Raw genomic sequence first — 288,358 nt, forward strand, 5'->3', positions numbered from 1 at the left:
GCCTCGCGCAGCGCCGTAGTTGTCCACCGCAGCCACCGCCTCCGGTATCCGTAACCACATCGCGCGAAATTAGAAAAAATGGCCCCGTATCTGCATGTTAATCCGCAAGTGACGTCGACAGACGATAGTCTTGCGTCTAGAGAGATTGAACAAAACGTTTATTTGATGTTCTGTGCAAGAAAGTCGGTGAATGGTATTCTAGAAGCGCTGCGTAAGAGTTCCTCGAGGCACAGCGGAGGCGAACGAGCGCATCAAGGCAAGTTACACCTGAGACATTGGCGCTATCTGGCAGTTATCTTGGAAAGCAAACGCGCGGCTTTGAGACGGGCGTGCGCGACACAGACAGACAGACAGACAGACAGACAGACAGACAGACAGACAAAATTTTTGCGTCGAAGGTGTCCAAGAAAGACTATCGTCTATAAAAACTACTACCAATGACACAGTGGGGCTCTAACATGGGTCGGCTGGGTGCCAGCCCAGTATTCTACCACTGAGCCACACCGGTGCTTTTGACTTGTTGGCGAACATGCTTAGAGGCTTGACGTCGGGAAAACAGTCGGTCATTACAACTTATAAAGCATTTTAAAACAGCGAAAGAATAACCAGCCGTCGCACAATGCGAATAGCGCAACGAGTGGGTCGTCCAATCCTCCAACCAGTTACAAAAGGCTGTTTTTGTTCCCCTATAAACTGTGCGACATGCCCACTTCAGCCATAATTCTTCGTCGTCGTCAGCCACTGCATGAACGATTAGTGCATAATTCCTTGCAAGTGCATAGCAGATACGACGCTTCTCAATAGAATGACGAAAAATAGCATAGCAAATGCCAGCTTACAACCAAAAATTGTTATTATTATTGCCATAGTGGACATAAAGCAAGTGTACTTGCAGCAGTTAAACAATGAGTGTTTAGAAAAGGCTCTGCAAGGCCACTCTTTCAGCTTTCGCTGTGACTGCGCTGCGCTTTCCACGCAGGCATGCACTTTTTTGTTCAGGTAATAACTGTGGCGCATACCCACTTCAGGTATAAATTCTTCATCGTCGTTAGCCACTGGATAAGTACAAGTACTTTAGAGGTCAGGCTTCACTGAAACGTCGACGTAAACTTACCATCTTTCCCTTCACAAACACTAGGCCCTGGTGTCTCAAATGTGGGTCTTGGTGCGTGTTTTTCCTTTACTAATGGGGTGTTCAAAATACAACGTTTTTGTGTTCTTGGACTTGTAGGGAACACAAGTCGACAGGACACAAAATTTTATTTACGCGTTAGAAAATTTCAAGGCTTAAAGGTTCATATTTGAGTATGTCACAGCACATTTAGGGGGTGGAATGAAGCTTAAATATTACCATGTCTTCGTAAACAAAGCCGTTCTTGGATATAACGTTGTAGTTCCGCATTATACTTTTAATTTTCATTATCACTTTTTCCAGAGAAAGCTGTGATGAAACCACCAAGTAGCCGATGTCGCTATGAAAGTTGCCCGCTTACACCTTAACAGCATCGTGACGTTCGTACAATTTTTTAGCCTGTTTTCATGTGATGTTAGGGAGCATATATACAGGTGTTATGCTGTTTCATGACATGTGCTGCGTACATTTTTATTAGGTGTTTTACCGCGTTTCAAGCTCTGTGCTCGCTCAATCTTCTGTGCGTAACAGAGTATAAAATATTAAGCGTGTTACAAATATATGCTACCCACAATCGCTTTTGGTTTCACTCTGAAGCCAGAAGCAATTTAAATAAAACAAAAAATAAAGTTAACAATTGCCTACAAGAAGAAATGAGAGAATTGTAAAAGTATAGCCTTCAGCGTTCAGTATTCTGCCACAGAGCTACGTCGCTGCGGGAAACTCCTTTGGAAAAAGGCACTTTTTACGAAGGAGTTTGAAAACACAAAGCTTCCCTTTCTCCGCAACAAACCTTCTGGAGGTATTGCTTCAGTGTGCGAATCAGCGAAAATTGCATTTAAACATAGGTGAATTGGCCTATTCTGGTTATCCGATTTACGGTGAGTGTACGAAATGAGCCCGATATACAATATATGATTTGTTGTCCCGTGGGCCTGTTTTTGTTTATTTCAGCATGATCAAACTTCACTAAAAAAAAAACCACATCGGAGAAGGTGGGCCAAGATTGAAAGAGTGCGGAGCTGGGCAGCCTTCTTAGTTCCTCTTCAGTTTTCTCTTTTTTTTCCCGCTCGCCTCTTTCCGTCTTTTCTGTTTTGATACACTGTTTTGCGTGCGTTAAGCCAAGCAATGAAAGAAAACGACGGCACGTATTCACATCTGTTATTACCACGAAACATTTTTATGTCTTCTCGGTGCATGTCTTCCCACAGCCTTATCTCGGTTTTGGTACGGGACGTGGAGTGATTTATCTGGCATGATCGCTGCCCCGCACAGGCAGCCGCTTTGGGGGGCGTATCTCGAAAGGTCGACTGTGTCTTGGCATTTCATTTCCCGGCGGCCACCGAGCACATGTTTGCCGTTCGGACGTCGAGGGGCACAGTTTCTCTTATTTTCGCAAGTTCACCTAATAAATGGATTTTTGTTCAGTATTGCGAGCCTCCCAGTGTCCCGTCTTCGGACTTCCGTCACTCATCCCTGACAATATCGCTATCAAGGCGCTTGAACAACAAGACGATGAAGATTTTGCCGGACTATGGAGGCCGCAGCTGGTTATAATGCGCGTGGTCATGCCATCGTTACGCCAACCCACACGAGCGACAACAGCATAAACCACAAGAGTCACTAAAGCATACCGCACCCCCCATAAAATTTAACCTGCGCTTGATGCATGTCGCGCCGCAATGTGTGTGGACCTTCTAGAAGTTTGAAGCTTAAGTGTATTAAACTATCCTGACAAGATGCCCTACATGATAAAAGTAGCCTAGCTTACACTAGAGGTGACGCTAGCCACCGCGCTAACAAATAAATTTACTATGACACACATATAAAAGAGAATACACCGGCGTGGGTCATGGTTTCGAGCTCAGGATAGCGTGCTTCGGCAAAGCCATGAGTACCGCGAACTACCACCAAGAAGATTTCTGTGTATGCTCCTACGTGCTGCCATTCAGAAAGCAGCTTCCGCAGCTCTTCCCGTATGAGAGTTTTGGCCATCTTGCTCCTGCCGTCACTACAGAGGGCTTAGGGTTCAGAGTGACGGTCAGTGATCAACGGTTTTACTGTCCTATCGATTCTCAAGTAGCTTTTTAGAGCTCACCTATTAGTCAACCATTCCGTGCGTTGCGCGTCGTCGCCGTCGTAATTGGTAACATAATAGATAGACAAAAAGAAGTAACCGACCGACTTCAAAAACTATATTGAGGAAAAACTATAAAGAATAAAATGGAATTTAGCCCTGGCCCTCTAAGCGCAGTCGAGTATTGTACATGTTTGGGTAGCGCAAGAGTTCATAAGGAACACAAGAAAGGAACAGGTGAAAAGCATTTCTATTCTTTTATGTTTTATCAATTTGTGTGTTACGCAACAAAGAAGAAGTTCCAACTCGTCTACCTTTCAGTCCTTGTACCACGCGGCCACTCTAATTTTCAAAGCTCATCTTTAAAGTGACCCCATACAGGTGTCACGTAAGCCAAGGAATCACTTTAAGCTGTGTATCATTGTGGAAAAGAAAAGTGAACTAACAAGCAGTCAGCACACTTTGCTAATTGCGCAACACTTATGTCCTTTAATGATTCCCACCCACAGCAAAGTGCTTAGCAATATTTATTCACTGTCATAAGTTACATTCACATGGAACAAACCATAATAGTTGTCAGATGTTTCGCCGGTACATTGCTTTTCCTCAGAAAGACGAGTAGTCGCACAATGTGTGCTGTCCTGCAATACGAAGAATATGAATAATGGCGTAGTCGATATTTTGCGCAAAGCAGACACTTTCAACACAGGTGGTGCTGCTCCAACACGAAGTGGCATTCACAATTTGTATTAGGCAGCGTCATAATTATCGGTGAATTATTTATGGCCGCGACTACTGCACCAAGTTCATTGACACTCCTGGTAAGGCGCTGCGCAAGTTCCTGAATACGTTGGTGCTTCAGTCTATTCATCATTGTTTAATTATATTTTCCCAAAGTATAGCTAGCTCAGCATGGGCCATTTCATTAGTGAACGTCCCTAACTTCCAGTTCTGGAGTTGTCCACACCTCTCAAAAAGCTTTCTGCAATCTTACGAACTAAGCTAGAGGTACTGTGCGAAAATAGATCCCAACTAGTCAGAGTGGCCTCTGTGTTCCTTAAGAGGTCGTCACAGCATACTGAAGAGCAAAACAGACGTAGTGGAGCTTCCCGTTGTAGTCCCAGAATTTTAATAGGGCCTACCAGTCGTATTTTCCCAACGAGGTATTAGTATGATGGTGTGCGTAAACCCAACGGCTCTCAGGACTAAACGTAAGCGACTGTCTTAGGAGGCACAGCGACCATCGCCTTTTTAGTCTGTCCTTGTTAAGACATCTTTGCTTGGTTAAGCACAAGTTCACATTTTGGAGAGAAGTATTGTTCCTTTTGGCTAGAGTCCTCGATGTTTTATTATGCGTTATTATGAAATAATTTGCTATGTCGCTCCTTGTGTTCACTATGAGTGTATGAAACACTCACCCCAATAATCTCTATGCCACTTATTGTTTCGACTATGTCCCTTTGTAACAGCCCACCTGCTTGGACCTAAGGGTCTGCAGTATGAAATAAATAAATAATAAATAAATAAAAATAAATGTTTCTTAGTGTCTTCGTCATGGCTTTGCACATGGATTGGAGTTTCGCAGGTACTTCAAAAATATGTCAATTCAAGAAGTCAAATTTTCCACCAGAGGTTCTTTGTAGTGATTGCAAGCAAGGCTGCTTTTTCGATAGTAATGTCATAATCTCAGATAGCTTTTACAAGAAAATGAAAAACTCGAGTTAATATTATTATGTCTGGTACATTGATAGCGGCGTGTGTAGTCGTCGGTCTTCGATGATGATCATCGAAAAAATGATTCATCTTTTATTCATAAATCGTAAAGAACTCCACCCATTGTAACAATTGTAACATGAGCAACATATTAAACTGCAGAAATACTCGTGTAATTCATAGGATCTTGTGACAACAGCCAATAAAAACGACAAAAAGTTTTAAACGAAGCGGTACGGCACGTGCTTATTGCTCTGGTAAAATGTTATTTATGTGGATCCCAATCACCTAAACACAAAGAAATGGGTACGTTCAGCAATATAGTGTTTATGCCGTTTTTGCTGCCATTGAATCACTAAGTACCCCTATTCCCGGAATATGTGCTTGTGGCTGCTCGGAAAAAATCGCAAAGGGTGATTATGTTGAGGAGTTTGAAGCGCTAACGTTTCTCGGTAAGAGTGCTGAGCAGTATTCAGGACACATGTAACTTTGATACTATTTTGAATTCTGTTTCAGTATTGTGTGGATATATCACATTGTAACTCGCAATACGCGTATCATGTGTATTTTTGATGCATAAATTATTGTATCAAATATTCCGGTGTACAAGACATGATTGATTGATTGATTCATTCATTGCTTGGTATGTGAGATTTAACGTCTCAAAATCGCTATATGAGTAGGAGAGACGACGTAGTGCGGGGCGCCGCAAATTTTAATTACATCGGGTTTCTAATCTACACCAAATCTGAGCACACGGGCCTACAGCATTTTCATTTCCATCAAAAAAAAATCTACAAAATATTTTGATTTCAATGCCACTGTGCGAAAATGAAGTATTCTCTGAGCTCCGTTTCTCAAGATGATACTATTAACTCAATTTCATTTGGCAGAATCTAACAGTGGCATTATATTTCTAAAACATCTATGTAAATTATATATCCAGTGACTTTAAATTAAAACGAACCCTACTTAGTGTCCGCATAAAGAAGCAAGGACTAACCATCATCAGGCCTAGAAGTTTCAGATGTTCGCGTAGTAGCATCATGAGGTATAGGATAAGGTCCGCCAGTCAGTTCTTTAGGGTCACAAATCTTTCGCTTTTAATTATGTGTCCGAGTCTTATGTGCGGTACTGCAATACCAAACGAACAGAGCAACCTCACGACACGCAATTGGAAGGCCCGTACTTACCTTGTGAGTCATCATAAATGTTACGAGCATGCGGTAGGAGTCAGTGAAAATAGAATATCTGCTCACCTCTTCAGGGTTGGTTCTCGTATCGTTAAGGATTGATACCGATCAGTATAAACCCTGTGGTTGTTCACCATTTTGTCTAATTTTGTGTGCTGGTCGAAAAACCACCACGACAAGTATTTTCATTCGTTTTAATGAATCCAGCAGTCACAGTAAAGACTCAGCAGGTTACATTAAAAGGTAAATCGCCAAGTTACCTTGACTGCTTCACACACAAAAACAGTGAAAAATTTAAAAAAACTTCATCCCATGCGGAGAACGTTTATTCCACTCAGTGGTCTGGTCGGCTCAATATTACAAGCACGCACAGACGGTAAGTAGAGGCGCAAGGCAGATGCCAATGCTGTAGCCCTGTTTGTTGCAGCTTTTGGTGCATGCGTTGGCATCCGGGCATCCACTTCCAGTTCCTACAAAAGAATGAGCACAACATTTTGGAGAACATTCAACACATACAGTGATGTGAAACATTAGGGCCTAAATATTTAGATGCGTCGAACATACCATAAAGACATCAACTAAAGGTAGTACGAGAGGTTTTACACATTATAAGCTCTTCAAAAGGGAATAACTGATGCAGTCGTCTGAGAAACATGTTTGCATACCCAGCTTTCATAACTCTTCAACGATCACTTTAAAAGCAGTTTGCGCAAGTTTGTAAACTATTCATAGTCTAATCATAGCACTTTTTTAGCAGAATAGTAGAAAAATAATTTTTATTGTAATGTCCATAAGCGTGCTTGGAAGCTGCTTCTAATTGAAAGTCTGATCATAGCTATTTTTCAACAGAATAGTAGAAAAATATATTTTATAGTAATGCCCATAAGCGTGCTTGGAAGCTGCTTCTAATTGAAAGCTACCTTTATTGCTCATCATAGGTAAAAGCTTTATGAGCACTAAATACAGTTTGAAGAGGAAAGGTTGTTTAATTAAACAGGTCGAAGAAAGACCGCTCCCTCATAGGACCAGGATTTACCTACTCATAAGACTTTACACATGACGCGCCAAACAAATACTTGTAGGCTCACCTCCACTACCACCTCCTTCTCCTCCTTCTGTTCTCTCTTCGACAGCACTGACGACCGCCAGGAGTGCTGCAGGCATCGCAGATGAAGCATGAATGGTGTAGCAGCGACAAAAAAAGTGCGTCATTCAAGTGTTATCAATTATGAGAAAAAAAGTTGTGACAACCATCAGTGAAACTTTCACCGCTTAACAATGTGAAACCCTTTGCAAAGATTTTTTTCTGGAACACGTTTGACGCAATCTAACGTCTAATAGGCGATACTAATATTTAATGTAGCTCACATCACCTTCCTGCCAACTTTAACAGATGTGTTCTTGTGGCCTACAGCTCAACCGGACCACTCCATTCTAAGGTGATCTAGGAATATATCTCATTTTCAAGGCATCCTTACAGTCTTAGCAACAATTCCTATCTTGATAGCAATAAATAACACTTCTATATTACTTCGTCGCTCCGAATGTTCCTTCAAAGTTAGACCATTCAGCTTTTTCAAGCGAAGTTAAGACTCCGTGATTTGTACTAAAATATATCTGAGACTTTCCAGAAAAACCGGTAAAGTCTCGAAACCACACTCTCCACAATTCTAGAGCTTCCAGGTGCCTATTTTGAACTGCGCTGTGCAAGTTCCACTTTTTCCATCACTCCGATGAGACGATTACCTGCTGCCAAAGCGAAAATCAACATTGCTGAGGTAAACTTCATCGTAAAAGTATTGTTGCGTTGGTCCTGCATAAGGAAAGAGAAGCGCTGACCCATTCAGACACAGCAAGCACATCACAAAGAGCTCTAAATATACAATCTTATTTCACGGAAGTCTCAATATTTAAAATGGCTATCAGGCTGATAAAGCACGTTGTAACTAGGACAAGGCTTTAAGAAACAGTATTCTATGGTCACTGCTTGTTTATTTGGGGGCTCTCAATGAATATTACAAAGAAAGTTATCTGTATGCCTGACAAGAGTAAACATATCTAATCTGTTTAACGGCAGTATATTAGCGTCACCTATAAATATATGCTAACTCAAGGTGGTATTCAATTGTACGAACTTTGAAATACGTGCCGCAAGGTATGCGGGTATTGGGTTACTTTTAACTTCATCACTATTGTACAATTAGGTTCGTTGTAATACAGCATAGTAACCATAGCTCCGCAGTTATCTGTGTGAAATCGCTAGAAGCATAGTCGTCAAAGCAGGTTTAGAATCAAATACTTGAAAACGCTGGCCATTTAGGGTAACTAACTACATTTCCAGAGAAGACAAGCGGGTTAGTGAGAGACAGAAAAGTAGATGGGTTGATGAGATTAAGGAGATTGCGGGTATAAAATGGCGGCATCAAGCACAGGACCAAGTTGACTGGCGTAACATGGGAGAAGCCTTTGTACTGCAGTGGACGTAGCCATGCACATGATGACAATGATGATGATGACTGTGAACGTTACCATGCTGGGTGAAATTCCTACCACCATATTGACTAAAGGCGCCTTACTTATTTTTCTAATATATTTGAAACTACAGCTAGTTTCCCAGTGAGCATAGATCTCAAAAGACTCACCTTGATTGAACAAAGAGAAGACTTCAATGCGGTCTTTACTTGAGCAGCAGCTTGGATCTTCAAAGCACGTGTACAGGGTGCTTTTAAATACCTCCTTCGGCAGGAAGTCCTGGCACACGTGCAAACGCATACCTGTAGGTTTTCTGTCAAGAAATTTAGACGCGGTGTCTTGCTATCAGGTAATTAAAGCAGAATAGTAAAAGTTCCAACAAAAAAATTTGGCTTGAAGAGAATGTGACACATGCGCGAAGCGGGTGCAAGTCTGTTAGAGAATGACAACCGGCATATATTTTGGTTCATTGGTGAAATTTATCAACTGTAGATTCAGAAGCATGACTTTGCAAGCGTAAATTTATATGTGTCGTTCAGCAATAATTTATGACTGCACGGGCCCTCGGCTAACTCATTTGTATTACCATGCCGCAATGAAATGGTGCCTCCGAGTGAAGCAATACTAAAAAATGCCTTTTTTTGCGACAAGTAAATTCTCTGCGTGTTTTCGTGATTTTAAACGCCAATGACCTCTGAGAGAAATAAAAGTGCAATGATTATTTTTATCTATCTATCTATCTATCTATCTATCTATCTATCTATCTATCTATCTATCTATCTATCTATCTATCTATCTATCTATCTATCTATCTATCTATCTATCTATCTATCTATCTATCTATCTATCTATCTATCTATCTATCTATCTATCTATCTATCTGTCTATCTATCTATCTATCTATCTATCTATCTATCTATCTATCTATCTATCTATCTATCTATCTATCTATCTATCTATCTATCTGTCTGTCTATCTATCTATCTATCTATCTATCTATCTATCCATCTATCTATCTATCTATCTATCTATCTATCTATCTATCTATCTATCTATCTATCTATCTGACCGCCTAATATGGGTGTCCTAGTAACATTTTTCGTCACTCGTTATAGAAAAAAAAAGAAGCTTAAAGGCGCATAAAGGTACAAAGAATATGAAGTTTCGGTCGTTATATATATTGCACGAAAATTTTGCGTTTATGTCATGAACGCTTTTCTTCCACTCTTGTGAGGCAGATACACATATTCGATGGGAAGTGGTAAGCGGGGATGCATCAGATCAGATTGACAGTTACTGTCTACTCAGGAGCAGCAAGAAGAGACGCTGGTAATTCAAACACAAGAGCGTTAAGAAAATCTGGCATCGGCAACGTTCCTCTGACAAATCCCAAAGCGATATTCAAGGGTCTCAGGAGGAACCAAAGTTATGCATGCTGCGTGGCAGCGGCGTATTCTATCAGAAAGCCACGCAGTTGTGACTGCATTGTCCAGAAAATTGGCTGCTTTGGGCAGAAAGGTTACATCTACCACGCAGTGCCCTTGTTTCGCGCTTGATGAATATTTTACACCGTGTGGCCAGCTGCCACTACATTAACATTGGCATCGTCTTACTATTTCTGTTAAAGTATGTACTTATAACCTCGCTTTTTAGAGAATCTCAGCTCTCGTTTTTTTTTCCCTCAGGAGCTTCCCATAGATCGCGAGCACTGTAGCCGCTATATCTGTTGCACAATTCTATGTCCGACGTGGTAACATATTTAGGCACTCATGTTTCGACTTAGTATCTTATAATAAACAGCTCACAAACCTTACGCTTATCCTTTTGCAAGCAGTAGCAGAAGCTGCCCGGCAGCAATGCCTGCGTTAAAACCTGCCCGACTCGGGGTTACAACCCTACAATCTGCCTTGCACCTCTACTAAACGTCTGTGCACGCTTGTAATCTTCAGCAGACTCCATCACTGAATGGCAACAAACGTGCACCGCATAGGTGATAAAATGCAGTTTTTTTTTCAATGTACCCTACAGGTGTTTTCACCTTCAGCATTCATATTTGCTTTTTTAACGACGCGATAACATTTACAAAAACAGTAATCTCCATAAATGCAGTTTCCAAAAAAAGCGCACACTTACTGTTGAAACGACTGTGACAATAGGTTTTATTACTAACCAACTTACTATAGTGTGCTTTATTGCTGGCTTTCCATCCATCAAAATTAGAACTTGAAATCTGTGTATGCCAAAGTTCTTCCAAACACGCTACAAAACTTTCAAAGTGAAGTGTGTCGTAGTCGTAGTATAAGAACGTTTTGGCAGGCCATTCCGACACATGTACAGACACAAAAAAACAGTGCTGAATACATTATTATTCGCAGGAACATCTCTAGTTAAGAATTTACAGAATCTACTTCAGAACCCGCTTCCCTTCACGCAGAATAACCCTTATTCTCATTTTCATCTTCACACCATGAATAAAATATTCATGACTGCAACATTCTCGGTTTTACATCTCATTGGTAAGTTCATAATTTTTGACCGCGTGCTGTCGCTTCATATTTGTCACTTTCTTCTTCTTCTTCCTTACTTGTTTTTTTGTTTCATATGTAATATAAACCTACATGAGTTAGATACGGTGCAAGAAAAATAGCCGAAATTGTAGCTGAAATTACAGGGAAGACCCTTGAAACGATGTCGACGCATTACATTACATGAAGAGAGGATATCCCCCCGTTTTGACCACAACGGTGTCATAGATGTTATTCAGCTAATACGATTTCAAAATTATGTCGCCGCAATGATGTTACGCCCTACCTTTTCTATTGTAGTGGCCAGGCGAAAAGTTTCTTGATTGTCTCGAGAATATTACCTACGAGACCGACAAAGAGTTCTTGCCGTTTGAGATAACCTCTGGTGCCGTTTGAAGTGCCCCAGTACCGTTAAGAGAAGACAAACAGTCAAATTGACAGAAAAATAGACAGACAGACAGACAGACAGACAGACAGACAGACAGACAGACAGACAGACAGACAGACAGACAGACAGACAAAAGTTTTGCGTCGAAGGTGTCTACCATCTTTAATAACTACTACCAATGACACAGTGGGGCTCTAACCTAGGTCGGCTGGGTGCCAGCCCAGTATTCTACCACTCAGCCACGCCGGTGCTTTTGACTTGTTGGCGAACATGCCTTAGAGGCTTGGTGTCGGGAAAACATTCGGTTTTTACGACTAATAAATCATTTTAAAACAGCGAAAGAATAACCAGCCATCGCACAATGCGAATAGCGCAACGAGTGGGTCTTCTAATGCTTCAACCAGTAAAAAGGCTGTTCTTGTTCCCGTATAAACTGTGCGACGTGACCACTTCAGCCATAATTCTTCGTCGTCGTCAGCCAGTGCATGAACGATTAGCGCATAATTCCTTGCAGGTGTTTAGCAGATACGACGCTTCTCAGAAGAATGACGAAAAATAGCATAGTGAATGCTGGCCTACAACTCAAAAATTCTTATTAATAATGCCGTAGTGGGCATAAAGGAAGTGTGGTTGCAGCAGTTGAACAATGAGTGTTTAGAAAAGGCTGTGAAAGGCCACCCCTTTAGCTTTCGCTGTGACTGAGCTGCGCCTGCCACGCAGGCCTGCCGTTTTTTGTTCACCTACTAACGGTGGCGATGACCCACTTCAGGTATAAATTCTTCATCGTCGTCAGCCCCTGTATAAACAATTGGTACGAAATTCCTCGCAATACTTTAGCGGATATCACGCCTCTCAGAAGAAGGACGAAAAGCAGCTTAGCGAATGGCGGCCTATTACCATGATTTTTTAATTAATAATGCCGTAGGGAGCATCAAGCTAGTGTGCTTGCAGCAGTTACCCAATGATTGTTAAGAAAAGGCTCTGAAAGGCCGTCCTTCTAGCTTTCGCTGTGACTGTGTTGTGCCTTCTGCGCAGGCCTGGTGTTTTTATGCTATTGTGGCTTAATTTTATGCTGACAGCTTCTGATTTGTTGGTAATTTAGTAGGAAAACGTGCCAGGGTCTCTTTTTTATTATACATGTCTGCAAAAGCGAAATAGTTCGTAGTGAATTTACACTCGTTTTTGCACTATAGGAATGGTGCGTGAGAGAGCTTGAAGTTTACGACCACCAAGTGCACTTCCCTCGGCCTGCCCTTGCAGATATGGACGGAAGAAATGTTGGGAAGAAATAAGACAATGCCTATTGAAGTGCAACGAAAAGTTGTGTATCACGGCACCAAAAACCTGCTTTAGCCACTTTTAACCAATAGTTGTAACAATTATACCTAATTTCTATGTGCTAGTTTCAGAATGATTACACGGGCTAACAGGTAAAGATAAATACAAGTACTTTAGAGGTCAGGCTTAACAGAAACGTCGACCTACATTTACCATCTTTCTCTTCACAAACACTAGGCCCTGGTGTCTCAAATGTGGGTCTTGGTGCGTGTTTTTCGTTTACTAATGGGATGTTTAAAATACTATGTTTTTGTGTTCTTGGATTTGTAGGGAACACAAGTCGACAGGACACAAAATTTTATATATGCGTTAGAAAACTTTAAGGCTTAAAGGTTCATATTTGAGTATGTCACAGCACATTTATGGTGTGGAATTAAGCTTAATTATTACTATATCTTGGTAAACGAAGCCGTTCTTGGATATAACGTTGTAGTTCGGCATTAGACTTTTTATTGTTCATTAGTACTTTTTCTGGAGAAAGCTGTGAGGAAACCACCAAGTAGGCGATGTCGCTATGGATATTGCCCGCTTACACCTTAACAGCATGTTGACGTTGGTACATTCTTTTAGCTTGTTTTCTGTGATGTTAGGGAGCATATATACAGGTGTAATGCTATTTAATGACATGTACTGTGTACTTTTTGTCATGTCTTTTGCGGTGTTTCAAACTATGTGCTCGCTGAAGCCTCGGTGCGTAACACAGTGTGAAATATTAAGTTTAGTATATCCACATGCTACCCACAATTGCTTGCGGTTTCACTCTGAAGCCAGAAGAAGCCATTTTTATGAAAGAAGAAATGAAGTTAACAAGTGCCCACGAGGAGGATTGAGCAAGTTGAAAAAAGCAGACTTTGAGCGTTCAGTATTCTGCCACAGAGCTACGCCGCTGCGGAAAACTGCTTTAAAAAAATGCACTTCTTACGAAGGAGTTTGAATATACAAAGCTTCCTTTTCTGCCCAACAAGCCTTCTGGAGGTATTGCTTCAGTGTGCGAATCTGCGAAAAATGCATTTGAGCATAGAATAATTGGTGTATTCTCCTTATCCGATTTACGGTAACTGTGCGAAATAAGTTCAATATACCCTATATGATTTGTTATCCCATGCGCCAGTTTCTTTATTTCCGCATGATCCAAACTGACAAACAAAAAAAACACTTCGGAGTAGATGGGCCAAGATTGAAAGAGTGCGGAGCTGAGCAGCCTTCTTAGTTCCTTTCAAGTTTTCTCCTTTTTTTTTCCCGCTCGCTTCTTTCCTTCTTTTCTGTTTGGATCCATAGTTTTGCGTGCGTTAAGCCAAGCAATGAAAGAAAACGACTGCGCATGTTCACACCAATTATTACTACGAAACATTTTCATGCTCGAGGCCTCACAATTTCTGTCGAGAAGTGCGCCTTAGTCTCTTTTACTCGCAAGCCCATGATCTGTTATCCTGTTTCTATCGACAATGTGAACCTTCCGTATATGACAGGTCACCGATTCCTGGGCGTCATTATCGACAGAGATCTCTCGTGGAGTGCTCACATCTCGCACTTGAAGGAGAGGCTCAGCTCTATCACACACGTGATGAGATTTCTCGCTGGTAAAACATGGGCACATCAGTGTCATCTATGCTTCAGCTGTAAAGAGCGCTCTTCGTGGGATACTTGCGGTATAGCACGCCCATGCTTTTCAACGCCGGAAAAACTAACATCAGGGTCCTGCAAAGCATTCAAGGCCAAGTCCTCCACACATGCTTGGGGCTACCTCGGTGCGCTAATAGGTTAGCAACAATTGGTATTGCTAAAGACCATCCGATCACGACATATATTACTGTCGACACACTCCGGACACATATCCGTCACATATCCAGAGTGCATAACCACCACCTTGCTAGCTTGCCACTAGAAAGACCAAAGGCAGCGTTTTCCAAAGCTGTTGCGGCTAACCAGAATTCCATCTCGTGGAGATCCTCGCCCGTAACCATATCACTATCTCCAGAGTGGTGCATGAAAAGACTGACTGTGCACCTTGAAGTGCCGGGGATATCTAAAAAGGCAAGCCTGTCATCTGCAGCCCTCAAGCAGATCTCACTGGACCTCTTGCAATTGTCGTATGCTAACCGAATTCATGTTTACATGGACGGTTTGGTCTCGGGAAGTTCGACATGTGCCTTTGTCATACCATCTTCATCAATCACCGTCACATTCAAGACATCACACGTCACGACATCTACGGGATCCGAGCTCGCCGCTCTTCGAGCCGCTGTGGAGGTTGTTACGCAAGAATCCCCTAGTAGATGGGCCAATTTCTGCGACTCCAAGGCAGCCCTTCAATGCGTGCGAAGTCTACGACGTGGAAACTACCACCAGATGGTGTATCGTATTAATGAAATTTGTCATCGCGCTGCTGATCAAGGGCATGACATTGTTTTACAATGGTTGCCGGGCCACTGTGGCATCAGTGGTAACCACCTCGCCGACGACACTGCCCCATGTGACCACGATGGAGCGCCCACACTGTTAATACCCTTGTCAAAAGTAGACGCAGCTAGAGAACTTCGTCACATCGCGCATAATGCCACGCTTGCACACTGGAATTCTCCACTTAACTCCAATCATAACCCTAAGAATTTTAAGTCATTACGTCAGAAACAACTGCCATCCAAGATTTCTCGACGCGACGCTACAATGCTGTGCCGGCTGTGGACTGGGGTAGCGTTTACTAAGTCATTCAGCCATCGCATTTGCATAGCGGATTCATGCATGTGTGAAAGCTGCAACTGTTTAGAGACTATTGAACATCTCTTGTGCCACTGTGCCCAATTTGATGAAGATCGCTGAACTCTCCGGTGTGCCTTGAATAGACTCGATGACCGGCCATTTAATGAAGCAAAGATCTTAGGAGCCTGGTCGCGCAGCACATCAGCACAGAAAGCCACACGAGCCCTCCTGAGATACTTGTCAGCAACTTCATTGAGGGACCGCCTGTGAAACTCGGCATTGTGTGTGCGATGTGATATGTGTCTATCCGTTTCTCTCTCTTTTACTCCCCCCTCCCCTTCCCCATGTGTAGGGAAGCAAACTGGACGCATAGTCTAGTTAACCTTCCTACCTTTCCTACATTCCTTCTCTCTCTCTCTCTTTCATGTCTTCTCGGTGTATGTCGGCCCAATGCTTATCTCGGTTATGGTACGGGACGTGGAGTGATTTATCTGGCATGATGGCTGCCCTACGCAGGCGGCCGCTTCAGTGGGCATATCTCGAAAGGTCGACGGTGCCTTGCAATTCAGGTGGCATTTTATTCCCCGGCGGCCACCGAGAACATGTGTGGCTTCACCGACGCTGAGGTGCACAGTTTCACTTATTTGCGCAAGTTCACCTAACAAATGGGTTCTTGTTCATTGTTGCGAGCCTTCTAGTGTCTTGTCTTCGGACTGCCGTCACTCATCTCTGACAATATCAAGGCGCTTGAACAACAAGACGATGAAGATTTTGCCGGACTATGGAGGCCGCAGGTGGTTATGATGCGCGTGGTCTTGCCATCGTTACGCCAACCCACACGAGTGACCACAGCATAAACCACAAGAGCCACTAAAGCATTCCGCACCCCCCAAAAATTTAACCTGCACTTGATGCATGTCGCGCCGCAATGTGTGTGGACCTTCTAGAAGTTTGAAGCTGAAGTGTATTAAACTATCCTGACAAGATGTCCCACATGATAAAAGCAGCCTATCTTATACTATAGGTCACGCTAGCCACCATGCTAACAAATAAATTTACTATGACACACATATAAAAGAGAATGCATCGGAGTAGGTCATGGTTTCGAGCTCAGGATGACGTGCTTCGGCAAAGCCTTGAGTATCGCCAACTACCACGTGGACGATGTCACTATGTGCTTGTACTTGTTGCCATTCCGAAAGCAGCTTCCGCAGCTTTGCCCGTATGATAGTTTTAGCCGTCTTGCTTCTGCCGTCTCTGCAGAGGGCTTGAGGTTCAGAGTGACGGTCAGTGGTCAATGGTTTTACGGTCCTATCGATTCTCAAGTACCTTTTAAAGATCTCCTCTTTGGCAAGCATTCCGTGCAGTGAGCGTCGTCGCCGTCATGATTGGAGACGAATAAGTAACCGACCGACTTCAGAAGTTATATTCAGAAACAAAATATCAAGGATAAAATGGAGTTTAGCCCTGGCTCTCTGTGTGCAGTCGAGTATTGTACATGTTTGGGTAGTGCAAAAGCTCATAAAGCACGCAAGGAAGGAACAGGCCGAAAGCATTTCTATTGTTTTGTGTTTTATCAATTTGTGTGTTACGCAACAAAAAAGAAGTTCCAACTCGTCCACCTTTCAGTCCTTGTACCGCGCAGCCGCTCTAGTTGGCGAAACATATCTTTAAAGTGACCCTATACAGGTGTCACGTAAGCTAAGCTGTGTGTCAATGCATAAAAGAAAATTAAACTAACAGTCGGCACACTTTGTTGATTGCGCAACCCACCGCAAAGGGCTTAGCATCATTACTTAAACGTCATAAGCCACAGCCGCATTCAGAAAACCCTAATATATTTTTTTATATGTTGAGCCGGTAGATCACTTTTCCTGAGAGAGACGAGCAATGAATGGCACAATTGGTGTTGTTCTAGAATACACATACTATGATTAATGGCGTAGTCGATACCTTGTGGAAAGCTGACACTTCAAACACAGTTACCGCTGCCGTAACACAAAGTGACGTTCAGAATTCGAATTCGGCAGCATCCCAATCATCGATAAAGTTTTTATTGCCGAGTTCAACCAATAAATCCGATTGAATATCTTGGTAAGGCACTGCACAAGATCCCGAAAACGTTGGTGATTTATTGTATGGATCAGTGTGAAATCATCTGGGTCAGTATGGGCCAGTTCATTGGTGCACGTCCCGAAGTTCCAGTTCTAGATTTCTGCACAGCTGTTCAGAAGGCTCTCTGCATTCTAAACAAACGAAGCTTGTGGTGCTGTGCAGAAGTATATCCCAACTAGCGGGAGTGGCCTCTGAGTTCAAATAAGAGGTCGAGACGGCGTATTCATGAGTGAAACAGACGTGGTGAAGCTTGTCGTTGTATCCCAGAATTCGCATTGTGCTAACCAGTAGTATTTTCTGAACCATGCTTCTGCATGGAAACATAGTGATATTGTAAATTCTACGGCTCCCAGGGCTCAAGGAAAGCGACTGTCTTAAGAGGCACAGTGACCATCGCCTTGCTAGTCTGTTCTTGTTGAGACATCTTTGCTTGGTCAGGCACAAGTTCGTATTTCAGAGAGAAGTATTGTTCCTTGTGACTAGAGTCTTCGATGTTTGTTAGCTTCTTCTTCGTCACGACATTGCACATGGATTGGAGTTCTGAGGGGACTTCAAAAATATGTCAATTCAAAAAGTCGTTTTTTCCACCAGAGGTTCTTTGTTATGACTGCAAGGAAGGTTACTTTTTTATAGTAGTTTCATAACCTTAGATAGCTTTTACAAGAAAATGAAAAAATCAAGTGAAAATTATTATGTCTGGTACATTGATAGTGGCGTGTGCAGTCTTCGGTCTTCGAAGAAGACAAACGAAGAAATGGTTAATCTTTTATACATAAATCGTAAGGAAATCCACCTATTGTAACCATTGTAACGTTAGCAACATAATAAACTGCAGAACTACTCATGTATTTTATAAAATCTTGTGAGAACAGTCCAATAAAAACGACAAAACGTTTTAAATGAAGTGGTACGGCACATGCAGTGCTCTAGTAACATGTTATTTATGTGGATCCCAATCACCTAAACATAAAGAAATAGGTACGCTCAGCAATATGGTATTTATACTGTTTCTGCTGCCATTGAATCTATTAGTATACCTATTCCCGCAATATGCCCTTGTGGCTGCTCAGAAAAATCACAAAGTGTGATTATCTCAAGGAGTTTGAAGCGCGGACGTTCCTCGGTAAAAGTGCTGAGCAGTATTCAGGACACATGTAACTTAACTATTATCTTGAGTACTCTTTCGATATTGTGTACATATATCACAATATAACTCGCAATACGCGTATAATGTGTATTTTCGATGCATCAATTATTGTATCACATACCCTGATGTACAAAACATGATTGATTAATTCATGCATTCATTGATTGGTATGTTAGATATAACGTCTCAAAACCACCATATGAATATGAGAGACGCCGTAGTGGAGGGCGCTGGAAGTTTTAACCACCGGGTGTTCCTAACCTGCACCAAATTGGAGCACACAGGTCTATAGCATTTTCATTTTCATAAAAAATCTACAAAATATTGTGATTTCAATGCCACAGTGCGAAACATGATGTATTCTCTGAGCTCCGTTTCTGAAGATGATACTATTGACTCAAATTTATTTGACAGAAACTAACAGTGACATTATATTTCTAAAATATCTATCTCAATTATATATCTTGTGACTTTAAAAGAAAACGGAGCCCACTTAGTGTCCGCATAAAGAAGCAAGGACAAGCCATCATCAGACCTAGAAGTTTCAGATGTTCGCGCAGTAGCATCATGAGGTATAGGACAATATCCGCTGGTCAGTCCTTTAGGGTCACAGATCTTTCGCTCTTAATTATAATTCCGACGCTTATGTCCGGTACTGCAATACCAAACGAACAGAGCAACCGCACGCCACGCAAGTGGAAGGCCCGTATTTTCCTGTTAGTCGTCATAAATGGTACGAGCATGTGGTAGGAGTCAGTGAAAATAGCTCACCACACCAGGGTTGCTTCTGGTGTCATTAAGGATTGAGATTAATCAGGATTAACCCTGCGGTCATTCACGATCTTGTCTAAATTTGCGTGCTGGTCGAAACGCCGCCAGAACAGGTATTTTAGTTCGCTTTAATGAATCCAGCCATTGCAGTAAACACTCTGCAGGTTCAAATACGAGGTAAATCGCCAAGTTACCTGGACTGCTTCACACACACAAACGTTGAACAATTTAAAAAAACTTCATCCCATGCGGAAAACGTTTATTCCACTCAGTGATCTGGTCGGATCAATAATACAAGCACGCACAGACGGTAAGTAGAGGCGCAAGGCAGATTCCATTGCTGTAGCCCTGTTTGTTGCAGCTTTTGGTGCATGCTTCGGCGCCCGAACATCCACTGCCAGTTCCTAGAAAAGAATGACCATAAAGTTTCGGAGAGCGTCAAAAACAGTAGAATAAAGTGATTTTTGAGAACCCCTGTTGTTTCGAAGCGTCGAGCTCACCATAATATCCCCGTCTGTAGATGGTACGAGGGATTTCGCATCATCATCATCATGATCGTCATCATCACCTTGACTACGTCCACTGCAGGACAAAGGCCTCTCCCATGTTCTGTAAGTTAACCCGGTCATGTGCTTGCTGCTGCCAATTTATACCCATAAACTTCTTAATCTCATCTGCCCACCTAACCTCTGTCTCCCCCTAACACGCTTCCCTTCTCTGGGAATCCAGTTAGTTACCCTTAATGACCAGCGGTTATCCTGTCTACGCGCTACATGCCCGGCCCATATCCATTTCCTCCTCTTTATTTTAACTATGATATCCTTCACCCCCGTTTGTCCCCTAATCCACTCTGCTCTCTTCTTGTTTCTTAAGGTTACACCTACCATTTTTCTTGCCATTCCTCGCTGCCTCGTCCTCAATTTAAGCTGAACCCTCTTTGTAAGTCTCCAGGTTTCTGCTCCGTAGCTCAGTACCGGCAAGATAAAGCTGTTATATACCTTCCTCTTGAGGGATAGTGGCAGTCTACCTGTCATAAATTGAGAGTGCTTGCCGAATGTGCTCCACCCCATTCTTATTCTTCTAGTTACTTCAATCTCGTGGTTAGGCTCTGCGGTTATTACCTGCCCTAAGTAGACATAGTCTTTTACAACTTCAAGTGCACTATTAGCTATCTCGAAGCGCTGCTCCTTTCCGAGGTTGTTATACATTACTTTCGTTTTCTGCAGATTAATTTTAAGACCCACCTTTCTGCTCTCCTTGTCTAACTCCGTAATCATGAGTTGCAATTCGTCCCCTGAGTTACTCAGCAATGCAATGTCATCGGCGAAGCGCAAGTTACTAAGGTATTCTCCATTAACTCTTATCCCTAACTGTTCCCATTCTAGGCTTCTGAAAACCTCCTGTAAGCACGCGGTAAATAGCATTGGGGAGATTGTGTCCCCCTGCCTTACACCCTACTTGATTTGTATTCTGTTGCTTTTTTTGAAGCACTATGGTAGTAGTTGATCCCCTGTAGATTTCTTCCAGAATGTTTATATTGTGGTGAAGCCTTCGAACAGTGGGTCGTCCTCTCCGGCGCCTTCTAGTGGGTTGCCCTTTTTAGCAAGAAGAGCAGCTTGTGCAGAGAGTCGGTACCCGCATTGACTGTCGCTGTCAAGCATCGTCGACAAGTGTCCGCCAATAAACGTCTCAACAATTTGGTGGAGAGTGCTGTGTCCTTCTAACACCTTCGGTTAGCATTTGATGCCCCTGGAGCTTCGATCCCACACCGTGCCTTCTACCATGCACCAAGACGCCGCACAGCAAACGCTTCCTCCTGCGCCGCGCCATGTTCCGGTGTTCCCAGCATCCGCGACCCTCCTGTCTTCACCGGCGCGGATGGCACCGACGTCGAGGACTGGCTTGCTATGTACGAACGCGTCAGCGTCCCCAATCATTGGGACGAGGCAGGTAAACTCGGCAACCTGGTTTTCTACCTCGCGGGTGTGGCCGGCATGTGGTACAACAACCACGCATCCGATTTCCCCACTTGGTCCACTTTTAAAACCGCCGTCGTCGACGTGTTCGGCCGTCCTGCCGTTCGTAAGCTCCAAGCCGAACAGCGGTTACGTGAACGAGCACCGCAGACCGGTGAGTCCTTCACAAGCTACATAGAGGACATCCTTGACTTGTGCAAGAAAGTGGACGCGAGCATGTCAGAGGCCGACAGAATTACCCATGTTCTAAAAGGCATCGCCGACGATGACTTCACCATGCTCCTGGCCAAGAACCCTCGCAATGTGTCAGAGATTATTACACTTGGCCAAAGTTACGAGGAGCTGCGACGGCAGCGCTCGATGACCCGTCGACCACCCTCACGTGACGCTGATCTCTCGGCCTTGTCAACACTTCCGGACCACACCGCCTTGCTCGCTGAAATCAAGTCATTCGTGCGTGAGGAAGTTGCCCGCCAGGTCTCTTTACTGGCCTTTGCTTCCCCGCAACGTGCTGAACAGTCGTCAAGCACACTTCTGCCTCCCCTGCCGAGCCATTCAGCAGGAAATCGCGGAGGTCGTTCCAGAATATCACCAGCCGCCTCCAGTATCTACACCACTCAGTTACGCCCAAGTTGTCGCCAGGCCACCCCCACCAATTCCTGTGACTGGCCCTCTTGGTTACACCGATACCATCGCCAGACCCCAGGCCTTCGGAGAAACTGTGCCGCCTACATATACCGACGTCATCCACGTGCCCCGTGTGCCGCCCACTATGCAGTTATATCAGCAGCCGGCTCGCCCATCGCGTTCTTCGACATCGATGGGACCCGCGAACCGATGGCGCACTGCGGACAATCACCCCATCTGCTTTGCTTGTGGTTGCGTCGGTCACGTAGCACGCTACTGCAATCGTGTGCAGCAACCACAGGTCACCTCCAATTTTCCAAGCCAATCGAGCCGCTTTTATGACCAACCGCCACCTACGTCACCGTCTTCCCGCCCCGCTCCATCTACCCGCCGCTCACATTCTCCGTGACGTCGCTCACTGTCGCCGATGCGGCCACGTCCACTAGAGGGTGACCAGGAAAACTAGTCGTCGCAGTCCACGAGGCAAGGGCTGCGACGCTGTCGAACTGCGGAAGCCCTCAGGAAAGACCATCGAACGTGATAGACGTGCTTGTGGATGGTGTTCGTGCATCTGCCCTTGTAGATACTGGAGCCGCCGTATCCGTGATGGAGGCAAAGCTTAGCCGATTACTGCGCAAAGTGACCACGCCACTTTCCGGGCTCTCCCTCCGTACAGCTAGCGCCCAAAGCATTCACACTACAGCGATGTGTACAGCCCGCCTCATGATTCAGGACGTGATGTATGCCGTCAAACTCATCATAATTCCTTCATGCTCTCATGACGTCATCCTAGGATGAGATTTTCTCTCCCGCCACGACGCCGTCATTCATTGCGCACCAGCAGAAATAGAGCTGACACCATTCTCTTCTTTGACGCCGGCCGACAGTCCATCTACTGCAAGCAAGTTACTCGTCAGGGATGACACGCAAGTGCCTGCAAACTCGTCCGCGGCGGTGTCGGTCTACTGTGCAAGTCTTTCAGACACCGCTGCACTCCTCTCACCATCTCACCGTGTTTTCACCAGAAAAGGTTTGCTGGTTCCTTTCGCCACCGTGCAAGTAACTCGCGGCAGCACCACTATTTTTGTTCTGAACTCATCCCCGTACAGTGTTACGTTGGTGCGAGGGGGAATGTCTCGGCAGCGTGGAACCCATCGAAGACGCACAAGTCATGGATCAATCTGATGACACGCACTGCCGAAGTTCCAATATGCTTAGTGCTGTTTCTACATCTGTTTCATCATCCGCTGATGTATTTGGTCCTTCCATTGCCGACAACCTTACGCCGGTACAGCGCTCCCAGCTTCTGGCCCTGTTGGAAGAATTCCGCTCTTCTTTCGATGTATCTCAACCTTCTCTCGGCCGCACATCCACTGTTACGCATCGCATTCACACAGGCGCACAACCACCACTACGGCAACGCCCATATCACGTATCTCCCACAGAACGCCGTGTAATCAACGAGCAAGTGGACGACATGCTACGCCGCGATGGTATTCGACCCTCTAACAGCCCCTGGGCGTCTGCTGTTGTTCTCGTCGCGAAGAAGGACGGTTCTTTGCAGTTCTGTGTGGACTACCGACGTCTCAAGAAGATCACTCGTAAGGACGTGTACCCACTACCGCGTGTGGATGACGCGATTGACAGCCTACAAGGAGCCGAATTCTTTTGATCTCTAGATTTGCGCTCAGGGTACTGGCAAGTACTGGCAAGTACCTCGACCGAAGACCGCTTTCGTCACTGCCGACGGCTTGTACGAATTCCACGTCATGCCGTTTGGGCTGTGCAATGCGCCTGCCACCTTTGAGCGCATGATGGATACCGTTCTGCGTGACCTGAAATGGCAAACGTGCCTGTGCTACCTCGATGACGTCGTCGTTTTCACTCTGGACTTCTCTACGCACCTTCAACGCCTGCGGCATGTTTTAACGCGTCTGAGTCACGCCAGTCTGCAACTGAACCTAAAGAAGTGCCGATTTGCAGCTCGGCAGTTGACAATACTCGGCTACGTCGTGTCCAAGGACGGAATTCTCCCCGATCCAGCCAAGCTTCGGGCTGTTACCGAGGTCCCCAAGCCGACCTCCGTCAAGGAACTGCGCAGTTTCATAGGACTGTGTTCCTACTTTCGGCGCTTCATCCGAAACTTAGCGTCCATCGTATCGCCGCTGACGAAGCTCCTCGGTAGTAACGGGCCTCTCCATTCGTGGTCATCACAGTGTGACGACGCATCCACAACGCTCCGTCGTTTACTGACGTCGCCTCCCATACTCCGCCACTACGACCCTACTGCCCCTACAGAGGTACACACGGACGCCAGTGGTGTCGGTCTCGGCGCTGTCCTTGCGCAGCGCAAACCAGGGTTCCCGGAATATGTCGTGGCGTATGCAAGCCGTACGCTTACAAAAGCCGAGACTAATTACACCGTCACTGAGAAAGAATGCCTGGCAATCGTCTGGGCTCTTACCAAGTTCCGACCTTATTTATATGGTCGCCCATTTGATGTAGTCACCGAACATCACGCACTATGCTGGTTGTCATCATTGAAAGATCCCTCAGGCCGTCTCGCCCGGTGGGCACTTCGCCTGCAAGACTACGACATCCGCGTGCTGTACCGCAACGGAAGGCAACATGCTGACGCCGACGCCCTGTCGCGCTCTCCCTTGCCTGACGACAATGCCCACGACTCAGCGTCTCACCTTGCCGTTTCTTCCATTAGCATTCATGCCGTTGCTACTAAACAGTGCAAGGAACAATGTATTGCCTCACTGATAGACTTGCTGACAGATCCATCCCCTACATCCACTCACGCGTAGCGTCGTCAAGCCCACCATTTCGCCGTTCGCGACGACCTTCTCCACCGACGCAATTACAGCGGTGACGGCCGCCAGTGGCTACTAGTCATACCCCACAGTCTACGCTCTGACATATGCGAATTCTTTCATACTGATCCTCAATGTGCGCACTCCGGCGTATCGAAGACTTACCAGCGCATTCGCCAACGGTACTTTTGGCGCGACATGTACCGCTATGTGCAGAAATTCGTTCGCTCCTGCATAGAATGTCAGCGCAAAACTTCAACACACCTGTCGCCGGTAGGTCTGCAACCTCTACCTTGCCCTGCCAGGCCGTTTGGGCGCGTTGGCATCGATTTGTATGGGCCACTTCCACTAACGTCGGCCGGTAACCGCTGGGCCATTGTTGCTGTGGACCACCTCACGCGATACGCCGAAACTGCTGCTCTCCCCGCGGCTACAGCGAGCGATGTGGCCTCCTTCCTGCTCCAACGATTCATGCTGCGACACGGTCCACCTCAGGAACTGCTCAGTGATCGAGGCCGCGTCTTCTTGTCTGAAGTCGTCGAAGCCATTCTCAAAGAGTGCAACGTTGTTCACCGCAAAACTGCCGCTTACCACCCGCAGACGAATGGTCTCACTGAACGCTTCAACCGTACGCTCGGCGACATGCTCTCCAAGTACGTCGCCGCCGATCACACAAATTGGGATTCCATTCTACCCTTCGTCACCTACGCATATAACACCGCCCCTCAGAGCACTACTGGCTTTTCACCTTTCTTTTTATTATATGGAAGGCACCCGTCGCACACCATCGACACTATACTTCCGTACAAGCCAGATCCGTCAGAGTGTGCGCCTATTTCTGCTACAGCCAAGCTTGCTGAAGATTGTCGAGAGCTTGCAAGGACCTTTACAGCGCATGATCAAGAGCGGCAAAAAGGCATTCGCGCTGACATCAGCACTACTGCGCCCATGTTCCTCCCTGGAGCGCTCGTCTGGCTCTCGATCCCTACCACTTCAACTGGCCTATCTTCAAAACTATTGCCCAAATACGAAGGCCCCTACCATGTTGTCGAACGCACTTCCCCTGTAAATTACTTGATCGAACCCATCGAACCATCTTCGGACATGCGCCGTCAAGGGCGCGACATTGTCAACGTGGAGCGCCTCAAAGCCTACCACGACCCGCTCAGAGTAACCAGCTGCTAGGTCGCCAGGCGGCTCCCTCTTCGTACCCGGGGTAGTTGTGGTGAAGCCTTCGAACAGTGGGTCGTCCTCTCCAGCGCCTTCTAGTGGGTTGCCCTTTTTAGCAAGAAGAAGAGCAGCTCGTGCAGAGAGTCGGTACCCGAATTGACTGTCACTGTCAAGCATCGTCGACAAGTGTCCGCCAATAAACGTCTCAACAATATATACTTCATCTACGCCCTGATTCCGCAGTGTCTGCATGACGGCTGATATTTCTACTGAATCAAACGCCTTCTCGTAATCTATGAAGGCTATGTATAGTGGTTGGTTATACTCTGATCATTGCTCTATTACCTGATTGATAGTATGAATGTGGTCAATTGTTGAGTAGCCTGTTCTAAATCCATCTTGTTGCTTCGGTTGATTGAATTCCAATGTTTTCTTTACTCTGTTAGCAATTACCTTTGTAAATAGCTTGTATACTACAGAGAGCAAGCTGATCGGCCTGTAATTCTTCAAGTCCTTGTCATCTCCTTTCTTATGTATTAAGATTATGTTAGCGTTCTTCCAAGACTCTGGTACCCTTCCCGTCAGGAGACACCTCGTAAACAGGGTGGCTAGTTTTTCTATCACAATCTGTCCTCCATCTTTCAGCAGGTCTGATGTTACCTGATCCTCACCAGCAGCTTTGCCTCTTTGCATGCTCTCCAAAGCTTTTCTGACTTCTTTTATTATTACTGGTGGGGTGTCATCTGGGTTACTGCTAGTTCTTATAGTATTAAGGTCGTGGTTGTCTCGGCTACTGTACAGATCTCTGTAAAACTCCGCCGCTATTTTAACTATCCTATCCATATCCTATCCATATTGGTATTTTGCCTTCTTTGTCCTTTAGTGCATACATCCGACTTTTGTCTATCCCAAGTTTCTTCTTCACTGCTTTGACGCTTCCTCCGTTTTTCTGAGCATGTTCAATTCTCTCCATCTTATACCTTCTTACATCGCATACCTTACGCCTAATAATCAACTACGAAAGCTCTGCCAGTTCTATTTTGTCTGTTGTACTTGAGACTTTAATGATTTGACGCTTCCTAATTAGGTTCTTCGTTTCCTGGGAAAGCTTTCCAGTGTCCTGTCTAACTACCCTGCCTCCAACTTCCACTGCACACTCCGTAATGATACTCGTCAGATTATCATTCATTGTATCTACGCTAAGGTTGGTTTCCTAACTAAGAGCCAAGTACCTGTTCTGCAGCGACACTCTGAATTCCTCTACTTTTCCTCTCAGTGCTAGCTCATTGATTGGCTTTTTGCGTATCAGTTTCTGTCGTTCCTTCTTCAAGTCTAGGTGAATTCGAGACCGTACCATTCTATGGTCACTGCATCGTACCTTGCCAACCACTTCCACATCTTTCACAATTCCTGGGTGTGCAGTCATTATAAAGTCTATTTCGTTCTTATTTTCGCCATTAGGGCTCCTCCATGTCCACTTGCGGTTTTCTCATTTTCGGTAGAAGGTATTCAAAATCCACAAATTATTGCGTTCTGCGAATTCAACTAGTAGCTCTCCTCTGGCGTTTCTAGTGCCGATGCCATAATCTCCCACTGCCTGGTCTCCAGCCTGCTTCTTTCCTACCTTTGCATTAAAGTCGCCCATCACTATAGTATACAGTGTTTTTACCTTACTCATTGCCGATTCCACGTCTTCATAGAAGCTTTCAAATGAAGCGTCATCATGGCTGGATCTAGGCGCGTAAGCCTGTACTACCTTCATCTTGTATCTTTTATTCAGTTTAATTAGAATACCTACCACCCTTTCATTAATGCTATAGTATTCCTCTATGTTGCCAGCTATGTTTCTGTGAATTAGGAACCCCACTCTCAGTTCGCTTCTGTCTGCCAAGCCCCGATAGCAAAGGACGCGCTCATTCTGTAGCACAGTATAGGCCTCATCTGTCCTCCTAACCTCACTGAGCCCTATTATATCTCATTTAACACCCTCTAGCTCCTCGAATAGTACAGCTAGACTTCCCTCACTAGATAAGGTTCTAGTGTTAGATGTTGCCAAGTTCATGTTCCAATGGCGGCCTGTCCGGATCCAGAGATTCTTAGCACCCTCTTCTGCGTTGCAGATCTGACCACCGCCGTGGTCAGTTGCTTCGCAGCTGCTGGAGACTGAGGGCCGTGAGTTATTTGACGTATGCATGTGGGAAGTAGTGGCCAGATACTGCACCAGGGTGGCCAATCCTTCTCTGGTGAGGGAGTGCGTTCCCGGCGGTGGTTACCGGTGAGGCCGCACCCCAGGCCTCTTAATCCAGTTCCATCAACACACGGATTTTTTTTTAAATCCGGTTGGGAATTGCGCGGCACCGGGAATTGAACCACGGACCTCTTGCATGCGAGGCGGACGCTCTAACCACTACGCCATCACCGCACCCACGAGCATGTGGATGGGCCTTAATATTTCGTGTTTGCAAGAAGCGACCGTTGGTTAGCGCAGGCAGTTTCGCGACCTTTGCTCGCTGTGTGCATATCAGCTGTGATGTCTCTGCACTCGCGTCGTTTGTGAAGGGTACGTGCCGCGCGCAAATGTGGAACAATGTAAAGTAAAAGCTCGTTGGTAAAAATTTTATAGTACCAGGAAAAATGGCCAAATTTAGTGGATGTAGTATTATTGAAAGTGTCAAGAAAACAACGAACAAGTGTTTGTTACATGAATATGCTTTCATTTTCTTGATGAATACATAGATCTACTTAGTTTGCATAAGAGCGGAGTAAAAGCCGCAATTTTCATTCTACAAACTCGTTCCCGGTGCCAGGTGGTGCGAGAGTTCCATGTTCATTCAGCTCGAAACATGCTCTGCACACTTCATCTATTTTGTGCTGCCACCACCACCACATGCACGTAACAATAGTTTATTTGCAAGTAAAATAACCGGCAACTGATAGTTCATGTATCGCTATGTAGCAAACGAGTTTTATGCCGCCTGGCGGACCACAGCAGAAAGGTCGTAATTATCAGCAGCTTCCGTTGTGTTTCGGCTTTGAGATATCATGCTTGCGTTACATGAAATTAAAATGAAGCCACTCAATGCCGGATATGCGGACATAGTCATGGTCACTAGCTGATGAAGATAACGATTTGGACAGTGCTGCCTTGCCTCCGTGGTCTGTTTTGGCCATTGTCACCTGGTTGGCACTCTTCTGCATTGTACATTTGCGGTGGTTTGTGCTTGGTGAGCTCCGAGAATCATCCGAAGTAATACGGTTGTGGCAACATATGACATTGAACATGTGCCATTGAACAATGCATGTGTTGGCCAAGACCGGGAAACACATCCGAATGATCTGATTTTCCAAATTAACGAGGATTCGGTGAAGGAGTTCTTACTATATCAGCCAGCTATCGATCGCATTGAGCTATGATAAGTACAAATTCCTTCGGTAGCAGCATCAACCCCTAGCATTAAACCCTGCTTGGGGCTAATGACACTACTAAGTGGATTAAGCATGCCAGATTTCGTAGCCATACTCTTTTGTTTCTGAGCAAAGGCACATTTAATTTTGTGTTATAATGTAAAATTTGGATCGTAACTCAATAATAAGGTCACAATTACTATAAAGTCCAAATCGCACAAAGTGAAACCAATAAGCTTTTTACTACACATGCAAAATTTTGCAATAAAATATGGAAAAATTTATGATATGTAAAGCTGGAACTAAGATGATTCATTTACTCTACCACACTATGCTAGCCATTTTCGCATTGCAGATGATGCTGTTTAGGCTGTCAGTGTTCGGGTGATGAAAATGTTTGAAAAAGTACTGACACGAAAATTTTGGCCTCGCGTTTTTTTCACTGCAATGTCTTTCTTGGGGCCTGTTAGTCATAACACTACACATCGTTTTTTGCAGCCTGCGACATATACAGGCTTGTTGCACTACAGTTGCACTCTGTGACAAGCCACAGAGTGCAACTATCAACACCTAGCGGGTGCAACACTCGACCATATCAGCACTCAAAACTGTGACGCGATTCCGCGTGGTTCGCATCAAGAAATCTAAAATGCAAAGCATTTCTTAGCTAAGTTCAGCCAGTTTGAGCGTGTATGTCTGTCTGTCTGTTTGTCTGTCTGTCTGTCTGTCTGTCTGTCTGTCTGTCTGTCTGTCTGTCTGTCTGTCTACCCACAAAACACAAGAAAAGCTTGAAAACTTCTTGTAAATGTCCAAAAAGGATAGTCCAAAAGTATGTAAGAAGTCTTGTTGAGATGTTTATTAAACCTGAGCAGCACGAAAACCTCCTGCAGCTGTGCTAACGCCACGTTCTTACAGGGCTAGAAAACATTTAGCAATAAGTCTAAAAAACGTCTTTCTAGGTTTTTAAAGAATCTTTGTAAACGTTTACTATACATGCGCACAAGTATCCGCAGTGCGAATGCAAAACTGAAGTATAATACGTTACAATGAATTTCACAATGTTTTTGTCGATAAAATTACGGGAGGCGTAATCTTTCAATCAATCAATCAATCAATCAATGAAGCTTTATTTTCATAAATAGATATATGCAATTACAGGGATTATTTGGACCGATAGCCTAAAGTGGCTAGTGGACGGTCCAATACAATGTGCAACATAAAAAAGTGTACAGGTCAGCTCTGAGGTAACAACATAAAAAAAAACAATCATGTGATACAGATAACACAGTAATACATTTTTTCTTGCAGATATGCATACTTATTAGCTTGCAGCTAGTTTCTATACATAGGCACTTATTAAAAAAATACAATGAAAATCGAATCACACACACATGCTTACATGTCTTGACTCCACAGAAAAAATGATTTACATGCCATGCTGAAATTACGTGCCGTTTTAATCTCTAGGGGGACCGTGTTCCATATTTTTGTTCCACTAAACTGTATCAGTCTTTCTCCGTAAACATTAAAACATTTGGGCAGATTGAAATTACCATTCGAAGCATGTCGCGTATTGCGTTTAGGAATTGAAAAAAGATCAGCAGGCAAAGGTGAATTTCTATTAATTATGTTATTTACTGAAACAGCAATTTTGTAGTCACGCAACATCGGAACCGAGAGAATGCGTTGTGATTGGAAAATATTACTTACTGATTCACCTTGGCTTATGATTTTCAGTGTACGCTTTTGAAGTCGTTCAAGAGTTTTTAGATAACTGTTGTACGTCACACCCCACGATTCCAGACAGTAACCTATGTGACAATGACACAATGAAAAGTAGAGTGTGCGGAGTATAGCTTGTGGAAAATATTGGCGAGCTTTTATTAGAGAATAGCAGCCATAGGCTAGCTTTGCGCACACACTTTGTACTTGCTCATGCCAGTGTAAGTGTTCATCAAAAGTGACGCCTAAATATTTAAAACAAGGAACTTGTTGAATAGGAGTGTTGTTTATTGTTAGGTTAAGAGATTCAGCGTCAATATGTTTCCTACGAGAGTGAAACACCATATACTTTGTTTTAGTACAGTTAACAGTCAGCTGATTCCTGGCAAACCATTCCGAAATGTTCGATAAATCGGTCATCGCGTCATGGGGTCTTTGTCCCAACTTTCAACCATATGATCTAAAGCATTGCCTCCGAGATGCGGCGCACAGCAATTCATCTGTAGAGCAGACGAGGGATGACAACTTGCCCTAAAGCGTGTTCTTCAGTCTAATGCGGCAGTCTTCGTGCCCCAAATGATAAAAATTTGTTATGAATCGTTTATGAACTCATTCAATATTTAATTCTCTTACCCAACGTGTTGCAAACACATGGCCGTCACAGCAGCTCCATCTGTGTGTCAGTAATGGAGAGGCACCACATATTAGAAGTCTCAGTGCTCTACGTATAAGAGTGAATTCAGATACTGTAGAATACCATGTTCAAAATAGTTACTTCTATCTGCTAAAACAGCCTTTCTTCACCAAATGCGGTCACGTTTACTCGCGTTTGAAGCTTATTGCGGCTTATCCGTTCCGATTTCTAGATTTCTCAACCTATCAGCGCATTCTCGAAAAGCTCTGATTGGTACTACAAATATTGTTGCTAAAAACAAAATAATGCAACATGTTTTTCTATATTACTGTATGATGGTTTTCGGTTGTCTATTTACGTGATTTTAAGAAAAATCGATGATGGGGTTTTTTTATTATTTGAATTTCAGTGGAGTACACTTTTGCCAATATGAGAACTTTGAGGCAATATATAAAAATTTCTATTTGCCCTACGGCAGCATTAATTTATGTACCAAATGAACACACTATATCCTTAAAACGTGTCAAGTTTGAAAACGCTGCCTGCATTACTTTCAGAGACAAAAAATGGGGAATACCTAACTTAGTTTAAACTGTCGCAAAATTAGACATTTTTAAAAGCAATTTTCTTAAGGTCAACAAACTTGAAACGGCATGAAGTCATTCTTCATTAGACATGCATTTCAGGTAAAAAATATCTTCCTTGAAACAAAATTATTTGTCTTTTTATAGCATCTGCAATTTTCGACAATGACAGGTGACGAAATTGGTGCCTTCATGTTGGTGAAGTTTGATATTTTTTTTCTCGTAAGTTATGCCGTTATCATAAAACGAAGTTGACTTTCGGGCTACCTGGTGAGAGGCGCACGAATTATAAAATACTCAATGAAATCCAAAATATAAACTTTTGGACCCGCGTCGATCTGTCGTGGAATCACCCATATTCTGAGCTATTGAGAAGTCATTAACTGATGTAGTGGCTTGAGAAACATGGTTACACAACTAACTTGCACAACTGTTCAATGATAACTTTAGGAAAAGTTTCCGCAAGTTTGTAAGCTATTCGTAGTTTGACCATAGCACTTTTTCTGAGGAGAATATAATGAAAATATTCTTTATAATAATGCCCCTAAGCCTGCTTGGAAGCTGTTTTCAATTCAAAGCTAGTTTTATTACTCGTCAAAGATAGAATTTTTAAGAGCTCTAAAGACAGTCTGAAAAGAAAATGTGGTTTAGAGGTCGCAGAAGGAGCACTCGGTAATAGTACAAGGACATAACTAATCATAAGGCTACATACATGACGCGCGAAACAAAGGTTTTTATGCTTACCTCCACTACCACCTCCTCTTCCTCCTGTTTCCTCTTCAACAGCAGTGACGACCGCAAGGAGTGCTGCAGGCACCCCAGATGATACATGAAAGGTGTTACAGCGACAAAAAGTGCGTAATTTTAGTGTCATTGATGATGAGAAAAAAAGGTTGTAACAACCATCAGTGAAACTATCACCCCTTCACAATCCGAAGCCCTCTGCGTGGAATTCGGTCCAGAAAAATTAATGCGATGTAACTTCTATTAGGCAATGGAAATATGACAAATAGGTCACACACCTTTCCTGCCCACCTTAGCGGTTGCCTTCTTGTGACCTACAAATCAACCGGACCACTTCCTTCTAAGGTTATCCCGGAATATTTCAAGACAACCTTATCTCATTTTCAAGACAACCTTATTCTCTTAGCAACAAACGCTATCTTGATAGCAATGAATAACACTTTTATATTTCTTCGTCACTCTTAATGCTCCTTCAAATTTATATCATTTGGCCGTTTCAAGCACACATACATTTTCGTGATTTGTGCTAACGATTATCTAAGACTATTTCAGAAATATCAATGAAGTCACGGAAGCGCACTCTCCACACTTCTAGAGAGCTTCCAGGTGCCTATTTTGAAGTGCGCCGTGCAGCTTGCTCTTTTTTCAATTAATGCGATCGGTCGGTTGTACGCACCTGCTGCCAAGGCGAGAATCAAGATTGGCGAGGTAAACTTTATCGTAAGTATTGTTGCGCGTGTCCTGCATAAGAAAAGAGAAGCGCAGGCCAATTCAGACACATCAAGTACATCACAAAGAGCTCAAAACATACAGTCTAATTTCAAAGAAGCCTCAACCTAAAATGACTATCAAGCTGATAAACGACGTTGTAAATGGACATTGGGTTACACACTATTATTCTATGGTCACTGCTTGTTTACTTCGGGTGCTCTCAGTGAATATCACAAAGAGAGTTTTCTGTGTACCTGACAAGATTAAACACGGCCAAACTGTTTTACGTAAGTATACTAGCGTGAGCCGCAATGATATGCGTATTGAAAGTGGTATTCTACTTTACGAACATTCAAATACAAGGCGCATTGTAGGCGGGTATTGGGTTACTTTTAAACTTCGTTAATATTGCACCTTTAGGTTCGTTGTAATACAGCATAAGAACCATTCATCCCGCAGTTATCTGTGTGAAATCTCTGGAAGTATACTCATCAAAGCTGTTTTAGAATCACGTACTTGAAAACGCTGGTCATTAAGGGTAACTAACTGGATTCTCAGAAGACAAGTGGGTTAGGGGGAGACAAAAAATAGGTGGGAAGATGAGATTAAGAAGTTTGCGGGTATAAAATGGCAGCAGCAAGCACAGAACCGAGTTGACTGGTGGAACATGGGAGAGGCCTACGTCCTGAAGTGGATGTAGTCAGGCTGATGATGATGATCATAATGATGATGGTGAAGATGGTGATGATTTCAAATCGTTACTGTGCTGGATACAATTCCTATCACCAGACCGACGAAGGGCATTTCAATTTTGGTCCAGGATAATTGAAACTGCAGTAAAGTACTCAGCGAGCATAGCTCTGAAAATACTCACCTTGACTGAACAAAGAGAAGACTTCTATGCGACCTTTACTTGAGCAACAGTTTGGATATTCAAAGCACGTTTAAAGTGAGATTTTAAATACCTTCTTCGGCAGGAAGTCCTGGCATACGTGCTAAAGTATACCTCTATGTCTTCTGTCAAGGAATGTTTGCGTAAACGGGCCGGTGTCTTGCTATCAGATAAGTAAAGCAGAACAGTGGCAGTTCAAACCAAAAATAGTAGATTGAAGAGGATGTGATGAATGTGCCAAGCGGGTTTAAGTAACTTAGAGAATGGCAAGTAGCATATATTTGAGTACAAGGGTAGAATTATATTTACCGTAGATTTGGAAACATGGCTTTGCATGCCTTAATCTATATGTGTCGTTCAGCAATAATTTATGACTGCACGTGTCCTGGGTTCACTCAGTTTGTATAAGCAATGAAATGTTGCCTCCAATTGAATCAATCCCATAAAACGACTTTTTATGTTCCGTTCATCACGGGCACCTAAAGTTCCGTTCATCACAGGCACCTTGTCTCATGTTAAGGCGTCCTTTTAGCGGCACACACTGTGAATTCCCTGTAACTTCTGCTTCTGTTACTCGTCCCGAACTCTTGATGAAGCAGGCCACGCGGGTTCATCGCGCGTCTTAACAATCTCGTTCCCCGAAGTTATCACTTGATTCCTGAGAGATTGTAAAGTGGAGATGCCAAAGCTTCTTACACGGCCTCTTACGCTGCCCTGAACATGCTAGCATGTGCCAGCGCGTCGTGACTAGGATACAATGCTCCAGTTCATAGAGTTTCATACAATAATACCTAGAAAGGAATCTGGCGCTGCGATTGTGTACCTTCATGAAAATTATGGGAAGTACAGGCTTCGGATTAGATAAGGTTAGCCAGCGAGCTGTTTACAGACTTTATTGTACAGTTTCAGTTTCCTTCTTCGCGCAGCGTGGGTAGTGGGGTACGGTGAAAAAGGCTGAAGAAGTGCCTTTCTTGTTTGATGAGGCCGACAACCACTAGATCTGAAGTTTGCTGCGACGTTGGAGCTTTACGTGTCGTATTTGACAGTTTAAACGCAGCGTCGTCCACTCACCGCTGGGCATAGATGTAGCGTCTTATGCCAGTGCAGGATAATACATTGAGTTCATGTTTTTTCACGAGTGCGTCTTGCCTAAACTCACTTTATATCGACTGCAAAACGATGACGAAGCTGAGTAAACGCATCGTCACGGTCCGCTGAGTTGACTTCGAAACAAACGAGAGGTGCGTAAGGGGGCAGACCACTTGTACAGACGCACCTGGCGCTGCAGAAAACGGAACATGTGTTTATCACTTCATACGGTACTGTTATTTCTATTATTAGATAATGCTCACTTTCGAGACAAAAACAAGCATGTTTGTTTCCAACTGTTGTAAAAAATATCTCATTAAATTTTAATGCCAAAGTTGGAGCACAATGGTAGAGCAATGCATACCCTGGTGGATAGATTTGCCCAGGTTTCACTTTTGCCGCCTCGTCATAAAAACATTTTGCTTTGAAATTTTCTTACAAACAAATGAAGCAAGTTTCAAATAAATGTACGTTTTTTCATTTTCTTTTACACCCGGAAAAAGAGCGTCGCGAAAACAAAAGCTTAATCTATCCGAAGCGGATGCGAAGCTTGTACTTCCCATAAATCCCACGGCGGTACAAGCGCCGCTGAAGGAGCCTGAATAGACACTAGCGCCAGATTCCCCTCTAGGTATTATTGTATGAAACTCTATGCAGAGCACCAAGTTTAGGCACCCCTAAAACTGGGAGCTGCCATTATGCCCACGATAACTGCATGATCAGCGTCTTGCCAGGCTTCACGTTAGTGCAGATGAAACAGCCGCCCCTGAATGCCCCTTCACCACAATACTTACGATATCTCAAGAGCGATTTCTTTGCTGTTGAAGCAAGCACTAAATGCCCTAAAAATAACAGCAAATCTACGGAGTGAATGATGATAAGGAGGGCGAAGCGCTCGTCAGTTCGTCCGTGCTTTTGTCTGTCCGCTCGTTCTTACTTCTGTCGGTCCGTGCGTCCGTTCGTGTATCCGTCCGTCTGTGCGCCCATTCGTCTTTCCGACCATGCATTTGTCTATCTGTCCGTCTGTGCGCGCGTCCGTGCTTCCGTCCATCCATCCATCTAGTGAACACTCCAAGTAGCGCCATCGCGCATCTTTTCACCATATATTCATCATATGAAAGTACCGCCATCCAGCGGACATTGCAAAGACTAAACCACAGGTGGCTACATACTACTACAACAGCTACTACTACTACTTCTGCTACCACTATACATAAATACATTGCGGACACCCTGCTGATGGATTAAAGAGCTTTGCCCCTAAAATCTGAGCCACGGAAAAGAATTTTTGATGAACGTAGTACCTGGATTCATTGTAATCATTCATGAAATTATTCAACGTAAGTTATTTGCACGTCAAAGCATCAGCCCAATAATAATGCATAAACACCCTATCGATGAAATATTAGTCTAGCCGCCTAAGTGGCACAGCGGTTATGGTGTTCGCCTGCTGACGCAAAAGGTCGCTGGTGTGATCCCCGCCGCGGCAATCGTATATCTAATGAAGCGAAATCGCTGAGACTGGTATACGTATATTTAGAAGCACGCTATAGAAAACTAGACGTTCAGTGTTTTTGGAGCTCTTCACTACGGTGTGTCTTTTAATAATTGCTTCATTGTGGTTCTTATAAACGTAATATACTATTACTAACTACAAAGCACATTCGTTGTAAAAAGTTCACTGCATCACATGCAGTTTTAGGTAGGGCATTAGCTGTAACACAGATCAACTATTTTGAGTACGCGCAAACTGCAATAAAAATGCTAGGGACGCTTGACCTTTTAGATTGATTGATTTGTGGGGTTTAACGTCCCAAAACCACCATTTGATTATGAGAGACGCCGTAGTGGAGGGCTCCGGAAATTTAGACCACCTGGGGTTCTTTAACGTGCACCCAAATCTGAGTACACGGGCCTACAACATTTCCGCCTCCATCGGAAATGCAGCCGCCGCAGCCGGGAATCGAACCCGCGACCTGCGGGTCAGCAGCCGAGTACCTTAGCCACTAGACCACCGCGGCGGGGCGACCTTTTAGATAGAGTTGGTATCATTGTGATGGGAAAACAGTGGAACAAAGCCTATGTTCAAGTCTTTGGCATCTGCAAAACTTCTAGGCAAATATTAAGCATCAGAAATTACGTGTTAAAATGGTCGCTGCTTAACATCCTAAAACACTGTACGATTACTTGGGGTTCTTAACGCGCAACTACATCTAAATACACGAGCCTCAAGCATGTTTGCCGTCATCTTGAAAGTGGCCGCCACTGTTGGCAGTCGATGTCTAGATCTGCGGGTGAACGTTCGAGCAGCATAACCAATGTGTTACTGTGGTGGGTCCGCATGGAAAACTATTCGGGCTTGTAAAAAGGCTTACATCAATCTTTTGCCGTGGTGTTATCTTAATGCTTTTTGTTGTTGTTGTGTTAGGTAATGCTGTGGACCACATGCCAAGCATTCTGATTAGGTCAGTTAAGAGTGACCGGCACTATTTGTAGGTTACTGGGCGAATAGCCTATAGAACTTGCATTATCCATAAGGTATCTAGGCAACGCTTCGATGACATGTAAACACGTTTTGCCCCGCAGAGTTCAGCCCAATGAAGTACCTGCATCGCATGAACGTCTTGGACAAGGAATCAATGTTAGCGCCTCGACACCGCGGCATCACGTTATTACTGTGTTACAGGATATATTGTGTTATTGTTTGTCGCGTGCCTGTGCTTGTTTATCTCCTAGATTGATTTTTTAGTTAGACAAACGGCAGTAACGCTTCACAATTTTTTCTTGCATAAGACGATCTGTGCTAAATAATGTTCTACTTTGAAGCAAAATGATGGAAGTCGCCAAGCATACATTTTGTCGTTTTGATAGGACTGGCTTCTCATTCGACCGTCCTGAAATGACGACTTAAGAAAACGAACTCGGAAACACGTGGTTAATTTCATGAGCGAGGACCTCCACAACGATTGCTTTCTTCAACACTCCTCGATATAAACAAGGAATTGCGGGAAGAAATGAGTGCTATTTCTTTAGAGACATTGAGGCCACAATGTAGATCACGCTTTTGTGAAAAGTCTAGCGTGCGCTTAATGGATGAGTGTGCCTGTTGTGTGTGCTGCGGTGGTCAGTGTTGTTCACAGCGAAGCACGCCATTCTTAAATGCGGAGCTTTTTATAGCCGCACCTACTCGCAAATCCAGCCTCGGCGGTGGCACAAGCAGCACCGCTGCAGTTGCTCGCGCCTCTCGTCTCGTTCCCCGTGCTTGAGTGTCGTGCCAACTGTCGCCTCCCCTTCCCTATTCCACCTCTCTAGGCAGATGCAGAAAGCGTCTACAAAAGTCTGTTAGAACTTAAGAATTGATGCATGTAGCACCCTCAGTACTCCAGCGTGCCTGTCATTCATCTATAAAACAGAACAATGATTGACGATTTTCCTTCTAACCATAAGCAGATTTTCGCTGGTAACATAAATACAGCGCATAATAAAAGCTACAAATTCGTCATTCCTTCATAAAACGTTACGTTTCGAGGAAAAGTGAAGACAGAATTTTTAATGAAATTTGGTAAGAAATAAAGTTTTTGACTGAAATTCAGTGAAACCAATATGCTTCTGAATACGGGCATGTGATATGCCTAAAATCTGTCTAATCTGCTTGATGTCATGTAAATAACCGACTACCATGCAGGAAGACGTGTCTGCAATTCCTGCCTGGTAGGACGGCGACCGCTGCAGGTGGAGGTTACTTTTATTCTTAGGCTCTAACCAACTATAGTAAACACCCACTGCTCCCACTGCACAACCGTTCACCGGCACTGGACCACACATTAGCGTCCCCCCACTCATGGAAGGCAACGCTTTTCCTTCATTCAATACATAAGATTAATAAATGCAATATAAAAATTACCCCCCCCCCCTTCTGCGACGCATTTCACTCGAGTTGTATTCGTGGGGAGATGTGGGCGGCTTTATTTTTTTTTATCTTTCGTGCAGTGCAGTTCACACTTTTTCGTACTGATTACAGCAAATATTCGCGTAAAAAAATTGAATTCAGCCCTTATTTCGTATACACAGTATGATTGAAGGCAGGTCAGAGACAAAGTAGAGGCGCATAAATGCTATTAATTTATTTTCACAAAACGGGTGTTGACCAATTTGTCACATTGTTCTCTCTTATAATTTGATACATTTCGCAACACCTCAGCGGCGCTATACCTCCGCTGAGACGTTCTTTCGCAGCCAGAACATAACTGCATAGTCCAGGTCCACAAGAACCGTCCTTCAGCAGTGAAGTCGATTACGACCAATGTTTATGCTACTAATACAGTGCAGAACGTGCCAGCGGAAATTACAATGCGCCGGCTGTGCAAAAACACTCGCAGTTGTGTTTTAAAGGGAGTGGCGTGAATTCTGTTTTTTTATTGCACACAACACTGGTAGAAGATCCCCCTAGCCATCCTGCCTGGCGTCGCGTGCTTCCATAGTTGGGCGAAACGATGATTAGGCTAAACGCTTCGCCACCTACCTTGAGCATAAACGGCTCATTCGTCAACCACACGTGAAAGTGTGGCCCCTTATTACATAGTCGAAGTGGTAATCGCGTCAAAGGAGAATTTACCAAGATGGTGCTCCGGGCTTTTTGTGAGCATTTACTTCTTGTTTTCAGGAGAAAGAAAACTGCCATGATGTCGCAAATGACATCTGTGAAGATGTCGCAAAAGAAGCAGCTGCGAAAATGTCGTTAATGACCTAAACCTTCTCTCGCCGTCCTGGGGTCCTCCTTTTGCTTTTCGAACGTGGGGTTGAGGTAAAAAACAGCCATATATAGTACGAGTAGCGTGGACTTATATTGCCTCAGAACGCCAAGAGAAAACGTGCTTGAACGGCAGCTGTCACTGGTCTACGAAGCAGGCGATGGCGAAGGTGTCGTTTAGAGTTTTGGCGCTTGTCCTTTTGTCCGTGGGTCCACGTACACAGTCGGAAGATGTCATTCGTAAGATCATTTCACTGTTTCTGTGTGGAAATGCATGAAAAACCACAAAGAGATCTCAACATCTTGTTTCCCATGACTTTTAGCATGGGAACGAACATGCTGAATATTTCAAACATATTCCTCCTGCGAGGGCAATGTTCAGCTCTAAGCACTCTTTTGTACCGCCTAAAGCTGTTGTAAAACGTTTAATGCTCTTATGCGTTATTGTAAATGTTTCGCTAGAATTCACATCTATGCCGAATGGCTAAGGCTTTCATTTGACATACGGATGGACTGAACTCAGCAGCTTTATAACGAAATCATCCACTGCTGAATTCCTGAAATAAGAATTTTACTTTGAGATTGGTACAACAGTTATTTGAGCGAACGCAGCAAATAATCCACGGAAAACAAAGCGCTTGAGAAAGTAACGTGTACGTAGATTGCACATTATGTTCTAACTGTTCAATAATGTTCTGCTACGAATTATAAGAGTAATACTGTCGACATCACTAACTACATTATCTCCTAGTAGGAGGCACCCCAAGAATATCCTAAATAGTATTAGCTGTTAAACTAGTTTGCGCGTAGTTTGTACCAATACTGAAGTTTCTGCTACCTTTCTCACTTATGTTCCTTCACTGCCAGCTTCTCGTGCCAAGTTTACTTTATGTGGTGTGGCACATCACTGCGTAACACTTGCGCACCTCTTCTACTCACCGCCTTTGATATGCACGCTTTCTGCCAGGTTCATTCCACAGGTATTTGCGTTATGATATACTGACATATATGATCCGCATTGTTACTTACAGTAGGGCTTCGTTTTTTGTCACACAAATCGCCCCTTTCAATACTCAAAATACCTATCGAATGTCTCTGTGTTAGACCCCGTCTCGTTGTCCACCGTGCGTTACGGAAAACGGCTGTTCTTGTGCACAAAAACTTAAATTTCAATTATTCTGTCTTGCAGTGACGGACGACCTCGCAAGCTTCCTCGCTGAAGTGATCCACCACGTCTTCAACGCGACTCGCGTGGAAGTGTTGGTTGCTTCAAAGTACAGTAAGCCGACATACTTAGAAACTTCTCCTTTCCTTTTTGTTAAGAGGTCAGAACACCACGGGACACTACTTCACAGATGAACATCGGCGGTATTTCGGGAAAAATTAGAGATCTCTCAATTTTGATCATGGAGGGACAATGTGAAGCGAGTTATCAACCGGAAGCGTGCTAACCGATCCTTGTTTCTCTCTTTTAGTTCAATCAACAACATTGATGTGCTCCAAAATGCACTCGTATTCGATTACAACCACTACAGTGAGAATAAGCTCACGAAATACATCAGTTGACTTTGTAAAAAGAGTGTACAGCGGGATGCCTACGAACACGAAGTTCTACGTCATCTGCCTACTGTCACACCGGGAATACCTGGAGCGTATATTTCCCGAGGTAAGTCATTCGAAAGACTCAACGTGGCTTCTGCTAAGGTCTCAACTAGTGTGGAGCGTTGATTGCGTGTAGGGAGCCCCGTCGATTTGTTTTATTGCATTGATTGTGAATGTGCACTCACACGCTGCGGTGGCTCACAGGCCACGTCGTTGCCGCTAAATTTAATTATAGTGCGAGCTGTAACGCAGATCGATATGCGAGTTGTCTGCGGCGTCCAGCATGGCTGAGGACACTCTCTCGAGCCTACATAACCAAGCGAGGCTTTGCAAGCTTAGTGAAAGCACGCTATGCTTCAGTTCTACTAGCTCCAATTAGCCGAACTTTGCTGGTTTAGGCTGAGTTCCTAGCGGAAGCTTACACATATTGTTGGTAATATTTTTGGTGATAAGCGTACCGTATTTTTAATGAGTTAACAAATCGCGGCACATTTTCTCCAGAATCTTTTCTTTTTGGAAATTTTCGAAACGTGAGTACTTCGCCTTTATATATATGTCAAAAAAGCGACATTTGTTTCCACCAGGTGAATTCACATTGGACTCACCTCATTCACTCCAACTGGATTGTACTGAACGGTGACAGTAACTCGCCCCACTCAATACTCCAGCAAAAGCCATGTACCTTTTATTTTGTGAGCGTCACGATGCAGGTAAGCAAGACTTGCGTTTCAAGTCCAACATTCTGTCCAACATTTTGTGTGTGTTTCATTTCAGAACTGTATTGTAGATAGTTTACGTTGACAGCTGAAAACACGTAATCGAGCCCAAGGCCCAAGTCGTCCCAGTAATATGCACAATACACGCGGAAGACTTCAGCACAGCTGACTAAAACCCAGATCACCATGTTTGAGTTTAAGTATTCAAACTGTGATAATTTGAGCTTAGCCTTCGCCAAGAGTAAAAGAAACAATGGCTGCTTGTTTGTGCTAGCAGGTGTCCCTCCGAGAAAACCTTAAAGCCTTCTGCTCAGTCGGTGTGTGGTTTGGAGAACACAGTACCCTGCGTAGTATTTGTCTCCAATGGTGTCTTCACGAATTTACCATTTAAGTGAGAACTGCAACTTAGAATCACTGTTACCCTACTAGCTGTTTATTTATATGCCTACGGCTATGGTACTGAACCACATCCTATGTGCCACCAAGTCCTCTAATCCACTGAGGATAAATATGTAATCAAGGTCCTAAACTACATTTGCTTCATCAAGAGATTCAAGACGTCTTTCTCATTTTAATCATGTCGTCTGTTTTACTCACATATAGCATTCCTCTATCCCTAAGCGATCATAACTTCATGATTGTCACCTTCGGTTTTACATCAGAAGCACAGTCATCAGTCATTTTGTTCATAACATTGAATGAAAAGAAAAATAGCATGAAACATGAGTGAATATAACCTTCTTCTTACTTGGTTTCAGCAGAACGGTGATCAGCATTCAAAACAACGTAAATTGCGGCTCTGAGATCATTGCGAATACTAAAAATTTTGGAGCCATACTCTGAGTTTTTGTTGAAAGACCCGCTGAGACGCAGCAAATATTTAGGCTCAGTGCCTGATTTATTCTATTTTACATCACATTTAAGGCACTTTTTGTTGAATTACATGCCAGTAAAACTAGGTTTGTGAAGCAAAGAAAAACAATGCAGCTATAAGAAGTTGCACTAAAAAATAAAAATTCAGCGTCTACAGCGGAGATTCGAACCCGGCACTTCTTAATGAGAAGTGTGAATTTTACCTCATCACTGCTTTGGTGAAGCCGTGCGTATCTCTTGAAATGACGACACATTCCAGGCTACTGACTGCACCACCACAAGCGAATGAACCCCGTTTGGGCTTCACTGAGCACTCCCCTGTTGTAGTTCAATCTATCTAGCACGTCGCATTTTTCTCTCTACTCGCCGCAGGTAGAGTCTACCGCAGGGCCCGCCACTGTAAAAAGTGGCGCCACCATCGGCGCTACGTGCTGGGCGAAATAAGCAAAAGGCGTGGTGTACTACAAAAGCACTGGCGATCGCTGAAAACGATCTTTTAGGATGCCGGATGCGCTATAGCTTTGAGTAAGTGGGGAGGGTTACCCGCTTCCGCTATACACTTCACAAGTCTTGAAAGCACTGCGAGGCGCACTCGCAGTCTTTGAAAACGTTTCATACGGTGGGCCAGTACATGGTTCGTGCATCAGTGCTTAAAGTACGCAAGAAAGCCCGGTGTCAGTCTTCGCACGTGCTGTCAGGGTGAGAAGGTGCGTGAACCTTGAATTTTGAAACTCAAAAAGGTGAACAGCGATATGATAAAACGCACTCGTGCAGTAAGGCTTTTGTGGGGAAGATTTTCTCTTATTTGCGTGGCTGCGATGTTCAGTGAGCATGAGTGTAAGCCACTCACTGAGCCGCCGTTTGCCCCTATGGGCCGGTCGCATAATTATGCATTCCACCCGCAAGCTGGTCTTTCTGTTGCCAAGCGTCATATCAATCCTAACTTTGCTCGATTCATTCGCAAATACAAGTTGGCCCATTTCAACATATTTGTTTTCTACAGTGTCGTATGTAGCCTCAGGGGAGGTGCAACGGATATTTCGTTGTAGAGGAAGCCTCCTCACCGTAATTGCGACGAAACTTTGCAAAATAGTTGCACTGCTGATCTTGCACATCAATTCAGGTGCCGATACCCTGTGTATACCCATACTTTCTAGCTATAGTTTGCATCACCTATATGTTTATCAGTAAGATAACTAGCTCTTGCGGGTCCTGGAACTGAGATTGGTGAGAATCATGTTAACAAACAAGACATGGGAGATGCTAATGTTATCTTAGCCATATAGAATAATTGTACAACTTTTAAAAAGGAAGAAAAAGTGGAAAATTGCAGGCTAAGATAATTTTGCAGAGCGACGCCACTTCAGTAATAATAAAGAAATGTCTATAAACTCAGACGCAAGAAAAAAAGACTTGCTGACAGCGTACTCATGTCGCCGTATATGTGCCAAATTTTGATGGGCCCTTTCCCACCCTGGGTTCAAAGAAGAGGAAGTCGTTTCCTCCTCGACGTCACTACCTTTGCTACAGGCGATATCGCGTCCTCACAACAATTTTTAATACATGTATACAACGTCACCACTAAAAATTGACACAATTACAAGCTTGTATGCTATGCGCTGGTATCGCCGCTTGCGTGACCACACACATACCAAATTCCATGAAATTATTTGATAGACCCCGATAATAATGAGAAACTAGAAAGAAAAGCTGGTCGGCTGCATGGAACTGTCGTGCAGGGCACGATTCACATCTGATATTTCACGTATACTAATCAATATAAAGTATGCATTTATACAACATAGGCGTCGAGGGTATCACTGTTCATGCGTCATGAACCTCGCTTTAGGACGAACAACATCAGGCCAGAATAACGCGCTCATTTTTTTTTCAGCGGCCATACTTTTTAAAAATGCTTTGATAATTTCTCTGCAATAATGGTTATTTGCTTAATTAGTTGAAGCTACTGAAAAATGCTGACCACATGATCGCTTATTGAGGATTGATTTTGGTAATGCCCATTTACTTATACGAACACACCAATGTAGAAGGGTGTATGTCATGGTTCGCCTTCAGGGATTACCTGACTTCCAGCAAAAAGCTCGCTTAAAGATACTTCATTGTGGTACCCACTCGCAACGAGCGTACAATTGAATACAGTGCAGATAATGCAAAGAAGTAGCGCCTGTAAATGATTTCATATTTCTTTTCAGGCCAAAACAATATTTTTAACCTAAACATTTGTTCGTTTCGACAGTATCTATAGACACTCGCAGGAAGACTTCAGTATGGGGTGTTCTATAGCACTGACAGCAAAACATATAAGAAGCGCGCCGACGTTATTTTACCAAGCTCGCAATCAAGATGCGCTCGAAAGTGAGCGACTTCATAATTCCTTGCCCTTAATAGATCTAATAATAAGATTTCGGTCGTGCATTTGCAAAAGCATATTTCTAGTCAGGACAATCCCTTCCAGGGTTACTTGCTGCTTGGACCAAGCAGTGCGAAACGCAATAACTGCTCTGGATTACTCACAATCGCTGAGCGGAAGATGGATGCAGCATCACACATAAAAATTTCGCCACCAGCGAAGGAGGAGCGGTCCAATGTTCTCGTGCTGACTTGCGGAGCCAAAGGAGTTCTAAGAATGAAAGAGGTAGGATAGGTTCAATATATTACACCGAACAATTCTCGAGATCTTTATCAGTTTTGTTCGCGCGCATCAGCGCCGCGAACTGAACCTAAGCATTCGTAAGAAACGACGGTCGAGATGTTCGAGATGATCGAAAAGATCAGCAATAATAATACACTGCGAGAAAGGAAAAATAGCTGTTGGACTTTTCTTTTTTTTTTGAGTCCTGATTTCCTACTTGTATGATTTTATGAGACACGCGAGTTTCCTTTCGAGCTTATAATCTTTTCGAATAGTCGTTGGACACTTGAGGGAGTTAAGATCTTTCCATTAAAAATTATGTAAGTAGCAAGTGAGCAATTACTGCAATGAGTATCGTAACTTTTTTTTGTGTGTGTACCAGTGTCAAGAAAGATTTGCGTTCTTTTCAGCTACAAAGCTATATAGTTTTGCTCTATCTGGTTAAAAATAAATGAGGATTGAAGTGATTTTTATCCACAGGAAACCATGCGAAAGGAAATCTCGTTGTTCGTGTTCGCTGTTGCTTAGCGTACATCAGTGCCTAGCATGATACTTTGTGTTCTGCATGGACGTGTAGAAAACGATCAATTTTTGTAAACTACAATCTTGACTTCATTTGGAGAGCGAGTTTGGACTGAAAAATATTCTAATACTAACTGCGGGAGTTACTACAACGTAATTGTGCCAAATAATGCGCTGTCCATCGGTAATCATGTCTCCTGAAAACACGTGATTTCAACGTTACAGCGCAGCGAGCGGACTGAAATTTACAATCTTTTTCAAAGTCAGCTAGAAATCTCACGCTTTTCTGTCGAATGATGAGAGCCCGCGCATTTTCCTAGAAGTAGTCAAATAATAAAAGTGTATTGGTTTCCTTTTCTTAGGTCTTCTGCTATCCACCTTCACTCGAAGAATTTTTACAAGTAATGGAAAACTACCTCAACATAACGTAAGTGTAATGAAAGCACTGGCACAATGACTTGAAGTTTATGCCAAAAAAGCAGCTGTTATTTATGTTTTTTCTCCTACGCCGTCAGGCGTATGACCGAATGACACTGCAGACTAGCAAACGCTTGTCTAGGTAGACGTCACCCATAGCACGATGCGCTGCTTTATGTTATGTTTACGTTGAGAATGCTTACGAATTTATGTGCATACGCGGGTGAAATTTGCGGTTGAACATGGCATGAATCAGATGCGTTTTAACGGTATATCTAAGCTCATCTTATCACTCGTAATTAGCAAGTGATTCACTCGTAATTAGCGGTGTGCATTGAACAATGCCAGGTGGTCAAAACTTTCGGATATCATCACTGTGGCGTGGCTTTTAATCATATCGCGGTAGTGACCCGTAACACCCCGTTTACTAAGACAAGTTTGAGCAGCGGACATGAAACTGACAGTTAAAAATTCACCAACCGCCCCGATACTTCTTGGTGTGAATTTTCAGGGCAGCTATGTGTGGGGAAAATGCCAACGCTGTTTGCAGCTGGGCCATCCACAGTTTCAGAAATGTCACCCTCCATGAATATTGCCACAAAAACTGCTTGTGCTCGAGTGCTGAGCACACCACTCTCTGCACTGCGTGCGTCGGGAAACAAACGAAACTCCGACGGCCCCGTTATGGCAGCTCAAGTGAGCCGTAGTGCTCGTGACAGCTTTGCATTCGCTCCCTTTTGTCCTCGTTTCTTTTCATTCTCTCACTCTCTCTCTCCCTGTCACGCTTATTTTAGATGCGAAGCGTCTTATGGTCACGCTCTATCCACTGACCTTCATTCCTAGTAGAGATCATCAGTGGCTCAACGCGCTAATGGTTCCGGCGTACCATTAGTGCATGCGTGCCCCTCCCCTTTCTTTCCTCTCCTATGCTTCCCCCTTTCACCCACCTTGCAACCTTAGCTGCGCCACGAGGAGATTTCTCAAAAACAGTTCATGGCTAGTGACATTTTAGGGAGCATGATGATATGGGAGAGGCCTTTGTCCTGCAGTGAACGTAGTCAGGCTGATGTTGATGATGATGATGATGATGAGTGTGATATGCGTCAGTACCTTTGTGAACCCGGTGATATCACGCATGTGTATTTGGAGTGTAAGGATACCGAATGTGCAGTCTATGCTCCCCTGCATGGTTATACTTTACACACTGGTATCTCCTCAGCCACGTTCACCTTACCTGTTGCCGTGGGATTGAGGTTGTGCTTCATTGAATAGCTGCATACCTAAATGATCGCAAATAACTGCTTCTCTTACTACAATTATCTGCACTGCTCACTTCCTATTACAGGCATCGCCTCAGCGTTATCGCCCGGGTACCCCGAGTTTCAGATAACTTATTTCCTGAAGAAGACACCTATTCTGGCCAAATGACACACGGAGTGAGTGTCACTCGATGCAACATATTGAAGTACGGAAAAAAAAGAGTTCGCTCTATTTAGCACTGTCACACATATTTGAGCCCTGTAATTGGCGACATTTTCTTTTATTACATATGCAATCGTAGATAACGCACGTTGTATTGTTGAGTGAGTTTACGATATACAAAGCTGTCGCAAGTAAGCAGAGCATAGCAAACTTCTCGCCTTTGTGGTAACATTCCTGTAGGATATGTTTTTCTATGCGGGACGAGAGTTGGGAAAAGCGAGTAAATGGCAGTTTCTGAACGGAGAGAGCTGGCATTTATGTGCTCAATAAAGTGGAATGCCGGGCCAGTTGGTAAAACATAATGTGAAAATATATGAGCGCACAAGGTAGAAGGAAAAGCACTTGACATAAAAGCCTCTTTCCTGTTTCCTGTCAAGTTCTTTTTCTTCTAGCTTGTGCGCTCATATATTTCTACATTGATATTCTAATAGCGTGATGTTGGTGGCAACATATTCAAAGTTTTTTCGGACGAGAGCTTACCAATTGACAGGTGCTTCATTCTGTTTCAGTTTCATCCTGTTGCAGACATGGTTATATATATATATATATATATATATATATATATATATAAAGATATATATATATATATATATATATATATATATATATATATATATATATATATATTTGTGCGTGTGTGTGTGTGTGTGTGTGTGTGTACAAAAACGTTGATTATCAGGGCCTAAACCCTGCCCTGAATGAGGCCTTGAGCAACACGGAACATCCGCCATATTCGCATGTGTGTATTTCTATGGGAAACACAAAAGGCATTATTGAATCGCGAAATCCATATGAAATTCAGAGGCCGTTCTAAGAAACCAAACCACGCATCGCTTTTGAACACAGTGAGAAAATGCTGCCGATCGGTAGTCGCGCCACCTGAAAACATGTGATTCGTACGTTAAAGCGAAACGATCCGCCTGAAATTCACAAGTTTCTGGCTGGCTGAAAAGCCAGGCAGAAACCGCTCACTTATCCGTCGACGAATAATACCACAACCCCAAAGTCCACAGCCACGGGTTCAAATGGAAATCGCGAGCTGCATGGTTACAGTGACCACCGTAAGATGCCTCCACATGTCCACCCTTCTTCGATAGGGTTACACTGAATCTAAACTACGCACCTGAAGCAAATAAAAGAATAACGTTGCCGAATATAATCACGCCCTCCGACGAACGGGCTTGTAATGCCCTTTTTATATCACTCTCCCCTCCTCGTCTGCGAAGCTTTCAGCGCGCTCTCTGGTAGATAAGAGACAACATGTGTTGATAGGGTGAGATGATTCTCCGCTGTACTTGATGGAATTCTAAGACTGTTTAGACAGTTAATTTGTCAGCCAATAAACCATCCTATTCTAGGTGTAAAATTACTTGCTGAAGCAAAGGAATGATTTAGCTTTGCCTTGATGAGTATATTTCCCTACTAAATAAGAGATCAGGGCCCCGGTAGCAAGCACTACATAGTGCCGCGAAAAAAAAGAACACCAAGGAGCGTAACATTGGACGTTTCAAGACATCCTAGAAAGCGTACTGCAAGTACCACTGCTACGTGCCCACTGCACCCTGATTGTTCCTTTTGAAAATTGTTGAGGTATCGAGTACACGTCCGTGAGCTACAATGCTTATTTGCGAAGCTTCACGCATTTTAATGCGTAGGTAGCTTTATAGAGGCCCTAAAACACTTTTTCAAAGAGCCGGGGAATAAGTTCGCTAAAAGAGTTGATTACTTCACGAATCCAACTCTGCAAAAGTTTTAAAAATCTATCCAGTACGATCGAAGTCCCAAAGATTTGTCGCTTCCTGCATTCGCATTCTTTCTTTTTTCGTCCCGACAAAAGCGCTGGATGCTATGCAGAAGGGAAGGGGGAGGTGGCATGCATGGAAAATTTTATTGGGGTCCTGAAGTGTTCTACCCCCGTTTTAAAGGGGTAGGATCGTGCGCCGCTCCCACACAGAGACGGGGAGGCCGAGCATCACCGCCGCATCGTAGGCCATCTAGACAGCCTTAAGTTGTTGTATGAGAACCGGACTCGTGAGCATTAAAAAGATGGAATTTTCGGAAAATTCTTCAATTTTATCTTGTACAGGCAAAAATAAAAATACGTCACCAGCGCTTCGTGACCTTGAGCACTTTTTTAGTGTCTTTTTCAGAGCCATCACGCTGGCACGTGTGCTGAAGTGCCGGCCGCCCGCGGTGATCTGACCGAGCGCGCCATGATAAAATCAGCGAATGGCTGATACATGGCTTATAGGAGTGATTTTTAGCTTCCTTCGTTACTTGTCGAGAGAAGGGAAAGTAATTTTTTTGCTAATTTCGTTAATTTATTGTGATTGCAGGCCGCGTGCTGCGTTACAATATTTTGGCTCGTGTGTTTTCGGGAGCTCCTACGTTCAAAAACAGACAGATCGGCAGAGTTTTTTGACCATGCTCATAAAGTGGTGCAGGGCCCGTTTAAAACACTCTATCCTTGGGCAACTGACAGGTTTTCACGCCTAGCTGCTTTGTACAACTCTCCCACGCGAGTTGCACGCCCCAGGGAGACCCCTCGTACTACATGGCATTACAACAGCGTGTCTTTGCAAAGCGAGTCCAAGCGCCGGCTTTCCCCTATAGATGATAGAGCAACTGCTTGTCACGTGGAAGGCCTTGGTTTCACTTTCAACAGAAGTGGTCATTTTACGCAAAACAGCTCCGAATAAATGTCATGACCCAAAATTACTATCATCATCTTAACAAGACACGCGTTCTCTTCTTCTTCTTCCTTCGCACCTTCTGTTTCAATACCGGAACAGCTGCGCATTCCTAAATATGAAGCAATGTGGAAAGGATTGGGAAAATTCATCTTATAATTGGTCAATCCCCTCCATTGGGTACGAGCCATGTGCAGTGGAGAAAAAAGACAATGTACCCATGGAAAAATTGGTGGTGATCCTATAGAAAGGCGCAAATTTCAATTAGGATACTACGATTCCGAGTCCCCATATTGGAAGCTTACCTACACAAATCTGGTCTGCTACAGCCACCTTTATACCTTTTCTGCAATGAGAGTGAATCTCCGCGTCATTTGCTTTTAACATGCAGATTATTTGCGAATCAAAGAAAAAGACTTCTAGAAGAACCTCTCTGTATGTTTACTTTAAATTTGTTCCTTCCTGTGATCCTTTGCTTTGCAGCAACTGAGAAGGGTTTTAGCCACATGATCTTTTGCGAAGCCGTATGTGATTTCCTAAGGTAAAGAGAATAAATAGAATGTAAAGCTTAGGCATAAAATCACTTTGTTTTCATCCCTAAAGCTTGTTGGGTTTCTTCTCCCTTTATTTTATTTATTCTATTTTTAATCGAATATTTACTAAGTTGATCGGTTATAAAACAGCCCTATCTAAATGTTTTCAGCTGTTAAAACAATTTCGTTTCTCAAGTAAGGTAGCGTCCTTTTCATGGCCGATCGCCAGTGATGAGCTGCTCCAGGAATCTAGAGAGCAACCAACATTACCAACCCACTAAGACAGAAATGTTGTCACGAAAAAGAAAACCTTCGCGAAAAAATTACTTGTGATGTCGCGGTATTTGAACCAGCCTACTAACTATCTGAAGGCAAGCGCCTTATTATTCTGCTTTCCAGAGATAAGGAAACAGAAAATATTTTCGGTGCGGTGCTAATAGTATGTACTGTTGAAAACATTTACCTCTCGGCTAGTGCTATGACGGCACGAGGAGGTTGAACATCTCTATCATCTCCCGCGCTTTCCAGATCAAGGCATTTAGGGGCGACGCTCCCTAAGTTGCGGGTCGTGCGTCCTCGGTGTATGTAGTAGTAGTCGGTAGCCACCTCTCGTTTATTCCTTGCAATGTGCGCCGAATGACGGTACTTGTATTCGATTAATATATGATGAAAAGATGCGAGATGGCTGCCCTTCAAGTGTTCACTAGATTAAAGGATATACGGACACACAGACGCACGCGGCCAGCGGACGATTAATTCACGGTTTACCAATAAAACCCTCCGAAAAGCTTGGCGCAACTCATTATCATTTACTCCGTGGTATGCTGTGATTTTTTGTTGTTGTTGTGAAGCATCTTATGCCGGTGGTTGTGTCCCTTCTTGCTCTATCCTGCGCCGTCCAGTCGCACTGCGCATGCGCTTCTCCTCCCATGTTTTCTCTCCTACGCTCCCCTCCTCTCTCCTCTACCAACGCCAGTGCAGGGAGCGTCTGCTGGCGAGCTTTAAATGAAAAAGCTGACTGGTCGCGCTTAACAGCCTTTCACTGGTCATATACGTGGGGTGATATATCGGGTGACACATATATATGCCGATATATGGGGCGATATATAAAGGCACTGGATCTTTACCTCCGTAGTGGTGTGAGTGGGAGGTTTTTCCTGAGCGTTGTTAAACAATAATAATAAAAAAACTCGCAGCGTGCGGCTTGACTAAAAGCGGACTGCAGGCCTTTGTGTCCAATTGACACCTTCGGCCGCTCGTTGCCGATTGGCAGCGATTTGCGTGTTCCAGTAGGAAACACCGGTCCATCACTACGTGATTAGCGCTTCCCAGGTTTCTCTCCTGCACAACGCCACGCTAAACGTCAGCGTCAACGCCGCCTCCTGCGCTAGTGTTAGTGGCAGGACAAGCTCTCAATAAAGCACAGGGTCTGCCGCTCAATCGAACCATCTCTCCACTGCTTCGCATCCACGCGGGGTTCCTTTTAGCGGAAAGATGGTGCAATTTTTATTTACTGATTGGCCATTCAGGCACGTTTGTTGGTATCGTATCGCAAAGGGTGGAACATCTATGTGAGAGTGAAAAGGCATGATTTCATGACGAGAATAGGCAGAGAGCGAAGCCTAACATGTCGAAAATGAGAACGAGTGTCATACAAAAACGGAAAGGTAGAAAGAGAAAGAAACAGAAAATCAAAGTGAATCAAATAAAACAAAGAGAAAAACGACAAAAATAAAGAGGGAACAAGCGAGTGATAGAGAGAGAGTCCGACAAGGTTAAAAAAGTGAAATAAATGAGTGGGAAGAAAAAGAAAAAAAATTGGAGAGACGAAGAAATTATTACAAATACATTAAATCAAAAGTCTGAAAAAAAAACAAAGCCGAAGTGAACAAAAACCATTGAAAGAAAGCGAGAAATAAAAACAAAACATAATGAAGGCCACCCAGCCCTTTAGAGAAAGGCGAAGAAATTGGGAAATAACTTGCCGAACAAGTAGCCACGAGTCCGTGCTTCGATGCGGCTATCTTGGCAAGGCAATGCAAACTTCAAATTCGGAAAGTTATTTATGAGCATATACCATATATTTTTGGTCACGGACAACGTTGATTTTCGCTAACAACCAACGACACTGACGATGACAGCGGAATTGCGAAACGGGCTGCTTAACGCTGGAGCGTTTAAAGTTTCGCAGGGCACCTTCAATTTAGCGCGAATGACTGAATACGTGCCTTAACTTTTATTCACAAAAGTCCATGTGCGCAAAGTTGGCTGCACCTTATTTTAGAAAATGAAGCTAAAGAGTTTTTTTTCACTTTATTCAGATAACAGATATGCGGTTCTCCTACGTTACGATAAATGAGCGTCGGGCCTTCAGCACAGATTTTTTATTTCCCCTGGACTACTACAAAATGAACTACATCTATCCGTCACCCAGGATGCTGAAAAGCAGTTTCACAGTCCTGAATATATTTTCAGTCACGGTAAGTGTTAAGCATGAATGAAATTATGTCTTTCATAACCCTTCAGTCACCTTGGGGAGTTCCACAAGAATCAGCTGCAATAACATGAGTCCATGCACCTATACCCGGCGACGACTTCTCTCGGCACTAAAGGGAAAGCTACGGAGCCAAATTACGTGCACCCTACCGCCAATGAAGGTTGTTCCAAAGTTGCGCCCGCATTTTCAACGTGAAATACAAATGTACCTCTTTTATTTTCTACGTGAATCTATTTGAGACAGGGCGCAGCTCAGACCAGTAAGATATTTGTATTTTTTTGGTTTAGCTGCTGTGGCTTCGCGTTTTTGAATGCGTGAGAAAATCCCGCCTTTTTACGTGCACCTCAAACGCAAAGATGCGTCTGCGTCTATATAAAACGCTGATGGCTGGCGGGTCCCCGTCACTTTCCGTAGAGTTACGAGACGTGCACCAAAAAAGACTACTTCGCACAGTGCTACACGTGCAAAAGCTCCGCCTTCAGTGCTTTCCTTTCAGTGCCAAGAAAAGTTGTCACCAAGCATAGAGAATTGTATGAAACCACCCTAGAACAGCCAATTCTTGGATACCTCGTGAGCTGAACTAGGGGAATGACCATACGAGACGAGCGTTTACTCTGCGTTGCATCCCTTTAGCAGAAATTGTTCGGCAACTAGGGGCTTCCTGTGTAAATAAATCTTTGTGCATTTCGTAATGCTCCTGTCATGCAAACCCGTGGTTATCGATTTTTCTTCATAACCTCCACAATGAGTGTTGTGAAATACGAATATTTCAGTGAAGAAGCACTGCCGCTTTTGGACGAATTGATTTTTTATGGCAGGACACTTAAGTACACGCCCACAAGGACAGAGGAAACCGATGACTTTACAAGCGCATACTTTCAACTGGTCATTTATTCACAAAACTGTATAAGACATTTTGGTTCTTGAAGTCACAAGATTATGTTGCTGGTACCGCGTGAGCATGCCCAAAACTGTGTCTATTTAGAGCACAATGCCATATAAGCGGCTCTTACACATGCTTACCCGTCCTTGTAATAAATCTAGCCTGTACTATCTTCTTGACATCTGGGCTCCTGTTATTCGCCACCACCTTACGTAAATCGTTCACTTAATGTAGAGCTCGACACAACGCCAAGACTTTACATTAGTCTCACCCCCGAATTATGCTCAAATATTGCTAGTCAATAGATCTCGGGTGGAGCGCTAAGGCCGTTCCGTTAATTAGCACCTGTACTTGGCGATCAACGAACGTAGACATGTCTTGCATACACGGAGAAAACCTCCATAGTACAATCAGTCATTGAATATTAGCTTCACTGAATCTCAAACACTGAATCATTTGGAGACACTTGAACAAAGGCTGAATGCAAATCACTTGCCTACAATTCAATTACAGACGTGGTGCTTCTGGCTGGCGTCGATAACTATTATTGCTGTGGGGCTTCAAGTTGCCGCATACGTCGTGAAAAAGTTGCCTCCTATCGCTTGCGTTGAAATGACATCGCCAATTTATAAAAATGCAGGTGAGATCGCATATGCATGCAGATTGCGGATATGACCATTATTATATTATTATTATTATTATTATTATTATTAGTAGTAGTAGTAGTAGTAGTAGTAGTAGTAGCAGTAGTAGTAGTAGTAGTAGTAGTAGTAGTAGTAGTATTAAGTATTATTAGTATGCATAAACAGAAAGCACTAGGCAAGCAAAAAAATAGGGTGAGAACAGGTTGACAACGCCTGCCTGCCTGCTTCTTCTAGAAGAGATATAGTGGAAAGAAATACAACATATTGTTAGTGCAACACACGTCTTTGTTTTTGTCATAATGACAGTACATTAAAACAAAAACACACGGGTGCGATATGCAAAATACATTTAGAAAATACTTCGTAATCCTGTTTGCAGCAATTTCACAAAAAAACTGCAATCACCAAACTTAGACAGCACAATACACAAAAGGGACAAATTAGTTGATTGATTGATTGATTGATCTGTGGGGTTTAACGTCTCAAAACAACCTTATGATTATGGGACACGCCGTAGTAGAGGGCTCCGAAAATTTCCACCACCTGGGCTTCTTTGACGTGCACCCAAACCTGAGCACACGGGCCTACAACATTTCCACCTCAAGAAATTCGATCCATCAACCTACGGGTCAGCAGCCGAGTACATTAGCCACTAAACCACCACGGCGGGGCATGGATAAAATGGGGAGGGGGGAGTACACAAGTCAGAGAACACGCTCACGAGAAGCGAGCAGACAGTTAAGCCAAGGAAACTTCAGCGACTGGGTTTTCAACGGACCTTCAGCAAATGTGAGCTAAGGAAGTACATGACGGTGGCATGATGAAAAAGCACAAGACAATATGTAAAATCACCTATTTTTAGCGTGCCACTCTAGAAGGCGTAGAGAAATTAGTTTACGGTTGAAAGAAAGCAACGCGGGTCATTAGGAGCTCAATCTTGTTTTATTCGTGCGGTGTCAAAAACGCCTCAATTTTCGTGGAGCACAGCATCGAGCCGCGAATGTTTACATTTCGTGCACGTACTTACATCAGTTCGCCATGCCCAATGTACGGATTCGTTGTGTAGTTGTGAAGACTAGAGGTGACACTGTGAACATCAACATTATATTACATAGACGCGCAGTTGTCGAGAAATGAATGAATTCTGGTTCCCGATTGCCTCTTCCAACGGTAGATCAGAATATAGCCGCCGCATGTTGTCGCCACGCTAGTGACAGAACTCTGGCGATTCCTGCACACTGAATTACCTGAGTCGTGCTTTAGGTCAAGAGTCAAATTGCGTGCGACACTGAAATGCACAAATTTTTTACCTTCAACATGCATCGGGACGAGCCCCAGCGACTGTGAATTCTGCCATTCTGTTCTACCAGCAGGATTTCCACCAAAGGTTATATGGACCTACTGACCGAGCCCGTCCAAGTGTACTCGGCGCTTCTGGGTTTCACAACGCACGATTCCGACGAGCACGAGTGACAATACAGCACGACAGTGGCATCAGCTAACCTCGATGAAGCATTTTTTTTTGTGTGTATGCGGTGTCCACACAAGAACCGACGAACATCAATGTGACGCGGTTTCACTAGTTCTAGCAAACGTACACCTCCGCTCACAGACATCCGCTAGTCGCACTCGGCGGCACCTCTCTCATTCTTATGGGAAAATAAAAAATTGACAATGTTCTTGCATACTGAACCACTGTGATGTCATAGGTTTTACGGTGCACTGCATTCGTTTTCGCCAAGCCGTTATGTAGTTGATGCGAATGGCATAGCTACAGAACAGATGCGCTCGCATGCCTGTGCTCTACAATGTGCAAAATACATCACAATACGCGATTAAATTGTGCGTGCGCACTTATCGAATGAGTCTAGAGGCGTCATAGAACCTGTGCCGATTTCGCCCTTTGTAAGAAGCGAGAAACGTATGTTAAACTTCACACTAATCACCTCTAAACTGCGCTGCTCCGCAGTCCACTTGATTTTTTTTTTGCAGTGGTGAGCTGTAACAAAAACATAGCACTGTTGCGATTATTGCAGTGCAATCGTTACCCACAGCCATTGTCTGTGTTTAATAAATGTTCAAATGCTAGTAGTAAGTGAAGACTTCATCTGTCTCGAGTGTTCAACAAACAAAACCAAAATTGAACGATTGATTGACAAGCTAACGTAGTGAACAGTACAAAATACACACGTCAGCGCTGCAAAGTGCCTTCTCCGCTTGAAGATTTTCCATCAAAAGGTCAGCATTGCGCAGTAGTAAGAGTATTTGGTTGGAGATCCGAAGGTTGCACATTCGAATCCTCGTTGCCACAGTTTTTTTCACTGGTCGCTTTGTATACAATCATTATTGTGAAGGGAGGGGGGGGGGGGGCAGCTCGTCACGGTGATTCTCACGCTACAGAGCCATTTTGTGCTCCAGCATTGCCGGCACCCCAGTATCTCCAACATCCACCGTACGCCACCGTACACCATATGTCAAAAATATTCCAGAACCATAATTCCTCACAATGGTGGATGGTGGAATCCATCATTCCTATGGTGGACATATTTTGGATATGGCTGTTGCCAGCTGTTGCACTATAGCGAACGAATTTGCAAGAGCTCCTAAGATGGTGGGTCAGATCTGTATATACTGCTGGTGTAAAGGGATCTCTGGGGTCACACGGCAGACTGAGGAGCGAGCTCTGGTGAACACAAGAACGGGCAGTTAAACACGCATGATACACCATGATAGTCCTAGTAAATGTCGTTTGAAACGTAACCCTTAAACGCGCTGCCCATGCTTCGCCTGTTTTCTGCTTTCTTGCACATTGAACAGCTTTAAGTTGTAAACACGCAAAGCTTTCGCAGCTGCCCTCAGGCTGCTGTTATTGTGCCACATTACGAAATTGTGCGGCAACCAGCGGTCTCTCACAACGCTTATAGACGCAGCCCGTGGCATTCGTGATTGGCTGTGATAAGAGGCTCTGAATATAAAATAAATAAATAATCCGTCAGGTATACAGTTTGAGGAGGCGTTGTATATCGTGTAAATAAAGTAGGTATTAACGGTATAAAAAATAAGCAAAGGCAAGCACCCGTCAACGGAAGCTCTAGCTTTGGTCCAATGAAACGATGGCCTTCGTTCAACCCATAATGAATTTGCGCGATCCACCACAAGTAGCACAAACAACGTCGTTTTTGCTTGAATGCTCAGTCTTCAGTTGGCGCTCGTCTCTTTTTTTAGGATATTGAGTGCTTGAAATTCTCTATTGTCATCTTCCTATTTCAGCCTCACCACCAATCTCACCAAGCGAGAGGTTTAGCGTACGTACCCTGCTGGCGATGCATCTGCTGCTGGTCTTCATCATGTCGCATTGCTTCACGGGTGGGTACATCAGCTTCCTCAACAAACCAACCATGGAAGAGGTTCCGGACACGAAAGAAAAGCTGCTAGCGTTTCTTCAAAAAGGCCGCTTGGAGCCCTGCGTTGTGCGGAACATGTTCGAGCATATGTTCATACTGGTTAGTGTGCATGCAAGATTTTATGTAATGGCATTCAGAAAGTCTGATTGATTTACTTAGGTCAATTCAGATAATTTCACCCATATGTGTAAAAGCGAAAACAAATAATACCATTACGAATGACCCAATGGCAATATAAAGAGTTCTCGTTTTTATGTAAACTCAATAAGAAACCCACAAGATTTAGATACTTAGCTTGCAGGCTATATGATGCATACATTCGGGGATACCTTTTCGTTGCAATGAAGTCGGCGCACATTCGTTTTACAATACAATTTACGCTGTACATACTATAGCGTTTCGCCATCTTGAAAGTGGCCATAGCCTTCAATATAGCGAGCACAAGCCACGGTACCAGCTACCAAACGCAACACAGCCTGAAGTGTATCATGTAACAAGAGACACAGACAGCGCTTTGCAAGTGTTACTTAAATAGATTGAGCCTACCAGTCATAATCCAATTCGGTACGATTCAATCCGGTACAAGACAAGCACAGCAAATATTTATAACGGAAGCTGTTATGACATTACAACAAAATCCAAATAAGGTACCACATTTATCCACTGACGCCGACGCACGTAACCGCTATGCTGCGCAATGCGCAAAGTTTGCACTTCCATAGAACAAAAAAAGCCCTATAAAGGATTCATGCCACACTGTAGTCGTGTTAAGAGATGTAATAGAGTGTGATAAAAGAGTAAAATGATAGCCACACGTCACAGAATGCGACTCGCGTAACGGGAGAGTTCTTTAAAGGTTTCGACCTGTTACAGGTAGCTGAGTCATAACTATTCACTGTATTCATTATATCAACAATGTGCGCATTGTTCCTTACAAATGCGTGTACCCTGCAGTGGTACCCTACACTGATGAATAATGGCAAATCCTGTCTCGCCCTACTACCAAAATTGTGCCGATTTATGGCGTAATGGGTAACTTGCAACTGGAGCCCTAATGAACTCCAGAAAGACCACTCCTCCCGCTTTCGCTGTGACTCTGGTGCATGGGCCGCACAGACCTGCTGTTTTCATTTGTTCATTACCTGCTTCAATTTTAAGCACCCAATGCGTAGTACAAGTGCAGAACTCGATTACACTATGGTTGTATTGCTGAGATGCTGGACAAAATATATAATTCGTTTTTGCTATCCCATGCGAAAAAAACAAGTGTCTACTTTGAGGAGGAGGAATAAACCATATTATAAGAAACCAGCAGGTTTAGGTGGACGGGCTTAGCCTTCCCACGAGGGGACGTCAGGGGCTTGCCTCGACGCTGACTCACGGGCGTGCTGGGTCCCCTAGGTTCGGTCGTCAAGAGCGGGCTCCGCAGAGGCTCATGGAGCTTCGACGAAAGGGTCGTGGCGTTGAATTCCTTCTTTTTTGAGTTCTAACTAGCCACGCTGTCACGAGCACCTGTAGACGATGCATTCCGCTTGTATCTCGCCATCGCAAGAAGGAAAAAGATCGTCGCCGAGCCCGCGCGCACTTGAGAAACCTCGTGGAATAAAGACAAGAATCTAACAGGCCCTTCCTGGTTTCAAACGTATGTAGGCGTCATCCTTACGCCGCCTCGGAACCCAGCATATCCGACGGTCACAACGGCACATCATATTTGGCACCCATTAGCTAGGGATGAACTAAGAATGCGTTTACATCTTCCATGTGGGGACGTAACTATCTACACGCTCCATTGGCTGAACCCGTAACTTCAGGACAGCGTCGGCTCCGTGAAACCAAGATAGCGACCGCCCTGCGTTCTGTCAACGTGTTCGAGCAGCATGATGACAACGCCCGGATGGAAGCTTACAGGTGAGCTGTGGCCGAAGCCAATGCTCTAAAGACCGAGGTTAATCAGCTCCGGCGCGAATAGGAGAGACAGAAACTATTGACTCTGAAGGACCACGATACCGCTAAAAACGTCAACGCACCAATGCCAGTTCGAGATACGCAGCTGAATCACGTCACGACTCCTTTCGCAACTTACTTTCTCCGCTCCTAGAAAGCATCGAGCGCTTAGATATAATAACGCATGATGTCGCTGATGCCGAAAAGAGCATGCGGTGGAGGAGACCAGTGAGACGATTAATCTAAAACGTGACTCGAGAATTCTATAAAGCAAAGTCAGAATCGATATTACCACGTGCATACCTAACGTTGAAGACACTCACCACCGACTTTCAAGTTTCGCGGCGAGCTCCTTACCGCGTCTCGGGAACTCCTGGTTTCACCAAGTCAACCAACGGTTCAGAACGTTCAACGTTCCTGACGAAGTCATCGTACCTTCGCTTATCTCGAGGCTCCCAGCTAAAGATTTTAAATGGATGCGTTACCACACGAACGTTGTTTCGGCACTTGGGTTAACATGAAGGCAACGTTCCGCCGGCATTATGACATAGAGTGGGATGAAACGTATAAGCAGCGAATGTTCGGAGCAATGAAACGCGCTGGAGAATGATCTACCGACTTCGCTTACTAAAATTTACACCTCATGAAACAGTGCGATTATCCCGTGCTGCAACACAAAAAGTGAACACGTCATTGTGGCTACGCGATCACCTAAGGCAAATTAGCACTTTTTGGACAAGGCATGAATGCAGTTAGACGACATGATCAATTCCTTTGTGCACTTTCATCACATGAGGAACTCCGATGAAAACGTTCAGAATGTGGTTCCTTATAAACGTGAGAGGAAATTGCACAACGCCAATAGCGGAACGCTGCGCTCACGCGAAGCGTTCGCCTCGAAAATTCATGCGCCGTCGACAGCGCACAGATGGCGTATAGTCGAGTGGTTCTCCAGAAGATAAAAGTAGCAGAACGAAACGTGCCGAAAAAAGAAGGTACGACGAGTAAGCCGTCTGGCGCCCTTTATTCAATTGGTGGTAGCCATGGCTGTCATTTGTCGATTGCCTCATTTGCCTTTTCACACAATTCGTGAAGCCAGATTGTGTGAAAAAGCAAATGAGGAAATCGACACACAATCCGTTTTCACACAATCCGTTTAGCGAGAGTGTATGAGTTCGTACAAGAGTTTCGCTAAAAACTTTTTAGCTGGAGATAAACGATGCGAGGTCACGGGAAATAACTTCTATGCTGGAGTGTTTGTTCATCAGCACTCACCACAGCTATGACTTGACCCAGGCTTTGGAACGGAAGCCCAATGCTCAGTTTGAGTTTTTCGGCAAGTGATGCCGTAATCACCACAGCTATTACTTGACCCAGGCTTTGCAACGGAAGCCCAATGCTCAGTTTGAGTTTTTCGGCAAGTGATGCCGTGATCACCACAGCTATTACTTGACCCAGGCTTTGGGACGGAAGCCCAATGCCCAGTTTGAGTTTTTGGGCAAGTAATGCCGTAATCAGACTTATGACAGCTGTTTATATGACTACCTTTAGGGCGACACATGAATCCTCCTTGGAGATCCTTATACTCTCGTCTGAGAGCTGTCGAACCCACAACAAACCTAAGCTGTCTCTAGAGAGGCATGTGTATTAAAAGTCAACACTCATAGAATAGAATAATGTACAGTCTTTCTTTCTCTTACCATGTTGACCGTGCAGTAGCCTTCTAAGGTGACCACGAGCAACCTTGCGTGTTGATTGAGATGCTCATACCAAGCATCAAGAACTCCGCCACCACGTGTTCCACCAACTCACAAGGTTGGTTCGTTGGTTGAATGGATCCCAGAAAAGTGGCTATACCCACCACAGGGAGTCAGTCACGAATCGTGCGGCAGTGGGATTTCAGAAAAAAAAAGTCGGCAGATCCAACGTACCTGCGAATCGTACGTTTGACTAATATTAGCGTATATTTGAAAAGTAGTTCTAATTCATACCTGGCACAGCTAAGTGCTAAAATGCTTCATTGCCACGCAGAATGCTTGGCTTCGGTTCCAGCTGGGACCCTGACGTTTATTCATTGTATTTGTCGAGTCGATGCTACCACTGTCGAGTATTGCTTAACGCTCGCGCGTTACAATTTCCCATGTGTGTTCTCGTCATTACTGGGTTCGTACTAAGTGTCAATCACCTGTCGCACATGTCCGTATACCAGCGGCACATACCCGCCCATGGATATATGCCACTGTCTGGCGGGAAGTGTTTGACAACTTACGTGACGGGATTGTGGCATTACTCATATCGCCACGCGTTCCATTTCCCAAGTTTTCTTATCGTTCCAAAACACTACACAATTCTCAGCGCAAACAGCGCCTGCACTTTTCGAGAAACTTCCGGACTGTAGTAGATCATTTCGATAAGACCACGCCTACTGAGATCACGCCTAACTATTTTGGGGGGCACAGGTTCGCCCAAAAAACAGTTAAATTCCAACGCAAAGTCTCCTGTCTTCAGTAACGTCACGACCCCGTGACATCTGGTGGAGGTGCTGCTTCTTTGATGTTCCGGACGCCCCCATCAAGCCGCGACCCCAGCCCAAGCAGCAAAGAAGACACGGACGCTAACCCTGAACAGCGAACAAGCCGCAGGCAGAAGGGACTACAACCAGAGTACGGGCCCCTTCCTGAAGCAGCCAGGCAGACCCGGATCCCTACATCAACTACTGAAACCATGACCGCCCCCGTGCAGCCTGCACCACTCCTGCTTCGGCCACCCAAAGAGCTGTTAACTTTCCGCGGTTCGCCACTGAAAGACCCGGAAAGCTGGGTCGAAAGGTTCGAGCGAGTCGCCGCCTTCAATGACTGGACAGACGATGACAAGCTCAGGCATGTGTATTTCGCCTTAGAAGACGCTGCTCAGACCTGGTTCGAGAATCAAGAGCGAAGCCTTACAACGTGGGACGTCTTCCGCGCCAGGTTCTTCATCACTTTCGCAAGTGTGGTGCGCAAGGAGAAGGCCGCTGCTCTTCTTCAAACCCGCATGCAGATGCCAAACGAAAACGTGGCGCTATTCACGGAAGATATAATTAAACTTTTCCGCCACGCTAACTTCGACTTGTCCGAGGAGAAGAAGGTCCGTCTGCTCATGCGAGAAGTAAAGCAGGAACTCTTCGCTGGGCTGATCAGAAACGCGCCAAAGACGGTCGCCGAATTCATTTCAGAAGCATCTACAATAGAAAATACGCTCGAGATGCGAACGTGGCAATATAACCGTAGCTTCTCGTCTACAAGCTACGCCGGCATTCAAGCGCTTGGAACCACTGACTTGCGTGAGACGATCCAGCGATCGTGCAAGAAGAGCTGCGAAAATTACTTCCTTCTGCGCAGCCTCACGTGGAATCCATCGCGGACGTCGTACGCCAGGAGATCCATCAATCACTGGGCGTTTCTCAGCCTCAAGAGCCTCAGCTGCAAGCCATGAGCTATGCTGCTGCAGCCCGCCGCCACGCCCCTCCTCCACGCGCACGCCGAAACACTGCCCCATCGCACATTCGTCGCCAGACGCCACCGCCGACACCCCCCCCCTCCCCGACGTCCTACCGTTCGCCAGCGGCACAGCGCAGTGCGCCGAGGAAGACTGACGTCTGGCGCACCCCTGACCACCGCCCTCTCTGCTACCACTGTGGCGAGGCCGGACACACATACCACCATTGCCAGTACCAACAGATGGGACTGCGTGGCTTCGCCGTCTATGCACCGCATCCACAACTAGGAGAACGGCCACGTGACATCGCCGACTACCTGACAGGAACTCAGTGTACACCACGAAGTCCTTCCCGTTCGCCGTCGCCCAGCCGCCGCATGTCACCGCACTACCGGCAGTACTCTGGCTCAATGCGGGGCTGGTCTCCTAGCCCATATCCGGGAAACTAAGGGCAGCAACCGATGGACGACGACGCCGCGTCGGAGCCTTCCGAACACAACGCCAACAAGGCAAAGCCCTGAAGGCGAAAGCTCACTTACCGAAGGTGGCCTGACGACGCAACATGGAAGCAGCGGAACAAGCCGACGCAGCCGTGACCCGACGCCACGCTCTAACTGTAATGCGAGACGGCGAACTAGCGACCTCGACGTTCTTGTCGACGGCCACAGTGTGACCGCTCTCGTCGATTCAGCGGATTCTGCTCAGAGGAACCAAGCTCCTCCCAAAGCTTTCGACGTCAATCCCAGACTTCCGAACCTTAAGCAAGAACAGCTCAAGGCACTGCTCCTGCAATACGAAGATTGCTTTTCGTCGTCATCAAAAATTCGGCAGACCCCAATTACGAAACATCGCATCATAACCGAAGAAAATGCCAGACCACTCCGTCAGAGTCCGTATAGGGTTTCGACGCGAGAACGTGAGGCCATGAAGAGACAAGTTGATGAAATGCTGCGGGACGACATTATCCAGCCGTCCTAGAGTCCATAGGCATCCCCCGTGGTGTTACTGAAGAAAAAGGATGGGACCCTACGTTTCTGCGTCGATTATCGCCGCCTGAACAAAATCACAAGAAAGGACGTGTATCCTCTCCCACGAATAGACGACGCACTTGATCGGCTCCATAACGCCAAGTACTTTTAGTCAATGAACCTCAAGACTGGCTATCGGCAAATCGAAGTCGACGAAAGAGTCCGAGAGAAGACGGCGTTTATAACACTGGACGGCCTCTTGGAGTTTAAGGTGATGCCCTTCGGTCTTTGCTCAGCGCCTGCAACTTTTCAACGCAGTATGGATACAGTACTGGCAGGATTGTAGTGACAGACTTGCCTTGTGTACTTGGACGACGTCGTCGTGTTTTCTTCGAGTTTCGACGAGCATCTTCGGCGCCTTGAAGCTGTACTCCCAGCCATCAAGACGTCCACACGTCCAGACTCACACTGAAGCCAGAAAAGTGCAGAATTGCGTACGAGGAGCACTTCTTTCTGGGGCACGTCATTAGCAAGTCTGGAGTTCGCCCCGATCCACGGAAAACAGCCACCATCACCGACTTCCAGCCGCCCACTGACAAGAAGGTGGTGCGCCGATTTCTGGGCCTGTGCGCTTATTATAGGCGGTTCGTGAAAAAGTTCGCCCGCATCGCCCATCCTCTCACTAGCCTTACCAAGGCCGACGTGAAGTTCAAGCGGAAAACGTCGAAGGAACACGCTTTCCAGGAGCTTAAACATCGCCTCCAGACGCCTCCGTTACTTGCCCATTTCGACGAATTCGCTGAGACAGAAGTACCTACTGACGCAAGCAGCGAAGGTCTTGGCGCAGTTCTTGTGCAGAGGGCTGACGGACTTGAGAGGGTTATTAGCTACGCCAGCCGATCGCTATCCAAAGCAGAAGCAAATTATTCCACAACAGAAAAGGAGTGCCTTGCCATCATCTGGGCTACGTCGAAATTTCGCCCCTACCTCTACGGCAGGCCATTCGAAGTTGTGAGCGACCACCACGCCTTGTGTTCGCTAGCCACCTTGAAGGACCCTTTAGGTCGCCTTGAGCGATGGAGCCTGAGACTTCAAGAGTATGACATTACTGTCATTTACAAGTCCGGCAAAAAACACTTTGACGCCGACTGTCTCTCTCGTGCGCCTGTCGACCAACCGCTACCCGACGACCCGGATGACGAGTACTTCTTGGGAACGATAAGTACCGACGACTTCGCTGAACGACAGCGGGCCGACCCGGAACTTAAGGCCCTAATAGAATACTTCGAGGGCAGGACCGCCGAAGTCCTGAAGGTATTCAAGTGCGTAATTGCGTCGTTCTTCCTGCGAAACGGTCTTCTACAAAAGAAAAACTTTTCACCGCTTCGAGCTAAGTACCTCCTTGTGTTGCCTTCAGCTCTGCGACCAGAACTCCTGCAGACCCTGCACGACGATCTGACGGCAGGGCACCTCGGTGTTTCTCGCACGCTCGCGAGGATACAGGAAAGGTACTACTGGCCATGTCTTACCACCAACGTCACTCAATATATGAGGACATTCCGGGACTGTCAGCGACGCAAGACACCACCGACAAGGCCAGCGGGACTTCTGCAGCCAATTGAACCACCTTGCCGACGTTTTCAGCAGATTGGTATGGACCTACTGGGGCCGTTCCCGACGTCGGCTTTCGGAAACAAGTGGATCGTGGTAGCTACCGACTACTTCGCCCATTTCGCTGAGACAAAAGCCCTTCCCAAAGGCAGTGCTAAGGAGGTAGCTAAGTTTTTCGTTGAAAATATCGTCCTACGTCACGGCGCCCCGGAGGTTCTTATCACCGACAGAGGAACGGCATTTACTGCCGACTTAACTCAAGCGATCTTGGCATACAGCCAGACAAACCACCGTTGGACGACAGCGTGCCACCCACAGACCAACGGCCTCACCAAGCGGCTTAACAAGGTGATCGCCGACATGCTGGCAATGTACGTCGATGTCGAACACAAGACGTGGGACGCCATTCTTCCGTACGTGACCTTCACATACAACACGGCGGTGCAGGAGACGACGAAGATATCTCCATACAAATTGGTCTACGGAAGGAGCCCGGCAACGACGCTCGATGCCATGTTACGCAACGTCGCCGACGAAGAAAACCTCGATGTGAGTGAGTACCTTGAACGCGCCCAAGAAGCCCGACAACTCGCGCATCTCCGTATCAAGAATCAACAGACGACCGGCAGCTGCCGTTACAATCTTCGATGGCGCTTCGTGGAATACCAGCCCGGTGAACGTGTTTGGGTGTGGACGCTGATACGCCGACGTGGACTAAGTGAAAAGCTTCTGCGGCGGTACTTCGGACCATACAGCGCGGTTCGACGTCTCGGCCCACTTGATTACGAGGGTGCCCCCGACGGCATCACGAACTCTCAACGACGCCGATCGCAACCTGAAGTCGTCCATGTCGTGCGCCTCGAGCCGTTTCATGCGCGTTAACAAACTGGAACAGTGTTTTTTTTGTATTATACTGTAACATAATTTATTCATTGTACTTTCTTGCATTATTGTTGTACCTTCATCTTTAGTTAAAGCATCGGGACGATGCCTTTTTCAGAGGGGGGCAATGCCACGCGTTCCATTTCTCAAGTTTTGTTATCGTTTCAAAACACTACACAATTTTCAGCGCAAACCGCGCCAGCAGTTTTCGAGAAGCTTCCGGACTGTAGTAGATCATTTCGATAAGATCACGCCCACTCTGCGAGCGGTACAGATTATTCTGGAACCTACGCCACCGCCAGCGATAACGCTAGAACATTCAACGGCATGAGTATAAATGCCGACGCGCTTCGCCGCTTGTCAGTTTTTGATCGACGGCCGACGCTCCGTTCCCCGCTATCAGTCCAAGACTGCTACTGTAATCAGACTTTCCGTTTACCGGGCACAGGTTCGCCCAAATAAACAGTTAAATACCAACGCAAGGTCTCCTGTCTTCGGCCACGTCACGACCCCGTGACAATCTCTTCACAGGTGCGTCATATTCGTCAAGCTCTCTTAGCCTACCATGCTAACTTTGGTGCACGCCAGGGGGGTGACGACGAGCGCACCCAAGCGTAAGCGGCTAGATAGATACGCTCAAAGTCGCCCACATTCGCTAAGAAGTGCTTCGCCTTTAAAACTAGTAGTAGTAGTAGTAGTAGTACTTTTATTTACAGCAAGCCGCATACAGAGCTCACAGCAGGGGCAAAGGACTAAAGGCGAACAACCTGACGAAGGCCCTTGTCCCTCCGTAATGGGGAGGGAAACCTACAAATGCATTTTTAGGTAAACGAAAAGATTAGGTGTGTTAGCAGTACTGCATACTTTGTTGTTTTTGTAGAAAAAAAAATACTCAGAAGGTTCTATGTGCTTTGGCGTGATTTTTTTCCTTCACAGTCGATGTATTGGTCGTGTCCCCCCGCCCCCCTCTTGAAAGCATATTGTGCCTAACATGTTTTCGCATTGCCTGCGTGATCAGTCCAACTTTCACGTAGCTAAAATATAATGTTATAACGTGATCACATGACATCCTGGTGCAGTTGTGATCATGTCACAAAATTGGTAATACTGTCATATGTCGTTGACGTCGTATGATGACGTCATCTCATGATTGTGTTTCATCACTAGGGTTGACGCCGACGGCACAGGATAGTAGATGCCGAAGGTCTATTCCTATGTTTGATGAAGCAACGAAGCCCCTAATACCATGTTCTCATTCTTCGCAGCGTTCGGCACACCCATCAGCGATGTCGTTGAGAAACACAGTAAAGAAGTGGTCGCCGTTTGTAGCTAATGACACCGAAACGTGCGCCAGGAGGACCAGATTGCGGCGAGCTGTCTTCTTTTGCGCCTCCATGGTACTAGACAAATACATCTCATACCTACCTGGGCAAGCTCAATTATCGCGGGAGTATGCTGCTGATGTGATGTTACCGGTTTCCTTGCTGCTTCCCAAAGCATCGCCTTACAAGGAACCTCTTGACTATGCGTAAGATCTTGTTTTATTTGCAACACTTGAGAAGCTTTATCTCTGAAATCGTACGAATTGGCGAGCAGTACATGAATCACAATAAAGTGCATTCAATGCTGTGATCTCTGGAATCTATCGAGTAAAACTACGTATTCGTGTACCCATCGTGGCAGCTTGGCAGATAAGTAAGTGGGTGGCAGCAAAGCTGCACCAGACTGCTACCATTCGCGCTTCACGGTGGCTGAATTTCTATTAATGGCGTAACACGAGGGAACCCCATGTACATAGATGCAAGAGTTTTCTAAAAAAACTAGACGGCACTCTGGCGCTGTGATCGTTCAGCGACCATTGGAATGATGGGTCGTATACACATTTGCCTAGACTTCGTACTTGTGGGCGGCGAATCGTACTTGTGGCTTCATTTATGGCTGGTTATGGTTTTTTTATAGAAAGAACAAACCTTTTTGAGCTTTGTAACCCGATTCTAAATTGTAAGGCTAAAAAAGTCTAAAAGAATGAGGTTGTGAAGCGCGAACGCTGAACAGTAGCTAATTTATTTTTTCGTGAAAAAACAGCTCTAAGCCACACGAACACACACGAAGCCAGAAGCAGGCCATAAGTACAAAAATTAGACAAGTGTGTGTATACCTATCATTCCCAATCTCGCTGAAGCACCGTGTGTTGCAGCTCCCACAGACACTAGCGCCAGAGTTCCCTCCTGTGTATATTAGGAAACTCTGTGCTTAGATGTATTCACGCTTCAAAAAGCCCCAGGTGGGCACAATAACTACGAAGCTCTCTACTTTAGCAAACATCAAAATAATATCATTGTTTTGGCACATAAGACCTTGTAACTACATGATATCTGTCATCTTTCATTGAGATTTCGGTTTAGTGCATCTGCTGAGACTGTCTCTGAGAAGTGAAGTACCTTTTATTATTCTATAACCTTACGTAGTGGCTCACTGGTGTCGCAACCTCTGCTCCATGGTGCAATAGTGTTCTTTCTTGGTGTTGGTGCTTCTTCCTGCTTATTTTTTGAACAAACTTTCAAGTTTTGTCAAAGTTTCAAGTTTGTCGCACATCACCATGTGCGACGAAATATGGCCTGTCGATAAGAAGTCGATGTTTCAAGTTTTAGTCGTGAACTCGTTAGCCTCGCCAGCTGCACGGGACGAGGTGAATCGCCTAGCCGTAACGGTTAACGCAATAAACGTAATAATTTATGATAGCTGGTCTCTGTTTCTCAGGACAAAATGAAGTCCAGTTTAAATGACACGAAAATCTAACGCAATGCTTGACGCTACCATGTTTTCCATAAATTTCGGCGGCATAATATTTTAAACACAGTGTAACAGGAGAAATTTTTTCAATGGGCATATTGTTCAATCTACACAATTTTCTGTGTCCCCGCAGTATATTTGACTGGTGTGGACATCTGTTTCTTCCATGCTGTATAGAAACCTGTGGGCGTTATTTAAGTATTATCAAGTTGTCCTCAGATACAAAAAGGGAATGATGAAAAACCAATTGCAACTGTCTCTTAAGTACTGAATTTCACAGGTACTCTAACGCGCGCTTTGATGTGTCACTTCTATTAAGCCTTACTCTCGCTGTGCGTCCTTTGTGTTGCAGGGTAATAAGGATGGTCGAGACTGGACTGATCGAAAAACTGAAAGGGGGATACTGGAAGCGCACCTTGCCACGCCCGAGCATCGTGGACCCTGAAGGTGATTGGCAGCGGCTGCAGTTCAACATGTCCGTGCTGCCATTCATCATTTTGCTGGCAGGCCTTGGTGTCTCCTGTGTGGCCTTGATTTTCGAAATATTTCGCGGCAGAGTAAAAGAACGGCAACGGCGCTAAAATGCCGCAGAGCGTTTAAGGCACCGTAGATAAAAAGACAGACTATTTCTGTTTTGCGTGTTTGAAACTCAAAGGCGGCATAGAATATATGCAGGCCAGTGATTACATTGTAGTAGCACTTATGAGGTCGTGCAATCTATATAAGGGAACGCAAGCCATGTCGGTTATAAGGTGTATCAAACCGCCAACCATTGCAGTATTACGGGGCTACGGATGTCCACATCCACTGATCATCAATCTCTCAACAAGATTAAAGAATGACAAATAGTGGCATGAGTTGTATCCCACGGTGCGTTAAATGACACAATATTTGTCTGCCTGAAGGTTAGAAAAAGGCGTTTATTGTATGAAGGATTACGATACTGAAAATGTGCAGCAGAAGGTTCATACTGGAGTTTTCGTAACACAGACGGTCGCCTTACTCTTGTCAAAATACTATAGTAGTAGTTCAATGAAATAAGCTTTTTGAACAACTTGTATACGAGCAAAGCAAGTGAGTTTTTTTAGGAGCATAAAATGAAAAATAAAAACACGCCACGCATGTGCGGAATATGCAACACAGTCACAGCGAGAGCCAAAGAGTGGCCTTTGAAAGCCTTTTCTGAACATGCTCTTGGTATCTTCTACAAGAACACTTGCTGGGTACCCACTATGCCATAAATAATCATATTTTGTGAGTTGGTACGTCAGCATTCACTATACAATCCTTTCTCATTTTTCGGAGAATCGTGTTATCTACTACCCAATTTCTAGGAATTTTGTGCAATTTCTTTATGCAATAGATGGACGATGATAAAAAACATGCTGATGCGGGTATGCGCCACAGTTAATATGTGATCAAAAAGAAGTTTTACAATAGATTGGAGCGTTGAACGACCCACTCGTTACGCCATTCGCATTTTGTGACGCCTCGTTGTTATTAACGGCTTGTTGTTATTATGACGCCTCGTTGTTATTACTGCTAATAAAGCGATTCCTTTCCCGGTATCAAGCCTGCATAAGGCCCGTTTAGAAAAGAGTTCGAAGCACAGGCGTGACTAAGTGCTAAAATACTGGGCTAACACATAGCATACCCAGGCTCAGATGCCATTTTGTCCTTGATGTTTTTTTTTTATTTACTGAGTTTACTGGCAACAACTACAGCACCGCGCGTGACCCGTGTTCTGATCTCATCACAGTTTGCGCTGTACAAGAATCCATACATCCCGCATCATACTCAATCACCTGACTTACGCAACGGCGAATAACAGTGCAATAAGTAGTTGCATTAAAGGGAGCGTCACTACAAGCGCACCGTTCTGAAGAAATTTTGTCTCAAATATGAACTGAAACCACATCACCAGTCATTTTTCTACACGCTGTGCATTTTACAATATTAAGGCTTTTATTTCATGATATCGATATTCTTGCTGTTTATATTTTTCCACAGCATAGGATTATAATTTGCTCGCACACAAATGATCCGGGAGTGACACGGGCTTAAAGCAATGAAGTTATGCAGTAGCTTTCACATAGACAGGGTGTAAAAAACTATGAGGAAATAAATCCAGCCACAGCTATGAGACCTACAACTGAACAGAAGGCAAGTAATGTCGTTCGCACAGAGAATATTTATACGTGTTAGGAGTCACGCAAAACCCATGGTGCTTGCTTCTGCTCATCAGTAGAAACTGCCTAAGTTCAGGTCAATAGCAGGAGCAGTGCTATGCCGTCGCCTAAGTGTACTGGCTGGTATCAATAACTTAAGATTGGATACGACAAATATTTGGGTGCCTAAGGGTTTCACAAAGCCAGCCTTTTACTTGCCCCTTACCTGAGGAAACAGCTTACCTAAATCAGAAAGAAGTTGTCGTTTGACGGCTGCCTTAGTTGACGATACCCAATATATACCTACGACATTGCAGTTGCAATGGCATTGCACACCATCTAGTTAAATCTACTCTATGCCACTCACGAAATATTTCCTCTTATTGTATGGGATCATGTTCTTTGAATGAGTGCATTGCATGAGCCTTCTTCAATAAACATGAACTGAAAAATGGAGCGGGTGCTTCTCTTCTGTGTCTGTGTTGTATACGCTGGCTATATATATGATGACTACGAGCGCTTATACTAGCAACCTACCAGATGAACGGCACAAACCTACCGTTCTATCTCTAGAGGGCGTGCAAGGCAAGCATACCAGTAGCCTACACGAGCAGTATTACTTTTTTATGTTCGTTGTAGAATCGTTGATACAGCTTCATGCCAGGCAAAGCCGCCACTTGGATGCGAGTGAGATGGTAGTTTCCACATTGGTTCTCGCCTCAATGAAAAATTTATTTGTCGAGCGTGAACGCTAGACACTACTCAAGCTGAGAACTCAAGAGGTTTTGGGATCCAATATATCTTCTGACCGCCAGGATGAGCGCGGAATTCGAGATACTGTCGCGCTCTTTCACTCGCGATGCCCTAAGTTTAAAACTATTGGGTCGTAAAGAACACTTCTGTCGACCGGCCGACAGTGCATGAAAAATTAACGAGCGTCGTTGTGAAGTGGCGATCATTGTCATTTCTTCGTTTCTGAGCCAACTACACTCGCCGGATGAAAGAGGGAGCAAAAGCCACATTCCCGCAAGTAACAACAACCCCGGCGTATCCACGAAGAGAATATGATGAGTCGGCGAAGCAGTTCGATCGTTCGGTGTTACCATAAATCAGCCGTGACATTGACCACGATCGCACGTAGGTGGGTGGTAAAGTAGTATACATTATTTATTGCTCATGAGTGGTATGTTGTGTAAGTTGTGAATTTCGTTAGGCCTTCATTATTTACTGTTCTGTGGTATCGAATCTGGCCTGAACTGGACAAAGACGACGTCTGACCACATTCCCCTGGTGGTCGTTGCTTGTTTCCAGACATACGAAACGTATTGAGAGCATGTCATGACGTCACAAACTTCACGAGTCAGTCGTTGTCCGCGATCATCATCGCCATCGTCTTCATCAGCGCCATAGTCATCGTCACGGCCTTTAGTGGGTACTTTCACCTTGCATGTGCTGTGCCGTGATGCCAGAAAGACGTGTGGTCTGGAACGCGCTTGTTCTTCATCGTCATCGTTAGCGGCGGCAACAGCAACGGCGGACAACGCCAACGGACGTACAAGCCTTTGCCTTGAGGAGCCTCACGCCAAAAAGACCTCTGCGCCTGGCTTATCGCACGATGTCGCTTAACAGCCGATGGAGACAGCCCGTGTAGCCACCTCACCGAGTTTTTATACCGCGCGAGCTAAGTGTGAGCAACAAAACGGGATGGGCGAAGCATGTAAGGTGGGGTATTTCAGCTCTGCTAATTCGAAAGCTGGGGAAGGGCGAATGATGCAGTCTGCATTTAGTTAACGCGCACGCTGCGAATATTTTTTGTTCAACTACCCACAAGAGAAATACCTTACCGGTAGTATATAGCAGGTCAAGAGCCAGTACCTATAGATATATATGGAGTGGCCGGTGTATGAATGTGCAGCGCGTTCTCTCTTGCAGGCGAGGGAGCGTTTGCCAAGTGAAGGCGCCCCGTTCACTTCATGTGGCCACGAGGTGAGCGCTAAGGTGTTGGCGAGAGAGAGCTCTTGCTGTCTAGCAAGTTGACCGTCACGACAGCAGCAGCCGCAGCAGGCGGCGATGAACGCCGAGGCCTAGCGAGTCTACGATGCTTCACTCCTGATACGCGGCGTGCCATCAGCAGCTGCGGGATGAACACGTGTGTTGACCTGGAACCGTAACGCAAGACAGTTGAAAGTTCAGAGCTAGTTGGAGCAAAACATTCATAGTTATCACATTCCCTCATAGTCTCAAAGTTGTGTCTCTTCCCTTTAAAAGAGAATACGGAACGATAAATATTTACATAAGAATGAACAACACCTCTGAGGATGATACCGTGATTTTGGGACTTGGAAATGTTATTAATTTGTTCTTGGTGGTATTAGCACAAGAGAATCAAAATGTTCTTAAAACCGCAACGATGCTGTATCCGTACAGTGGTGACAAGATCGGGATTAAATTCGAAAGAAAACGCCACAAATAGGAGCCGAATCTCATTGATATAATTGTTTCTTTTATGGTAATGATAATTAAGATCTCTTCGTTCGTACAAATGTCAGTATGGCACTGTTTCGTAATGATGGTCAGTACATATGGCCCCGCCACGGTGGTCTAATGGCTCAGGTACTCGGCTGCTGACCGGCAGGTCGCAGGATCGAATTACGGCTGCGGCGGCTGCATTTTCGATGGAGGCGGAAATGCTGTCGATCCGTGTGCTCATATTTGGGTGCACGGTAAAGAAACCCAGGTGGTCGAATTTCCGGAGCCCTCCACTACGGCGTCTCTTATAATCGTATGGTGGTTTTGAGACGTAAAACCTCCCATATCAATCAATCCCTCAGTACATACGGGACAAAAAGCCTTAAGGCTAGAACTGTAAGCCATCCAATGTTACGCACGTGCACGGCCGTCGTGGTTCATAAGATCCGTGTACATAAGATTACCATCTCCGTCATCTTAATAATAAAACACCTTGGTAATTATCCGCCTAGAGACTGGGCCAAAGACTCGTGGTGTAGAAAACTTTGTTCATTTCAATAGCGCAATGACTCGTACATGTTACGCTATCGAACAGGAAGTAAAATTCTTTGTCAAAACACGATTTTATTTATTTAGTTATTTATTTTATTTATTTAACATTACTGCCGATCAGAGATTATAGCAGGGAAGGCATAGGAAAACGAATGTTCGTCTACACAGATTCATATTGATAGAACACACAAACCAGGCGGTATTACAAAATGAAATGCTAATCATAGGTTACACTATGCCGTTAAAGAACACGAAATCAAAGAATAACAAAACAAAATCACGAACTAGGTTATCGTTGAACACTACCGCGAAAAGATAATGCATGCATTCGTAATATGGGGTAGGGAAAACAAGTAAGTAATTTTATTGAACAACTTATTCAAATAATTTGATGAACAATAAGCTAATCGAAAAACTTGTCACTTCAATATAAGAATCATAAAAAAGAAAACTTTTTTATTAGCAATATGACACTGACTTTTTATTTTGTATATTGATGATGTGTTGTTAGTGCGATTTGCGAGGCAAGCAATTCGCTTTCAATCGCAGCTGTAAACAAGTTTATGGATGATTCAGTGCTTAAGGTTGGTTTCAATGAGTTCCAATCTTTAATAGTTAGAGGAAAAAATGAATATTTAAAGCAATTAGTGTTAAAAGAGTATTCTAGAAGAGTATGGGAATGATTACGACTGGTTGGTTTGCCGTGAAAAAAAGATAGATACCTTGAGGTATCTATTTTCATTATGTTGTGGAGTAATTGAAACATTAACTTTAGTCTTGTTAGTTTTGTTCGGTATTGTAGTGTTTAAATGCCAGCGTTATTGAGTAGGTGCGTCGGTGAGTCCGTCAGTCTATACTTGCTAAAAATAAACCTTATTGCTTTTCTTTGAAACACTTTTATTTTATTATTCTGTTGGTGGGTATACGGGAACCAGACAGGGCTGGCATAATCTAATACAGATCTGACGAGGGTAGTATAAGCTATTAGTTTTGTATTTGTTGGTGCGAGTTTAAGACGTCTTTTAATAAAAATAGTCTTTTTATGGCTGTGCTAGTAATATTATCAATGTGGATACCCCATCTCAGGTCGTTTGAAATCGTTATTCCTAGATATTTGTGGCTAGAGACTGTGGCTAAGGGGCAGTTATCAATCGTGTAAGAAAAGTTGGACCTGTGTTTTTTGCGAGTTATTGTCATGGAGACACATTTACCAATATTAAGGGACATTAGCCATTTTTTGCACCACGTGTGTACGTCTTTTAGTGCTCGGTTAAGTATTAGGTGATCCGTAGGTGTAATAATTTCCTGGTAAAGTACGCAGTAATCTGCAAAGAGCCTTAGTTCTACTTCAGTTGAGAGGCGCAGATCATTAATGAATATGTGAATATATTGGTGCTAAGACGCTGCCCTGTGGCACGCCTGACGTGACTGCTGCTACACACTAAAAAAAGAGCTAGTAAAAAGGGTGTCTTTTTGTCCCACATCAATAATCGTCATCTATATTGCGTGCGGAATAAACCTTGCGCTATCGCCCCGCGCCCAATACATTCCGGTCACGATCGACATGCCCATTATCAGGGTTACGTTGCGTTCTCGATAGAAAAGTGGCCAGCGCCGAGTTTTCAAGAATGGAAGAGCACGCAAGCCTGATGACGATTATTGTTGTGGGACAAAAAGACACCCTTTTTACTCGATATTTTTTCAGAGTGTATTCTAGAGGTGATGTCCTGTAACAGTACTAATTGTAAGCGATTGGTTAAGTAATTTTTATTACAGTGAACAATGGTGCTATCTCTAAGAGTAACTTCTAATTTACTTATTAGTTTTGTATGAGAAACCCTATCGAATGCCTTTGAAAAGTCTGAGAAGATGAGGTCAATTTGTTTATGGTTATCAATGAACTTGTCTGCATCGTGTATTAATTCTAAATGTTGAGTAACCGTTCAAAAGGCTTTTCAGAAACTATGTTGCACTGGAGACAGGGTATGATTTTTTTCTAAATAAATACTTATGTGTTTCAATATCATATGTTCTAACAATTTACACACAGAACAAGTTAGCGATATTGGCCTGTAATTTGAAACCATGGTTTTGCTGCGTGCTTTGTGTATTGGTATATTTTTTGCGGTTTTCTGTACTGCGGGGATAGTGCATGATTGCAGTGATTTATTAAAGATTACACATAAATATTTAGCTACCCATTCTGCATACCTTTTAAGGAAGATGTTGGATATGTTGTCAGGTCCCGGGCCCTTTTTGGTATCGATATTTATTAGTAGATTAAGCACGCCTTGCTCGGTAATCGTCAAGGTTTTTATTGGTGAATGGTCTGAAGATTGTATGGGTGGTACTATTCCGTCATCTACGGTAAAAACTGATTGAAAGTAATCATTGAAGGAGTTAGCGAGATCACTGTTGTCGTCAGAGGAATGCATGAGCTCATCATCATTTTTTTGGATTTATGTATTTCTAAAATTTATTTGTAGCGCTTATCAAAAATGTGGGAAGTATCTTTGCAAAGTAATTATTTTTAGCATCTTTTAGTTTACTTCTCATATCACTAACAGTAACAGTCAGATAATGTCTACAAAGAGTAGTTGGTGTCGTGTTCAGTTTTTTTCTTAGCCGTTTTACCTTTCGTTTCGCATGTATCACGTCACGTGTTATCCAGGGGTTTAGTCACCTAGTTTTTTCTTTTTGATCGGTACGCAGCGGTTTATGCATGACGTCACGATGCTTGTAAATCTACTCCAACGTGTTTCGATGTCAATGAATGTGTTATCTGTAAGTGATACGAATGAATCATATTCGAAAGCAAGACAGTCGATTATACTTGTGTCGTCAGCATGGGTAAAGTCAGAATAATAAAGCGACGCCTGTTGAAGAGATTTTTAGTCATTCACATCTACAGTGCAATAAATTAGGTTATGATCTGAGATGCCCTCCATTATTTCCATTGTAGTAGTTTCTTGCGGGAAATGATCAGCTAAAAAAACTAAATCAAGAATGTTCGACGATGATGCATGTACTCGCGTAGGGTGAGTCACTATCTGATGTAAATTGAAATTGAGCACGAGATCACATATCAATTGCGAGCTATCAGACTTGAAATGCATAGCTTGCCAGTCTATTTCCGGCATAATAAAATCACCCAGAAGAGTTAGTCTGGCATTTGATACATGACTCTGCATATAACTACGAAGTGAACTAGTGACGTCACTAGAAGCAGATGGGCTGAGGTATACACAACCCACAGTGATGCCACGTGAACCTGTGGATAATCTGCAAAATATTGCTTCTACACCTTCAACTTCCAGAAGAACCTTGAAAGAGAATTTTTTATTAACAAAAATGGCGACGCCAGCACCACGTGTGGTCCGGCCTTTTCGTATTATGGCGTAGTTGGGGCTACCTATTTCCTGATTATGAATATCACTTGACAGCTAAGTTTCGGTAACTCCTACAAAGTCGGGTTCTAGTTCCAGTAATAAAGATTGAAGCAAATCAAATTTGTTCAGTATACTACGTGCGTTTAGATTGATAAAGGTTACTTTTTTTAGAACAATGTATAATTATTTTAACATACTTCGAGCTTACACTGCGGATAAGGTGTCTATAGGGAACTCTCTTTTTTTTTTCTCCAAGCGAGAAAGCATGATTGAAATATCACGAGAGATATCACAAGCCTCCGCTACGAAATAACGCTCTAGTGCAACCAAAACCAATATTTTCTACCTCTTCAATGCTTCCCATTCTGATTGGTTGACAGGTAAGTGTTTGTACACTCCACTGTTCCTCTTCTCATGGTGGAGTTTGCGTGATGCCTGCAATTCCAGTCGGCGTCAGCCAGAAGGAAAATTCATTGCATCGCGACGAAGTGAATCACGATGAGTGGGTGGAGCTCTGGGTATTGTATCGGTTAGAAACATCACGTTACACTAAAAGTGGGGCCTTACTATGTCAATCGAGTGACATAAAGTGACGTAGAGAATCAACGACACAACTTGACTCACTGAAGGTACATGTGCGTGTGGAAGTCGACGCCTAAAATAAAAGGTGTGGGCTTCGAGGTGCTTGATATTACGCTATCACAAGCACGATTTGTGTTCTTTTATTGTAAGCATTTCCTTTTTATTCTCACACACACATAATTTCTTGATAGAAATATTTTTCTATATGCTTTTGCAGCCAACAGTGAGAGTCCACGGCAAAGCCATGTCCAAAGGCCCATATTTATCTTAAGGTCGCTGACTAGTACAAAGAATTTGTGATTGGTGTTTATATTGTTCTGTCACAAGTATGATTTTTAATGATGTTCTTTTAAACATTTTTTGTACATTTTGGTTAATGGGTACTTGAATTTCGGTGTTTTTATGAAGTTGTGGTCTTAAATAAGTTCATGTGAACGTCTTGGTAACATTTTACTTGGTGCTTTGTCACGACAATGGGTATCGCGGACAGGCAAGACTCTGCCATACGGTGCTTCACCTCTAAGACTCAACTGACAGGCTCCTTCATGCATTCACTTAACGAAAACAATAGCCACCTTCTTTCGTACATCAACCAGCCTATTTTTGCGGCCCTACCATTCTGTGCAGATTAGCAATAGAAGGGGTCCTGTGACACAATTGAAGCCAGTCACTCTCATCGCTTCTTCTGAAACTGTAGAATACACCGATCCCACTGAGGTAGTGGCAATGTGGAAAGCAACGCTGCTATAATTTTATTTCAACGGACAAGGCATTATTGATGGATGGATGGATGGATGGACGGACGGACGGACGGACGGACGGACGGACGTACTCGTAAACTGCAGTGACGGGTTTAATTTTCAAACGTGCCTTGACTTTAGCCACCAATCAGATAACCTCCTTCTTGTTAATTTTACCCGCTTAAAGCCTATTTTGCCCTCCCTGTACCTAAACACCAGTGCTTTGAGAAACTCTGCGCTATCATCCTGAACTATAGGGTGAAGCCCTTAGAGAACATTATCAAGTGTCCGGCAGTTTCCTCTTCCTCTCCACACGCACTGTATACCGTGTCTACCCCTTCGTAATTGGCCCGATATCTCTCGGTTCGCAATACTCCCGTCCTGGCCTCAGACAGTAGAGAACTACCCCGAGTATTATCATACATCCTTTCCTTGGCCATTTCGTGCTTAAAAGTTCAATATATCTTTAGTGCTGGCTTCCTAGCCATGTCAATTCTCCACATATCGGTCTCAGCTTCCTTCATCTTCTTCTTAACCGATAATTCTTTTGGTTTGGCCCCCTGCTGTTTTCTAAGTATTTACCAGTATATTTTCTGGTTCGCTTCCTCCATTTCGTATCGACATTCTTCATGTACAAGTAGCTGAATACCTTCCTAGCCCAACGCTCCTCCCCCATTTCTCTCAATCGCTTCTCAAATTTTATCTTGCTGCTAGCTTCCCTGCTTTCAAATGATGTCCATCCCATATCACCTTGTACTCTCTGATTTGGTGTATTCCCGTGAGATCCTAAAGGAAGCCTACCTATTCCACGCTGCTTAGTTTCTAACCTTGCTTGAACTTCTGATCTCATCCACAAGACCGCATTGCCGAACGTGAGACCCGGAATCGTGACCTCTTTTTATATTCCTTCACAACACCATACCTATGGTGATACTACAGCACCCTGTTTTTCATCACCGCTGCATTCCTGTTACCTTTAGTTGTCACGTATATTTCGTGTTCCCTTAGTTACTCGGCCCCATTGCTTATCCATACGCCCAGATTAGTGTTTTGTATTGTAGTGTTTTGTAATGTAGTGTTTTGATCGTATTAGTGTTTTGAGCTACAGCGACACACAACAGCTACTTTCGGAGATCGAAAGTCGCGTTTCATCACGTGGGAGTGACGACATACTCCGGGCGTTTTGACTATAGAAGTCGCACGTGTAGTAGCCTCCAATATACTCAGCAGACATATTAAAATAAATTAAGGGATAATGGGCTGATACTTTTAACGACATCAATTTATGAGGCGCTACCACGTGTCTTTTGACACATGGTAGCCCAATAGTCGAGTCGCAGAAACAGGACCACTGATATCGAAAACAAGAATTATCTGGTTATATTCCCACAGTTGCCAACAGGACCATGCGTGTTCAACACAGTTTTCCTTCACGGAGACGTGAAGACAAGGCCCTTCCGCGCCGAAGATCTTGGGGACACTTTGGCTCATCTTAGAAGGCTCCCTTAGTTCGTCACCTTGGGGGCGTTCCACATAATTCACGTTTGGGCGGTGTCGCTCAGGAACACTGAGTCTACAAGGAAAATGCTGGCGTTTCGCGACATAAAAGTGAAAGACCATAAGTGTCTGATATTTGACCCTGCCAACCAGGACGTGTGCTTGAAGGTATACTAGCTCTTTCACCATGTGTGCGACGAAGAGGTACGTGCAGCGCTTGCCACGAACGGAAAAGTTACTGAAGTATCCCAAGAACGCTGGCGATTGCATGAAATTACGAATAACGGTTTCATGACTAGGACTATAACATTGAAGATGAAGCCTGGCGTGGCAGTCGAGGACCTGCCACATCTGCTTCACATAGCTTGTATGATAGCGCTTATTGTGGCTCCTGGAAGGCCTCGGTTATGTTTGAGGTGCGATCGCACAGAACCTATTAGGAGGGAGTTTCGCATTCCACGCTGCACTCTCTGCCATCGGTTTGGACACGATGAGAGCTAGTGCGTCAGCACGTATGCTAACGTCGCTGACCCATCAAAACTGGACGATTTCTTTCAAGAGAATGTCATGGACGCTGGTAATGCTGAAAAAGTGGCTCTATTGTTAAGCAAGAAACTACACAAGAAGCAGAGAAGAGAGTCATTGGAAGGGGAAAAAAGATGACGAACCGGGAAGTGTAAAAACAGAAACGCTGATCAAGGGCGTCATGGCAAAGTTGGCCACGGTGGACAGTGGAAAAAATGCAGTAATATAGACAGTCGATAAAGGAACACCAATCGATGCTACTGCAAGTGTTGCGCCAACGAAAAAAACTCGGGAGGACTTCAACAACAGAGAACCTGCGATAAGCCAAGCTAATCAAAGCGGGCAACTATTGAAGTTGGCACCTGGTCGGTGACCAATATTTAAACCTTCAGCGAACTTAAGGACTTTGGGGAAACTGCCGGCGAGTGTGCCGACATCATGGGATGTGTGTGCAGTGTTTTTTTTCTTCTCGTGATTGTTTGGGGGATGACGGTAGGTTGGCGGGACAGGCATGAACGGTGATAGAAATGGAGAAGAATACGGCTAATGTACAAAAAAGGTAAGCAATGGAACTAAAAGGAAGAGCACCGAGTGGCGACAGCACAGTCCAAAACATGTACTGTGGAACAGTGCTACTGAACGTGAGTGTGCTGCAAGGTGACCATAAGAATTAAAAATTTTCCCGCTCCGTAGCTTCTTCAAAAAAAATGAATGAAAAAACCATAGCGTTACGCATTGGTAGTATTATTGTAAGGCGCCTGGGCCCCCGCAGGGGCGCCTGCGCAAGTAGGCGTTTGGTGTGTAGCGACACCACGGACCCGAGCTAACGGGGGAGTTTTGACTCCCTCCCACACCTAGCCGTGCGTGGCTTTGCCGTGTCCGGGGAAAAGGGGATCCTGGGGGTTGAGCCACAGCTTGGTGATTGGACCTTTAAGGCCCCCCGTTAGAGGCAACACACCCCTTTGGCCCCGGCTTCACGTAGACGACACCCCTGGGCTGACCCACCCAGGGGAAATTGGCAGTCGCCTTTTCCTCTCTCTCTCTGCCTGCATCTTCGTCTTTATCTCTCACTATCTATCTGTCCTGTCTTCTACTCTCTTCTGTTTACTTCCAATTTTCCTGGCGGCAAGGGTTAACCCTGTGCGAATAGCCTACCTTGGTCTAGGCGCATTGGATTATGGCAGTGTTGTACGGCTGACGTCTGCAAGCCTTCAGCACCTGCAAACTTGCAGCGTCCCCTTGTTGGGCTCCGTGGTGGGTGGCCGCCAACGCTGCTGAACAAAAATAAGACCGGCGTGCATGGCGCATTCCCTCTACTGTCTGATCGTACCGGCCTAAAGCGGGTACGCACCGACGACATAAATTTCTTCAACCAGCCAATAGAAACTTTTCCCCACTTCCACGTCATTCACTGTGAAAAAACCGGAAAGCAAGCCAGGACCGTATCTCCTTTCGTAGTTGCCAGGTGTCTTACTGAAACTCTCGGGGCTGGATACAAAGTAACCAAAATGGCTAGCGGAGACCTTCTTCTAGAAATTCGGGACAAAACGCAATTTGTAAAGCTAGACAGCCTCTCAACCTTTGGTGACGTACCGATCACCGTAACACCACACAGATCTATGAACACCACTCGCGGAGTCGTATCTGACGCCGACTTACTTGACTTGACTGAAACTGAACTTTTGGAAGGGTGGAAGAGCCAAAATGTCAGTAATGTACAGAGAACTATTATCAGAGCAGATAATAAGGAAATTGCAACGAAACACCTAATACTCACGTTTGCATCCAGTAAACTACCAGATTCCATTCAAACAGGGTACACGAAAACATCTATCAGGCCATATATACCAAGCCCTCGTCGTTGCTTCCAATGCCAGAGGTATGGCCATGGCTCTAAAACCTGTCGTGGTCGCCAGACTTGTGCACAATGTGGAGTCCTAGGCCACGTGTCTGAGAACTGCAAACAACCGCCACACTGTGTAAACTGCGAAGGAAACCATGCCGCATATTCACGCTCCTGCACATACTGGAAAAAAGAAAAAGAAATAATTACATTAAAGGTGAAGGAGAACATATCATTTAAGGAAGCACGGCGAAGAGTCGCTCCATTCTATGAACCTACATACGCTGATGCGGCGCGTCAGGGGGCAACACCGCATCAGCCTTCGCCACTCCTTCGGCCCGCGCATACGGAGCCGGCGGTTGTGGCACCTGCCCCCAAGGCGGCTGTAGCCCAGGCTACACCGCCTACTCCGAAACAGAGACCAGAGACTCCAGAGTCCTCGGGTCTCAAGGCCTCGCCTCACCAGGCGAGGCCCGAAATCCGAACTAACAGCCCGCTTGTGCGGGCATCCAGTGCCTCCGAGGAGGCAATGGATACGTCGGTACCCTTGGTGCCGAAAGAGCGGTGTGGCTCCTTGGAGCGCGCCAAGAAAACAAAAAAGCAAATAACAGGGCCTGGTGACGGCCCTGTTAAATGAACTCAAATTCCCCGTCTAAACAGCCACTCGCTCTTCGTACACACAGCACTATTTTACATTCACCATGAACACTCAAATTATACAATGGAACGTCAGGGGCCTTCTCAGAAACCTTGGCGACATACAAGAACTCTTACATGAACACTCACCAAAAGTGCTGTGTTTACAAGGAACACACCTTAATTCAAAACATACAAATTTTCTTCGTAACTAGGTTATTTTTTGAAAGGACCGTGATGATGCCATGACATCATCCGGAGGTGTCGCCATCATAGTGAATCAAGGAATTGCATGCACACACTTACAACTCCAAACATCCCTTGAGGCAGTGGCTGTTCGAGCGGTTCTTTTTGATAAACTAATCACAATCTGCACTATTTACATTCCTCCTAGCTGTCAGCTGCAAAAACGTGATTTACACTCTTTAATTGATGAACTTCCGGAGCCTTATGTTCTCCTTGGAGACTTCAATGCGCATAGCAGGCTATGGGGAGACTCTCGTTGCGACGCGCGAGGTCGACTGATTGAACAATTCCTTCTCTCGTCGAACGCATGTCTCCTAAATAGAAAAGAACCAACCTATTATAATCTCGCACATAACACCTACTCCTTCATAGACCTAAGCATAGTATCTTCATCTCTTGTGCCTCTACTCCAGTGGAAAGTCGTTAGTAATCTGTACGGAAGTGACCACTTTCCCGTAGTTTTGAGCACAACTACAGCAACTGAGTGCCCACCCCGTGTTCCCAAATGGCTCATAAACAGAGCCGACTGGAAACGGTTTGATACCACCCCTCGTATAGATTGGAGTGACATATGTACTTTAAGCATTGATGTTTCTGTCGACTACTTCACAGCTTTTTGATTGATGCTGCAACAAAATGCATCCCACAAACAAATGGACACCCAGGAAAATGGCGTGTGCCATGGTGGAACTCTGAATGCTGAAACGCGCGCAAACAGCAAAACAGAGCTTGGAGGCTGCTTCGGAACTCACCGACAGCCGAAAATCTTGACACCTTCAAGAAAGTAAAGTCTCAAGCTAGGAGAACGCGTCGGCAGGCCAGGAGAGAAAGCTGGCAGAAGTTTTTGTCAGGGATCAATTCATACACACAGGAAGCTTAAGTCTGGAACATGGTCGGTAGGATAGCAGGGAAGCAAGTACACACACTTCCACTCGTAAACACTCAAGGTGATACCTTGGAAGATCAGGCAAACTTCCTCGGGGCACATTTTGAACGGGTATCCGGCTCGTCCCACTATACTGACACTTTCCAAAAATACAGAACAAGAATAGAAAAGCAGAAACTCGAACACAAATCCACTAGATACGAGGCTTATAACCAAGCTTTCAGTCTAGCTGAGCTCCGAACGTCTTTAAACTCCTGCAGTACTTCTGCCCCAGGTTCTGACCGTGTGGTGTATGAAATGTTAAAAAACCTACCAGCCAAAACACGAAAAACCTTACTTTGTTTGTACAATGCTATCTGGTTTTCTGGCACTATTCCTACCTCCTGGTAAGAGGCTATTATTATTACCATTTTGAAAGAGGGCAAGGACCCTTCTTTAGCTTCAAGTTATAGGCCTATTGCACTTACAAGCTGCTTGTGCAAAGTATTCGAAAAAATGATAAACTGCCGACTTGTACATATCCTTGAAACAAATAATTTGCTCGACCCATTTCAGTGCGGGTTTCGAGAAAGTAGATCCACCACAGACCACCTTGTTCGTATTGAGGCACAGATCAGAGACGCCTACGTCCATAAACAATATTTTCTCTCTGTGTTCCTCGATATCGAAAAGGCTTATGATACAACATGGCGTTACGGAGTTCTAAGAGACCTGTCCCACCTTGGAGTGCGCGGAAAAATGTTTCACATAATCGAAAGTTACCTGTCAAACCGGACATTCCGTGTCCGTCTGGGCAGTGAGCTCTCCCAAACATTTGTCCAGGAAACAGGCGTGCCACAACGTGGTGTGCTTAGTTGCACACTTTTTATTATCAAAATGAATTCTTTGCACTTGTCCATTCCCCGCATTATGTTATATTGTACATATGTCGACGACGTTCAGCTTGGCTTCAAGTCATGCAACTTGGCCATGTGTGAGAGGCAGGTTCAGCTGGGTTTAAATAAGGTCTCCAAATGGGCAGATGAAAACGGATTTCGACTTAACCCACAAAAGAGCACGTGTGTCTTGTTCTCTCGAAAGGGAGGCATGCACTCGGAACCTGACATTCAACTGAACGGGCAACGTCTGTCCGTCAAAGCCGAGCATAAATTCTTAGGCTTAATCTTGGACAACATGTTGACCTTTGCACCGCACATCAAGTATTTAAAAACAAAATGTTTAAAAGCCATGAATGTTATAAAAGTGTTGTCACGTACTTTTTGGGGTAGTGATAGGCAATGCCTCATGAATCTGTATTCAAATTCAAATTCAAATTCAAATTCTTTATTTCTGCCTTGTAGGGGTACAGACAGTGGAGGCGCAGAAAAAGCTGTCAGAGACAGCTTGACAAAGCCGCGACACCCTTTTGCTTAGCAGCAGCTTCACAGCAATGTTCATTAAACAACAGTATTAACATAGTGTAATGGCAAATAAACAATAATCGACAAATACAAAAGAGACTCTAAAAGATATTATAAAATAGAAAAAAAAAAAAACTAAGCTTACATATTAACGTACATGGCACGCAACGTATTCTTTGACGAACTGAAGAGATCAAAACCACTATGTAAATATGAATTTAGAAGGGAAGGAAGAGTAAATTGCAGGCGTTGTCGACCTAAATTGCAGGCGTTGTCGACCGATCGTAGCCTCATTCGCACCCGCTTAGATTATGGGACCGTTGTTTATCAGTCTGCAACTCAAAGTGCTTTTAAGATGCTGGACCCCGTGCACCATTAGGGTATTCGCCTTTCTACGGGTGCTTTTCGCACCAGCCCTGTAGAAAGCCTTTACGTTGAGTCAAATGAATGGTCGCTTTATCTACAGAGAACTTACATGTCCTTTGTATATTTTCTTAAGGTGAAAGCAGACAAGAAGCACCCCTCGTACTCTACTATTAATGATCTGTAGAGCTCCATTCTGTTTCAAAACAGGCCTTCGATGAGGCAGCCCTTCTCAGTTCGCCTGAAGTGTCTAGCTGAAGAAATTGAAGTGTCACTTGAACACAGTTTAATGGCTCCTGTAGCATACCCGCCACCGTGGCAGTGGCAGACTATAGACTGTGACGTGTCTTTCCTAGAAGTTACAAAACATGCACCTATTGCCCATATCCGAACATACTTTCTGGAACTTCAACACAAATACACAAGTCCTGAGTTCTTCACAGATGCCTCCAAGACTAACTCCGCTGTGTCCTACGCTGCTGTCGGCCCATCCTTTTCGGATGCTGGCCCTCTACATCCAGGCACAAGTATCTTCACAGCGGAAGCTTACGCGATACTTGTGGCAGCTAAACACATCAAACAATTACAAATACAAAAAGCAGTAATTTATACAGATTCCCTCAGTGTGGTAACGGCTCTGCACAGTCTTAAAAAACAAAAAAAAACCCGGTCCTTGTCTCACTTTACTCCACTTTGTGCACACTCTACATACTCAAACAACATGTTGTAGTGTGCTGGGTGCCAGGGCACCGTGAGATCCAAGGCAACGTGAGGGCGGATCAGCTCGCTGCATCCGTCAACGAAAGCACTGCCCCTACACCCATATTAATCCCGGCCCTTGATCTTAAGCCGTCTCTCAAACGAAACCTCAGGGACTACTGGCAGAGCAAGTGGGATACACACATACAAAACAAACTACACGTTATCAAGCCACACCTTGGCCATTGGCCACCAGTATCAAAATCACGTCTAACAGAGGTAACACTAACAAGACTCAGGATAGGACACACATACACGACACACACAGATATTTTGTCCGGTGGTGATCCACCATTGTGTGACAAATGTGGTGAGGCGTTAACAGTTCTTCACGTTTTAATTCAATGTAAACAGTTAGACACTCTAAGAAGACAACACTTTCCATTACCCTACCGACAACATATACCCCTACACCCTGCAATGTTCGTTGGTAGGGAACCGCTTTTTAGTAATAAATCATTGTTAGCGTTTTTAAAAGAAACTCATAATTTTCATATCATATACCTGGGCATTCCGTAGCACAACCTCTCCAGAGAGGTTTTTGCTGCGGTGGCTACACAGGAAAGCACTTGCCTCACGGCCCTTGGACGCAAGGGTGTGAACGAGTGAGGTACTTGTGCTAATGCCATACATGTCCACCATCGTTTTTCATTATCACCAACTTTTGTCACCTATTCACACCACCCACACCTTTCACGGCATGGTCATGATTTTATTACTTGTATGTTTTTACCCGCCTTACTGCGAGGAATTTTATGGCCCTTATACAGCCGCTAATCACAATCACTGTCCACATTCTTTGTCCCATGAACTGGCGCTCTTTGGCCATCAAAAGGCCCTTGCGCCAAAAAACACCATATATCATCAAGGCGCCTGGGCTATAAAAGAAAGGAATACCAGCTACGCAGGTTCTTTATAGAACATTATCTGGATATTGTCGCGGTGCAAGGAACTAAAGTCTAAAGTGGAAAGCAACGAAGGATCTGACAGGATGGTAGAATCTTTTCGGCAGCGGTACTCTGTCTGCGTATCACGTTCTGTAGGTAAAGCTGGTTGCTGTGCAATCTTCATTAGAAGGGCTGTAGAAGTAATACCTGAAAGTGTTTTGACTAATACCTATGGCCGTTAAGCAATGTGCGATTTTGTATTCGCCACTGTGGAGTGGCGAGGGATATGTGTGTATGCACCGAATCAGGAAAGTGAGTGCAAAGGGTTATTTTGATGCGTTAAAGGGTTACCAAAGTTGTGAAAATAATGTCATCTTGTTAGAATATTTTAATTGTGTGTGCTACACGGAAGAGAGAGCGAATTCCGCCAGTTCCTCATGCAAGTGCACTAATGTTTTCTGAAATAGTTGGTGAACAAAATTCAGTTGACGTTGGCTACGTTATGATACATGATCAAGCACTGAAATTCACACATTTTCAAGGAGTTAGCATGCGAGGCTACATAGGGTGTATATGACGGCAGATTCAATTACATCGTGCAACAATTATGAAGTTACAACTGTTTCGTTTAGTGATCGCTATTTAGTTATGGTCGCATTAGGTCCCAGAAAACTGAAGTTTAACTGGGAGTTGTAGAAGCTGAACAATGAGCTGCTTGACGATGATTGTTTTGTGGACAAAATTAAACAGGGTATTCAGGAGCTTTTCAAGAAAGAGCACGAAAGTCTTGCACAAGCATGCGAATGCTTCGAAGAGGAGACAAGATTAATCGTGTAAGAAAGCTCATCTAATTTACAGAAAGAAAGTAATAGAAAAAAAATAGCTTGAATGCCTACATATTTTTTATTTAGCCATGGAAAGTGCTCACCGAAGCATTTACTGGAAAAGATTACAAGAAGATAAAACCCAGTTGGAAAGCATTCAGCAAGACAAGTACAGCGGTGCGGTTATATGTGCGCGCGCAGAAAGATTATCGTTAGGAAAATAACCGACAAAGATTGCGTTTTCGGACTACAAAAGGTATGCTGCACGGACTGAGATAAAATCGACTACATATCGCAACGAAATAGTTCGAGAGGATGACATATTCAGCGTGCTTTTCACGAACACTACTGGGAACTGTTATAGAAGTAAACGAGCTGATAAAAAGTTTGAAAGTCTATTTTTAAGCTTGCTACAAAAGTTAGATGATGATGTAAAGCTTAATCTGAAACAACTAATTACTGATAAAGAAATTTAAACTGCAATCAATTAGTTAGCAGCAGGCAAAACACAAGGCCCAGATGGTCTAGGTGCCACTTTCTATAAGGCTTTCAAGGAGGACGTAGTAATAATCCTACACGTAGTAGTTAAAAAGGCAAATGACAAACAACTTCTGCCGCCCTCTTTCCATGAAAGTCATTTTATCTTTAATACCGAAAAGTGGCGACCCTAGAGCTCTTCAGTACGGGCCTACCGCCCCATCATTCTTACAAATACGGACTACAAAATCTCTATGAAGGTCCTCGGACGGCGACTTCTGTCTGCTCTACAGACTGTAGGACCGCATCAGACGTGTGGAATAAATGTCCGGTCAATTATGACCCACCAACATGTGGAAGAAACAGCCCTTGAATGTTGTTGCGATGCCCCGCCGCGGTGGTCTAGTGGCTAAGGTACTCGGCTGCTGACCCGCAGGTCACGGGATCGAATCTTGGCCACGGCGGCTGCATTTCCGATTGAGGCGGAAATGCTGTAGGTCTGTGCGCTCAAATTTGGGTGGACGTTAAAGAACCCCAAGTAGTCAAAATTTCCGGAGCCCTCCTCTACAACGTCACAAATAATCATATGGTGGTTTTGGGACGTTGAACCCCACGTGTTATTCATCATTATCAAAATATCCTATAGAAAGTGCTTTACGAGTACTGCAATTAATGGGTGACTCACTGAAAGCTTTCAAGTGACAAATGGCGTGCGGCAAGATGATCCTATTTCCACATCACTATTTCCAATATATATGGAATCTTTCTGCATGAAGAATATTAGCGACGAAACGAGAAAGGGGTATGAGCTAATGAAAAGTGAAGTTAAAATGTTAACATACGTAGGCGATTTTGCAGTGTTCTGTTGCGATAAACAAAGTGTCAGCAAAGTGATACGTGATGTGGCCTCTGTTTGCAAAGTGACACGTATTGACTTGTATGTAGCCTTTAATGTGGGAAAAATTCGTGAAAGTAATCGCAAGACTGTACAGACTTTAGAAATTTTCAATTTTTCAATGTTTCGTTGAATGCTGATTAATCAATTTTAGGGCCACTTTGAGAAAAATTGGCTACATTATAGTATTCGAAGACCTTCTAATTTGCGGTTTTTCAACATTCATTTGTGGTTTGAATATATTTGATTTTCGCATCATTTGGTGAAAAAATTCACAAAACTTACCCTTTTGGAAGTTTTCAAGTTTTATGATGGCGCCCAATGTTGATGATTCATGTTAAGAGCCATTTTGAAAACAAAATTGCGACTTTAGAGCCCTCTGAGAGCTTTTTTATTTTTGAAAATGCTGTCGCGTATTGAATAATTGTATTTTAGCATCATTTTGAGAAATGAATCTCAAGACTATAGGCTTTGAAAGTTTTAAATTTATCAATGTTGCTTCTGATGCTGGTAAATTTTTTAGGGCCACTTTGAGACAAAACGGGGACTTTGGAGCCTTCCGAGCTTTTTTTTTTTCAATGTTCTGTCGCGTTTTAATTATTATTATTATTATTTAATAATACTGTCAACCCTCCAAGAGGGTCAAGAGGGTTAATAATTTCATTTCGGCATCAATTATAAAAAATTCCCAAAAACCATATAAATTCTTACAAGGAAACGTATATTTGCGGATATTTAGGATAATTACATGCGATGGCAATGGGACCAGTTTCTATCCACTTTTAGTCTTTTCTTCCAAGATGAGACCCCCTCCCGCTTTATATCCCAATCCCCCTACTGCCTTGTGGCACTACCCCACGGCGTTAAAGCTCCGACCCGGCGCTTGTCACGAAAGCGGAGGGTTGGGCGACATATAAGGCTTCACGCTTACGACGTGCACAGTAGTAGATAGTGGTGGCGTTGAGTGCGCTTCATCGACGACTCGCTGTATCTCCTAGGTGAGGTTAGTGACCTTGCGCAGGACTCTGTGTGGTCCGTCATAGCGAAATAAGAGCTTTGCTGAGAGGCTGATGTGACGACAGGGGGTCCACAAGAGTGCTAGTGAACTGGGTGCATACAAAATTTCACGGTGGTGACGATCGTACCGATCTTTCTTAGAGGCTTCAGAAAGTGTGAGTCGTTCTCGGGCAATCTGTCGTGCAGTGTCGGCTCGTTCTATGGCATCGCGGACGTATGTGACAGGGGAGACTGAACCAGCGGGAAAGAGTGTATCGAGAAGCAGAGAGGGTTCGCGTCCATAAAGAAGGTAGAACGGCGAATAGCCTGCGGTGTCATGTCCGGAGGAGTTGTAAGCAAAGGTGACGTAGGGTAACGTTGCGTCCCAGTCGCGGTGGTCTCGAGAAACATACATCGACAACAGGTCGGCGAAAGTGCAATTCGGGTGCTCTGTAAGTCCATTAGTTTGTGGACGGTATGCCGTTGTGAACTTGTGGTTCGTGGAACAGGAACGTATAAGATGCTGTACAACGCGAGATAAAAAGTATCAGCCTCGGTCAGTAATGAGCTGTCGAGGAGCACCGTGATGCAAATTGATGTCGTGCAGTAGAAAGTCGGCGACATCGGTAGCGCAGCTGGTTGGGACAGCGCGGGTGATCGCGTAGCGTGTCGCGTAGTCAGTCGCCACGGCAACTCATTTGTCCCCGGATGCAGAGGTGGGAAATGGCCCGAAAAGGTCGAGCCCTACTCGGTAGAATGGTTCAGCAGGGATCTCAATAGGGTGAAGGAGGCCAGCTGGAAGCGATGTTGGTCGTTTTCGACGTTGACCAAGGTCGCAGCTGGCGACAAACTTTTGCACAGAGCGATATAGACGTGACCGGAAAAAACGGTGCCAGACGCGATGATAAGGGGGGGGGGTGACACCCAGGTGACCAGCGGCAGGTTTGTCGTGAAGCTGTCGGAGAACATCTACACGCAAACGGGAAGACATGACGAGAAGGCGGTCAGGACCATTAGGGCGCATGTTGTGGCGGTAGAGAACCCCTTCATGAAGGAAATACAAGTTCAGAGAAGTGGGTGGAGTAGCGGAACTCAGGCCTTCTATGATGAGAAGTGAATCCGGGTCACGGCGTTGCTCAGAAGCGATATCAAGAAAGTCTGATATTGATACGACGCATGCCTCAGTAGCTCTCTCTGTGGCGTCTGGTGGATCGACTGGATACCATGGCAGGCAGTCGGCGTCCTGATGGAGGTGACCGGATTTATACACGACCGAAAAGGTGTATTCTTGGAGGCGGAGAGACCAACGATCGAGACATCTCGTGGTATTCTTGAGCGACGAAAGCCAGCAGAACGCTTGATGATCGGTTACAACAGTAAAACTGTGGATGAACAGGTACGGGCGAAATTTAGTGACGGACCAAACAAGAGCAAGACACTCTTTCGGTAATGGAATAGTTCATCTCGGCAGGAGACAAAAGGCGGCTGGCGTAGGCGATGACGCAATCACGTTCATGCTGACGCTGAGCTAAAACAGCACCGATTCCGTGGCCACTCTCGTCAGTATGAACTTCTGTCGGTGCGGTATGATCGAAGTGGGCTAATATTGGCCTAGTCGTGAGGGCTGAATTGAGCACCGAAAATGCAGCACGTTGAGGTGAATTCCAAGTAAATGGGACATCTTTTTTAAGAAGCTCGGTGAGAGGCCGCGCAATATCGACAAAATTCAGTATGAAGCGGTGGAAATAGGAGCACACACCAAGGAAGCTCCGGACATCCTTAGCACAAGAGGGTCGGGAAATTGAGTCACTGCGGGAATTTTGTCGAGGTCGGGCTGTACCCCAGATGCGTAAACGAGGTGACCAAGTACAGTTATTTCGCTACGGCCGAAACAGCATTTGGAGGAGCTCAGCGGATGGCCAGTGTTGCAGAATAATTGGAGAATACTGGATAGTCGCTCAAGATGCCTCGCGAACACCGGGGAAAAAGCAGTTATGTCATCTAAGTAGCTTCAGCAAGTGTACCGTTTAGAGCCGCACAGAAGGGAATGCATCATGTGCTCAAAGGTGGCTGTGGCATTGCAAAGCCCGAACGGCATTACTTTAAATTTATATGACCCATCAGGGGCTCCAAATGCTGTTTTTTTCTTGGTCTCGTGGGTCAACAGCGATCTGCTAATAACCAGATTGAAGGTCAATGGACGAAAAAAACTTTGCGCCATGAAGGCAGTCAAGGGCGCCATCTATTCTTAGTAAGGGGTGAACGTCCTTTTTAGTCACCTTGTTGAGATGTCTATAGTCGACGCAAAACCACCACGTGTTGTCCTTCTTCATGACAAGCATGACCAGGGATGCCCACGGACTAGATTAGTGTTCGACGACGCCTTTGGCAAGCTTTTTCTCGACCTCTTTCCGGATGACAGAGCGTTCGGCAGCGGAGACATGGTAAGGGCGGCAATGTATTGTTTGGACATCACCGGTGTTGATGTGATAGGTCAGAACTGATGTCTGGCCTAAAGGGCGGTTGTCTAGATCGAATATGTCCGCATCAACATGTTGAGAGACGGTGGAGGTCCTGTTCTTCGGAGGGCGAAAGATCTGGCACTATCATTTAGGCAATGTCAATGCTTGAAAAGCTAGGCGCAGTGAGAAAGTTGACGTGCGGAGTAGGTTGCTCAGCTGACAGTTCAGAGATACCACACTCTTTCAACGACGACACGACGCCTAGTTAAATAAAACTTCAAATTTTCAAAGGCTATAGTCTTGGGAGTTTTTCTGAAAATGATGCCGAAGTTGGATGATTTACAATGAAACAGAACATCAAAAAACTGCAAACTAGAAGCTTTTCGAAGGCTATAAAGCCGCCATTTCGTCTCGAAATGGTCCTACAAATATTTGTCAGCATTCGACGCAACCTCGAAAAGTCAAAAATTTCCAAAGGCCGAAGGTCTTGGGATTTTTTAAGTCACCTATTTGTCCCCAAATAGCCCTAAAATGAATTATCATCATTCAACGCAACCTCTGAAATTTCGCAAGCCTATAGTCTTGCGTTTTTTTATCAAAATGATGCCAAAATAAAAAAATATAGAAGCTTTCTGAGGGGCACAGACCACCAATTTTGTCTAAAGGGGCTTCTAAACGGGAATTATCAGCAATCAATGCAACGTTGAAAAATTGAAAAATTCCAAACGCTATATTCTTGTGATTTTTTCTCGCAATGCTGCTCATTTAGAGTTATTTAAAACATAACAGAATGTCAAAAACTAAGAAAGTAATAGCTTTTCGAAGGCTGTAAAGTCATAATTTTTTTCTGAAATTGGCTCTAAAAATAATTATCAGCATTTGACGCAACCTCGAAATCTTGTAAATTTCCAGAGGCTATAGTTTTGGGATTTTTTCTCATAATGATGCCGAAGTAAATGATTCAAAACATGACAGAAAGTCAAAATTTGTAAATTAAAAGCTTTCCAAAGGCTATAAAGTCGCCATTTTGTCTCAAAACGGACCTGAATCCTAATTATCAGAATTCAACGCAACATGGGAAAATGAAATTTCCAAAGGCTATAGTTCAGAGATTTGTCTCAAAATGATGCCAAAACTGAATTATTTGAAATGCTACAGAACGTCGAAAAATCGGAAAATGAAAGCTTTCTGGAAGCTATAAAGTCGCTATTCTGTCTCGAATTGTCTATAAAATGAGTTATCAACTTTGGACGGAAGCTTGAAAAACTGATAATTCCAAAGGCATGCGATCTTTTCTCAAACTGCGTGTGCCGAGGCTGGGACACGAAAAGTCACGATTTCAAATTGAAGAATGGGCTGCCTATTGTACACACACACACTTTTGTATCATATTGTCAAGCCGTAGAAGAATAGCCAAGCCGGTAAAGTGTTTAGCTGGAAATCGAGGCGTCGATGGTTCGAATCCTGGTGCTAACCGGATTGTAGAAAAAAAAGTCAATTTGGTTACGGACGTTAATACGCACAAGTCCGATGTTTATTTTTATATTTGAACTGCAGTACAATGAGCAGACCAAGTTCTGAATACTGAAACCTGTGTTGGGTTGTTAACCAAGTGCGTATGCCGTTGAGTTCATTACCAAAAGGTTAATGGTTCGAATCACCGAGCGGTGAGTGCCACAATGCCAGGATGTCATTCAGACACATTGGTGGCGAACCTGAAATGTATGTAATGGCACATACTTGAAGTATAATGTGGATGGCCAAACTGAAGGTGGGGCTTACAGGCTTGAAAAAAGGACTGTCAAATTTCATTCTGCTTTTATTTTTCCTCCACAAAAAGTCTTTTTTCTTAATAAAAAAGAGACGTTCTACGGTGGATCTTGAGTTTCCGAAGGCCCAGGGTACCCACTAGCTGCCATGCAGCTCAAGCGTACCCTCGAGCGACATAATCTTAGCCATGCTGTAACACGGCCACGATGAGCGCTCGTTAAGCCGGAGAATACCATCCGGGCGAGGGGTGTACCACGTGAGGATGAGCCAGGTCCGTGTACACATTCCCTCTGCCTTTGAATCCGGTGGCTTTCCGGCCGGCACCAGTACAGAATTGAACCCGGTAATTTCCCACATTGGAAGCACACGCTCATAGCATTATGGTACCTCTCTGGTGGGAATTTCATCGACAAATAATCTCCGTCAAATTCATCAATGTGCAACCAAACATCAGAATATAAAATTTTAAAAGTATTAGGAACACTTTTGGGACATCAGCACACCAGCAGGACTCGAACAATTGCTCTTCCGAATCTGAGCTGAACACTTTACGAAATGGCTACTGCCACGGCTTGATAGGATGGTTTAAAAGTTGGTCTGAACATTATGCAGCCGTATTTTTTTTGTGCCCCTGCCTCGAGGCACTCACTCTTTTCTTGCCTCCACAAAGAAAGAGACTGGTGGCATAAAAAATTGTTTGTCATTAGTTACACTGTATGTTTTGAAGGACATTGTAGGACATTTCTAGAAAAAAAAACTATCATTTACAGCCTGCTTGCGCTGATGACATTGACGTAATAATTACACTGCATTAAACAGCTTTACTCTCAAACGTGTCCTATGCAGCAACAGATGTCTATATCAGGCGGATTGAGCCGTGATTCGCATAATTCTGCGACATCAAACTCTAGTACTTCGGGTGGGCTTCGATATCACGCAAATTATTCAGAAATATATATATATATATATATATATATATATATATATATATATATATATATATATATATATATATATATATATATACTGGGCACGGCGGCATCACCACCATGTGGGTCGCATCTAATCCCTTCCTGTATTTTGTACAGGTAAGCAAACGATACGGAAAGTGCTTTCGTTCTAGCGATCCATTCTTGGTGATGTTGCCGTGCCCACGGTTGTTCGGTTGCGGAATATGTTGCGTATTGTTTGATGTGGCGTCATCTGTTAGGAGGATCCTTCTGATATGTGGTGATATTGAGACTAACCCCGGGCCTACTCTAGAACAAATAGCAAAGCAACATAGTGAAATTGCAACTGACATCAAGGAAATTAAGGAAAAACGCTTGACCGATATAGACAAAAAATTAGATTCATTAGCCAACCTAGAATTAAAGGTCACGTCATGTCAGCAACAGATTGCGAATCTTGAAGCAAGGATTGATGATCTTGAAAACCAAAGCAGAAGGTCCAATATCATTGTTTACGGACTACCTGAATCGAAAGAAGAGAAAAACGAGTCGCTAGAGTCCACTGTGAACAATGATATAATAAAGGACATTCTTGAGCTAGATCCGGTGACTATTGAACGTATCCATTGACTGGGGCGGCCATCACCCGGAAAGGTCAGGCCCGTGATTCTCAAACTACTAGATTCAAGAGACAAGACAAAAATTTTGAAACAGTGTTTCAAACTAAAACGGGTGTTTTGCGAGTTATTGTCCGAATGTTATGCTATGGCGTTAACACTCTTACTCTCGGGGGATGTGGAAACTAATCCTGGACCCACCACCCGCAGTGCTCGCTCGGAAACCCCCTTGGAAGTTGAATCGTTACCGGAAAACCCGGCTGAACAGATGAGCGTTATCTTCCAACTTCTGAGAGATGTCCGTGCACAATCCTTGCATAGTTCAAAGGTTCAAGAGGAACTAGTGGAAGGTATAAATTCAATTAGAGCAAGCCAGACAAGTATAGAAACAAAAATGAATTCTATCGAACATAGGCTTGACGAATTTGAAAGTCAACTAAAAGAAGTTGATAGGCTCAGTGAGGGTTTATCGGAAGCCCAAAAGTCCATTGAAGAATCACCTTCCCGGAATAACCTTCTACAGTCCCGCCTTGACGAAATCGAAGATCGGTCCCGTCGGAACAATCTAATTTTTCATGGCCTCATTGATTCCAAAGAAATATGGCAACAAACTAAATCCAAATTAATCGGCATACTAAACACCTCGGATTATACTCTCCCGTCCGGCGACATTGAAAGAGCGCACCGCCTGGGTACTTACTCGCCTAACAAGTGTCGCCCAGTTATAGCGAAATTTGCAAATTATAAGACTAAAGAAAAACTACTTTCCATGCGCAATCGCCTCAAAGAAGACAATATCTCGGTAACCGAAGACTTCTCAACAAACACTCGTACAGCGCGGAAAAAGCTAATAGAATTTGGAAAAAGGCAACCCGGCTCACCACTTTTCAAACTTCACTATAAAAAGTGTTCAATCGGTAACAAACAATACATGTACGACCCTGTTACCGATGCCGTTCAAGAAATACGGCCGCAAGCGGCACGTGTACGTCATTCTTCTAATCCTGCCTCGAGTTCCTCGCTGTAGGAAAATGAGAGGGGCAGTGGACAACCGATCTTATCTTATGTATCTGTTCTCTACAAATATAAGAAGCATCCTTAACAAACATAACGCTCTATCTTCCGCCATAGATACTTGTTCAGCCCATATAATCGCTCTAACTGAAACCTGGCTTAATGCGCATGTGCGTGATTCTGAACTTTTTCTGAATTCCTCCCGCTTCTCAATTTATCGCTGCGACCGCTCGGAAAGACGTGGAGGGGGTGTTTTGTTGGCAATATCAAAAGACTTTCCTTCTTCGCCTGTGCACGTGCTCAGCAATCTAGAAATAATATTTAGCTCACTTACAGTAGGCCACCAAAAGTACATTGTTGGTGTATGTTATCGCCCTCCTTCCTTATCACCGACTTTCGTTAATGAATTACACGATGTTCTTAATATCATTCATACCCGTTTCCCTTCGTGTCCTTTGTTTTTTTTTTGGCGATTGTAATCTCCCAAACATAAAGTGGCATGCCGCCCCACCCTTTTTGTCACCATCTTCAAGCGAAGCTAGCGAATTCCTGCAACTATTATCGACTTTTTCGCTTACACAATTAGTTACACTACCCACGCGGGTAACATCTCACGCCGCCAACACCCTTGATTTAATTTTAACAAATACACCTGACCTTGCATCCAACATTACCTGCTTACCAGATATAAGTGACCATTCATTGCTCACATTCTGTATCAATGCGCCGTCACACACATGTAGCAAGAAAAGAAAAATAACAAGGAACTACAGGAAAGCAAATTTTGAGGCCATAAATGATGCACTTGCGGTATTCCTTGATGTTTTTTTGAAGGATTATGATGAGCGAACTGTTCAAACTAACTGGGATATGTTTTCTTCCGAAGTTCGCCGACTAACCGATAAGTACATCCCCACGAAATTCATTACGACTCATGCACAATGCCCATGGTACAACCCAAGCATCAAACGCCTATCAAACAAAAAGAAACGTTTATATCGTGCTGCTAAACTTTCTCAGACTAATGCAAAATGGGCTGCCTACAAAGAAGCTTCTGATAGCTATGTGACAGCTCTAAAAAATGCTAAAGAAAATTTTATGTCGAATGTATTACCTTCCATGCTAAAATCAAATGTGAAACAATTTTGGCGCACTATTAACCCGACGTCTAATGATTCCATCTCTCTCCTAGATATGTATGGTGATTATATTTCTGAAAGTGAACGTGCTGGTGTCCTTAATGAAACATTTGTAAACAATTTTTCGCATAAATCCAACAGCTCTTTGCCACACCTACCTTACTGCAATTACGTCCAAATGCCACCAGTGAACATGGACGCTCCTGGTATTGCCGCCCTTATAAGCAATTTGAAGTTTCATTCTTCACCTGGTTATGACAGCGTTGACGCTAAATGTTTGAAAAATACATCTGCAACTAGCTCAATCATCTTGGCAAAATTTTTCAGCAATCACTCGATCAATCTACGCTACCTCTTCAATGGAAAATCGGGAAGGTGGTTCCTATCTATAAATCTGGAAATAAATGTTCTCCTACTAACTATCGCCCCATTTCCCTTACTAGCACCTGCTGCAAGCTTCTAGAACATGTATTATTCACAAATCTTGTAAATTTCTTCCAATCAAACTCCTTTTTCACTCCTGCGCAACACGGGTTTCGTAAAACATACTCCTGTGAAACACAGCTCATAACCTTCACTGAAAAACTGCACACTATCCTGGACAGTTCGTCTCAAGCACACTGCATTTATTTAGATTTTTCTAAAGCATTCGATAAGGTCTGTCATCAACTTCTACTTCACAAACTAAGTAACCTCAACCTTGATAGAAACGTGCTACAATGGATTGAATCATTCCTTACCCGCCGCACCCAATTTGTTCATGCCAATGGCTTTAACTCTTCTTTCAGCGAAGTGCGCTCTGGGGTCCCACAAGGATCCGTTCTAGGGCCCCTTCTATTTCTTATCTATATTAATGACCTCCCTTCAAAATTGTGCTCTAATATTCATTTGTTTGCAGACGACTGCGTGATATTTCGTAAGATTAATAATAGTGACGACATTAGAATCCTTCAGTCTGATCTAACCGCTGTTTCTAACTGGTGCCAAACTTGGCTGATGAAATTAAACATTAACAAATGTAAGGTTATGCATGTATCCCGCAACCCCAAGCATCAGTCAACTTATTACCTAAACAACATAGCTTTAGAACTAGTTACATCATATAAGTACCTTGGAGTGCACATTACAACTAATCTCAGCTGGTCAACACATATTGAACATATCATCAACAACGCTAATAGCATGTTAGGGTATTTACGCCGCAATTTTTCTAGAGCCCCATCGTCACTAAAATTATCGCTTTACAAATCCTTAATACGCCCCAAGTTAGAGTACGCAGCATCAGTATGGGATCCAAGCCAAGAAAATCTAATCGCTTCTCTCGAGCTTGTTCAAAATAATTCCGCTCGCTTTATCCTGTCAAACTATAACCGTACTGCCAGCATATCTTCAATGAAAAGCAGCCTTTCCCTTCCCTCTTTATCATCACGCAGGAAACTTTTTCGGTTAACCATGCTACATAAAATATATTATCATTCCTTCCTGCGCAACGAACTCTTACCCCAACCACTATACATTTCCCATCGCATTGACCACCGTCACAAGGTTGGCATTAACTATTATCATACAAAATCTGCCACTCAGTCATTCTTGCCCCGTTCGTCCCGGGAATGGAACCACCTTCCCGCTGAAATTACGGGTATCACCGATAACCAACTGTTCCGTGCTGCCTTAGCCAATATTGTATATGCGGAAATATCTGATGTTTAATCTGTGTTTGTGTGACCACATTGTTGCGATAATACTAATTTGTTTTGTCTTTCCTTTTCCCTCTTATGTACACAACGTTTTTTGTAACCATGCTACCTCATGTTATGCCTTTGTTCTGTACCACTCCCCTCTGTAATGCCTCTGGCCCTGAGGGTATAATAAATAAATAAATAAATAAATAAATAAAAGACACAGATTTTTTTATTGGGGAGAATTTCTCTGTAAGAGTACGGGAAATCAGAAGAAAACTATGGCGGAGCTGTAAAACGAATCGAGATAATGGCGATAAAGCCTCGCTAGTGTACAAGCTATATATGAACAAGAAGGAATACGTCTGGGACGAAAACAAAAATGATATAGTGCCCGTTCCAAAAAACGATGCCACAAATACCGTAGAAACCGAAATCCGTCGGCCAAATACGCGAAGCCACAAGCCGCGACAATCATAACTGAGGAATGTAATACAGACCAAATGCCTTCTGTCACCCCTCCCTGTAAAAACAAAGCTACGTTGTGTAAAAATAGCGGGAACACAAACAAACGAAAAGAACTTAGACTAGTTAGCGTAAACTTGCGCAGTATCACTAATAAAATAGATTCCTTGGAAAGCATGCTCATGCAGTATGATCCCCATATTGCGGTGATAACGGAGACGTGGTTGCGAGAGGAGATTAGTGATGACGAGGTATTTCTCCCCTGTTACAACGTGTATCGAAAAGACCGATCTGCCAGAAGAGGGGGAGTAGCCATCCTTGTAAAACCAGATATCGAAGCAACGATTGCTGCTGATGTTGGCATTCTTGAATGCTTGTGCGTACAATTGCCCTGCTGGGGACATAGCTTTATCTTGTACGCATGTTACAGGCCTCCAGATGCGATCCCGGAGTACCTAACTTTTCTGAAAGAACATATGTCAAGGTTTTTTACTAAGCAAATCCTTTTGGTAGGAGACCTAAATTTGCCAAGTGTAGACTGGGAGGAACTGTACTGTTCCCAGTTAGGTAAAAATGCTAACACTTTTTTTGTTATTATGCTCGCTCACGATCTAACTCAAATAGTCAGGCAACCAACATGCGTGCAAGGACATGCAAGCTCTATCCTAGATTTGGTATTCGCAAAACGTGCTTTTTCAGGATATACTGTAGTCGTAGAACAGGGGCTTTCAGATCATGAACTTGTAAGCGTGACAATTCCTCTGTTTCAATGCAGTAGCCACCAAAAATCACCCATGCAGTATTTTAAGGATTACTCGAGAGCTGATGATGACTGTGTAATAGAATACATGGAAGCTGTACTTGCAGAATTTAACATTGACGCTTTAGGCACGTGTGCTCTTTGGGAAAAATTTGTTGAGACGTGCCAATACTGTATTAACAACTTTATCCCTAGCAAACCCAAATGAACGCATAAACGCACGCAATGGATGACGCATGAAATTGTTAAACTAAAAAGAAAAGTTAAACGGCTAAGGAAACAGCATGCGCAGCGCGCAGTTATCAAGGAGCACCAAAGAACGCTTGCTGAAAAAATGCATCGCTCAAAAGAATACTACTTTAAAACCTTAATGCCCGACTTTATAAAGAATGATCCTTACAAGTTCTGGAATTATCTTAAAGATAGGAAGAAACCCATTTCAAAGATTGTACTTGACAGCCGCATAGTTACAAATCCTGGCGACATTGCAAATCATTTCAACACATACTTTCATAGCGTGTTTAATGTTTCCGGAGCATCTACGTTTTCTGTAGCGTCATCTCAACCATTCGAGGTCAATTTCATTTCATATGCTGGATTGATTTCCATGCTTGTAAACCTAAATACGAAAAAGAGTTGCGGTCCTGACGAACTGCCCAATTTCTTTCTCCAACGTTATGCCGAATACGTTGGCAAATTCCTCTTTATAATCTTCCATGCTTCCCTGTCAACAGCAACATTGCCGCGTGACTGGAAAATGGCCCGAGTGGCGCCTATCTTTAAAAAAGGCGACAGATTATCAGTACCTAATTACAGGCCAATATCGCTAACTTCCTCATGCTGTAAACTAATAGAACACATTATAGCGAACCAGATTACAGAATTTCTTGAAACACACTCTATACTAACACATTTCCAGCACGGGTTTAGAAAAAAGGTATTCGACCGTGACGCAGCTTGTTACCGTTACGCATGCATTTGCCAGCGCCCTCGATGACAACATTCAGATAGACACCATTTTTCTAGACTTTTGTAAGGCCTTCGATAAAGTTCCTCATGAGAAATTATTCTACAAATTAAATAAAATAGGTCTTCCGAAGGTATTGGTCGCATGGGTAGCTGAATACCTGAATAATCGGGTGCAGTACGTCGCCATCGAGGGTCAAAATTCGAGTCTTTTGCCAGTCACGTCGGCTATGCCCCAAGGCAGTGTGTTGGGGCCCTTGCTATTCTTGTGTTACATAAATGATATTGTAGATGTAAAGGAGCCAACCGTCCAGATTCGTTTGTTCGCAGACGACTGCGTTTTATTTCGTGAAATTCATAACAAACATGATCAAATAGAGCTACACAAAAATCTAGACTACATATACAAATGGTGCAACAAATGGGGTATGATTGTAAATACAGAAAAAACAGTTTCCATGTGTATAACTAAAAAAAATATCCCCTTCACTATGCTTACTCCCTTGGTTCATCTACACTTAAACAGGTCAATAACTACAAATATCTAGGTGTTACGTTCACTACTAACCTGTCTTGGAATTCACACATTGAAAACATTTGTGCATCTGCTTTCAGAAAATTATGCTTCCTGAGACACAAGCTCCGCAATTCACCATCAAGTGTAAAACTTCTGTGTTATCAATCCTACATTCGACCAAAATTCGAGTACGCATGCGTAGTGTGGGATGCCTACACCAAATGTAACATAGACAAATTGGAAAGAATTCAGAGAAAAGCACTTCGCTTTATATATTCTAAATTTCGTCACACGGATTCTCCATCTGAACTAATGTCAGCTAACAACATTCCACTACTTCAGTCTAGAAGAAGGCAACTGCGCTTAGACTTCCTGAGTTCCTTGCTTAACCATAGAGTTGCGATTGACCCTTCATTGTATTTAACCCCTTTGTCAACCAGATATACACGACATCACCAACCAAACTTTTTTACACCATATTTTGCTAGAACAGATACATATAAATTTTCCTTTTTTCCGCGAACAGTGTCTGAGTGGAACACCTTGTCTTAGTGTGACCGCCTTGCATAGTATGTATGTTTGTCTCATAGTGTATATTTGTTGATGTAGCACTGTATATATTTCCTCATCTTACTCACTTTGTTATTTATTACGTTCGTGATCAATGTTAGTCCTCTGTTTTTGTGATTCCTGATTGCCCGTCCTGCTTGGACCACGTTTTGTAGTCTGCAGTATGAATAAATAATAAAATAAATATACATATCCTGATGAAGGCAACACTGTAGGCCGTAGGCCGAAACGTCGAAATAAACCACGTTGTGACCGCTCATGGAGGATCTACTTGACTATATGACTATATATATTGTTATGGCGTTTATTAGCCGGCACACAGCGAGTCTACACAATGGCGACAGTAACGGCCAAAACACGGGGTCTCCGCGCGAGCGGCGTTCTCTTTGGGCAGACCCACTAGAAAGCACATAAGAGTTCGACCCACTTCAGTGTTCGGCGGCTTCTGTACAATTACCCCGGGGTCGAAGAGGGAGCCGCCTGGCGACCTAACAGCTTGTCACTACGAGCGGGTCATAGTAAGCCTTCAGACGCTCCACGTTGACTATGTCGCGCCCGCGGCGGCGCATGTCCGAAGATTGTTCAATTGGCTCGATAAGATAGTTGACCGGAGATGTGCGCTCGATCACACGGTAGGGACCTTCATATTTCGGGAGTAGTTTGGAAGAAAGGCCAGCTACAGAGGTCGGGATTGAGAGCCATACAAGGGAACCAGGAAGGAAGGTGGGCTCAGAAGTGGCGGAGCCATCACGAATACTCTTCTGCCGCTCTTGTTCATGCGTCGTAAAAGTCTTGGCAAGCTCGCGACACTCTTCAGCAAGCCTGGCGGTCTCGGAAATAGGTGTACACTCAGATGGATCCGGCGTGTACGGGAGTATCGTGTCGATGGTGTGTGACGGGTGCCTTCCGTACAGCAAAAAGAAAGGTGAAAAACCAGTCGTGCTCTGAGGGGCGGTGTTGTAGGCGTAAGTGACGAAGGGCAGTATGGTATCCCAATTCGTGTGGTTGGCGGCGACGTACATCGACAGCATGTCGCCGAGGGTGCGGTTAAAGCGTTCGGTCAGACCATTCGTCTGCGGGTGGTAAGCAGTAGTTTTGCGATGGACAGAATGGCACTCAGTGAGAATGGCATCGACGACTTCTGACAAGAAGACACGGCCTCGATCGCTGAGAAGCTCCTGGGGTGGACCGTGGCGCAATATAAATCGATGTAGTAGGAAGGACGCAACATCACGCGCAGTAGCCGCAGGGAGAGCGGCAGTTTCGGCGTATCGCGTTAAATGATCTACGGCGACGATGGCCCAGCGGTTGCCAGTGGACGTCAGAGGAAGTGGTCCGTACAAATCGATACCTATGCGCCCAAACGGACGGTCAGGGCAAGGTAGCGGTTGCAGACCGGCTGGTGACATGTGTGCGGACGGTTTGCGGCGTTGGCAAGCGAGACAGGAGCGAACGAACTGCTGGACGTAGCGGTACATCCCGCGCCAGAAATAGCGTTGTCTAATGCGATGGTAGGTTTTGAATACCCCAGAGTGCGCGCACTGTGGATCAGAATGGAAGGATTCACATATCTCCGACCGCAGACTGCGGGGTATCACGAGTAGCCACTGCCGGCCATCGGCGTCGTAATTGCGTCGGTGTAGGAGGCCGTCACGAATGGCGAAATGGTGAGCTCGACGACGCAAGGCACACGTGGATGGCGTTGCGGACGGATCAGAGAGCAAGTCGATCAGTTGGGCGATCCAATTATCCTTTCGCTGTTCGGTAGCGATGATGTCAACATCAATGGCAGAAACAACAACCGAGGATACTGAGCAGGGCACGTTAGCTTCAGGCAGAGGGGAGCGCGAGAGGGCGTCGGCGTCAGCATGCTGGCGTCCGTTGCGGTACAGCACGCGGATGTCGTAGTCTTGTGAGCGAAGAGCCCAACGGGCGAGGCGGCCTGAGGGATGCTTCAATGATGACAGCCAGCATAGTGCATGATGGTCAGTGACGACATCGAATGGGCGACCATACAAATAAGGTCGAAACTTTGTAAGAGCCCAGACGATCGCCAGGCACTCTTTTTCCGTGACGGTGTAGTTTGTCTCGGCTCTTGTGAGCGTACGGCTTGCATATGCCACAACATAATCAGGGAACCCGGGTTTGCGCTGCGCCAGGACAGCGCCGAGGCCTACACCACTGGCGTCCGTGTGAACTTCTGTTGGGGCCGTAGGGTCATAGTGGCGGAGAATGGGAGGAGACGTCAACAAGTGGCGGAGCTTCAAGAACGCGTTGTCGCACTCTGACGACCACGAATTGAGGGGCCCGTTACTTCCGAGGAGCTTCGTCAGCGGTGATATAATCGTGGCGAAGTTTCGTATAAAGCGTCGGAAGTATGAGCACAGGCCCACGAAACTACGCAGTTCTTTGACGGACGCAGGTTTTGGGAATTCGGCCACGGCCCGAAGCTTGGCTGGGTCAGGAAGAATGCCATCCTTGGACACGACGTACCCTAGGATGGTGAGTTGGCGTGCTGCAAAGCGGCACTTCTTCAGATTTAGTTGCAAGCCGGCATTGCTCACACGTGCGAAAACTTCTTTTAGACGTTGGAGATGGGTGGAGAAATCTGGAGCGAAGACAACAACGTCATCGAGGTAACACAAGCACGTGTGCCATTTCAAGTTGCGCAGTACGGTGTCCATCATGCGCTCAAATGTCGCAGGTGCATTACACAGACCAAACGGCATGACGTTGAATTCGTACACGCCGTCGGGTGTGATGAAGGCAGTCTTCGGTCGAGCGTCATAAGCCAGGGGTACTTGCCAGTACCCCGAGCGCAGATCGAGAGAAGAAAAAAATTGGGCTCCGTGAAGGCTGTCAATTGCGTCGTCGATGCGCGGCAGTGGGTAGACATCCTTGCGAGTGATCTTATTGAGCCGTCTGTAGTCCACACAGAACCGCACAGAACCATCTTTCTTCGCAACAAGAACAACAGGAGACGCCCATGGACTGTCCGAGGGCCGAATGACGTCGCGTCGGAGCATATCGTCAACCTGCTCGTTAATTTGCCGGCGTTCAGCAGGCGACACGCGGTATGGACGTTGCCGTAATGGTGGATGGGCACCAGTGTCAATACGATGCGTAACAGTGGACGCGCGACCGAGAGAACTTCGCCCGACATCGAAAGAAGAACGGTATTCTTGCAACAGGTCTAGAAGCTGGGAACGCTGCACTGACGTAAGGTTGTCATCAATGAATGGGCCAAATACATCAGGAGATGATGGGTCAGAAGTAGAAACAGCACTGATGGTACGTGAATCGGGACAACGCGAGTCTTCGGGTACGTCCAGGACTTGTGCGTCGTCGACTGCTTCCACTCTGCCGAGACATTCCCCTTGAACCAAGGTAACAGTGTACGGGGATGGGTTGGTCACAAAAATAGCGGCGTTGCCTTGGGTGATTTGCACGGTCGCGAAAGGTACTAGCAACCCTTTCCTCCTGGAAGCACGGTAGGATGGCGAAACAAGTGCAATTGTGTCGGAGAGACCGGTGCAGTAGACCGATACGCCCATCGTCGAGCTTGGAGGCACTATAGTATCGTCTTTCACAAGAATTTTGTTCAGTGTCGAGGGACCGTCTTCTGGCGTCAAATGCGAGAAGGGCGAGAGTTCAATTTCGGCGGCGGCACAATGAATGACGGCGTCGTTGCGGGAGAGAAAATCCCATCCCAAGATGACGTCATGAGAGCATGCAGGAATGATGATGAATTGGGCGACATACAGAACGTCCTGAACGACAACGCGAGCTGTGCAGCCTGCTGTAGGATTAATACGATGTGAGCTAGCGGTACGAAGGGACAGTCCAGAAATCGGCGTCGTCACTTTTCGAAGCAAGCGGCAAAGGTTTTCGCTCATAACTGATACCGCAGCTCCAGTGTCAATAAGAGCAGATGCATGAACACCGTCCACAAGCACGTCAATGACATTAGATGGGCGGCTCTGAGAGCTTTCACAATGCGATAGCGTCGCAGTCCTTGCCTCTGGGACTGCGACGACTAGTTTTCCCGCTCATGAGCAGAAGAACTTGGCCGCATGGGGGACAGAGACCGACGTCGTGGAGACGGCGACCTTCGAGCAGACGGACCTGGGCGAGACGACAGTGGCACAGACGGCAGTTCCTCGTTATACGAACGGCTAAGGTGGCCAGCAACAGGAGAAGTGGGAGCCGGCTGTAGTCGAGAGCAATAACGGGCTACGTGACCGGCGTAACCGCAAGCAAAGCAGATGGGCCGGTTGTCGGGTGTGCGCCATCGGTTTGCCGGGGTGGGTCTCGCCCGGAACGGTGTCTGGAAAGGCTGCATGGTGGGCTGAAAATGAGGCTGAGGGGTTGCGCCAACATATGCAGCCGGCATACCCGCTGCAAAGGACGGAGGTCGTGCGGCAGCTTCGGCGTAAGTCACTGGTGCAGGCGCTTGAACGACTGGAGGCGGCCTTGCGACCACTTGGGCGTAACTTGGGGGTGCAGGGGCCGGAAGTTGTTGTGGGTGGTACGCAGGCATGACCTCCGCTATTTTCTGCTCAATCGCTCGGCGGATGGGTGGAAGAATGGTAGGGGCCGATTGTTGAGCAGCCGGTGGGTGGGCAAAGGGCAGGAAAGAGAACTGCCGCGCGATTTCCTCACGTATGAAGGACTTGAGATCTGCCAGCAGTGCCACCTGATCACAGCTCGCTTCCAAGCCTGCAAGCCCTGCATCTCGTGATGTGGAGCGACGGGTCATCGAACGCTGCCGGCGGAGCTCCTCGTAGCTCTGGCACAGCGTGATGACCTCAGCTACTGTGCCTGGGTTTTTGGCAAGCAGCATCGTGAAGGCATCATCGTCAATGCCCTTCATGACGTTCCGGATCTTGTCTGATTCGGACATGCTGTCGTTCGACTTCTTGCACAAGTCCAGGACATCTTCAATGTAACTGGTGAATGACTCACCGGCCTGCTGAGCGCGTTCGCGTAAGCGCTGCTCGGCTTGCAGCTTGCGAACGGCAGGGTGGCCAAAAACGTTGGTGATAGCAGTCTTGAAACCGGACCAGGTTGCAAACTCGGACGCGTGGTTGGTGTACCACAAACTTGCAACGCCCGCAAGGTAGAACACCAAGTTTGTCAACTTGCCGTCCTCGTCCCATTTGTTGGGGACGCTCACGCGCTCGTAAATGGCGAGCCAGTCCTCCACGTCAGTGCCATCGGCGCCCGTGAAGATGGGTGGATCGCGGATCCTGGGGACACCGGGACATGGGGGTGGCATGGGAGGAGGCGTTTGCTGAGAGGCGTCGTGGGACATGGTAGATTGCAGCGTACGTGAGCGTAGTTCCAAGGGCATCGAAGGGGATCGTAGCACTCTCCACCAATTTGTTATGGCGTTTATTAGCCGGCACACAGCGAGTCTACACAATGGCGACAGTAACGGCCAAAACACGGGGTCTCCGCGCGAGCGGCGTTCTCTTTGGGCAGACCCACTAGAAAGCACATAAGAGTTCGACCCACTTCAGTGTTCGGCGGCTTCTGTACAATATATATATATATATATATATATATATATATATATATATATATATATATATATATATATATATATATATATATATATATATATATATATATATATATATATATATATATATATATATATATATATATATATATAAGGGAATGGAGGGTATACCTAAGGGCTCGTTTTTTTTTCGTGTTCTGACACAATATTATTGAGATCTAACAGACAATATTGCCAAGGAATGTATAGGTGAAGTTATTAGAACCAATGTAATGTAAATAAGAAGGAAGAAAATTGGGTGAAAGAATAACTTGCCATGGGCAGGAATCGAACCTACGACCTTCGAATAACGCGTTCTAGCCACTGAGCTATCACGGCTACTATCCCACAGCCACTTTATTGGGTTTATATTTGAATTTAAACGTGGGAGTAGAGTTCCTCTATATCCTACCTTTAGGTCGCAGAGTTGCGCCAAGGTACGCCATCTTGGGTTCAAATGTCTGGCGGGAAAACCACTCACCACCCGCGTAGGTGCAGCGCTCGCGCTTCTGAGTACCGGCATTTTTTTTTGCCTTTTCATTTTTAGGAAGGTACGAGCAAAACTCGGTTGCTACATTCACACCAACAAGCATTAATATATGCTTACGCTCTTGATATATAATAATGAGACATAGTGCATCGGCTCGTTGAAACAGCGATATTCATTTATGGTTGCCCGCACATTCGGTTCCTTTTCTATTCCGCTGTTTTAACCCATTTACAGATATCAGATTATTTTTGCACTCTTGATCGCGATTGAGCCAGTCAGTTATATAATTTTTTGTTGCGTTGGGCTCATTTGTAAACTGTGCGAGAAAGCCAGCTGTATTTATTTTTCAACTGAATCGAGCTGGATAGCGATCGAGAGTGGCCGTGCACGCCCGTGTTACCCAGGGCTCTCGTATTACAATCCCGGCTCAACGACAGCTGATTTTAATCGTTCAACAGCCCTGTCACGTCCAACATTCCTTTCGCTTAAGGTTTAAAAGCTGCATTAATCTAACGCGTTAATCAAAACACCTTGCCGATTCGAAGAATTCTAGGTTAACTTCTCCCTTTTTTAGCGTTTCAACAGTCAGACCAATTTGGACGTATGCAGCCGACTTACGCTGACCAACTCTACACGTGTAACCTATTCACTGCATCTCTGGGTAATGCAAATAGAGCAAGTTTTGCAGTGCTGTGCATAGATAAAAAGAAGGCAAGCGTTTACTCAATCCTCACTCAACACTAATCTTTTTATAGCAACACCCGCTGCACAACATGCAAAAAAGTAAATATACAAGCACGAAGCATAGCTGGTGCCTTGTACTGAAAATTTTCATGCACATTGACTAGAAAATTATCCTCATAGGGCTTTTATTGCACTTGTCACATTTCAAATCAGTGGACACAAGTAAACATACAAATATTGCACTGCACCTCTGTAGCACTATAAAAACCTGTAATGAGATTTCTATTGCACTTAACACAACCTGAATGAATGAATGAACACAAAGAAACATGGAATCATTTATAACACTAGAACTTCTATAACACTGAAAAAATAGTCATAGGGAGGCTTTTATTGCACTCGTCACATCTTTCTACAACACTACAAAAACCTATAGAAGCTTTCAGTGCACTCTTCACATACTCAAGGAATGAACACAAGCAAACATAAAAATATTTATTGCACATCGCTTCTATAGCACCACGAACACTTATCATGAAGGTTTCATTGCACTAGTCTTATTTCGAAACAACACAAGCAAGTATACAACCAGTTTTTTGCACTAGCATCTTTAGAGCTCAATGAAAACATATCATGAGACTTTTATTGCACTTGCCACAGCCTAAAACAAAGAACACAAGCAAACATAAAAACATTATTAACACTACCACCTCTATAACACTGTAAAAACATACCGAGGCGTCAATTGCACTCGTTCAATCTTTCTATAACACCACAAAAACATATCGAGGCTTTCAGTGCACTTTTCTCATCCTAATGCAATGAACACAAGCAAATACATATTGCACTGCCCTTCAATAACATTACAAAAATATATGCCAAGTGCTAGCTCATTTGACTGAACAAACTTTAGCACTTGACACGCTATGCAAACACTTCTGTACACCACTTGTATTTGCTATTCGAATTGACTAGGAACAGGGAAATAATATCTGGGGTTGTACGTCCCAAAACCACGATATCATTATGAGAGATGTTGTACATTGGACTCAAAAATCTTGACCATCTGGTGTCTGACGTGCACTGACATCGCAAAGTACACCAGCATCTACAATAGGACAACAGAGCAAAATACAGTGAGGTTTGTGCATATGTAACCTCCTGCATAATAAGTTTGCTTTCATTCAATTTCTTTTTGCAGCTTACAATTGCATATGAAGACAGTACCATATTCGACCAGTCGTGCGACGTTCCTTGACCTTTGTCGAAAATACAACTTATCTCTTTCTAGTGTCCGCATAACCAACACAAATTTCTAGTATACTTCTTGCCGAAGATTTCATTTGACTGATACATTAACAAAGAATCAATGGCTTCAGAATCAAGAAGTTTAAATAAAAATGTTGACTATAACACATAAATTACCACATTAGACAAATTTTGCTGCAATACCGAGTGCCTTGAAAAAGAAACACAGATTTGCCGCTCTAAGAAAGAACTATTCATCAAGGGTGATGCCTGAAATGGTGAAAAAAAAGTCAAAAGCATGAACTCTAAATTAGTGATGGCGATGCATCAGGAAGCAATCACACTGTTACGCTTGATGTTGCAGACTCTAGTGGCATTGTAATCGGCGGAAACTGAGAACAATTTAGCTGCATGTTGAGGAAGCCCAGATGGTCGAAACTTTTAGTCTCCCCCCACCCCTCACTGCGGCATCTCTCGTAATCATAATGTGGTTGTGCGAAGTGGAGCCACACTTCGCAGATTGCTGAAGTTGTATCAAAAGCTCAGCATTTTTTTCTTTAATTCAAACCTCAGCCTGCAAAGAAAAAAATGGGCTGCAGCTCTCTGTGCTACATTGTGGCATGATGAAAATTTTTTGAGACTTTAAACTTTTCTTCAGCAGCCTTCCTTAAACTCTCCAATGACCAGCTTGAATCGAATAGCCGAGATTCATTCACACGAAAAAGTTCCTCACACTCATGCAGCAGTTTTACAAGCAAGTCAGACAGAACTTTCAGTGGATTTTATCGTTCCTTTATGTAGCATTTCAAGGCCACAAGCTCAGGAATGGCCTTGTTGCTGTCAACCATGCTCCCCTCGCATATACAGCAAAGTTTGTACTTGTGAATAAGAGCATATGCGATGTATCCAGACAAATAAAGAAAGCTATCTTCTTCCTTCTCACACAGCTCTGAAATGCTCTCAAAGCTAGTATCCACCTGTTTGTCTAATCGCTTCTCGTATCCACCTTCATATTTCAGAAAAGCTAAAAGATCTTGCGCGTCATCGACTGCATAGGTGCCTTGGCGGCTTGGTTGCGAGAATTGTGCCAGCATGATTACCCTGAAAGTTGCCTTAAAATCTCTTGCACGTGGAATTGGTGTTTTCAAACGAATTGTGCTAAATATATTCTCTAAGGCATCTTGGCTCAGCCTGCTCAACATCAAAAACCTAAAATGCCTTTCTGCAATATACAGCTGGCGCAACTCCCCAGCACAAAGTGTGGAGAGACACGCACCTGTTTGAAAAGGCTTCCTGGAACTTTTACCTGTTCTGTCGACAATCACCATGTCTGTCACCATACCTATGAAAGTAATGAGAAAGCACTTCGCTTCATAACCTTTCTGAGGGCAGAGCTCACTCAGAGCAGTCTTCATGGTTCGTGACGTCATGATAGCGAATCGTCGGAAAACTTGTTCAAGGAAAAATGCTGTTAATTTTTTCGGAGTGCGAAGGGTCCAAGTCCCGGAGCTTCAAGACTGGCAATAGCTTCAGCTGATGCTTGGCGTCAAGTTCACAGGCCTTCTTTATGTGCTCTAGGGAGACCTGAGAAATATAGGACATAAGTATGCACTTTTACTTAAATGGTTATCAAGTTGTCACAACATAGCACGTGCGTTACTAGTTAAACGACCCCTGACCGCTAAATATTTGTTTTTAATTCCACGATTTAATTAGTGGCTTTCTGTCTAATAACCAGCTAACTGAATCTTAAATGGCCTATACTCTTTAGTGACAAAAAATTCATAAATGGGGTTTATGCAGGAGCCAGCATTTTGAAAAGCGGACTGGCTGACAACTTGTTTCAACAAGCAGACATGCCCACTTGTGGAAACATCAGCTGCAATACAGCCCCTGCTTACGAATTTTTCCTCAAAATCTTCTGTCCTCCCTTGGATGCAATCCTCGTTGGATTTCTATTGTATTATGTAATTAATGTTGGCGGCGCACAGAAAACCAGTCGTGCCGATTTTCATTATGGTGGATGCTTCTGACATAGCTGTTGGCACTGTTTTGCAACAGCTAGTTTACAATGCAGGGCAGCCTGTATCTCTATTTTTATGAATACTTGAATTACAAGAAACTCGCACTGAGCACATTCGCAAGTGTAGTTTTCAACAAATGGGAGGCAATTGGTTGACAATATTTACAAGTCACGGCAACTTCACTGATGTTTATTGTCAAATGACGACAAAACTGATTATTTTACTGGCATCTAGAACGCGTGATAGTGTTCTTTATTTGTGACTCACCACAGGGCTCAGTTTCTGTGTGAACTGTCTTCACGGCTTCGCATTGAACATGCTCATGTCGGCTTCGCAATGAATACGCGCAACGAAAGCATAGATATGGTCGCTAGCATGGACACAATTGAGCAGCAGTGCCAGAGGCGCTCTTGTCAGAATTTAGGCTTCGGTTTCTGATAGGCATATTTAGGAATGTTGCACAGCTCGATTCAACGGTACATAGTTCAATAATAAGCAAACTTGATTATCGTTAAGAATGGCACAAGAACATGTGACACAAAAATGATGAAAGCACAAGGACAGGCACCGGACTCTCAACTAATTTTTGTTAGTCAAATCACACATGTATAAAAGCACGTGGTCACAAAAAAAAACAGATAAGGCGCTCGTCCTTGTGTTTTCTTCCTTTTGTGTCTCGTATTCTTGCGCCATTCTTAACCATGAACCCATACCAACTGTCAGCGCTACTAAAATACTAAAATGATGCCGTTTACAGCACAGTGACAATAGCTGTTGCTGCTTGACCGTAGTGACTACATTAAGGTATGCGGTGTTACTTGCAAGTGAAAAACCCCTTTTCAACGTGGTATCGCCCGTTCCCTAACAAAGAAAAAACTATTGACAGCATTTGTAATCCAGTGAGCAGCTTGTGTTCACAAACCAAGTCAATGCAGTGAAAATACAAGGCAATACACTAAGCTTACCTTGGTGCTTGGAAGGTTCTCTTTTTTAACAGTGGTGTCATGTAGAATTATCTCCTGGCCTCGAATAAGGTGACCTCTGAGATTTTTCAAGAGATGAGGGGCATCAGCAAAGAAGTACAGCTGCCTTTCTTTCCCGCAAGGGTGAGAATATGAGATTTTTGGTTTCCCATACTTTGAAGCTTGTATACCACATAGTCGCCAGATGGCCATGTTGCCAGGTCCCATGTCAGTCACAACAGCGCTGACTGTTATGCCAACAGCTTCAGAATGCTTAATTACATCGAAGCAGCAGTTCTTTACTTCTCCTGCATCAAAAGATGAAGCTACCAAAGAAGAAAAGCAGAAAACGCACATCAGATAACTGTGTAAAAATGATTTTAGCAGAAGTGTGGCCTATATACACAACTTTCTAGAAAAAAAGGTTAAAGACCACTCAAATGCATGAACATAACCACCTAAAGCATAGTCAGTCAATTGATAAACCCAGTTATCCTACCTATAATGTTCCCTGTGGACGCGTCGTAATCAAGCCCTGGTGAAATCTGCATTTCGTCCATTCAAAGACATGCATGTCTCTCCTCTGGAGCCATTGTCGCCACCTTCTCCTTCAGGGATGCAAAAACTTCATGCAGGATACCTGCATATAAATGGTTGCTTAGCTTTATTTTATTTCATTTTTTATGAACTCTACAAAATCAACCTGCTCGAAGTTTAGTGGTTCAAGCTTCTCAGCGGACGTCTTAAATACTTCAGAAATGATAGTGTAGTGGTATTTAACTGGTTTGAACTTTATGTGCTTAATGTGTTTCTGCAGAAGCGTGGCGAAAACGCGAGAATGCGTGAGAATAACACCACCACCCGATGTTAACAGCGCTTGGGCTGCCCGAAATCTGCGGAGCATCGGCGTTGTCAGCGTCGTCTGCATAGAGTTGGTTTCTCCGCAGTGCGTTTCAACCACTTATAACCACGTGATGGCACACGACCAATGGCGTTGTGAAATCGTCAGGAGCCGGGTGAGCGGCGCCCGGCAAACAGTGGCGCCAGTCTGCTACCTAAAGGTAGCATATAGAGTAGCTCTACGTGGGAGTGTCCGTGAGCGCCATCTGTAGCCATGGCGCAGAGTGAACACTAGCCTGTGTGGCGCCACGTAGCACGTGAACTTATCACGAGCGGGCAGCTGACCAATAGTCCCTCGTATACAAACTAACAGCACCAAGTCTGCCAGTACGAGACACTCGTTAATGAATAAGGAAAAGAAGTGTACACCTAAGGGCTCGTTTTTTCCGTATTTTGAAACAATAATAATGATATCTAACAGATAGTAATGCCAAAGAATGTATAGGGTAAGTTATTAGAACATGTAAAGTGAATGAGAAGAAATAAAAGTGGGTGAAAAATGATTTGTCGTGAGAAGGAATGGAACCTACGACTGGTTAGGGCATCGAACGTGTTACTCGAAGGTCGTAGGTTCGATTCCTGCTCACGGCAAGCTATTTTTTACCCACCTTTCTTTCTTCTTCTTTACATAAGATTGGTTCCAATAACTGCCCCTATACATTTCTAGCTAGGCGTTATTTTTGTCTTTTTATATATATATATATATATATATATATATATATATATATATATATAAGTGTGTGTGTGTGTGTGTGTGTGTGTGTGTAAAGAAGTGTATATTTAAGGGCTCGTTTTTTCGCGTTTTTACACATAAAAAATGAGATCTAACAGAATATAATGCCAAGGAAAGTATAGGGGAAGATATTAGACCGATTTGTAAGGTAAATATGAAGAGAGGAAAGTGGGTGAAAAGATAGCTTGCCATGAGCAGGATCCGAACCTGCGACCTTCGAATGACGCGTTCGATGCTCTACCACTGAGCTACCACGGCAGCTATCCCCCCCCCCCTCCGCCACTTTATTGGGTTTATATCTGAATTTAAACAAGGGAGTGTCAGTCAGCGTCATAAGTAGCCATGGCGGCGAGTGTGGTACACTCTTTTGAGCCTGTTTGGCGTCACGTAGCACGTGAAGTTACTACGAGCAGGCAGCTGACTAACAGTCCCCCGTATGCAACCTAAAGGCACTAAGTCTGCCAGTACGAGAGTATGAAATAAGGAAAGAAGTGTATACTTAAGGGCTCGTTTTTTCGCGTTTTTACACATAATTAATGAGATCTAACAGACAATAATGCCAAGTAAAGTATAGGGGAAGATATTAGACCGAATTGTAAGGTAAACATGAAGAAAGAAAAGTGGGTGGAAAGATAACTTGCCATGGGATCCTGCCCAAGGCGTTATCGAAGAGGAACGCGGGATACGTGGACTATTTTTGCTGCCCTGTAGCGGCGGTTCGTCGGAAGAAGAACGGGTGCCACGCGATAATTAACAGAATATGTTTGCTCCAGGACAGTGTAGGGGCCAATAAAACGTAATCTGGGAGTGCGAATGGGTGTAAGAAGGAGGACTTCGTCACCAGGGCTGAAGGACACGGCACGATGAGAGGCATCATATTCAAGCTTGTGATCCTGTTGCTTGGCTTCAATGTTGACGTGAGCCAGCTGGCGGCAATGAAGTAGACGAGACACGTATTCTTCACTGTAAGATGAACATGGCTTGACAGGCGCATAGAAGAACGAAACATCGAGGAAAGAAGAGAGGAAGCGACCGTGGACGAGTTAGAATGGCGAATAACCTACGGCGAGTTTGCTCTACGATCTTCCGTCCTCTCCCAGCCTTATCTGCCTCCTGGAGCTCCGCTCAGGTCATCGTTTGTGCCAGGTGTCCGGTAACATGCCTCAGGACGAGCCAACCGGCGCTTCTGTGTCTACCTCCCCGGCCCCGGCTACAACGGCCTATCCATTGTGGATTATCACCGCGCACCAGCGTGAGCCGCCCACGTTCGCCGGACTTCGAGGTGAAGATGTGGATGATTGGTTAGACCAGTTCAATCGAGCGAGTTCCACTAACAACTGGGATGATCCTACCAAGCTTCGCCGTGTTTCTTTCTATCTGACAGGCGTAGCGAAAACATGGTTTTTCAATCATGAAACGGACATTATGGACTGGACAAGTTTCAAGCAACAGCTTCGCCAAATTTTCGGCACCCCGGTGGTTCGTTCAGCTCTCGCGAAAAAGACACTGGATGCTCGCAAGCAACAATGTGGTGAGTCTTACACATCGTACATAGAGGAAGTACTTGCTCTCTGTCACCGTTTCAACACGTCCATGTCTGAATCAGAGAGAGTTCGTCATCTATTGAAAGGGATCGGCACGGTCGCGGTGAACAGCACGTGATAAGAAACGTAAGTGGACGTACACGGACAGTTGGTTTCGTTCTCAGTGTTGACAGTGGTTCTTCCTCTTTTTTACTTTCTTTCTTTTCTTCATTTTTTTTAGTTTCCTCTCACTTTCGCAAACATGTTTCAAGGCGAGAGGGACGCGGCAGCAACGAAGTTTGGAAATCCATGTCAGTATAACTCATCCCCTGATGAAGGAAGGACCCCTCCCGAAACTGTTGAGAAATAAATATATTTATCCTTGTTGACAACGCTCCCGTTGTGCCATATTCCATACCTTCACGAAGACTAACTGATAGATAGATATGTGGGGTTTAACGTCCCAAAACCACCATATGATTATGAGAGACGCCGTAGTGGAGGGCTCCGGAAATTTAGACCACCTGGGGTTCTTTAACGTGCACCCAAATCTGAGCACACGGGCCTACAACATTTCCGCCTCCATCGGAAATGCAGCCGCCGCAGCCGGGATTTGAACCCGCACCCTGCGGGTCAGCAGCCGAGACGAAGACTAACTGGCCCATTGAATTATTACTCCCACTATATATATATATATATATATATATATATATATATATATATATATATATTGCTGAGCTTGGGATTTCAGAGCTCATAAAAATTCAACTACAATTACGTTAACTATATGTGTTTTATTATAAGGTTGCCTAATTAAAGCTCATCATAATCCAATTGCTTTGATGATGCTATGACCTACCAAGCCTAATCATATTTTTACATTTACCTTGGTGTTTGCTTGATTTGATTAGGTGTGCATATTTAGCCTAATTATGCCTTGTGAAATTTTAGTATAGATAGTACTTCAGTTGAACTTCAGAATAATATTCCCTCACAATTAGTATTCACTGCACTTAGCTGTAATTAGACCTAAATTATTCTAATTAGTATGAAGCCGGTATGGCCTTGACTTCTGTGGGCTCATGAGAAAGTCGACCAAGATCATTTGGCCTCGATATGGTTTGCCTTGTTAGGCTAATTTTTCACGGCTAGGTTCAAGTTGAGCATGAACAACTTTGCCTAATTAGATTTGGCTATACTTATTTCGACTCTTCTGGGCACATCTAAGCCTAACTTCCCTTAACATGAAACGCTGACCTATTTAGGTCATAAAGTGCTCGACTACATTTGATTAATTTCAGCTGCCTTAACCTTGACCGAACTAAGGTCATTTAGGGGCAACTAGGATTAGCCCAACAAAGGCAAGCTATTCTGAGAAAATTTAATTTCGTGCGTTTGACTTCGTCAGGTTGTGCGATGCTCGATATGCTTACTTATCCTAGTCAACCGATGTCAATAACAACGTGAGCCGGCGCTTGAACCGGTCCCGTCACAGCCGCTACGTAAAAAATGGTACAGATTCGATGGAGCAAAGAAAGCGACACCCAGTTGTCGTTTTGGCTGCGAGTGCCGTAACCGCGTCAAACAGAGTCACATGAAAAGCCAAGTGATAAGACGGGACGCCAATGCACGCTCGCAGCAGGTGTCTCGTCGTGTCTCGCCGCTAGCTGACGCGTCGATTCATTCTATCACGTGATCCCAAGGTCTGCACGCTTTTCGTTGCACTTGTACATATCATCCGACCACTCTAATTGTGACTTAGAACTCCCTTTCGTCACGCATATACGTACAATACAGCCACGAAACTACTGGGTTTTCCCTTCTTTTTCTACTGTACGCAAGTGAGCGCTTTTCCACGCTTGACACGATACTTGGATACCGCCCGGATGCTTGTGAATACCGCCTAGCCTCCGAGCTTGCTCAGTGTGCCAAAGCGTGCCGCCAATTAGCACGTTAATTTACATCTATCGCACAAGATCTCCAAAAAGAACGGCTTAAACAAGATGAGCCTGCTCACACCTTCCCCGTAGATATATATATATATATATATATATATATATATATATATATATATATATATATATATATATATATATATATATATATATATATATATATATATATATATATATATATATATATATATATATATAAGGCTTTCTGTGCAGTCGCCTGGCCTCTCCCGTAAGTTTGTACCCAAGTACAATGTTCCGTACATCTTCGTTCAATGCACATCGCCGGTCAACTACTCGTCGAACTAATGAAAGCTCCCGATAAGAGATGATGCCGTAGTCGTCAGATAGTGTACAAGAGCCGCTTAAAACATTGCCATGACCTTCTTGTGCTTGGGTGACCATGAGTCTCCAGGATGGTTCTTCTTCACCACCGGGACAAGTATAGTGGGGAAGAAAAACAGTACCTAGTAGAGGCAAATAGAAGGCGACTATTGCGAAAGGCTGAGAGAGCGTGTGACAGCGACTGACACCCCTGACACCAGCGAAGTCTTCCGCTTTGCCCGCTGGCTTTTTTAAGGATGAACCTACTCTTTATAGGGAAGGTGATGAGTACTCGGTATGCGATATATGGAAAGCACTTACCGAGGAAGTAAAGTTAGCTTATTAAAGTACGTTTCTCATAAAAAATATTCAAGCGTAAAAAAGTAGAAATTAATAAACAAACACATCCACGCCACCGGAACACGTGGAGCGCTCGCAACTGCAACACGTAACTTGAAAGAGAACCTTCCCGCACTTTTGAAGGCAGATGTGAATGCAGGCACGACTTTTGGCAGTCGTTTATTCTCTCGAATTCACGTCTGCTGGCGGGAAATCACTCCAAATTACAGTCGCTCATAGACCATTCGTAAGTGGCGACATATAGGCCTCTCGAGAAAAACTAACGCAATTGCCTTGATGGAGCTCATGCAAGATTTTTGTTCATAGAGCCTGCACAGCTTACGCATGGCATCCTGATTTGCCGGCCCATTTTTTACCAATGACTGCAGCGTTTAGGCTTCGGCTTCCGTTTGTGCATTGTAGAGCAATCTTTGTAAACGAGGTGCTGCACGTCTTTGCTTGCGAAGCCTGCTGCGTCAATAAGTTTTGTTGTTTGGTGAGTTAGGCCTTTAACAAACGACATGTTATTTCATTGAAACGAACAAACCATTAGGAGCAATGACCTTTGATGAAAAGAAAGTTTTTAGCAGCTGCAGTGTAAGTGCGTCGTAATGGCTTAAAATTTAAACAAAACAATTAGTAGACTGGGAGCACAAGCAAAAAGGGGATCCATGATACTGCTAAACAAAATTGTCATGTGCTAAAACTAGTGCCACTTGAACTTTATTACAAAAAAAACATGTCCACTTTCAAAAAAGTCAACATACGCTAAAGTTAGTGTCACAACCGTCCGGAATTCTCGCTAGCACTCCTCTTCGTAGAAGGAATGGCGCCATTGTGTTGGGAGATAAACTTTCCGCAACTGACTCTGCGGAAACGGCGTCCTCAATGCTTTTCCACAGCTGCAGAAAAAGGAAAAAGTTGAGAAGGGCGGGAGGAGGGATGCTTACGCTCTTCCAGAACTTTTTTCCGTCGGAAATTTACTTTAAACCAGGGTACAGAATCATCGTTGGTTTTGCGAGCCTCCCGTGGGCAGCTAGCGTGTAGTATTTCGCGAAAAGAATCAAATTGGCTGCAACACCTCGCGTCCTAGTCGTCTACCTAAGCTGGCAATGCCATCAGGGCACCGTGATCACTCTCCGATGATCACTGCAAGCTCGCATGGTCTAATAGATTTTTTAGTGATGACTTTATGTGTTAGTTTTATACCCAGCTCTAACTAGTATAATGAACCAGAAATACCGCAGCTTCCTGTACTCTGCGTCGTATACAAGAAGCTCAGAGGTACACCACGAGCTAAAAACGAATTTTGACCACAAGATCGCGCCTATTAGAAGCTGGTAAAAATACTCCTGCAACAAACGGCCCAAGGTTGACGCTTGAATGACGTTGGGAGCACAGCATGCGGTCTACGTTTGAAACGCAGCCAATTGGGCTCTCTAAAGCCATCTACTCTCTGTCTCTCCTGGCGTCTGTGACTGAAACGCTCCTATAGAAGAATAAAGCAACAATTCCAGCGAATGGTCCAAGAGCCGGTGAACTTAGTGGCTGAAGGTCTAAATTTCTACATGAGGCACGCAAATTGAGCCACAATGTTTTATAAATGTGACGTGTAGGTGTAATGTGTCTATCGTATTTTCTGCTCCCAACAGGTTGGAATGGAATGAAAAACTTTATTTCTCCCAACAGGATTGTCCAATTTTTTGTCCACATCATGAGCAGCCATTTTAAAAAGGGTCATATAAAAAACGTGAAGCCGTATTCGTGATGCACCAAAAGGGTGTTGCATGAGATCTCCTGTGCTGCGACAAGCGCTATATAGAGCGAACTGGCCGTTACGTCAGTGACAATAAGAGAGCACACTGATAATTCGAACAATGACGTGAATGTGCATCTTTCTCTGGATCGCAAGTCCGGCGCATGAGCTTCAAGGTTAAGCTATGTTAAGTTACTTGATACGAGTAAAGAAAGAACGGAATGCGAGCTTTACGATGGGTTTTATCAAAGAAAGAAGGTAGTGATCGTGAATGTCATCTGCCTGTTCACCAGTTTGACTCCTAGCATGCCTTTTTTCAGTGATACAGTTTGTATGTTGCCCCTGATGTAGTGGGGGTCTGCCCATAAGACCGGAGCCAGCCAAAGTCCCGGGAGACGTCGAGGAGAGGAGCCGGTGCGGTTGACAGAAGCATTTATTTGCATTATATACAGGTTCAAGGTAGCGTGATGCTACGATGTTTTTGGTAGCATGCCTCGAGCGTTTCTGCGCTCGTGTTTTTAAAGTCCACGTCTACGCAGGATCCCTTGCTGGGGAAACAATGAAACCCAGGATGGTCCAATCAAATTGTCCTCTCCACCTCTGCCCTCAAAATCGGATGGTGAAACACCGCCTCCTGCTCAACCCAGAGAAATAGGGAAGAGGCACGCCCAGTTCGTACCATGATAAGGGAGAAAACACTGCTTAAACACTGCACCAAGCGCACGACACAGCACACACAGCACAGCGCAAAGATGTTGGGTTCTGTGTAGAAATCAAGTCCTTAATTCATTGCAGTAAGGAGTCAACAGCGCCAGGCAAGCCGTGGTTTGTAGAAACGGTGGCAATCGCGGTACCACAGTGAACGTGAAAACGCACTCGAACATGGACCTCAGTCGCTTGGGTTATTGTCATGGCACTTCGACGAACAAAGATACCACCCTCTTTAGGCCGCTTTGACTGTAAACAGCCCTTCATAGGCTGTCAGTCGGGTGGGTAAGTTCGAAGGGTTCTACGAGAGGCACCTGCGCCGCCAAATGCCAAGTAGGGTTAACGTGGCGTTGTCGCTTTTGATTCATCTCTGGGAGCGCTGTGCAGCAATCGTCTCACGTCTAAGCAGCGCTATGCCAGGAAGACCGATCATAACAGCCCTTTCTAGCAGCCCTGTAGCCCACCGGACGTGACGCGCGCCTTCGTTTGGAACAGTATATATTCTGTAGTGCTAAGTGGTTACTGTACATACGCGGCCCCTCTTTTTTTGTCGGCATCATTAACACTTCAACCATTTTTTTCCTTATCGCCTGCGTAACTAGTATTCCAGAGCGCACTAGCTCAGGCCAACCTCTCAGCCTTCTGACCAAAACCCACTCTCTCTACCCTATCGTTTATCAATGTTTCTCCTGCGTTCCAGGTGCTTTCAAGGCCTTGAGATGGTTCTTAAACAAGCAGGTCGCGTCCACACGTGGTGACGACAACGGCTCCGCAACGGCTGCAAGGGCTTGACCAACTTCGTCTGGGCAGAGAGCTTGAACCACAGGCGGTACAACTAAAGTATTTCCCGGTGTACTGAAGTTGAAAGTAGCGCCTGTGATGTGTGTTTCTGTACTTATGGTGTACCTTTGTGCCACACCACGAGTATTAGCAGTATAATGCGACTGTTCTAAACGAAAGCAAATAAAAAAATTTTCTACATTCGCGAGGCTATGATAATTGAGAACGAGTGGCTAATATACACAGTGAGTAAACCAAAGACATTAGAAACCTAGCCCATGTCACCATCACAGCCTGGCCACTGCAATCATTTGCCATATGTGGAGATTACCACGTTTCGTGATCGTGAAAATGTTAGACATTTGCAATATCCACTTCAAAAATTGTTTATTTTTTGCATTTTCAAGCTTGATAATAACAATGCCTTGCTGCCCTCGTTTTCTTGTTTTTGTTTTAGTCAACTCACTCTGCACTTGTGACAAATGATCGAAATACACAAGGTGTCACAAATCAGATCTTTCTATCGGAATTGTACACGAGCTGGGAGTATAAGAGTACGCTCTATTTCGCTGCTGGCAACATTGATTGAAATAGGGCTCGCAAAATTTCTGCAATGCGTTCTCATTGTCATTTCTAGACCACATCATGCAGTGAAACTTCTCAGGTGTTTGATCGGCTGGTGCCGCACTGCCGGCATCTTCTTGAACAGATCCATCGTTAGCACTGAGTTTAGACCCTGTTTCCGCTTCTGCAAAAGACAACAAAGAGATGACAAAATGCTTAGTTGAAAAAAGAATACTTTACCTCCATTTTCCAAAAAGTTAGAGGGAGATAGACACAATTCCGCACGAGGATATACGGGAATATATCTGCCACGGAATAGTTTTCTGCTGGCAGCATTCTTCGCAAGCGCACATAATCGCTGCATGGCTATAGTTTTTGGTTACTGAATAAGTGAGTAGCCACGTTATGCCATTGGAAAGTTCGCATCAAATATTCATGTTGTGTGATGCACCAGCATTTTTAGATTTTGCCCAGCACCTCCACCTCTTGTCACAACACGATTATGCCGATGTTTTCATTCAGAAACTGCAAGATTGCGCCGACGACAAAAACGAACGACGCGAAGACTGACGATGGTAATTTACAGATTAGAAGGATGAAGTCCGATAAATTCTTACAATGTTTTACAATGTTTTGTTTATAAGTTTTTCATTCCTTTTACTCTCATAACGAGGAAGGATGGTCTTAGCTTCTAAATAAATTATCATCCCTCTACTATAAAAAATATTAACATATTGCATCAAAGCTGTTTATAATTGGCTTATAATATATGTTATTTTAGGTGAACAGGCTCCCTTGAGCAGCCAGTGTGTGCACGGGAGTCGCTCTTTGTGCTAAATGAGTGTTTAAAAAACCTCCAACGCGCGTGTGAGTACTGATGCAGCTTTTTTATTCCAGAGATGCACTTAAAATTTTCACATCTGTATTTTCTTATTAGCTGGAGGTAGGTAAATATTCCTCGATTGTAAGTTGTAAATAATAAATTGGGCGCAGCCATAAAGACACACTTTTATAGCGACTGCAACAACACTTGCGATAGATGCATTTATGTGTTGTGTTCCTACTGCTGATTCTTCAACAGCGCAAAGCAAAAAGTTGCAACAGTTGGCATCCAAAGTAAGAGGTCATGGTACTAGCGAACGAGGAGATTGATTACTTGATACGAAATAGTACTACAAGCACTCCAATCTGTTTTAGAGTTTCTACTTCAATGTTTTATGTAACGCGCTTAGTTGTATCAACAGTATTTTGGAATACCGGAAAGATCAAGCTTCACGCCAAAAAGCGACGAAGGTCCTCCTGAAGTTTCAGCGATCTAGCCGCCTCGTCGAACGTTTGTGACGTTTTAGTGTGTTTGTGTGCTTTCGCTTCCGTCCCGCTCTTTTTCTCTCATTTCTTTTGTTTTGCTTTTCTGTCTCTCTTTTTCTCTTACCTCAGTGTAGGGTAGCAAACCAGACACTTGCTTTCTGGTTAACCTCTCTGCCTTTCTTCATGTCATATAAATATAAATAAATATATATATATATATATATATATATATATATATATATATATATATATATATATATATATATATATATATATATATATATATATATATATATATATATATATATATATATATATATATATATATATATATATAAAATAGGGAAAGAAGTGTATACCTAAGGGCTCGTTTTTCCGTGTTTTGACACAATAATAATAAGATCCAACAGACAGTACTGCCAAGGAATGTACAGGGGTAGTTATTAGAACAAATGGAATGTAAATAAGAAGAAACAAAAGTGGATGAAAAATAACCAGCCGATTCCTGCTCACGGCTGGTCCACTTTTCTTTCTTCCTATTTACAATCAATTGGTTCTAATAACTTCCCCTGTACATTCTTTGGCATTACTGTCTGTTGGTTCTCATTATATATATATAAATATATATATATATATATATATATATATATATATATATATATATATATATATATATATATATATATATATATATATATATATATATATATATATATATATATATATATATTAGTTATAATCCAACGCGTAAGCCCGTCATTCTTCTCGCCCTGTCTCGTATTTCGCAAGTAGCATGGCCCATTCAACAGCTTCTCGTTGAGCATGAGCTCTTATTGTACGTTTGCATCTACATACGCTCCCTGTCACTACTGCAAACCAAAACGTCTTAGCAAAGGCAGCTTGGTATAGCCTCACTGACACGTGATGTTCCACCCCGCCGCGGTGGTCTAGTTGCTAGGGTACTCGGCTGCTGATTCGCAGGTCACTGAATTGAATCCCGGCTGCGGCAGCTGCATTTCAGATGGGAGGTGGAAATGTTGTAGGCCCGTGTGCTCAGATTTGGGCGCACGTTAAAGATCCCCAGGGGGTTGACATTTCCGGAGCCCTCCACTACGGCGTCTCTCATAATCATATTGTGGTTTTGGGACGTCAAACCACACATATCAATCAATCAAATCAATCAACACGTGATGTACCAACGTTGGCTTAACAGTATTGTGCACTTGACTCAATGTAAGTGCTTTAAAAGAAAAAGGTAAACTTCGCAATAAAGCTTGCAATGCAATTCTATTTCTTATGTCATTGTTATTGCTTTACGCACTGCAGTAAACAGTGTATATAAAAAGCTTTATATATTCAAAATACAGATAAAGTGAATTGCCATGACTTTACCAGTGTACTTTCCAAGTGTACTTTCCAAGTGTGTCATTCAGACTACACCTCAAAAGTTTCTCACCAGCCCAGTGAACTTTAAAGTCTTGGACCATCATTACACCACAATCTTGCGAGGCGTAGAGGAAAGTGTACAGCCCGGATGGTGCTCCTAAATATAGCCAAGAAATAAAATTCAGGCCATTGTTATTGAGAAAAAGACACTGTTGTATGAGTTGGTAAAATTTAACAAGAAAACAAGGGTGAAAACTAGTGGGATATCCCACAGAGGAGGCCGCAGTACAAGTGTGTACATATTTGAAAAATTACTACGAAAACAGTAATATTTCGCCTGTGAGCACTGCGGTCCAGAAAAGCGTGGTCTAAAAGAACAGGCTGTAGAGCAAGTGACACAGAACACGTGGTCCGCGACGGCCTGGCGCTCCGTGGTCAGGTTTGTAGAAACATGGCAATGTTCGGGAGCGCCAGCTTGTACGAGCACCTGTTCCTCTTGCTCAATGTGAATAAGTTCGGTCGACCATGAATACCTGCGATCTACCGAGACGATCATCTCCTCATGAGGACTTAAAGCGAACTTCCTTCTCTTGCCGCATACGGGCCAAGGAGGATTAAAGCAAAATTGCTGGAGTGGAAGCTCCCGCAATGCCTTGCCAGCAGAAGTGAAGCCGCCTTTTGCCACTGCCAAGATGGCGGAAACATGTTCTTTTCTGATAGTAGCCACTTAAAGATCAAGTGGCTTTGATATTTTATGTAAATGCTACGTTAGTTCTATATTAAAAGACATTTGTTTCCGGTGAAATAACACGCAGAAACGAGTATGGATAACTGAATCTTCAAAGAACTTTGCCTTCAATTACAGGCTCACTAAGGAAAACTAGTAACTGTAAGAAGTACTTGGAGCACTATGTGACCCAAAAAGGTTCCCACATTAACTCGATGGGCGTGTGAGGGAAACGCTTCGTTTTTAATCGCTGAACGGTGATACTTTATCATGCCCATAGTAAGATGGCCGCCACAACCGCCATCTTGCCAGAGGAACGGCTTCTCTTGTGCGCAATCATTTCCACTCCAGCAATTTTTTTAATCCTCCTTGATACGGGCCAGGCACCGATTCTGTGTATTTAAAACTTTATTCAACATTTTGTGCTTCACAAAATAACGCCATGACTTTTCTGGCTTTCCTAATAAACTTTCATGCGATTCCAAGATGTACCTGCAATACTTTCTGAGATATTAGATTAATAACGCTTTATTTGAGTAGGATGCCCATACGTAACCGGTCTGAAGCATTTTTTCGTGAAGCACTGAATGTTTTCACCGTGTGTCGAAAAATAGCCGCTCAATAAAGCTATTTAGAACTGGTGTCCCCATATATCAGTGGTTCTGAAAATGAACGCGAGAGCGACCGCAGCTTTAGCCTAAATGAACAAGGTCACAGCTTCAGTTTTTCCCGGCGGCAAGCTGTCTTCACTTTTATACTTCATTTCTTCACATTCAAGTCATAACTACTACAATGCAGTGAAACACTTAAAATATTATTTCCTTAATATATCTAAATGTTCTTTTAATATAAATAATGTCCTGCCTCTCTATATGTTCATTTTACAATTATGTTAAATTCGCTTTCGAAAAGACGCATGTGAGTTATGAAATGAGCCATCATTCAAAATGATATCCAAGCCAGCATTTTGTTCAAGGCATACTATCCCACATCTCCCCCTCTCACACCTTCATCCTTGTTTCGGCTCTTACGGTACCAAACTTCGTGATTGCGCCACTGTCTGCGGTATGTTTGTACCCCTTTCTGTAGAGGAATGTGATAAAAGCCATCAATAAGCTCCTGAAATTTCTGCCGCAGTAGATTTTCTACAACCTACGTTCCACCAGTGCCAAGAGAAACATCCTGAATGCAGCCCCACCGCGGTGGTCTAGTGGCTAAGATACTGGGCTGCTGACCCGCACGTTGCGGGATCAAATCCCGGCTGCGGCGGCTGCATTTCCGATGGAGGCGGAAATGTGGGCCCGTGCGCTCAGATTTGGGTGCACGTTAAAGAGCCCCAGGTGGTCGAAATTCCCGTAGCCCTAAACTACAGCGTCTCTCATAGTTATATGGTTGTTTTTGGGCGTTAAACCCCACATACCAACCAACATCCTGAATGCGCTTCAAGTTAACCCGACAGAAATCAATACCAGATACTGCAGCGTTGCTCGAAAACAAAGAGAGTGCTTGACCGTGGCACCCATACCTCGGAATGTCCATCCTGCATAAAATATAGGCAGACGACAGGCTAGGACTAAAGCCTTCCTGGAGCGTGTCCATGCACATGCCCAGAGTTTCTGTTCAGTTCACGTTGCATGATAGCCATACGGGAAAGCATTCGTTGAAGTCACTGTTGATCAAGATGACATTTCATTCCTCGATGGTCCGGACCCTAACGATCCGAGGTTGCCGAACAGGTCGCAATAGCCTTGGTGTTGCTAGACGACGGGAGCACAGCAATATACAATGGCTCGAGGTCAGCAGTCCGAGCATTCGGCAGGAGCACCACCGAGTAATTAGCTTTGCGGGTCATTGAGGTTTAACAGCGGAAAAAATACATGGCGGACAGGAAAAGGGCGGGAACTATGTGGTTCTTAAAGGAGAACAAAAGATAAAAGTGAGCCCCGTAACTGTCTGCGATAGAGTGCGACCACTCAAAAGTAGCTCACGAGAGATGGGAGTAAGGAGAAATTAAAAGGATTGGAATAAAGGTATAGAGACAGAGAAGGGTAAGGAGAGAGCGTGGCGCAGGGACAGCGCCACACAGAAGCAAGGAGAAGATAGGAAAGAGGAACACAGTCGCGGGAGTTCGAGGACGGGGCACCACTCAGCAAAAGCTTTTGTCGGCGGCAGGAGATGGCGTAGGGCGAGCCAGTAGGTCAAAGCTGCACTGTCGTCGGAGACCGTGAGGGCACAACTACTCGGCACGAAATCCGGAGAGCAAGTCCGCAGACGGGACTGAGGAATAAGTACAGCAACATACAATCGCCTGGTTCCCAGCTCCCATGGGACAGATCGAGGGCGCTCCGTTGAACCTCAATCAGACAGGCCACGGAGCTGCCCGAGGAGTCCTCGGCCGCGCAGCTACAGAACCACGTGGCGATGAGGTTCTGGTCAGGAAAAAAACACCCAGCGACGTACAATTAACTTACTAATGCCTTTTATATGATGAGGCGGAAGTATCCGCCACCGCACAGTAAACTGTACAGACCTCAGACATTGGCGCTCAGACACTTGCAAGTCTGGGCATATCCCATTCTCGCATTTTTTCAGAAAATTTATCCAGAAGTTTAGACTACAAACACATGCATGCTTTGCTCAGACTGTGCCAGCTTAGAGAGCAGGCCCTGGTAGCGTCCTGCGATGCGTGTAGAAAACGTTACATCCTCAATGTGGGATGCTGCGCTACGCAGAACGGAGTTAAAGACGCAATTATAGGCAGTTCAACGGGCGCACGACGTGGCGGAGAGGTTCGGCCTGGCAGTCCCGACATTGAAGCAGCCCTTCTACGGCTATTGTATGCCCCGACAAACCTAATTAAAGTATTTTTATGCTCTATTGACGCAAGTTAGGCTGGAAAGGAAAGTAGCCAGCCTCTGAGGAGGACAACGAAGTAGTTCTGTGGGCACGGGCTCTGGTGTTCGCGCTTCTTTTTGCCTTTGGTTACGCAAGTAAACGCCCTGTTTTTCGCCTGCGTGCCTGTGTGTTTGTGACATTTTCTGGTAGAAGTGCGGAGTACGGTAGATGATACGGTCCCCTGAGAGCACCCATGACGCAAGTCCGTCGAGTAGCTCAGCCGAGCTTACCCCTGTGCATGTACGTTCCAGCCGTCGTCTCCAGGAACTCGAGCCACAGCACGGTTTGCTGTCTGAACGTCAGAGGACTATGAATCAAACACCGTCTATTGTCACCGCGCCAGCGCCAGCGCACCTGGTTGTCAACCAGCCGAAGACGCTGAATACATTTCACGGAGCTGCATTTGAAGATGCCGACGACTGGCTCGAGCATTTCGACCGGGTCGCAGTCATCAACGATTGGACCCCAGAGCGTAAGCTACGGTATGTGTACTGCTTCCTGGAGGACTCCGCGAAAACGTGGTTTGAGAACCATGAAGCAACGCTTACGTCATGGGATGAGTTTCACCGGCAGTTCCTCAAGGCCTTTGCCCGAGAGGACAGGAAAGAGACAGCGGAGCGTGCTATAGAGGCAAAGGTTCAAGGCCCTAAAGAAAGGGGGACGATACACATAGACGACATGGATCGGCTTTTAAGGCATGAGGAGCCCTCTATGGCCGAATCTAAGAAAGTTCGACACATAATTCATGGTGTAAAAAAGAAATTTTTGCCGGCCTGATTCGAAACCCGCCTGCGACACTTGCGGAGTTCCATCAGGAAGCCACTGCCATGGAGAGGGCCCTTCAACAGCGTGCCAGGCAGATAACCGTGGAGTATATCCAAGTGAGGTCACTTCTGTCACTCTCGCCAATGATACCAGTGCGTTGCGAAAGCTCATTAGAGCTCTCATCAAAGAAGAGCTTCAAAAGATGCACGTGACTGCTTCGCCTGTAGAGCAGCTCCCCATTGCGGAGATGGTACGCGCCGAGCTACGGCAAGCCGTTCACGCTCCCCAACAGTCCGAGGCGCCACAACAGAGGCACTGCGTGGGGATGAGCTACGCGGAAGCAGTGCGACGCCCTCCATCGTGCAGTTCACTCAGCGAGGTTTACGCCAATGAGCGACACGCTCAGCAAATGGAGGTAGGCTTCCGTCCTCGCAGCCCATCGTTTATCGCTGAAGCAAGACCGAGAAAGAGTGACATCTGGTGTACACTCGACCACAGGCTCTTTGTTCCCACTGTGGGGAAGGCAGACACGTCTACCGAACATGTGCATACCGTTGTGTGGGTCTCCATGGATTTTCGCCTAATGGCCCTCGTCCGCGACCTGGTGAGCGACCACTGAAAATAGAGTTTCATCTCGAATCGTCGCCATATCGAACATCGGTCGCAAGAGCTTCGCTCATCGTCGCCTCCTCACTACAGGTCAACGAGCCCAGTCTATTCACGCGGCGCTCCGAGACGCCGTTACACCAGTCTGTTAAAGAGCCCCAGGTGGTCGAAATTCCCGTAGCCCTAAACTACAGCGTCTCTCATAGTTATATGGTTGCTTTTGGGCGTTAAACTCCACATAGCAGCCAACATCCTGAATGCGCTTCAAGTTAACCCGACAGAAATCAATACCAGATACTGCAGCGTTGCTCGAAAACAAAGAGGGCGCTTTACCGTGGCACCCATACCTCGGAATGCCCATCCTGCATAAAATATTCTTACAAGAAAACGTATATTTATAGATATTTACAACGATTACACGCGATGACAATGCCTGGCGCAATGGCGGGCTGGAACCAGTCTCTATCCACTTCGTAGTCTTTTCTTTCAGCCAGGGACCCTCTACCGCTTTATGCCCCAATCCCACCACTGCCTTGTGGCACTACCCCGCGGCGTTAAAGCGCTGACCCGGCGCTTGTCACGAAAGGGGAGTGTTGGGTGACACATAAGGCTTCAGTCTGACGACGTGCACAACAGTGGATGGTGGTGGCATTGAGTGCGCTTCGTCGACGACTCGCTGTATCTCGTAGGTGAGGTTGGTGATCTTGCGAAGGACTTTGTATGGTCCGTCATAGCGAAATAAAAGTTTTTCTGAGAGGCCGATGTGACGACATGGGGTCCACAAGCGTACGAGAGAACCTGGTGCATACGAAACTTGGCGGTGGTGACGATCGTATCGATCTTTATGAGAGGCTTGAGAAAGCATGAGTCGTTCTCTGGCAATCTGTCGTGCTGCGTCGGCTCGCTCTATGGCATCGCGGACGTATGTGACAGGGGAGCTTGAACCAGCGGGAAGGAGTGTATCAAGAGGCAGAGAGGGTTCCCGTCCATAAAGAAGGTAGAACGGGGAATAGCCTGCGGTGTCATGTCTGGAGGAGTTGTAAGCGAAGGTGACGTAGGGTAACGTTGCGTCCCAGTCACGGTGGTCTGGAGAAATATACATTGACAACATGTCCGTGATAGTGCGATTCAGGCGCTCTGTAAGTCCATTAGTTTGTGGATGGTATGCCATTGTGAACTTGTGGTTCGTGGAACAGGAACGTACGATATCCTGGACGACGCGAGATAAAAAGTATCGGCCTTGATCAGTAACGAGCTGTCGAGGAGCGCCGTGATGCAATATGATGTCATGTAGCAGAAAGTCGGCGACATCGGTAGCGCAGCTGGTTGGAAGAGCGCGGGTGATCGCGTAGCGTGTCGCGTAGTCGGTCGCCACGGCAACCCATTTGTTCCCGGATGCAGAAGTGGGAAATGGCCCGAGAAGTTCGAGCCCTACGCGGTAGAATGGTTCAGCAGGGATCTCAATAGGGTTAAGAAGGCCAGCTGGAAGCGATGTTGGTCGTTTTCGACATTGACAAAGGTCGCAGCTGGCGACATACTTTTGCACAGAGCGATATAGGCGTGGCCAGAAAAAACGGCGCCGGACGCGATCATAAGTGCGGGTGACTCCCAGGTGACCAGCGGCAGGTTCATCGTGAAGCTGTCGGAGAACATCTACACGCAAATGGGAAGGCACGACGAGAAGGCGGTCAGGACCATTAGGGCGCATGTTGTGGCGGTAGAGAACTCCTTCATGAAGGAAATACAAGTTCAGAGAAGTGGGTGGAGTAGCGGAACTCAGGCTTTCTATGATGGGAAGTGAATCCAGGTCGCGGCGTTGCTCAGAAGCGATATCAAGAAAGTCTGATATTGATAAGACGCAAGCCTCCGTAGCTCTCTCTGTGGCATCTGGTGGATCTACTGGATACCGTGACAGGCAGTCGGCGTCTTGATGGAGGTGACCAGATTTATAGACGACCGAGAAGGTGTATTCTTGGAGGCGTAGAGACCAACGACCGAGACGTCCCGTGGGATCCTTTAGCGAGGAAAGCCAGCAGAGTGCATGATGATCAGTTACAACAGTAAAAGTGCGGCCGAAGAGGTACGGGCGAAATTTAGCGACAGCCCAAACAAGAGCGAGACACTCTCTTTCGGTGATGGAATAGTTCCTCTCGGCAGGGGATAATAGGCGGCTGGCGTAGGCGATGACACAGTCACGTCCATGCTGACGCTGAGCTAAAACAGCACCAATTCCGTGGCCACTCGCGTCCGTACGAACTTCTGTCGGGGCAGTCTGATCGAAGTGGGCTAATATTGGCGTAGTCGTGAGGGCTGCAATGAGCGCCGAAAATGCAGCACTCTGAGGCGAGTTCCAAGTAAATGGGATGTCTTTTTTAAGAAGCTCGGTGAGAGGCCGCGCAATATCGGCGAAATTTTGGATGAAGCGGCGGAAATAGGAGCACAAACCAAGGAAGCTCCGGACATCCTTGTGAGAAGAGGGCACGGGAAATTGAGTCAATGCGCGAATTTTGTCCGGCTCGGGCTGTACCCCAGATGCGGTAACGAGGTGACCAAGTACAGTTATTTCGCGACGGCCGAAACGGCATTTGGAGGAGTTCAGCTGGAGACCAGCGTTGCGAAATACTTGGAGAATACTGGACAGTCGCTCTAGATGGCTTGCGAACGTCGGTGAAAAAACAATTATATCATCTAAGTAGCATCAGCAAGTGGACCATTTGAAGCCGCGCAGAAGGGAGTTCATCATGCGCTCAAAGGTGGCCGGCGCATTACAAAGCCCAAACGGCATTACTTTAAATTGGTATAACCCATCGGGGGTTACAAATGCTGCTTTTTCTCGGTCCCGTGGGTCAACAGCGATCTGTCAATAACCAGATCGAAGGTCAATGGACGAGAAAAACTTTGCGCCATGTAGGCAGTCAAGGGCGTCATCTATTCTTGGTAAAGGGTAAACGTCCTTCTTAGTGACCTTGTTGAGATGTCTATAGTCGACGCAAAACCACCATGTGTTGTCCTTCTTCTTGACAAGCACGACCGGGGATGCCCACGGACTAGATGAGTGTTCGACGACGCCTTTGGCGAGCATTTTCTCGACCTCTTTCTGGATGACAGAGCGTTCGGCAGCGGAGACGCAGTAAGGGCGGCGATGAATTGGGTTGGCATCGCCGGTGTTGATGTGATGGGTCACAACTGATGTCTGGCCTAAAGGGCGGTTGTCAAGATCGAATATGTTCGCATAGGATGTCAACAGACGGTGGAGGTCTTGTGCTTCGGAGGGCGAAAAATCTGGCGCTATCATTTTGGCAATGTCAATGCTTGACAGGTTGGGCGCAGTGAGCAAGTTGACGTGCGTAGTAGGTTGCTGAGCCGACAGTTCAGAAATATCACACTCTTGCAACGACGACATGACGCCTAGTTTAATACCAGGAGGCAGCACATGCGTGGAGAAACCAAAGTTCAAAAGAGACAGATAGGTCTGATTGTGGCATACTCTCACCACGGTGTGCGGGATAGCAATGGAGTGCTTTAGCACAACGTCGGTAATAGGTGAAACGACATATTCACCATCGCGCACAGGCGGATCACACACGAGCTGCACGTAAGTCGCGGCTTGCGGCGGAAGATGCAGGAACTCGGTGGCACAAAGGCGACTTTGAGCGTCATGGGCAACAGCGGCGTCAAAAGGCAGTTCCAACTGAAGAAGACCCGTCGAGCAGTCGATAAGGGCGGAGTGCGCAGAGAGAATGTCGAGGCCAAGAATCACGTCATGTGGGCACTGCTCAAGCACGGTGAACAATACGACGGTCTGGCGCCCAGCAATACACACGCGAGAGGTACACATGCCGAGAACGGCAGATGTGCTCCCATCGGCAAGCATTACTGCACACTTAATAGGAGGCGTGATCACTTTTCGCAGTTTAATACAGAGAGCAGCGCTCATGACTGAAATTTGTGCACCAGTGTCTATGAGGGCTGTAACGGTAACGTCATCCACCAAAAGGTCCAAAATATTGCGGCGTGTAGGAATCGTCAACAGAGGATTTGCAGAATGGGTCGTTAATGCAGCGTCACCTCCGGGAGCTGCATGGTCTAGTTTCCCGAGGTTGAGGGCCCAGGTCGTGCAGGGGACCTGGATCGAGAAATCATCGGCGAGAGAGATCGGCGGCCTTGGGGTGATGGTGACCGGCTGAACCTTCGGCCCTGAACGTTAGTAGGAGCAGGCTGTGGATCGTACGGAGTAGAAAAGCGGTGAGAACTGCCTTCAAAGCGACGCCATGTCCCAGTGTTCCAAGATGAATTGGATGACCAACGATTGCGACAGTAGCGTGCAATGTGGCCGGCGCGAGAGCAGTGAAAGCAGATCGGTCTATCATCCGACGTTCTCCATTCAGCAGGGTTCCGGTAGCGGGAAGGGTAGCGTGAAGGGTACACCGGAATCTGGTTAACAGAAGCCGAGCTCTCGGTGGTGCGAACGGCGCAAACAGGTGTGATGCCGAGATTTGCTATTTCTTGGCGAACGACGGCTTGGATGAGGGAGACGGTGGATGCGTTGTCTTGAGGACCGTCAGAGGCGATGGCTGCAGGAGCCATTGCTTCGAGTTCACGACGAACGATTCGGCTGACATTTTCGGACGATGTAGTTTGCGTGAACTTGGGGCTGTCTTCACAGGTCGAAGTGGCTGCAGTATTAGGCAGACGCGCAAACTGGCGGGTTATGCGACGGTTCTTGGCGTGCTCGAAGCGCTGACACTCCTTCACAACCGCGTCGATGGTGGCGCAATCTTTAACGATCAACAAATTGAAGGCGTCATCGGCAATTCCCTTCAATATGTGAGCGATTTTGTCAGTTTCGCTCATGTTCTCGTCCACCTTTCGACAGAGGCCCAATACGTCCTGTATGTAGGATACATATGATTCTGTCGATGTCTGCACGTGACATTCCAGGTCTTTCCTCGCGGCCTGCTGTCGCCCAAATGGCCTGCTGAATAACTCGAGAATCTTCAATTTGCAAACGTCCCAGCTGGTCAATTCCGACTCCTGCGTCTCATACCAGGTGAGCGCCGTATCCCGCAAGTAAAATACAACGTTGGCCAGCATCAACGTAGGGTCCCACCTATAGTATTCGCTCACGCGCTCGTACAAAGCGACCCAATCTTCAACATTCACCTTGTCCTTGCCTGTGCCCGAGAAGGTTCCGGGGTCTCGTGGAGGCAGGAGAATCAGAGGAGGCAGCTGGTGCTGGTGCTGCTGGTGCTGGTGCTGGTGCTGCTGCTGCTGCAGCTGCGGCTGCTGTTGCTCTTGTGGGTGGGCCTGTTGAGCCATTGCAGGAAAATGAAGGTGGCGACCACTCCGAAGTTCCGTGTTGGTTTGCCAGAAAAGCCAGGTAGGCGTACCCAGCACCTCCACCAATAATCTTACAAGAAAACGTATATTTACAGATATTTACAACAATTACACGCGATGAAAATGCCTGGCGCAATGGCGGGCTGGAACCAGTCTCTATCCACTTCGTAGTCTTTTCTCTCAGCCAGGGACCCTCTACCGCTTTATGCCCCAATCCCACTACTGCCTTGTGGCAATATAGGCAGACGACAGGCTAGGACTAAAGCCTTCCTGGAGCGTGTCCATGCACATGCCCGGAGTTTCTGTTCAGTTCACGTTGCATGATAGCCATACGGGAAAGCATTCGTTGAAGTCACTGTTGATCAAGATGACATTTAATTCCTCGATGGTCCGGACCCTGACAATCCGAGGTTGCCGAACAGGTCGCAATAGCCTTGGTGTTGCTAGACGACGGGAGCACAGCAATATACAATGGCTCGAGGTCAGCGGTCCGAGCATTCGGCAGGAGCACCACCTAGTAATTAGCCTTGCGGGTCATTGAGGTTTAACAGCGCGAAAAAATACACGGCGGTCAGGAAAAGGGCGGGAACTATGTGATTCCTAAAGGAGAACAAAAGATAAAAGAGAGCCCCGTAACTGTCTGCGTTAGAGTGCGACCACTCAAAAGTAGCTCACGAGAGATGGGAGTAAGGAGAGATTAAAAGGATTGGAATAAAGGTATAAAGACAGAGAAGGGTAAGGAGAGAGCGTGGCGCAGGGACAGCGCCACACAGAAGCAAGGAGAAGATAGGAAAGAGGAACACAGTCGCGGGAGTTCGAGGACGGGGCACCACTCAGCAAAAGCTTTTGTCGGCGGCAGGAGATGGCGTAGGGCGAGCCAGTATGTCAAAGCTGCACTGTCGTCGGAGACCGTGAGGGCACAACTACTCGGCACGAAATCCGGAGAGCAAGTCCGCCGACGGGACTGAGGAATAAGTACAGCAACATACAATCGCCTGGTTCCCAGCTCCCATGGGACAGATCGAGGGCGCTCCGTTGAACCTCAATCAGACAGGCCACGGAGCTGCCCGAGGAGTCCTCGGCCGCGCAGCTACAGAACCACGTGGCGATGAGGTTCTGGTCAGGAAAAAAACACCCAGCGACGTACAATTAACTTACTAATGCCTTTTATATGATGAGGCGGAAGTATCCGCCACCGCACAGTAAACTGTACAGACCTCAGACATTGGCGCTCAGACACTTGCAAGTCTGGGCATATCCCATTTTCGCATTTTTGCACAAAGTTTATCCAGAAGTTTAGACTACAAATACATGCGTGCTTTGCTCAGACTGTGCCAGCTTAGAGCGCAGGCCCTGGCAGCGTCCTGCGATACGTTAAGAAAACGTTACATCCTCCATGTGGGATGCTGCGCTACGCAGAACGGAGTTAAAGACGCAATTATAGGCAGTTCAACGGGCGCACGACGTGGCGGAGAGGTTCGGCCTGCCAGTCCCGACGTTGAAGCGGCCCTTGTACGGGCTATTGTATGCCCCGACAAACCTAATTAAAGTATTTTTATGCTCCATTGACGCAAGGTAGGCTGGAAAGGAAAGTAGCCAGCCTCTGAGGAGGACAACGAAGTAGTTCTGTGGGCGCGGGCTCTGGTGTTCGCGCTTCTTTTTGCCTTTGGTTTCGCAAGTAAATGCCCTGTTTTTCGCCTGCGTGCCTGTGTGTTTGTGACATTTTCTGGTAGAAGTGCGGAGTACGGTAGATGATACGGTCCCCTGAGAGCACCCATGACGCAAGTCCGTCGAGTAGCTCAGCCGAGCTTACCCCTGTGCACGTACGATCCAGCCGTCGTCTCCAGAAACTCGAGCCACAGCACGGTCTGCTGTCTGAACGTCAGAGGACTATGAATCAAACACCGTCTATTGTCACCGCGCCAGCGCCAGTGCACCTGGTTGTCAACCAGCCGAAGACGCTGAAGACATTTCACGGAGCTGCATTAGATGCCGACGACTGGCTCGAGCATTTCGACCGGGTCGCAGTCATCAACGATTGGACCCCAGAGCGTAAGCTACGGTATGTGTACTGCTTCCTGGAGGACTCCGCGAAAACGTGGTTTCAGAACCATGAAGCAACGCTTACGTCATGGGATGAGTTTCACCGGCAGTTCCTCAAGGCCTTTGCCCGAGAGAACAGGAAAGACACAGCGGAGCGTGCTATAGAGGCAAAAGTTCAAGGCCCTAAAGAAAGGGTGACGACACACATAGAGGACATGGATCGGCTTTTAAGGCGTGTGGAGCCCTCTATGGCCGAATCTAAGAAAGTTCGACACATAATTCATGGTGTAAAAAAGAAATTTTTGCCAGCCTGATTCGAAACCCGCCTGCGACACTTGCGGAGTTCCATGAGGAAGCCACTGCCATGGAAAGGGCCCTTCAACAGCGTGCCAGGCAGTATAACCGTGGTGTATATCCAAGTGAGGTCACTTCTGTCACTCTCGCCAATGATACCAGTGCGTTGCGAGAGCTCATTAGAGCTCTCATCAAAGAAGAGCTTCAAAAGATGCACGTGACTGCTTCGCCTGTAGAGCAGCTCCCCATTGCGGAGATGGTACGTGCCGAGCTACGGCAAGCCGTTCACGCTCCCCAACAGTCCGAGGCGCCACAACAGAGGCACTGCATGGAGATGAGCTACGCGGAAGCAGTGCGATGCCCTCCATCGTGCAGTTCACTCAGCGAGGTTTACGCCAATGAGCGACACGCTCAGCAAATGGAGGTAGGCTTCCGTCCTCGCAGCCCATCGTTTATCGCTGAAGCAAGACTGAGAAAGAGTGACATCTGGTGTACACCCGACCACAGGCTCTTTGTTTCCACTGTTGGGAAGGCAGACACGTCTACCGAACATGTGCATACCGTTGTGTGGGTCTCCCTGGATTTTCGCCTAATGGCCCTCGTCCGCGACCTGACGAGCGACCACTGAAATGAGAGTTTCATCTCAAATCGTCGCCATATCGAACATCGGTCGCAAGAGCTGCGCTCATCGTCGCCTCCTCACTAGAGGTCACCGAGCCCAGTCTATTCACGCGGCGCTCCGAGATGCCGTTCACCCAGTCCTGAAAGTCGGCAAAACTGAGTTCGGCAACCTCCGGAGGGGAGGCCGCGGACGCTGACTCTACGGACGATCCTCCACTACGACGACAGCAGCAGCAGCAAAAAGATGTACAGACGTAGTCAGACGTGGTACGAAGATTGGTGACATCAAACATTGTGGTAACTGTGGACGACGAAGAAATGGTGCTAATCGACACTTGAGCAGACACGTTCGTTATGAGCATGGGTCTTGCCTGCAGGATGAAAAAGTTTCTACCCAGTGGGCTGGGTTGCAGATACGCATGGAAGGAGGCCATCTTTTCACTCTGGTGGGACGATGCACAGCGCGAGTCACTATTCACGGATTTACGTATCTCGGAGATTTCGTAATACTGCCGAGTTGCTTGAGGGACCTAATTCTGGGACTGGACTTTCTGCATGATAATGAAGCCATGATTGACTTGCAAGAGTCGCCGGTGACGTTTTCTACGGCACACGCTTTAGCGCGCAACCCTCACAGCAGTTACGTCAACGCTTTGAGAATTGTTGACGAAAATGTCACGTTACCACCGAAGAGTAGCGTGTTGACCTTGGTAACCTGCGATGTTTTTGATTAATTAAACGACTATGAAGGTATTACAGAGGCAAATATCCCGCTGCTGCTTAAACTAAATATCTGCATAGCCCGATGCCTTGTTTGGTTAGAGAATAAACGCTCTCGAGTTCTGCTGACCAACTTCAGCAATGAGTTTCAGCACGTCCCTAGGGGCACTACTGTCGCTTTCCTCAGTGAAATCGCCGACTTTTCCGATATAGGCACATTGAATACAACTTCACCACATGCAAAATCTTGTGCTGGCCTGAAAAGCCGCATTCACGTTAATCCAGACTTGCCAGATTCACGAAAATAGCAGCTGCTAAACTTTGTGAGGGAATTCTTGGACTGCTTCTCCACAGCAACGAAAGTTCAACGTACCACTGTTACAAAACACCGCATTATTACAGAGGAGTCGGCGTGGCCTCTTCGCCAACATCCATACCGCGTGTCCCCGAAGGAAAGAGAGGTGATTGAGCGCCAAGTTTAAGAAATGCTGAATGATGACGTCATTAAACCATCGACAAGGCCGTGGGCCTCACCAGTTGTGTTAGTAAAAAAAAAAACGACAACACACTACGCTTCTGCGTCGACTATCGACGGCTTAACAAAGTCCCAAAATGGGACGTTTACCCCCTGCCACGAATTAATGACGCATTAGACCGTCTACGCCACGCCCAGTTCTTTACATCATTGGATCTCAAGTCATGGTACTGGCAAATTGAAGCTGACGAGGGCAACCATGAGAAAACCGCGGTCGTGACTCCAGACGTGCTCTACGAATTTTAAGTGCCGCCTTTCAGTCTCTGTTCTGCTCCCGCCAAATATCAACGCATGGTGGACACTACTAGCTGGACTAAAATGGCAGAAGTGTCTTGTATACTTCCATATTGTCATTGTGTTTTCAAGCACATTTGACGAGCATCTTTCAAGGCTAAAAAGTGTCCTCATTACAACAAAGAGAGCGAACCTTAATATCAAGCCCGAAAAGTGCTACTTCGGCTATCAGGAACTGAAGTTTCTCGGCCACGTGGTAATCCCGGGGGGTGTTCGACCAGATCCCGAGAAGTTGGATGCCATTGCCGATTTCCCTCGTCCTGGAGACAAGAAGGCTGTTCAGCGATTCCTCCGACTCTGTGCGTACTAGCGCCGTTTTGTCGAAGGATTTTCGAAAGTTGCGGAACCTCTTACAAGACTGACACGGCCAGATGTGCCTTTCGTATGGACGGAGGAAGAACAACAAGTCTTCGTTTGCACAAGCCATCGACTGCAGACAGCTCCAGTGCTGGCACATTTCGACGACACTGCTGACACCAAGATTCACACAGACTCCAACAACGTAGGAATCGGAGCCATTTTAGTTCAATGGCGGAACAGCGCAGAGCGTGTACTCGCTTACGCAAGCCGCAGTCTCACAAAAGCAGAGGCTAACTACTCTACCACCAAAAAACGTGTGCCTAGCAGTCGTTTGGGCCATTAGCAAGTTTGGCCCTACCTATATGGCCGGCTGTTTTGAGCGGTCAGTGACCACCATCCGCTCTGTTGGCTTGCCAATCTACGGGATCCATCAGGCCACCTCGTGCGCTGGAGTCTCCACCTCCAAGAGTACGACATAACGGTGGTCTACCGGTCAGGACATAAGCATACAAATGCTGACTGCCTGTCTCGTGCTCCCCTTTGCCTGACGTCATCTGACACTGACCGAGATTTACCGTTTCTTAGTATCGTCGATGTAGTGCGGGTGGCTGAGGTTCAACGTGGGGACACTGAGCTATTTCCTGCCATCTAGCATCTTCAAAGAGAAGACGTTATCATCCCACAGCGACTCTCACATGAATTTTCATCATATTGCCTCTGGAACAATGTTCTCTACAAAAGATATCTTCAGAGCAGCCAGGAAACTTTTCTCCTCGCCGTTCCAACGGCACTGAGTGAGGAAGTTTTGCAGGCGTGCCACGACGATCCTTCTGCCGGTCACTCAGGCTTTGCTAGGACATTAGCGGGCATTCGACAGGAGTACTACTGGCCACAGCTGCCGTGACTGTCACAGGCGTGAAATTCCACCCACAAAGCCCGCCAGCTACCTCCAACCTTTAGATCCACTTCTAGCACCATTTCAGCAAGTGGGAATGGATCTTCTTGGTTCATTTTTTACGTCATGCTCAGAAAAAAGTGGACAATTGTCGCAACCGACTATCTGACTCGCTATGCAGAAACCAAAGTTGTGCCTAAGGGAACTGCAGTTGAAGTCACCAGATTCTTTGTCCACGACATTGTTTTGCGTCATGGTGCACCTGCTGTTCTCATAACCGATAGAGGAGCAGCATTTACGGCAGAGTTATTGCAACCAGGTTAAACGAAACACTGGCCGTCATGCTATCTATGTATGTTGATGTAGAGCACAAAACGTGGTATGAAATTTTGCCGTACGCCACGTTTGCTTATAATACCGCTGTGCAAGAGACCGCAGACCTAACACCATTCGGGCTTGTTTATGGCCGTCACGTCACAACACCGTTAGACGCCATCCTCCCCGTAGACCAGGACACCAGCGGAAATGACAGCGTTCACGACTTCGTTGAGAAAGCCGAGGGAGCCCGCCAGCTTGCACGCAGCAAGATATCGACGCTCGCCGTTACAACCAAGGCCGAAGGAACGTCCACTATCCACCAGGTGACTATGTATGGGTGTGAACATTAGTTCGACATCGTAGGCTTTCGGAGAAGCTATTGCGACGCTACTTTGGTCCTTACAGAATTCTGCGCTCCTCCAGTGACGTGAATTACGAGGTAGCTCCCGAAAGCTCCGATACCACTTTAAATCGAAGACGTACACGTTCAGAAGTAGTCCATGTAGTACGGATGAAACCGTACCACGCCCGCGAGTTGTGAACACTTCGAACTTTTTCCTTATTATCCACAACAGCGCGGGTTTTTTGTTGTTGTTGACGTGACCATTTGTATGGCCATCTCTAGCATCTTAGTCAATGAACCGGGACGATTGCTCTTGAAAAAAAGAAATTGACGCAAGGTAGGCTGGCAACTATAGTAGCCAGCCTCTGAGGAGGACAACGAAGTAGTTCTGTGGGCGCGGGCTCTGATGTTCGCTCTTTTTTTTTTTTGTGGCCCTTGGTTACGCAAGTAAACGCCCTGTTTTGTGCTTGCGTATCTGTGTCTTTGTGACAATATTATGTGTTACACTTGCAGCGTCACTGCGTGCTAGACGTCTCAGATGTTACTCTCGATTCTCTCAATCTTTTCAGAAATTTTACCAAAATTTGGAGATAAAGATGCCCAACCTATCGTGCTTTTACCAGAAAAAAGTTGTTTTCTCCTTTCCAATCATTTGAGAGTTGGCAATGTCGGTGAAATGAAAATGGCTCCAAATCAATCCAAAATAATCAAAATCAATCGATCAATTCAAATCAATTGAAGCTACAATTCCACACACTGCCTCAAAATCTGGCATGGTTCCTAAAACTAAGAATAGGGATATTTTATGCCCTTCTATTAGCGTCGATTACTGACTATCACAGTATAGTATGTGGTTGAACTCTGGTGAAGGTGCAGCAACTCGTGATTCCTACTGAGCACTCGCCACCTAGTGGCCGTGCCTGGAAATGGCACTGACAGTGTGAACCTTCAAGGAAAGTGTGTTGTGTTACCACGTTCCGCGCGTCCAGAAGCGCTCGTTAAGTACCATTTTCCTGATAGCACACGCGCGATCCTGATAAAGAACAAAAACGCTCTTCAAAGACCATTGATGCGTGCCGCAATGGCTGTCTTCACGGTGAAAAAATGGCATTGTATCGCCCGAAGGATGCAGACGACACGCCACGAAAAACGGCGTAGATCAGAAACTTATTTATTGGACAGAAGGTGATATAGAGGAACATATACGTATAAACATTATATAAAGAGTGGCCACTCGAGCCTCTTCGCGGTCCAGCAACAATAGCTCTGACCAACCACTAGATGGCGCACCCACGCTTGCTTCCACTTTTCTGTCACGGCATATAATAGCCGCCTCAGAATGTCAATGAAAACTTAAGTTTGGCATCAGATTTTCGCAAAGGAGAAACTCTATTGATTTGTGCAATTTTCCAGATCCGCTCTACCACGTGTCCTACTGAGGACGTTTAATTCTTTACCACAAAAGTCAGTATATTTTGACTAGAAAATGTTGTTTTTCTGCATTTATTTTGCACAAAGGGTACAAATTCATGTGGCTTAGATGTGTTTTAGATCTATTTCTTTCGTGCGTGGATGGAAGGGTAGCCTTGTCTTTCTGCTCCTGGACGCCGGTTGGTGAAGACGCAGGATGGAAAACTGGTCCCGAGCAGCGACAGCGGCCGACGCTGGCCGTGGTGTAGCATCTCCTCTCATTCCAAAGAACTACAGGATTATTCTGCCTTTGTTGCCACCAGGTGAAGCGATGCATCGAGCAGTATCTCTACACTGCGACGTCCGCAGCCGACAGTATCGCATCGACGACTTCAGGAAACCTCTCAAAGACTTAGGCATCATACAGCAAGTAAGTAGCATCGGGGCGTATCAGGTGTCGCACGTGTGGTTATTGAACAAGAAGACTGAGCAAGCAAAGAAAGCGCTGACAGAAGCAGGCGTTCACAAAGTTAAAGACCGGGTATATCTCGTCATTGACCCGACGCGGCAAGAGGTTAAAATGAAATTGCACTGGCTAGCGTTCGATGTTACAAAAGATGCTATCCGACGAGACTTCTATGAATATGGCGACATCAAAGAGGTGACCGATGACCGATGGAGAGTCGAGGATTTTGAAGGAGTTGAATCGACAACTCGGGTAATACGCATACCACTACGAGACGGCGTTTCAGTCGATCAACTGCCGCATCAAGTGCATATTGGCAGCAGTATGGCACTGTTCGTAGTGCCAAGAAGACCTCCTTTGTGCTTGCAGTGCCGAAGCATGGGGCACATACCACGCGATTGCGAAGTCCCAAGGTGCCGCCAGTGCCACTCTTTCGGTCATGAGCAAGACGAGTGCAACCGTTCAAACGCACGAGATGCAGGGCGACGATCAGAGTCTCAACAGAGTGAACTTCTCATAGATGAAGAGGAATCTGAACAAGCATCTTTGCCTGCAATACCACAGAAGCAAACGACATTGGACGACGCGCCAGGGCTGAACAAAAGCAAGCAAGTTTCTTCAGCCCTAAACACGAACGCCGAGCGGAGGATGGAAAATCTAGTGACCACTGACAACACCGACTAAATTCCAAGGCCGAAAGGCTGCCGCAGTGACGTCAGAGGTTGGAGGCCCAGTTACCCAACTGAGCATGCTCAGTAAGACTTTTTTTTTCCACATCTTTTCTTCGGCCCAATCAAGCCGCAGCAGCTGCGAGAGCGGGAGCGTTTGTTCTCCTAAAACGCGAACGAAACACCGGCTTTCCGCAGCGTTCGCGGCGTAACTGGGCCTCCACCCTCTGACGTCACTGCGGCAGCCTTTTGGCCTTGGAATTTAGTCGGTGTTGCCACTGACTGTACCCCGATGACGAGCGAACAGACGCGTCCTGCGCCTGCGATGCACACCGCGTCGCAGCTGCAAACCACGCGCGCTGAAACGCCGGCATCCTAGGCCAACGCCACTTCGACTCCTTTAAACTCGGTTTCACAGTATTCTTAAGGATTTAAGATTTTATTGAGGTTGTTTTGATCACATTTCATGAAATGCACAACACTGATTAGACCCATAGCCATAGGCTAATAGGGGGTCTAACAGGAGAAAGTATACCAGCAAAGTACAATTTGAATAAAAAAATCAGAACATAAAAAAAGGCTTTGATTTTTCAAGAAAACAAACAAAAGTACAAGAAGATGTCATTTGGATTTAAGTTGACGTAAATGCTTTATAGAACGTACAGAATTGTATAGAGAACACATTCTTGCACTTTGTTCATAAATAATCGAATAAAGTAATTTTAGCGAACTAAACACAGGAAAATGAAGGTTTGATTGGTGACCTAGATACCCCAAGGATAGAATTAGAATTGGTGTCTACAAAAACGCCGTCGCGACTCGGATCATGGCACTCAAGTAGACGAAACACAAGTGAAGTCGGAATTGCAGTGGAAGGTGGTCAGTGGAGGCAAGAAACGAAACGAAACGCTGCCCGAAAATGGTCGTCATTGCTCAAACGCAACGATGGCCACTCAAACTAAAGGTGAACAACATGGATCCACCCTGGACGACGAGAGCCCAATAAGTGAACGTGCAGGGCTCTCAGCCTGGACCCGCTCACCGATCATGTCACGGAGCGGGTTCGTGAAAGCAGTGACGCTCAACGTACGAGGACTGGCTTCCAGAAAGAAACGAACTCAGCTCTACAGACTAGCCATAGACAACGACCTGGACATTATTGCAGTTCAGGAAACCAAAGTGGAGAGCGTGGACGCCACCGAGAGCCTGCTGCAACGTTTCACCAGACACTACAACGCCAGCGTCAGTCATGCAGTTGGTAGGTCGGCAGGGTGTGTGATCATTGTGCGGAATAGTTTAAGTACCACTGTTCAAAATGCCACGTCTGGTTTATCCGGAAGGTTTCTTCCTTGTGATTTGGCCTTGTTTTCTCTTATTTGGCAAGTGATTTGTTTATATGACCTCTGAAAATTGATGAATGGTGTGCACCAAACGAAGAAATTTGTGCTTATTGTGAATGCAATCACATAGTCATCCTAATGGGAGATTTTAATTTTGTGATGATTGCCGATGATAAAATAGGTACATCCAATTTCAACGACTCAAGCCCAGTTGCGTTAAAGAATCTAAGTTCTGACTTAGACCTTGAGGATGTTGCAGAGTGCAGTGGTAAAGGACTAACACTGTATACGCATTTCCAACGCTCCAGTCATGCGCGCCTAGATAGGGCCTCGTGTCACTGGATTAGTTCCGATTATTAGTGAGTACAATGTCCTCCATATTTCATTTATTGATCACTGCTTAGTATCATTTGTAATGGCTAAAAGAAAGAGACGTTGACCAGTGTAACTCGGACACGTGGTAGCTAAATTTTAATCTTTTGGAAGATGAAATATCTATGGACAGTGTTCGAGAGACGTTGGAAAACATAAACAGTGGAGACCAAAAATATGGAGTGTAATAGGAACAATTCAAACAGAATATAAAATTGAAAGCTATATAGAACGCTCATGTGTATTAAAACACGGAAAGAGTGAAGAACAAAGAACACTATGCCTAAAGCTGATAGAACGGCTAGCAGAGGAAAACAAAACGTCAGGCTTATCCGCAAATGATGTAAGGTCAGTAAAGAAACATCGTTTAAGAAGAAGGTGAAGAAAACAGAGTAGGACATGTGGAAGATTGGAACGCTTACGAAATGACCACTAGAGACCTACCAAACTTTCAAGCAGGAAATCTCAAAAGAAAAAACCTACGATAATTCTCAGTGTATTTCTCTTCTGCTGGAGGCCATAACGGGAGTATTGCGGACCAAGACGTACCGAGACTAATACGAAGCCACAGACACGTTATGTAGCGCGTGTGGAGAGGAGGGAGAAACGGCTGAACATTTAATAATGTTCTCTAAAGAGTTCCACCCTATAGTCCAAGATAATGGCGCGGAATATTTTAAAGCATCGGGGTTCAGGGATAGTGAAGGCAAAAAAGACAGTAAACGGGTAGAAATAACCAAGAGCAGGCTAACTGATTGGTGGTTATAATCAAGGCGCGAGTGAAATTCAATTCAAAACACATAGTGATAGTACTTGACTTTATAACTAGGTGGCATGAGCGAACACCCAGTCTAAAGGGCACAGCCGGATACATTCATCCATCTATCCATACATTCATCCCAGCAGACCGTGCCGGTTGCAAGCGCCTGCCCCTTTGCAGTGCAGTGTGGTGTTGCGACAGGTCAGCGTGCTTTTTTTTCTTTTTTTTCAAGAGAATCCATCACTTTTTTGCGTTCGGTGCTGTAGTAATGTCGCTTTTAGGGTAACCCAAAAGAAGAAGAAAATAAACGTGTACGCATTGCTACGCACCTGAATGGAAGAGCGGGTATCCTTGTTTTCGTGAATCAAATGAGCGAACGTTATTTCTTTCTAGAGTGCATAAGAACAATGAATGGCGTAATAAATGGGACAGAAATCTTCACTCCAAAGATAAGGCACTTACCGAGGCCTCAGCTGTGTGCAAGAGGCCCTTTGAAGAGCACAAGTTTTATTATGCGCGACTAAGTGTACATCATCAATGGTCAGGAAGTATGGATTCCTCGGGGTAAGCCGGCGCTAACCAACGAATTGGTTGCTACTCTACTACCTGATTTGCCAGCGTACTTTGCAAAAGAGACGCGTCAACAGAAACCATAGAGAAAACGTGTTGCTGAGTGGCCACCTACATGCACGAAGAAGCTGTGCTTGTCTCAACGCGATGATTCTCCTACGTCCTCCCCAGATGTGACTGCAGTTGGCGACGACAGCCTGGACTGAGACGATGCCCCAGCATGATCTTCATGTGATTGTGAGCGCCATGAGTGTCGCGAACGGGTGGGCGCGATTTGTTGCTCCAGATATTTATAGTATTGTGTTCACCATTACAAGTCTAAAAAAAGAACCATGTGCTTTTCTTCACGAAAGTGTGCTGAGGATTGCAACGGACTGCGCAAACGCAGTTACTGCCCCCCTATACCTAAAGGACCCCTGACACCAAAATTGGAAACTCAAGATGCTCATGTTGTTTGATAGTCCTGCACGTGGTGGCACCTCTGACTGATTATGAGTATCGAGTGTTGCTTAGAAGATGTCTTAATTTGGTTTTAAAGTAAGGGTGCGTGCTCATCCGAGAATTCAGGTGCAATCGACATTTTCTTTGGGTTGACGTAGACTGGGGCAACGTTTACACAAAAAGTATCTAGAAACATTGTGACGTTTTTGAGCTCTAAAACATAAGCGGTGTGCGCAAAATACCCTAGCTGGCACCCGGTGCGGACTATTATTGTGATAGCGTTAAAAAGCTCATGTCACAGAAAAACCATCGGCCTCGTTTGTTGTGAGAGAAAAATCCTCTGTGCGTCTGTGACTGAAAAATCAAGGTACCGAGATAGCTGCGGGAGGCCGCTACTTTTGCACGCGTGCGCACGCGATCATAGTGAAAAAGCCGCGCATTTGAAGGAAAAAAAGCGGTCAAGGTCAGGAGGCGTGGTACTTTCTTTGCCCTTCCACCCCTTCCTGCTTTGCTCTTAGCGCTTTCGTAGGGGCGAGAGAAGAGATAATGCAATTGCTGCACGCGACAAACCTTTGTAACTCCACTCACACTGGACTGATTCTCGAAATTTTCGCTGCGTTGAATTCGTAGGGCAATAAGCTCTTCTAGGGAGTTCATTGCATGGTCCCTTAAAAAAGTGTTTCAGGGCCCCTTTAACGCATTTTGTTCAACAGGTGTCACGATAAAAACGAGCCCATTCGGCGATAATAGCGCGCGCTGGTCCAATCTACTGTGTGCATGTTTTTGTGCGTGCGTGTGTATGTAACAAGACATATGAATATGTACACACTTAGTGGTTGAAGGGTGCACTAGAGTTCGGATTTCGTTATCACGTTGAACTCTTAAAGGCGAAGAGTCCCCAATTTTTCTTTTGTTCGTCTCCCGTCCCGCTCAGTTGTCGGGCTGCTCTCGAGATGGTTTAGGCTGCTTACGCCAGGAATGCTTTTTTTTTCTGAGAGAAACACCCTCAAAACAACCACATTGTTTCATTCTTCACCAACCGCGGTTCCCCCTATTTGAAGACAGCATGTTTCAGTGTCGGCGAACCTTGAGCGCACGTAATCTTAGGCGCTGCTCCGCTGTGGGGCGCTAGTTTTTTATGGTATTTAGGCGGGCGTTTCTAACTGACGCAAGAACGTTCTGTATTAGCGCCGCTAGCAATAATTATACAATGCTTTAGAGCACTCACGATGTAATTTCGGCACTACTAGTCGCAAAGCTACAAATTACTATGAAAGACTCGCACACAAAGCGTTCGTTGTCAGGGGTCCTTTATATACGTGTAATGGCATTGCATGCTTTCTGCAGTGAAGTGCTTCACCTGCAGTATGGTTTGTGAACGTGAATTGCCCCGCCGCGGTGGTCTAGTGGCTAAAGTACTCGGCTGCTGACCCGCAGGTCGCGGGATCGAATCCCGGCTGCGGCGGCTGCATTTCCGATGGAGGCGGAAATGTTGTAGGCCCGTGTGCTCAGATTTGGGTGCACGTTAAAGAACCCCAGCTGGTCTAAATTCCCGGAGCCCTCCGCTACGGCGTCTCTCAGAATCATATGGTGGTTTTGGGACGTTAAACCCCACATATCATTGAACGTGAGTGTTCCCCTACCATCGATAATGTGACTTAAACAAAGGTGTGAAGTTCAGGTAGGAGGCGCCCACGAGTAAGGACGTGCTCACATTGAGCTCCTGCGTTTTGAGTGTCCTTGTGCGAAATCTTCGGATGCAACGACTAGAAAATGTGCTTATCATCTTTTTAAGGTTAAGAGGAACCCGATGACATCAATATTTCGGGCGTGGACGTCTACACTTCCGAAAATTCACCGAAAGTGTACCGGCTGCAAGTGGGCACGACGCTCACCCTAGCATCCACGCCGGCGGTGTTGCGGTGACGAGGTGGATGAGCGGGGCGGCTGCTCGCAGTGACGCTGAGGGACGCTCCGAGTGCTGTCACGATGAATTATGAACCAAAACTGACTTAGGAAGGCACAAGTGACAGCGGTAAGCCTTTTTTGAATCTTTTCTGCTCGCCCGCGACCAGCCGGCAGGCAGCACAAAGTGGCAGACGCCACGTTTGAAAGATTATGCAGTACGCTGTAGAATGCGAGGAACTAGACCCAGTAGAGCTCGAAGACAGCACCTGGGTCACACCAAAAATGACGCATGGTAACTTAGACCCCCTAGATCTGCAGCACAAGTACAGAACGGCCGCGCCCATGCCCTCAGAGGCAATTCCTGAACACGCGAGTACCCCGGCACTCGTCGTGCAAGCAGCGCGCCCGCCGCAGCTTCTACGCCAGAGGCCCATGCCGAGGCTGCCAAGCGAACATTACAAAATTGTAATTCGACCCAGACACCCAATCAACCTGCCGAACATTGGCCTCGCTACGCTGCTCGAAGCCATCCAAAACACTACCGAAGTCGACCTGGCCCGAGCAGAAGAAGACCAAATAATAATTCACCCTATTAAATATACCCTTGCAGTCAGTACACCCGACCGAATCAGGGAGAAGCATACCGCTCACTGGAAGTGCTCAGAAGTCAGAGGTCCAATATGAACTTGCCAGTGGCCGCCTACGTACCAGCGCCGGACGGCTTCATCCGTGGAGTAGTTTACAAGGCCTACACGGACGAAACAGACCACGACCTTCAAGCACAACTCATGAAGGAAAACCCTGACGTCCCCATAGTAAATACCAGGAGACTGGGCTCATCCAAACACCTGGTCATCACCTTCACCGCACAGAAGCTTCCTGCCACGATCTGCTTCAGGTGTTTCACCTTAGAAGTACATCCCTTCAGGGAGAGACCTGAGGCGTGCTTCAACTGCAGGAAGTTTGGGCACCGCACAAACGTGTGCCCGCTTCCCGGCCTTGGAATACCAAAATGCCGGAGATGTCGTGGAGAACATCCCCCACCGCCACTGGGAGAACAGCCAACATGTACACCGCAGTGTGTAGTCTGCCTAGGTGAACATCTCACTGGCAACAGGAGCTGCAGGCTACGCTTCACACCAGTCAAACCTAATAACAGTAAGAAGACATCGATGTTCTCCAGCACCAATGAGGGAAGAAAATCAAAATCACGGGGCCGTCTATCAAAATCGTGGTCGTGAAAAAGAAGCAAGAGCGGGAACAGAAATGCCCCCATCCCCGCGCAGAAGAGCCGTGGTCCCAGTCAGACGGTCATCGCTTCTATGCCAGCAATACACAAGAACCCCTGGATCAACGGCCCACCAAAGAGCGTAGGTGGGAGTACTGAAGATCCAGGGCCAACGAGCAAAGCGGGAGCTACTCAGTCATCATCCAACACAAAACAAAGGGGCAGGACCAAGAGCTGGTCAACATCCTGGACTAGAGGCGGCCATTCCAGATCCAGTTCGATATCAAGGACGCAGGCACCGGCCAGATCTCAAGACAATCAGATGAGGGAACTTACAGAGCTGGTAAACTCTTTAGAGCAACAGTTAGATTCGGCCAACGAACAGATCAGGCAACTGAAAAACAGTTCCAATTGGACCTTTACCCCACCCGCGGCTAAAGAACGAATGGCATGCGCTCACAGTGAGGTAACTAACATAGAAACTGACAGAATTAGAGGAGAAAAGCGCAGAGCTTCTAGCCCAGTGCCAGACATTGCCACAGAAGAAAAACGAGAAAAAGTAAAAAACTCGACACTCAGAATAGCCAAGCTAGAAACTGAAATAAACGCGCGCTTCAAAGAGCTAGAAGCGAAGCATGCTGAGTTTCAGGCATCTACTGAGGCTCGCCTAACCAGAAGCGAAGCCGCGATCGAAAACATGCTGGCAGGTCTTAATCAGCTCAAAGTAGCTAAAACAGGCGCACTGACACAGCAGCAGCAACAACACCAAAGCCCTGTTGCACAATTACCACTCCTAGTTAGAGGCAGGGGACCCAACGACAATACAAGCTTCGATCAACGATCTCTAGCGGGAGGGCCAATCAGAACACATGAACCACGCGCAGAAACTCCTAAGCATTCATGATGGCCAGCGACCAAATTTTGATCTGGCAATGGAACTGCAGAGGGTTTCGAGCTAAAAGACGTGATCTCGAATATAGGATACATCATTTTACATTCAAACCTGGTGTTATTGCGCTAAAGGGAACTGGAGTAAAAGCCAAGCTTGTTGACTACACAACCTTCAACAAGACAGTGGCGGAAGGCTTTAATGCCTCCATGGCACTCATGATACATAGAAACCTCACCACTAACGCGATGGATCTCGCTATCAAAGATACAGCCTACAGCTTTGTAGAAATCCTCCCCAAGAAGAAAACTTACCCCACCCTGTACATCCTAAACGCATATCATCCACCAAAGAACAGAAGCATCGTCGCCTCTAAGCTTTGTTGTAAAGGCACAGAAACATGCCAGAAGCTCACCACTAATCATAGCAGGTGAATTCAATGCTCACCATCCGGCATGGGGCTATAAGTCTTGTGACGAGAAGGGGACCGGCCTATGGGCAACCTCCCTAAAGCTGGGCTTAACCCTCCTCACAGACCCCGAGCGCCCCACCCGAGTAGGTAACAGCCTCTGTCGAAACACATCACCTGATCTAACATTCATCAAAAACATGGAATTCGCCAAATGAGAGAACATAGAAACCAATGCAGGCAGCAATCATTACATCATAGCCACCACATTCCCACTCAGTAAAATAAAGAAAGGAAAATTCAGAGTGAAGCATATTGATTGGGACACTTTCAGAGACATTATAAATGAGAGTAAATGAGAGAGAACCCAGAGATTTCACAAACTTGGAAGAATAGACATCCGCTCTAATCAAAGACGCGAACAGGGCCACCACTGAAGCCGAGATCGAGGAGAATCACCCGGCCCCTGACTCACGGCTTACACACCTGTGGGAGGCTAGGGAAAGCATTCAGAAAAGATCCATGTCACAAAACCCAACACAACCTTACGAAAGAAGATAGCTTAAATCGACAAAGAAGTAGAGAAATATACACAAGCATTGAGTCAAGAACACTGGAACCAAATTTGTGACTGGCTCAATGGCCAATTAACTAACAAAAACTTCTGGTTTCTACTCAGACATCTGATAAATCCCGAACAAACGAAGTATAACGCAAGTAAAAACGCGCAGAAACTCATCAATTCCAATCCTGGGGAGAAGAATGACCTAATACGGGAACTGCAAAGCAAATACTTCAACACCGACACGGATATGCAAACTCCGGCTAAATATGATGGAGAAATCAATCCAGCTTTAGATAGCGATATAGACGAAGCTGAAGTTAGAGCAGTCCTCAACCTGATGAACACTACTGCCGCAGCGGGGGAAGGCAGAATAACAAACAAAATACTGCGAAATTTAGATGACCACTTGATCAGCCAGATCACTAAATTATTCAACACTTTCTGGGCTGATGGAAAAGTTCCGCCTAGCTGGAAACATGCTACCGTTATTTTTATTCCGAAACCGGGCAAGAAGTTAGAACTGGGAAACCTACGACTGATTTCTCTCACCTCCTGCTTAGGCAAGGTCATGGAGCATATCATATTATTCTGACTCTACAATTACATTGAAAAAGAGCATCTGCTACCTGACACCCTAATCGGTTCCAGAGAGTGTCTATCAACACAAGATATTATGCTTCAACTGCAACAAGACATCCTTGACCCAGGCTCAGTACAAGTCACTCGGACCATACTGGGCCTAGACGTCTGTAAAGCTTTTGACAATGTCGCGCATCAGGCCATCTTAAATGGCTTATCCCAGTTGAACGTGGGTGAAAGAACGTTCGCCTACATTTTCGACTTTCTCAGAGAAAGAACGGCCACCATCCAACTGGGTGAAGTGCGTGGTGAAAAGTTTACAATAGGCACAATAGGAACCCCGCAAGGTGTCGTCCTCTCGCCCATACTCTTCAAGATCACCATGATGAGCCTGCCACAAGAGCTAAACAGAATACCACATATCAAACATGCATATACGCGGACGATGTTACAATCTGGAGAAACAGTGGCTTGGACGGTGCAATAAATGACGCGTTACAGGAGGCAGCCAACGTTAGATACAACGAGTTGACATGCTCCCCCTTCAAATCCTAATCAGCCGCACAGTCAACTCTTTCCTCTATTATCATCTCAGGAAATCAGACAAAGATAAAATTGAAGCTATAATTTGACAGGCGTTCAAATGGGCTCTAGGTTTGCCTGTTTATACCAGCACCGAGAAGCTCCTCCAACTTGGAATCACAACACCCTAGAGGAGCTGATCGAAGCACACAAAACAGCACAAATAACATGGCTTTCAGACACGATGACGGGATTGCATATTCTGCATAAACTGAAAATTCAGCCCATACACACCACAGGAGGCAGAGCACCACTACCTCAAGCAATCAGACATTACCTACAGATCAAACGAATACCCAAAAGCACCCTGGCGGGCAGACACAACGCCAGGAGAAAAGCCAGAGCAGATAGGCTAAGTGAAAAGCACAAGCAAGACCAAAGCGCGGTCTTCGTCGATGCCGCCAACAAGGGACACAACACATACACCCAGAGTGCCGTGGACAGAAAACTTAAAATCGTAAATATGGCTTTCACTAGAGCCGCATCAATCAAAGAGGCCAAAGAAATAGCCATAGATCTGGCCATTATGCATCCAACCACCCACACTGTCCTTAGCGACTTTAAGAGTGCTATTCTCAGCGTTGTAAGGGGAAGTGTGGGACTAAGTACAGCCAAGGTCCTGAGAAACTTCATTTGGAATGACAGAACCAAAATAAATCTGGTCTGGGTCCCCGCTCACTCGGGAAACCCCGGTAACGAGGAAGCACATAAATTGGCCCGAGGATTATCAAACCGGGTCGCGCTTTCATTGGAACCGGACTCCCCGATAGGAGAGGCAGTGACCTCCTATAACGAACTTCGAATATGTATAAAGATGACAGGAGATTATATCCCATATCGCACAGCAACCTCACAATAGCGCAGGCCACTATACTCCGCCGAATTTAAACGAACAGCCTAACCACTCCTCACCGCTTAGCGATATTCACAGGTGGAGAGGTTGACTCAGCATGCAAAAATTGCCACAAAAATGTCATAGCAAACCAAAGTCACATTCTCTGGGATTGCGAGGGCCTTCCCCCACCCAGAGAGCTTCTGCCAGCTGCCTCCAAAACAGCATGGGAGACCTTAATACGGTCCCCGGACGAAAAACTGCAGAAATCAGTCATGGCATGGGCACAAGAAGTCGCCGCAGATAAGCGGAATAAAGCGTGGTGTATATTGCGTTACTTCCCAACTGCAGAGAATCTGGTCAATTTCAAACAAGTAAAGTCTTAAGGGTGAAGGACACGCCGACAGGCTAGGAGAGAAAGCTGGCAGAAGTTTTTGTCAGGCATCAATTCCTATACTGATGAAGTTAAGGTCTGGAACAGAGTGAATGGGATAAGAGGCCGACAGACACACTCCTTCCCTCTAGTAGACACAGAGGAGAACAACCTTGAGGATCAAGCAGACTCCCTGGGAGCATACTTTGAACACGTGTCCAGCTCATCGCATTATACTGATACGTTCAAACGATACAAAGAGAGAGTAGAAAGGCAAAAACTTGAACGTAAATGTACAAAAAATGAGCCATGCAACAGACCTTTCTGCTTGGCTGAGTTGCAGGCAGCGTTAAACTGCTGCAACAAATCAGCCCCAGGCTCTGACCGTGTTTTATATCAGATGCTTAAACACTCACCTCAAGAAACACAAAAAACTCTCGTCTGTCTGTCTGTATAATCTCGCCAGAAGCCCATATGGGCTTCTGGCGAAATTCCCTGTGCGTGGAAAGAGGCCATAGTAAACCTATTCTTAAACAGGGCAAAGATCCATCTTCTGTATTGAGTTACAGGCCTATTGCTCTGACTAGCTTCCTCTGCAAATTGTTTGAAAAGATAATAAACTGCCGATTATTATGTTTTTTGGAATCAAACAAACTCTTCGACCAATATCAGTGTGGATTCTGAGAGGGTCGGTCCACCACACACCGTCTCATCCGCATAGAAGCGCAAATACGCAAAGCCTTTATTCATAAGCAGCTTTTCCTATCACTATTCCTTGACATGGACAAGGCATACGATACAACGTGGCGTTTCGGAATATTGAGAGACCTCACACATTTAGGTATACGAGGTAATATGCTAAGTGTAATCGAAAATTATCTGTCCAATCGTACATTTCATGTTCGAGTGGGCAATGCGTTGTCACGACCGTTCGTGCAAGAAACGGGAGTACCGCAGGGCGCTGTCCTCAGTTGTACTCTCTTTGTAGTCGAAATGAACTCCCTGCGATCGTGTATCCCACGCAACATCTTTTATTCAGCATACGTTGATGGCCTACAGATATGTTTTAAATCCTGTAATCTCTCGGCATGCGAGCGACAGGTTAAGTTCTGTGTTAACAAGGTGTGTAAATGGGTAGATGAGAACGGTTTGAGTCTGAATCCACTAAAGAGCTCCTGTGTTCTCTTTTCTAGGAAAAGAGGACTCTACACTGATCCTCATATAGAGTTGCAGGGTGAGTGCGTAGCTGTCAAGAGTGAACAAAAAACTTTAGCCATAATTCTAGACACGAAGCTCACGTTTATACTACACATTAGGTACATTAAGAAGAAATGCATAAAAACAATGAACATCCTGACATGTCGCCTTAGAAGACGACATTAACGAAGTGCGCGCGGGGCACTGGCGCTGTGGCACGAGCGCGAGCCTGGCGTCGAACGCTGGCCAGGAGTGACTCCAACGCCTGGGCTACGCTTTTGAACTTGTTCACGTTTCCTGTCCTTTAATAAATCGTCTACAGTCACAAGCGGCCGTACAGACGTAACAGTTGGCGACGAGGAAGACTGGATCGACTCATCGGCACTCCACCGACGTCAAGGAAATAACATGGCGACGCCCGACTTCGGTCGGCTACCCGAATTCAGCGGCAGCCCCAGCTCCTGGAGATCCTGGTATGGGAGGCTACAGTTCTTCTTCGAGGCTAACGAGATTACGGACGCATCGAAGAAACGTGCTCATCTGCTAACGCTGTGCGGGGAACAGACTTATGACATCGTCTGCGCCCTCGTTCAACCCAAGCAGCCCAACCAAGTGAGCTACGAGGACATAGTCAAGATGCTCAAGGCTCACTTCGATCCACAACCGTCTGAGGTCTTCTGCAGGGCACGATTCCAGCGACGTGACCAAAAGCACGACGAAACGGTCAGTGATTACGTCACGGCGCTCAAGAAGCTAGCAGCAGATTGCAATTTCGGGACAAGCGCAGACACTGCAGCGAATCCGACAATGCTGCCTATGGACGTCATGCTGCGTGATCGTTTCGTTTGCGGTCTTCGGAACGAGCAGGTCCAGCAACGGCTCTTCGCATAAAAGGACTTGACGTTCAAGAAAGCTTTCGACCTTGCACTGCGAGCTGAAAACGCCATCGAAGACCAGAAACGCGTGAAAACCGAATTTAAAGAGTTTCACGAATCCTGCATAAGCACATGCAAGATAGACAACCAAGGTCACTCTAGTGCCTCTGCCCAAAAGAAGAAACAACGCTGTTGGCGTTGTAACGCGCTACATAATCCGGACACTTGCAAGTTCCAGACAGTCTCCTGCAACTACTGCAAGAAACGCGGACACATTGAAAAAGCCTGTCTGAAAAAGCGGAAAGAAGCAAAAACGAGCAACAGCATCGAATATCCCCAACAAGGAACTTCGACAGCTGCCTCAGCACCAGTGTCGACTCAGCAGGACTCATCAGACGTGGCCCTTTACGAGCTCAACACCGTAACCAACGCGTTCAGCACACAGAAGGTCATGACTCGGCTACGCGTACATGGCAAGTTCTTGGATTTTGAAGTCGACTCGGGTGCAGCCTGCACACTCATCAGTGAGGTCACGTTCAAAGCTACGTGGACAGATGATCGACCACGGCTTCAGACCGACAACATGCTCCTACGCACATGGTCAGGACAGTCTCTTCGAGTTCTTGGATGTGCAACGGTGATTGTTACGCACGGAAACAAAACCATGACACTACCACTTGTTGTCATCAAGGGAGCAGGTTGTAACCTCCTTGGACGAAACTGGTTTCCTCACCTGGGTATACAGATCACGGGCATCAATGATGTATCCGGCGATGAACTTGTTTCGAAGCTTCTCGACAAGTACCAATCTGTATTCGACGAGGACATATCAGGACACATCGGTCCAGCGGTACAACTAGACCTCGTGGAAGGAGCGAAACCAAAGTTCCTAAAAGCACGGCCGGTTCCTTTCGCGCTCCGGTCAGCTGTAGAAGCAGAATTGGATCGACTGCAAAGTCAAGGCATAATCGAGCCAGCACAGCATTCGGATTGGGCAACGCCTCTCGTACTGGTTCGAAAGAAGAATGGCTCGTTGCGAATATGCGGCGACTACCGTTGCACAGTGAACCAGGTATCAAAGAAGGCAGACTACCCACTTCCCTCAACTGATGAAGTGCTCAGCCACTTGAGGGGAGGCAAGGTCTTCAGCACCCTGGATTTAGCACAAGCGTACCAGCAACTTCACGTGACGCCAGAGACAGCAGAGATATTGACCCTGAACACGCTGAAGGGACTATACAGGGTCAAGAGGTTGCCTTTCGGAATTTCTGCAGCCCCAGCCATTTTTCAACGTTTTATGGAGACAATGCTGTCAGGCATCACAGGCGTGTGCGCATACCTAGATGACGTGATCATCAGTGGGAAAGACGCCACGGAACACGCCGAGAGACTGGAAGAAGTGCTGAAGAGGCTACGAAACTACAATCTGCGCCTCGGAAAAAACAAGTGCTGCTTTGCGGTGCGACAAGTCTTCTTTCTGGGACACCGAATCGACGAGACAGGCGTCCACACAAACGAAGAGAAAGTTCGAGCCATAACGGACGCTCCAGCACCAAACTGCAAACAAGCGCTTCAATCATTTCTCGGAATGCTGGCTTTCTACGACAGATTCTTGAAGAACAGGGCAACAGTTGCCAGCTGCCTATACCAGCTTCTTCAGAAGGACGCCACGTGGAGATGGGAGACAAAGCATCAAGAAGCCTTTGACAAGCTTAAGGCATTGCTGCTCAGTCAGACCGTACTGGCACACTACGACGAACAGAAGGAGCTTCTTGTCTCTTGTGATGCTTCACCATATGGCATAGGAGCTGTTCTGTCTCAACGTGATGACCAGAATAGAGAGGCGCCAATCGCTTTTGCATCTCGGACGCTAGGGCCGGCAGAACGCAAATATGCTCAATTGGACAGAGAAGGCCTTGCTGTGGTGTTTGCAGCCCACAAGTTCCACAAGTATATTGCGGGAAGAAAGGTGACTTTCGTCACTGACCACCAACCACTGCTCGGCATACTGGGTCCACAAAAGCCAACGGCTCAAGTCCTTTCTCCACGGATGACCAGATGGTGCATCAAGTTATCGGCGTATGACTACAGCATAATCTACAGGCGTGGCAAGAACCATCAAAACGCGGATGCGTTGAGCCGTTTGCCATTACAAGAACGTCTCGATGAACCCTGGCCTCCAGGTGACGTACTATTGTTCGAAGCGTTATCGAGACCTCCGTTGACTGCTGCCGAGATAGCACGCCTGACACAACAAGACAGCATCATGCAGAGGTTGTACAAGGCAGTGCAGGATGGTACAGTGGAGAAACTCACTGGAGATGAGTTTGCTCCTTACCGACGACGAGCGACCGCACTAGCACTACAGCGCGAGTGCATCACACTTGGATCCCGAGTGATCATACCGAGCTCAGCACGATCCCGTGTTCTGGCACTTCTGCATGCGGGTCACAGAGGCATGGTAGCCATGAAGAAGTGCGCAAGGAGCTACGTATGGTGGCCCGGAATGGACAAGGTGATCGAGGAAACGGTGCGACAGTGCCGTGAATGCCAAGCAACGCAAAAGAGCCCACCCAAAGCTCCTATTCCTACGTGGGACCGTCCCCAGACAGCATGGAACACGGTGCACGTTGACTTCGCGGGGCCACTACTCGGACGCACCTACTTAGTTGTTGTGGACGCATACACAAAGTGGGTGGAAGTCCGGCGCGTGACACAAGCAACATCCGCGGCTGTAATCGACGTGCTCCGAAGCCTCTTTGCAACGTTCGGCATTCCCCGAAAGGTCATCTCCGACAACGGAAAAGCATTCATCTCCAACGAGATCAAGCAGTTCTATGCGTCGAACGGCATACAGGCTGCAACCTCACCAGCATATCATCCGGCAACAAACGGCCAGGCAGAACGCTATGTGGCGGAGCTGAAAAGAGCGCTGTTGAAAGATGCAGACAAGTCCATACAGTGCCGACTTGCAAGATTTCTGTATCGGCAGCACACGACAATACACACTACCACAGGTATGACACCGGCGAGAGCGATGTTCGGACGAGAATTGCTCTGCCCTCTCGATCTTCTTAAGCGGGAGACGGATAAGCGAAGTCCTGAGAGCCAGGAGGCATTGCAAAAATCACGCCGCTTCGCTATAGGGGATAGAGTGCTTATCCGGCAGTTTTTGAATAAGCCAGATTGGATTGAAGGCGAAATACTGCGCCGCGTCGGACCACGATCCTGGCTTGTAAAAAGCGACCAAGGAAAGGTTCGGCGTCACCTCAATCACATGAGGAAAACGAGTCAGACCAGACAAACAACCCAATCGCGGACAGATTGGAGCGCAGCTGACGATCTCTTGGACGCAACGCCAGAAGAGACGCCATCGAGCTCAGCTGCTCAACCGCCTGAATCGCCCGAGATGCAAGATCACACTCCCTCGCAACCGTCGACGTCACAGGCAGTGGCCACTCGGCAACTGCGACCACCAGAGGTTAGGCGACCTCCAGACCGCTATGGAGACTTCGTCTAAGGGAGGAAGAGTGACATGTCGCCTTAGAAGACGACATTAACGAAGTGCGCGCGGGGCACTGGCGCTGTGGCACGAGCGCGAGCCTGGCGTCGAACGCTGGCCAGGAGTGACTCCAACGCCTGGGCTACGCTTTTGAACTTGTTCACGTTTCCTGTCCTTTAATAAATCGTCTACAGTCACAAGCGGCCGTACAGACGTAACAGTTGGAGATAAGCGAAGTCCTGAGAGCCAGGAGGCATTGCAAAAATCACGCCGCTTCGCTATAGGGGATAGAGTGCTTATCCGGCAGTTTTTGAATAAGCCAGATTGGATTGAAGGCGAAATACTGCGCCGCGTCGGACCACGATCCTGGCTTGTAAAAAGCGACCAAGGAAAGGTTCGGCGTCACCTCAATCACATGAGGAAAACGAGTCAGACCAGACAAACAACCCAATCGCGGACAGATTGGAGCGCAGCTGACGATCTCTTGGACGCAACGCCAGAAGAGACGCCATCGAGCTCAGCTGCTCAACCGCCTGAATCGCCCGAGATGCAAGATCACACTCCCTCGCAACCGTCGACGTCACAGGCAGTGGCCACTCGGCAACTGCGACCACCAGAGGTTAGGCGACCTCCAGACCGCTATGGAGACTTCGTCTAAGGGAGGAAGAGTGACATGTCGCCTTAGAAGACGACATTAACGAAGTGCGCGCGGGGCACTGGCGCTGTGGCACGAGCGCGAGCCTGGCGTCGAACGCTGGCCAGGAGTGACTCCAACGCCTGGGCTACGCTTTTGAACTTGTTCACGTTTCCTGTCCTTTAATAAATCGTCTACAGTCACAAGCGGCCGTACAGACGTAACAGTTGGAAAACATCCTAAACGTCCTGTCCCGCACAAGTTGGGACAGCGACAGAAAATGTCTGATAAGCCTCTACAAAAGCCTTATTCGCACACTATGGGGTGATAGTGTACCAGTCTGCACCACCAACGGCATTAAAAATGCTGGACACTCCACCATCTAGGCATTCGCCTTTCCACGGGAGCTTTTCGTACAAGCCCCGTGGAAAGCTTCTACGCAGACTCAGATGAATGGTCGCGACATATGCAAAGATTTTACCTGTCTTTTACATATTTTTTTAAGATAACCGCAAAGACCGACCACCCTACTTACCCTGCTGTAAACGACACATCCAGCTTCCAGCTCTTTTGAAACTGACCCACATTAAAAGAGCCCTTCTCGCTACGTGTTCGAGCACTAGCTTTGGACACAGGCGTCGCATTGCTCGAACACCGCGCAATGCCTTCTACTACATGCGCCCCGCCATGACCCTGGCAGGTTATAAATTGTAACACATCTTTCATGATTGTGACAAAGCATGCTCCACCCCTACACATTCATATGTACTTCTGGGAATTGTCACACAAATATACCTATCCTGAATTTTTCACTGATGCATCAAAGACTCGCGCGGGCATATCCTATGCAGCGGTGGGCCCATATTTTTCGCATGTCGGATTCTCCACCCTCACACAAGCATTTTTACAGCTGAAGCTTATGCAATACTGGCGGCAGCAAAACACATTAAAGAAACGAAAATAAGTAATGCAGTCATATACACGGATTCATTAAGCGTTGTAAAAACTTTAAAAGCCACCAGAAAGTACAAGAATCCTGTCATTTCTTCGCTATACTCTCTCCTCTGTGCCATTTACGCATCTAAACAGCATGTAGTAATAAGTTGGGTACCAGGACACCGTGAAATTGAGGGAAACGTACTAGCGGATAAGCTCGCAACATCAGTCCATGTGAACACTCCGCAGTCATCTGTAGCTGTCCCCGTAATGGACTTGAAACCCTTTTTGATAAAAAAGCTGAGGGATTATTGGCAGCGTAAATGGGACGGACAAGTACATAATAAATTACATTTATTCAAGCCTTACCTTGGTGACTGGCCACCAACATCAGAAACACGCCGTACAGAACTAGCACTCTGTCGGTTACGTATCGGACACACATATAGTACACACTCACACCTTCTGACCGGTGGTGATCCAGCAATGTGTGAGAAATGCGGCGAACCTCTTAGTTCCTTACATATTTTGATACAGTGCAGTGAATTAGCTCCTATTCGAAAAAAAAGCATTTTCCAACATCCTACCGAGAACAAATGCCTCTTCACCCGGCGATGTTCCTCGGTTGAGATCCACTTTTCAAACATCAATCATTATTTGCATTTTTAAGATGTTCGCAACTTCCACGTGATCTACCCAGGCAATCTGTAGAACAACCTCTCACAAGAGGTTGTTGCTGCCGTACATACATTACAAAGCACATGTTTCGCGGCCCTTGGAGACAAGGACGGCGGAGAGACATTCGTGCTCTATAATCTCTTCATAGCTTATCATCAGAATCATTGACCACTAGTTTTCACTCTACACATTTCATGTCGCTCTCATAATTTTATTCTTTATATGTTTACCCACCTTTAGAGTGAGAAATAGTAGGCCCTTTTACAGCCATTCATCATACCCAAAGCCCAAATCTTTTGTCACATGTATTGGCGCTCTTTGGCCACAACGTGCCCCTTGCGCCAAAAAACACTGTATATCATCATCAACACACAAGTAACTGTAAGACCGTAGCGTTTATCACACTGCGCTGGCAGTGCAACGCGATGCTGAAAAAATTGGCGGATCCCACATACAGTGGGAATCGATGATATGCGAAGCACGAATGAGAAAGGTTGATATGTCCTTTTGAAATCAGCACAACGTTGCGAGGTGGAGGTAAATGATGCCGTACATGTCTTCCGTGTCATGATTATCGTGTTTGGATGGATCGTTTACCCTCGTCATCTATTCACGCCATGTGATTCCAAATTTAGTATATGTGGAGCTGGCGAAACGACCAGCTATGGGCGTGGTACGTTGTCATGGTCACGTGACCCGCGTGTCAGGATTATCACGTTTGCACTAGTCTTATACTTTCGTCATTCATTGACGTCACTTAACACCAAATTTGGTATATGTAGAACTAGCAAAACGGCCGCGAGCGCATCATTAGGGGCCCAATACACTCCAATGTAGCTTTGACGCGCCCGCACGCTGGGCACAGTGACGCTACGTTATCAAAATGCGAGCACTCTGTAGTCTGACGCCAGGTGCGACCGGCGCGACCAGCGTCCGTCGGCGCGGTGTGACGGCAACCGGTGTGAAATGCGACATGATGCATTTCTTGCTGATGCACTACCCAGAAAACACTGCGTCTCCCTCTTTTTGTAACGAAGGGACGCCGGACGCACTGAAACGCTCATGCGCCAAAGCAACGCAGCACGGCGCGCGCCTGCGGGTATATGGCAGGACCAGCGCCTGGAGTGGCAACGCCGGCGTGACGCGACGAAATGAACGCGGGGAGCACGCGTACTACGTCACACCGAAATGTATTGGTGCCTGGACTGTGGCACCAGCAACGAAAAACTGTTTCAACTGGGCTTACATAACACTTTAGAGGAGCTGATAGAAGCGCAACAGATTGCCCAGTTGGAGAGGCTAGCCAGCACGTGCACAGGACGAAGTATCGTTTACATGTTGGGGATAAATTACCATAGGCAACAAGGAAGTAAAGGGTCGGTTTTAAAGGTGATCAGGGAAAAGATCCAGGTCCCCAATTTGCCCAAAAACATGCACCCCGAATTTAATCAGGGCAGAAGAGAAAGCCGCGCTAGAACTGTGCTTAAGGCCTACGGCAGAGACAAGGAAGCGTTGTTCGTAGACGCAGCGGAGAACCCTAGTCACAAATCATACGTTGCGGCAGTAATAAACACCGACCGCAAATGCGTAAACGCGTACTCCATACGCTCGGATAATTCAGAAATCGCGGAAGAGGTGGCTATTACACAGGCCATAATTTCCCCAAAGTGTAGGTATGTCATCAGCGACTCGCAGTCAGCAATCCGTAACTATGCACGAGGAAGAATATCTCCCGAGGCAGCCAACATACTCCTCCGCAAGGCAAATCTCATATCATCCGAGTAATTCGAAGAAAGGTATATTATATGGTTCCCAGCCCACACCCCGTGTGCGTCGCTCATTCCTAACCTCAATGAGGAGGCTCACCACGTAGCGCGAGGTCTCACTTACCGCACTCGCGATGGTGCTTCACAAGAGGTACTGGGAGGAAATGAGTGGTGAGAGAGGGACAGAATGTTTAGGTTCTGTGACATTATGCAATTCTACCAAAATTCGAGGCGCAGATTTCCGCCACCTAGCTCCACATTAGACAGATCTCAGGAGGTTGACTGGAGGCGACTTCAAACTAGAACATTTCCCAACCCGAAGCACCTAAATCGCATCTACCCCGAACTATACCCAGATGACTCGTGTAAACTATGTAGCATGAGACGCGCCTCCCTAGAGCATATGTTATGGGAATGCACACAGATACAGGACGCCAATGCAGTCTCCCCAGAACAGCTTGGGGCGCGGTGGAGAGCCGCGCTGATCAGCTCAGATCGGACAGATCAAATATGGGCCATCCAGCGAGCACGGGAGGTGGCTGAGAAACAGGGTCTCTCCACCGCCCCTGGTGCGGCTTAGGCCCACGCCTCAATCCGCTGGTTATATAAAGTTTGCTCACTCACTCGCTGGACTGCGGCATGTAGTCGTGCTCTCACATGACACACATCTCATGACTATCATGTCTCTGTGACGTCGTTTTGTTCTCGCGCTATAACTATCGTCATGCCATACCAACTAGCCCAAGCTGCCACACTTCTAAGTTATCATGTTTGCACCAGTCACATACTTTCGTCATCCATTGACGTCACGTAATATCAAATTTGGCATGTGTGAAGCTAGCGAAAAAGTCGCGAGCGCATCAAGAGTGTGGCATATAGTCATGATGTTACTTGACACGTATGTCGTGATTATCATGTTTATATCAGTCACATACCTCCGCCATCCATTCACGTACGGTAATACCAAATTTGGTATATGTGACGCGATTGAAACAGCCGCGAGCACGTCATGAGCTTGGCATGGAGTCATGTTGTTACATGACACGCAAGCCACGATTTTCATGTTAAGGTCTGCGCTTGTGTTTGCCATGAAATCATGTCATACCATAACAGCTTTGCAGCATGTCATGTGAACGAAACCACCGCAAGACCTCCAGCACCATGAAATGTAAATCATGGCATTGATGACATTAATATCATAATTTTCATGTTATGAGTAGTCAAATAGGTTTTTCATACAGTTACGTTATCACATCCCAAGTTTGATATCGATACCATTATCGAAATGGTCCGGAGCACTAAAAGTCGTAGGTGGATAGATAGATAGATAGATAGATAGATAGATAGATAGATAGATAGATAGATCGATAGATAGATAGATAGATAGATAGATAGATAGATAGATAGATAGATAGATAGATAGATAGATAGATAGATAGATAGATAGATAGATACGCTCAAAGTCGCCGAAGTTCGCCAAGAAATGCTGCACATTTAAAAGGTAAAGTGTTTCCAATGCTTTGCTAAGACGACACGGTGGTGGCACCTGCCAGTCGCTTTGCGTTGCACACCTTATCACCTCCGAGACAGGCGTGCATCTTCCTCCGTGGGTCACACGCCTTTCTTCGTTTTCGAAGATAACTGCCAGATGGCACTCTTGTCTAACGTGCCGACATGCGCTCGTTCACCTCCGCTACATGCTCGAGGCACTCTAACGCAGCGCCTCCAGAATACCATTCACCAATTTTCTTGCGCAGAACATCAAATAAAATTTTTGTACACTCTCTCCAGACGCAAGACTATCGTCTTTTGACTACATTTGCAGTGTAAACATGCAGATTGGGGGCCAATTTTTTCTTTTCTGTCCTATTATTTTGAATGTAGACATGGCACTTAAAGTAATTCAATACATAGTCGTTATATGTTTCTTCTGCTATTATGGCGATTAAATGACGCAAAGATAAAATATTCGCATTGAACTTTAGAGCTAATATATCAAGTAAAGAGCTTCTTGGAGAATGCTCTGGAATGTGGGTAATGATGAACACTTCACTATTGCAACATATTATTCTGGTTGATTGTATACGTATCTGAGCTGAGTAGCCATCATAATGATAGTAGGCTGTCGTGAAAATTATTTGCTCTGCGTTTCTATGCAACATAAACACACACTAGCAGAGCATATCGTACTCTTGTATTGTAGAGTATAGAAAATTGATAGGAAAAGAATGAAAAGTTGAGTGGGACGGGAGAACCAGTGGGGATACAAAAGGAGAAACAATGATATATAAATAAATAAAAAACAGGAAGCAAAGGAAGATATAAATTAAAACAAAAAAAATCTACATCTTCATTAAAATATGTATCCTGGGCATTCTTCTCTTGTCCTACTGCTAATATGCTCATACCACGGCCGCTAGATAAAAATCAAAGTGAGGCCTGCTGCGTCGCGTCGCCGTCAATGGGCGAGCACACCTTGGCGGAGTCGACAGTTTCGGACGCTTTTTTTAGGAAGGTGCTGCCGCTCCCCTCGTCAAAGCGTATGGCACTTTGTGTTTGAACGTGAGTGCGCGAGGATTTGTGCATGACTGTGTGCTCTTTTGCGTGCTTTCTCGTGCTTTTTTGCATGCGATCATGTATGGGGGACAGTTTGCGTCTTGTTTCCTGTGTTTGAGGACAGTTTTTTCAATGTACGTGTATGCCGATGTCTTTGTTTTAGCGGTGTGATACAGCGAGTCTGCTGTGCTGCTGTGTGTGCCACTGTGCAAGTTGAGCGCGAAAAGAGACGCTAGCTTGGAGTAGCACGAAGTCCCCTGAAATCTACAGCATCGCGAAGCCTGGCTAAAGAATAATTCTGGCCAAGAACCGTCAGGGAGCGTGAGAACGACAGTGCTCCCGTACGCAAAGTAGTAGTACGCCTGTGCGTGCAACATTGTGGATGCCACAGGATTTATGAGCGTATATGTGCTTGGTTGTCTTTCACCTTTCTGTTCACCTTTCGACATGCTTGTAGCGGGCTAGGCCACAGTTATACATGAAAAATTAAAAACAAGTTCTGGGAACAAAAGTGATTCTTATCCTCTTATTGAGCTTGGGGGGGGGGGGGGGTCAGGACATTGCTTTCAGGAGAATTTTGTCTCGTGAGGTGGAGCAATGTCTCGCTGCATGATGGTGAAAGGGGAGGCCCATGATGAGGAAACTCGTTATAGGGGCACCTCTTTTATTTTGTGTGTACAATATTTCATCAAGTTGTGCTGTAGGCAATGCCTTTCTGAGCAAGAAACAGTGGCCAAGACGAGACGAAAAGATAGATGAGGCACACAGGCACACAGACACAGCACCGAGTCAACTTTGCACAGTAAGAGACGGAAAATGTCGTCGTGCTTTAGAATAGCAGAAATAGCCTTTGCGGTTACGGAACACTTCGGCGTCATCACCACCGGAGCTATTAATACGCACGTGTGTGCAGTCTACATATGCTGCAACGCCAGGAAACTCAGCCACTTCACACAAGCCCCGCATAACTATAGGAAGTGCTGCCGGCTGCGCAAAGTGCACCATCATCGCGTAACGGTCCTTTACAATGAGTAGCGTAGCGTTTCAAACTGCACGGCACACTGTCGACTATGAAATGCGCACGAGATTCCCGGTGACTGTTTGAAATGTGCCAGTGCTGTAAAACCTGAGCACCATCAGTACACTGGAGGCAGAGGCTGTCTTCGGTTGTCCCTACTCTCACGGAGCAGCAACAGAGCCGGCAGCTGCCGCACGGCGTTCTTCGTGAACATTTATCGAACGTGGAATTGTTGCTCGTCATACAACTCCATCGCATTTCCTCGGTCACGTAAAGAGGGTCGAGTATCTTCGGCAGGCAGCAAGCCTCACAAAGTGCTACGCTTATGGCGAGCCAAGCAAACTCAAAATTGGCTGCCCTCCGCGCAACGTCCATTCGAGAGGTGGCCAAGTTAGAATAACGCATGAAGTGGCTTTCAAGCTAGCCTTGCAGCTGACTTGAATATTGTCGTGACTTCAACCGAGCCAAGTCGCCTTCAAGTCGTCCGCACGTTCGAGAACGATTTGTAGCGAGCGGCAAGACTGCCTTGAGTCAATAACGAATCAAGTACGAGTCAAGTAACATCTCTGCATTCGGGGGTAAATCTCCCTTACGAAAATCCCATTTATAAACCTATATAAAAATCCCTATATGTGGCTACATACGGAATCGGGCATATCAGGTTATATAAGAGCCAATATGGGAATTCCATATAAAGCACGATGCGCCCGATTCCTGACGTAGCCACATATCGGCCTTATAGAACCTGATATACCTGATCCCTTCTATACCCATATAAGGACGTCGCTGTATATGGCCATATATGGCAATCATCTATATAAAGCTACAAATAGAATCATTCATATAACGTTAGACATGACTTATATAGATGCCTTTATATATAGCTATTCAGATGATTCATCTATGAATTCAACTTGTGTCGCCGGCATAAATTATATAGCCCTACAAATCATTCTGCAGATATTGCTGCTTGTTGAAAGGTCTGCATGCAGTCACCATCGTCTCTAAAACAAATGTTGTACGTATCCTCTCGAGGTTCTTGTTCAAGTTATCCTCAATATAGCTCAAGTTATTCTCAAGAAATTATTGCTGAAATGTAACTTGGCCACTTATTTAAAGTCTGTGGTGGGCACGTGTCACTGTTAATCCACTTTACTAAATAGACACGTTGTGTTTATGTTTAATGCTTGCCTGTCAATACTTTTTGTGTTGTAGTATCACTTAAACAAAACAGCTTAATCACGTAACCACGTATACTATGAAGTTATTTACTCACGAAGCATGCTATGCGCTATTTTTTATAAGTTATCATAGTAATCGCGAACTACGTGTGAAGGCAATGAAAAAGATGAACTTAACATATAACCCAGACTTGTCTTTCACGGAGCTTCTAAATCAAAATAACCTATTCACACCTTAAAGGAGTCATGACATGGTCACCCAACAGTTGAGGGTTTTCGCCGAAAAACAAACCCAGAGGGTCAATTTCACTTGTACACGTGTGAAAACTCGACTGTAAGAAATTATTTTAGTGCAAAATGAGCCGTAGAAGTCATGAGCTGAAAACCTCCGCCCACCGCTGGCGGCCGCCATTTCGCCATGCCGTACGTGACGTCACAAGCCGAAGGAGCGGTGTCGTCGTCTGCTACCCAGCAGCAGCTTCCGCACGCGGTCAGTGTGGCGAGTGTTGCTTGCCGAGTGGTCCGCACGTGTGGGTGGCTTCTAAGTCTTGCGGTGTACTAGCGGTACCATCACCATATGCGTCGGCAACGTCGTGTTTGTTGAGAATTTTGACGTTGACTCCATCACCACCAGCTCTAGCGACAAAGAAAGCATCGAAGACGGTGAGAACCAAGATGCCAACGACCTCGCCGTTGTGGCAGACGTTGCAGACGGCTTTCTTCAATGATAAGTAGCTTTATTTCAAGCATGTTAGGTTGAAAAGGAAGCTTCTGATGCGGGGGACCATCGGCGCTGCATTCGCAAGCAAGGGGGACTTAGCGCCGTGGCATTGGCGAAGCGTGCAGGTTTTTGTTGACTAGCATACGCGCATGCACGACATTCGGCACTTAACGTAATCAGTAAGTAGCCGTAGCAATGCTGCTCGTTGGGATTGTTGTTTTTAATCATTTGTTGCGTGCGGCATATCTAAGTATAAGCCGAAGCGAATGGCATTTCAGTGTGGCACTAGGATTACTCACGATATACCTTTTGGCCGAATCTTTAGTTGAACTCTGGCAATTGCATTCGATTCCAGTACAAAATTGCAAGTGTGATGCTCAGCAATGGCAGTGTCTGCGAGGAGTTTCAATAAATATTTATCTGTGGTGGCAAACGGCATACGCAATGCTCATTCACAGTACCCTTCGCGACCACCTAAATTGCTTTCTGCAAGTGCCAGCGCTACATGGTTGACGCGTTGGCATTGTTTCCACTTCTGGAAGTTATTTAGTTCCAGTGTAAAGTTGAACTACGCAGAAGAAGTTTGATTGCACGCGCAGCTGACCACGGACCACGGCCGGTCTCCGGAATTCCGAGTGCAGCGGTTCGCACAACAAGCGCTTCGTGCCGTCACGGCTAGCGAGCGCGTCAGTGTTGCCCGACTCTCAAACCTCTTGCTTGTTTATAAAAATATTGGAATAAAAATTAACGGCTCGACTAAATTAGCTAAAATTTCGCCAGCTTCTCTGTGAACGTACAAAAATCAAACCACACAATTACCACAGGTTATAGTTGAAAATTAGGTGCCATGACCCCTTAATGGCCACCACGGCCATTTGCACTGCTTTTGGAAGAAGTTGTGAAGGAAAGCTTATCAGCAAGCATGAGTATCTTTTTTTTTTTGCGCGAAAAGTTGGCGATGGCCAATCCAGCGGCCTATACACGCACACGCACACGAAAACACTTTTACCGTCGTCTACAATTGCACCACATACAGCGAAGTATATTGCTGAAAGCTGCATTATTATCTTACGTAAATCGTAGCAGTAGTTAAACACGAAATAAGAGCAAGAGGAATAAAAGGTGACGAACGTGGTCCGCACCCAAGCGATGTTTCCGGCGAGCAAAGAAGCAACAATGACACGGGTGGATACACTGCTGGCTTGACAGTGTAACCTACATTACCCTGGAGATTGACGATTTACGCGCTTCTCACTGCAACAAAATTTTTCTAAGCTTATTGACGAACGAAATTTGTTCACAATTGATGACACAATATTATTACCACACGTCTGCATTGTTGCGCAAACTATTTTCTTCGTCGTTACTGGAAGTGGGTCGCAGCGCTATTTTGTCTGCTATGTCGACCGACTGTTCTATGCGAAAAACGTTCCCCAAATTTTTCAACCCTCCGACTTACGCCATTTTACATTCTTTAGCGTGCGCACCCCTCGCAAACTTGCAAACGGCTACAGTGCGGCCAGGTGAGTTTTTTGGGACAATAGAGCTCAACTTCTCCCCGCGGGCCTAGAAAGCTGCAGTTGTATGACCTTTAAGACATACATTCAGTGAAACTGCAATTCCTGTTTCGTGCACGCTGGCAACCAAGGCGCATTTTATCAAGATTTGCATCTCATTTCTCACGCATTTATATTATTAGTAATATTCAATGAAGGAATCATTCATCATTCATTCATTTAACGTATCTAGCAACAAGCATAGGGTGTTTCGTGATGGCGCACGCAAATGTAAAATAATAATAGGAATAATGCATTACAGACTGTGTGCAGAAAATGAAATCAATAAAAAGAGCCAAAACGCACAGACAAAAAGAAATCAACGCACAATGGGGACAATAAATAAAAAGAAGATATTGATAAAATGAGACTGAAAAATAATGCATCGTGTACACAACTGTGTGTGGAAAGCTTCCTGAAAGGCGGAAAAGGAAAGAATCTGTACATGTGCAAATCTATGTTAGGACAGAGCAAACATAATAAAAAATGACTGTGGACTAGGAAAAACATAACGAATCAAGAAAGTTGACGTAAGAGAGTTTCGGTGTGCTGTGAAGGATATAGTGTTGAAAGAAGCTGGCAGTTACATGCAACGCTCGATTCTCTCTGGATAAAGTACGCGGAATTCGAAAATTATTACAACCGAGAAGGGCAGAATATCTTACCCTGAACTAGCTTGTAAATAAAGAACAGCTCAGCGTCATTTTGTTGGCAGTTAAGTGATGGGAAGGATAGTATTCTAGCAGAACTGAAAAGAGACCCACAGTCATTTCTAGCGAAACGACGGGTGTAAATGCTTATAAATGTTTTCCAGACTCGCTCAGTGGCGTTATGCTATACTTATCAAGGCCATTACAAAGTATATATGCATATATATTCAAGTTGAGCAAGACATATCGCAGTGCACAATTTGTAGAAGGCTGTAGGAAAACTGGATTCTCGAGAGATAGGTTACCAAAAGGGAGAGAACGAAGGCCTCGCATGGCAGCGCATTTATTGCGCGTAGAAAAAATCTTGCATGCTATCAGAAAGAACACGAAGATCACTGATCTCATAAACCTTACATAACCACACAGTTTTGACAGAGTATGAAATTTACACGTTAGACGTTTTGCGGGATGCAACAACAACAACAATATAATAATAATAATAATAATAATAATAATAAGAAGAAGAAGAAGAAGAAGAAGAAGAAGAAGAAGAAGAAGAAGAAGAAGAAGAAGAAGAAGAAGAAGAAGAAGAAGAAGAAGAAGAAGAAGAAGAAGAAAACAAAAATACACTCATAAAATTCTCACATGGCCAAAATTGTTTGGCCACATTAAAGCAAGTGCTAGTGTCCAAATGTCCATCAACCTCTATACGCGAGTGTGTACATGGCTATGTAGTTGGTCGTGTTGGTAATTCATAACTATAAGTATCGCAGCGCATCAAAACTGAGACACAGGACAAGGAAAGAGACAAAAGCGGAGCGCTGCCTTTTGCCCATTCTCTTGTCCTGTGTCTCAGTTCGGACGCGCTACGATGTTATTAGTTGCGAGCATGTATTTGCGCATTTTCGTGAGTATGTACCGGCATACATATTTTATAGGTGAATGCGCCACAGTGTCAGCGTTCAAAGGATATGTCCGCAAGCAGTTTTATTTGATGCGCGGCTGCACCGCGGAGGGCTGCATACAGAATGTAGATTTTGGCTTAGGTATGATGCCAGCCTTTATTTGCCTAGATGCGTCATACTAATTGTATCAGCAAGGAAATATTTAACCTAATCCTGCGGAGGCACGTGCACATTAGTGACCTCGACCAAGTAACCGCAAAACCACACAAAATAGAAGTTTTGTGAATTGGGCAGCCTACGTTAAGGGTTGCTATAAAGCTTCAGCATTTCAATACATTGTCCATTGAATGTGTGTCATGTGGGAGTCAGTTGCACCTTGCTTAACATAATCCCGTTGAGTGTGTATGACGTGAGATTTATTTGACGCTTTCAAACAATGCAGCAAATAAATCGTTTACTAGTGCAATCCTAAAATTTTCGATAAATTTACTATCTGCGCAGGCGAAAACGTTATACGCAGCGAAAGGAAACGCATAATGCAATTTTACAATAAATTAGTACCACATGCATCTTCAATTTAAGCTTATACATGCCTGCGAGTTGCACTCACAAAAGTTTTTTTCTTTTTCGAAGATACTCCCTCGAACATCGCACAGCGCATGCTATTACGGTAAATGGCCGCTGAAAGCAATCGCAGATGGAATTGAACAAGATTGACTGAAATCTTGTTGAATGAAGGGAGCATATATATATCACAACCTTCGAATAATCAGCAATTTGTCCACCAATGTGCAAATAAAAATGCATTGAAATTAGCATTTCTTTCTACCACCCCAAACTATGCTATATTGTGAACAATATGCATCTCCTTTTTTAACATAATACTATACCGAATTGCTTGATCACATGGCCTCAAGCATTTCTGCCTTTATCTAAAATGTAGCCGCCCCTGCCGGGATTCGATACCGTGACCTGCGGGTCAGCAGCCGAGTACCTTAGCCACTAGACCATCATGGCGGGCGATGACGCAGAGGAGGTGGACAAGGTCGTTGTAGGGATGATCGCTGCAGCTAATGGAAAAGAAAATGCTCGCGAGTCCCTCGCAGGGCCGGCCAAAAAGACAGTAATGGGTGGCTCAATCTTTTCTTGAAGAGCCACACGTAGGCAGGTACAAAGTTAACAGGTCACATAGCATTTCAGCTGCACTGCAAGTAGATGCAAGCTAACGATAGAGCTCCCTTCACATGAAGTTTTTGTGCTTTTGTGCATACTCAGCCCGTCAGAACTGAAAGGAGGAGGGTGCCCTCTCGAATAGAAAAAAGAGTATTGAGGGGGAGATGAGGAAGTCGTTCATCAGCGACGTTGAATTGAGCGTCATCTTCATCTACCTTCTTACTGCCTCGCTTTTGTGCTTTCACAAAGGCGAAGAGATATTAACACGAGAAGCATTCTTTTATTCTTGCGAACGCAACAAAGGTGAACTGAACGCGCAGCTCGCTCACCTCGCTTCACGATACATGGAGGTAGTCATGCAGCTTTAGACCGCGTGGCTTGAACGCCGTTTTTCTTTTATTTTGCAGAGAACTGCATAGCTGGTAGAAACATTTATATGCCACTTTAGAGCGCGACGGCCGAGCCCCCTCATGGCACGCAAGTGCTCCCTCATGGTGAGAAGGCACCCTTACACAGCAAAGGAAAGCCCTTGAAGTGCGATCCTCTTCATGGCGCACGAGATGATCCGGCGCTGATCGAACGCAGAAGTGCTGGTCATGATGGTCTCCCGGTATGACACCACCACAGCCGGAGGGGGGCGATGTGGGAAGGTGGGAAACGTGAGGAGTATGTGGAGGAAGTCTCCTGGTTTGCCGCAAAGTTTGCATGAAGAGGGAAACTGGTCTGGGTAACGGGCGCTTAGTAATACAAGGTATGGAGCAGTCCTAGTTTGCAGGCGTCGCCTTTGTGTGGCCTGCGCTATCTTTAGGGATTCGGCTGGGGGAGTGTATACTCTTTGTTGATCCCAGTAATGCGATGGAATATCACAAAAAGAGAGCAAGCGCTCCTCGACCTGTGGAAGGGGCTCCATTTCTCCAGGCCAGAATGTGAGACCTCGGGCTAGAGACTGAGGTGAGCGTCCTCGTTGCCAAGAAGGCCGGCATGTGCTGGCGTCCAGATGAGGGTTGTGGAACGCTCAGGCAGCCAGAAGCGTACCAAGCGAGCAGCGGCACGGGATATCAGCTATTGCCGTAGATAAGAATGACTGATTTCAAGTCGCTAAGGATTGGGGTGGCGGGTGCTGAGATGAGAGCACGCGTGATAGCTGCCTCTTCTGCCTGTGTGGAGAAATTTGTGACAATTGAGCACGAAGTTAGAAGATTGGCCTGATTGTCAGCCACCGCAAGGGCTATGCGGGATTCTGACGCATATTCCGCTGCGTCCACGTACACCACATCCTGGTCCTCGACATATTGTCTCTGGAGGACCTGAGCCCTTGCGTTTCTGCGTTTCTCGTCTCGCACAGGATGCACGTTCTTCGGGACAGGGGGCACGTTTAGGTGAGAGCAAAGGTTAGAAGAAAAAGCGACCCCCCCCGGGGGAGTGTGTAATTGCGGCTAAGTTTAATTGGGACAAAAGAGCACGGCCGGCCACCGAATTAGACAGACGACATCTCAGTGGTGTAGAGGTGGCTTCAGTGAGCTCCTCAAACGTATTATGTACGCCAAGTTTGAAGAGTCTCTCACTTTTCTTGGGGGAAAGCGCAGAGCCGTTCTTTTACAACTCCGTAGAAGCGTGTTAACCCGGTATCTCTCCTTCTGTCGGAGAGGTAGGTAAGGGAGGGCATACGTGGTGCAGCTTACGATGTAAGTGTGGGTGAGGCGAAGCGTGTTTCGCTCGCATAGACCAGCCCGACGGTTCGCTATGCGACAAATCAGTCGAGTGGTCTGCTGAGCATGTCTTTGGAGAGTCTTAATGAGTTCTTCAAGTGCGCCATGTGAGTAGAGAACTAGCCCTAGCAACCGAATTTTCAAGAGAAGTAGGAGGGGGTGGGCACCTAGCGTGAGAGAGATAGGGGAATGGCTGAAGTATGTTGCTTTGGTAGGTAAAGAAAGAGCTCCAATTCGAAAGGTAAGCAGGTAAGGCCACGTTCTTGAACATATGTGTCGATGGTAATTAGTGCGAATTGAAAGTGCTTTTCTATTTCGGCGTCACTGCCACGGTTTACCCAGACGGTGATGTCGTCGGCGTGAAGCTGAAGTGGATGTCGGGGATCTGACCAAAATTTTTGGGCAGATGAGGAAGTGTATTGTTAAATATAATAGGTGAGAGAACTGCTCCCTGGGGCGTACCACGTGCGTAAAGCGTGATGCATGGCAGGCTGTGATGGCCAAAGGTAAGTGTTGCTGTGCAGTGGCTGAGGAAGTCTTGGACGTAGTTGCATGTTTTGGTGCTGACTCCCAGGGTTAAAAAGGTTCTCTGGGATAGCTGAGTGCGCAACGTTGTCGAATGCCTTTGTTATATCTACTTCTAAAATACGTCTGGTAGCACAGCTTTGAGGGTCGAGAATGTAGTGTTTCATTTGCAGGAAAATGTCCTGTGTGGAAAGCCTAGGGCGAAATCCAAATATGCAAGTAGGCAAAGGATTATTGCCTTCTAGGTGCTGACAGAGCCTGGTTTGTAGTACATGTTTCATGAGTTTGCCGACACAAGAAGTGAGGGATAGGGGCCTGAGGTTAGACCTAAGGATAGGTTTCTCAGGTTTGGATATAAAGACAACCTTGGCCTCTTCCCAATGTGGTGGGAGGGTGACTCTTAGCCAGCACTCATTAAAATATTCAGTAAGGACGGCAACTGATTGGTCGTCGAGATTATGGAGTGCTTTGTTGTAAATACCGTCTGGACCGAGGGCTGAGGAAGTGCTTAATTTTTGTAGTTCCGCTTGAACATCGGCTACTGTAATGGGTTGGTCGAGGAGCACAATAGGAGGACCTGTGTAGTCGGGATGCCATACGGCGGGGTATATTAGGAACTACTGATTTCGAAGTTCCTGGAGGAGCTGGTGAAGGTTTATCGCAAGTATGTAGGAGTTTGGTGAGGTTGCGTCTTTGGTTAGTCTTTGACTGCGTTGGATCAATTAGGCGTCTGATCAAATTTCTAGTCTCAGGTAAGTTCATAGTGCCATCTAATTTGTTGCAAAGCAATTCCCAATTCTGTCGCGAAAGAGTGGCTGTATGGGTCTTTATCTCTTTGTTCAGGTGGGCGAGGTGAGGTCTAAAAGTTCGGTTCCAACGCTGACTTTGCCAGCGTCGTTCTAGGCTTGCTTTAGCGTCCCATAAATGTAGAATATGGGAGTCAACGGTGTGGCTTGGACAGTTCTCTTGTATTAGACGAGTTGCGCATCGGACATCACTCCGAAGTTCTTTTGACAGTTCAGTAGCGTCTGTTATAGAGGCGTAGGTGGGCCTATAAGTGCGGAAAAAATCCCAGTTGGCGAAAGTGGAAACCATGGGAACCCTGCGGGGTACTGGCATAATTAGGAGAATTTCGATAATGTAATCGTCACATTCCGAATTCTCCTGTGTGTTGCATCATGTGGCATGAGGGAGGCAATGTGCGAACGTGAGGTCTGGCGTAGTGTCTTTGCAGACACTATTTCCCATGCGTGTCGGATAGGCCGAATCGGTGAGCAGGGAGAGACTGGATACGCTGCTAGCCACACCCGACGTCCTTTTGGTGTGTCGCGCGGCTAACCCCAGGCTGTACGTAGGGCGTTAAAATCTCCCACGACGAGTAGGGGCACTTATTAGCTATGCATTTCGCGATCGTAAAGAGGCGCTGCAAGTTGCCTTATAAGCACTAAGGGCTGCTGTATACATTCAGGATGAAGAGGCTGTTAACTATAGAATGTTGCGGCACAAGCTCAATTAGAAGGTGACCAATGTCTTGGACTGTTAAACAGTTGGAGCTCGTGGTAATTGATCGATTAATTAGAAACGCTACCCGAGAGAGTTTAGGGGTTGCGGCTGTAATAGAAGTATAGCCGGGTAAGGATTGGGAGATGGGAGGGTTCTTGCAGGGCAAGGATACCGGGTTCCGCATTGCAAGATAGCAGTTGTTGGACAACATGACTCTTCTGGCCGAAACCTCGGCAGTTCCCCTGCCACAGTGTCAGCTGCCAACATGCAAATAGAGCAGGGGCGTAGCTGCCGCATATGGTTGGGAGTCGTTAGCGACTCAAGGCAGCGGGTTTTCTGGCACTTCAGCCGGATTGGGTTTCTTGCATTTACTAGGGGTGAGATCCCACTTTAGAAGGCGTGTTGCGAACAAATTGAGCTGAGTCAAGATTGTTGTAGCGGTCAGTCAATGACTGAGCTAAGGAATCAAAACGATGAATAAGCGCGGCATTGTCTGTTGTTACACAGATTGCTGCGTCTTTGATCGTTGTGCATTCCTGATTGATGCTAGTGATACCGTCCAGCAATTTTGCCTGAAAACGAGCAGTAAAAGACTCAAGAAACAACTGTATATCGGATAGTGTGATGTGTGTGGAGGGATGCAGCGTATTGTCCTGGTTTGTGTGCCGAGGAAGTTGCTGTGGATATCTAACTCGAGCGAATCAGAAGAGGAAGTGGCGTTGACATGGCTGGGTGTGAAAGATATGCAAGAGGCGCTGGGTGGGTTCGGCGCAGGAGGTTATGATGTAGTAGGAGTTAGGGTAGTTGAAATGGCACGGCTTGTGGCAAGAGTACTTATCTGGGCCTCCAGTTTCGCGATGTGTTCTCGAAGGGCGGCGGCTTCTGCTCGGGCTGCTTTAGATTGAGCTATGGCTGCCGCTGTCTCCTCTCGAGACTAGGCCAGATCGTCTTGTAGACTGGAAGTCGCTGCTGATGATGGTGCGTGCTTAGGCGAAGAACAGAGAGGGCCCCAGTCTTGTTTAAGCGGCTCGGTCCAGGCTTGCTTGTGATGGCTGGGTTGAGTGGGCCCCGGCGACAACTGGGGGAAGTTGTCCCCATGTGGAACCGCTTCTCTTCGCTGCGCTTAAGGTTACCTTGTTTGTTTGCGTGGCTGGTTAATGTTGTGTCCTTTGCATGATCCAGTGTCGGTAATATGAAAGCGCTCGCACAAAATGTATTTAGGCGTACAAGGAGGTTGCTGGGGTGGATGTTGTATGCCACAACGTGGGCAAAGATTAGTCTTGGGCCTTGGGCATACGTCATGACAATGACCCGGTAGTCTGCAATTCTTACTGGCATCCGGACTTCCGCGGTATGGAGTGCAGCGGTGAAAGGCTCCCATGTATTTATGGAATGTGGTACCCCATGGACGTCAAAGGCGATGAGAATAAAGCACGTCTTCCCCATTCGTCGGGATGCGAGTATTGAGTATTCAGGATTCCATCTGACCAGGTCTTCGTACAGCTGGGTTGGGGTCTCGTAGTCAAAGGCGTTTGAGATGCCTCTTCTTGTAGCTACCGGGGGGGGGGGTTACCACGTACGCCACGCAGGGGTAAGCATCGCCGCCTAAGGTGAGTGAAGTCAGCGTCTATAGGAGCTCAGCTGCTGCAGAGTATGTTGTAGCTGCAGTAAATGTATTCCTGGTGAGGTGTATGTGCAGGCAAAAATCGTCAGGTAGCGCGATTTGGAGTGCGGCCGGTACAGCTTTCATGAGTCGAGGTGTTGGGACATCTCAGAGTCGCAGTTGACCTCGCGGACAAAGGACGACGCGAAAACCGTTCGGTGGGGGTGGTGGCAGTTGTTTGCTGCATTGTACAATGATGCGCGTCTCCTTGGTAGCAGGTGGCACGTGGGCCGGCGTCTTGCCTCAGCCAGTTGCGGCTGCTTCGATACACGCGATGTTCCCGACGTCCGGGTTGGCCGCCTTGAAGTTAGCGTTGGGTTGCGAGAGTGGTTTCTGTGAACATTCGAGATGCATTGGCTTTGTAGAGAACTGGTGTACCATAGCCTGCCTGTAACTCTTCAGCAGAGATGGTGTTGCCTTTTTTAAAGGCTCGAAAGTTTAATGGCTTCCCACCGCTGCCACCAGTTGTAAAGGGCTTGAGGTCGGTGGTGTTCAGAGACGCCAAGTAAGACACGAGCACGGCTTATAGCAACAACAGGGAGCCCCCTTTATTCACAACTGCCCCCCTGCTATATACCCCACATCAAGTGGCACGCGCATGCTCCCAGCGCCATCCGTTAGAGAATCAACATAGCACTCAACGTCCACTACATCTTCCCTCCCGGGGTAGTTACATGTTCAACCTGCGCGGTGGTTTCACAGCACGGCCAGAACGCGTACGCTTAGGCTCACCACACTGAGGCGCACTTGCTCGCACAGGTAGAGTCTTCACATCAGGCGATGGAGGCATCCTCACAGGCGGCATTGATGATGCGCACGAAGTGCTGGGAGACGATGCTTCCGGCGCTGAACTAGAGGCTGATGCCCTTGGCGGAATTGATGACAAGGTTCCATGAGTCGGTGATGAAGCTGTCACTTCTTCTCCTTGGACATTTTGGTCTCCTACAAACGGCACCACATGCTAACAGTTCCTCTGGACCATATCTGACCTTAGTCGCTGAGCTGGGCTGAAAAACGACCACCGCAAACAAAATCCTTTATCCACACGTACTCCCCCACATTGAGAGGATTCAGAGGAGTAGCATTGTGACGGCGATTGTAGTCCTTCCCCCGTTGCAACTTCGCTGCAGTACCCTATGCTTGAAACTCCACCTGATTTGGTAAGCCCAAAAGAAGTCGTTCCGGCAGAACTGGAAGACGAGTTTGTAGTCTCCTTCCCATGAGTAGCTGAGCTGGAGACACGCCCGAATCTCCAGGTGTGTCTCAGTCTGCGAGTAGAGCGAGGTACGGATTCGGGCTTTTCTTCAGCAAATCTTTCACAGTACGCACCATGCGCTCTGCCTCTCCATTATTCCGAGGGTATTGAGGGCTGCTAGTCTCGTGGCAGAGTCGATATGCCATTTCAAATTCGGCGAACTCCTTGGACGATAATTGAGGCCCATTTTCCGTCCGCACAATGTCTGGTATTCCGAAACGAGCAAAACAACTCTTGACCGCAGCAACCACCACTTTTACTAAGTTCCGAGTGTGACTACTTCTGGAAATCTGGAGTAGTAGTCAACGATGAGAACGTAGTCACGTCCTTCCAAGTGTAACAAGTCGATTCCCAGGTGTTGCCATGGTCATTCCGATGTTGGCGTTGGTGTCAGTGGCTCAGAACGCAAGACTTGGGTCTCAGCACACTTTGCACACTGAGCCACAAGGTTCTCGATAGGTTGGTTGCAATGGGGCCACCAAACGCACTCATGGGCGCAATCTTGACAGCGGCGGACACCTTGATGTCCTTCATGCAGCAGTGCGAGAATGCCCTTACGTTGAGTTGACGGAAAGACAATGCGGCGATCCATTAAGAGTAACCCTTCGTACACACTCAGTCTTTCTCGCTCCTTCCAGTGTGATACTAAATGGGTCGCAACTCTCTTCTTGGACGGCCAGTCTTTCTCACAATAGATCATAGCAGAAGAACACTCGCTATCTTGAGGTAAGGTGACGGATCTCGTCCAGCTGATTCGCCAGTTGAGGAGGTAGATCCTTGAGGATTTTCCCTATATAGACTTCCAAGCTGCTGACTGACTGCTTTGGAAGTTGGCAAATCACAGGGTGCTCTCGATAGTGTGTCGGCTGTGGCTAGCAGTTTTCCAGGAACATACTTCACGGAGAACTGATAGCGCATCAGTTTGATCCGCATACGTTGATTTCGACTTGGCAAGACGTCTACATCTTTGCTTGACAGGAGAGCTACAAGCGAAAGGTGATCGAATTCGACCTCAAAGCTGAGTCCACGTAGGTATTGGTCGAACCTGGTGACAGCCCATGTGACAGCCAGAGACTCTTTTTCCGTTTTACTGTAGCGTCTTTCTGTAGTAGTGAGAGATCTAGAAGCATAATGCAACTGCCCGCCGAATTCCTGACGATTGATCTTGGAATTAAACGACGCCAAGGCCATGAGAGCTTGCGTCAGCCGACACTATAGTTGGGTAATGGGAATTGTACATAGCCATACATATGTCGGATCTGAGCAAAATTTATCTTCTTGAACGCTTGCTCTTGGTTGTAACTGCAGCTCCACGCGTTGTTCTTGTTGAGGAGTGCACGAATAGGTGCGGAGATCTTAGACAGGTTTGGAATGAACCGAGCCACATGGTCTAATATTCCAAGTAGTCGGTGAACACCACTCTAACATCTATTTGTGTTTGGAGATCCATGAAAGTCTTGACTTTGTCCGGGTGTGGAATAATTCCTAGCTCGCTGACGACAACTCTTAAGAACTTGACAGAAAAGACTCGGAACTTACACTTTTTTTTGTTTAGAGTTACGCCCACTTGTGTTAAACACGCCAAGACGTCAGCTAGACGCAGGTCGTGCTCTTGACGGTTCCTACTAAACACGAGTATGTCGTCTATCATGTCGACGATTCCAGTGCTGCCTTCGAGCAGTGTCAAAGCGTTCGAAATACCCGGGCGCTGACAGTATGCCAAAGAAAACACGTTTGTAGCAATAACGGCCAAAAGGCATTATGAATGTCGTCAGTTCTTTGCTCTCACGACTAAGTTTGATTTGGTGGAAACTGGATCTTGCATCAAACTTGGAAAAAATTCGCGCCCCACCAAGCTGGCCTAAGATGTCTTTGAACTGTTGGCAGAATGTTGCATTCCCGCAGCATAACCTTGTTAAGCTTCGTCAAGTCGACACAGAGTCTGTACCCACCCGACGATTCGGCAGCACGACGACGATGCCTGAACACCATTTGGTAGGTGCGTCAACCTTGCCAATGTCTTCTCGGGTTTCCATTTCATTCAATTACTTCTTCACCTGCTCGAGCAAGGGCAGAATAATTCATCGAGGAACACATACTGAAAAGGCACGAGCATCTTGATTGACGCGGATGTGGCATTCTTCTTGCACTTCCCCAAGTCCACAAAAACTTTGTGCTTGGAGTGACGAAATACTATCCACAGAGTCCAAAACCGAACGATGTCCAAGTCTTTAATTGCTGGTAATCCCAGGGGTAGTGTCGTTTGGTTCTTGATGACATACAGACTTTCCACAAACACCGTGTTACGCCACTGCAAGGTAGCAGTGAAATATCCCAGAACGTGCAACCTTTGATTCCCAGGACCAGATACCTCGGCGTCTACTTTATCCAAAACAGCAGGTAATGCTGGAAGAGAAGGTGAAACCACTGCTACTACGGCTCCGGAGTATATATTGAAGTGTGCGAGGTGACCATTCACGTGAATGGCGGCATATCGTGCCCGACGCGTACTTAGCGCGTGAAGTTGAACTGAGCCTAACGGCTCTTTCCGATGCTTGGTCAGGCAAGCAGCAACAAAGTGATCATGCTTCTTGCAGAAATTGCATGTGGCCTTGTGAGCTGGGCATTTTTTTCGAGAGTGGTGACCACGGCCGCAGTACTCGCAAGTAGACTGAGTTGGTTGCACCGACTTGCTGCGACGCGATGACGCGTTCTTCGCGCGTTGCGCCGCGTCCACGTTTAAGCTGTCGAACACCCCGCTCTCTGTCAAAATTTCGCGAGATAGATACTCTTTTTGGGCTTCTTTGTGAACACCGCTTGGCACAACGCTTCCTCGGCTGCAACTTTCGTACATCGGCACAATTCATCCGATAGCTTCTCATTCCGCAATCCAACGACAAACTTGTCTCGCACAGGGCGGTCTTTGATCTTGACGTAGCAGTACCCACAACGCTTGACAAGATTCCTAAGCGCGGTAAAAAATTTATCAACCGGCTTCCCATGTTGTGGTATACTCGGCGGTGAAATCAGCGGCTCTCGTAAATCTCATTGATAGGGTGGACTAAATGCGAAGTTAGCTTAGCCTTGACTTCCGCAGATGGGCGATTTTTGGAGCAGATAGTCCTAGCGACGACAAGGCGCTACGTGCGTGGAAACCCGTGCAATATGAAAGAATCGCACCTGCATTTTGTCGGTGGCTGAGTTGATTTCGGCAGCGAAAGGGTAATTTTCGTACCTTGTTATCCATGTCGTCCATTCCCCAGGGCTGGTGAAGTTAAAAGGAGACGAAAGGTGAACTCCCGGAATACCGACGTGAACGAGGGTGAGCTGGGAAGGCCCGGCGTCTGTGCCGGTTGCCTCGTCCATGAGCTGGGAAGGCGCAGTGTCTGTGCTGGTTGTCTCGTCCATAACTCTGCGTTAGACACCCACTTCTGACACCATGTTCAGAGAAGGCGAGTAACACACGAGCATGGCTCAAACCAACAACAGGAAGCCCCCAGTATTCCGAACTGCCCCCCTTCTATATACCCCACATGTGGTGGCGCGTGCATGCTCCCAGCGCCATCCAATAGCGGATCAACATAGCACTCAACATCCACTACAGATGTTAAGTTTGGCGGGTTTTCTTTGGGGAAGCTGGCTCACCGCCATCGTCCGCATAGCATATCTTCGCTAGTGAGGGCAAAGAGTTTTCTAAAATTAACTAGAGGGGACTCTGTCACTGCGATCGTTCAGCGACCATAGAAATGATGGGTAGTACACACGTTTGCCGAGTCTTGCGGGTGCTGAATCGTACTTGCAGCTTCCTTTATTGCTTTGTTTCGGTTTGTTCTGAAAGAAAGATTCTACCCTTTTTAACTTCGTGAACCGATTTGGAAAAGTAAGTCTAAAAGAATAAGGTGGTGAAGCACAACCGCTGAACATTTGCTGATCTTTTTTATGTGAGAAAACAGCTCCAAGTCATACGAGCACACACAGAGCCAAAAGCAGGCCCGAAGTACGAAGAGCAGACAATGGTGTGTACTACCCATCACTCCCATGCTCGCTGAAGCACCGCACGTTGCAGCTCCCATAGACACTAGGGTCAGAGTTCCCTATAGAGTATAATAGGTAACTCTAGGGTCAATAGGGTCACTAGACACTACGGTCAGAGTTCCCCATAGAGTATAATAGGAAACTCTATGAGTGAGGGGACGCGTAAGAGAGAAAGAGCGAAGGTTTATTAACACGATTGTTGAAAAATAGAACTGTACAGAGATTTAGCAATGTACAAAGATTCAGCCCATAATTCAGCTATGTACAACGGTTCAGCGATTATTCACAAAATGTCTTCGGCTTTTATAGCCCACCGTCTGCTTACACGGAGGTCCAAAGAAGGGGGTGACCACTCTTTCCACAAATCAAGTGTCGAAGTCTCAGTGGCCCACCCACCGAAAAGGGTGCAGATATTGCACCACTCGGCTGGGCGAAAAGGTCTAATGGTAGCACGAGCGCACCACAAAATGACACATTGAGCCCACGCCTTAAATGCACCGCAGGTTGCCCCGCCGTGGTGGTCTAGTGGCTAAGGTACTCGGCTGCTGACCCGCAGGTCGCGGGTTCTAATCCCGGCTGCAGCGGCTGCATTTCCGATGGAGGCGGAAATGTTGTAGGCCCGTGTGCTCAGATTTGGGTGCACGTTAAAGAACCCCAGGTGGTCGAAATTTCTGGAGCCCTCCACTACGGCGTCTCTCATAATCAAATGGTGGTTTTGGGACGTTAAACCCCACATATCAATCAATCAAGGCACCGCAGGGCGAGGAAGTAGGGTCCGGAGAGGGAAAGTTGAGCTTCTCCAGGGAGATGGCCACTGACATGAACGTCAGCAGCGGTCCATGGCTGCTGTCAGCTACAGGCTTCCAGAACTCTCTCGAACATGAAAGTCCAAACACTCGATCCCCGAGAACAGCTTTTTCGACGCCTTCCCACGCTTTCGAACTGTTAGAGTATTGCGATGGCCTCACGTAGATGAGAAAAGCCGAGTCGAAAGGTTGACTTCATGAGAACAGCCACATTGGCGCCATCCCACGCAGTTCGTGCCCGTTCAACGAAAGAGTTGTCTCACGAAGCTTTCGTTGAGACCCGACCACAGAGAACTACCTCGAAACACTACAGGACAACGGCGTGCTTTTCGCTTCCGTTCAGGCACCGATATTAGAGAGAATGCCTTCTCGCATACCGGCTCACGCACAATGGCGTCTACTGAGACGAACTGCCGGGCCAAACGTAACACTCTCAACCGCTACTTCCATGATAACGGGAGGCGTTGCTGGCAGTGTCGAAAAAGGAGCGGAGTCTCAGAGAGGCTTAGCTCAGATGCTCAGCGTCTCGGTTCACTAAGTGTCCTTTGCACACAGAATGTCGGAGCTAGCCCTGCATGGGCGTCGTCTCTGTTTTCGTCAGATCCTTATGCCGCTGTTCGAGCAGGTTAGTGACCGTATAAAAGGTTGGGTAGGAGTAGCACATACCATTTGCCGGAGCTGACATTGCAGGCTTCCACTCACGTTGGCCCCCTAGCGGCTAGCCCGGGAACTGCATAGCTCTCATGATATTTATAAACGAGTCTTGCAATGGCACGGTCTGCGTGGTTGTGAGACGACGCTGAGGCCAGGCGGACGCGTAATCACGCTTCGCGAAATCGGCCTCACAGTGGTAAACATTTCAGTGTACATCTAAATGCCACACAACGCAGACCGGAGCGTGAAGATGCGTGAACGCTGGGTAATCACTGCTGTTACTTTCATTGCGTAGAAAATTGTTTTTAAAATGCATCAAGCGAGGATTTGGCTGCTCTTTCTGAATAAGCAAATCAGCATGCGCTGACAGTGATTGTATGACAATATCTCCAAAAGTGATAATTTGAGCATTGGGCCTGCAAAAGCCAACTTCTTCAGCATACGCTGTTGTGTTATGCTTTCTTGAGCGCTTGTGCGAAGGTATGTTGTGAGAAGAACAAATGTTATGTTTTGAATAAGCTGAGCGTTCAGCCTGCGCCTGTCCTGCAATATTCGATTTTTTCTCTGTCAAACCCACACTGATGTTTTAGTTTCAATATCATACCAACTAGCCCAGCAGCACACATTACGTCATAGCGAAAGATCAATGTTTTAGAACGCCTAAAATGGTAATATCAACAACAGCAATGCTCTATTATTTTAGAAATTGAATAAAGTGAACGACTTCATATTAAACTTGAGTGCGATATTTTGCATTGGTCTCTAAGACGTCAAGAGTCCCCAATACAGTTAATCAATTGTAGTGAAGCTAGTTGCAATAAAAAGTAAACCTTCCGAAAACCTTGCCCCAGCGTCTCGCGGTCAGGCTCACCGATAACATCCATCGCGACGAGATTGAAAGGTTATTGTTGGTGCTGTGGCCCCCACTACGTTCGCTCTCCTTCCACTATTGTCACGGCCGCGAAAAAAGCGGGCAACGTTTGGCAAAACAACTGCTTTGTGAGGAGGCCCGTTTACAGGCAAGTGATACGAAGTGATGATGATATGTGGGTTTTAACGTCCCAAAACCACCATATGATTATGAGAGACGCCGTAGTGGAGGGCTCCGAAAATTTTGACCACGTGATGGTTCTTTAAAGCGCACCCTAATCCAAGCACATACACTCCAGCTTTTACGCCTCCATCGAAAATGCAGCCGCCACAGCCGCGATTCAATGTGACCTGCGAGTCAGCATCCGAGTAGCTTAGCCACCAAACCACATCGGCGGGGCAGGGGATTTGAAGTGCACTAACGCCATGCAGATTATTAAAACCTGAATTTCCTTCAATGTAAGCATTTTCTACGCACCAGGTTACAATAGACGGTTTCTAAAGCGCTGTTTCAGTAATCAACACCAACGTGATAACTGATTTCATTCAAACTATAAAGAGAACCCTAGAACCCTCACAGCACATAAAACCCGTCTAGATTTTTTTCGGGGGGGGGGGGGGGGCACTTGTAACCAACTGCGCCCCTGTGGAGTTGAACAAGTGCTTGTCACACAGAAGGCCTGCCTCTGACGCCCACTTGGACGGATTATGTTTAAAATTTATTGATTTGCATTTATAAAAAAATTTCACTCGACAACGCCACTGGCTTTATGCTGAAAGCCAATCCAGCCGACCCCGGAATTTTGGTGAAGTGAGCTCTTTACTGCTATTGCGTTCATAATTTCGTGCGTACAGTTTTGACACATCTCTAATTCATTGATGACATATATATTTGTGAAAAGAAGCCATAAAGAAGAAGCAACCACTTTTACACTTACCATTTTTCTCTTTCAGTTTCATTTTATTGTATTCTCCAGACTCTCCAAGAAATTCGAATGCCTGGCTGAATTTCCCCCTGGAAAAAAAACGCAATACTTGAGAGAGAACACCGCTGGCCTTGGCAGATATTTCAATCTAAATAGCGCAATCTTTATTGGTCTCGTCACGTAGTAATAATCATTAAAACTGAAACATTTCTGTGCGTACTGCAAGCATTTTTGGTGTCTATCTACGTGTCTATCGAAACAACTAGCTGCCTACGTCTGGTTGCTTTCTACATTTCCCCTTAACTTTGAGTGAACCAAAATTAGTATGGCAAGGTAAGATGGTTTAAGAAATATAACGCGCTGGTCAGGAAATGAATAACGTCACAATGCTCTCGCGTACGTCGTCAAACACTTCCCGCTATAGAGTGGCACATACCCACGGGCGGCTATGTGCCACTGGTATGCACGTATGTGCCACAAATGATTGACACTTACCCCCGTATTCACAAACGCTCCTCCACTCGACTTCTGCCCTTCACTTTACAGAGTTGAGCGCTGCGCCACAGCTAGGCTGAAAATAACGCTGCGCCACTCAGAAATCGCAGCAGATTATTGCTGATATGCAGTGACTTGCCGTGCCTAGAGACGACGCTCCCATCGGCTTTCTCAAGTGAAGGTGCAGCGTTGAGTGAAGGGACGTTCTAGAATACGGGAGTTAGTCTCTACCCAGGAACGGCGAGAGATCACATGGATAATTTGAACGCGCGAGCGTTAAGAAAAACCTGACATCGGCAGCATTGACTCGATGAATGCCAAGAATAAACGTCACAGTTTCGGCTCAAGGCCCAAGCAAATAATGCGATAGCTACCCATCAGGCTGTTTGCTATACGAAGTAACTCAAAGAGATTTAGGAACGATACAAAATGTAGTGAACACGGTCGAATGTGCGTTGACCTGCAGTGTATTTCGGACGTGCAGTGGCATGTTCTTCCTGCGTCTGGACACGTATGCAAGCCAGCCTTGTTATGCACAACTACGACTCGGTTGGAGCTCTTCCATAGGTGTTCGTATGCTATGGAGTGGCATCACAAAGGCCTTCTATATACAGCATTTTCGCCGGCGTTTGTCCGGCATATCCTTCTTTGGCCCCAGTCGACGTTACCGATGGCGGTAGCGAAAAATACAGTTCTCATGCACTTCACAAAGCGACTACCTCAGATTGTCCCCGACAGCGTCGTGTGGACCTCGACGCCGGAAGCAACTGGATGGTGGGAGAAATTGGCGTCCTTGCTTACTTGTTCCTTTATATATGGCTCCCACTCACCACGGGGGATCGGCTAGTTCTTCCTTCGGGGGAACTAGCTGTAGCTGCATAACTACAAGCAAGATATTCAAGCATTCGCATTCTTCAAGAATATTTCTTGTACGTCCAATATATATATATATATATATATATATGGTACTGGAGCATAGTGGCGCCAGATCTGTGCCAGCATGAAAGAAGACGTTGATGTCCGTGTGGCTCATGCTTGCCGGCTTCCTGCTTGTATCAGATTGTTGCTGCGGCTAACGCTTCGTGAATAATAACAAGTGTTTTTAAGTGAACTCGCTCGTTGCATTTGGTGGAAACGGGCTGGGTAACATCCTGGAGCTCCGCAGCGGTCCATCCGATTCCGCAATGACCAAGCGCATCAATCCCTCACAAACCTCTTCTACGCCGCCTCCTGTCATGTGCCCTGGTGTACTTCATCTGCGTGACCCACGAGTCTACAACGGCACTGAAGATCACGATGTCAATGACTGGCTGGCAGAGTACGAGCGTTCCAGCGCGATTAACAAGTAGGATAACCCTGCGAAGCTGACTCACGTCATCTTCTACCTGACAGATTTGGCCAATCTATGGTTCACCAACCACCAAGCCGACATCCCCACCTGGTTGGTTTTCAAAGAGACCATGACCTCATTTTTCGGTCATCCAGCTACGCGTAAGCTTCGCGCTGAACTTGGCCTGCGGGGACGATTTCAGCGAAACGGTGAGAGCTTCACGAGCTACATTGAGGATGTGATCAGCTTCTGTTGGCGAGTGAGTGCGAGGATGACGGAGGCTGACAGAATAAAGCATATAATGAAAGGCATTGATGACGACGCTTTTCATATGCTTGTGGCCAAAGACCCACAGAGCATCACGGACGTGATTCAGCTCTGCCAAAGTTTTGATCAGCTGCGCAAGCAGCGAATTTTCACACGTCACGCTAATACGCAAACAGCAGATATTTTGGCTTTGGAGTGCAAAAGAAGTGGCCCCGACTACACCGTATTGATGCCTCCAATTAAACAGTACATCCGCGAAGAAGTTCGACAGTTCTCTTTTCTGGCAACTATAAGTTCGACAGTTGTGTTTTGTGGCAACTATCAGTGAGACCCATACAGCACTGGACCACTCACTTCGCCATGCTATTCAGACGCAAGTCACCAAGGCTCTCCCTTCGCCCACGTCCCCAATATCAGGTACTGCACCGCTGACTTATGCAGAAGCCGTCCGCCAACCTCCTTCCGCACCCGAAGCTCCCTTCATGCAGTCCAGCCACCAACTACTACAGGTCGCCAGTTTCAGTTTATCCGGTAAATTGATCCTTCTCGCCACCTCGAGCACCTGATAACTCTTGGCGTACTGCGGATAACCGGCCCGTCTGCTACAACTACAGTATTCCAGGGCATGTCGCGCGCTACTGTCGTCGCCGTAGATTCTCTTTCAATAAGGCTGAGCATTCCGGCAACGTTCCTCGACAATCATAATCACATGTTACACCTGATGCACCTGACCCTCGCTCACGTGGACCAGACTTCAGACCACATCGATCTCCTTCACCCCGTCTTCGGTCTCCTTCTCCCATCTCGCATTAATCACGCCAAGGAAGAAAACTAACCATCGCAGTTCCCGAGGCAAGAACTGCGCCACCGACGAAATTTCCAAGGCCTCATCTTTCGCCCCTAACCAGATTGCCATATGTGTGGCCGGTTTCGCCACAACTGCTCTTGTCGACACAGGTGCCGCTATTTGTGTAATCAGTGAAGTGTTACGCCGCAAACTGAACAAAGTGACGACTCCACTGGTTGACATTTCCTTACGCACAGCGAGTTCACAGTGTGTCGAGACTTCTGCCACATGCACAGCTCGTGTTGGGATTCAAGGGGTTCTGTACATCGTTAAGTTTGTCGACCTTCCGCATGCGTCTCATAAAATCATCCTAGGGCGGAACATTCTTTCCGCTAATCATGCCGCTGTCGACTACGCTTGTGCACAACTCGTTTTGTTTCCGTTCAGCATGACATTCCCTTGCTCACCCAAAAAGGTGATCGTTGCCACTGACGTCGTCATCTCTGCTTTTTAGGTCACCGTGGTGTCTATTTTGTGCAACTCCGCACCTGATTCAACTGCGCTCTTTATACCGTCGCAAGAATGCGCTCGTCGCCAGAACCTTGTCGTCCCGTTTGCCGTCGTAACGCTTGCCGATTGTTCCATTGCCGTGTACGTGTGCAATATGTCCCCTTGTCCTGCTACCTTATTACATGGCGAATATATTGGGCATATTGACGCTTACGATGCCATTTTTCTTTTCGATGCCCCTTCCGATACGACGCCAATGTTCGTGGATGCTGTCACGGCTGCCACTGCACCCTCACTACCTGACGAAGACGTTCTGTCACGCAGCGTGGATACCGGGCTTAAACAAGAACAGCGCAATAAGCTCAATCGACTGCCTGACCGTTTCCGCGCCTCCTTCAACCACGGACAACCTCCCTTGGGACGCTGGTCAGTCGTCGCTCACCATATCGACACCGGTCATCATAATCCACTTCGTCAGCGCCCCTACCGCGTCTCGCAGGCTGAGCGTGACTTCATCACTCAACACTTCAATGAGATGCTCCAATGTGGTGTCATTCAACACTAACACACTCCTTCGGCTTCGCCAGATGTCCTCGTGCGAAAAAAGGTGGCTCTATTAGTTTTTGCGTGGATTATCGTCAAATAAACAAGATCACACGCAAGGATGTTTATCCCCTGCCACTCATTGATCACGTTTTGGATTGCCTTCAAGGTGCGAAGTTTTTCTCTTCACTGGATCTGCGCTCTGGATATTAGCAAGTGCCAATGACCTAACCAGAACGTCCAAAAACGGCGTTTGTGACCCCTGACGGCTTATATGAATTTAATGCAATGCCCTTCGGTCTTTGCAATGCGCCGGCGACCTTTGAAAGGTTGATGGACAGTGTCCTCAGGGAAATTAAATGGCACATCTGTCTTTCCTATATAAATGACACGGTTCTATTCTCTGCAAATTTAGAAACTCATCTTTCCCGCTTGGAGCAAGTTCTCCAGTGGCTTACAGCAGCCGGGTTGCTGCTAAACTTCAAAACATGTCAGTTTGGCGCCCGAAAACTCACAATTTTCGGCCACTTCGTCTCGAAAGAAGGAATATCGCCAGACCCTGCCAAAGTGCGTGCCGTTGCCGAGTACCCCAAACCTACCACCCTAAAGGAGCTCCGTAGCTAGGTAGGCTTGTGCTCGTATTTTTGGCGTTTCATCTGCAATTTTGCTTCTATAATCAACCCCCTAACTCAGCGTCTTTCCAGTAGCACGGACCTCTCGGGCTGGAATTCCCATTGCGATGTAGCATTCACGACGCTGCGCCAGCTACTCACGTCTCCACTATTTCTCCGCCACTTCGATCCTAATGCGCCTACTGAAGTTCACACGGATGCTAGCGATGTCGGCATTGGTGCCATTCTCGCTCAACGGAAGGATGGCTGCGAAGAGTACGTTGTCGCCTATGCCAGCCGTACCCTAACTAAGGCAGAGTCCAGCTATTCCGTCACGGAAAAGGAGCGCTTGGCTATCACTTGGGCTATAGAAAAATTATCACTTACCTTTAAGGACGCCAGTTTGATGTTGTCACAGATCACCATGACTTACGCTGGCTAGCATCCATGAAAAACCCTACTGGCCGTCTTGCTCGTTGGGCTTTACGCCTTCAGGAATATGATATCCGTGTTGTTTATCGCTCAGGACGCAGACATTCGGATAACGATGACCTATCCCGTTCTCTGCTGCCTCCTGATATTGCCTGCTTACCAACTGCCATCTGCGACTCGTCATCGCTGAGCATCACCAATATGCCAGCCGAGCAGCACAAGGATCCCTGGATTAATTCTCTGCTCGACTTCCTCTCTGACAGTTCATCAGAATTGACTTCACGGTCGCTCTCTCGTCAAGCGAGACACTTTGCTGTCCGTGAAGGCTTGTTGTATCGCCGCAATTAAGAGACGCATGGCCGTAGGTGGCTCCTCGTCATCCCCCGTCATTTGCGCTCGGACATCTGCGCTGCCTTTCACGACGACCCCCCGTGTTGCCACGATGGAGTATTCAAGACCTTACTTTCGCCTTCATCTAAGATACTACTAGCGCGGCATGTATCGGCACGTTCGCCAGTACGTTTGGTCATGTGGCACGTTTCAACGCCGCAAGTCACCTTCTCACAGCATTTCTGGCCCTTCGGAACCCTTAACCTGTACAGCGAGACCATTCTACCGCGTCAGAATTGGTATTTATGGTCCTCTACCCAACACTTCTCGAGGCAACCGGTGGATTATCGTCGCCGTTGATCGTTCGACAAGCTACGCTGAAGCATCTGCGCTGCCTGCTACCACTGCGAAAGACGTCGCGTCCTTTCTTCTTCACCATCTGATTTTGTGGCACGGTGCACCTCCTGAATTACTGAGTGACCGTGGACGCGCGCTTCTCTCGAACGCCGTCGACGAGCTGCTCAAGGAATATTGCACTGTCCATCGGAAAACCTCGGCATACCCACCTCAAACCAATGACATTACAGAACGCTCTAATTGTACCCTTGGAGATATGCTTGCCATGTAGGCGTCTGATGACTACACTAATTGGGACCAAGTGCTCCCTTTTGTAACGTACGCGTACAACTCTGCGCCACAAACAACCACCGACTTCCCTCCTTTCTTCTTCCTGTACGGACGTGAACACTCATGCTCCTTGGGCATCATTCTTCCTTACAAACCTAATGTTTCCGAAGCGACGCCCGTTTCCGAAGCAGCTGCTTATACCGAAGAGTGTCGTCAACTCGCTCGCTCGTTTACCGCGCAAGACCAATAACGCCAGAAGACGGACCACGATGAATTTGCATCTTGTGCCCACTATCACCCAGGAATGTTGGTTTGGCTCTGGGTCCCGTCTACACTCCCCCCGGTCTTTCCCCAAAGCCTTTGTCGAAATACCACGGCCCCTACCGTGTGGTGCGACAAACATCTCCCGTCAACTATGAAATTGAGCCCATTGATCCAGCTTCGGACCAACGCTACCATGGGCGTTAAACGGTTCACGTATCACGCCTCAAACCATGCTATGACCCTCCTGTCGTGTCATTTACTTAGATCGCCAGGTTGGCAATTTTCTGCACGGGGAGTAATTGTACCGAAGCATAGTGGCACCAGCTCTGGCCAGAGTGAAAGAAGACGTACACGTCCGTGTGGCTCATGCTTGCAGGGTTCCCTTGGTGCGGCTAACGCTTCTTGAATAATAACAAGTGTTTTTGCGTGAACTCGCTCGTTGCATAATATATATATACATATATATATATATATATATATATATATATATATATATATATATATATATATATATATATATATATATATATATATATATATATATACATATATATATATATATATATGGTACGCCTTGAGACAGCGAAAGCAGCGTGTTCTCAACAGTTGAGCCGCAAAATTGTCTTTTTTCTTCTGGAGTCAAGCCAGAGGCCCACTACCTGGTGTCCGTTAAATTCCCACATCATCGTTTTTGTCCACATGTAGACACGGGTCATTTGCCTCCCTCTCAAGAAGCATCGACCCAATGCGAAGTCAAAAATGCTGTTTTTTTTTACTACACGAACTGTCGGGAACAACTTCGTAAGTGACATCACTCAGTTGTCGCAGCACTCGGTATGGCCCAAAGTATCTTCTTAAGAGCTTTTCAGAAAGTCCTCGTTTCCATACGGGTGTCCAAACCCATACTTTGTCGCCAGTTTGATAGACGACAGTTCTGCGGTGAGCATTTTAGCGGCCTGCATCGTACTCTTGCTGCTGGCGGATCCGTAAACGTGCAAGTTTCCTAGCTTCTTCCACGCGTTCCGTAAACGTGTTGGCGTCTGGGTCGATGTCGTCACCTTGGTGCAGTAGCATCGCATCTAACATAGTCCGTACTTCTCGTCCATGAACGAGGCTGAATAGGGTTGCGCGGGTTATTTCTTGCTTGGCTGTGTTGTACGCAAACGTTACGTATGGCAAGATTTCATCACTATTTTTATGTTCAACGTCTACGTACATCGAAAGCATGTCTTCATTGGTTTTGTTTAGACGCTCTGTCAGCCCTTTTATTTGTTGGTGGTAGGCGGTGGTCTTACGATGCGTTGTTCCACTCAGCATCAGGGCGTGATCCAAAAGAGCTGCCGTAAATGCATTTCCTCTGTCTGTGATCACGACGGTTGGTGCACCATGCCTCAGTACAAAATTCTCGATGAATAATCTTGCCACCTCCACTGCTGTACCTCTCTGAATAGCCTTTGTCTCGGCATAACGGGTCTGATAAACCGTCGCGACCAAAACCCAGTGGTTCTCTGCAGTAGAAGTAGGTAGTGGGCCCAAAATGTCCATGCCGATCTGGTAGAATGAAGCTGTTGGGACCTGCACGGGTTCCAGGAGGCCAGCTGGTTTAGTCGGTGGTGACTTGCGTCACTGGCAGTCGAGACAGGTACGGACGTGGTGCTTCACGGCTGTGGTTAGTCTCGGCCAGTAATACCTTTGCTGTATTCTGGCCAACGTTCTCGTGTAACCCGATTGGCCAGACATCACCTCATTGTGGCATGCTTGAAGCACTTCGGTACGAAGGGCTGCTGGGATGACGAACAAATAGTCGGATTCCATCGATGAAAAGTTCATTTTGTAGAGTACTCTGTCCCGTAAACAAACCGATGACAACACTGTTGCGAAAACTCTTGGCGTTTTCTGAGATCTGCCATCCAAGTAGTTAATTAGGCCAAGCAACTGAGCGTTGTCACGTTGTTGCTGCGCGATAGCGGTCGTGTCGAGGACACCGAGAAATGCCGTTTCTCCCTCTCCAGGTAGAGTTGCCGACTCAATGGGTGAACAGGACAGACATTCAGCGTCCATATGTCGCTTGCCTGACTTAGGTACGACTACCATATCAAATTCTTGCAGCCTGAGACTCCAACTCGCTAATCGATCGGTACGGTCTTTAAGAGTTGTTAACCAGCACAGTGAGTGGTGGTCGCTAATTACGTTGACGGGGTGGCCATATAAATACGGGCGAAATTTTGTAACCACCCATACCACGGCGAGGCATGCCTTCTCAGTCGTGGAGTATTTAGCCTTAGCGAGACCTGCTTGCGTAAGCGATTACCCTTTCTGTGCCCTCTTGCTGCTGCACAAGCCCAGCTCCCAGACCAACATTGCTAGCGTCTGTGTCAAGCATCATCGGGGCTTCTTCGTCGAAGTGCGCAAGCACTGGGGGTGTTTGAAAACGTTGACGCAGGTCATTAAAGGCAGCCTCCTGTTCTTCGTTCCACTCAAAGGCAACGTCGTCTCTTGTGAGACAAAGTTAGTGACGACGCGATGCGGGCAAAGTCTGCGATAAACCGGCGATAATAGGCACAAAGGCCTAGGAAGCGTCTGACAGCCTTCTTATTGGAGGGTACCGGGAACTGTGCGACTGCGGCAATTTCTCCAGGATCGGGCTGGACGCCTGTGTTGCTGACGACGTGACCGAGAAACTGAAGTTCGTGAAAACATAAATGACACATATCTGGTTTCAATGTTACGCCGGCGGAACGTATGGCACGTAGAACAACTTCAAGCCTTCTGAGATGCTCGTCAAAAGTAGTCGAAAACACTATAACACCGCCCAGATAGACTAGGCACGTCTTCCACTTCAAGCCTGAAAGTAGCATGTCCATAAGCCTTCGAAAAGTCGCGGGCACGGAGCACAAACCGAAAGGCAAGACTAAATTCTTATAAACAATCTGGCGTCACAAAAGCGATTTTTTCTCGGTCTCTTGGGTATAACTCGATCTGCCAGTATCCACTCCTCAAGTTCATGAAAGAAAAGTAGCGAGCGCGCCGAAGTCTGTCAAGGGAGTCATCAATACGTGGGAGCGGGTACACATGTTTTTTGGTCACCCGATTCAGCTTCATGTAGTCCACGCAAAAACGCAGGGTGCCGTTCTTTTTCTTTACTAGCGCTCCAGACGATGCCCAGGGGCCCTGTGATGGTTGAATGACATCATCTTCAAGCATTTTCGCGACTTGTATGGCTTCGCGTTCCTTTAAAGCTACACGATAAGGGATCTGGTGAGTAGGTCTCACCGTGTCCTCGGTGATTATTCGATGCTTTGTCAAAGGTGTTCAACCAACTCGTGAGGTCGATCAAAGGTAGTCTCGGAATTCAGCTAGCACCTGACGAAGTCTCTGTCGGTCGTCCTTTGACAGAGTGGTGCCAACGTCGAGAACGGGTTCTGGTTCTTGAGTAGGCGCATCGTCTAATACTGACAAACAGAAACGGCCTCGCATTTCTACGATATTGTCGTACGAAGCGATAGCTGTGCCCTTCGGAAGGTGCCGGCACTCAGCACAAAAGTTGGTCAGAAGAAAATTCGTGCGCCCACCAGTCAGACGGACGATACCTCGTGCGACCAAAATGCCATCGCTAAATAGCTGCGAGCCAATTAGGTCAGCAATGCCTTCGCCATCAAACGCTTCGTGCCCTTCCACCGAAACAAGAGTGCATGGCCATGGCGGGACGACATCATCATCAATTATACGTAAAGTGTTACGTATTGCATCTCAACAGTCACCTAAACCAGGGCTGTTGCAGAACGTAATTGAACGGTCCGGGATGTTGATGATGGCACCATATTTTCTTAAGAAGTCCATCCCTATGATCAGGTTTTTGCAACATGAGGTGAGGATGACGAACGTCGCCACGAAAGAAGAGCCACCGATGTCGAGTCTTGCTGTACACCTTCCGACAGGCATCAACAACTGGCCGCCTGCTGTCCTCAGGTGAGGTCCCGTCCACGTAGTCATCACTTTTTGTGGCACATGGCAATTTTTTCACTTATGATGGAAAAGCCAGCACTGGTGTCAACTAAGGCTGTTACTTGCTGTCCGTCTACAAAAACGGTAAGATCTGTGGTCACAGTTTTGTTGGTGTTAATACTAGTCGGCCTTACGGCGTCCTGTGGTACGAGTAATGGGGGCCTTTTTTCGTCGCCTTGACGGCCTGCAACCTCACCACTGGAGGTCGCCGCCTTCCGTTTCCTCGGCGTGGACTTCGTGACCTCCTTCTACTGACGTCGGCTGTAGTGCGTTGGCGCGACGAAGGTGAATATGCCGGATACGGAGAGCGTGGTCGACGTCCCAAACCTGGCTGGTAATCAGGCACACTGTCGTCATTGTTGGCACGGCGGTTGTCAAAATGGGACCGAGACAAGGGGGTTCCTTGGGAATCAGCGTCCCGGTGTGGTGCGTAGTCGTCGAAGAGGTCGAAACGTATCGACGTGGTGCCAGCAAAGACGGGAAATGTGGCCCACACCTCCGCAGGTAAAACAAAGCGGACATTTATCTACGGTGCGCCACACGTGTTTTACGAAGCTGTTGACGCCACAACGGCTCGTAATGTTTCAGATGTCGTGTCTCCTTGGGAGACGGCTCTTCGTACTGCAGCATTTCGTACGACGACACGACGGCAGGGCGCCGCGGTGTCTCTTTTTGCGGTGGCCACCGATGAACGGCTGCCAATGGCTGGCGGTACGACGGCGCAACGAGCGGCGGGCGGCGAAGCGTGGCTACGTAGCTCATAGGTCAGTGATCGTGAGTAGGACCAGCTGCTGAAAACGCTTGGCGTATTTCTTCGCGGATGACTTCAGCGACAGACGCCGTCGGTGGTTGCGTGATCACAGTCCGCAGCTTCAGCAGCTCTTCGCGAACAATCTCTCGTATTAAATCGCGCTACGTGCTTTGATTGACAGATGTCGTAGCGGCGACTTGAATGTGGGCGCTGCTGGACAAGCGATGGTATTGTCGGCACCGGAGGTGAAGCGCCCGCTCCATAGCCGTAGCTTCTTTGATGAAGTCTGTCACGGTGCTTGGCGGGTTCCGCAAAAGTCCATCGAACAATTGCTCTTTAACGCCACGCATGAGGTAGCGTAACTTTTTGTCGTCGGTCATGTGCGGGTCAGCTTTACGGAAGAGACGGGACATGTCCACCACGAACATTGTGACTGTTTCATTGGGTTTCTGAACCCGTAGCTCGAGTAAATGCTGCGCACTTCGTGCCGGTCGACATTGGCAAACGTGTCAATCATCCCTCTTTTAAGGTGACTCCTTGTTGACAAGCTGCCTTCTCTGTTCTCGTACCAAGTACGAGCACTGTCGTCGAGATAGAAACAGGCGCGGCAAAGCCTTTGTTCAAGAGACCACTGGTTGGTGCTGGCGACACTTTCATAGTGATCAAGCCAGTCTTCGACGTCTTCATGTGCTCCACCACCTAAGCGATCAGGCACCAGCGGTGAAAACGGGGTTACCTGTGGTGTGGTTGGCAGACTATTGTCTCGTAGTAACTGTTGTGGACTGGCGGTGGCCATTGGTAGATGTGAGCGGTGCCTTATAGAGTGTTCCTGCGGGGGAGTGAACTCTGGAGGGAGGCTTCGCAAGCGACGACTGAAGCGATGCACGGGAGTGTCGACAAGTGCGCCCGGGCTGGATGAACGACTACCCGTGGGAGTGTGGAGCATCAGGCGTGGTTGCGGGCCAGCACCTCCACCAGTGTCGGAGTACATAGCGAACAAAGCACAGGTACGCATTGAGCCAGCGAAAGCAGCGTGTTCTCAACACCTGAGTCGCAAGATTGTCTTCTTTGTTCTCGAGTCTAGCCAGAGGCCCAGTACCTGGTGTCCGCTAAATTCCCACATCATTGTTTTCGTCCACACGTAGACACGGATGATATATATGACCTTCAATGAGATGGATAGCATGAACGCTGTGACTAGTTGGTTACGCAACGCACTGAGCAGCATGGGATCGTTGGTTCGTGTCTCCGGTGGGGTCCTAGAACTTTTCAAATGCGAAACATTTCTTAGCGAACTTCGGCGACATTGAGCGTATCTATCTATCTATCTATCTATCTATCTATCTATCTATCTATCTATCTATCTATCTATCTATCTATCTATCTATCTATCTATCTATCTGTCTAGCCGCCTACGACATTTAGCTCTCCTGGCCATTTTAATAATGGCATCGATACCAAACTTGGCATGGCTTCACATGACTGTATGAAGAACATATTTGACTAGCCAGAACATGAAAATCATGATATGGATGTCATGAATTTTATGACTTACATTTCGTGGTCCTACAGCTCTTGCGGTGGTTTCGTTCACATGGCACGTTGCAAAACTGGTATAGTACGACATGACTGCATGGCGAACACAAGCAGCAGACCCTAACATGCAAATCACGACATGCGTATCATGTATAAACATGACTACATGCCAAGCTCATTATGCGCTCACGGCTGTTTCGCTAGCGTCATATATACCAAATTTGCTATTACTGTACGTGAATGAATGATGAAGGTATGATACTAGTGCAAACATGATAAACATGAGATGCGTGTCATGTAACAACGTGACTACATGCTACGCTTATGATGCGCTGGCGGCCGTTTCGTCAGCTTAGCTTATACAAAATTTGGTATCACGGGACGTGAATGGATGATGAAGGTACGATACTGGTACAAACATGATAACCATGAGATGCATTTCATGTAACAACATGAATACATGCTACGCTAATAATGTGCTCGCGGCCATTTCACTAGCTTCACTCGGTATTACGTGACGCTAACGGACGACTTGGTAAATGGCAGATACAAACATGATAATTACGACATGCGTGTCATGTAACAAGACTACATGCCACACTCTTGATGCGCTCGCGGCTGTTTCGCAAGCTTCACACATGCCAAATTTGGTATTACGTGACGTCAATTAATGACGAAGGTATGTGACTCACTGCAAACATGATAATCAGGAGATGTGTGTCATGAGAGAACATGACATCTTTCCACAGATAAGGCGCCAATACATTTCGACGTGACGTGGTGCGCGTGCTCACCAGCGTTCATTTCGGCGCATCACGCCGGCGTTGTGATGCCAGGCGCCGGTCCTGCCATATACTCGCTGGTGCGCGCTGCCATGGGTTGCTTTGACACATGCGTGTCTTAGCGCGTCCGCGTTCTTCTGGCACCAAAAGAGGGAGACGCAGTGTTGTCTGGGTAACGCATCGGCGCAAAATACAGCATGCCGCATTTCGCTATGGTTGCCGTCGGGCCGCGCCGACGGAGGCTGGTGGCACCGAGCGTGCCTGGCGTCAGACTATGATTACTCGTGTTTTGCTAACGTAGCGTCGCTGTGCCCAGCATGCGCGCGCGTCGAGGCAACATTGAAGTATATTGGGCCTTTCGTAACGTGCAAGCGACCGTTTTGCTAGCTCCACATATACCGAATTCAGTGTTAGGTGACGTCAATTGATGGCGATTGTATATGACTGGTGCAAACATGATAATCTTGACACGCATGTGACGTAAGCACATGACAACATATCACGCTCATAGTGTGCTCGTGGTCGTTTCACTATAGCTCCACGTATACTCAATTTGGTATCACGTGACGTTAACAAATGACGAAGGTAAACGACGCATCCAAACATCATAATAACGACACGGAAGTCATGTACCTCCACCTCGTAACGTTGTGCTGATATAAAAATGACATATCAACCTTTGTCATTCGTGCTTCGTTTATCATCGATTCCCAATGTACGCGGGATCTGCCAGTTTTTAGGGGCGAAGCTCCGTATAGCGGCACCCGTTCGTCCCTCGTAGCCGTTGTAGTGCGTAACGAGTATAACGTTTTGACCTCCAAGGAGGTGCCGGTGAGAGATTTCTTCTGTGCGTTGTTGAAAAATAAAAGATAGCGCTCAATGTGCATGCCAATGGCTGCTAAGGGGGAATGAGAGACAGGAGCATTCGGCTTTTAGTTAACGCGCACGCTGCGATCCCCATTAGCAGGCATTGGCATGTACACTGAGCACTATCTTACAAAAAAAGGGTTACTACGTTACACACGCTGGGTGTCACCTCCTTAGTTTTAGAAAGGTTTAGCGAACGTTGACCCGCAGTGCCATGAATACAATGAACTAGTATATACCATGAACTAGAGGTGGTTAAAGGTGGGAAGTAGATACGAAGCGCAAGCCGTAAAAAAGTAAAAGCCGAATTCTCCTGTCTCTCTTCTCCCATTTGCAGCCATTGCCACGTACATTGAGCACTATTTGGCAGGAAAAGGTTGCTACGTCATACTCACTGGGCGTAACCTGCAAGGCGGTACTGCAGTCACTTCTGTCAAATCTACGCCGTGGTCCACACGAGCACTTGGTATTTGAAACGGCAGAAATGCTACACCATATAACAGAGAAAGGGCACCACGTTATATTTCAGTGGTTGCCAAGCCACTGTGGAATTATCGGTAACGAACGAGCTGATCAAGCTGCCCGTTCAGCCCATACAGAAGACAACAACCAGTCAATACTTCTCTCAAGGACGGACGCTGCTAGGAGGCTCCGCATGCTCGCTAGCCAACGCTCCATGGCTCTTTGGAATGAGCCTCCTTTTACGCATGCAAGATTACGATCCCTTGATCCAATGTTAAGCATACAGCTTCCAACAAAAATTCCACGAGGCGACGCTACTGCTCTGTGCAGACTATGGTTGGGAGTCGCGTTTACCCGTGCGTACACGTTCCGCATAGGTATGGCCGACACCGCCGACTGTGCACACTGCGGAGATTAAGAAACCATTCGACATATCCTCTGTGACTGCCCGAAATACAACCTGGAAAGACAACAGTTTTCCAATAAACTAAACAGGTTAGATGACCAGCCGCTGTCAGAAGAAAGTATACTGCGCCATCTTCATGACTCATCGTAACAGAAGAAAGCCGTGCAAGTGCTACTGGGCTTCTTGCGAACTACTGGCCTGTCGGAACGGCTCTGAGTGGACTGATTTTGTGTGTGCGTGTGTGTCGGTGTTTCTCTCTTATTTCTTTTTTAACTTTCCCTTTCTCTTTCAACCCCCCATTCCCCAACCCCAGTGTAGGGTAGCATACCAGATACTAGCATCTGGCAAACCTCCCTGCCTTCCTTTTTTCTCGTTTCTCTCTCTCTCTCTCCTTGGTTTTAGAAAGGTTTAGCGAGCGTTGGGCCGCAGTTCCATGAATACAGTGAACTAGTATACGCCATGAACTAGAGGTGGTTAAAGGTGGGAAGTAGACCCGAAGCGCAAGCCGTAAGAAAGTTTGCGTGTGCCACCTCTCGTTTAGTCCTTAGAATTTCCACTCGATGGCGGTGCGGATATATGATGAAAAGATGCGAGATGGTGGTACTTGGAGTGTTGAATAGATGGACGAACGGAAACTTAGACAGATGCATGGATGGACGCATGAACCGACGCAGAGGCGGATGCATGCACGAACGCAGGACCGGACGCACGAACAGACGCACGCACGGACTGGCGGATGGACGCATGGACGGACGAATGCTTCACCCCACTCTCCATCATTCACTCCGTGGATATGCTGCCATTTTTTCTTGTGATTTTTTTAGCTTAGTGCCATATAATATATATAATTATAAATATATACTGCAACGAATAACGAGACATAGACAGGCAGCCTTGCTGCAGACACCTGTTCTCTTCTTCTTTATTTCCACCTCCTCTCCCTTTCCATCTAGATCCTCGCGCGCTGGAGCCCCCGTTAGCGCCACCGTTAGTCGTCACAATATATATATATATATATATATATATATATATATATATATATATATATATATATATATATATATACATATATATATATATATATATATATATATATATATATATATGTATTCTTTTTATTTACATTTCTGTCTTCTTATTTACATTCCATTGGTTCTAATAACTTCTCCTGTGCATTCCTTGGCATTACTGTCTGTTAGATCTCATTATTATTGTGTTAAAACACAGAAAAACGAGCCCTTAGGTATACACTTCTTTCCCTTATTTCATTGAACGAGGGTCTCGTACTGGCAGACTTGGTGTGTTTAGGTTGTATAAGAGGGACAATTAATCAGCTGCCAGCTCATAATAAGTTCACGTGCTACGTGACGCCAAACATGCGCATAAGAGTGTTTTCACACTCATCGTTTGGCTTATAGATGGCGCTGACTGTCACTCCTACTTCTAAATTTACATATAAACCCAAAAAAGTGGATGGAGGGAAGGCCGCTGTGGTAGCTCAGTGGTTAGAGAATCAAACGCGTTATTCGAAGGTCGTAGGTTCGATTCCTGCTCACGGCTGGTTATTTTTTCATCAACTTTTCTTTCTTCTTATTTACATTCCATTGGATCTAATAACTTCCCCTGTGCATTCCTTGGCATTACTGTCTGTTAGATCTCATTAATATTGTGTTAAAACACGGAAAAACGAGCCCTTAGGTATACACTTCTTTCCCTTATTTCATTGAACGAGGGTCTCGTACTGGCAGATTTGGTGTGTTTAGGTTGTGTAAAAGGGAAAATTAATCAGCTGCCCACTCATAATAAGTTCACGTGCTACGTGACGCCAAACATGCGCATAAGAGTGTTTTCACACTAGTCGTTTGGCTTATAGATGGCGCTGACTGTCACTCCTACTTCTAAATTTACATATAAACCCAAAGAAGTGGATGGAGGGAAGGCCGCTGTGGTAGCTCACTGGTTAGAGCATCGAACGCGTTATTCGAAGGTCGTAGGTTCAATTCCTGCTCACGGCTGGTTATTTTTTCACCACTTTTATTTCTTCTTATTTACATTCCATTAGTCCTAATAACTTCCCAACTTCCCCTGTGCATTCCTTGGCATTACTGTCTGTTAGATCTCATTACTATTGTGTTAAAACACGGAAAAACGAGCCCTTACGGTATACACTTCTTTCCCTTATTTTATTGAACGAGGGTCTCGTACTGGCAGACTTGGTGTGTTTAGGTTGTATAAGAGGGACAATTAATCAGCTGCCCGCTCATAATAAGTTCACGTGCTACGTGACGCCAAGCATGCGCATAAGAGTGTTTTCACACTCGTCGTTTGGCTTATAGATGGCGCTGACTGTCACTCCTACTTCTAAATTTACATATAAACCCAAAAATGTGGATGTAGGGAAGGCCGCTGTGGCAGCTCACTGGTTAGAGCATCTAACGCGTTATTCGAAGGTCGTAGGTTCGATTTCTGCTCACGGCTGGTTATTTTTCATCCACTTTTCTTTCTTCTTATTTACATTCCATTGGTTCTAATAACTTTCCCTCTGCATTCCTTGGCATTACTGTCTGTTAGATCTCACTATCATTGTGTTAAAACACGGAAAAACGAGCCCTTACGTACACTTTTTTACCTTATATATATATATATATATATATATATATATATATATATATATATATATATATATATATATATATATATATATATATATATATATATATATATATATATATATTTATATTTATATACATGTTACACGCAAGAAGTACACGAAAAGGTTGAAAAACAGGCGAGCCTGGATGGTTCGCGTTTACTTCCACAAGGGGTCTCGAGACAGCACACCCAACGTCGTCTTCCTTCTTCACCTTTTGTCTGAATCTTCATTCGCGCTGTATGCGCCGTGCATTGCAACCGCTCGTGACATTTCCCCGTTGGCAGACGAAGCCCGCCGGGCGAGTCACTCAGTGGTTCGTGCATTGCATAGCTTCATGCGAGCGACGTGCGCCACTTCTGTTTTAGCCGAGCGCCGTCCAGTGCTTGTGAGCCGTGCTATGCGGTAGTTGACCTCACTGAGGCGTTCGAGGATAACGTAGGGCCCGACATAGTGAGCGAGAAATTTCTGGTACAGGCCACGTTTCCGTAAAGGCGTCCAGAGCCACACCTGATCTCCAGGATTGAAGTGAACATGTCGGTGACGGTCGTCATAGCGGATCTTTGACCGGTCTTGCGAGGTGACGGTGCGTAGCCGAGCGAGGCGTCGCGCTTCTTCTGCTCTACAGAGAATCTCGTTGATCGGCTCACTGTGATGAGCAGAGTAGGGAAGCATAGTGTCAAGATTATAGCGTGGTGGACGAGCATAAAGGAGAAAGAAAGGTGAGTAACCAGTGGTCTCATGTCTTGCGGTGTTGAAAGCATAGGTGATGAAAGGCAAAATTGTGTCCCAGTTTTTGTGCGCGGAGTCGATGTACATGGACAGCATGTTGGCAAGCGTTCGGTTCGTGCGTTCCACTAGACCATTAGTCTGTGGATGGTATGGAGTGGAATGGCGGAAGCTTGATGAGCACAGACGAAGGGTCTCTTCGACAACATCCGCGGTAAATTGCCGCCCACGGTCGCTGATTACGATGCGAGGAGGTCCGTGTCTGAGGATAACTTGAAACAGCAAGAAGATGGAAACGTCTTTTGCTGTGGCCGACGGCAGTGCTGCCGTCTCACAATAACGGGTTAAGTGGTCTACGCAAACGATGACCCAACGATTGCCGTCTGTGGATCGCGGAAAAGGGCCCAGAAGATCTATACCAACTTGCTCAAAGGGGGTGCTAGGAGGCGAAACAGGCTGAAGGCGACCAGACGGCGCGTCAGTTGGTCGCTTGTAACGCTGACATTGGGTGCAGCTGGCGACGTACCGTTCGGTATCATTGCGCATCCGGGGCCAATAAAAGCGTTCCTGAGCACGGTAGAGTGTTCTTGTGCATCCAAGATGTCCGGAAGTTGGTTCGTCGTGCATGGCAGATAATACGTGACTGCGAAGGCTCTTGGGGACAACCAAAAGGTAGCGCGCACCGGTAGCCGAGAAGTTCGTCTTATATAGGGCGCCGTCACGTAAGCGAAAACGATTGTCTGCAGCGGACTCCCGCGCGGCCGCGAATAGCGGCTGTAAGCTGTCGTCTTTCCTCTGCTCTGATATGAAGGTATCCATATCCGGAAATCCCGTGGACACAAAAGCGATGTATTCATCAAAGTTGTCCGCGTCACATTCAGTCGTTGGGAGTGGCAGGCGAGAGAGACAATCAGCATCAGCGTGTCGCCGGCCGCTCTTGTAGGAAACAACGAAATCATACTCCTGCAGACGGAGCGCCCAGCGTGCTAGTCGACCAGAGGGATCCCGAAGATTCACAAGCCAGCATAGAGAGTGATGATCCGTGACGACAGTAAAGGGGCGCCCGTAGAGATACGATCGAAACCGTTGCACAGCGAAGACGACCGCCAGACACTCTTGTTCGGTGACAGTGTAGTTGCGCTCGGGGCGACTCAATGAGCGGCTAGCGTACGATATCACATGCTCGCTGTCGCCGACACGCTGAACTAGTACGGCGCCAATGCCAACACCACTAGCATCGGTATGAACTTCTGTCGGTGATGACGGATTGAAGTGGCGAAGAATAGGCTGGGACGTCAACAGTAGCTTTAGCTGCCGAAACGATGAGTCGCATTCCGAGCTCCACTCGAAAGGAACACCTTTTTGGAGAAGGCATGTGAGCGGATGAGCTATGTCAGCAAATTTGGGAATGAAACGGCGAAAGTAGGAGCATAACCCTAAAAAACTTCGTAGCTGCTTCACAGAGCGAGGTGCCTCGAATGCCTCCACAGCTGTTGTCTTTTGTGGATCTGGTCGTATACCTTCTTTGTCGATCAGGTGTCCCAGCACAAGTGTCTGTCGTTCACCAAAATGGCACTTTTTAGAATTAAGCACAAGGCCGGCCTTCCTCAAGCAGTTCAGTACCAAGTCCAGGCGCTCGTTATGCTCACGAAATGTTCGGCCGAAGATCACAACGTCGTCTAGGTAGCACATACAAACTTCCCACTTCAAACCGCGAAGTATAGTGTCCATGAACCTTTCAAACGTTGCGGGGGCGTTACAAAGCCCGAAAGGCATCACGTTGAATTCAAATAGTCCATCGGGCGTTACAAAAGCGGTCTTCTCTCTGTCATCCGGGTGCATAGGGATTTGCCAGTAACCTGATCGTAAATCCACAGAAGAGAAGTAAGAAGCCGCAAAGAGGCAATCGATGGCGTCGTCAATTCGTGGGAGTGGGTATACGTCTTTCCTAGTAACGGCATTTAGGCGACGGTAATCGACACAGAATCGCCACGTGCCGTCTTTCTTCTTCACCAGTATCACTGGAGCTGCCCAAGGGCTAGACGATTCCCGAATTACTCCTTTACCCATCATTTCTTCGACTTGAGCGCTGATGATCTTTCGCTCCGCAGAGGACACACGATATGGTTTTTGACGAATCGGTTCAGCGGATCCTGTGTTGATGCGATGGCGAGTACGGGATGCAGGAATCGATGTGGGGCCGTCGTGCTGTGCAAAGTCGAATATTGAAGAGTGTTTCGAGAGCAGGGCCATCAAAACACGACGTTCATGGTCACTGAGCGATGTAGCTACCATTCCGAGCATGTGTTCGTTTGCGGTGTGCGAGACACTGGTTTGTGCTGTATCCGGTAGTTCTGTAAGCACTGCCATAGGTATAAATGACTCTCCCTGAAACGTAGCAAGTTTTAGGCCTTGAGACAGCACTACGGCTTCAGTGGAGCAATTTAGCGTCCATAGCCCTGCGCATCCATCGGTAACTGAAACCATACAATACGGAACCAACACATTTTTCTTAAGACAGTTTCTATGGACCGGTTCCACCGCAACATCGAACGAAGTACTAACAGAAGACGAACAAACAACGGGAACGCGCATCGCGGATAAAGCGGGCACAACAGTGTCTTCAGAAACACAAAACACACTCTCTTGCTGGGATGATTCTTCTAAGAGCGCAGAGGACACACTTCCGCAAATACTGAGTTCTCCTGTTCGGCAGTCAACATTGGCGCCACACAATTTCAAAAAGTCAATGCCGAGAATTACATCGTGTGTGGAACGCGGAAGCACGGTAAACTCAGTGTTAAAGGTTTGACCACCCAAGGAGACATCCACGTTACACACACCAACCGGGTATAATGAGTCCCCACTCACTCCACGAAAGCTTGTGCTGTGGTCCCAATGAAACATAACCTTGCGTCCCAGCAGATTTTTGAACACCACACTCATGACAGAAACAGTTGCTCCCGTGTCGACTAACGCCATGGTAGAAACGCCATCAATAAGTACATTAACCTTATTCTTCAGCATGAAGATAGGTGGAGGTATCCGAGTCGGCAGCAAAGATTTTCCAGCGACCTCACCTCCATCGGCCGCGCTGGCTAGTTTCCCGGCGGTGGTGACGCGAAGCGGCGTCGAGGAGATGATGACGTCACACGCCGTCTGGGAGATGGAGATCGAGACGCTCGGAAAGCTGGTGGTGGTGTCAGAGTACGTTCGGAGGCAGGAGAGCGGTAACGGTTTCGATACCTTTCTTGTTCTCCAGAATAGCTGTCCAGAGGGAAGTGACGGCTTCTTTCTTCTCGGAAGTAGCCTTCAAAAGTGGTGTTTCCTGGCCTATTAGTGTCCATTGCACGACCACCGTGTTGCATAAACGATCCCGACTGTCCATTGCTGAATGCCCGACGTCGGTTACAATACCTAGCTATGTGGCCAGGCGTGCCACAGTTGTAACACACGGGCAGAGGGCGAACTTCCGGACGCTGATTGAAATATTCCACAGCGGCCACAGGCTGAGAGTAACTCATCCCCTCCCCTTGGATGTCGTAGGCAGTGCTGGGTCTTCGTGGGCGAACGTCGCGTGGATGCTGATCAAAACGCCGATCAATCGAGTCGTAATGGCGTTGTTCGGTCTGGCCATAATGCGGGTCGTGTCGGTAGCTGTTACAATCCGCAGCATTCACCGAATGCTGCCAAGTAGCCGGAGGAGATGCGCAGACGGCGTCTCGGAAAGCGACGGAGGCGCAACGCGGCACCGCATAACGCGTTTGTTCTTCGTGCCGCAGGAGCTCCTCACGGACAATCTGCCGAATGGTAGCTGAGAGGTCTGTCTGCGGACTCGCGTCAACGCTGGCCACAGTCGTGACATTGGCTAGCCGTCCAAACTTCGGCGTGATTCGGCGAGTTTTCAGCGCCTCGAATGTGCGGCAGTGCCGAATCACGTCTGATACGGTGTTCAGGTTGTCTTTTCCAATGAGGAAGTTATAGACGTCTTCCGCAATACCTTTTAAAAGGTGTCCCACTTTATCTTCCTCGGGCATTCGAGAGTCGATGGTCTTACACAGCTTGAGAACTTCTTCAATATATGTCGTGCAAGTCTCGCCGATCACCTGAGCTCTCTGAGCTAAAGCTGTTTCCGCTCGTTTCTTCTTAGTGTCCGAGTCGCTAAAGCACTTCTTCATTTCTTCAATAAGACTGCTCCATGTAGTAAGCGTGTCGGCGTGGTTTTCATACCAAACCAGGGCCGTGTCCGTCAAATAAAAAACGACATGCCTGAGCTGGCTGGCCGGGTTCCAGTTGTTGCATTGGCTTACCCTTTCGTAATGGGTCAGCCATTCATCGAAGTCTTCCCCTGGCTTTGCTGAGAACGGCCGTGGCTCTCGGTAATGCTGATACAGCGGTGGTCTTGCCGAGGCATTGCTGAGGGGGTCATTTTGCTCCAGAGACATGTCGGGGCGCGATGGCGAAAGTCCGGCAAGGCGACGGCTTCTACGAAGTTCTGGTGCTGACGGCTCCGTCGTAGGTCGTGGGAGGTACCCAGCACCTCCACCAAATGTTACACGCAAGAAGTACACGAAAAGGTTGAAAAACAGGCGAGCCTGGATGGTTCGCGTTTACTTCCACAAGGGGTCTCGAGACAGCACACCCAACGTCGTCTTCCTTCTTCACCTTTTGTCTGAATCTTCATTCGCGCTGTATGCGCCGTGCATTGCAACCGCTCGTGACAATATATATAGTGTCGGTTCAACGTAAGCAGTTCTCCGAGATGTGTAGTCTGAGAACCGGCGGCGTGTGTTTTTATGCAGGAGCCAAGAGGAGGAAAGGTAAACAAAAGCATGTCGTCTTCTTCAGTGTCCCTCTTCACGAGGCTGTTAGCGCGCACATCGTCTTCGTTCTTCGTTTCAGTCACGCCATTTGCCTCCCCTTAAAAGAGCATCGCCCCGATGGTATAGCTGAGCCAGTGATTTGCGCATAAAGGCACTTTGTAGAAGTGACGTTGCCTTGCAGAGTCACTCGCTTACGTATGGCTTAATGCGCTCTACGTGCACAAGTTCGGGTCGGTGCTGGCGTCGCTTTGTACAGTTTGGGCTATCCGGGACGACTTCATAGGTAACGTCACTTAGTCGTCGCAGCACTCGATAAGGTCCGAAGTGCCTTCCGAGCAACTTTTCGGATAGCCCCGTCTTCGTTCAGGCGTCCACACCCATACCCTGTCCCCGCTTTTGTACGTTACAGGTGTATGACGTAGGTTATAGCGGCCTGCGTCGTAGTCTTGCTTTTGGTATATTCCCAGACGTGCGAGCTGTCTAGCTTCCTCTGCGCGTTTAGGCAATGCGTCAGCACTCGTTTCGTTGTCATCGCATTCGTGTGGCAGCATCGCGTCCAACATCGTTCTTACTTCTCGGCCATGAACAAGGCTGAATGGGGTCATACGTGTGGCTTCTTTTTTCGCAGTATTGTATGCGAACGTTATGTAAGAGAGAATCTCGTTTCAGTTTTTGTGTTCGATGTCCACATACATTGAAAGCATGTCTTTTAGAGTTTTGTTGAGTCACTCGGTCATCCCGTTGGATTGTGGATGGTAAGCTGTCAACTTGCGATGAATAGTACCGCTGAGCACCAACACATGATCTAAAAGCGCGGCCGTGAATGCGGTTCCGCGATCTGTTATAGCGATCGATGGCGCACCGTGTCTCAGCACAATGTTCTCTATGAAGAACCAGGCCGGCTCCTCTGCTGTGCCTCTTTGGATGGCTTTTGTCTCGGCGTAGGGAGTAAGGTAGTCTGTCGCCACTATAACCCATCGGTTACCAACACTAGGGGTAGGAAGTGGGCCCAAAAGTTTCATCCGATCTGGTCAAATGGCGTTGTCAGGATCTGGACAGGGTGTAGCAAACCGGCTCGTTTCGTTAGAGGTGACTTGCGCCGCTGGCAATCGAGGCAGGTCCTAACATGATGCTTCACGGCAGCGGTGAGTCTAGGCCAGTAATACATCCCTCAAACTCTGCTCAGTGTGCGCGTGTAGCCTAAATGTCCAGATGTTGCCTCATTGTGGCACGCTTGTAATACCCCATAACGAAGAGTGGTAGGGACGACAAGCAGGTAGGTGGACCCGTCTGACAAGAAGTTCATTTTGTAATTGACATTGTTTCGCAGACAAAACGACGATAGTCCTCTTGCAAAGGCTTTGGGCGTATTCTGGTTTCGTCCTTATAAATAATTAATCAAGCCAAGTAGCTCAGGATCGTCATGCTGGTGATCGGCGATGGTTGACGTGTCGAGGATTCCAAAGAACGCTGTCTCTTCATCAAAAGAAGCAGTCTACTCTATTGGTGATCGGGATAGGCAGTCGGCGTCCATGTGTCGTTTTCCCGGCTTATACAACATAGTTATATCAAACTCCTGTAGTCTAAGGCTCCAGCGTGCCAATCGCCCGGAAGGATCTTTCAGACTTGTTAACCAACACAACGAATGGTGGTCATTGATAACCTTGAATGGGTGGCCGTACAAGTATGGGTGAAATTTCATAACTGCCCACTCCACGGCGAGGCATGCCTTTTCAGTGGTCAAGTAATTTGCTTCTGTGCGTGACAGAGTTCTGCTTGCGTAAGCGATCACTTTTTCCTCGTCGTCCTGGCGCTGCACAAGCTCAGCTCCGAGGCCAACATTGCTGGCGTCAGATGGAGCACTGTAGGGGCTGTCTCATCAAAATGGGCAAGCACGGGGGTAATGTGTCAACTTTGCCGCAAGTCATTGAAAGCAGCTTCTTGTTCGTCGCCCTAAACAAATGTAACGTCATCCCTCGTGAGACGAGTTAAAGGTGACGCAATGCGCGCAAAATGTGGAATAAACCGCCGATAATATGCACAGAGACCCCGAAAACGCCTCACTGCCTTTTTATCTGATGGTGTTGGAAACTGTGCGACGGCGGCGAAATTCTTGGGATCTGGACGAACTCTTGCGTAACTGACGACATGGTCAAGAAACTGCAGTTCCTCAAAGCAGAAGTGACATTTCTCCAGCTTGAGCGCCAGGCCTGTATGGCCTGCAAGACCATTTGCAATCGTTCAAGGTGTTTGTCAAGCATTGTCGAAAACACAATGACGTCGTCAATGTACACTAAACAGGTTCTCCATTTAAGCCCAGAGAGAACGGTATCCATGAGACGCTGGAAAGTAGCAGGCGCGGAGCGCCAGTCAAATGGTAAAACCTTAAATTCGTACAGTCCGTCCGGCGTCACGAAAGCGGTTTTTTTTCCGATCTCTGGGGTCTACTTCAATTTGCCAAAATCCGCTCTTTAAGTCCATGGAAGAGAAGTAACGTGCGTTTCGAAGCCTGTCAATCGAATCATCTATGCGGGGAAGCGGGTACACGTCTTTTTTTTGTAACCTGAATTAGCTTTCGATAGTCCACACCGAAACGCAGGCTGCCGTCCTTCTGCTTTACTAGAACAACAGGTGACGCCCAAGGGCTTTTAGACGGCTGAATGACGTCATCTTCAAGCATTTTTGTTACCTGCTGTTCTATCACTTCTCGTTCTTTTGAAGCCACACGGTACGGATTTTGATAGATTGGTCGAGCCGTGTCCTGTGTGATGATTTGGTGCTTGGTCAAGGACGTCCGGCCAACTTTCGAGGTCGACGCGAAACAGTCGTGGTACTCGGCTAGCAGCACAAGCAGGCGTTCCCACTGTTGCTGAGTTATAGTAGGGCTGACGTCAAGGTTAGGTGCTAGGTCATGGGGGGTCTTGTGCACGTGTTTTTTCGAGTGCCGAAAACCAGTCACAAACATCTGTGATCTCGTCGAAATGTGCCAAAGTTGTGCCTTTTGGAATGTGCCGTCGCTAAGAGGCGAAATTGGTCAACAGCAAGTTCGTTTGGCCATCGGCGACATTGACTCGTGCTACAGAAATTGACCTCGTGCCTACAGAAATCCCGTGAGTGAAAAGCAGCAAGGTTAGTTGGTCGGCTACTCCTTCACCATCGAACGGTACGTCACATGCTGCTGAAATGAGGATACATGATCGAGGCGGCACGACTATATTGTGGTCTTTGAGACAAAAGATTTGTGTTCTGGTGATGTAGGATCAGTCAGACGAGCACTCTCGTAAAATGAAACCTCGTGGTCCGGGATATTCATTATTGCGCCATGCTCCCTGAGAAAGTCCATTCCTATAATAAATCTTTGCAGCACTCTGGAAGAACGATAAAAGTCGCGACGAAAGAAGAATCTCCTATGCTGATTCTTGCTGTGCATCTTTCAGTAGGGAGCAGCAATCGACCACTCGCTGTTCTTATACGTGGTCCTGTCCATGGCGTTTTTACTGTTCTAAGATGATCAGCCAGCTTGTGACTTATTATGGAAAAATCAGCACCGGTATCGACTCAAGCCGTCACTTGCTCTCCATCAATAATTACATTGAGGTCACCGCTCACCATTTCGTCGTTGTTAATATTCGTCGGCGTCGAGTCGTTCTGTAGCGGCAGTACTGGGGACTTTTTATCGTTCTTGTGGTCGGGCTGCAACCTTACCCCGAGAGGTCCCCGCCTTTAGTTTCCCCGGTAAGGGCTGGGCGACCTTGTTCCCCGAAGATCAGCAAAAGTACGTCAATTCGGTGACGATGTCTGAGCAGGGGATGGAGAGCGTGACCTGTGGCGATTAGGAGGCGACTCGTGATAGGGAGATTACGTTGTTGAAGGTCCTCGAAAAGCAGGGTCGTCATGGCGAACAATGTAGTCGTCGTTGGCACGGCGACCGTCGTACCCTGGCCGAGACGGGTGAAGCGATGTGTCACGGTACCAACAATAGCGAGCTATGTGGCCGGCACCACCACAGTTGAAGCAGAGAGGGTGCCAATTGACAGTGCGCCAAGAGTCCGTTCTGCGAAATTGGGGCCTCCCATGTCCTCACGTGGTGGTGAGTAAGGCGTGGAAAGTGATGTGGCTGGTGGCATGGAAACATCGGAGACATGGGCTGACGTCTGAAAGCCTCCTGCAATGGTTGCGACGAAGATGCGGCTGTAGGTAGCTGGTAGTATGATGTAATAGGTGGGACGGGTGGTGGACGGTGGACAGCGTCGGCGTAACTCAGTTGACGCTGCTCGCGACCGAGATCGGCTGCCGAAAAGCGTGTTTACGTTCATCACGAACGACTGCGGCAACGGCGGTCACTGGTGTATCTACTGGAGGATTCCAAAGCTTCTGAATTTCTTCTCGGAGAATATCTCTGATCAGGTCACGTAGGGAGCCCTGATTGTCCAGAGTCACTGAAGCGGCGTTGATTGGGGTGGTAGTGGACGAGCGATCATACTGCCTTATTCTTTGGTGCAGATCACGCTCAATGGCAGTGGCTTCCTTTATAAAATTGGCCACGGTAGTTGGGGCATTGCGCACAAGTGCAGCGATCAGTTGTTCTTTCACGCCGCGCATAAGGTAGTGCAACGTCTTTTCCTCGGACATAATGGGATCAGCCCGACGACATAGGCGCGTCACGTCTTCAGCAAACATTGCCACGGTTTCGTTAGGTTTTTTGAAGCCTTAACTCGAGCAACTGCTGAGCCCGCTCTCGACGGTCGACGCTCGAAAAGGTGTCAGTCAGATGCTGATGACACTCATCCCATGTGGATATACGACCTTCTCCATTCTCAATCAAATGGTGGTTTTGGGACGTTAAACCCCACAAATCAATCAATCAATTCTCCATTCTCAAACCACGTGTGAGCGCTGTCGTGTGAGTGCTGTCGTCGACATTTACATTGTAAATGTCGCGGAAAGACGGTAGTCTTGCGTCTGGAGATTGTGAACAAAACATTTATGGGATGTTCTGCGCAAGAAAATTGGTGAATGGTATTCTGCAGGCGCTGGCTTAAAGTGCCTCGAGCGCGTGGCGGAGGCGAAAGGGTGCATCTAGGCACGTTAGACACAAGTGTCATCTGGCAGTTATCTTCGAAAACGGGGGCGTGCAACCCGCGGAGAAAGATGCGCGCCAGTCTCGGAGGTGATAAGGTGTAGAACGCAAAGCGACGAACAGGTGCCACCATCGTGATGCCGTAGCACCATTTTGAGCATCTAACACCTTTTTGAGCATCGTAACACCTTTTTGAGCATCGCGTTGCACTGTCAGCGCAGCGCGATTAAATGCTACATACCTTAATGTTTCGAATTTATATATTTTTCTAAAATTTATATATATATATATATATATATATATATATATATATATATATATATACATATATACGAATAACTGGGGTTGCCGCAAGATTATCCTTATAAAAGTAGATGCACTTTCACATCACCACTTGTTTATTCAGCCGACTTTTACACGGGAGCATCGTCTTTTTCAAGGTATAATATATTTACATATTTACACATTTTATAACGACATTGTTATTTTTAAAATCATCCTTTTGACGATTAGTTATTTCATCTTCCACATCTAGTGTGTCCAGCATTCCCCACAAGTCTTCTTGAATCACACTATCGTAAGCTCCCTTGATGTCTATAAATTCCAGCCACCAAGGCCCGTGTGCTTTTTTTTTCACTATTTAAGTACACTGCATCAACGAAACGAGATTGCCTTCCAACCTCCTTCTTTTACGGAACCCATATTGTAGTTAATTCTGCAGCCCCTCATTATCCACCTATGACTCTAGTCTTTCCTTTACTATCTGCATCATCAGCCCGTAAACTACTGATGTTACCGTTAAAGGACGGTAATTGTTTAAATCAGCTTTGTCCCCCTTTCCTTTACAAATCATGTTCATCCTGCTTAGTTTTCACCCAACGGGCACTTCACCATCCATTACTGATTTTCTCGCTGCTTCTCTTAACGTTTGCTTAGAGTTTGGTTCAAGGAGTTAACGGTGGGCGTCCTCTATTGACCACTGCGTCCGCGGAGCGTAGTCTCTTCAGCGAGCGTCCTCACGCAGGAGAGGCGACGCTCCACGGCAGCGGGGGAAGGACGACGGTCACTTCGCTCACTGCCATGGCTGCGTTTTCGAAAGCAGTGCGCTGCTGAAGCACCACGGAGTAAGAATTTGGCAGTTGTTCGTGCTTGTCCTGTATATACTTGTGCTTTTGTTTCACGTGTCTTTCTGTTTGAACAGTGCGTTTTAAGTGTCAAGCTGCACCTCTTATTAGTTGCATTCATCTTGTGTATGCTAATTTCGTGCGTGCTTTCTGCTTGAGGTGTACACTGCATGTTACGACCTGCTTGCCGTTCTTTATGTCATTTTGCACTTTCTTGCTTTTGATGAAACATGCACGATAAATGCTCAACTAACTTTGTGAAGATGCGTCTCACTTTAGTGTTATACCAATTACTGCAGGTTTTCTGGCTCACTTTAATCCAAGTGGCAGCTCACAGAATCTGCACGCCATTGAACTAATCTGAGCGCCAACGACTTTAATTTATGTGCCAAACGTTTAATCCAAGCCCCAACATATTTAATCCAAGCACCAACTCAATCAGGCCACGTGCCAGTGAATTTAATCCATGTGCCACAATGTTCAATCCAATTGCCAATGACTTTATTTCAGGTGCCAGTCAGTTTATTCCATGCACAAAAAGCACATTACGTGGCGTAAAAATGGCAGTGCAATTGAAATGCATTTTCTGCAATATAAAATACTATAGTCGGTAGGTAGAATAAATTACTAATATTAGTATTCGCCGCTAGTATTCGCTAAAACAAAAATTACTGCCGCGTTTCGCTTGAGCCGTGTTTGGAGTACTTATACTGTGCTTTGTACAAGTTTGTAGATGAGTGCTTGGCCCGAGTGAAGTCATTTTAATAGCAAGGAAGGAAAAAAAAGCAAGAATATTTTATGTTCGTCAACAAAGCTCATAATTGGATTTGTACAGCATTAGATGTCCGGGTCAGGCCATGCAATGCAGCAGACATAATAGGGTTATCGGAGTGCCGGAATGCATAACAAGCGATGGAGAACTTGACTGTAGGTAGTGATGAGTCAAAATCAGGTACATGCTCAAAAAGTTAGGGGGCCATCGCAGGGCAGAGCAAATCAGAAACAATTCGAAGAGGCTTTCGTCCTGTAGTGTAAATAAGACGTAAACTCACGATCCTGATGTGGAAAACGGAAGTCATATTTTACATTCATATTATTTGTTGTCTTTTTATTCAAACAAAATTATCTTTACTCAATGAACGTGTGCTTCAAGCAAACACGCTTCAGGAACACTAGCGTCATCTTTTACATGAAAACAGGAGTATCTCCTTTGATGTTTTTACAAAAACCTTCATTCCACATGAACACAAACAAATGCAACTTGAGTTTTAAATGGTTGTTTCTGATTTCAAGAACAAATGTATATCAAGTCAAATCAAATCAAATCAGACTTTATTTATTTACCAGGCAAAAACTGGAAAGTTGCCAAGGCGAAAAGCCGCGAGAACGGCTTGACGAAGGCCCTGGTGACCATCTATCGATCACCGTTGTTACCACCGGGCTGTGCAGACGACTGCGAGTGCCTCAGCGAATACGTAGCCAAAAGCCGTCTGCTTAGCAGACGACACGAACCTATGCATATGCGATGGTGTACATGGTTAGCCGGAATGATGCAGTGATGCAGTGATGCAGTGATGCAGCGACGAAGCATAGACTAACATGGACTCTATGAGCAAATACATTTAGTACCCGTAAATGGAATTAACACGCACTGTTTTTTTTTGAAGCTATGACACCAAAACGTTAGGTGGAAATAGCTCTACGCAGTTCATTTCATAAGCGCAAGCATGCATAGACGAAGAAAAAGTTCTTTCTGTGACTTCATGTTTACATTATTCTCACATTTATACTCTATAAAGCGGCAAACTTGTGTTTCTAGTGCATGGATTAAACTGACTGGCACTTCAATTAAGGTCATTGGCAATTGGAATAAACACGGTGGCACTTGAATTAAACTAACTGACACGCGGCTTCATTGAGTTGGCGCTTGGACTAAATGTTTGGCACATGAATTAAATAGCTCGGTGCTCAGATTATTTCATTGGCGTGCAGATTATTTAAGTTGGCACTTGGATTAAAGTGAGCGGAAAAATAATAGATAAGAAGATCAGCCAAGTTTTTTCTTGTTTTTTCAAACACTGGTTTCGTGGGCACCACAAAATTGCTTCCCCGACTCCCTGTAGTCCGCGTGCTTTTGCTTCAGATCTACTGCTACTGAAATTATGTAAAATCGCGCAATTTCCCATTTTGAAAGTGAATTGAGTTAGTGATTTCAGAACACTTACTATACATTGGCTAGGACGCCATTCTTCTTTTAACTGTATTTCCCATGCATATCAGCTAGAAATAGCCCGCTATACGTATTCTCACCACCTTTCACGGTCTTTTTCGGGTAATTGACTGCTTGCACGTTACGAATATTGTGTGCTCAACAAGTAGCTGCTTGATCAAAACCGCTTACCAATCTTCAGAAGTGCCGTTTTTATAGTCGACAGTTTCCAAAAGCTCATGTTCATCGTCATTCTTTGCAGTGGTCACGCTACTTATGCATTGAATTCTTGTATCGTCAGGCATTTCGAACATACTTGTCAGGGTCGTCATCACAAGGTACAATCTTGTGTTATCCGCCAAGAACTGCAACAGGATAAAGACGTTATCAGGCTAGTACTGGTAAAACTGCAATTATTCAAAATTATCTACATCGTTATTGGCCACCACATAATTAGTTTTGTTGACAAAACATGGTTTAGTTTGTCGGAATAGTATACTTTAAAAATATGCTTTTAAAGATACACTCAAAGTATGTTCTTTTGTTACCACGATAGCGTCTGCCACATTGCTTACGAATTTTCATGTATATGGTATACTGTATTCATTGTATTGCTTTAGCAATTACATACTCAGCTAAGAAAAGGGTTAGATATAACGCTTCTGAACTTTCTCAAATGGAATAGGTGAAATAATATGCAAACTTGCGCATCGCTTTCATTTTATGTAACCTAAAACGTCCATAAATGAAAGGCATATGGTGGTGGCAACAGTGCTATTAAAAAATCCGGCCTGCCTCGTGATCTTGGTCTACGCCACCCTCAGGAGGACCGGAGAGCCTGTCCTCTTGCTGCCTCATGTGCTCACTGGATTTCACTGATGAAGCTGCAGCCATCCACGGCGCCGCAGATTCATCACCGGAGAGTACATTTTCTTCGCTTATAACTGTACATTAACCTAATGTACATGTTCTTCGCTTATAACTGTACAATAAGGTCATTAAACTGCCCTCATCTAAAACAGCACTTCAAATCGACGATTTCCTGCTTCATGGCGCCAACAATCTCTGCGACAGTTATACAGGTATATTCAGACCCTTTCTACTTAGCACGCTACGCAAGCAGCTTTTCGACACGCTGCACCAGCTCGCTCAACCCGTCGTTCATATCTCGCAACGCCTTCTTCCATCACGCTACGTATAGCCCCGGATGAACGCAGATGTCCATGCATGTACACCCTGCCAACGTGCGAAAGTCCACAGGCATCTTGTTCCCCCAACGCCGCAGTTTCGGCAGCCTGACTATCATTTTCACATCGTTCATATTGGCATTGTCGGACCACTTCCACCGTGTGATACATTTCGCTAACTGCTCACACCTGTTGACAGATTAACGCGTTGACCAGAAGCGACTCCGCTTCCAGACAGCTCTGCAGCAGCGGTCGCGCAGCATTTGTCCCAACATGGGTTGCGCGTGTCGGATGCCCGACAAGGATCGTAACTGACCGCGGGCAGCAATTCGACTCTGCCTTCTTTCAGAAACTCTTGCGTTTGCTTGGTAAGCATCGTCTTCACACGGCCGCCAATCATCGTCAGACCAACGGTCTCGTTGAACGCTTCCATCGACCACTCAAAATGGCACTGACTACTTATGGCACTCCATCACAATGGGTTCAACGTCTGCCAGTCGCACTTTTAGGTATCCGGTGTGCCTTGAAATGGGACCTTGGGTGCTCGAGCGCGGAGCTCGTCTACGGTATTCCGTAACGTCTGCTCAGCGACCTCTTCTCCCCAGAACCACCCTCGGCAATTCTGTCTACTCACGAATACGACTGCCTTCTTCGAGACTTCTTCTGGATTCGTAAACCCTATCCCACACGTCCTCTTCCAGAAGGCACAGCGTACATCGCATTCGACTTGTCCAATACAACACACAAGTTTGTGCGCTTCGGACCTATTCGACCTGCTTTCAATCCAGACTACCTCGGGCCATTTACTGGAAAAACGTGAATCGGCATATATCGTCGGTGTTTACGGCAAACCCGACACTATCAGACTCGAGCGACTAAAGCCAGCCGACTGTGGCACTACTCCTCTAGTTGCGTGGCTCAATCCAGTCCCACTTGTCTGCGCCCCCATCGGTTTGGACAATACTTCAACCCACAGAGTTTCCTGGCAGTGCTGATTTCGTTCGCAGACCATCCTGCTCTCGAGGGAAAGGAGTTGTGTAGCGTCACCCACAGCGACAGGATTGCACCTCGAAGGAAGAAGGTCGTGATCTCGTGCGGTGCGGCAGCAATTTTGGCGCGAGGGGCACAGATAATAAAAAAATGGTCATGTAGTTGGCTATGGTGACAGAAGGGCGTGTCAAGTCGTTTTCTCATGTGGGCTCCACAAACTTCAATAAACTAATCCCTTCTGCATGATGAATTCACTTTCAAGTTTTAAAATAGTTGTTTGAGGGTGAACTGCACTTCCTCGAAGCAGTGACCCCAACTGGAGTCACAGGGACTGAAAGCTGTATAGTATCGTAAACGAAGTGGGTAAGAAACGGAAGTAGGGGTGACGGGAAAAGAGGAGCGGAATAAAAAAGCACGCCGTTTACACATTGAGAAAGAAAGAGACAGAGCCAAAAGTGCGAACAGAGAAATAGAGTACTTTTAAGAAAGACTTAAAAAAAAAAGAAAAGAGTTGAGAGACCAACACGGCAAGAGGAAGAGAGTGAGACATAGGAATAGTGAAAAATTGAAAGGAAACAAAGAGAAAGTGAGAAAGAAAAAGAAAACATAAGAACAGTAAGAACAATTCAGGGTCATTACACTATGTGTACCAAATCTTTCCACAGCGAAGAATAGCGGAAGGCCAGTTGTTACTTCGATGACAAGATGTTCTTTCAGAGCACTAGCTACTAACATGACAATAACGCCAAAGCTTTGGATGCAGCAAACATTTTTTGTCACCAGAAGCATCCGCAAATGACACTGTAAAATTCTTTGAAAAGCGTTTCAGCAAGTCTTGCTCAGTGTGTTCACTGCCTGGCAAGCATCACAAAACATTCCATTCTAAACTAGCTTCCTTCTGGACACAACAATAAATTACCAGTCACATGCCCGGTAAATTATTTTTATCTCCGCCACACGGATCTTCAGTTTTTCCTAACCCTCACCACTCGCTCCATAAGGTGGCTGCGCATAAGATAAACAAGCTGACTCGTTTGTAGAATACCAAACGGTGCCAGCAGTTCACCGGGTGACTTTAGCATCAAGGTTCAATTTTATTAGTTGCACAGTCTTGCCAATTCTATTCCTGGTCCACCACCTGATTTTCAGTCTCACGGTTCTTCAGTTTCTCCTGGCGCTCGTCACTTGCTTCATACGGTCGCTGCGCTTAAAATAACCGAGCTGAATCATTTGGAGAATACCCAACAGCGCCGTGTGTCTTTGTCTTTCGCCGCAAACTTCTATTTCGTTAGTTCCACAGTCTTGCTAATCCGATTCCCATCCACCATTTGACCCCAAAATTACGCTCGACTACATCTCTGGACCGTGCTAAAGACGAAGAAGCCCCCCGCCCCCCAAAACGCACACACAAAAAAAAACAAATTGGGACACCCTTGAGCTTCGCCTTTAAACGTTGAGCGTGATAGCGAACTCTGGCCACTAGTGCACCCTTCAACTTCTAAGTGAATACTCAGTCATATGTTTTGTGACATACACACGCACGCACACAAACACGCACACAGTAGATTGGACCAGCGCGTGCTATTATCGCCGAATGAGCTCGTTTTCGTCCTGACACCTGTCAAACAAAATGCGTTAAAGGAACCCTGAAACACTTTTTCAAGTAACCATGGAGGAAATTCACAAGAGGAGCTTATTGCCTCAGGAATTCAACGCCGCAAGAGTTTTAAGAATTCGTCCAGTGCGAGTGGAGTTACAAGGTTTGCTGCATGCTGCAATTGCATTATCTCTTCTCTCGTCCCGGCGAAAGCGCTGGAAGCAAAGCTGGGAGGGGTGGCAGGGGCAGAGAAAATACCGTGCCTTGTGACATTGAGCACTTTTTTTTTCTTCCAATGCACGTCTTTTTTAGTGTGATCACGCGCGCAAGCGTGGACAGGTAGCGGCTTTCCGCGGCTATCTCGGTAACTTGATTTTTTCGTCACAGACGCACAGACAATTTTTCACTCACAACAAACGGGACCGACGCTGGCGGCGGGTTTTTCTGCGACACGAGCTCTTTAACGCTATCGCGTTAAAAATTATCTTCCCCTTTACTTGTTTCGACCGTTCTCAACTCGTCGCCCGAGCTCAGCGGGTGGTCCAAACCAAAATAGCACGCGAAACAACAGGCCTACCTTCACTATTAAGTATTTCTTCAATAAGTTCTTTTCTCTCTGTCTCTCTCGATGCCACACTCAGCAATATAAAGGCGCTTTACTGCTGTTCATATTACCGCCACCCAGCGATTTTCATTGCTGTAGGTGTCAATGTACATCGTTTACATTGACTTCTCCGTTTCTCAGATACAAGTTCACCCGAAGACTGCTCTTTAATCATCTTACTGGCGTCATTTTTCCCGTCGAAGCCATACGAAAATATTGACAGCGGCCAAAAACGTCACGTGTGAGCTGACTGGCCAATGCTGAAACGCGTTTGTAGTGCTAATATAATATATTCACCTTATAACCATCGATGTAGTTTTCGTCTCGCTCTGTTCCGTCGCAGGTAACACTTCTCCCGCTATCTTCAGCAACGACCACAATAAGAATACCAAAGAATAAAATAGCGGCAAAGGAATATTTCATTCTGGCTTATACGCGATGCACTATTCGACTGCTTCTGCTTTCATGACAACAGAGAGATAAATAGCTTACGACTCACTCAATAGCAAATACGTATGTCAACTCTCATTCATCTCTGCGAGGAGCGAATAATTCCCTTGGAGTCATTTCCAAACCACCGGTACAAAACACCGGTTATCTTACATAGACAATGGGAAATATATTATTTGTTATAGAACGTTTGATATGAACTGCTCCTCGATATTAATCACGTTCTAAGCGCTTGTTTTATTGTGTCGTAAATTCTTGAAAAGAATCACGTGGAGGTGTTCTACCTGTGAAAAAAGAATCGCAAATCTTTTATCAATGCCGTTTCCTCCTATTCCACGACAGCTATCACGGTATATAACGCGTACTTTTACTTCTTTATACAAGCTGGGTTTTCCTGTGTTGGCACCATGGTGTAATTTTTTTCTGTTCAGCGCACCTCTCCATGACCACGTTTCGTAGAACGCTAGCGCAAGCTTCACCTGCATGCTTCGCGGGGAAGTTTCGGGCAGCGCACACACACACACACACACACACACAGATATATATATATATATATATATATATATATATATATATATATATATATATATATATATATATATATATATATATATATATATATATATATATATATATATATATATATATAAGGCTTATATGCAGAAGAATAACTTCGGTTGCCGCAAGGTTATAAATATGAAAGTAGATGCGCTTTCACATAACAACTGTTTATTGTGCCGACGTTTCGACAGGAACCCTGTCTTTTTCAAGGCATGCCTTGAAAAAGACAGGGTTCCTGTCGAAACGTCGGCACAATAAACAGTTGTTATGTGAAAGCGCATCTACTTTCATATTTATATATATATATATATATATATATATATATTATAGAAAGTGTACCCGGTCAATTTTCAACCATCTTCGATCATGTTGAAAAAACCGCGGAGATATATGAGAATGTGAGAGGGTGGTAGTGAGCAAATATATTTCACAAAAAACTTTGGGGTTGGCTACAGAGCATTTCAAACTTTGGACATCTAAGTGAAAATGTGTTACGCTACATAATTTAAATATATTTACAGGTTCGAGTAATTATTAAAAAACAGTTTTGGCATTATTTTAAATCAAATACTGTTTCATGACTGTGATATTTTATTCAATTTTTATTTTCGTTATTTTTTTTTATCAAAAATTGAAATACGTTGCGTGTTTAATTTTTTTATAAAAAGCACGCTTTTTTTCGCCAGTTTTACATTTGCTAGTTCGGTTTTACATGTTGCTATAACAAATGATTAAAATGTTTTGAGAGCTAACGAAGTAAAAATACTGCCAAATGATGTAGTAAAGTTGAGAAAGAAAGCATTTTTACTCATATTGCGGCCTGCTTTTTGCTATGTAGCGGTCGAAGTAAAAATATGGCTATTGCTCAAGAGTTGGTACGTAGCTATTTACCAAACAGCCTTATTGAAAATCCTGGGTTGGTGGACGCTGGTATTGTTGGTGGATATGGTGGAACTAATACTGAAAATGGTGGAAGCTGTACAGGTCACAATGGCTGATGACGGCGAGAGTGGAAAAAATGGTGGGAGATGGGAGTGGTGGTAATGAGCCAATGGTGGCGACAGTGGAAAATACTAGCTTATGGTGGCGATTCAAAACGTGTTTGGTGGATAGCTTGGTTAACAAGCTCAATGACGGGGGCATAATGGAAGCTTGGTTGTTGAAGGTGGCATGATGAAAAATCAGATGGCAGTACGTGAAATCACCTATTTATTTGTAGTGTTTCACTCTGGAATGCGCTGATCAATATGTTTACAGTCTAAAGAAACCAACGTCGCTCATGACGCTTTCTGGCACGTTCTTTTTTTTTTTTTTTGTGGTGTCAACAGCGCCTCAACTTCTGGGGAGCGTAGAAAGCTGTGAATGTTTACATTTTGTGGACGTAGCCATCAGTTTGACATGCGCGATGTGGTGTTTTGTTGTGATGTTTAGAAGGCTAGAGGTGTCGTTGTGAACAGCGACAGTAATTGTGTTACATCGCAGTGCAGTTGATGAGAAATAAATGAGCTCCAGTTCGCAATTACCCCTTTCAGCGGTAAACTACAGCGGTCACTTGATGCCACTACGACAGAAACACAACTCTCGCAATTCTTGGAGACCCAATTTTTGAGCCGTACTGTCAAGTTCAAAAAATGCGTACGATGCTAAAATGCATAAACTTCTACCTTCAACATACGTCGAAACGAGTTCCAGCGAGTTTGACTTTCACCTTTCTGTTCTACCAACATGATTTCCACCAAACGTTAGGCCCACCCATAGAGCCCATACAAGTGTTATCAGCGCTTCTTGGTTTTCAGAATACCCAATTTCGACGAGTAGGAACCACAATACAGCACAGCTGTGGCATCCCTCAACCTAAATGAAGTCTTTTTATAGTGTACAGTGTCCGCGCAAGAAGCGACAAACATCAATGCGACGCGGTTCCAGCACTTCCTGCAATCGTACACCTCCCCTCACCGACAGCCGCCGGTCGCACTAGCCGGCCCTTCTCTGACTTTTATACGAGAACACAGACTTGTCCATTCGTATGCTTACTGAACCAATATGGTAGCACAATGCTTCCTGCGCACTGCAAGCGTTTTGGCCAAGCTGTTATATAGCTGTTGCTAACCATAGAGCTACAGCAGTGCGCTGGCATGACTGCGCTGTACGTTGCGCGAAAAACATCGCATTGCTCAATCACTTGTGTGGACGTATCTATCAAATGAGACTAGAGGCGTTATAAAGCCTTAGCATATATCGCCCTTGAGTACGGGCGAGAAACGGATAATAAACTTGATAGTAACCGCCGATAAACTGTAACTGCTCCTCAGTCCACTTGTTTTTTTTTTCTTGCGGTTGTGCATTCTAAGAAAACATAGGGCTGTTGTCATTATTGCAGTTTAAATCGTTCTAGGCAGCAGGCATTTCTGTTTAATAAACGTACCAGTTTTAGTAGCAGGTGCAAATCCCGTCTATCTAGACTAAGCAACAAACAAAACTGAGGTTGAACGGTCAATTCTAAAGTTCATCGGTGATTCAACAGCAAGTTCGCACAGTATCACATCATTTTATTGCATTACTTCCATGTATTAAAGAAAAAAAGTCGGTGTGGCGCAGTGGTTAGCGTGTTCAGTTAGAACTCCGAAGGTTGCACGTTCAATTCCTCGTGGTGACTTTTTTTTTGCGGGTGCTTTTGGCATTTTTTTCTGTACAATTGGTTTTTTATTTTTCCAGTAAACTCGTCATGGTTACTCTGACGCCGTTTCGTGCTCCAGCATTGCCGGCACTCCACTATCCACTATGTGCCACCATACACCAAGTGCCACTAATATTTCCAGCACCAAAACCACCAAAGTGGTGGATGGTGCAATCCATCATGCCTATGGTGGGCGTTTTCTTTTTCCAACATGGATGTGCCCACGAACAACCGTGAGGTCTTTGTACTGGCGCACGGCAGAAAAAATTCAAACATTCATAGTAAAACATCACGTATAAAAAACGTTATAATATTGCACGTAGCTATGCGCAGGCAGAAAGAAAAATGTCAACAGTGTACAAGGCTATGTAAGCACAGTGCGAAGCTCGGAGCAGAACAACGACTGGGAAGCGTCAAAAACATCGAGCTCCAAAAAGTAAGCACTCTAAAGACGTTGTATCCTGTCAATGGTCGAATGTTCACAGAGCCGAGCGGTTACATGAAAAGGTCTATTCTCTCTGGTGAGCTTACGTGGAATTCGGAAATTAAGACAGTTAGGATTTAATACCGTGCACAATTTAAGCTTGTAAGGAAATAAATAATCAGCGCGATTTCATCAGCAATGATAATAATTCATCATCGTTACAACGAGATCCAGCGTAATTCCTAGCAATACGATGGTTGTAAATGCTTAGGAATTTTTCTGTACTCGCTCATTGGCCTTGCCCCTGCAATTAGGAATGCCATTCCAGATCACAGATTCAAACTCAAGTTGAGGAAGCCACAGCGTGGCGTACGATTTACAGAAGGGCACAGGCAAACGCACTTTTCTAGACATTCTGCCAACACAGCCTAGGGTGCGAAGACCCCGCAAAGCAGCACGCTTAGTGTCAGCAGAAAAGTGTAGGGGGCTATCGAAAATAACACCTAGATCATTGATCTCACATACGTTACACAACGACGCAGAATTGACGTAATACAAAAATGGCACATTAGATGTTTCTCGAGCGAAACTCATTACTTTGCTTTTTGAAATACTTAGCGAGAAGTTGTTGCTCCTGCACCATTCAGAAAAAGCACACAAATCAGATTGCAGCAAGCGAGAATCGATAACTGAATGCATTTCCTTAAATATCTTTAAGTCATAGCATACAAAAGGAAAGATAAATTCCCAATGACAGAACAAACATCATTAACATAAATTACAAAAAAAAGCGGGGGCAGTACCAACCCTTGACGAACCCCTCTAAGGGCTTCATACAAAAAGGACATTTGGCCAATAATGGCTACATAACTTGATATATCAAGAAGATAGCTATGAAGGAGATTCACAACAGAAGAATCAACATGAAAGTGTGCAAGTTTATCTACAAGACGCGAATGGCTGACAACATTAAAAACTTTGCTAAGGTCACAGTGAATAGCGTAACCTGTCCTCTATGCAAAATAGACGTAGACTTGCATCATGAAACTGTCATGATTAGTCACAGTTGAGTGGCCAGCGAGAAACCCATGCTGATTCACAATGAATGTTTTTTTCACATCAAAAGATAATATGTTGTGAAGAGCAAGCTCAAATACTTCTGATGTGGCACAAAGAGGGGAAATAGGGCGGTAGTTCAAGACGTCGCTTTTACAGCCAGACGTAAACACTGGGCAAACACGAGCAGTTTTCCACATCCTAAGAAAAGTTGAAGCATGCAGACCCTTATCAAATATGGAAGTCAATACAGGTAAATGTATACTGCCATAGGCTTTTAGTATGGCAGAGAGGATGCCATCTGGGCAAGCAAAAAAGAATAGTTTCAAGCGCTTACCGCAATATTAATTATAAATATCAGTATTTCTATTAACCGCTGGTTTTTTCTACTGTGTGCCACATCGAAGATATTTTAGGTGGCCCTTTAGAGAATATCGTATGTTAGCGCGAATAATCCATTGGTTTCATCTCAACACAGGTTTTTACCTGGACAATCAACGACCACAATTTTAGTAGTTTCATGATGCACGTATATTCTCTTATTTCTGAGAGAGAACAGATTTACGTAGACTACTGTGACTTTAGCAAGGCTTTTAACGTAGTCAGTAACCCACTGTTATTGGCGAAACTTGCAAATTTTGATGTTTTGACTTTTTGTTGTTACTCTCTTACAAAGCTATCCGCTTATAGGCCTCCCAAACTCGGCCAGGCGGCGCTGCGCCGCACGCGTTTCACCGCCTTTCTAGCAAAAACCAGTCGCTGGGTGCCTCGCTCCGGCCTTGTGTCTGCGTTGTCTCAGCACGTTCACGCGCTCGGCACGCGCTGTTGTCCGGTCGCCCTACACGTACAGTGTCACTTGTGACTTGCTCCGAAGGTTTAAAAAGATTCTAAAAAATCTTTCACGGCCTGAATTTTATCGGAACTGAAAGCGATTCATTGACAACCTTTGCGGGACCAATCAAAGCAAACACGATGTCTTTGAGCGAGTACTATGTGCATCTCGATGGGTAACAGCAACCTTTCTGTGACTATAAAAGTGAGGTGACCGCGGGAATGCAGTGTATGTTACCGGTAAAACACGCATTTGTTGCGGCATTCGCGTTTATTCGGTGCTGTCGGCAAACCACCACCTCGCTTTCGCGTGCTTTTGTATATAGCTTTCGAATTTCGGTTGCTTGAATGCCAAGCTTGTCACGCGGCTCTGAATTTATGAGGAGGCCATGTGTAAAGAGACAACTTATGTCTGCTCTGTTGAGTGCCTGGCACTATTTCAATGCGCAGTGTTTAGTTCCATAAGAACTTAACTTTTGCCGAGGTTTTCATCGGATGTCAACAAGGTTGTATCGTAAGTTCAGTAACACCTTGGATTTCTTCGCGCCTGCTTTGAAAGTATAAAGGTGCGCACAAAAAAGTATTTTATGTCCACTTCGACCATTCATGTTTCTTGCAGCGCATATTTCATTTAAGATAATATCCACGTCTGATCGCGCAGCATGTTCACCAATTCGAATGTCGATTTGGTTGTTTTGAGAGCTCGCTTCATCATCGTCATATCGTGCCGTACCCACTATGATCGAGCATGTTTTTATTACGCCGAGATTTGCATCTGATGACAGTATCAAATTTCGCAAAACTATCGAAAACTTTATATCTGCCTTGGTTCTTTATTCAACTCATTTTCACAGCGGCAGCTGTATATCGCCCGCCGCTCGAGCACATGCAAGGTTATAAAATTTTACGTGGTAAAACCATCATATCATTAAGAGGCACGCCATCGTGTGAGACTTCACACTGATTCTGGCCACCTGATTTTTTTTTATTTAACGTGCCCCTGAATCTTTTTGAAGTATGAAGCGCGACGACACCGGGAAGGGGGTGCACACACACCGAGCGTCACTTATGTTTACATTGAGCGTCATGCGACCAAGCACGTGAAGTATGCAACACCTGTCTTCCATTCTTGAACCGACATTTGAGCGCATTGTTACTGCGTTTAGCTCTCGTTGGAAATGAAGCTGGCGTATGTAAGAATCGAATTCATGACTTTCATCCCAGCATCGCAACGCCTCAGCATGCTAACTTATCGGTGTGTGTTGCTTGCAAGACCTGCACGTTAAACGCGCAGCGCGAATTCACCGCATAAGTATTTTTAAACTAAGCGACGACGAGAGGTATACAGCCATCAGCTGAATAAACCACTTGTAAGGCTCCCAGTAAGGTATTTTATCAGGGGTGTATTAAGGTAGCAAGCTCCGCCGCTTTCGCACTACCAACGGTTGTCTCGGAAAGCCAGAGTGCAATCGCCTAATTCAAGCGGCTGCCTATTTGCTGTAGTTTCAGTTTACAAATGCGCTTTCTTTTATTATGAGTCTGGCCATTGCGTGTCTTTCAGCTAATAGTTTGTAGTAATGTGCACTATTAAAATATTTAAAAGTAACGATTCCATGGAGTATCGGCGAACTGCCATTATCCACTCTTCAGGCATTTGCTTCTTGCACCGCTTGCATTGGAATTTGACGGGCAGTTTTCAGGTCTTCATCATGTTTAAACTTTTGTAGCAGCTACAATTCAGCAGTAGTGCATGCCGGCTTTTCAGAATGATGAAGGAGTGGAGCCAATGGCGTGCAAAGGGCGACATAATTGCCCTAAGGAAGACGTTTTCCGTGCACGCAATGGTAAAATCTTTGAAAGTTTAAAAATGCGCACAAAAAAATTACAGCACATCCACAGAGTGAGTGATAATGAGTGGGGAGAAGCCTCCGACAGCCCGTCCGTGCTTCCGTTCGTATGTTCGTTCTCGCTACCATCCATCTGACCGTACATGCACCTGTCCGTGCGTCCGTACGGCAGTCCGTCAGTGCGCCCGTTCATTCGTGCCTTCATCGCTCCGTCCTTCCGCGCGGTCATCCATTCGTCTATCCATCTGCTAGTCGGTCTGTCCGTCCACTCTTGCGTCCCCCTAGTGAACACTCCAAATACCGTCATCTCGCGTCTTTTCATCATATTGCCACGTTCCATTTCTCAAGTTTTGTTATCGCCCCAAAACACTACACAATTCTCAGCACAAAACCCGCGTGCAGTTTTTGAGAAGCTTCGGGACTGTAGTAGATCATTTCGATAAGATCATGCCCACTCCACGAACTGTACAGATTATTCTGGAACACTCGTCACCGCCAGCGATAACGCTAGAACATTCGAGGGCAAAAGTATAAATGCCGACACACTTCGCCGCTTGTCAGTAGTTGATCGACGGCCGACGCTCCGTTCGCCGCTATTACTATAATCGGACTTTCCGTTTACCGTTCACAGGTTCGCCCAAATAAACAAATAAATTCCAACGCAAAGTTTTCTGTCTTCGGCCACGTCACGACGCCGTGACATCTGGTGGAGGTGCTGCTTCGTTCATGTACCGGACGCCCCCATCAAGTCGTGAACCCAGCCCACGTCGCGGAGAAGACACCGACGCCAACCAAGAGCAGCGAACAAGCCGCCGACAGCAAGGTCTCCCACCGGAGTACGGGCTTCTACAAGACAAGGCGCGGAAGACCAAGGCCATGACCTCGACTGCAGCGACAATGACAACAGGAGCGTCCCAGCCCGCGATCGTCATTCATCAACCCAGGGAACCACCAACGTTCCATAGGTCATCGTTTGAAAACCCGGAGAGAGAGAGAGAGAGAGATAAATAGAGAGGAAAGGCAGGGAGGTTAACCAAGCTTGGCTCGGTTGGCTACCCTACACTTGGGGTGGGGGAAAAGGAGAATAATAGAACGGAAAGAGATCGAAAAGAAGAGTAGTCTTGAAAACCCGGAAACCTTGATAGAAACATACGACGTGGCCACCCTCAACCACTGGGACAACGAAGAAAAGCTCCGTCGTGTGTACTTCTACCTGTTAGACACCGCAAGGACCTGGCTAGAGAATCGGGAGTCCACGCTCCGAACGTGGGATGTCTTCTGCGACGCATTTGTGCAAACGTTCGGGAGCGTCGCTCGCAAAGAGAGGGCAACTGCTCTACTAGAGACCCGGGTTCAGCTACCAAATGAAAAGGTTGGAATTTTCACAGAGGAGATGACCCGCCTATTCCGTCACGCTGACCCAGACATGCCTGAGGAGAAGAAAGTTCACTTCCTCATGCGAGGGGTCCAACAGGAGCTCTTCGCGGGACTGATGAGGACTCCACCGAACACCGTACAAGAATTTGTATCCGAGGCGACCACCATCGAAAAAACCCTGGACATGCGCACCAGACAGTATAATCGTTGCCCGACTCTAGAATGCGCTGCTGCTCAAGCCAGTGACTTCGAAGACATGCGTGAAACGATCCGAGTGATCGTGCGGGAAGAGCTGCGCAAACTGTTGTCTTCGGCGCAGCCTCAAGAGGATTCGATCGCCGACATTGTGCGAGAAGACGTTCGGCAATCGCTTCGAATTCCCCAAACACCGCTGCCCGAGCCAGAAACTATGAGCTACGCCGCTGCAGTGCGCCACAACGCTCCTCCCCGTCCACGCCAAAACGCCGCCCCGTCGCACTTCCGTCACCAGACGCCACCGCTGCCACCACCCCCACGGACGTCCTACCGTTTCCCAGCGGGCCAGCGCAGTGCGCCGAGGAAAACGAATGTTTGGCGTGCACCTGACAACCGCCCGCTCTGCTACCACTGCGGCGAGGCCGGGCACACATACCGCCGTTGCCAGTACCGACAGATGGGACTGCGTGGCTTCTCCGTCAATGCACCGCGTCCGCAGCCATAAGATCGGCCACGTGACATCGCCGACTACCTGAAAGGAACTCAATTGACACCACGAAGTCCTCCCCGTTCACCGTCGCCCAGCCGCCGCATGTCACCGCACCCCCAGCAGTACTCTGGCCCAACGCGGGGCCGGTCTCCTAGCCGTAATCTGGGAAACTAAGGGCAGCAACCGATGGTGGTGCGGTTGCTGTGCGACGAACTACCGAAGATCCTCCGACGACGATGACGCCACAACGGAGCTTTCCGTAGACAACGCCAACCAGGCAAAGCCCTGACGGCGAAAGCTCACTTACCGAAGGTGGCCTGACGACGCAACATGGAAGCAGCGGAACAAGCCGACGCAGCCGTGACCCGACGCCACGCCCTAACTGTAATGCAAGACGGCTAACTAGCGACCTCGACGTTCTTATCGATGGCCACAGTGTGACTGCTCTCGTCGATACTGAAGCCGACTATTCCGTCATCAGTGGGTCGTTCGCCGCGAAGTTATAAGAAAGTTAGGACAGCATGAGAAGGCCCTAAAATCCGCACTGCCGGAGGTCATCTCGTAACGCCTGCAGGAATCTGCACAGCGAGAGTCACCATTAACGGCTGTATTTATCCTACAGACTTCGTAGTCCTACAGCGTTGCTTGAGAGATGTCATCCTTGGTATGGACTTATTAAGCCTCCATGGTGCTGTCATTAACCTAAGAACAAAGTCGATAACGTTATCCACAGAATAAGCACTACCGCTGCGCACGCCGCCAGGAAACCATGCCTAAATGTGCTGGAAGAACAAGGCACCATTCCGCCTCGCTCCAGCGTCATTATTTCAGTGGGCGCTCCTAAATCACCTGACCTGGAAGGCGTCGTTGAAGGCGGTCAGCATCTGTTGGTCACCCGAAATATTTGCGTCGCACGAGGAATTGGAGAGTTGCGGCGAGGCAAAGCAACGGTTATGCTCACGAATTTAGGCAATGAGTACAAACATGTGAACAAAGGAACAACGGTCGCATACATCGAAGAAATTGTGGACGCCACCAGTGCTTTCGCCCTCGCCGATTCTGCGGAACCTGCTCAGAAGAGTCAAGCCCCTCCCACAGCCTTCGACGTCAATCCCAGACTTCCGAACCATAAGCAAGAACAGCTCAAGGCCCTGTTCCTTCAATACGAAGATTGTTTTTCACCGTCATCAAAAATTCGGCAGACCCCAATCACGAAACATCGCACCATAACCAAAGAAAATGCCAGACCACTCCGTAAGAGTCCGTACAGGGTTTCGACGCGAGAATGTGAGGCCATAAAGAGACAAGTTGATGAAATGCTGCGGGATGACATCATCCAGCCCTCCAAGAGTCCTTGGGCGTACCCCGTGGTGTTAGTGAAGAAAAAGAATGGGACCCTACGTTTCTGCGTCGATTATCGCCGCCTGAACAAAAACACAAGAAAGGACGTGTATCCTCTCCCACGAATAGACGACGCACTTGATTGGCTCCATAACGCCAAGTACTTTTCGTCAATGGACCTCAAGACTGGCTATTGGCAAATCGAAGCCGACAAAAGAGAACAAGAGAAGACGGTGTTTATAACACCGGACGGCCTCTTCGAGTTTAAGGTGATGCCTTTCGGCCTTTGCTCAGCGCCTGCAACTTTTCAACGCGTTATATATACAGTACTGGCATGATTGAAGTGGCAGACATGCCTTGTCTACTTGGACGATGTCGTCGTGTTTTCCTCAAGTTTCGACGAGCATCTTCGGCACCTTGAAGCTGTACTTCAAGCCATCAAGATGTCCGGACTCATACTGAAGCCAGAAAAGTGCAGATTTGCGTACGAAGAGCTCTTGTTTCTGGGGCACGTGATTACATATTCTGCAGTCCGTCTCGATCCACGGAATACAGCTGACATCGCTGACTTCCCACCGCCCACCGACAAGAAGGCGGTGCGCCGATTTTTGGGCTTGTGCGCCTATTATAGGCGGTTCGTGAAAAACTTCGCCCGCATCGCCGATCCACTCACTAACCTTACCAAGGCCGACGTGGAGTTCAAGTGGGAAACGCCGCAGGAACAACGCTTTCCAGGAGCTTGATCATTGCCTCCAGACGCCTCCGTTACTTGCTCATTTCAACGAATTCGCCGAGACAGAAGTACGCACTGACGCAAGCAGCATAGTTTTTGGCGCCGTTCTTGTGATGAGGGCTGATGGACTTGAAAGGGTTAGTAGTTACGCCAGCCGATCGCTATCCAAAGCAGAAGCCAATTATTCCACAACAGAAAAGGAGTGCCTCGCCATCATCTGGGCTGTGTCGAAATTTCGCCCCTACTTATACGGCAGGCCCTTCAAAGTTGTGAGCGACCACCACACCTTGTGTTGGCTAGCCACCTTGAAAGACCCTTCAGGTCGCCTCGCCCGATGGAGCCTGAGACTTCAAGAATATGACATTACTGTCATTTACAAGTCCGGCAAGAAACACTCCGACACCGCCAGTCTCTCTCGTGCGCCTGTCGGCCAACCACCACCCGACGACCTGGAGGACGACTACTTCTCGGGAACGATAACTACGAATGGCTTCGCTGAACGACAGTGGGCCGACCCGGAACTTAAGGCCCTAATAGAATACCTCGAAGGCAAGACCACCGAAGTCCCGAAGGTATTCAAGCGCGCACTTGCGTCTTTCTTCCTGCGAAACGGTCTTCTACAAAAGAAAAACTGTTCACCGCTTCGAGCTAAGTACCTCCTTGTGGTGCCTTCAGCTCTGCGACCAGAACTCCTGCAGGCCCTGCATGACGATCCGACGGCAGGGCACCTCGGTGTTTCTCGCACGCTCGCCAGGATACAAGAAAGGTACTACTGGGCACGTCTTACCACCGATGATTTGATTGATTTGTGGGGTTTAACGTCCCAAAACCACTATTTGATTATGAGAGACGCCATAGTGGAGGGCTCCGGAAATTTTGACCACCTGGGGTTCTTTAACGTGCACCCAAATCTGAGTACACGGGCCTACAACATTTCCGCCTCCATCGGAAATGCAGCCGCCACAGCCGGGATTTGATCCCACGAGTCTTACCACCGACGTCACTCGTTATTCGAGGACATGCCGGGACTGTCAGCGACGCAAGACACAACCGACAAGGCCAGCGGGACTTCTGCTGCCAATTGAACCACCTTGCCGACGTTTCAAGCAGATTGGTATGGACCTATTGGGGCCGTTCCCTACGTCGGCTTTCGGAAATAAGTGTATCGTGGTAGCTACCGACTACCTCACCCGCTACGCCGAGACAAAAGCCCTCCCCAAAGGCAGTGCATCCGAGGTAGCTAAGTTCTTCGTCGAAAATATTGTCCTACGTCACGGCACCCTGGAGGTCCTTATCGCCGACAGAGGAACGGCATTTACTGCCGACTTAACTCAAGCGGTCTTGGCATACAGCCAGACAAACCACCGCCGGACGACAGCGTACCACCCACAGACCAATGGCCTCACCGAGCGGCTTAACAAGACGATCGCCATCATGCTGGCAATGTACGTCGATGTCGAACACAAGATTTGGGACGCCATTCTTTCGTACGTGACCTTCGCATACAACACGGTGGTGCAGGAGACGACGCACATATCTCCATACAAATTGGTCTACGGAAGGAGCCCGGCAACGACGCTCGATGCCATGTTACCCGACGTCACCGACGAAGAATATCTCGATGTGAGTGAGTACCTTCAACGCGCCGAAGAAGCCCGACAACTCGCGCGTCTCCGTATCAAGAATCAACAGACGACCGACAGCCGCCGTTACAATCTTCGACGATGCTTCGTGGAATACCAGCCCGGTGAACGTGTTTAGGCGTGGACACCGATACACCGACGTTGACTAAGTGAAAAGCTTCTGCGACGGTACTTCGGACCGTACAGGGTGGTTCGACGTCTCGGCCCACTTGATTACGAGGTTGTCCCCGACGGCATCACGAACTCTCAACGACGCCGATCGCGACCTGAAGTCGTCCATGTCGCGCGCCTCAAGCCCTTTCAGTCGCGTTGACAAACTGAAACAGTGTTTTTTGTATTATTATTGTATCGTAACTTATTCATTGTACTTTCTTGCATTATTGCTCTACCTTCATCTTTTGTGAAAGCATCGGGACGATGCCTTTTTTCAGAAGGGGGCAATGACACGTTCCATTTCTCAAGTTTTGTTATCGCTTCAAAACACTACGCAATTCTCAGCACAAAACGCAGGTGATTTTGTGCACGTGAAGCTTCTCACGTGATTAAACGTGATTTTGTGCACGTGAAGCTTCTCACGTGCACAAAACGCACGTGAGGAGCTTCCTGACTTTAGTAGATCATTTCGATATGATCACGCCCACTCTGCGAACTGTACAGATTATTCTGCAACCTATGCCACCGCCAGCGATAACGCTGGAACATTCGATGGCAAGAGTATAAATGCCGACGTACTTCGCCACTTGTCAGTAGTTGATCGACGGCCGACGCTCCGTTCGCCGCTATCAGTCCAAGACCGCTGCTGTAATCGAACTTTCCGTTTACCGGGCACAGGTTCGCCCAAATAAACTATTAAACTCCAACGCAAAGTCTCCTGTCTTCGGCCACGTCACGACCCCGTGACAATATATTCAACATATACAAGTACCGTCATACAGCGGACATACCTAGGACTAAACGAGAATTGGCTACCTACTACTACTATACTACTACTACTACTACTACTACTACTACTACTACTACTACTACTACTACTACTACTACTACTACTACTACTACTACGTACATCGGCGACGCATGACCCGCGGCTTAAGGAGCCTCGCCCCTTAAAATCCATCCCCTGTATCACATACCCACTCTCCCGGGTATCCCATCACCAGCGCTTACGACAGGACGCACAAGTCACGCCATAAGGAGCTTCACCCTAAAACAAGTATTTTTCCCCAATTCTGCCAGGCATAGTTTCTGCATCACATGTTTCATTTCGGATGATATCCACGCCTTATCGAGCGTAGCAGCCTGATCACGCATTCGAATTGTTCTCTTGTTGTTTTCACAGCTCGTTTAGACTTCGTCATATTTTACAATATCCACAATGAACGAGCTTGTTTAACGCCGAGAACGGCACCTGCAACCGCTAATTTCTCGAAACGAGCGAAAATTCTATAGTCGGCTCAGTTCTTTTTTGAGTTCGTTTCTGAAGCCGCAGCTGTATACAGCCCATGGCTCAGCCGCATGCAATGTTGTAACATTTTACGAGCCAAAACCATGACATTGTAGCGCCCTCGTTCGGGCGGCGCGCAAACCGGAGAGCGCGCGATGGCGACAGAAGAAAATAAAGAAGGCGCTAGGCCGTGGCACGTGAAGCCACGGCTCGCGTTCCTGGCTGGCATCGGTTACCGTTCAGGCGTGTCTTTCTTTCGCTCCTGTGGCATAAGCCTACAAGTGGTGACCTCGGACGAAGACAATGACTGACTCGAATGCACCCTCAACCGAACAAGCCTCACGTCCGCAGGACGTCTCGGCCGTGCAACTGCGTCTCCCATCTTTCTGGCCACAGGACCCGCAAGTTTGGTTTCTTCAGGTCGAGGCGCAATTCTCCCTGTACCGCATCGCCTCGGAAACGACACGCTACTACCACGTAGCCTCCGTCCTTCCTCCTGACGTTGCCAGCGAGCTCTCCGACGTCCTCTCCAACCCCTCGGACACTACGCCATATCAGCACCTTAAAACCAAGGTGCTGGAACGATTCATGCCTTCGGAACGCGTCCGCCTACAGCAGCTCCTTGCAGAGGGGGACCTTGGCGACAGGCGCCCCTCCCAACTACTACGCCGAATGCGACAGCTTCTTGGGAAACACGACGTCTCTGCCCACTCAGCGTTGCTTCGCGAGCTCTTCCTCCAACGCCTTTCTCAGCCAATCCGCCTCGTCCTCGCGGCGGCCGGCGACGTCAATCTCGACCGCCTGGCGGAGCTCGCCGATCAGGTTCATGAAGCGACCTCCCCATCTGTCAACGCTGTCTTACCACCAGCAGACACAGCGATTTCGCGCCTTGAGGCCCGCATCGACGAACTCGCCGCCTCCATTGCCGCACTCCGGAGCCCCCCGCAGGAGACTCGTTCGCCTCGTTCCGGTCGTCGAGCTCTTCCACGCACACGAGATGCTCGGAGTCCCAGCCCTCCACCCCTCTGCTGGTACCATCGGCGTTTCCGACACCGAGCCACGAAGTGTACACCCCCATGTTCGTGGCAGGGAAACGCCCGCCGGGATCACTGACGGCGGCGTGTGATCTCCCTTCTCGTCCCAGCCGCCTTTTCATGGTCACGGACCAGCTATCAGGCGCCAGGTTCCTTATAGATACGGGCGCGGAAATTAGCGTTGTGCCCCCGACTAAGGCTGATCGTTCAAAGTCACAGGGGCAAGTGCTTCGTGCTGCCAACGCCTCGTCTATAGCAACGTATGGGCTCCGATCTCTCACCCTCGACTTCGGCCTTCGCTGCATTTTCCGGTGGGTTTTCGTCATCGCAGACGTGGTTCAACCGATCATCGGCTCGGACTTCCTCTCATACTTCGATTTGGACGTCAGCGTGCGGCGGCGCCGCCTCATAGATGGTAAGACTCGTCTCTCCATCTCGGGAGTCCTGTCCGACATCTCTCCAATGGCCATCCGCATGCTGATACCTTCCTCACCGTTCGAAAAAATCTTGGTGAGTTTCCCGGAGTTAACTAAACCGTGCAACCTCACTCAGCCGCCTAAACATACGGTGACACACCACATCGTCACCCGGGGTCCACCGGCAGCCGCTCGACCACGCCGCTTGTGCGGAGACCGCCTAGCTATTGCTAAACGGGAGTTTGACCACATGCTGCAGCTCGGCATTATCCGCCCGTCGTCAAGCGCTTGGGCTTCCCCGCTGCATTTGGTGCCAAAGCGTGATCCTGGTGACTGGTGTCCTTGTGGGGACTATCGAGCGTTGAACGCCAAGACTGTCCACGACAGCTATCCTCTACCTCACATCCAGGATTTTACATCGCGCCTCGACGGCTGCACAATTTTCAGCAAAGTGGACCTTGTTAAGGCGTACCACCAGATTCCTGTCGAGCCCGCCGACATACCTAAGACCGCCATCACGACGCCCTTTGGGTTGTTTGAATACGTGCGGATGCCTTTTGGACTCCGCAATTCGGCTCAAACTTTCCAGCGGTTCATTTCTGAGGTCACACGGGGTCTTCCTACTGTGTTTGCATACCTTGACGATGTCCTCATCGCCAGCCGCACACCTGAAGATCATGAGCAACATCTACGCGCTCTGTTCCAACGTCTTCAGCAGTACGGCCTCGTTGTGAACGCCTCTAAGTGTACTTTCGGCGCATCTGAGCTCGAGTTCTTGGGCCATCACATATCATCCAAAGGAATACGCCCTCTCCGGTCCCACGTTAAAGCAATTCAGGATTATCCTCAGCCTACAACACTGCGCCAATTACGCCAATTCCTGGTGCTTGTGAATTTTTCCAGGCGCTTCATACCACACTGTGCCGAACTGCTACGACCGCTCACCGACCTCCTTCGGTCGACCGCCGGCCCGTCCTCCGCCATTCCTTGGTCGTCAGAGGCCCAGGCCGCCTTTGCTGCTGCTAAGCAAGCGGTCGCTAACGCCGTGCTTCTCATTCATCCACGCAGCAACGCCCCTACTCGGTTGATGGTGGACGCATCCAGCGTGGCCGTCGGAGCCGTCTTACAGCAGTGCATTAACTCCGAGTGGAGACCCTTGTCGTTTTACTCTCGGAAGCTACTTCCTGCTGAGACCCGCTACAGCGTCTTTGGCCGGGAACTACTAGCCATCTACGCTGCAATACAGCACTTTCGGCATTTCCTGGAAGGATGCTCGTTTTACGTGCTGACTGACCATAAGCCACTGGCGTATGTTTTCCGCACTAACTCATCCAAGTACGTGCCCCGTGAACTCCGCCATCTGGCTTATATATCGGAGTTCACGACTGACATCCGCCACGTGAAAGGAGCTGACAACACCGCCGCAGATGCCCTTTCTCGTATAGCCGCGGTTGACTCTCCACCGCCAACCATCGACTGGGCCTCTTCTCCTCGGCACAGCAGGATGATAGAGAGCTTGCCGCTTTTCGGGAGAACCCCCGTTCTCTCCGACTACGCCTGGTGCCTCATCCATTATCATCTGAGCGCTTGTGGTGCGATGTCTCAGCTGACCTTCCCCGCCCTTTCGTTCCCGCTTCATTACGACGCACTGTTTTTCACTCCTTACACGACATCTGTCACCCTGGCATTCGGGCTACTCAGCGTCTTCTCACCCAGCGCTATGTCTGGCCCGGAATCAACGGTGATGTGCGCGCTTGGACGCGCATGTGCCTGCCCTGCCAGATGACAAAGGTCTCCCGTCATACTAAGACGCCGCCCCAACCTTTCCTTCCACCCGGCCGTCGTTTCGACCATGTTCATCTAGACATTGTGGGCCCTCTACCAGTGTCTCAGGGGTACCGTTATATATTGACCATGGTCGATCGCTTCACACGCTGGCCGGAGGCTGTTCCAATTCAAGATATCACAGCCGAGACAGTTGCCCGCGTTTTCATTTCTACGTGGGTATCCCGTTTTGGCTGTCCTGGCACCGTGACAACAGACCGTGGACGTCAGTTTGAGTCCTCGCTGTTCACTTGCCTTAATCGCATCCTCGGAGCCAGACATTGCCGTACCACGGCTTATCATCCCTGCGCCAACGGCATGGTGGAACGTCTTCACCGACAACTGAAGACCGCCTTGACTACCCTCCTCAATAGAGCCACCTGGGTTGATGCCTGGCCACTGGTGCTCTTAGGTTTACGAGCTGTCATCCGGGCAGACCTGCAGTGCTCAAGAGCAGAGCTGGTGTATGGCACTTCTCTACGGCTTCCGGGAGACTTCTTCACGTCAACGAAGCTACCAGACCAGCCACAGCAATTCCTACAACGCCTCCTCGACTGCGTTCAAGACCTCCGGCCCACTCCACCCAGACCTTCCGAACACAAGACCATATTCGTCCACCCTGATCTGGCCACTGCAACACATGTTTTCGTGCGCCACGACGCGGTCAGACCACCTTTGACACCAGCCTACGACGGACCATTCCGCGTCCTTCACCGCACCCCCAAAACTGCCACTCTACTTCAGAACGGCCGTGAAGAGACAGTCAGCTTGGACCGACTCAAGCCGGCGTACCTGGAGACCGCCCTAGAAAGCCTCTCATCTACGACTGATCTTCCGTTGGAACACCACAAACGGCATGTCACATTCCGACTTCCAGTCTACACGGGGGGCCCTGTAGCGCCCACGTTCGGGCGGCGCGCAAACCGGAGAGCGCGCGATGGCGACAGAAGAAAATAAAGAAGGCGCTAGGCCGTGGCACGTGAAGCCACGGCTCGCGTTCCTGGCTGGCATCGGTTACCGTTCAGGCGTGTCTTTCTTTCGCTCCTGTGGCATAAGCCTACAACATCATTAGGAGGTACACCGTGGTGTGAGACTCCGCATTAGTTCTGGCCCCCTGGGGTTTTTTGACATGCACCTAAATCTATTTGAAGTGCAAGGCATGACGACGACAACGGACAGAGGGTGCGCACACACCAGGCGCCACTTATGTTTACATTGCGCGTCATCCCACCGTACCCTTGAAATATGCAAAACGCAACTAATCCTTTCTGTCACTCTTACATCTAAATCTTAGCAGAGTGATACCATACTTCACTGCCATGTAAATGCAGCTGGCATACGGGAACTGAACTCACGACTTTGATCCTAGCATCGCAACACGTCAGCCTGCTAGCATATCGGTGGAAGTTGCTAGCAAGACGTATACATATGAACGCTCAGCGCGAACATGCAGCTCAAATCTGATTACATTGAGCGGGGACCAGAGATCTAGCGCCATCATCTAAATAAAACAGCTGCAGGGCTTGCAGTATGGTATTTTAACTCTGGTGTATTAAGCTAGCAAGCTCTGCTGCTGTCGCATTACAAATGGTTGTATCGGAAAGTAGTGGCCCAATCTCAAGATGTACAGCGGCTTTCTATTTGAGTAGCTTCAGTTTACAGATGCACTTCCTTTTCATAAAAGTCCAGTCATCACGTTCTCCCCAGGTGTGGCAATACTGTGCACGACAAAAATTCTTCAAAGTGACAAGTGCGGGAAAGTATCAGCAACAGCCATGATTCACTCTTCACGCCTATGCTTCTCGCACTGCTTGCATTGGAGAAGTATAACTTGACGGGCAGTTTTCCGGTGTTTGTCATTTTTAAACTTTTGTAGCAGCTCACGATGCAGCAGGAGTGCGTGCCGCCTTTCCAGGATGACAAAGTAGCGGTGCCTATAACATCCAAATGCGAAATAACAGCCCCAAGGAACACGTTTTCCGTGCGCGCAATGGGCAAAGCAAGCGAGCGCGGCCCGTCTGAGCAACCGGAGCTTTGGCCTCGATCCATTCGGGCGGCGAATGGCGCTGCAGAAACTTTAGCCTGTCTTCCCTAGAAATCCTGTTATGCTGCCGTAAATGGGCAAACGTCTTCCTTGTGCAAAGTGACAAGTGGAGTCCCTCAATGTCGGTATTAGGACTACTAATATCTTTAATTTACAATACCGATGTATCCTTTGCAATTCGTTATTTCACTTTTCTCTTGTTCTGATGGCATAAAGATATTTAGGGAAATTCATTCGGTTAACGAATGCCGCTTGCTGCAGCCAGATTTGTGTTCTTTCTCTAAATCAAAATCCAAAATCTTGATGGGAGCCGACAGATAGAAACAACGTTGTGGGATAATCATAAGATGAACAGGTTAAGTACCTCAGAGTGGCTGACCGACGTTTTGATAGGAGGACCTATCTTTTTCGAAGGCGCCGTGTTATCTTTGGCATGTTAGTTTCGAAGGGGATAGTGGTGACGAAATCTCATGGTGGTGGCGCGTGTCCCTGTTGATGATCGCTGTCTGAAAAGCAAGAAAAAATGGCAGACCCCACGTAGAGTGGGAATATATGGTACACGAAGCACGTATGAGGAAGGTTGATATGTCACGTTGAAATCAGCCAAACGTTACGAGGCGGAAGTAAATTATGCCGTATGTGACTTCCTTGCCATGATTATCATGTTTGGACATGTCGTTTACCTTCGTCGTCTATTCACGTCACGTAATACTACTTTTGGTATATATTGAGCTAGCAAAACCGCTGCGAGCACGCAATGAGCTAGCATGTAGTCATGCTTTACATTACACGGAAATTATGATCATCATGTTTGGACGTGTCATTCACCTTCGTCGTATATTCACGTCGCGTGATGCCAAATTTGGTATATGTGGTATATGTGTAGTTGGCGAAACGACCACGAGCGGATCATGTGCGAGGTATACAGTCATGTTCTTACACGACACGCGCGACATGATTAACATGTTTGTACCAGTCATATACCTTCGCCATCTATTGGCGTCACGTAACACCAAGTTTTGTATATGTGGAGCTAGCGAAACGGCCACGAGCGCCTCGTAAAGGGCCCAATATACTCTGACGTAACGTTGACGCGCGCGCACGCTGGGCGCAGCAACGCTACGCTAGCAAAACGCGAGCACTCTATGGTCTGACGCCAGACGCGACCAGCGCGACCAGCGTCGGTCAGTGCTGCCCGGCGGCAACCGGCGCGAAATGCGACATGCTGCATTTCACGCCGATGACGTTAGCCAGACAGCACTGCGTCTGCCACTTTTCTTGACGGGGGGACGCCGAGTGAACTCAAACGCTCATGCGTCAACGCAACACAGCACGAAATCGGCGCCTGGCATGTAGGCTTCAGCTTGACGCGACAAAACGAACGCCGGCACGCACATACGCCGGGTCACGTCGAAGTGTCTTGGCACCTTGAGTGTGGCGTGTCGTCATGTTTTTACATGACACGCACCTCATGATTATCATGTTTGCACCAGTCCTATACCTTCGTCATTCATTCACGCCACTTACGTAATTTCGCATATGTGAAACTAGCGAAATACGCATAATGAGCGTAGCATGTAGTCACATTGTTACATGACACGCATCTCATGATTATAATGTTTGCACCAGTCAGTCACATACCTTCGTCATCCCTTCACGTCCCGTGATACCAAATTTAGTTTATGCGACGCTAGCGAAACGGCCGCGAGCGCATGATGAGTGCGGCATGCAGTCATGTTGCTACATGACATGCATGTCATGAATTTCATGTTGGGGTCTGTTTCTTGTGTTTGCCATGTGGTCATGCCAGAGCATTTCAGTTCCTTGTGTTCGCCATGTGGTCATGGCGAACACAAGGAACTGACCAAACTTACCAAACTTACCAAACCTTACCAAACTACCACAAGAGCAGCAAGACCATAAAATGTAAATCATGACATTCATGACATACATTTCATGCTTTTCATGTTGTGACTAGTGAAATATCTTTTTCATACAGTGATGTAATGCCATACCAAGTTTGGTGTCGATACCATTATAGAAACGACCAGGAAAGCTAAAAGTAGTAGGCGGCTGCATAGATAGATAGATAGATAGATAGATAGATAGATAGATAGATAGATAGATAGATAGATAGATAGATAGATAGATAGATAGATAGATAGATAGATAGATAGATAGATAGATAGATAGATAGATAGATACGATTAAAGTCGCCGAAGTTCGCTAAGAAATGCTTCGCATTTCGTACTATAAAGAGAAGAATGAAGTCCTCGTTTCACTTCAAGTCAGGTGGTTGCGATTCAAAAATGTGCTCAGAGTGTGGAGAAAAATGAAAAAAAGAAAGAAATGAAAAAGCGCTACAGTCCTTAAAATACTTATGTATGCCTTATATAGTAAAAGACGCACACGCAGAATATATACGTGTTGTTATGGTCATGCGCAATATTTGCTTTTTAATGGCACAAGCATGAACGCTGAGTCTTGCGCAACATTGGTGGGCGCTGCGGATGGGGTCGGCCGTTTCAAGCACCCGATGGCATTAAAAGTAGACAAACAGACAAGTGTACGGACAGACAAACCAAATTTTTTGCGTCGAAGGTCCCCAAGAAAGAATATCGTCTTTAAAAAAAATGCCGCCACATCCACGAAGTGAATGATGATGAGTGGGCGAAGCTCCAGAGGTAAACCTGGTAAACCATGAATCCTCCGTACATTTTGCCCACTCGATTTTATTGCAACGCTCCCCCTAGCTTACGTCGCCGCACTATATCGAACGATGACACGCGCCATATGTGCCATATGTGGCATCATTCCTATTTTATAACACCTCGCATCTTTCATAATCAACTACACGTACCGCCGTCTAGTTTATAACATCTTGTATCTTTTGGACGGACGGACGGACGGACGGACGGATGGATGGATGGATGGATGGACGGACGGATGGACGGATGGATATGGCTGTACCCTTTAGATCGGGCGGTGGCTAGCGTAATACTTAATGCCGTCAGCTACAAGTACCGCCATCTAGTGAACACTGCAAGAACTGAACGAGAGGTGGCTACGGACGGACGGATGGACGGACGGACGGACGGACGGACGGACGGACGGATGGATGGACGGACGGACGGACGGACGGACGGACGGATGGATGGATGGATGGATGGACGGATGGACGGATGGATATGGCTGTACCCTTTAGATCGGGCGGTGGCTAGCGTAATACTTAATGCCGTCAGCTACAAGTACCGCCATCTAGTGAACACTGCAAGAACTGAACGAGAGGTGGCTACGGACGGACGGATGGATGGACGGACGGACGGACGGACGGACGGACGGACGGATGGATGGATGGATGGATGGACGGATGGATATGGCTGTACCCGGGATCGGGCGGTGGCTAGCGTAATACCTAATGCCGTCAGCTACAAGTACCGCCATCTAGTGAGCACTGCAAGAACTGAACGAGAGTGGCTACATACAGGGGACGCACAGCCCACGCCTTAAGGAGCTTCGCTCCTAAAAGGAATATCGCTAAGCTGGAGCGGTGTGCTGCAAAAGGGGTCGCTGCTTCAGACATGAACAAGTGAAAGAGCATAAAGCTTCAGAGTCGGCAGACGGTCACCGCGTCCTGCTACCAGAATGGGTTGCCGACAACAGAGAGTTTTAGCAAGCTACGGAAACACGTTACCGGTTGACGAGTGGGCATGCGCGAAAATTGTACGCTCATACAGAAAGCACAGAAAGCAACCGCGTAGTAGTTCCGTAACGTGTTTCCGTAGCTTGCTAAAGCTTTCTAGCAGTGTACGCCTGTTCCCGAAAACTTATGAATGAGATGTACAACAAGAAAGCAGTTACAAACGGGGGGGGGGGTGACTAGGCGGCGCATCTTGATGTCGAAAGCAAGCGATACCATATGGGTTCTGAAGAGCGCGTGTTTAATGGGGAAGGTTGATTTGATTGATATGTGGGGTTTAACGTCCCAAAACCACTACATGATTATGAGAGACGCTGTAGTGTAGGGCTCCGGAAATTTCGGCCACCTGGGGTTTTTTAACGTGCACCCAAATCTGAGCACACGGGACTACAACATTCCCGCCTCCATCGGAAATGCAGCCGCCGCAGCCAGGATTCGAACCCGCGACCTGTGGGTCAGAATTAATGGGGAAGGTCATTTGAACAAGTATGCTTCCCGTATCTCCGTAGCTGGCGTGCTTTGCGGAATTGATTCAAGAATTAGGCGGCATGTTGGCTGACAAAAAGGGAAATGGAGAATGCTAAAAAAATGAGCAAGGAAGAAAGAAACACAAAAACACAAAAGGAGGAGGAGGAAAAGGCAGGGGGATAGGTGGAGCGTTAGGGTAAACAGACGGGAAAAAATAAGAAGAAAAAAAGAAGAGAGGAAAGACACAGAGAACTTTCTGGGTTGGCAATGCCCTGTAAGGATGCGCGGTAGGAGTGGTTTTAGAAACGAGGAAAGGGGAAACAAAACGCTGGTTTAACTGTTTTTTTTTTAAGTAAAACTTCATAGTTGTATATACACACATGCATATATGTGACGCTTCACAAGTGAATGTGGGGAAGAAAGAGGAGGAAGACGAAGGGTCAGAATAAACTGGTGTTCTGACTGACGCCATGTCTCATCCGTTACACTAAGCCGACAGGATCTACCGCAGCAACGTCATGAGCCCACCAAAGAAGATGATCAGCCTGCCGAAATACACCGGAGCTGAAGACGACGTCCCTGTTGACAAGTGGTTGCACCTCTTCGAAACGAAGGCGAGCAACGTCAGCTGGTCCGAACGAGATCGCATCGACTGCATCAGCGAGTACCTGGAAGGTGAGGCATTCCGCTGGTACCTCACCGAGATTTTCGACGCAGAAGATACGTGGGAAGGCATCAAAACAAGCATGATATCACGATTTTCTACACCTGTTAGCGAGCCTTTCCGCCAATTCATACACTGCAGGCTCAAAAAAGAACAGCGCATCAGGCACTACTACGAAGAGAAGACACACCTTGGTCGCCTCGCAGACTTAAAAGACGTTCACATAGTATCAGGATTGACTGATGGTGTACCTGACGAGATCGAAAGGCGCCTCGCTGGATTGACGCTCACCACCCCAGCCAAGTGGCTTGCTGCTGCGCTTCAAGCGGAAGACTCTGTCCACAGAGATGCTTCCCAACACTCGTCAAAATGGCAGCTCATGCGTCGAGAGCCTCATTCTACGCGACCATGGCTCCCTACAAGATTGATGCGCACCCCTCACAGTGAGTGCCGACATTGTGCATCTGCTGGTTTGCCGAATCAGTTTCACTGGCACAATGAGTGCCCTCGTCGTGAAATGGTGTCTGCTCTAACTGACAACCACGGAAACGAAGAGGGCGGCCCAAAGGCTCATTAATACGTTTTGGTGCACTTGTGAACGGACACATGGTGAACGCAACTCTGGATACAGGAGCGACTATTACCTGTATCAATGAAGTTGTGTTCAAAAAACTCAAGCTGCAGTTGCTCAAGGATTCATGCATTAGTGTCCAACAAGTCACCTCAACCACAAAAACTTTGGGCCGCGTACGCATACAGTTGGAAATGGGGAAGTTAAAGCGGGCAGTCCAAGCACACGTTCTACCAGGCATGAAGACTGAATTCTTGCTAGGCCTGGACAACGCCTCCTTTTTCAACCTATCACTGGATTTAAACACAATGACTTTGTTTCAAGACAACAAAGCTTTGCAGAATTCCTTTCAAACACAAAAGTGTGTCTTCAGCGCCGATACAACCCCTCTCCAAGCCGTTGATGTCATGCACCTTCCACCATCGCAACAAGCTGCTTTGAGAGAGGTGCTTCACAATTACGAAGACATTTTCTCAAAGTCTCAGGTGGACTTCGGATGTATCGCGGAGGAACGACACTGCATTGCCCTCAGCAACAACGTGCCTATCCACAGACCACCGTATCGATGCTCCCTGGCAGACAAAGAGGAAATTGTCAAGCAAGTGGACTTACTTCTCAAGCAAGGTGTAGTGCGTCCATCTTTTTCCCCATACGCGGCTCCAGTCATTCTTGCAGAGAAAAAAGGTGAAGGACGCACACGTTTATGCATTGATTATCGAAAGCTTAACTCTGTCACTGTGCCTGACTACCAACCTATTCCGCGTATAGACGATGTTCTAGACTACCTGGGAAAATCGAAATATTTTTCGACATTGGATATCACATCAGGCTATTGGCATGTCAAAATGAACCCAGAGGACATCCCAAAAACAGCTTTTGTCACGCCGAATGGCCATTATGAGTGGCTTGTTATGCCTTTCGGTTTGAGAAATGCTCCTGCTACATTCGAAAGAGCTGTGAAATCAGTTATCAGAAAACATACCTTAAAGAATGTCGTTAATTATTTTGATGATATCATAGTCTTCTCCGACACATTTACTGAGCACCTACAGCACCTCCAAGCTCTCTTGCATGCCCTAAAAATGGAGAATATAAAACTTAACTTGAAGAAATGCCAATTTGCCCAAGATTCTATTGAATATCTGGGTCACAGAGTGTCGCACGGTACAGTGTCGCCTATACGAAGAAACATAGAAGCTGTTTTGCGATTCCCAAGACCGAAATCACCGAAAGAGCTTCAGCGTTTTTTAGGCACCACCAACGTTTACCGCCAGTTTATACCGCACTTCAGTGACATAGTTTTCCCACTTACGAAGCTGTTGAAGAAGGACACACCATGGGAATGGGATTCCTCATGTGAACAAGCCTTTGAGAACATGAAATACTGTCTGACCAAAGAACCCATTTTACGAATTTTTTCTTGCGAGAAACCATGCATTCTTTATTGCGACGCATCTAACGTAGGCGTAGGTGCAGTTCTGAAGCAAAGAGATCATGATGGTAAAGAACACCCCGTTGCCTATCACTCGCGTAAGCTACTCACGCACGAATTAAATTATGCCATTACAGAGCTCGAATGCCTCGCTATAATTGACGCTGTTGACAAGTGGCACTGCTACTTACATGGACGACCATTCACTGTTGTCACCGATCATGCTGCTTTGCAATGGCTCAGAAACATAAAAAACCCACATGGCCGGCTCTTTCGATGGTCTTTGAAGCTGTCGATGTATGACGTTAACATTCGACATCAAAAAGGCAGCAAAAACATCGAGGCGGACGCATTTTCGCGAAGCCCTATGGTTCAACTCCTTTCATTACCAGAACTTCAAACTTACCAGGATGACCACCCTCGCTGCAAGTACACAACGGAAAACGGGGTCACTATCGTGACACGTAAGGGAATTCGCAAAGTGTACGTTCCTCTCAAGCTTCGACTGGGCCTTCTGCAGAAAGCACACTGTCAGTTCGGACACGTACGTCGGAGTAAAGAAAACTCTGGGCTTGTTGTCATCATCCTACTATTGGCCGGAAATCATCACAGACGTTCCATCCTACGTCCGCCACTGTGACATATGTCAGCGTTGCAAGAAGCCGAAAACCAAGAGATTCGGATCTCTCGAGTCACTACCACCTGCAGAACAACCCTTCGATCTTTTAGCAATGGACACTATAGGTGGCTTTTCAGGATATGGCTCGACAAAGAAGTTTATTCACTTGGCGATCGATCACGCTACGCGGTACGTCTGGGCGTTTCCCCACAAGAACGAAACTTGTGACGCATACATTTCGTGCATCACCGCCATCTTTGCAGCAGGGAAACCCAAGAAGTTCCTATCTGATCGTGGACCAGCTTTCACAGCTGGAAAATTCAAGCAGTTTCTAAAACGCAATGGTGTCCACCAATTGTTCACATCCTCCCAACACCCTCAATGTAATGGCATGAACGAACGTACAAATCAGACTATTGTAACCCGGCTAAAGTGCAAAATGAATGAGCAGCCACAGAAGTCTTGGGTCAAACATCTTTCGGATGTTGTCGATGAATACAACAGAACCCCACATGAAGTAACACGATATCCACCATCGTACCTAATGCATGGAATTCCTTCATACGACACAATTTTAGACGCACCAATGGAGAGTGTGCAAGAAGCAAGGAAAAGTGCAATCAAGAACACGCTTGCCTATCATGAGAAGAGCAAGATAATCTACGACAAAAAATTCCTACCACAAGATCTCCAACCTGGTGAATTGGTCCTCTACGAAACACCTTGGCACCCGAACAAAGGAAAGCTCAGTTCAGTCATGGAAGGACCTTACACAATTCTTCGCAGAGTCTCTCCCGTGAACTATGAGATCGACCGATGTGTAGCTCCGTTAAGCAGAACTACTGATATTGTGCACGTCAACAAACTGCGTCGCTACTATTGTCCCAATAAGTTGACGCTCTCTCGGGGGGAGGGGGAAACGTGTGACGCTTCACAAGTGAATGTGGGGAAGAAAGAGGAGGAAGACGAAGGGTCAGAATAAACTGGTGTTCTGACTGACGCCATGTCTCATCCGTTACATATATATACCTCAAATTGAAAATTGAATGAGAACATTAGTACAATACGTGGGCTGTGAGCGATTGAATGTAAGACCGGTTATGTCTATTTGAAATTTGGACGTATCTTGCTTCTCTCTGTAAATATTGCCTCAATTACGCCAAGGCTTTCACTGATTCCGAATCGCCCTGTGCTAAATCGTTCCTGATGGGTGTAGGGACTTAAATTTGTGTATCAATTATGACTCCATCTCTTTTCTCTCCTGTGCATGCTGACCAAAAATTAATTTGTAGAACGTAAAGCTTTGCTCGGTTGAAATTGTGGTCCTGTTCGTTAAAGTGACCGGCTACTGCTTTAGGTAAATTGTGCTTTGTGTCTGCACGGTGGCCGTTCAGTCTTACGTGAATCGGCTGCCCAGTTTCGCCTATATACTGTTTTATACAGGCGGCACAATCAAGACAGTATATTAGCTTGTTTGAAGTGCGGGTGAAGCTCGATGTGACCTTGTGAATGTAATCAGATGCTGTGCTTTTTACGCTGGTAGCCGGCTGTATGTGTTTGCAGGTGGAACATCTGAGCCAGCCACAGGGACCAGGCGTTTTCCTACTCCTTGCTTTAAGTTTTGCTTGAACAAACATGCGTTTAAGGTTAGCGTTGCATCATTAAGCGACTTTAGGCAGTTCCGGAAAGATTTTCTTAAGCTTCTGGTTGGTGCATGGTTAAAATTGGATAGTATTTTGTGATGATGTTGTTTATGTTAGCGAGTTATTTAGGGAGTTATGTTAGGGAGTTATATACAACGACAGCCCGGTTGAGACGGCCATGATTCTGGTTGAGAAGACCTTTATTTGGGCCGAGAAGCCGATGACTAACAGCTACGATCAACGCAGGATGATAATGATCATACACGACAAGTATGGGCATGCATTACGAAAGCATTAGATTATTATTATTATTATTATTATTATTATTATTATTTTTATTATTATTATTAATAATATTATTATTATAAAAAGGAACAAGATTGGCATAATAAATGCTCCTTCTATTTTTAGGAGCGATGCTCCTCAAGGCATCACCCGTTCATCGCCATTATCATTTGTAACGACTGCTCGTTGAGTCTCTTAACCGGCCATAGATGGCGCTCCTTGTACTGTGTAACGATTGCATATACGATGAGAAATGAAAAATCGTCCCACACTAGAGAGCGTAAGCGTTTTGTAGCAGAAGAGAATAATAAAAGGTGAGTTTAATGAAAACAGGATGTACGTTACACATACGGAATGAGAGAGAGACGATTGCGCCACTGCGATCGCGTGTTCTTCGGCGGCACCGTGTTGGCGTACGCGCCAGCAGAAGCTCGTGGACCGAAGATGGACAAGGCTGGCGAGCGGCGTGGGCAGAGGGAGGCGGTGGCTCCCGCTCCAAGAAACGACGCCGCCGCGCGTGCGCGGGAGACCGAAGCTAGCCTTGATTCACGACGGTGCCGCGAGAACCCTGCAGTAAGGCACGAACACACTAGCGGCGCCACGCTCTGCCGCGCGCCGCTCGCGAGACGCCGCTTTTCTCTCTTTCTCCCGCCGAGCGTCGAGGAATTTCTGCCGCCGACTCAATCGCTCCTTGCGCTATTTCTGCCGCCGCCGCCCAAGCAAAGCGCCAATCAGCGACGTGCGTGGTAGTCGCCATAGCAACGCACGAAGCTTGTTTTCTTTTTTTTTTTTCCGGCTGTCATTTTTCTCACGCCGTCGTTTTTTGAAGCACGCACCATGGACACCGAGCGCTTTTTAGAGGAGATTAGACTCTACCCTTTCTTATACGACAAAACGATGCCTGATCACAAAGATAAGGCAGCAAAAATGAACAGATGGGATCTTATAGGATCTATGTTTGGATTGACAGGTAAGTGGCGATTGCGTATCTCATTGCATGTTGAGCGCGAATGAATTGTATGTTTTATTCACTCACTTGTGCAGGAACACAGGCCATGCTGAAGTTTAAAAATATTAGAGACAGGTGGATGAAGCTCGTGTCGGGAGTCGAGGCGAACACTCGGAGCGGTGCGCCAGGCAATAATGGCAAAATTAAGTGGCCCCTGTTCTCAATTATTGACAGCATGCTGAGGCAGACACCTCACTATGCGGAAAAGTAAGTGATCAATGACGTGCCGTTTCATATTGCAGCGCACGCAGGATACCTGTTTCATGTCTTCAGTATCTCTGTACCTCCAAAGCGGATGGACCCAATATCTTCGCGGCACATTTCGAGAGCGGCGACACTGAAGCAACAGCAGACACGCCATCACGGTAACGTTGAGCGTTGCGCGGAGATCGTCGTCGCCTGCCATTGTTCGCACGATTGCACCGTAAAGTCGGAGAGCTCAGAACCAACGCTTCCTAGTACAGGAGGCGTTGTCAGAACAGACGACGAAAAAGCGCGCGAAATCTCGCGGGCTGCGAGACCGCTCGAGACTGTTGTCACGTGACTCCCGCAGATGTGGCCAGCGTGCCGCTTTTCACCGCTCGGCGGCGAAGACGCGCGTCATGCCGCGGCGGCACGCTTCCCACTAGTGTGCTCGTACCGGTACGAGCGCGGTTGGCCGAAGCTGCGCGGCGACGCCGCGAGGACCCTGCAGTACGAGCTTGGCCTACTCTCCATCATTCACCCCGTGGATGTGCTGTCATTTTTTTTCTTTCCCGCCTCTACCAGGAAGCATACTTTTCACATGAGAAGGCACACACCAGTAATTATAAGAACCGTAGCGTTTATCACGCTGCGCTGTCAGTGCAACGCGATGCTCAAAAAGGCAAGCATTGATTGATTGATATGTGGGGTTTAACGTCCCAAAACCGAATGCAGGAACAGCGCAACCTAGAAGTAGTTACTTCGTAACTACGCAAGCACAAAAACAAGTAGAAGTAGTTACGAAGTAACTACTTCTAGGTTGCGCTGTTCCTGCATTCAGGTATGTCCTACCAACTTGCCCAAGCTCCCACACGTCCCAAAACCACTATATGATTATGAGAGACACCGCAGTGGAGGGCTTCGGAAATTTTGACCACCTTGGATTCGACCGTTCACGGTAGTTACCGACCACCATTCTTTACGCTGGCTTGCCAACCTCAGAGATCCTTCCCGTCGTCTTGCACGGTGGAGCCTTCGGCTGCAAGAATTTGATACAGCCATTCACAAGTCAGGACGCAAACACACCAATGCTCACTGTCTTTCACGTGCGCCAATGGGAAGTACTGACTCGGACGTTGAAAAGGACGATACATTCCTTTTCTCTGTATCAGCGACCAACTTGGCTCAACAACAACGCAACGACCGCTGATTGAGTACCTCGAAGGCCGAAAAAGCAGTCTTCCTCGAAACTTCGCACGTTTGCTGGCCTCGTTCCGCATCAGGAATAGAGTCCTCTATCAGAAAAGTTTCGATCATACCCAGGCTACTTACCTACCGGTTGCGCCGACCTCGCTTCGGGACGATATTTTACATGCTTGTCACGATGAACCATCATCACACCTTGACTACACGCGCACCCTGGAAAGAATTTGCCACCCACACTACTGGCCACGCCTTGCGAAGACAGTCAAGCAGTACGTCCACACATGCCGCGACTGCCAACGCCATAAGACTCAACCTGTCCGACCAGCAAGGCTACTACAGCCTATCGTTACGCCAAAAACAACCTTCCATCAAACTGGCATTGACCTGCTCGGATCGTTTCCTTAGTCTTCGTCTGGAAGCCGGTGGATTGTGGTTGCCACCGATTATTTAACGCGTTACAGCGAAACAAAGGCCCTCTCCAAAGCTACCGCAGCCTAAATCACCCAGTTTTTTGTCACCAGCATCGTACTTCGTCACGGAGCGCCAGCTGTGATAATCACTGTTCATGGGACAGCTTTCACCGCAGAGATGCTTGAAGAAGTGCTGAGACTAAGTGGTACAGAACATCGGAAAACCACGGGTTATCACCCCCAAACAAACTGACTCACTGAACGGTTAAACAAGACCATTGCAAATATGCTCTCAATGTAAGTGGCCGTTGACCACAAGAACTGGGATGATATACTCCTTTACGTAACTTTTCCTTACAATACAGCAGTCCAAGAGAGTACAGGTTTCACTCCATTTCGCTTAGTTCATGGTCGAGAGGTCACTACAATGCTCGACGCAATGCTCCTGATTGATTGATATGTGGGGTTTAACGTCCCAAAACCACCTTATGATTATGAGAGATGCCGTAGTGGAGGGCTCCGGAAATTTCAACCACCTGGGGTTCTTTAACGTGCACCCAAATCTGAGTACACGGGCCTAAAACATTTCCGCCTCCATCAGAAATGCAGCTGCCGCAGCCGGGATTCGAACCCACAACCTGCGGGTCAGCAGCCGAGTACCTTAGCCACTAGACCACCGCGGCGGAGCGACGCAATACTCCTACCCAACAACCTGGGCATGTTCAACGCGGACGCTGCCTTGTTCGCTCAACGCGCCGAGGAGGCCCGTCAACTCGCCCGACGCCGTATTCAGGCTCGCCAAACTGCCGATGCACGCCGCTGCAACCTTACACACCGAGAAGTTACCTTCCACCCAGGCAATAAAGTTTGGGTTTGGACCCCCATCAAACAGCGTGGTCACTCTGAAAAGTTGCTGTGGCGCTACTTCGGCCCGTAAAAAGTTCTGCGCCGACTCAGTCACGTTACATACGAAGTTCTCTTTGAGACGTTCCCGTCAGTTTCTACAAAGTGATGTGGTGCTTGTGTCAAGGCTCAAGCCATATTTCTCGCGTCATCAATCGAACGTGGACTGACTTACCATGCAATAACTATTTTTGTCACTTTCGTTTCTTTTTGATTGTCTGGTGTCATAACTCTTTTCTTTATTGAGTACTTCTATGGCACTAAGCATTTTTTTGCCTTATGACGCAGTTGTTAGATTCTATGGTAGCATCTTCTCTTTCTCATTTTTTTTTTTCACCGCTCATCACCAGCATCGAGACGATGCTTTTCGAGGGGAGGAAATAATGTCACAGGTAATGGGTATGAGCCCTCAACTGTAGCGTGAAATCGCTTAGAAGTGTAGAAAGAAGAGAACATTGCTTCCTGGTCTGGGAGCGAGCAAGACGTCGATTCGTGGCTGTCTGTTATTTCTTTCTGGCAATATTGCCACGTTCCATTTCACAAGTTTTTGTTATCGTTCCGAAACACCACACGATTCTCGGCGCAAACCGCGCCTGCAGATTTCGAGAATATTCCGGACTGTAGTAGATCATTTCGATAAGATCACGCCCACTGTGCGAACGGTACAGATTGTTCTGGAACATACGCCACCGCCAGCGATAACGCTAGAACATTCGACGGCAAGGGTATAAATGCCGACGCGCTTCGCCGCTTGTGAGTTGTTGGTCGAAGGCCGACGCTGCGTTCGCCGCTATCAGTCCGAGACTGCTATCTGTGCAAGACTGCTGCTGTAATTAGACTTCCCCTTTACCGGGCACAGGTTCGCCCAAATAAACAGTTAAATTCCAACACGAAGTCTCCTGTCTTCGGCCACGTCACGACCCCGTGACATCTGGTGGAGGTGCTGCTTCGTTCATGTACCGGACGCCCCCGTCAAGCCGTGAACCCAGCCCCGTTCGCGGAGAAGACACCGACGCCAACCAAGAGCAGCGAACGAGCCGCCGACAGCAAGGTCTCCCACCAGAGTACGGCCTGCTACAAGACAAGGCGCGGAACACCAAGACCATGACCTCAACTGCAGCGACCATGACAACCGGAGCGTCCCAGCCCGCGATCGTCTTTCATCAACCCAGGGAACCACCAACGTTCCATGGCTCATCGTTTGAAGACCCGGAAACCTGGCTAGAAACATACGACCGTGTGGCCGCCCTCAACCACTGGGACAACGAAGAAAAGCTCCGTCGTGTGTACTTCTACCTGGAAGACACCGCAAGGACCTGGCTAGAGAATCGGGAGTCCACGCTCCGACCGTGGGATGTCTTCTGCGGCGCATTTCTTCAAACGTTCGCAAGCGTCGCTCGCAAAGAGAGGGCCGCTGCTCTACTCGAGACCCGGGTTCAGCTGCCAAATGAAAAGGTTGGAATTATCACAGAGGAGATGACCCGCCTATTCCGTCACGCTGACCCAGACATGCCTGAGGAAAAGAAAGTTCATTTCCTCATGCGAGGGGTCAAACAGGAGCTCTTCGCGGGACTAATGAGGAATCCACCGAACACCGTCCAAGAATTTGTATCCGAGGTGACCACCATCAAAAAAACGCTGGACATGCGCACCAGACAGTATAATCGTCGCCTGACTCCAGAATGCGCTGCTGCTCAAGCCAATGACTCCGACGACCTGCGTGAAACGATCCGAGCGATCGTGCGGGAAGAGCTGCGCAAACTGTTGCCTTCGGCGCAGCCTCAAGTGGATTCGATCGCCGACATTGTGCGAGAAGAAGTCCGGCAATCGCTTCGAATTCCCGAAACACCGCCGCCCGAGCCAGAAACTATGAGCTACGCCGCTGCAGTGCGCCACAACGCCCCTCCCCGTCCACGCCAAAACGCCGCCCCGTCACACTTCCGTCGCCAGACGCCCCCGCCGCCACCACCCCAACCGACGTCCTACCGTTCCCCAGCGGGCCAGCGCAGTGAACCGAGGAAAACGGACGTTTGGCGTGCACCTGACAACCGCCCGCTCTGCTACCACTGCGGCGAGGCCGGGCACACATACCGCCGTTGCCAGTACCGACAGATGGGACTGCGTGGCTTCGCCGTCAATGCACCGCGTCCGCAGCCAGGAGATCGGCCACGTGACATCGCCGACTACCTGGCAGGAACTCAATGGACACCACGAAGTCCTTCCCGTTCGCCGTCGCCCAGCCGCCGCATGTCACCGCACCCCCGGCAGTACTCTGGCCCAACGCGGGGCCGGTCTCCTAGCCCGTATCCGGGAAACTAAGGGCAGCAACCGATGGAGGTGCGGTTGCTGTGCGACGAACTACCGAAGATCCTCCGACGACGACGCCGACGCGACGGAGCTTTTTGAACACAACCCCAATCAGGCAAAGCCCTGAAGGCAAAAGCTCACTTACCGAAGGTGGCCGGACGACGCCACATGGAAGCAGCGGAACAAGCCGACGCAGCCGTGACCCGACGCCACGCCCTAACTGTAATGCGAGACGGCGAACTAGCGACCTCGACGTTCTTATCGACGGCCACAGTGTGACTGCTCTCGTCGATACTGGAGCCGACTATTCTGTCATCAGTGGTTCGTTCGCCGCGAAGTTAAAGAAAGTTAGGACAGCTTAGAAAGGCCCTGAAATCCGCACAGCCGGAGGTCATCTCGTAACGCCTGCAGGAATCTGCACAGCGAGAGTCACCTTTAACGGCCGTATTTATCCTACAGACTTCGTAGTCCTACAGCGTTGCTCGAGAGACGTCATCCTTGGCATGGACTTCTTATGCCTCCATGGTGCTGTCATCAACCTAAAAACAAGGTCGATAACGTTATCCACAGAAGAAGCACTACCGCCGCGCACGCCGTCAGGACACCATGCCTTGGATGTGCTGGAAGAACAAGTCACCATTCCGCCTCGCTCAAGCGTCATTATTTCAGTCGGCGCTCCTAAATCACCTGACTTGGAAGGCGTCGTTGAAGGCAGTCAGCATCTGTTGGTCACCCGAAATATTTGCGTCGCAAGAGGAATTGCAGAGCTGCGGGGAGGCAAAGCAACGGTTATGCTCACGAATTTCAGCAATGAGTACAAACATGTGAACAAAGGAACAACGGTCGCATACATCGAAGAAATTGTCGAAGCCACCAGTGCTTTCGCCCTCGCCGATTTTGCGGAACCTGCTCAGAGGAACCAAGCCCCTCCCATAGCTTTCGACGTCAATCCCAGACTTCCGAACGATAAGCAAGAACCGCTCAAGGCCCTGCTCCTGCAATACGAAGATTGCTTTTCGTCGTCATCGAAAATTCGGCAGACCCCAATCACGAAACATCGAATCATAACCGAAGAAAATGCCAGACCACTCCGTCAGAGTCCGTACAGGGTTTCGACGCGAGAACGTGAGGCAATGAAGAGACAAGTTGATGAAACGCTGCGAGATGACATTATCCAGCCGTCCAAGAGTCCGTGGGCATCCCCCGCGGTGTTAGTGAAGAAAAAGGATGGGACCCTACGTTTCTGCGTTGATTATCGTCGCCTGAACAAAATCACAAGAAAGGACGTGTATCCTCTCCCACGAATAGACGACGCCCTTGATCGGCTTCATAACGCCAAGTACTTCTCGTCAATGGACCTCAAGACTGGCTATTGGCAAATCGAAGTCGACGAAAGAGACCGAGAGAAGACAGCGTTTATAACACCGGACGGCCTCTTCGAGTTTAAGGTGATGCCCTTCGGCCTTTGCTCAGCGCCTGCAACTTTTCAACGCGTTATGGATACAGTACTGGCAGGATTGAAGTGGCAGACTTGCCTTGTGTACTTGGACGACGTCGTCGTGTTTTCCTCGAGTTTCGACGAGCATCTTCGGCGCCTTGAAGCTGTACTTCAAGCCATCAAGACGTCCGGACTCACACTGAAGCCAGAAAAGTGCAGATTTGCGTATGAGGAGCTCTTGTTTCTGGGGCACGTTATCAGCAAGTCTGGAGTTCGTCCCGATCCACGGAAAACGGCCGCCATCGCCGATTTCCCGCCGCCCACTGACAAGAAGGCCGTGCGCCGATTTCTGGGCCTGTGCGCCTATTATATGCGGTTCGTGAAAAACTTCGCCCGCATCGCCGATCCTCTCACTAACCTTACCAAGGCCGACTCGGAGTTCAAGTGGGAAACGCCACAGGAACACGCTTTCCAGGAGCTTAAACATCGCCTCCAGACGCCTCCGTTACTTGCCCATTTCGACGAATTCGCCGAGACAGAAATACATACTGACGCAAGCAGCGTAGGTCTTGGCGCCGTTCTTGTGCAGAGGGCTGACGGACTTGAAAGGGTTATTAGTTACGCCAGCCGATCGCTATCCAAAGCAGAAGCAAATTATTCCACAACAGAAAAGGAGTGCCTCGCCATCATCTGGGCTACGTCGAAATTTCGCCCCTACCTCTACGGCAAGCCCTTCAAAGTTGTGAGCGACCACCACGCCTTGTGTTGGCTAGCCACCTTGAAGGACCCTTCAGGTCGCCTCGCACGATGGAGCCTGAGACTTCAAGAATATGACATTACTGTCATTTACAAGTCCGGCAAAAAACACTCCGACGCTGACTGTCTCTCTCGTGCGCCTGTCGACCAACCGCTACCCGACGACTCGGATGACGACTACTTCTTGGCAACGATAACTACCGACGACTTCGCTAAACGACAGTGGGCCGACCCGGAACTTAAAGCCCTAATAGAATACCTCGAAGGCAGGACCGCCGAAGTCCCGAAGGTATTCAAGCGCGCACTTGCGTCGTTCTTTCTACGAAACGGTCTTCTACAAAAGAGAAACTTTTCACCGCTTTGAGCTAAGTACCTCCTTGTGGTGCCTTCAGCTCTGCGACCAGAACTCCTGCAGGCCCTGCACGACGATCCGACGGCAGGGCACCTCGGTGTTTCCCGCACGCTCGCGAGGATACAGGAAAGGTACTACTGGCCACGTCTTACCACCGACGTCACTCGTTATGTGAGGACATGCCGGGACTGTCAGCGACGCAAGACACTGCCGACAAGGCCAGCGGGACTTCTGCAGCCAATTGATCCACCTTGCCGACCTTTCCAGCAGATTGGTATGGACCTACTGGGGCCGTTCCCGACGTCGGCTTTCGGAAACAAGTGGATCGTGGTAGCTACCGACTACCTCACCCGCTACGCCGAGACAAAAGCCCTGCCAAAAGGCAGTGCATCCGAGGTAGCTAAGTTCTTCGTCGAAAATATTGTCCTACGTCACGGCGCCCCGGAGGTCCTTATCACCGACAGAGGAACGGTATTCACTGCCGACTTAACTCAAGCGATCTTGGCATACAGCCAAATAAACCACCGCCGGACGACAGCGTACCACCCACAGACCAACGGCCTCACCGAGCGGCTTAACAAGACGATCGCCGACATGCTGTCAATGTACGTCGATGTCGAACACAAGACGTGGGACACCATTCTTCCGTATGTGACCTTCACATACAACACGGCGGTGCAGGAGACGACGCAGATATCTCCATACAAATTGGTCTACGGAAGGAGCCCCGCAACGACGCTCGATGCCATGTTACCCAACGTCACTGACGAAGAAAACCTCGATGTGAGCGAGTACCTTCAACGCGCCGAAGAAGCCCGACAACTCGCGCGTCTTCGTATCAAGAATCAACAGATGACCGACCGCCACCGTTACAACCTTCGACGACGCTTCGTGGAATACCAGCCCGGTGAACGTGTTTGGGTGTGGACGCCGATACGCCGACGTGGACTAAGTGAAAAGCTTCTGCGACGGTACTTCGGACCGTACAAGGTGGTTCGACGTCTCGGCCCACTTGATTACGAGGTTGTCCCCGACGGCATCACGAACTCTCAACGACGCCGATCGCGACCTGAAGTCGTCCATGTCGCGCGCCTCAAGCCGTTTCATGCACGTTAACAAACTGAAACAGTGTTTTTTTGTATTATTGTTGTATTGTAATTTATTCATTGTACTTTCTTGCATTATTATTGTACCTTCATCTTTAGTTAAAGCATCGGGACGATGCCTTTTTCAGAGGGGGGCAATGCCACGTTCCATTTCACAAGTTTTTGTTATCGTTCCGAAACACCACACGATTTTCGGCGCAAACCGCGCCTGCAGATTTCGAGAATATTCCGGACTGTAGTAGATCATTTCGATAAGAATACGCCCATTGTGCGAACGGTACAGATTGTTCTGGAACCTACGCCACCGCCAGCGATAACGCTAGAACAGTAGGCGGCAAGGGTATAAATGCCGACGCGCTTCGCCACTTGTCAGTTGTTGATCTAAGGCCGACGCTGCGTTCGCCGCTATCAGTCCGAGACTGCTATCTGTGCAAGACTGCTGCTGTAATTAGACTTTCCCTTTACCGGGCACAGGTTCGCCCAAATAAACAGTTAAATCCCAACACGAAGTTTCCTGTCTTCGGCCACGTCACGACCCTGTGACAATAACGAAGAATGCGTTGCACGAAATACCATCCCCTTGTATTATCGGAAGCCAGTAAAGAAAAAAAAGAAATAAAAAACACCTTCCTCGGACGGGAGTGACCGCAGCTTCAGGAACAGCAAAAAGAGTGAGGAAAGCTTGCCTACTGCTTCCCTCTCCTGAAAAAAGAATTCGGGGCCGTGGCGCCGTACTCACTCTTGGTCAACGCTCACGCGATTACCTTCATATCGCACCCGACTGTACATCAAAGAGCGACGCAGTGGCCTCTATAACGTGCAGTGTTCACGGTTTCCTACATTAGTGCACGCATCCTTTTCGACTCATTTCTATGGACCACGTGTAGGTCGCTCCATTTGCTGGTTTTTTTCTAATCATGGCGTATTTATACACAAAATTACACAAGATGGCACACACTTACAAGTAACTACCATCCCACAACATTGCACGATATTTATTTCCTCAAGATATTTGCTGGTTGCGCGGGTCACACTGTAATACATGAAAAAAGGCTCCCTTCGGCTTTTGGAATTTTCGTGTCAGGGAAGGCGTCGCGCTTCTCATTTAAAATTGATCAGAACTATCATGACTCACAGCAATAACTTAAAATTCTTACAGGCTAATCTGGACCATACATGTGATGCCGCAAAATTATTGATAGAATGCACGACGGAACAATATTGCAATTTCGCCTTCGTGTGTGACCCAAACATCCACGCAGGCCGTGTTTTAGGGACACCGCACACCCTAACAAAGTTCAACGCACCAAACAATCGTCACGTCACGCTTTTAGTACACAACACTAATTTTGATTTATTCCCAATACACGTAACAGATTTGATTGTTGCAGTAAAGCGTGAAAGCCGTGACCAAACATTAATTCTGATGGCTGTGTATGCCCCGCCACTAAGACCTATTGATCCAGTTCTGGATGAGTTGCAATGTGTAGTTTCATTATTCACAGGTTGTACTATCATCATTGCCGAAAATTTCAATTCTAAGCATAGAATGTGGGGGCCGTCTATAGGCGATGTTCGCAGCTCTCAAGTATTCCAATTCGTGATGGTGAATGACTGAGTCATATTGAACAACCCCACCTCCCCTCCAACTTTCACAACTCCGTATGCATATTCATGGATAGATTTAACCATGAATTCACATGACCTCTTAAACGATGGTTACCATTGGAAGGTTCTCTGAATTCCAGCCCTCTCAGGCCACAACTACATTGAATCCTCGCTCTCGCAAGCATATACCAACAATGCTGAACGGTTAACTAATCTAGGAAGAGCGAAAACTCTTAACAAATTAAAGGACGGTACTTGGTTCACAAAGATACTCGCCTTCAACAATTGGGTCACCTGAAGCTTTAAACATGGTTATAGACAAGTTTTACGCTCTATACTCCGCTTTAATCCAACGTTACTCACTACGCATAACATCGCGTAGAAAATTGGGTAATGGTTGGTGGACACAAGAATTGACTATCGAACGTAAGCGTGCTCAGGCTATGCGATGACGATATCATCGAACAGCCGACCACCTCCTTCGATACATGTACCGCAAATTGTACGTTGACGCATTCTCCACCTACAGGATAAAATCAGGAAAGCAAAATTATCGTTTGATAAAGACATTTGTGACTTTCTCGCTAAGAAATGTTCATATGGTGATGTTTTGAAAGCAGCATTTCAAGAAAAATGGCAGCATATCCACGGGTTGAATGATGGAGAGTGGGGCGAAGCATCTGTCCGTCCATTCGTTCTTGCTTCCCGTCCGTCCATGCGCCCGTCTGTGTGACTATCCGGGCGTCTATCCGCCAGCCCGTGCGTGCGTCTGTTCGTGCGTCCGCACGTCCATCCGTGCGTCTGCCCCTGCGTTCATCCATGCATCCACCCCTGCGTCCGTCCGTGCAGCCATCCGTGCGTACGTCCACGCATCTATCTGTGTGTCTATTCTTCCATCTATTCAACACTCCAAGTACCACCATCTCGCATATTTTCACCATATATTCCGCATATAGAATCACCACCATCCAGTGGACTTTTCAAGGAGAAAACGAGAGGTGGCACACGCACACTTTCTTACGGCTAGCGCTTCTTGTCTACTTCCCACCTTTCACCACCCCGAGTTCATGGTATATACTAGTTCACTGTACTCATGGCACTGCAGCCCAACGCTCGCTAAACCTTTCTAAAACCAAGGAGGTTACGCCCAGCGAGTATAACTTAGCGACCCTTTCTTGTCAGATAGTAGTCAGTGTACATGCCAATGGCTGCTAATTGGGAATGAGAGACAGGAGAATTCGGCTTTTTCTTTAACGCGCACATTGCGAATTTTTTACTGTTCAACAACGCACAGGAGAAATCTCCCACCGGCACCGCCTGACAGGTCAAAGCGTAAGTCTGGTTACACACTACGACCATGACGAGGGACTAACAGGTGCCGCTTTAATGAGCTTCGTCCCTAAAACACCACCAAGTAACTTTTCTTCCTCCTCTAGATTTACCTAACGGCACTCGCACAACTTCTGTAATGGAGTTCGCCCGGCACCTACTCAATACATTGGTAGTACTGAACAGCTGTTCTGAAAACAACATGCACCACACTATCATGCGTGACATTGTGGCTAGTCCTTACCCATGGCACACTTCTGACCCTCCTTTTACAATGTCTGAGATAGAGTGTGCGATGAAACAGGGCAATTTACACTCTGCTCCTGGGCACGACGGATTCACCTACGAGTTCATTAAAGGAGTATTTGAATACCATCCTTAATTTTTCTGTTTTATATTTAATGCCGCTTTAAGAATCGGACACTTCCCGCAGGCTTGGAGAAAAGGAAAAGTAATATTCATACCGAAGTCAGGTCGCACGCTCAATTCGCCTAAGCCATATAGACCAATAGTAATGAACTCTGTCTTCAGTAAAGTATTAGAAAGACTCCTAAATTCTCACCTCTATTATTTCCTGCACAATAATCATCTTCTTCACAATAATCAATACGGTTTTACGCATAATAGAAGTGCTACTTTAATACTGTACACACTCCGAAGCAAATTAGCTGCGTACAAGGCATCCAAACTTCCTACCATACTCCTATCTCTTGATTTTGTAGGAGCATTCGATAGCGTTTGGCATCCTGCAGTCTCAAACTTTTTACGCAAGCACAGGTGTCCACAAAACTACCTACTCAAATCCTTTTTATCGAACCGCACTGTAACTTTTTCAATCAACGTCACACGAGAGACAGTTGGTACAACCATTTGGAGCCCGCAGGGATCCCCTATCAGTCCGCTACTGTGGAACATAGTAATACATAGTTTACTCAATCTTACCGTGCCACCCGGAATACACATACAGGCGTACGCCAATGATACCATCATTGTTATCACAGATACGGCAAGACTCCGGTTACAAGCAAAGGCTGAGCATGTCCTGGCTTTAGTATCCGGGTGGGCACGAGAACAAAAAGTTACGGTAAGCGCCGAGCTGTCCTTCTTCGTGTTCTTTAACAACGGACACAAGAGTACATCAAAACGTCGCCCATCTATCCGCATGAATGGCGTTTTTCTCAAACAACAAAGAAATTAAGCTTCTAGGCGTATTATTTGACCCCTCCTTAAATTTTCATGCCCACATTGATTACAATAAAGGAAAAGTTGAAATGTCCACGTCCCGCCTCCTCGTGTTTGTTAAGTCGCACCGTTCACTAAACAGTACACTCATTAGACGGCTCTACCGTCAAGTGATACTGCCCTTTCTCACATATGCTGATGCTGATGCTGATGACCTCATATAGATGGCGCTCAACAACAGAGGGGCATGGGCCAAGAGCCGGGCGGCAGGATACTTAAATGAAACTAAAATGAAATTAAAGCCAATCTGAAAAATTAGTTCAGAGATAATACTTCCAATAAACAAATATATTTGCTGAGCAAGCGGTCAAACCATCTCTTGTTCCTGACAGACATTACTACGGATTATAAACTAAACATTTGAAAGGGTTAGGGTTCACTAGCACGGTAATCTTTTAGTTGCGTTGATGTAGTCCAACACAGTGGAGCATATATCCCTGTGGCAGTAACCAAATGAAGCGCCACTAAATGATAAAAGTACTGGTACATTTACTTTTTCCTAGCCTTTGTAATGGGGCTACTTAAAATCTTTTTCTCTGATAAGAGTAAAGACGACGGAATGAAAAGAAATGTTCAATTGTTTCAATTTCGTTGCAAAAAATGCACATCAGTGTTGCCTTGAGTCGAGCTTTGTTAAGGTAGTAATTTAGTTGTGGAACTGTACAGCGCAATCTGCTCTTAGTGACCTCTAAATGGCGAGACACCCACCACTGTTTATTCCAGTAATATCTTAAAAGCTCGAAATCTTTGCATTTATCCAAATTACCTGTTCCTCATTGTAAACAGGCATTTTGGAACCTTAGCGCCGTCACGTAAGCCCTATCTGGCAAAACTGGGATAGTAGGCCAACTCTGGGATACTGCTGCTAAAGATTCCGCCATTTTCTTCAAATTTAATCCACGGTGGCCTGGTACCCATAGCAAATGCAGTTTTTTTACGTTTTTCGGCACTAAATGCCGAACTGTATTCATCAGCTCTGCATTTGCTGCCGCAGAAAGTGCATTACATACCGATAACGAATCTGTACTGATAACTGCTTATGATTCGCTTGAGGGCAATTTGCGTAGGGCAAGAACAATAGCCAGTAATTCTGCAATGAATACAGGGGTATAATCTGGGAGTTGAATCGAAAAGAATCAGTCAAAATAAGGTGGGAAGATGCCAACCCCAGCCTCTTCTTTTGATAGAGATGCATCGGTCGCAATGATATTGCTTATCTCTATGTGAGCTAGATAATCTGCTAACTTGTCGTTCAAGTACATATGTGCCAATTGTTTTGTGTTATGAGGAAATATGTTATCAAATTGTATGCTAAGAATTGACTATATTTTGCGTATTGAACCAATATGTTTAGTTTTTACATTCAATTGCTGTAGCATCGCCTGTGCAAATATTATTAGCGGGGCGTGTATTCGCCACCAATGTGTTTCGAAAAATAAAGTTGTTTCTTGAATGAAAATGTAAAGTGAGCGTCTTTGGTGTGAATCATGAATCTTTAGGAATGCTTGCACAGTAAGAATTTCGAACCTATGTAGCAGAGAAGATAGGCGAGCTTCCATATACAACACTTTGTTTGCAACAAACTTTGGGAGACCCAGACACAAACGCAAAGCTTCTCTTTCCAGCAGTATTAGAGGTCTCCTTTTATAGGCTGCACTGCCAGAAAATAATACACATCCAAATTCCATGATAGGCCGCACATCAAGTTCATATATCATTATTAGCGCATCTCTGCTTAAACCAGCTTTACGGTTTGCGAGCTTCCGCAGCCACCCCATGGCCCGTGTTGCCTTGGAGATCATCATTGTGGCTTCTCCAATTTAATGTACCATTACAAAGGATGCCCCAATATTCAAGAGAATTCAACCACGGAATGAGCTAATTACTATATATAACTAGATTTTGATAGGCTGCAGAAAACAGAATGCAAGAAGTGCACTTTTCGTTACGTTAGGCGTCTTATGAATGTTTTTGAGCCATCTTTCTATCATATTGCTGCATGCATGTATATTGGTATTCTTGGGGGTGACACGCATGTGTGCCTGAAGAGAAAGACGAAGAGTTGTCTCCGCTCGATCGCCGGTGAACCGGGCACGCCATTACCGCTGGTTTTGAATATATATAATCCCCAGCCTCGTCGATAAGGTGTCTATTCTTTTCCGTAACATATTTGGTGGCGGTGGAACGTTCCCCACCTTCACCACGAAGCTTCGCAGTGGCCGAATCGTTCAGTCTCCGGCCATGGCTACCATTGACAACAGCCCGTCAGCGTCTCCATCTGTAGCTTCAGCCACTACATACCTGACGATGCCCACCCCCCGTGATCCCAGTACATTCTCCGCACAACCTGGGCTCGACGTCGACGACTGCCTCCGTATGTACGAGCGTGTTAGCCATACACACCGATGGGACCCTATCATGATGCTCGCCAACGTAATATTTTACTTGGACGTCACCCCACTAGTCTGGTTCGAAGCCCATGAGACCGAGCTAACCAGCTGGGATACCTTCAAGGAGCGACTACGCGACATCTTTGGGGACCCGTCCGGTCGCCAAATGGAAGCGCGAAAAGAACTGGCCACTCGTGTGCAGTCCTCAACAGAGTCGTATGTCTCGTACATACAGGACGTGCTCGCGTTGGGCCGAAAAGTCGTCGAGCAAATGACAGAGTGACAAGGTGGGCCACATACCTAAGGGCATCGCTGATGACGCCTTCAATTTGCTCGTCTACACTAACGTCACGACCGTAGATATGACTGTCAAGGAATGCCGCCGTTTCCAAATGGCCAAAAGCCGCCGTGTTCTGCCTCAATTTACGCGTCTACCAAACACGGCTGTTACATCCACTTGCACCGATCTCGCTGCCGCACCACCCATGCAGGACAGCGTGACACGAATAGTTCGACGGGAGCTTGAGGCGTCAAGTCCGGCACGATTTCCTCCACATCCGCTCGACCATGGCGCCGCACAAACGCCTCCGCCGGTCCCCGTTATTCAAGCCGTCGTGAGGCAGGAAATTGCAAAGCTTGGTTTTCCTGTGTCCTGCTCTATTTCCCGATCCGTCTCCAGACCAATGACAACAAATGCACCACGCCATTACTTACATTTTATTCCGTGATCACGCAATCCGGCGGGATGGAGAACTGCAGACGACAAGCCAATCTGCTTCCGCTGCCACCAAGTTGGCCATATTTCCCGTTACTGCCGCAGCACTTGGACGCCCTCAAACTGGAGCCCATTTTCCTCTAATCGACCATACGAGGACTTCCGTCGGTATTCGCCGAGTCGTGTGTACCCTTCTTCTAACGTTCCTAACAGCCGCTCCACGGCTCGTTCGCCGTCACCTCAACGCCACCGTTTCCCATCGCCCCAACCACGCCGCTGTCCGTCGCCGGTCAACTATGGATCCTCTCGGACGGAAAACTAGATCATGCAGCTACGGGAGGTAGTGCTGCATCGCTTGCGAATGATCCAAATCCTCCGTTAACGCTCCCCACTAATACGAACTTGATTGAGGTGTATGTGGACGGTATTTCTTTGACGGCGTTAGTCGATACCGGTGCTCAAGTGTCCATAATGAGTGCTCATCTGTGTCACCTGCTCAAAAAAGTCCTCACGCCTGCAGCAGCTAAAGCCCTCCGTGTCGCTGATGGTGGAACTGTGGCCATCACTGGAATGTGTACTGCTCGTGTTAGTATTGCCGGCCGCCATGTCCCCGTTTTATTTACGGTGCTTGAAAATTGCCCGCACGACTTAATCTTCGGCATTGACTTCCTATCGACGCATTCTGCCCTGATCGATTGTGCCGCTGGTACTATCTGCCCAGAACTTCCTCTACTCCCGGATTCTCACCCTGAACTCAAGAACAGCCTGTGCACCACTAACTTCTTCCGGATACTACCTAAAGCTCTCACATTCATTGAATCGGCAACACCCTCCCCCGTGCTCGACGGTGACTATATCGTGACGCCGACTACTGATGTTCTCCTGGCGCGTGACATTACTGTCCCACACTCCGTCGTAAGCATGGCCTCTAACCGAACATATTTACCTGTTATCAATTTTGGTTTCATAAAACAAGTGCTACCCCTACGAATTTCGGTCACCACGCTAAGGCCCTTAATTAACGATCACGTCACCTGTTTTACGGCAGACGTATGTCCCGAGCACCCACATCACTCGCAGGATGCCACGTGCCTCGATGCGACCTTACGCTCCATGATCGCCCCGGACCTCAAACCTGAGAAGTCAACCGCGCTATGCCGCCTTCTGGCTTCATACCGCGACATATTCGACATCGACCGCCGTCCACTCGGCCAGACTTCACTCGTCAAGCACTACATTAACACAGATGATTTTCATACCATTCATCGGCGACCATACCGGGTGTCTGCCACCGAGGGTAAAACAATTCAACAGCAAGTCACCAAGACCTTAGCCAAAGGAATTATTGAACCTTCTTCGAGCCCTTGGGCGTCCCGCGTTGTGCTCGTTAAAAAGAAAAATGGCACGTGGCACTTCTGCGTGGATTACCGTCATCTGAATAGAATCACGAAAAAAGACGTTTACCTTTTACTCCGCATCGATGACGCTCTCGATTGTCTCCACGGCGCCTGATACTTTTCTACAATAGACCTGCGTTCCGGCTACTGGCAGATTGCTGTCGACGAAAAAGACCAAGAGAAGACTGCATTTGTAACTCCAGATGGCCTATATCAGTTCACGGTTATGCCGTTTCGGCTCTGCAACGCCGCAGCCGCGTTCGAGCGCATGATGGACTCTCTGCTACAAGGGTTCAAATGGTCAACATGTCTTTGTTATCTTGACGATGTCGTTGTATATTCCCCAACATTTGAGAACCACCTTCAGCGTCTGTCAGCTATTCTCGACATATTGCGCACTGCAGGCCTTCAATTAAACTCCTCAAAATGCCGCTTCGGACGCCGGCAAATTACAGTGTTAGGCCACCTTCTCGACGCCTCTGGTGTGCAGCCGGACCCCGAGAATATTCGTGTAGTCACCAGTTTTCCTGTACCCCAGTCAGCCAATGACGTCCGGAGTATTGTAGGACTTTGCTCCTATTTTAGAAGGTTTGTGAAAGATTTCGCAACCATCGCTCGACCCCTCACAGAGCTTCTGAAGAAAAATTTCACATTTACATGGGGTACCGATCAAGCTGCTGCTTTTTCTCACCTAATCACGCTACCGACGACTCCACCCATATTGGCTCACTTTCACCCATTCGCTCCGAGAGAAGTTCGAACTGATGCTAGTGGTCACGGAATCAGAGCCGTGTTAGCCCAACGCCAACGGTGACACGAACGAGTTGTCGCCTACGCTACCCGCTTCCTCACAGCTGCTGAGCGCAACTATTCTATTACGGAGCGTGAATGTCTTGCTCTTGTTTGGGCAGTCTCAAAGTTCCGTCCATATTTATATGGCACTAATTTCTCTGTGATAACTGACCATCTTGCGCTATGTTGGCTTACGTCACTGAAGGATCCTACTGGCCGGCTCGGGCGCTGGGCTCTGCGACTCCAAGAGTATACCTACACGGTGACGTACATGTCCGGACGCCTACATCAGGACGCAGACTGCCTGCCCCGCTACCCGGTCGCTAAGTCGAGCACTATGCCTGACACCGACACTGAGCCTTGCGTCTTTTCTCTTTCGCAAATGACATGCACTGGTAACGAGCAGCGCTATGATGCGTCCTTGCATGCTATCATTGAGCGCCTCGAATCACCATCTTCTAGTCATTCCGATCGCTCATTCGTGCTCCACGATGGTGTATTATACCACCAAAGTTTAGAGCCAGATGGACCGGCTCTGCTGCCAGGCTTGTCATTCTGAAACACCTTCGCTCGGAAGTTCTACATGAACTTCATGACCTTCCGACTGCTGGTCACCTTGGTGTGTCACACACTTACGACCGAATACGCCGACGCTTCTACTGGACAGGGCTTGCACGCTAGGTCAGAAAATATGTCGCGGATTGTGAGAAATGTCAGCGCCGCAAAACGCCATCGACACTTCCCGCCGGACAATTTCAACCACTTGATATTCCGTCAGAACCGTTCTTCCGCGTTGGCTTGGACCTACTTGGCCCTTTTCCCTTGTATTCCTCGAGTAACAAGTGGACAGCCGTGGCCACCGACTACGCCACGCGTTATGCCATCACACGAGCTCTCCCACCAAGCTGCGCCACAGATGTCGCCGACTTCCTTCTCAAGGACGTGATTTTGCAACACGAAGCCCCAAGGCAGCTGCTTACAGACCGTGGCCGCACCTTTTTGTCGAAGGTCATACATAGCCGACATCTTGCAGTCCTGTAAAACGAGACACAAGCTGACTACGTCATACCAACCACAAACCAATGGACTCACGGAGCGCCGAAATCGAACTCTTAAAGACATGCTCGCTAAGCATGTTTCTACCAACCACACCGACTGGGATCTCGCGTTGCCGTACGTCACATTTGCCTACGATTCTTCGCGCCATGACACTGCCGGTTACTCTCCATTTTTTCTACTGTTTGGCCGAGAACCAAGATTGCCTCTAGACACCGTCATACCATCCCCTGGAGCACTGACCAGTGAATATGCTATGGACGCTATCACTCGGGCCGCTCACGCACGCGAAATCACCCGTACTCGCCTTCTGACCTCTCAAGAGAAGCAACGGCGCTTGTATGACCAACGACATCACGACGTACACTTTCCGCCCGGTTCTTTGGTCCTGCTCTCGTCTCCAACCTGTCAAAGTGGCTTGTCAGAAAAACTGCTTAATCACTACACAGGCCCATACCGAGCCCTTCGTGTTGTTACTCCTGTAACATAAGAAATTGGTCCTGCCACCTCGCAAGACCAATTCAGGACCAAAATCCAAGCTTTTGTCAAAGAAAAACTAACCAGATTAAGTTATTCAGTTGGAGAAATCTCGAATGTTACTTTTACCATTGCATTTGTTACCCCGTCTGGTCCAGGTGCTGAAGGAGATAATTGTCTTATTATCTCTGGCAGCTCATCTGAAGTAACCTCCTCGATATCCTCGCCCACCAATGGGTTCACAATGTGCACTGGTATAGTTTAAATAAATGTATCTTGGAGCCCTTTTGCAATATTTTCTACTAAATCAGAGAGTTCACGGGGGGAAAGAACAGAAGAGTCAATATTTTCAGTGGGTAGTAACATCTTTTGCGACTTAGAAATCAGAAGAGCGATTTTTTGTTTTCAGCCCTAGAAGGATTATCCTATCGTTTGATATTACAGCCATCTATTGCTGTACTAACTGTGTCTGTTGCTGCGAATTTGTAATCACACCAATTTTTTGGACATTGATTGACCAGCAGTTGTTTAGATGCCGCTTTACGTTTTTTATAGCTCTTCATGCGCTCTTCAGTCCACCATTGACTAAAAGAACCTCTTGTGGTCGAGTTCAACTCAAAAGTTGCATCTTTTACTGGTCTTTTTAACACCGCACACAGACCCACAGCCCTTATTTATTTATTTATTTTATTTACAAGTACTGCTGTCCCATGCCTGGGGCATTGCAGGAGCGGGTACAGAAAAATCAACGAAAGCACAGAAACAAACAATAGTGCGCACAAATTTATGTGACTAACACATAAAATTTTTCCCGAACTCTACAGTGTTCAGTCTACACAATGCACCATCAAGCTTGTTCCAAATTTCCACCACATGCGGAAAAAAAAAGAATTTGAAACAATCCAAACGAGACCTGAAGGGTAAAAGGTTCAAAGCGTCTGTACTACTTGTTGTACGCGCTGGTATATCAGCGAAAGATAAGGGCGCGTGAACGCGGGTCATTTTGTGTACAATCTTGTGTAACAAGATAATACTCTCACGTGTACGGCGGTGTTCCAGTGAATGAAGTGACAACAAATGAGCATGTGAAGACGGGGAGAAGTCCTGATCATAACGGTTAAAACGAACCATATAGCCTTATTCTGCTAGATTCTAAGCTGTTTTTATCTTGCTCAAGATGAGGCGACCAAACCACAGAGGCGTACTCGAGCATCGGTCTCACTAGTGTCTTGTAGGCAGTTAACTTACAATCTTTTGTCGAGTTTTCAATCTTCGCTTTAAGTAACCAAGTTTCCTTAGAGCTTGACAAGTTTTCTGATCAACATGTTTGCCCCGTTTAAGGTCATGTGTCAAGGTGATGCCTAGGTATTTGAATTCACTCACATGTGCTAGGGTGGACCCATTGTAGTTATAACTGAAACTGAGAGGCTGTTTTTTATTTGAGAAAGTCATAGCTACAGTTTTCTTGTAATTTATGGGCATTTGCCACGTTGAGCTCCAATCACAGAATAACGAGAATACGTTGTTGAGGACTGACTGGTCATGAAAGGTAGTAATGCAGTTATACAGTACACAATCATCGGCATACAGACGTATGTTTAAGGGGTTCCAGAGATGACATTAACAACATCATTAATAAATATAATAAACAAGAGAGGCCCTAGCACAGAGCCTTGCGGCACACCGGATGTGACTTCAACAGGGGATGACTGCACCTGGTTGAAAGTAACGAACTGAGATCGAGAACGCAAGTAATCCGCAATCCAACCGAGAAATTTAGAATCTTTAAGAAAGGAACTAAGCTTTAGAAGAAGTTTTTTATGGCACACATTGTCGAAAGCTTTCTAGTAGTCTTTGAAAAGTGCGTCTGTCTGACCCCTTTTGTTAAGCGATGTGGCAATGTCATGGGTGATTTCTAGGAGCTGCGTTGTTGTAGAAAATCCAGCTCGGAAGCCATGCTGACACCGGGACAGAAGGTTGTTTGCGTCCAAATACTCAACAATATGTTTATGAATGATATGTTCCAGTAGTTTACAGCTTGTTGAAATTAGGGAAATTGGCCTATAATTTGGAATGAGCTGCTTATTGCCAGATTTAAATAACGGGACAACATTAGCTGTCTTCCAAAGTATAAGAACAGTGGCCGACGCAAACGATTTATTGAAAATGACAGTCAAGTAACGAGCGCACCATTCAGAGTACCACCTCAAGAACGTATTGGAAATGCCATCAGGACCGGAACTTTTAGTCACATCTAATTTTAGTATCAAATTGTGAACACCTGAACAAGACATTGTGATGTCTGGAATTGTAGACTGAACAAAGTTGCAAGCATAATCTGGGATAGTGCCATCATCATGAGAGAAAACGGACTTGAAATAGTTGTTGAAGCTTTCTGCAATAGTGTTAGAATTGGAGCATGACTGGTCATTTATAAGGAAGCAAGACTGAACAGATGACTTCGGGTTAATAGACTTCCAGAATTTGGTCGGGTTTTGTACCATAAACCGTGACAATGTATTGTGGAAATGGAAAATGTTCGCCTCCTGCATTTTCGCCTTCAAAGTACACTTCAAAGAATTTAGCAGTGGTGATCGCGCAACTGACAAAAGAGGGCAACCTTTGCGAAGTCGCTTTATACGGCGAGTTAGTTTATTTATTTATTTATTTATTTATTTATTTATTTTATTTAATACTGTAAGCCTTTCTCAGGCTCATACAGGGTGGGCGGGCAAATATACACAGTCGCGTAGAAACCAGGCAATATCGCACATAGCGGAGAAAAAAAACACAATCACAAGATGATGGTGAAAATAAAACTTGAACGATGAAAGCAATTGTACAAAATCATGGACAGGTCACAAAACATCGAGGTATTAGCAGGGGGTACAGTGATCAGCGTGTTCGGAAGCGCTCACAAACATCAAAAAACAAAAAAAAACAAAAGTTTCTTTTAGTCTTCATAAAACAGGCTTTCTACATTCCGAACAAATGAATCTGTAGAGGAAAGATTAACGCATTCACGTGGCAATTTGTGCCCCGACGCGGTGGTCTAGTGACTAAGGTACTCGGCTGCTGACCCGCAGGTCGCGGGTTCAAATCCCGGCTGCGGCGACTGCATTTCCGATGGAGGCAGAAATGTTGTAGGCCCGTGTACTCAGATTTGGGTGCACGTTAAAGAACCCCAGGTGGTCAAAATTTCCGGAGCCCTCCACTACGGCGTCTCATAATCATATGGTGGTTTTGGGACGTTAAACCCCACAATTCTAACGTGGCAATTTGTTCCACTCTTCCACTGCTGACGGGAAGAATGAATATTTAAAAGCGTCACAGCGTGACATGAATGGTCTGATGCACTTATTGTGGTTGGTACGAAGGGAGTGATGGTTAGGCGGCTTTATATAGTTGTCTTTATCTATGTTTAAACCGTTGTAATACAAAAGAAAAATAAGCTTTCAGGAAGAGACACGGCGACGGGCTGCAAGGGTTGGCAAACATGCCCGCCTGCGCAGCTCAGTGACACCGTCATGCCTCGAATACTTAGAATAGATAAAGCGAAGGGCCTTGCGTCGGACGATTTCTAATTTGTTGGAAACATATTTTTGGTGGGGGTTCCAAACAATGCTGGCGTACTCGAGGATCGGCATTATGAGAGATTTATATGCTGTCAGTTTTACATTAGAAGGCGCCAATGCAAGTTTTCGACGCAGGAACCCTAGCTGGCGATAGGCTTTTGTGTATGTGCTGCTTATATGTGCATCCCACTTCAGTTTACTTGTGAAGGTAACGCCCAAGTATTTAACAGCGTCGTTTCTTGCAATGTTTGTGCCGACCAAATTGTAACTAAAATGGTGGATTGTTTTTCTGCGAGTTATGCTAAGGCAATCTGTTTTTGACACGTTAATTTCCATTCCCCATTCAAGGCACCAACATGCAATATTAGCTAGTGTGGTATTAAGTCTAAGCTGGTCATCAGTTGTGCGGATAGTGGTGTAGATCACGCAGTCGTCAGCGAATAATCTCATTTTAACGTTAGGCTCAAGGGACATATAGATATCATTAACATATATTAGGAACAAGATGGGTCCTAAGACAGAACCTTGTGGTACTCCGGAAAAAACTTCCAATGAATCAGAGGCTGTGTTGTTTACGGTTACATACTGGCTTCGATTTGATAGATACATTTTTATCCATGCTATTATGTTACTGTTAATGCCAATAGACACAAGTTTGTCAATGAATTTACTGTGAGGCACCTTATCAAAAGCTTTGGTGAAGTCTATAATTATGGAGTCGGTTTGCAATTGTGAGTTAATAGTAGTTACGAAGTCATGCGTTATTTCCAAGAGTTGAGTAACGGTAGACAGGTTTTTACGGAATCCGTGTTGGTTTGGGTGCAATAATTTGTTATCTTCTAAATAAGTAATTATGGCCTTGTTGATCACATGTTCCAATAACTTACAGCAGCAGCTAGTTAGCCAAATAGGCCTGAATGTTTCTATGGACAGCTTGCTCCCACCTTTATCAATTGGAATTACCTTTGCACACAACCAGTCTGCAAGTAAAGAAGCTGTTAGCAGGGATGCTTTAAAAATTGCTTCAAAGAATGGACATAGTTGCTCTGCGTAGCGTCGAAGGAATACATTTGAAATATTGTCAGGACCCACTGATTTCTTAACATCGATCTGCAACAGCAGGTTCAGAATACCTTCCGTAGTGACAACGACATCGGGAATTAAAAAAAGATGCACCGGAGCAACAGGGCTGCTTGGTGCGCATGCGCGTGTAAATACCGACTGAAAATACCTATTGAAAGCATTGGAAACGGCCTGCGCGTCCTTTACGATAGTACCCTCAATTTCTACTTCAGTCGTTGGGTTTTCAGGCCGTGCCAAAAAACGCCAAAATTTTTGCGGCTGATTCGTCATGAAGTGAGAAAACGTATGTGAAAAAGAAAGTTTGTCTTGCATTTCTAATTTCCGCCTTGGGCTGAGATGCAAGTTTCTTTAGGAGGATTGGATTCCTATTTTTCTTGCGCATTCTCGGAGGAGGGACGCTAGGAGTCGCAGAGTGCGGACGCACGTTGTGTAGGCTCCGCAGTTTTCAAATGATTTTTGTTAAAAAATTGCAAAACTTGGCTAAAGTCTCTACGCCAATCGACGGAGGAAGTTCAGCCGAACACCTGGATACCAACTATTGCAAGGTGGGCCCGCTTTTTCGGCACTGACACCGATAATTCTGAGTCGCCACGAAGATCAAACATTGCGTCTGCCGCCGCAGCGGCGGGGAGAGCTAGGTCCAACGCGTCGACGAGGACGCCTGGGGCGACCCCGGAACGCCTCGACGGCGCGTCTAGCACCACGATGGAGGTTGTAAGCGTGGAAGGAGAAGATATGCAACCGGAGGACTTTACCAACGACGCCGGATGGTGCGAATTCCGCAGAAGAAACATCACGAAAACATCTGGAGGGATTTCAGGCCCGAAGAGAACCATGCTAAGAGACGCTGCTGCGCCGACGGGCGCGCCTGGGGACAGCAAGTGGAAAGGTGAACGAACCATACGACAAATTGCTAATGCAAGCAGACTTCCTCGTCTACCGGCAGAAGACTACAAAGTGATCGTGCGACCACGAGGAGGACTCAGCGTTTCGGAGCACAGGCAGGCACGCATATACTGCTGCCTGAGAAACGCCGCTGGCGTCGGTCGCGAAGCAGCAGAAGAAGACAGTATATGCATAAACTACAAGCAGAATGTCGTGGTCGTCAGCACGCCGTCCGAAGAGCGAGCCAGGCGGTACGGAGCCATCACGAAGATCCGAGTGGGAGAGCAAGAACACGAAGCCAGCGCCTACAGAGCAGCGCCGGAAAACACATCTAAGGGACTCATAAGAGGGATATCCCAAGAGGAAAGTTCCGAAGATATTATAGACAACCTAGTGACAGCAAGAAACCCAAGCATATTACACGCGAAGAGGATGGGCAACACAGACAATGTAATCGTGCTCTTCGACGGACTTCACGTGCCGAGATACGTGAAATACGGAGCGCTCATCGTCCGGTGCTCGCTATACAGAAAACACATTGACATTTGCTACGAATGTGGGAGGCTGGGACACAGGGCGGACGTTTGCCCCAACCCAGACGAAAAAATATGCAGAGGATGCGGCGTGGCCAACCCGCCGCAAGAACACCAGTGTGAAGCAAGATGTCAGCTATGCGGGCAAGCTCACTTTACGGGAGACAGACGCTGCAAGGCAAAGTACAAGATACCGTATTTGGTCCGGCGAAGACGCTGGGAGTGACGAAGAAGAGAAGAAGCGGAGGCCGAAACACCATACGGCATCAACGACTACAACAAACGAGCTGGCAAAGCAACGAGCGAGAACACCCAGGGATCAGAAGGCCATCGCACAGAAGGCTCACCCCCGGGACCATACGAGGGGGACAGTCGGAAGCAGCCCGGTCGCAGACCAAGGTAGAGGACCCGGTCCAGAACCCGTTCGAGAACCCGATCGAGAACCCGATCGAGAACCCGATCGAGATCCAGGGCAACGTCAAGATTGCAATCCAGCCGAGGAACGGTAGAAACTCAGGCACAGGTGAGCTTTGCAGACGCGGTCTCTGGCACTGCTGTTACACCTACACGTGCGGGGTCCGCCTTAGAACAGGAAATAACACAGATCAGACAGTTGTTAGAGCAAATAAAGCGAGAAAACGCGACGCTAAGGGAAGAGGTAAAAATGCTTAAAGTAGAAAACGCTAAGCTTAAGAACCCAAAACAATCAGAGATGACCCATACCACGCCAACACCCATTAGGGCGTCGACACCTCTTCGAGCTCCGGCGACGCCCGTTCCCGCGTCGATGAGTGGAGAAACGCCACCGCATAAACGAAGGGCAAAGGAAAACGCCGATGAGCAAAGCGACTCTACACTCGGAGAAGTAAAAGGCATGTTTCAGGAAATGTTCGTAGGTTTACAGCAGCAATTCATGCAGATGCGCGCGGACCTACAACAGCACATAACGCAGATGCGAGATGAAATGTCTCAGAGGTTCGACACCCTCGAGGGTAGGGTAGGGCAGCTGGAAAACGTCTCGAAAGACGCCCGACCCGCAGGAGCGAGGCCGATCAAGAGCAAGCCGTACAGCAGACCACCTGCGGCTGAGAACAGCTGCATAGAAAACTCGAGTAGCCAACATGGCGCCGCCTAATGAATACACGATTTGGCAGTGGAATTGTCGTGGGTTTCGTCGTAAGCGGGGTAACCTGCAGCAATTCGTAAAAACCAAGCAAGCACCAGATGTAATCGCCCTCCAGGAAACTGGGGGGACCGCAAAATTATCAGGATACAAATCATATAGCACTTTAGCTGAAAAAGCAACAGTAACCACACTGATACATCGTAATATAACGGCTGTAGAACACGATACTGGCGTACGCAACATAGACCACGTCCTACTAGAAATTCTCCCGTCTCGAAAAAAGGAGGGAAGCTTGTTTGTGCTGAACGTGTACAGTCCACCACGACAAAAGGTAAAGTTTGGCTCGCTTTTCCGCAAAGTGCTAAACGTAGCGGGCAGACAAGCACTGATCGTCGTGGGCGACTTTAACGCACCACACGCTGCCTGGGGTTACACCATCAAAAACGTTAAAGGCCGCAACCTGTGGAACGACGCGCAGCACGAGGAGCTCACGCTAATAACTAACCCACAAGACCCTACCAGAATGGGGAACAGCGTCAGTAGAGACACCACGCCGGACCTTACATTCATAAAGAATATATCCAACCCTCATTGGACCAACACTAACGTAAATCTAGGCAGCGATCACTACATTGTATGCACAATTTTACAAGCAGGTCCGCGTAAAAAGAAAGGTAGAAAAATAATGTTAACCGAGTGGGACACCTTTCGTAAGATAAGAGAGGACGATGCTACAGAGACCATCGAAGATATACAGAAGTGGACAGACACACTCCAGCGTAGCGTGCAGAAAGCCACCAAACATGTTCCCGAAGAGGCAGGAATGGAAGAAATGGACAGCAAGCTCTTACACATGTGGGAGGCAAAACGCAGCCTGCAAGAGCGCTGGAAAGGTCAAAAGCACAACCGGCGTCTAAGAAAGAGAATCGTCGCGCTCGACAGAGACATAGAAGACTACGCAAATAGGCTGTCCCAGCAGCAGTGGGCAGGCATGTGCACTTTAATGAACAGGCAGTTCGGAATGTCCAAAACTTGGAACATTCTCCGAGGCCTCCTTGATCCAGAAGGCACGAAAACAACACAAAGACAAAACCTGCAACGGATACTACACAGCTACGCAGGTACAGAAGCAGAGCTCTTACGCGAGCTACGCCAGACATACGTAGGAGATGCCACAAAGGCGCGACTCCCAGAGTACGAAGGGAAGGATAACGTCGACCTCGACGCCTCCATAACAGAGGCAGAGATTCGATACGAACTCGGACGACTCAATCCCAAGTCCGCCCCGGGTCCCGACGGTATAACAAATAAAACACTTCGCAACTTAGATGACGAATCCGTCACTGCTCTCACAAAGTACATAAACGAATGCTGGGAGAAGGGCGCCATACCCCAGCAATGGAAAACCGCCAAAATCATATTAATACCCAAGCCGGGCAAAAAGCCGCTCATCGGAAATCTCAGGCCCATTTCATTGACGTCCTGCATTGGAAAGCTCATGGAAAAAGTAATTTTAACGCGTCTCGTCAGATACATGGACGACAACGAGCTATACCCACACACCATGATTGGCTTTCGACCAAGACTCTCGACGCAAGACGTCATGTTGCAGCTAAAGAATCAAATCATAGACGCCGAAACGCACACCCTGGATACAAAAGCCATTCTGGGCCTTGACCTGCAGAAGGCATTTGATAACGTCACCCACGAGGCCATATTGCGCAACTTGCAAAACCTACACGTAGGTCGGAGAGTGTACGAT

At 46.6% G+C, this 288,358-nt stretch overlaps 2 protein-coding genes across 6 annotated transcripts; both read right to left on the reverse strand.

Moving 5' to 3' along the window:
- Positions 1-115,679: 115,679 nt before the first annotated feature.
- LOC142768645 (uncharacterized) lies at positions 115,680-117,935 on the reverse strand. Its single transcript, XM_075870653.1, has 3 exons — positions 117,799-117,935; positions 117,303-117,625; positions 115,680-115,897 (listed from the first exon to the last, which is right to left on the reverse strand). Exons 1-3 carry the CDS (start codon positions 117,857-117,859, stop codon positions 115,769-115,771), a joined length of 513 nt encoding a protein of 170 aa, XP_075726768.1. The 5' UTR covers positions 117,860-117,935; the 3' UTR covers positions 115,680-115,768.
- Positions 117,936-126,684: 8,749 nt separating this feature from the next.
- On the reverse strand, positions 126,685-229,554 carry LOC142768646 (uncharacterized). 5 transcript variants are annotated; one of them, XM_075870656.1, is made up of 5 exons: positions 229,452-229,554; positions 224,767-224,939; positions 192,967-193,043; positions 129,643-129,729; positions 126,685-127,062 (listed from the first exon to the last, which is right to left on the reverse strand). In XM_075870656.1, the coding sequence occupies exons 2-5, from the start codon at positions 224,904-224,906 to the stop codon at positions 126,818-126,820; spliced, it is 549 nt and encodes a 182-aa protein (XP_075726771.1). In that variant the 5' UTR covers positions 224,907-224,939; positions 229,452-229,554; the 3' UTR covers positions 126,685-126,817. The 5 variants fall into 5 exon arrangements, with proteins under 5 accessions (XP_075726771.1, XP_075726772.1, XP_075726769.1 ...); XM_075870657.1 differs by lacking the exon at positions 229,452-229,554 and adding an exon at positions 229,250-229,425 and having other exon boundaries at positions 129,579-129,729; XM_075870654.1 differs by lacking the exon at positions 229,452-229,554 and adding an exon at positions 229,250-229,424.
- Between the last annotated feature and the right edge of the window lie 58,804 nt (positions 229,555-288,358).

Source organism: Rhipicephalus microplus, chromosome 8 (genome assembly GCF_043290135.1).
Source record: "Rhipicephalus microplus isolate Deutch F79 chromosome 8, USDA_Rmic, whole genome shotgun sequence".
Taxonomy (NCBI): domain Eukaryota; kingdom Metazoa; phylum Arthropoda; class Arachnida; order Ixodida; family Ixodidae; genus Rhipicephalus; species Rhipicephalus microplus.

Bases quoted from the DNA above. Each gene is read 5' to 3' on its own strand.
- LOC142768645 (XM_075870653.1), bottom strand. From the start codon at position 117,859: ATGGACGAAATGCAGATTTCACCAGGGCTTGATTACGACGCGTCCACA. The intron at 117,626-117,798 runs GTAGGATAACTG...CTTCTTTGGTAG, and splicing joins GTCCACAGGGAACATTATAG to CTTCATCTTTTGATGCAGGA. The intron at 115,898-117,302 runs GTAAGCTTAGTG...TATATTTCTCAG, and splicing joins AGAACCTTCCAAGCACCAAG to GTCTCCCTAGAGCACATAAA.
- LOC142768646 (XM_075870654.1), bottom strand. From the start codon at position 229,375: ATGAAATATTCCTTTGCCGCTATTTTATTCTTTGGTATTCTTATTGTG. The intron at 193,044-224,766 runs GTAAGCGGTTTT...TTTTTTTTCCAG, and splicing joins AACGGCACTTCTGAAGATTG to GGGGAAATTCAGCCAGGCAT. The intron at 129,730-192,966 runs GTAAGTGTAAAA...GGCTATATTTAG, and splicing joins GAAACTGAAAGAGAAAAATG to GAGCACCATCCGGGCTGTAC.